At 45.5% G+C, this 288358-nt stretch overlaps 4 protein-coding genes and 1 long non-coding RNA gene across 19 annotated transcripts in view; 4 read left to right on the forward strand and 1 right to left on the reverse strand.

Annotated features, from left to right (window-relative positions):
- The first annotated feature begins 63751 nt into the window (after positions 1–63751).
- On the forward strand, positions 63752–155684 carry LOC105470986 (ATPase 13A3). Of its 9 annotated transcripts, none has more exons than XM_071090636.1 (34): positions 63753–64297; positions 72073–72114; positions 97283–97380; positions 98651–98824; positions 99508–99690; positions 99938–100008; positions 102291–102371; positions 103451–103520; positions 105049–105183; positions 105657–105729; positions 109082–109213; positions 110639–110818; positions 111715–111872; positions 112593–112781; positions 115250–115311; positions 118591–118741; positions 121137–121253; positions 122515–122532; positions 122624–122777; positions 122873–122993; positions 126123–126247; positions 128129–128304; positions 128792–128914; positions 128999–129078; positions 129715–129757; positions 129849–129958; positions 130255–130351; positions 131111–131183; positions 132745–132922; positions 134492–134679; positions 139896–139984; positions 146089–146169; positions 147627–147716; positions 153752–155684. In XM_071090636.1, the coding sequence occupies exons 3-34, from the start codon at positions 97330–97332 to the stop codon at positions 153947–153949; spliced, it is 3771 nt and encodes a 1256-aa protein (XP_070946737.1). In that variant the 5' UTR covers positions 63753–64297; positions 72073–72114; positions 97283–97329; the 3' UTR covers positions 153950–155684. The 9 variants fall into 9 exon arrangements, with proteins under 9 accessions (XP_070946738.1, XP_070946737.1, XP_070946735.1 ...); XM_071090634.1 differs by lacking the exon at positions 63753–64297 and adding an exon at positions 69922–70006; XM_071090635.1 differs by lacking the exon at positions 63753–64297 and adding an exon at positions 69934–70020.
- Positions 155685–160021: 4337 nt separating this feature from the next.
- Positions 160022–173361, forward strand: LOC105470818 (glycoprotein V platelet). 2 transcript variants are annotated; one of them, XR_011619516.1, is made up of 3 exons: positions 160022–162935; positions 172506–172571; positions 173104–173361. XR_011619516.1 is itself a non-coding variant. In XM_011723083.3 (1 exon), the coding sequence occupies exon 1, from the start codon at positions 160815–160817 to the stop codon at positions 162498–162500; it is 1686 nt and encodes a 561-aa protein (XP_011721385.2). In that variant the 5' UTR covers positions 160022–160814; the 3' UTR covers positions 162501–163114. The 2 variants fall into 2 exon arrangements, 1 of the variants encoding a protein (XP_011721385.2); XM_011723083.3 differs by lacking the exons at positions 172506–172571; positions 173104–173361 and having other exon boundaries at positions 160022–163114.
- On the forward strand, positions 163837–200074 carry LOC105470817 (leucine rich repeat containing 15). 2 transcript variants are annotated; one of them, XM_071090643.1, is made up of 2 exons: positions 163837–163904; positions 197750–200074. In XM_071090643.1, the coding sequence occupies exon 2, from the start codon at positions 197755–197757 to the stop codon at positions 199498–199500; it is 1746 nt and encodes a 581-aa protein (XP_070946744.1). In that variant the 5' UTR covers positions 163837–163904; positions 197750–197754; the 3' UTR covers positions 199501–200074. The 2 variants fall into 2 exon arrangements, with proteins under 2 accessions (XP_070946744.1, XP_011721383.1); XM_011723081.2 differs by lacking the exon at positions 163837–163904 and adding an exon at positions 189303–189364.
- An 8629-nt stretch (positions 200075–208703) lies between these two features.
- On the forward strand, positions 208704–230478 carry LOC105470819 (carboxypeptidase N subunit 2). 5 transcript variants are annotated; one of them, XR_011619518.1, is made up of 4 exons: positions 208705–208903; positions 217289–226401; positions 227394–228756; positions 229537–230478. XR_011619518.1 is itself a non-coding variant. In XM_011723084.3 (2 exons), the coding sequence occupies exon 2, from the start codon at positions 217292–217294 to the stop codon at positions 218927–218929; it is 1638 nt and encodes a 545-aa protein (XP_011721386.2). In that variant the 5' UTR covers positions 208705–208903; positions 217289–217291; the 3' UTR covers positions 218930–227026. The 5 variants fall into 5 exon arrangements, 1 of the variants encoding a protein (XP_011721386.2); XR_011619520.1 differs by lacking the exon at positions 229537–230478 and having other exon boundaries at positions 208704–208903; positions 217292–226401; positions 227394–229384; XR_011619517.1 differs by lacking the exon at positions 229537–230478 and having other exon boundaries at positions 227394–229384.
- A 49258-nt stretch (positions 230479–279736) lies between these two features.
- Positions 279737–288358, reverse strand: part of LOC105470822 (uncharacterized) — a 12509-nt gene continuing 3887 nt past the window's right edge. The window contains exon 4 of the long non-coding RNA XR_980789.3: positions 279737–280480. This is a non-coding gene — a long non-coding RNA (uncharacterized lncRNA). The remainder of the gene's footprint in view (positions 280481–288358) is intronic.

Genomic DNA, 288358 nt, shown 5'->3' on the forward strand with positions numbered 1-288358 from the left:
ACTGCAAGCTCCGTCTCCCGGATTCAAGTGATTCTCCTGCCTCAGCCTCCCGAGTAGCTGGGACTACAGGCTCCCGCCACCATGCCCGGCTAATTTTTTGTATTTTTAGTAGAGATGGGGTTTCACCATTTTAGCCAGGATGGTCCCAATCTCCTGACCTCGTGATCCGCCCGCCACAGCCTCCCAAAGTGTTGGGATTACAGGAGTGAGCCACTGCATCTGGCCAAGAAACACCTTTTAAATGCTCATTACAAATAAAGAGAAATGGGCTACCTTGGGAGGGAGGGAGTTTCTTGTCCCCGTAGGTGTTAGTTGACACAGGGTGACCACCTAGCAAGGGTGGCTTGGGAAGGATTCAAGCATTGGCCTCTAAGGCCCTAGTCAACAATATACTTTTCTATTTATTGAAGGACTTAGATATGGAGATAACTTTAAGAATACTTGGCACTAGGACTATAAAATATGCTATTATAAGCTCAGAATTAAAACTCATCATAGGCAGGCAGAGCTGGACAGGATTTTTTTTTTTTTTTAGAACGAGGTCTTGCTATATTGCCCAGGCAGGTCTTGAACTCCTGGGCTCAAGCTATCCTCCCGCCTCTGCCTCCCTAAGAGCTGTGATTACAGGTGTGAGCCACCGTGCCCGGCCAGGACAGGATCTTCAAAATAATCTTGTCTAATGTCCCTCTTACCCTCCCCTCCAATTTCATATAAGTGAGAAAATACCCAGAAAGAAATGACTAACTCCAGATGACACAGCTGAAAAGTGGCCTAGAACCTGGAACTGGTGACCATGTTCCATCCATTTCTTAACATCTTCTTTTCGAGTGTCTTTATCGAAGCTGCCCAGCAATATCTGGAAACTCACGAGGAAAACAATAATGGAAACAATTAAACCTTGACAAATGACAGCTTCTTCAGATATGGTTTAAACACAAAGAACTATAAGGAACTCAACTGCTCAAACTCCTTGATAACATCAAGGAAAAGGAGTCATTTCACATAAATCTCAGAGATGATGTCATCGAAACATACAAGTAGCTAGTGGAAGTTACAGCTCATCCTGAAGGAAATGATTCTTATAAATAGTTTTGATCTGGAGATACCATTTGGCGTCTTAGAATCGTAGACTCTTGAAATGGGAAGGCCTGCCGCAGAGGCTATCGGATCCGGGGTGTGCTGGCCGCGCGGTGTCAGCAGGGTCAATGCCACTCTCCACTCGGCTTCTATCAGACTTTGATAAGATAAACATGCTTACTGTGAAACTTCAAACAGTGCAGAGAAGTATAAAAAAGACTTACCAGAAATGTCCCTGCCCAGAGTTAACCACTGCGAGCATTTTGATGACTGTCATTCCGTTTTCTCTAGGCACATGTTTACAGTCACACATCCATATTTTGGCAAAATTGGGACCAGAGTACAAATGCAGTTTGTCATATTCTTCTTTACACTAAACTATTTATTTATTTATTTATTTATTTATTTATTTTTGAGACAGAGTTTCGCTCTTGTTGCCCAGGCTGGAGTGCAATGGCACAATCTTGGCTCACTGCAACCTCCGCCTCCTGGGTTCAAGCGATTCTCCTGCCTCAGCCTCCTGAGCAGCTGGGATTACAGGTGTGTGCCACCACACCCAGCTAATTTTTGTACTTTTAGTAGAGATGGGGTTTCACCATGTTGGCCAGGCTGGTCTCGAACTCCTGACCTCAAGTGATCCACCTGCTTGGCCTCCCAAAGTGCTGGGATTACAAGCATGAGCCACTGCACCTGGCCCTACACTAAATCATTTATATAGCTTCACAATTTCATTTTAATGGCTGCATAGCAGACCACTGTATGAAGAGAACTTCATATAGTCAACCACACTCTGATTGATTGATCGATTCGGTGTCCTCAGTTTTTTACTAACTTGGAGGGTTAGTTCCTGCTTTAGGGAAAGAGCTCATCTTGGCCACCCTTGGGAATGTGAATTGACTTTGGAAACTAAAAGCACTTTGCTTCCTCCAAAGTAGTAAGTGTTTGGGGGTGATTGTGGGGCTAAGGTCTCTGGAGGATGGGCAGGTGGCCGGGAGGCTTTGTGGTTCTCCTCTAGGATAAAAAGAGTATAAAGGGGCCATTGGTGCTGCTGGAGAAGCTGCCATACTCCAGGGGAAGGCCTTAAGGATATGCCAGCACCTGGAGCCCATCCTGACCCCGGCTGACTTCCAGGTCGGCTTGCAAACCTGCCCTGGCTAACCTACCTCTGGAAAGAGCCAGAACTGAGGACTGGACCAGCTCCTGGTCCAAGGTCCAGCTTACCCAGGCCAGCTGCTGCTCTGCAAGCAGAACTCCACTTGTGCTTCCAGCAAGAGGCGTGGCTGCCTCATACTCACTAATGAAGGCCAAAGCTTTACCCACTTCTGGGCTTTGGCAGATTACCAAGCAGCCAACTGCTCCTCCGTCATCAACGCTTCCTCTTCACGTATAGTGAGAGACAACACCATCAATGAAGTCCTCCTGGGCTGTGTAACTTGGAGACTGAGGGGCTCTGGCACCCAAACTCTGGGGACACCCTGGGATACCAAAGTACCACCACCAGTACCTCCAGCTGAGGTACTGGGGTATTGAGGGGAGGTGACAATGCCACAGTGAATACCTTTTTGACGTACGTCTTTACGTATGGATCCAATTATCTCCTTCATATGAACTCCTCTAAGTGGCACTGCTGCGTCTGTGGGAAAATACGGAACAAATCTTGCAGCAATGCGGGCTGGTGCCTGGGAAGGGACAGCTGGCCCGCTGCTGAGAACCTTCACGAGGCAGCAACTTGTGACAGACGTAGCCACTGTTCAGAGCCTGGCCTTGTAGGTTCAGCACCCCACAGTCAATGGGACTTCCAAAGCTGACCCACTCAGAGGAGACTGGAGGGGACAAAGCGGAATGCCCAGGAGGAGTTTGTAATGAAATGCATCAATGCCGGGGAAGCAGGAGTTTGAGTCAGCCTGACCAGCCTGCTCTCTTTTGTTATGGAAATCAGCACGGGAAGCCAAAATCACAATCAGAAGGCTAATGGTAAGCCTAGAATCCAGGAAGGGGAGTTAGTTTGGTGACCTGAATGATGGCTGGATGCATCGTCCATCCCGCCACTAGGGTAATATACACCCTTCAGGCGACAGTGGCGGCAAAGTAAAGTCAGGTGAGTTGTAAGTCAGAAACTGCTCTGTGGCTAAAGTGAACCCCTAGCCATTCTCCTGCAGAGTCCTTCTTCTATCTGGCAATACTCTGTGTGCTTGGGGACTCACAGCTTTTCTTGCAGATAGAGAGGGTAAAAAATCACACCATAGGCTGGGCGCGGTGGCTCACACCTGTAATCCCAGCACTTTGGGAAGCTGAGGTCGGTGGATCATGAGGTCAAGAGATCGAGACCATCCTGGCCAACATGGTGAAACCCCATCTCTGCTAAAACTAAATAAAATAAAATAAAATAAAATAAAAGCCACGTGTGGTGGCAGGCGCCTGTAGTCCCAGCTACTCGGGAGGCTGAGGCAGGAGAACCACTTGAACCTGGGAGGCGGAGGTTGCAGTGAGCCAAGTTTGCACCACTGCACTCCAGCCTGGGTGACAGAGCGAGACTCTGTCTCAGAAAGAAAAAAAAAAATCACACCATAGGGCCCTATTTTTTTAAAAAAGCCCATCCATATCTCACTTTTTTTTTTTTTTTTTTGAGACAGAGTCTCACTCTGTCACCCAGGCTGGAGTGCAGTGGCACAATCTCGGCTCACTGCAAGCTCCGCCTCCCAGGTTCAAACTATTCTCCTGCCTCAGCCTCCTGAGCAGCTGGGATTACAGGCACCTGCCACCATGCCCGGCTAAATTTTTGTATTTTTAGTAGAGATGGGGTTTCACCGTGTTAGCCAGGATGGTCTCCATCTCCTGACCTGGTGATCCGCCTACCTCGGCCTCCCAAAGTGCTGGGATTATAGGCGCAAGCCACTGCACCCGGCCCATATCTACTTTTCTTATTCATTTATTCATTTATTCACTCAACTAATGATGGTTGAGTTCTGTGCAGGTCCTGGGGAGACAGAAGTGAATAAAGTAGATACATTTCCTGCTGTCGTGGAGTTCATATTCTGGTGGGAGAGAAAGACAGTAGACATGTAATTAAATGAATACACAATGATTGTGTATTTGATTACACCATTAATTAAATAGGACAATTTCGAACTGTAAAAATCTATATGCGGCTGGGCGCGGTGGCTCACCCCTGTAATCCTAGCACTTTGAGAGGCTGACATGGGTGGATCATGAGGTCAGGAGTTCAAGACCAGCCTGGCCAACATGGTGAAACCCCGTCTCTACTAAAAATACAAAAATTTGCTGGGCGTGGTGGTGGTGTACTCCTGTAATCCCAGCTACTTGGGAGGCCGAGGCAGGAGAATCACCTGAACCTGGGGGCGGAGGTTGCAGTGAGCCGAGATCATGCCACTGCACTCCAGCCTGAGCAACAGAGTGAGACTCTGTCTCAAAAACAAAGAAACAAAAAAAGTCAGGAGCAAGTCAAGAGGAACACGGATAAAATCCTAGGTCAGTGTCACCGAAAATCTAACTGGGGTACCGTAGGTCTCAGCTGCATGATTTCCCTCCTGTGTCTCACCATGAACTGAGATTTGCTGGAAATGCCCAGGAGGGTGGGAAAGAACATAAATTTCATTGTCTTCTCAGCCAAAAAGAAAAAAAAAAATCCTCTATGGCCTGATGCAATTAAAAAAAAAAAAAAATCCATGTGGTGTACCGCCCCAGGATCTCAGAGATTAGATGTAGAGACCCAGGTCATGTCCCAGAAGGGAAGAGTAAGGGGGGAAGAACTCTTTTCAGGGATTGATAGGGTGAATGACTGGAAGTTTCTACAATGGAAAAAAAAAAAAAAAGGCTGGGTTATCATTCCTGTCATTGCTATTATTGTTGTTGTTATCAAAAACATGTAAATAGTCCTCTTCAATTACTGTCCCTCTTAAACAATAAAGGTGATAACAGAGACTTCCTCGGGCATTTGCAAACCCAAAGAGAATATTGTTATTCACTAGCAGCTTTGCTTCAAGGGATCCAGCAGTGACTGTGGGATCCAGAAGATTCCAGGGGAAGGTCTAGGTGTGTTGTTTGAGTGACTGAAGAGGGTCAGAGGGCCCTTTAGAGAAACGGTTCTGGCAGAGTGGGTGGCACACAGTGAGGGGAGATGGTGAGGGAAGAGAGCAGAGGCCAGAGGAGAGGCGCGGTGGCATCAGACACCTATGACAGGGCAGGATGGGAGGAGGGGTGAGAAAGAGGGGGCTGCGAGACGTCTCTGAAAAGAAGACCTGAGTGATGGGTGGGAAGTGGGGTCACCCGGACAGTGACACAACATCTGTGTTAACCAGGGCTGTTGGCACCAGCCGCAGCCCGCCCTCCCCACTCCCAATCTCGGTTTTGGACACAACAAAAACTTATTTATTTCTCTTTCATTTCCAGGTGGGATGTGGGGGGAGCTGGCGGGGGCGGCACTCCAACGAAGCTGTCTTCCAAACTGGGCATCCTGGCTGTGCCCATGTGTGTCTTCACCATCTTGGAATCCTTTGCTTCCGGCCGGATGGACAGAAGAGAAAGCAAAACTTTTTCTTCACCATCACGAACCGGAAGTGAGCTGTAACTTCTGTTTGCTTCTGTTGGTAAAAATTCATCACACGGCCATGGCTTGGGAGCACAGGAGAGGCCCTGCAGCCCAGGCCTTGTGTGGCCATTCAGACACTGGCCCATCAGCAGGGAGCTGGTCACTGTAGGAGTCGGGAGGTGTTAGTCTCTGTGAGCAGAAGGGAGTTCCCTTGGGTGCCTTCTCACTCCAAATCACACCATGCTGTTCTGTCTGGAGAGTCCCTGGCTAGGCTTAGGGTTTGGAGGACACCAGGGACAACTGAGGCTCTGGTAGTCCCCCCTTGTAGATGGCAAAACCCTGTACTGCAGGCGCCTTGTTGTTTATGGGGGTCAGTGTGCCCTTTCATACTCCTTCCAGCACGAAGATTTGAGGGTGAATGCTCGGGGCTCTGGATTCTTACCCTCTCTCCCACAACTTACCCTCCGACCCCACGGGAGTCTCTTCTTCCTGGGCCTTGGCTTCCCCGGCTACAAAGGGAATGGGCTGGCCTGCATGACCTTTAATGTTTTTCCAGGCGCGAGAGTCTATGTCCCCTTACGGACAAGCTCGAACCAACTCATTTCTGCATCTCCTGAGCTCTTGGAAAGGAGCGAGGCCTGGAAGACCTTCTGGGGTTCCTGCTGTGAGCTTCGGCCCTACCTGATCCTACCTAAAATTGCATCAACAAAATCAGAGACTTCTTCAGCTCGTCAGCTGCTGGCAGCCATTCAAAAAGTGCATGATCACACGTATGTTTATTGCAGCACTATTCACAATAGCAAAGACTTGGAATCAACCCAAATGTCCATCAGTGACAGACTGGATTAAGAAAATGTGGCACATATACACCATGGAATACTATGCAGCCATAAAAAAGGATGAGTTCGTGTCCTTTGTAGGGACATGGATGCAGCTGGAAACCATCATTCTCAGCAAACTAGCGCAAGGACAGAAAACCAAAAACCGCATGTTCTCACTCATAGGTGGGAATTGAACAGTGAGATCACTTGGACACAGGAAGGGGAACATCACACACCCGGGCCTGTTGTGGGGAGGGGGGAGGAGGGAGGGATGGCATTAGGAGATATAACTAATGTAAATGACGAGTTAACGGGTACAGCACACCAACACGGCACATGTATACATATGTAAGAAACCTGCACGTTGTGCACATGTACTCTAGAACTTAAAGTATAATAATAATAATAAAAAGTGCATGATCTGAATGGGCAGAGGGAGAGACCCAATGGCCTGTGCCAGGGCTCAGATTTCAAGACAGCACAGTGTTCCTGCCTCTGTGAGATCCACGTGTGAGCAAGGCCTGAACATCCACAGATGTGAGATCGAGTTACATCAGTCAGGGCACCAGCAGGCAACAGATGCACACCCCAAAGTGTTTGGGGAAGGGGAAAAAAAGCTTGAAGTAGGGACTGTTCACAAATGTGTAGCCGGAGGTAAGGAACCAACAAAGAATGGTGAGGTACCCAGGGCTGGGGACCAGGCCTGAAGGGGCAAAGGAGGAAATGGTGTGAGCAGACTCAGGGGAGACCGACCTTCCCACAGAAGCCAGAGCCATAGAAGAATGTAACGGCAGGAAAGCAGGGTTGAGCCAGCGCGGACGGGGGTGGGATGGAGCAGGGAATAAATGTGTCAACCTCCAGTCTCTTGCCAGCGCCTCCCATTGGCCAAACCCAACAGGAAGCCAGGGGAACAGGCGCCCTGGTGATGCAGTTACAGAAAACACAGAGGGCAGGAGAGGCAGTGGACAGGGGAGGCACATGGAGAATAACCAGCTCAGGAGTCTGGTTTCTCCCATGACAGGGGGAGTCTGAACGGCCTGGACCCAGTGTATACTGGCAGTGAAATTCCCAGCTAGGTTGATGATAACAGCAGTGATAACAAAGAAGGTGACACTACCTTAGATTTATATAACTGTTTTGTCCTCCAACAATATCTTGTTACCTAGAGCATCTTTCAGGACATCTGAAGGAGCCTGGTGGAATTCTCTGAATCTTGCCTCTGAGATTTCTTTCAGATACAAATTTAGACCCTGCTCTGACTTTTTCCCGAGTGGTAACACTAGCTGCTCTGTCAGTCCCCAGAGAGTTGAAGAGTGGGATAAATTTAGACCACAGAGTTATTGTGCCTCAGCCAATATTTTAAATACTTGATTTTTAACATGACCCTGACCTCCATGCCCTGCGTAACCATGCATTCCCGGTCGTGTATTTGACCAGCCTCTAGGTCTCTCACCCCCACACCCATGTGTACCTCCCCGCCTCCGCCAGCTATGAATAGTTGGTGTGGACAAAGAGACCGGGTGTTGGGCTGCAATCAGCTCCCACTCCATCAGATACCATCACTGTCAAAACAAAGTCAGCTATGTGGAAACCCTCGCCATGCCTCCTGCCTCCTTTTGGAATGCACTGTTCTGACTGCAAGCACAAAGCAGCAATTTAGAAGCATGAGATGGTGCAGAAAACAAGGCACAAAACCAAGAAAACGAATATGATGTGGCATGGCATGAAATGCAGGACTGTCGACAGAGAAAGAACGGAGCCAGGAGAGGAGGATGCTTCAAGATTAACACACATGAGAGACGAGGCCAAGAAACCAGGCCTTGGGTATTTTTTCATTTCTCTGCATCCTTGACTTCACTATAGTTATTACTGTTGATAGATCATTTTACTCTAGCACTTTTCAAATGTTTTCGTGCATTAGCTATGCATTTTAGTACTTAAACAATATATAGATTTTTTTTTTTTTTCTTTTTGTTTTGTTTTTGTTTTTTTTTTTTGAGACGAAGTCTGGCTCTGTCGCCCAGGCTGGAGTGCAGTGGCCGGATCTCAGCTCACTGCAAGCTCCGCCCCCCGGGTTTACGCCATTCTCCTGCCTCAGCCTCCTGAGTAGCTGGGACTACAGGCGCCCGCCGCCTCGCCCGGCTACTTTTTGTATTTTTTAGTAGAGACGGGGTTTCACCGTGTTCGCCAGGATGGTCTCGATCTCCTGACCTAGTGATCCGCCCGTCTCGGCCTCCCAAAGTGCTGGGATTACAGGCTTGAGCCACCGCGCCCGGCCCTTTTTTTTCTTTTTGAGATGGAGTCTGGCTGTGTTGCCCAGGCTGGAGTGCAATGGTGCGATCTCTGCTCACTGCAACCTCCACCTCCTGGGTTCAAGCAATTCTCCCGCTTCAGCCTCCCCAGTAGCTGGGACTACAGGCGCCCACCATCATGCCCAGCTAATTTTTGTATTTTTGTAGAGACGGAGTTTCACCATATTGGTCAGGCTGGTCTCGAACTCCTGACCTCAGGTGATCCGTCCACCTTGGCCTCCCCAGGTTCTGTGATTACAGGTGTGAGCCACAGCACCCGGCCAAGATTTTTTTCACTCTGTTATATAGTGTGCTCTTTTCTTTTTTTTGAGATGGAGTTTTGCTCTTGTCACCCAGGCTGGGTGACAATGACGCAATCTCTGCTCACCGCAACCTCCGCCTCCCAGGTTCAAGAGATTCTCCTGCTTCCGTCTCCCAAGTAGCTGGTATTATAGGCACCCGCCAATATGCCCGGCTAATTTTTTTTTTTTTTTTTCGCATTTTCAGTAGAGACGGGGTTTCACCATGTTGGTCAGGCTGGTGTCAAACTCCTGACCTCCAGTGATCCGCCCGCCTCAGCTTCCCAGAGTGCTGGGATTACTGGCATGAGCCACTGCACCCGGCCTTAGTGTTCTGTTTCCAAACTTTGGGTCACAACCCATTAATAGGACATGAAATTAATTTAATTGAGTGTGGTCAGCATTTTTCAAAAAATGAAATAGACGGACTATAAGCATCAGAGTATATTATGGAGAGAAAACTAAGTGTTGTATGATACACCTAAATGTGCACGCTGGGTGTCTACTTAAATGCACTCTTCACCTAGGCCTCAGCGTAGCAGAGCTGGCTGGGTGTCAAGGCACTCGGGCACTTGTTCCAGCACCATTGTTAATCTTCCAAGTGGCCCCATCTGGACAGTTGTCCTCTCTGGTCTTGGCATCTTTGTCTATAAAGTGACACATTTGTACTGAATGAACCCTAAGGGATTTGTTTGTTCGTTTGTTTTTGAGACAGAGTCTTGCTCTGTGGCCCAGGCTGGAGTGAAGTGGTACGATCTTGGCTCACTGCAACCTCTGCCTCCCAGCTTCAAGAGATTCTCCTGCCTCAGCCTCTCGAGTAACTGGGACCACAGGCACACGTCTGTGCCTACCTAATTTTTGTTTTTAGTAGAGATGGGGTTTCATCATATTGGTCAGGCTGGTCTTGAACTCCTGACCTCAGGTGATCTGCCCGCCTCGGCCTCCCAAAGTGCTGGGATTACAGGTGTAAACCACCGCGCCTGGGCCCCTAAGGGCTTTTTAATCCCCCATTTAACACATATTCATTGAGCATCTACTAGATACCAAGCACTGGGGATTTAGCAGCAGGCAAAATGAAGGTCTTGCCCTCCCTGACTTTATGTTCCAGCAGAGGGATGGCAGGCAATAAACCAACTAGTGAGTAGGTAATATGCTGAGCTGTGCTAAATGCAATGGAGAAAAATATGGTGAAATAAGGGGGAAGAGTGCAATGGAGGAGGGAAAGCCATTTTAGGTAGTTTGAGGTGGCATTTCCACAGAGGCATGAAGAAAGCGAAGGGATAAAGCTACACAAATATCTGTGGGAAGAGTGAGCTCACTGGAGGCTGAAGAGTGTTCACCTTGTTCAAGGATCAGGAAAGGGCCAGAGTGGCCGCAGCAGAGTGGGCAAGGGACAGTGGGTGGGAGAGCAGCTCAGAGGGAGGGGGCCAGGGCCAGGGAAAAAGAACCTGTGGAGGTTTTCAGTGGCTGAGAGAATCCATCTGACTGTATGGAGGCCAGCTAGGAGGCCGCTAGAATACTCCAGAGGTGAGATAATGATGTCTTGCTCTAGGATGGTAAAGAGAAAGGAGATGAGAGGGATTCTGAATATATTTTGATGGTAGGGCAAGTGGGGTTTGCTGATGACACCTATGAAGTGAAGGACCAAGAGGAATAGAGGATGGCTTCAAAGTGTGAAGCCTAAGCAGCTGGAAGGAGTTTCAGTTTATGGAGATAACGAAGACTGTGGGAGGAGAGGCACTGGGGTGTGTGTGTGTGTGAAGTGTGAGGTCGGAGATGATGATTTTTTATTTTTATTTTCTTGAGATGGAGTCTCGCTCTCTTGCCCAGGCTGGAGCACAGTGGTGTGATCTCAGCTCACTGCAACCTCCGCCTCCTGGGTTCAAGCGATTCTCCTGCCTCAGCCTCCCGAGTAGCTGGGATTACAGGCACCTGCCACCACGCCCACCTAATTTTTGTATTTTTAGAGACGGGGTTTCACCATGTTGGGCAGGCTGGTCTGGAAGTGCTAGCCTCAAGTGATCCTCCCACCCCAGCCTCCAAAAGCGCTGGGATTCCAGGCGTGAGCCACTGTGTCCAGCTGGGGATGCTTATGGAACATCCACCCGGCCGTGTTGATGGTCCTTGGAAATCTGAATCTGAAGAGGCATTTAGGAGTAAAAGGATACAGAAGGCCACTGCACTGGACCAGATAACAGAGGGAATGGTAGAGATGAGAAGAGGCTCCAGGACTGATGTCTAGGCCCCTCCACCATACAGAAGCCTGGAAAATGAGAAGGAACCAGCAAACATTATTTGACTCTGTGACTCTTTTCAGAATAAGTTGCTAAACAGAGGAAAATCAGAAAAATATGGTTTTAAACAAAAAAAGAAAATAAATAAAAGAAAAAAATGGGGCCGGGCACAGTGGCTCACGCCTGTAATCCCAACACTTTGGGAGGCGGAGGCGGGCGGATCAGGAGGTCAGGAGATTGAGACCATCCTGGTCAACATGGTGAAACCCCGTCTCTACTAAAACCACAAAAAATTAGCTGAGTGTGGTGGTGGGTGCCTGTAATCCCAGGTACTCTGGAGGCTGAGGCAGGAGAATCACTTGAATCTGGGAGGCGGAGATTGCAGTGAGCCGAGATCACGCCACTGCACTCTGCCCTGGTGACAAAGCGAGGTTCCATCTCAAAATAAATAAATAAATAAATAAAAATAAGAATACATTAAAAAAAGAAAAAAAGAGAAAAGTATGGTGTTTAGTTTGAAATAATTAGCATAGCTTACCTACCAATTGTTGCTAAGTGTATCATTCTTGAAAACAACTGTAATAGCATCTTGTACTAAGCTTGGTAGAAAACTGCTGGTGAATTAAATGGAAATGTTTATTGATTGTCTTAGGGTTTCTTTCAGTTTCTTGGTGTTGTTAAAAAAAAATGGGGGAAATGAGAGCTTTATTCGCTTTCAGCAACTTACTCAGTCTGGAGGAAACTGACCCCCAGGCCTTCCCCAGCAGCCCGCATATTCTGCAGGGAGCCTTCAGACTGGATTTCCCAACTCTGCTCCAGCCAAGCTAACCTTCCTTTCAGAGTATAACTGCAGTGCCAAGTCCTGGGCTCCCTGAGGAACTTCTCCTTCCTTTCTGTGAAGGCAAAGAAAGATGAGCCTTATTTTGATGGTTTTCTAGTGCTTCTCAGCCTTTAAGACTAACTCTCCAACAAGGAGCACACAAAGTTCCAGGTTTAAGAGAATTGAATGCAAGCTTTGGCTTATTAAAACTTGTCCTTTTGAAAAGGACCACAAACTACAATGTTTGGCAAAATGTGTAGTGTTGCAGGGTGTGTCTTTCTGTTAGTGCTGGATTGCGACGGCAGTTTATGCCAACCATTTGGATGCAGCGACAGTCTTCTTGGGAGGCGGTGGTGGCCACGGTGAGATTAGAGGAGAGAGCAGCAGACTGCTATATTAGGAGCAGCCACAAAAGGAACTAGCAATTTTTTTTTTTTTGAGACAGAATCTCTCGCTCTGTCGCCCGGGCTGGAGTGCAGTGGTGCCATCTCAGCTCACTGCAACCTCCGCCTCCCAGGTTCAAGCAATTCTCCTGCCTCAGTCTCTCGAATAGCTGGGACTGCAGGCATGTGCCACCACACCCAGCTAATTTTTGTATTTTTAGTAGAGATGGGGTTTCACCATGTTGGCCATGCTGGTCTCGATCTCTTGACCTCGTGATCCGCTCTCCTTGGCCTCCCAAAGTGCTGGGATTATAGGCATGAGCCACTGCGCCCGGCCAGAAACAGCAATTTTTACACCCCAGGAAAACTTCCTAAACTGCCCCAGCCCCAATTCTCCTCTGTCCATCATCAGGCCTGCTTCATCTCCCTAGCAACAGATTCGCTGATTCGATTGTAACTTCTCTGGGCACGAAAGCCAGGACCCTGTGCATTTCAGTAACTGTACGTTGGGCCTTCAACCTCCCTGTCTTCACTACCCTTGCGTTTTTTTTTTGTTTGTTTTTTTGTTTTTTTTTTGAGATGGAGTCTCGCTCTGCCGTCCAGGCTGGAGTGCAGTGGCCAGATCTCAGCTCACTGCAAGCTCCGCCTCCTGGGTTCACGCCATTCTTCTGCCTCAGCCTCCCGAGTAGCTGAGACTACAGGCGCCCGCCACCTCGCCCGGCTAGTTTTTTGTATTTTTCAGTAGAGACGTGGTCTCCTCGTGTTAGCCAGGATGGTCTCGATCTCCTGACCTCGTGATCCACCCGTCTCGGCCTCCCAAAGTGCTGGGATTACAGGCTTGAGCCACCGCGTCCGGCCTACCCTTGCCTTTTAAAGCACCAAACTCCGAAATGATTAGAACTAGACCGCGAGACAGGTTGAATAGATTTGGAAACACCATTCAATGTGGGTTTAGATACTGCCTGAATCAAAAGTGAAGACTTGGCCGGACACAGTGGCTCATGCCTGTAATCCCAGCACTTTGGGAGGCCGAGGCCAGTGGATCACCTGAGGTCAGGAGTTCGAGACCAGCCTGGCCAACATAGTGAAACCCTGTCACTACTAAAAATACAAAAATTAGCCGGGTGTGGTGGTGGGTGCCTGTAATCCCAGCTACTCGGGAGGCTGAGGCAGGAGAATCGCTTGAACCCGGGAGGCGGAGGTTGCAGTGAGGTGAGATCACATCACTGCATTCCAGCCTGGGTGACAGAATAAGACTCTGTCTCAAAAAAAAAAAAAAAAAAAAAAAAAAGACATGTTGAACATTCTTATGGTGTCTTGCTATGTTGCCCAGGCTGGCCTAGAACTCCTGGGCTCAGGCAATCCTCCTGTCTCAGCCTCCCAAAATGCTAGGATTACAGGCGTGAGCAACTGTGCCTGGCCTGCACATTCTTCAGGCCTCTGAGAGTAAGCTCATCTTCCCCAGCTCTGCTCTCCTAATCACCAGTGGAAAGGAGGGGTGGGGAAGAGAGCAACACTGGCACCAAGCTACAGCCTAATAGACAGTCTGTTTTTGTTGCTGGCTGGACTGCCCTGCTTCGACTATGTATTATTTTTAAAAGTCCTTCTCTAGTTTCCTGTTGCTTATGGTACAGGGACTAGCCTTGTTGGCCTCTCATTCAAAGCTTCACGCCATTTACTCTTTCCACAGTAGTAAACCATATCCTCTTAAACATCCCCTGCACGTAAACACAGCAGCACACACACACACACACACACACACACACACACACACAGACATTCTTTTCACTGTGACCACAAGGTCTTTACCCCCAGAGTCTTCCCACATCTCTAGGCCTTTCTCCAAGTCTTTCCCTGGTCCCTTAGCTCTCAAATCCACCTTCTCAAACCCTAATTTATGCTGTTCTCTGGGCTGTCAGAACCCTTTATAATATGGCTTGGCACAGTCTACACGGCACTCAAGACAGCTGTGTAAGCTCCTGCTTCCCTCCTCCCTCCCCAGTGCCCATGCACACAGGAGACTGAGTTCTCTGAGTGCAAAATAACACCATGACAGTCACATGGCAGGGGCTCGGGGACCTTCAGAGAATCAAATTAAACAAGACTTTGCTGTTTCAAAATGATACCAGACTAGCAGCTCCCACTGTAGCTTCTCTACATGTCCTGTACGAGGACTCTAAAAGAGACGAAAATTCAAAAACAACGAACTGGCATGCAACCTAGGACTTAGATCAAATGCTTTCCAGCTGTGGTTCTGAGAAGGTGGGTGACCTGACACTTGACCAAGGCAGCCACCTGAGCACAGCTTCAGAAAGGTGCTCCCAGCAATTCATTCTCTTGCTAGAAATTTATTCTAAGAAATAACCAAGTATGCTGATAAAGATTTAACCATGGCCAGGCTCGGTGGCTCATGCCTGTAATCCCAGCATTTTGAGAGGCCAAGGCAGGCCGGATCACTTGAGGTCAGGAGTTCAAGACCAGCCTGATCAACATGGTGAAACCCCGTCTTTACTGAAACTACAAAAATTAGCTGGGCACGGTGGCAGGTGCCTGTAATCCCAGCTGCTCAGGGGGCTGAGGTATGAGAATCGCTTGAACCTGGGAGGCGGAGGTTACAGTGAGCTGAGATTGCACCACTGCACTCTGGCCTGGGAGTGAGACTCTGTCTTAAAAAAAAATTACATATATATATATGTAACCACATATATATATATGTAATATGTAAACACCACTATATATATATATATATGGGCAAAAAACAGAGAGGTAACAGAGATGTAGATAAGAGCCTAAGTTAATCAGAGAATTTAGATTGGATTTCATCTACCAGGTACTTGCTGAGTGTTCCTGGAGAAAGTTCCTTAACTTTTCCCTTCTGTAAAATGTGCTTTAAAACAGTGGCTAAGGGCCAGGCATGGTGGCTCATGCCTGTGATCCTAGCACTTTGGGAGGCCAAGGCCAGAGGATAGCTTGAGCCCAGGAGTTTGAGACCAGCTTGGGCAACATAGCAAGACCCTGTCTATATTAAAACACACACACACACACACACACACACACCCCGTGGCTAAGGCAATACAATGGAGAAAAAAATAGTCTTCAACAAATAGTGCTACAACAACTGGAAATTTACATGTCCCCCCAAAACGAATCTAGACACAGACCTCACGCCCTTCACAAAATTAACTTAAAATGGATCACAGACCTAAATGTAAAACACTAAACTATAACACTCCTGGAAGATAACTTAGGAGAAAATCTAGGTGACCCCGGGCATGGTAATGCTTTTTAGATATACTCAAGGCATGGTCCTGGGAAAAAAAAAATTGATAAGCTGGACTTCACTGAAATTTAAAGCTTCTACTCTGTGAAAGAGAAGGTCAAGAGAATAAAAAGACAAGCAACAGAAAATATTTGCAAGAGTCACATCCAATAAAGGACTGCTATCCACTATAAATAAAGAACTCCTAAAACTCAACAATGAGAAAAGAAACCACCCAATTTAAAAATGGGCAAAAACTCATAAACAGACACCTCACCAAAGATGATATACAGATGGCAAATAAGCATACAAAAAGATGTTCAACATGATATGCATTAGGAATTATAAATAAAAATAACAATGTCATACTACTACACATCTATTAGAAAGGCCAAAATTCAAAACACTGGCAATACCAAATGCTGGCAAGAATGTGGAACACAGGAACTCTCATTCATTGCTAGTGGGAATGCAAAATGGAACAGCCACTTTGGAAGATGGTTTGGCAGTTTCTTTTTTTCTTTTTTTTGAGATGGAGTTTTGCTCTTGTCATCCAGACTGGAGTGCAATGGTGTGATCTCGGCTCACTGCAACCTCCACCTCCTGGGTTTAAGCAGTTCTCCTGTTTCAGCCTCCTGAGTAGCCAGGATTACAGACATCCACCACTATACCTGGCTAATTTTTTGTACTTTTAGTAGAGACAGGGTTTCACCATGTTGGCCAGGCTGGTCTCGAACTCCTGACCTCAAGTGATCGGCCCGCCTCGGCCTTCTAAAGTGCTGGGATTACAGGCGTGAGCCACCGCGCCAGCCATGGCAAGTTTCTTACGAAACTAAATGTACTCTTACCATATGTATTAGTCAGCTCATGCCCCCATAACAAAATATTGTTTCTGGCTTAAACAACAAAAATTCATTAATTTGTTTTGTTTGTTTTTGTATTTTTTTGTTTATTTGACAGAAAATTCAAGAAATTATTTTTTTCACAGTTCTAAAGGCTAGAAGTTTAGGATCAAGAATCTGGGCAGTATGGTTTCTGCAGGCTGTCCTCCTGGCTTCAGATGGCCACCTTCCAGCTGTGCCCTCACATGGCCTCTCCTGGGGCCTGGGTATGGGGAGGGAGAGAGAAAGAGGGAGAGGGAGTGGGAGGGAGAGAGAGAGAGAAAGAAAGCACTCTCCGGTGTGTCATAAGAACACTAATCCTACCAGATCAGGGTCCCACCATCATAACCTCATTTAACCTTGATTCATTACTGTGATATAATAAGAAATACGTTATGTAGTCTCTGCCCTTGGTTCCTGACACAGAGCTCCTAAATCCCTTGTGATTTCCTGGGTGGTAAGAGCATCTTTTGTTCTAATGAGGTGAACCCTGGTGGTCTCTGGGACAGCCTCAGGATGCGGGCTCATCACCAGAAAGACCAGGCCATGATTGGAAGCTTGAAACTTTCAGTCCCATCCCCCATCCTCTGAGGAGTGGGGAGGGACTGGAGACTGAGTTCATAATTAATCATGCATAGGTGATGAAGTCTCCACAAAAAAATCTCTAAACTACAGGGTTCAGAGAGCTTCAGAGTAGTTGAATGAGTCCATGTGCTGGGAGGGTGGCGTACTCCAGCCCCATGGGGACGGAAGCTCCAGCACTCAGGACCCTCAGTACCTTGCTCTAATTACCTCTTCACTGGGCTGTTCCTCTGAATCTGTGGCCTGACTGCATTTCTCCAAAATTCATATGTTGAAATTCTAACACCCAAATGATGGTACTAGGAGGTAGGGTCTTTGGGAGGTGATTAGGTCATGAAGGTGGGGCCCTCATGAAAGGGATTAGTGTCTTTGTAAAAGAGAGCCTGGCTAGGCACAGTGGCTCACACCTGTAATCCCAGCACTTTGAGAGGCCGAGGCGGGTGGATCACTTGAGGTCAGGAGTTCAAGACCAGCATGGCCAACATGGCGAAACCCCATCTCCACTAAAAATACAAAAATTAGCTGGGTGTGGTGGCATGCGCCTGTAATCCCAGATACTCCGGAGGCTGAAGCAGGAGAATCATTTGAACCCAGGAGGTGGAGGTTGTAGTGAGCTGAGATCACAGCCCACTGCACTCCAGCCTGGGCAACAGAGCAAGACTCTGTTTCAAAAAAAAAAAAAAAAAGACCCTGGATAGCTCATTTGTCCCTGTGTCCCTGTGTCACCATGTAAGGACACAGTAAAAGGAGGGCCTCTATGAGGAATTGGGTCCTCACTAGACACTGACTCTGCTGGTACCCTTATCTTGAACTTCCCAGCCTCCAGGACTGTAAGAAATCAATTTTTTTTGTTTATTAGCCACCCAGTTTATGCAGAGCAGCCCAAACAGACTGTCAGTATCCTTTTCTTACATAGAGTGAGACAGGGTCTCACTATGTTGCCCAGGCTGGTCTTGAACTCCTGGGCTCAAACAATCCTCCCACCTTAGCCTCCAAAAGTGCTGGGATTATAGGCATAAACCACCACTCCCAGTCTGTTTGTATCCTTTTTAACGTCCTTTATAATTAACTGGCACATGTGAAGCAAATGTTTCCCTGAGTTCTATAAGCCATTCTAGCAAACTCTCCAACCTGTGGGGTAGCGTGTGGGAACGTGCAACTTCATAGCCATGCTACGCAGATGTATGGGACGCTGGTGTCTTTGTCCGTTTGTGTTGCTATCAAGGAATACCTGAGGCTGGTGATTTATAAAGAAAAGAAACTTCTTTGGCCCTTGGTTCTGCAGGCTGTACAAGAAGGATGGTGCTAGCAACTGCTCAGCTTCCGGGGAGGGCCTCATGGCGTTTCCACTCATGGTGGAAGATGATGGGGAGCCTGTGTGTGCAGATCAGACGGTAAGAGAGAGAGCAAGCCGGGGTGGGATGAGGGGGTTGGGGGGCAGACACGCCAGACTCTGTAACAATCAGGTCTTGCAGGAACTAGGGCAAGAGCTCACGCATGACCTCAAGGATGGTGCCAAGCCGTTCACGAGGGATCCTTCCCAATCACCCAAACGCCTCCCACTAGGCCCCCTTTTCAACGTTGGGGATCAAATTGCAACATGAGACTTGGAGGGGACAAATATCCAAACTCTATCACCTGCCAACCCATTATGTGCGGCTGGCATCTGAAGTGGGGGTGTTCTTGCAGGCCTGGCCCTTTCACCTGTGGGTGTGATCCTGACTGGGTAGTTAGCGTGAGAACTGAATGGAGTCCTCTGACATCCAGCTGGAGCCTGGAGAATTGGCTCTTGGAGTGGAAAGAACCCACACATTTGGTGTCAGAAGTAGTGCAGGCAGAGAAACAGTTTTCTTCTACTTCTTAGACGCCCATCTCCAAAAACAGCCATACTGAGGTTATGGCTTCAACATAGGAGTTTTGGGGGGACACAGCATTCAGTCCAAATATCATATGATCCAGCAATTGTGCTTCTTGGTATTTACCCAAAAGAGTTAAAAACATATGCGCATACAAAAATCTACACATGGACGTTTTATTCGTAAATGACAACACTTCAAAGCAACCAAGATGTCCTTCAGTGGATGAATGGCTAAATAAACTGTGGTCTGTCCAGACAATGGACTATTATTGCACTAAAATAAAATGAGCTCTCAAGCCATGAAAGGACATAAAGAAATCTTAAATGCAATTACTAAGTGAGAGAAGCCAGCCTGAAAAGGCTACGTACTGTACGATTCAACCATTTGATATTCGGCAGAAGGCAAAACCTTGGAGACAGTAAAAAGATGAGTGGTTGCCAGTGCTTAGTGGGGAAGAAGGGATGAAGAGGTGGAGCACAGTGGATTTTTCGGGCAGTGAAACTATTCTGTATGATACTATAAGGGCGGATGTGTGTCATTATACGTTTGTCAAAATTCATAGAATGTACAACACCAGGCCGGGCGTGGTGGCTCATGCCTGTTATCCCAGCACTTTGGGAGGCCAAGGCGGGTGGATCACAAGGTCAGGAGTTCGAGACCAGCCTGGCCAATATGGTGAAACCCCATCTCTACTAAAAATACACAAATTAGCTGGGCATGGTGGCGGGCGCCTGTAGTCCCAACTACTCGGGAGGCTGAGGCAGGAGAATTGCTTGAACCCGGGAGATGGAGGTTGCAGTGAGCCGAGATTGCACCATTGCACTCTAGCCTGGGCAACAGAGCGAGACTCTGTCTCAAAAAAAAAAAAAAAAAAAAAGGTACAACGCCAAGAGTGAATGTTAATGTAAACTATGAACTTTGGGTGATAATGATGTGTCAGTGGAGGCTCACTGAGCAAACGTACCATTGTGATGGGGGATGTTGACAGCAGCTAAGGTCGTGCCTATGTGGGGGCAGGTGGAACATGGGAACTCTGTACTCTCCACTCAATTTTACTGTGAACCTAAAACTGCTCTAAAAAGTAAAGTGTATTTTTAAAGTGTCTGGCTCCTTGGGTTTCCATGAGAGTTAAGTGATTTTATTCGCCCAGGCTGGAGTGCAGTGGCACGGTCTCGGATCACTGCAACCTCCGCCTCCGGGGTTCAAGCGATTCTCCTGCCTCAGCCTCCCGAGTAGCTGGGATCACAGGTGCCCGCCACCACACCTGGCTAATTTTTTGTATCTTTAGTAGAGACGGGGTTTCACCATGTTGGCCAGGCTGGTCTTGAACTCCTGACCTCAGGTGATCCACCTGCCTCGGCCTCCCAAAGTGCTGGGATTACAGGTGTGAGCCACCGCACCTGTCCTAAGTGATTTTATTTCCGTAGAATTGTTGGAAGAACACGTGGCACAGAGTGAGTATTCGATACATTTTAGCTAAAATTCAGTGAAATCAGCACATACACATAAACCAGAAGAGATTTTTAAAAATGCAAATGACAGCAGACTCCCCATCTGGCTGGAAGAGGCCAGGCACTTCCTATCCCAAACCCAGAGAACCTGGCTCTGAGTGGAAAAAAACACAAATCGTGGTTTCCTTTGCTCTCACACCACAACAAGCAACACAGAAGACTGCCATGACCAAATATGTGTGGGAGGGTTCAGGCAACCAATTCTGCAGCTAACAACAGCTGGGTGTCCTCCAGTTCAATTCTGACACTGTCTTTTTGGAGATCTCATCAGATTTCAGATTGGGGGTTAGCCTCCAATACTGCCCCCACTTCAGACAGTAGTCACAAGTCCAGGCCTCTGGAATTTCTGAGCAACTGGCTTCGAGTTGGGGTTCCCACAACCCTCTCTTTGGGTTTGATTAATACGCTAGAGTGGCTCACAGAACTCAGGGAAACCCTTATGTACATTTACCTGTTTATCGTTTAGAACATTACAAAGGATACAGATGAAAAGATGCATGAGGCCGGGCGCGGTGGCTCATGCCTGTAATCCCAGCACTTTGAGAGGCCAAGGCGGGTGGATTACCTGAGGTCGGGAGTTCGAGACCGGCCTGGCCAACATGGTGAAACCCTATCTCTACTAAAAATACAAAAATTAGCTGGGTGTGGTGGCACACGCCTGTAATCCCAGCTACTCGGGAGGCTGAGGCAGAAGAATTGCTTGAACCCGGGAGGTGGAGGTTGCAGTGAGCTGAGATCACGCCATTGCACTCCAGCCCAGGCAATGAGAGTAAAACTCTGTCTCAAAAAAAAAAAAAAAATTGCCTGGGGTGAGGTTGGGTGGGGGCATGGAGATTCCATGCTGTCTCTGAGGGAAATTGCCGGGGTGAGGTTGGGGGGGCATGGAGATTCCATGCCGTCTCTGAGGGCCACCGTCCAAGAGACTCCATGTGTTCAGCTCTCCAGAAGCTCTCTGAACCCTGTTTTCTTGGCCCTTAAGGGAGGCTTCATTGGATGGGCATGACTGACAACTGTGTAGAAATGTGACTGGGTAAAAAGGGTATGACTGGATATTCATAAGCTGAGTGGGGAAACCCCGCAAGGCCTGTCCGTTCAGATTCCTCACGGCCTCTGGACAGCACTCCTTCCCCCACGGTAATGGGCAGGACCCCTTCTGAAATGGGGGTCTTGTGACCTATAGTCAGACAAGAGAGGCCAGAGAATTTCTTTATGACCGGCTCTGAGACAGAAATCTGGGGAAAGATTTCTGCCTTGGGGAGGGAAAGGAAGGCAGGAGAAAGTCAGAGAGAGAGGCCAGGCATGGTGGCTCACACCTGCAATCCCAGCACTTTGGGAGGCCGAGACGATAGGACCACTTGAGACCAGGGGTTCAAGACCAGCCTGTGCAACTCAGCCAAAACGCCTCTCTACAAAAAAGACAAAAAAAGTTAGCCAGGCATGGTGGCACACACCTGTAGTCCCAGCTACTCAGGAGGCTACCACTGAGCCTGGGGAGGGCAAGGGGGCAGTGAGCCATGATTATGCCACTGCACTCCAGCCTGGGGAACAGAGTGAGACCCTGTCTCAAAAAAAAAGAAAAAAAAAGAAAAGAAAAGAGATTTTGTTTTCTGAGGTCTGCTTGTGAGGCCTAAAATGCCCCCAATGTTATAGCAAAAGACTGCAACAAGGGTTATGGGAGTTACGAGCCAAGAACCTTGGACAAAAACCTCTGTTTCTCTTTCTCCCTCTCAAATAATATCACAAATACTTGGGAACAGGTAAGCAAGGGATGTGAGCCCAGATTGAAACCTGGAAATGAGTGACACTGCTGAAGGATAAAGCGGAGAGCGAGAGGAGAAATAGGCCTGGTTCTGGGTCTTACGATCCCCCAAATTGAATAGTCAGCTAGAGAAATAGGCAGAAGAAACTGAAAAGTGGCCAGAGAGGAATCGGAGAGTTCAGCATCTCAAAGCCAAGAAGAGACTGTTTCAGAAAGGAGGAAGTGGCTGGCTGTGCTTTGTGTTTTGCTGAGAAGTCAGAGTGAGCAGAGCTCCTCACATAGCAGAGGTCCCTGGCCACCTTAACAAATCCAGCTCTGGCAGAGTGGGAGTGGAGGAGCCAGTGGAGGGAGCCAGCTGGAGGTGGCTGGGAAATGACTGAAAGGTCAGGAATGAAGACAAGGAGTGTGAACAGCTCATTCAAGACATTTGGAAAGGGAGCAAAAAGATACATGAGCAACCAGAGGGGAACTTGGGAGCAACAAAGTCTTTAGTTTGTTTTGTGTTTATGATGGGGATGGCTGGAATATGTTTACTTTAAGCATCGATGAGAAAGCGTGCTCCCTCCATCAACATGAGGTGCAGATGCGGCATAGGAGGTTGAGGCAATTCTCACGGGAGATTTCTGTTTTTTACTTTTGTAGGAACAGGGTCTTGCTATGTTGACCTGGCTGGTCTCAGATTCCTGGCCCTCAAGTGATCCTCCTATCTTGGCCTCCCAAAGTGCTGGGATTGCAGGCATGAGCCAGACACCAAGAGACTTCTATTTTCTTTTCTTTTCTTTTTTTTTTTTTTTTTTGAGATAGAGTCTTGCTCTGTTGCCCAGGCTGGAGTGCACTGGTGCGATCTTGGCTCATTATAACCTCTGCCTCCCAGGTTCAAGCAATTCTCTTGCCTCAGCCTTCTGAGTAGCTGGGATTACAGGTGCCCGCCATCACACCTGGCTAATTTTTTATTTTTAGGAGAGATGGGGTTTTACCATGTTGGCCAGGCTGGTCTTGAACTCCTGATGTCAGGTGATTCACTTGCCTTGACCTCCTAAAGTGCTGGGATTACAGGTGTGAGCTACCGCACCCGGCCTGAAACTTCTATTTTCTTTATGAAGTTGGGAACCGGATAGTTTGTGCTAAGAGAGCGGATACTCGGGTGGAGATCTGGAGAGCTGTGCAGAGTGAAGGTTTGAAATTGTCTTTATGGAGAGGACAGCCATAGACTAAAACATATAAAGGGATTTCTGGGTCTTTCTACACGCCACGTTCCTTCTGGCAGTTCTTCCTTGCCTCTAATTTCACAGCTAGATACTGAGGATCAGAGAGAGGAAGTGATTTGTCCAAAGCCGCATAGCAAGTGAGGGTTGAAGCTCTGACTAGAAGTCAGGAGTTGAGGCCTTTAGGTGAGGGCCCCTCCACCCCAGGGTCGGCGGACACTTTCTCAGGTGTCTTTTCTTCACCACATGCAAGATATCAGGTGTTTTTCAAAGCATGATCTCCTGGGTCCTATTAAATGATCCGCCACCCCCTCACACAAAGCCTTACACATAGCCTTACACTCAAGCAATGTTGTTCCAGTGAATAAATGATTAGAAATCAGGTTGTCCTTCTGTCTCAGTCACTACCCTTCTTCCCATCTCACCTCGATTTCAGAATAAGCCAGGGGTAGGACAGAAATGCCGAGTCCCCTTGGCATTTAAGGTAACAGACTTCAATTTCTACAATATCTCCTTTCCTAAGTCGGGACAAGGATAACAGAGTCATTTATATACACCCCACCTTGTTCTGAAAAGGCTTTAATGCCTCTGAGGGTATATCAATTGCCAAAAATAATAAGAATAATGCATTTCTATTTATTGTCGGTGTTCCAATACTCCACAGAATTGGAATTGGCTATTACAGACTCCACTAATTAATTCATGGTATATCCTCAGGGGCTTGGGAGCTCATTATGTAAATAAATGCAAAATAGATGGCAAATTAGAATTTCTAACCCACAAACTTGTCACATTACAAAGATAAAATCAGGAAAGAGTAATCACTATTTATCCACTCAACAGGCCAGTTGAGCTAATAAGGTTGGTTTTGCAGTTACATAGACATAAACCTTATGTGAATGACAATTAGAAGACTCAAACCTTGCTATGCAGGAGGAAGGCCCTTGACCATGGGATCTGCAATGACCAGAGATGCAGAGACTGTAACAGATAAAATAATACACATGTGGCAGTTGGGAGTCCTCCATCCTAGGCTTGCTTCCATCACGGTCTTTCATTCTCTTTTTTTTTTTTTTTTTTTTGAGACAGAGTCTCACTCTGTCACCCAGGCTGGAGTGCAGTGGCACAATCTTGACTCACTGCCACCTCCACCTCCTGGGTTCAAGGATTCTCCTGCCTCAGCCTCCCAATTAGCTGGGACTACAGGTGTGTGCCACCACACCAGGCAAATTTTTGTATCTCTCTCTCTTTTTTTTTTTTTTTTTTTTTTTTTCTGAGACCGAGTCTCACTCTGTTGCCCAGGCTGGAGTGCTGTGGTGCAATCTTGGCTCACCACAGCCTCACCTCCCAGGATCAAGTGATTCTCCTGCTCAGCCTCCTGAATAGCTGGGATTACAGGTATGCACCAGCACACCTGGCTAATCTTGTGTTTTTAGTAGAGACAGGGTTTCTCTATGTTGGTTAGGCTGATCTCGAACTCGAACACCTCAGGTGATCCACCCACCTCGACCTCCCAAAGTCCTGGGATTACAGGCGTGAAATACCGTGCCCGACCAATTTTTGTATCTCTAGTAGAGACAAGATTTCATCATACTGGCCAGCCTGGTCTCGGAATCCTGACCTTAAGTGACCTGCCTGCCTCAGCCTCCCAAAGTGCTGGGATTACACCATGCCCGACCCCATCACTGTCTTTCTAAGCCACTTATCTTCTTGATCTGTTTCTTGACGGACTAAACAAGTGCTTTTGCAGCCTTGACTCCGAGCTTTTGGAATCTAAACGATTTCTGGCTGTGGCCCAGGCCTTACACAGCTTTGGTGGCTCCCCAGGCAAAGCAAGCACCTGCTTGTCCCGAAGGCAGTCAGCGTCTATTTGTGAACAGAAAGACCACGGTCCTAACCGGTCAAATTACTCCCCCGTGACTGGCAGGGGCTTTGGATTTTGTCCTCACTGCTTCCTCCAGTGTTTGAAATTCTGACTGCTGCACTCGAATGCTGGGTAAATTACTAAGGAGTGTATTTGGCTTGGTGGCCTTAACTTTCTCCATCACTTTCTAAAAGCAGAGCAGAACCTGACTCGGAAAAACATTTCTAAGAAACTTCATATCTAAGTCTATCTATAGGCTGGGCTAGGGGATCCTATATGTGAAGATAAGGCAAAGACTACAAAGTAGCCTGTCGGGGGGAAAAAAAAGTCGGTCTGTGACTTGGGTTTCTGTATTTCTTCTTCCATTTCCTGAGCCCTTTTTATGAGCAAGGCACCGTGCCAGGGCTGGCAGCCAGTCCTGGCCCAGGTAGAGGACAGCACGAGGAGGCTGGCAGTAAGGTAGCTGTGGTGTATCCTTGGTGGAAGGGTCCTTAACCTCTGGGCTAAGCCTCGGCGTCAAGCCACCAGGCCCCAGGAAGGGAGCCGTGCCTCCAGGGCGGGCATGCACGTTCTGTCTGGCACACACCAGTATGCAAGTTGCCAGAAAGGTGCCTGGACTCTGCTGCTGTCGGTGGGTTCTTTGCTAGGCGCTGGGAATGTAGAGATGGATACAGCGTGCTCTCAGCCCTCAAGGAGCTCACAGTGGCTGATCACTCCCAGGCATTCCCTCCAAGCATGAGGAGTCCCAGTGGAGTGGCGAAAATCAAGTCTCCGGACATATGGAAGTGAGGGCCAAGCTCTGAATGCTCTCTGGTCCAGAAAAATGCTGTACCAGCAGGGCCTGAAAAAGGCAGCTGGACTTTACCCCTTCCCAGCGCAATCAGTGGACTTCACTGCGGTAACCAGGATCCTCTCTAACTAGCACAGGTTTATTAGAATGTTAGAAAATCATTATTTCCTTTTATACTTAACTTGCTGTTGACAGTGACTCTGCACGTATTCTCTGGCTGCAGCCCTGAACCAAGAGAGGAAACAATAGCCATCAGGCACCTCTCCAGGCTTTCAAATTATAAAATGTATCATATTTACAAAAGAGTATGTGTACAGTCTAAAGATTAAATAATGAGGCCGGGTGCGGCGGCTCACACCTGTCATCTCGGCACTTTGGGAGGCTGAGGTGGAAAGATGGCTTACAACCAGGAGTTTGAGACCAGCCTGGGCAACTTAATGAGACCCCCAGCTCTACACACACGACAACACCACCACCACCAAACTAACAAACAAACAAAACCATAAAATAAAACTAGCAGAGTGTAGTGGCACACACCTGTAGTCCCAGCTACTCAGGAGGCTGAGGCGGGAAGAGCTCAAGAGGCAGCAGTGAGCTGTGCTCACTCCACTGCACTCCAGCCTGGGCGACAGAACAAGACCCTCTTTCAAAATAAAGAAAAAAAAAAAAAGACTGGGCACGGTGGCTCACGCCTGTAATCCCAGGACTTTGGGAGGCCAAGGCGGGCAGATTACCTGAGGTCAGGAGTGAGACCAGTCTGGCCAGCATGGTGAAACCCTGTCTCTACTAAAAATACAAAAATCAGCTGGGTGTGGTGGCACATACCTGTAATCCCAGCTACTTGGGAAGCTGAGGCAGAATTGCTTGAGCCTGGGAGACGGGGGTTGCAGTGAGCCAAGATCATGCCACTGCACTCCAGCCTGGCCAACAGAGCGAGACTCTGTCTCAAAAATAATAATAATAATAAAAAAACACCTATCACCAATTAGTACCTTGAAGCTCAGCTGTGTGCCTCCCTGCAATCTCTGCTTTCCCTGACTACCACCTCCTCCCCAGGTAACCACTGTACTACCTTCAATGTTAATCGTTACCGTTCGCTTTATAGTTTTGCCTCCTAAATGACATATCCCTAAATCTACTGCTTGGATTTGAACAACGGAGTGGCTAGCACAACCTGGCTGTGAAAGGAAAGAGCACTATCGCCAGTATTACATGAGACTTCCTGGGAAAACCAGCTGAACAGAGTTGCTGGGTTATAACATAATTTCGACGTTCCTGAGTCTTTAAAAGCCTCTTCTGGAGAAGTCAGAGGACAAAATCATGATCAAAGAGCAAAGCATGGTGGTGTGTGCCTGTAGTCCTAGCTACTCAGGAGGCTGAAATGGGAGGATCACTTGAACCCAGGAGTTCTGGTCCAGTCTGGGCAACAGAGTGAGACCCCATTTTGAAACAAAAACAAGGCTGGGCACTATGGCTTATGCCTATAAGCCTTTGAGAAGCTGAGGCAGACGAATCACCTGAGGTCAGGAGTTTGAGACCAGCCTGGCTAACATGGTGAAACCCTGTTTCTACTAAAAATACAAAAATATTAGCCAGCTGTGGTGATGTGTGCCTGTAATCCCAGCTACTCGGGAGGCTGAGGCAGGAGAATTGCTTGAACCCAGGAGGCGGAGGTTGGGGTGAGCGGAGATCGTGCCATTGCACTCCAGTTTGAGTAACAAGAGCGAAACTCCATCTCAAAAACAAAACAAAACAAGAAAACAAACCAACAAACAAAACACACATCTATCTTCCTAACTGGAGGGGAGAAAGCCAAAAAAAAAAAGAAAAAAAAATCATTCGCAGGGGCAGATCTAGGATTTGCGGGGTCTGAAGATTATATAATTTGGAGGACCCTTTAGTAAGATTATAAGTTCAAAATTACAAATACTAAATTAGGTACAGGGCCCTGGGAAGGGCACATATGAATAAAGGGCCTCCGTTTCATTAGTTTCAGGTGGATAAGTCTCTAACTATGAGGGTTCACCTGTGTCTGGGCATCTGGCAGATCTGCAGTATGGGCCAGGCACTGAAGACCCTGCAGAAGGAGGGACAGAGGGAGAAGGATGCTTTGTATTTTCTGCTTTTAAGCTCATTAGCCTATGTTCAGCTCTCAAGAGTAGGCCAAAGCACAACGCTTCAGAAACAGGGGCATTTTATGAAATGAATATGCTCAGCAGATTCTACCAGCAGAGTATAGAGAGGTGAGTGGGAATTTCCATAATAAGTGATGAAAGTGTGACAAATATAGATAAATTGCCCTAAAGTTTGAACAAGGTATTACATCAATGAGCATTTCTGGGTGATGACAGTTCTCAGCCTGTTTCCTGAGTCACACTTTTCCACATGGAAATGGTTGTTCTCCACATCTTGTACACAGCGATGATCATGGCATTTCCCTTTATGATCCTCCCAGGGAATCTCCTTGTTTCTCTCCTATTTTAGAGTCTCCTCCTGGATTTACTTTGTCTTTGGGTGGAGTATCTTCTCCAGTAGCTTACAGAGAAGGGCTGCATGATAGATACAATTTTTCAAACCTTACATACTTGAACATGTTTTTTCCTACTCTCACACTCGATTGATAGTGTGGCTGGGTATAGAATTCCAGATTGCAAGTTACATCTTTCAGAATTTTAAAGGCATTGCTTCATTGTATTTTGGCTTCTAGTGTTGCTGATGAGAAGTACAAATCCATTTTGGTTCCTAAACTTTGGACATAGCCAATTTTTTCATCTCTAGAGGCAATAAAATCTTCTCTTCCTCCCTAAAATGATGCTGGCTACTTATTGGCTCTTAAATTTCACAGTTCATTCTATTCTTGAATTATGACATTGATTGCTTTGCCCCTTCTTTTCTCTTTTTTCTTTCTGGAAACACTGATATTCGGATATAAGATCCCCTGAACTAGTATCCTTAACTTCCTAACTTTTTGTCTACTATTTTATATCCCTTTATCTTTTTGCTATATTTCCTGGGAAATTTCTCTAATGTTGTATTTCAGCTATTATGTATCGTTATTTTTTTTCTGCTTAAGCAGATAATTTTTCCTTATATCCTTATCACTTTTTCCTTTCTATGGAAGTATTATATGCACGTTGTTTAAAAATTATACAGCACTCATTTCAATAGCACATTTGATAAAACTGGAATGAGACAGGCCGGGAGCAGTGGCTCACTCCTGTAATCCCAGCACTTTAGGAGACAGATCACAAGGTCAGGAGATCGAGACCATCCTGGCTAACACGACGGAGCCCTGTCTCTACTAAAAACACACACACAAAAAAAAAAGAAAAAAAAAAGAAAAAAAAATTAGCCGGGCATGGTGGCAGGTGCCTGTAGTCCCAGCTACTTGGGAGGCTGAGATAGGAGAATGGAATGAACCCAGGAGGCGGAGCTTGCAGTGAGCCAATGTTTTTCACCAATGCAGTTCACCATGTTGACCAGGCTGATCTCGAACTCCTGACCTCAGGTGATCCACCCGCCTCAGTCTCTCAAAATTTTTTATTCTTACAAGTAATGTTATGATGGTTAACCTTTTCATGTATCTTTGTATACTTGAGAAATTGTTTTCATCAAATAGACTTCTAAAAGTGATATTTCTTTGTTTAAGGATATATGTAATTAAAATTTCTGGCCAGGTGTGGTGGCTCACGCCTGTAATCCCAGCACTCTGGGAGGCTGAGGCGGGCAGATCGCCTGAGGTCAGATGTTCAAGACCAGCCTGGCCAAGATGGTGAAACTCCGTCTCTACAAAAAAAAAATACAAAAATTAGCCAGGCATGGTGGTGTGTGCCTGTAATCCCAGCTATGCGGGAGGCTGAGATAGGAGAATTGCTTGAACCCGGGAGGCAGAGGTTACAGTGAGCCAAGATTGTGCCACTGCACTCCAGCCTGGGTGACAAAGCAAGACTGTCTCCAACAAATAAATAAATACTTCCTGGGAAGCGCCAAGTTGCCTGACAAAATAAGGTTGTGTCCACTTGCACTGTGATCAATGGTGAATGAGTCCTGTGGTTATTTCTAAGGCATTCTTTCTGACCTTATTTACATGTTCCTTTTCCCACAGCCTTTTCATCCAGTTGACGTTTTTCTTTTCACAACCCTCCATAGGATTTCTGTAGCTCCAAACTTTGACTATTGATGCTTTGTTAGGGCCTGTAGAATGACCTCGTTATTTGAGGATCATTCGATCAAAAAGGAGCATATATGATGGTGGAGAGACAGACATGAAAAGCAATTAATACATAGCATGAAAAATGACATGAGACTTGTATATTATACATACTGATAATAATGATGAAAGAGAAGATGATGTTGCTGATAATAGCTAAAAATTATTTAGCACTTACTATATGCCAGGAAGAAGTCAAAGAACTGTATAGACATTAATTCATTTCATTCCCACAACAACCCTCGGAGGTAGAATTATTACAATTTTTCCCATTTGGCCGAGCACAGTGGCTCATGCCTGTAATCCCAGCACTTTGGGAGGCCAAGGCGGGCAGATCACTTGAGGTCAGGAGTTCGAGATCAGCCTGGTCAACATGTTGAAATCCTATCTCTACTAAAAATACAAAAAGTTAGCTGTGTGGTGGTGTGCACTTGTAATTCCAGCTGCTTGGGAGGCTGAGACAGGAGAATTGCTTGAGCCCGGGAGGCAGAGGTTGCAGTGAGCCAAAATCTTACCACTGCACTCCAGCCTGGGTGACAGAACAAGACTCTGTCTCAAAAAACAAACAAACAAACAAACAAAAATTGCACCATTATACCGACCCCTTGGCTGGGCACTGAAAAATGATTAGGAGTAAATTAGGTGAAGAAAGGGCATGAATTAGGCCGTGCAGTGGCTCACGCCTTTAATACCAGCATTGTGGGAGGCTGAGGTGGGTGGATTACTTGAGGCCAGGAGTTGAAGACCAGCCTGGCCAACATGGTGAAACCCCATATCTACTAAAAATACAAAAATTAGCCAGACATGGTTGCAGATACTTATAATCCCAGCTACTCAGGTGGCGGAGGCACGAAGATCACTTGAGCCTGGGAAGCAGAGGTTGCAGTGAGCTGTGATCACACTATTGCACTCCAGCCTGGGCAATAGAGTGAGACTCTGTTGAAAGAAAGAGAAGGGCGGGGTGGGGGTGCAGAGACAGAGGGAAGGAAGGAAGGTTGGTGGGGAGAGAGGGACGGAAAGAAAAGAAGGAAGGAAGGAAGGAAGGTAGGAAGGAAGGAAAAAAAGAAAGAAAGAAAGAGAAAGAACAAAAGAAAGAAAAAGAAAGAAGGAAAGAAAAGACAGAATGAAAGAAAGAGAAAGGAAAGGAGAGGAGAAGAGAGGAAGAAGGAAGGGCATGGATTAAATGGAATCCTAGGAAGAATGAAAAAATGAAAAATGTGTAGTGTGTACAGGCTGGGCACAGTGGCTTACATCTATAATCCCAGAACTTTGAGAGGCCGAGGTGGGTGGATCACTGGAGGTCAGGGTTCGAGACCAGCCTGGCCAACATGGTGAAACCCCATCTCTACTAAAAATACAAAAATTAGTCAGGTGTGGTGGCACACACCTGTAGTCCTAGCTACTTGGGAGGCTGAGGCAAGAGAATTGCTTGAACCCAGGAGGCAGGGGTTGCAATGAGCTGAAATGGCGCCCGTGCACTACAGCCTGAGCGACAGAGTAAGACCTTGCCTCCAAAAAAAAAAAAAAAGAAAAGAAAAGAAAAAAAAGAAGAAAAGTGTGTACAAAGGCACGGAAGTATGAAAAAGCAAAGTGCGTTCAGATGTCCCGTGAGTAATTTCAGATGGCTGACGTCCAGAGGGAACTAGGGGACAGGAAAAGAAGAAGCTGGAGCAAGCTCATGAGTAAGTGGATGTGAATGTTTCTCATTTCCTCTTGCTAAATGCTCTCACACACGACGCGTTTTTCCTCTTGCTAAATGTTCTCACACATGACGCGTTTTTCAAACTCTTGCTAAATGCTCTCTCACACACAACGCATTTTGCTGGCCCAGCCTTACTGATTTGTACTTTCTAATGAAGTCCAGGGGAAGACTTCTCATTAGGAAGTAATTCCCAGATTGAGACGCAAAGGTTGAGAAAAGTCAACCAGACAGAAGAGGAGATGAGTGTTCCGGCAGAGGAAGCTGCGTGAGGTGTCATGGCTGGAATTTCTTTCTTTCTTTTTTTTTTGAGAGACGGTCTCACCCTGTACCCAGGCTAGAGTGCAGTGGCACAGGCTCGGCTCACTGCAACCCCCACCTCCTGGGTTCAAGCGATTCTCTTGCCTCAGCCTCCCGAGTAGCTGGGATTACGGGCGTGCACCACCACGCTTGGCTAATTTTTGTATTTTAGTAGAGATGGGGTTTCACCGTGTTGCTCAGGCTGGTCTGGAACTACTGACCTCAGGTGATCGCCCACTTTGGCCTCCTAAAGTGCTGGGATTACAGGCGTGAACCACTGCACCTGGCCCATGGAATTTCTAAGGAACTGGCTGGTATTGAGGATGGCTAGGTATAAAATGTAAAGGGGGAGGAGACACAAATGAGGCCACAGAGGGTGGCAGAGACCAATCCATGTAGGCCACATTAAGGAATTCAAACATTATGGTGGTTATAAAACCAATCCACGAAAAACAAATGACCAAATGTCTCCTCGAGGCAGGCCATGCTTCAGGGCAAAGAAGATACAGTGATGTGCAATATGATCCTAGCCTGCAAGAAGCACATAGACTAGCTGGGAGGGTAAAACGTGAGCAAACATGAAGAAGGTGATCAACAGTTACCAGCCACATGTAACAAGAGATAAATGTGAAATGTTGAAGTTTACAAGAAAGAAAGACAACTGGTTGGGGAGGAGGCAGGGACAGTGGTAGGGAGAAGGCATGGGACTGGGGCCTTAAAGAATGGGCACACTAGGCCGGGCCACACTTACGCCCGTAATCCCAGGACTTTGGGAGGCCGACGCAGGCGGATCACCTGAGGTCAGGACTTTGACCAACATGGAGAAACCCCATCTCTACTAAGAATACAAAAGTTAGCCAGGTGTGGTGGTGCATGCCTGTAATCTCAGCTACTCAGGAGGCTGAGGCAGGAGAATCGTTTGAACCCGGGAGGCGGAGGTGGTAGTGAGCTGAGATTGCGCCATTGCACTCCAGCCTGGGCAACAAGAGCAAAATTCCATCTCAAAAAAAAAAAAAAAAAAAGGTTCTTAGTGTTTCTCATTATTTTGCACCTCTTCTACTGAATGTAGTCTTTCTCCTTTGTTAGGTCAGGAGCCCATGATAGCATCTGATTTAAAAATCACAGACCATCACCCTATCCAAAAATGCATATATGGGCCAGGTGTGGTGTCTCATGCCTGTAATCCCAACATTCTGGGAGGCCAAGGCAGGCAGACCACTTGAGGTCAGGAGTTTGAGACCAGCCTGCCAACATGGTGAAACCCCATCTCTACCAAAAATATAAAAAATTAGCTGGGCGTGGTGGCACACACCTGTAATCCCAGCTACTCAGGGATGAGGCAGGAGAATTGCTGGAACCCGGGAGGTGGAGGTTGCAGTGAGCTGAGATCGCATCACTGAACTCCAGCCTGGGTGACAGAGCAAGATTCTGTCTCAAACAACAACAACAACAACAGCAACAACAATGTATACAGGTACACATGTATATGTACCATTTTGCAATATCAGGGATTCATGGGTGGTTGAAACTTGCAGTGTCCAGGTTGAGAATTCCTGTCCCTCTGTGTCCAGCAGACAAGTGCTGCCTGAAGGCCATGGAGAATTGAGACCAAATTCTAACACTTCTACATTATTGAGAGAAAGGATGAAAAGGTATGAAACAAATTTTAATGAGGAATTTTTGTGGATTTTTGAAAGGTACAAATGGGATGATTAATCATAACAAAAAAGCTCTGTCTGTATACATGAGAAAACACACTATAAATCTGCGGGATTCAGTCTCCACTGGTACATCATCTGACACTGAGCTGAAGGCGGAGGAGAAAGGTTAACCCTCCTCATTCCCTTCCCCACCCCACAAAGAGTTGGTCTTTTCTGGTCAGGTTTCCGAGGCAGTAAGCATTTTTTTGAGGGCCTATAATGTGCCAGACCCTGCTCTGGGCACCTGCGTAGAAAGAAAGATCTTGAAGACTCTTGCCCTGTAGGGACGTTTATAGCTTGGGGAGCAGGTGGAGGCAGAACAGAAAAAAATCACACTAATATTTAATTACTTAAAAAAATTGTTTTTTCGAGGCCGGGCATGTAATCCCAGCATTTTGGGAGGACAAAGCTGGCAGATCACCTGAGGTCAGGAGTTTGAGACCAGCCTGGCCAACATGGTGAAATCCCGTCTCTACTAAAAATACAAAAATTAGCCAGGCATGGTGGCGAGCACCTGTAATTCCAGCTACTCAGGAGGCTGAGACAGGAGAATCACTTGAACCCAGGAGGTGGAGGTTGCAGTGAGCCAAGATTGCACCACTTCACTCCAGCCTGGGTGACAGAGTAAGACCCTGTGTCCAAAAAAAAAAAAAAAAAAAAGAGAGAAAGTCTTTATTTTGTTTGTTTAGCTTTTCTGTGGCTTCGGTCTTTAGTTTCCTTTTTATTTCTTTATTTTTTGTTTTATTTCACTATGGAAAATTTCTAACATAAAAGGAGACAAATGGTATCATAAACTTCCATGATTCTATCACCTAGGTTCAATAATTAAGAATTCGGCCAGGCGTGGTGGCTCACACCTGTAATCCCTGCACTTTGGGAGGCCGAGGTGGGCAGATCACCTGAGGTCAGGAGTTCGAGACCAGCTTGGCCAACATGGTGAAACCCTGTCTCTATTAAAAACAAAAAATTAGCCGTGTGTGGTGGCACATGCCTGTAGTCTCAGCTACTTGGGAGGCTGAGGCAGGAGAATTGCTTGAACCCGGGAGGCAGAGGTTGCAGTGAGCGGAGATCATGCCACTGCACCCCAGCCTGGGTGACAGAGTGAGACTCCGTCTCAAAAAAAAAAAAAAAAAAAGAATTCATAGCTAATCTTATTTTATCACTAATATCTCCCTGGATTATTCTGAAGCAGATCATATCATGGTATCATTTTCATCCATAAAGACTTCAGTATGCCTCTTGGATTCCTTTTACTTGGTAAGTCCCCCCTCCTTGTAATGTATTTGTTGAAGAGGCTGGGTTACCTCATGGAATTTCTCAACATCTGAACTTTGGTGATTGCATCAGCAGTATCATTTAACATGTTCCCTGTCCTTGGCGTTTCCTGTAAACCAGTAGTTGGATTTAGAGTAGTGATCAGTCTTAGGTTAGTGATTTTTGACAAAAACTATTTCATGATTGTTTTTCATCAGGAGGCACTAATGTATTTGTCGTTTGACCGTCATTGATGATCAAAGTCCAGGTCCGTTAATTTACTAAAGATGGAAAAATGGTGATATTTTAATCCTTCTAGTCTCTGTTTAACAGCTGTAATACATCCCCAAAAAAGAAGCTTTCCCTGATCACCTATGCAGTTAACCTAAGATATTTTTATCACTGGAAAGGTAATATAAATGTTTCTTTCTCTTTATTTGCCAATTTTCAAAATAACAAATGGATCCCTAGCACCCACCAAAAGTGACCAATAGATTTAATTTTTAAAAAAAGCATGAATTCATGGTTTTAAACATATTTGATGAGCTTCAGTTCATCACAGTTATAATTCTTATTGATGCTCAAATTATCCTATTCTTTGGTTAGTGGGGGCCTCTTCAAGTTGACTGAGTCTGTTTTGTTTTGTTTTGTTTTTTTAAGGGATGGGGTTACTATGTTGCCCAGTCTGAACTGGAACTCCTGGGCTCAAGCCATCCTCCAGCCTCATCTTCCTGAGTAGCTGGGACTATAGGCACCTAAGTCTTTGTGATAATTTTTTTTTTTTTTTTTGAAACAGGGTATCGTTCTGTCACACAGGCTGGAGTGCAGTGGCACAATCATGGCTCAAGGGACCCTCAAACTCCTGGGGTCAAGCGATCCTCCTGCCTCAGTCTGCAGAGTAGCTGGGACCATAGGTGCATGTCACCATGCCTGGTGAATCTTTCAATTTTTTTTAGAGATGGGGGTCTCACTAGATTTCGCAGGCTGGTTTCAGACTCCTGGGGGTCTCACTGTATTTCGCAGGCTGGTTTCAGACTCCTGGGCTCAAGCAATCTGCCCTCCTTGGCCTCCCAAAGTGCTGGGATTATAAGCGTGAGCCACTGCAGTAATTTTGGTGATTGCAACCAACAGTATGATTTAACATGTTCTCTGTCCTTGACATTTCCTGTAAACTAGAAGTTGGATTTAGAGTAGCTGATCAGATTTAGGTTAGGGATTTTGGCAAGACTACTTCATGACTAATGCTTTTCATCAGAGGCACATAATATCTGGCATTTGTCTTTTGAAATCACCCTATTGTCCTTGATACATGCTTAACTATCTGGTGTATAATATGATGTTCCAGGCTCATCTTGTACATTTCTTTCCCAGGAGCCCAGATCTGGAATCAGCCATTTTTCTCAGGAGCCCTGCTTTCTTTTAGTAAATGGCATTTAGAGATCATATACTGTGTGCAAGAAATGCTTGCTTTTGAATTGACGATGGTTTCTAGAAATAATTTTTTACAAGAAAATACTTTATGGGTTCTTACGAATAGTTCTATTTCAAATTTAGGTAAGACTAAAATATTTCTACTTACCTTTATTGATCTTATACCCATACCTGGGATATAAAACATCCCACTTTTTAAAACAAAATAATTACTCATTGCTTTATCCTATAATACATGCAAACAGTCTTACTAACTGTATTAGTCTGTTTTCATACTGCTGATAAAGATATACCTGAGACTGGGAAGAAAAAGAGGTTTAATGGACTTACAGTCCCACATGGCTGGGGAGGCCTCCCAATCATGTGGAAAGCAAGGAGGAGTAAGTCACATCTTACATGAATGGCAGCAGGCAAGAGAAACAGCTTGTGCAGGGAAACTCCCACTTTTAAAACGGTTAGATCTTGTGAGACTCATTCACCATCATGAGAACCACACAGGAAAGACCCGCCCCCGTAATTCAATCACCTCCCACTGGGTTCATCCAATGACACATGGGAATTGTGGGAGTTACGATTCAAAATGAGATTTCGATGGGGACACAGCCAAACCATATCATCCCACCCCTGGTCCCTCCTACTCCTAAATCTCATGTTCTCACTTTTCAGTACCAATTGTGCCTTCCCAAAAACAGTCTCCCAGAGTCCTAACTCATTTCAGCATTAACTCAAACGTCCATGGTCCAAAATCTCATCTGAGACAAGTCACATTCCTTTCACCTAGGAGCCTGTAAAAGCAAGTTAGTTACTTCCTAGACACAATGGGGGTACAGGCACTGGGTAAATACAGCCATTCCAAATGGGAGAAATTGGCCAAAACAAAGGTGCTACAGTCCCCATACAAGTCCGAAATCCAGCAGGGCAGTTAAGTCTTAAAACTCCAAAACGATCTCCTTTGACTCTATGTCTCACATCCGGGTCACGCTGATGCAAGAAGTGGGTTCCCATGGTCTTGGGCAGCTCAGCCCCCGTGGCTTTGCAGGGTACAGCCTCCCTCCGGGCTGCTTTCATGGGCTGGTGTTGAGTGTCTGCAGCTCTTCCAGGCACACGGTGCAAGCTGTCAGTGGATCTACCATTCTGGGGTCTGGAGGACAGTGGCCCTCTTCTCACAGCACTAGGTGGTGCCCCAGTTGGCACTCTGTGTGGGCACTCCAACTCCACATTTCCCTTCCACACTGCCCTAGCAGAGGTTCTCCATGAGGGCCCTGTCCCTGCAGCAAACTTCAGCCTGGATATCCAGGCGTTTCCATACATCCTCTGAAATCTAGGCAGAGGTTCCCAAACCTCAATTCTTGACTTCTGTGAACCCACAGGTTGAATATCACATGGAAGCTTCCAAGGCTTGAGGCTGGCACCCTCTGCAGCCATGGCCTGAGCTGTACCTTGGGCCCTTTCGGTCATAGCTGGAGTAGCTGGGATGCAGGGCACCAAGTCCCTAGACTGCACACAGCACGGAGTCCCTGGGCCTGGCCCACAAAACCATTTTTTCCTCCTAGGACTCTGGGCTTGTGATGGGAGGGGCTGCCATGAAGACCTCTGACATGCCCTGGAGACATTTTCCCCATTGTCTTGGAGATTAATATTCGGGTCCTCATAACTTATGCAAATTTCTGCAGCCAGCTTGAATTTCTCCTCAGAAAATAGAATTTTCTTTTCTATTACACTGTCAGGCTGCAAAGTTTCTGAACTTTTATGCTCTGCTTCCCTTATAAAACTGGATGCATTTAATAGCACCTAAGTCACCTCTTGAATGCTTTGTTGCTTAGACATTTCTTCCACCAGATACCCTAAATCATCTCTCTCAAGTTCAAAGTCCCGCAAATCTCTAGGGCAGGAGCAAAATGCCACCAGTCTCTTTGCTAAAACATAACAAGGGTCACCTTTGCTCCAGTTCCCAACAAGTTCCTCATCTCCATCTGAGACCACCTCAGCCTGGACCTTATTGTTCACATCACTATCAGCATTTTTGTCAAAGCCATTCAACAAGTCTCTAGGAAGTTCCAAACTTTCCCACATTTTCCTGTCTTCTTCTGAGCCCTCCAAACTGTTCCAGCCTCTATCTGATAACTCAGTTCCAAAGTTGCTCCCACATTTTTGGGTATCTTTTCAGCAGCACCCCATTCTATTGGTACCAATTTACTGTATTAGTCCATTTTCACACTGCTGATAAAGACATACCCGAGATTGGGAAGAAAAAGAGGTTTAATGGACTTATACTTCCACATGGCTGGGGAGTCCTCCCAATCACAGTGGAAGGCAAGGAGGAACAAGTCACATCTTACGTAGATGGTGGCAGGCAAGAGAGTGAGCTTGTGCAGGGAAACCATTTTTAAAATCATCAGATCTTGTCATTTACTATCATGGGAAGAGCGCAGGAAAGACCCACACCCACAGTTCAGTCACCTCCCACGGGGTTCCTCTCACGACATGTGGGAATTGTGGGAGTTCCGATTCAAGATGATGTCGGGGTGGGGACACAGCCAAGCCGTATCACCAACACTGCCACACTTCTCACTTCATTACTCGAAACAGTTTCACATATTTTAGAAGGTTTTTTGATTCGGTTGGACTGGGTTTGAGTTTGGTCATGAGGGGATCTCCCATTAGGAATATACAGTGGAATTCCTGAGTGTTAAGGTCATTTGCAATAGTTTCTCACTGTGTAGTTACACCACCAACTTAACAGATTGACTTTTACATTTTGTCAAGTCTAATTTTGTTTTATACTTTTCTAAAGTACTATATCCACAAACTTCCAACATAAATCTATAAAACAAGTTATATTTAGAAAAGTCTAGCTTCTATCCCAATCCTCTCACTCTATTCCCTATCTCCTCCTATGTGATATACCAGTATATTCATATTCCCCCCCAATGATAGCATACTATCAGAATTTTCTTCACCTGGCTTTTTACTCATTAGGCTATATGCTGGCGATCACAACACAGAACACAGAAATATGCCTCATTTCCTTTCAAAGCTGCATGGCACTCCATTATGCGTAGGCATCCTAGCTTATTTACTCTGTTCCCTGTTGAAGGGCATTGAGTTATTTCCAGTCTTTTGCTACTACCAATGTTTCTGTTATAAATGGCCTTATGTATATTGATTAATTTTTGAATTTTTGACTGTGTTTTTTTATCTTTTGTTTTTTTGTAGAGATAGGGTCTTGCTATGTTGCCCAGGCTGGTCTTGAGCTCCTGAGCCCAAGTGATTCTCCTGCTTTAGCCTCCCAAAGTGTTAGGATCACAGGCATGAGCAACCACATCCAGCTGAGAGTGTCTTCAGGATGGATTCGTAGAAGTGAGATTTCTAGGTCAAAAGGTAAATGTCTATCTAAAATTGCTAGATATTGCTGCTTTGCTCAAGAAACTTACTCTGTTGTGGAAGGAATGATAATGAAGGGGTTGGGAAATGGAGGAAGAAAACAGACCTCCCTGAAGGGCTGACATCATCCTCCTATAGATGAAGGACCCACCTTGACAGGTGGTTTGTTCACACGCAGCTGAGAAGATGAGGGTGCTTTTCACCCTCCCAAATCCTCCCCAAAAGGAGGTGGTGCCACTTCCCCACCCTCAACCTGCTGCCATGCTCTGCCTCACCAGCTCCTTAAAAGGAAGGCAGTAGTTAATGTTAAAGCAAAATCAATAAGCCTCATAAACTAAAAAGTGGAAAATAACCTAGCAACTTATTACCATCCCATTTCAGTCAGTTCACTCCCTCAGGAAAGCCAATTGCAATCAGAAGATGGTGCCATGCGACCTGCAGCAGCACATTTGCAGAGGACAACCCAGGGTTGAATGGGCCACCTCCCTTAGCTGGAAAGATGGCAGGCTACATTTCTCAGCACTGCTTTTTCAGCTTCTGATGACACTGAGGATCTCCTGGAGAGGTCCGTGACAGCAGAGCAAGGAGTTTTGATTTCTGAGTGTTCCTCTGCAGCAAGGGCCTGCCCTGTTGGCCATGGGCACTGTCTGGTAAAGTGTAGATCTGCCAGGCTCCTTGATACGCTTGTTCCAGCGAACTGATGGCACTGTCTCTGATGCCTCCACCAGATTTTGCCACTGTCTACCTTGGATTGTCACCCTGCATGGACAGGCCTGGCTTTGCATACAAAGCGATACATTGTGGGGGATTCGTCAGAGTGGTGGAAAAACTATAGAGAGAAAGGACGCAAACCTTCTGAAAGGTCAGAAGGTTCTGCAGAGCCTCGGGGAAGAATAGCAGAAGGCAGCTGTTCTATAACCTTAAGGCAGAGGGCAAGGAGTAGTACAAGGCAGTGTGGGGGAATTTATCTTAAACAGGCTTGTTTACTTACATTGACCAGGAACTGACCATTGATCATCCATGTGCATCGTGTTCCCTGAAAGGGGAACGATAAATGTTAATTACCTGCAGGTTGTGTTGGCTCCAGGTTTTCGTCATTGTGCCTGCACTGAAGAAAAGCAAAGCAGCTCCAGCTCTCAGGCTGCTCTCCGGACACAAGAGCCAGGCAGTCACCCAGCTGCTCTTACACCGCATACCCCTGTCTGAGTACTCATTTCATCCGTCGGCCATGGTCTGTGGGACAGACCCAGCAATACATGTCCTGAAGACGGGGGTCCTGTCAGCATCACCTCTGGATCCCCAGGAACCCTGGTGCTGACACCAGGGTTTACCACCAGCTGGTAAAACTAGGGCAGCCTAAAAATGGGAATCCCTTCCAAGGCTTTTGTGAGGATTTACAGACGCAGAGCTGTGGTATGGAGCGCTTCGTAAAGTATCAAGTCAAATACAGATGCTCCTTGACTTAAGGTGGGGTTACATCCACCAGACCTCAGGGCATCTGCCCACCTGAGCCTCCCAAAGTGCTGGGATTACAGGTGTGAGCCGCTGGGGCCGGCCAAGTATTCCCAATCTTATTCACTGAGAGGAAAAGGGCTTCTGTCCTTCCTGTGGAAGATAGCCATAAAGGGGGAAGAAAAAGGATGAGGGAGCTTCTGAAAATACAGGCTCACGCCTGTAATCCTGGCTCTTAGGGAGGAGAAGGCGGGAGGATAGCTTGAGCCCAGGAGTTCAAGACCTGCCTGGGCAATACAGCAAGACCCCGTTCTCCACAGAAAGGAAAAAAAAAAAAAATAACCAAGCAAGTGTAAGATGGGGTTACATCCCTGCAAACCCATCGTCAACTGAAAATATCATTAAGTCAATCACCATTAACTCGGGGACTGTCTGTGCAGGTATTGTTATTATCAGAGTAAGCACTGGATAAATGTTTAACACATGAGCAAATAAATAGTGGTGTGGACAAAAAAGGATGATGAGAATAAATGTCCCTGAGGCCAGGTGTTGGTGGCTCACGCCTGTACTCTCAGCACTTTGGGAGACTGAGGTGGACAGATCGCTTGAGGTCAGGAGCTCGAGACCAGCCTGGCCAAAATGATGAAACCTCATCTCTACTAAAAATACAAAAATTAGCTGGGCATGGTGGTGCGAGCCTCTAGTCCCAGCTACTCGGGAGAATGAGGCAGGAGAATCACTTGAACCTGGGAGGTGGAGGTTGCAGTGAGCTGAGATGGCACCACTGTACTCCAGCTTAGGTGAAAGAGCAAGACTCTGCCTCAAAAAAAAAAGAGTAAGTGTCCCGGGAGTTTCAATTAGTAGAAGGGGGAGGCTGGGGCGGGGGGCAGGGTTACTGAAGTAGAGTGATTGCAGGATGGTTGGGTTTGGAAGGATTTGGAGATGTTGGCATATGGGAGTGGGGAACATTTCTAGGAAGGGAAAAATTACATTCGCATTCAGTGTAGCAACAAGCACTGTTTATTTGCAGCAACATTCTGCCCAGAGGGGTCCTCTAAGTAAGTTGTGAGAAACAGTACAACGGTGACTAAATGATCACTAACACCAATTGTGTCACTTTGTGCTGAGTGACCTCCTTTCATCCTCATGACAGCCTCATAAGAGGGTATTATCACAACTCAAGTGGTAGATGAGGAATCTGAGGCACAACAAAGTTCATTAACTTACCTGCAGGAGAGGGAGAGGCAAACCACAGAAGAGCCGTTAATGCCCAACTAGGAATTTGAGCAACCACAGTCAGAAGGGAGCCACTGAAGAGACTTGAGCACAGGAGTGACATGGTCATATTGGTGCTTCAGAGAAACGCAATATGGTATAGTAGTTGGGAGTTTGGATTTTGGCACCAGACCACTTGGTTCTTCTAAAATCCCAGTTCTGGCCAGGCGCAGTGGCTCACCCCTTTAATCCCAGCACTTTGGGAGGCTGAAGTGGGTAGATCACCTGAGGTTGGGAGTTCGAGGCTAACATGGCAAAACCCCGTCTCTACTAAAAATACAAAAATTAGCCGGGCATGGTGGCAGGCACCTGTAATCCCAGCTACTTGAGGGCTGAGGCAGGAGAATTGCTTGAACCTGGGAGGCGGAGGCTGCAGTGAGGTGAGATCGCACCACTGCATTCCAGCCTGGGTGACAGAGCAAGACTCTGCCTCAAAAAAATAATAAATAAATAAATAAAATCACAGTTCTACTCCTTGCTTGCTGTGAGATCTTACAAATATTATTTAACTGCACTGAGCCTCAGTTTCTTCATCTATAAAATGGGGGTAATAAAAGCATCCAGCTTATGGGGTCTTTTAAGGGAATAAAATAACACATGTAGAACACAGTACAGTGATGCCATGTACGTGTATGGCAACTGTAAATTATCATCAATGTAAGCTATCTACCAGGTGGCCTGGAGAGAGGTCAAAGGTAGGGGATAGCAGGAGGCACGGACTGAAGGCTAGGGTGGAATAGAGAGTAAGATATTTTAAAGTAAGCCTCAACAGGATTCATTACTTGCACACATGGGAGAAGAAAAACACTTAAGAATGACTCTCAGATTCCCAATCTCTTCTTTTTTCTTTACTTATTTGCCCTTTTCTTTTAGTCTCCAAGATTCCCAATCTTTTTATTTATTATTATTATTCTTATTATTATTTTGAGACGGAGCTTCACTCTTATGGCCCAGGCTGGAGTGCAGTGGCACAATCTCGGCTCACTGCAACCTCCGCCTCCCAGGTTCAAGCAATTCTCCTGCCTCAGCCTACTGAGTAGTTGGGATTACAGGCATGCGCCACCACGCCCGGCTAGTTTGGTATTTTTAGCAGAGATGAGGTCTCATCATGCTGGCCAGGCTGGTCTCGAACTCCTGACCTCAGGGGATCTGCCCACCTTGGCTCCCAAAGTGTTGGGATTACAGGCGTGAGCCACTGCACCCGGCCAAGATTCCCAATCTTATTCCCTGAGAAGAAAAGGGCTTCTGTCCTTCCTGTAGAATATAGATAGCCATAAAGGGGGAGAAAAAAAAAGGATGAGGGGGCTTCTGATAGAAACGCGAAAACTCGGAGAGAAGCTAGTTTTTTGGAGCGAGATCACACTTTGGGAGGGTGTGTGTATGTGGGGTGGGGGGTGTCAAAAGGATCCTGGGTTCTATTGTCAGCTCTGCCACCAGTTGGCTGTGTCCCTTGCCAAAAACCTCTTTCCTTTTCTGGACTTCAGTTTTCAGTCAGTGAGATTAAGCTTTTACACTTGAGATCTTAGAATTCTCTCCCAACTCAGACGTTCTCCAGTTTCACCTGATCACTATATAGCACTTGAAAGGGATGATGGTGCTAATAGCCTGGCTCTTAGAAGCCTTCTTAGTAAAAAAAAAAAAAAAAAAAAAAAAAAAAAAAGAAAAAGAAAAAAGAAACAAAGAAAAAGAAAAAAATATTTTAAAAATTTATTTAATTTTAATTTCTTTTCTTTTTTCCTTTTTTGAGACAGAGTCTCACTGTCACTCAGGCTGGAGTGCAGTGATACAATCTTGGCTCACTGCAATCTCTGCCTTCCAGGCTCAGGTGATCCTCCCACCTCAGCCTCCAAGTACCTGGGACTACAGGTGTGCACCACCATGCCAGGCTAATTTTTGTATTTTTTGTAGAGATGGGATTTTGCCATGTTGCCCAGGCTGGTCTTGAACTCCTGAGCTCAGAAGCTGCTCACCTTGGCCTCCCGAAGTGTTGGGATTATAGGCGTGAGTCACCGCACCTCGCCTGTAAAAAAAAAATTTAAAGTAGAAAAGGGGGGGGTTTCACTATGTTGCCCAGGCTAGTCTTAAACTCCTGGCCTCAAGTGATCCTCCTGCCTCAGCCTCCCAACGCACTGGGATTACAGACACGAACCATTGTACCCAGCCCTGTTCTTGAGGTTCAGGGGGAGGTGATGTGAAGAGGAAGCAATATGAGAAGAAGAAACCTCCTTCTTCTTTCTTCCTGCTCCCTTAAATGTTGGACCTCAGGCCCGGCAAGAGACCCCTTGGCGAGGTTCTCCAAAACAACCTCTGCATGGATCCTCCCACGGGTGACTCAAGAGATTCTGGGAACTGGTGTCAGAGAAAGTCAAGTGCAATGTTTATTTTATTTAGCCGCACTCTCTTCCACTTGATTGGTTCCTGACTGAGCTTTTGTTTTTCTACCAGATTAGAGAAGAAAGGGAAGGTTGTTTTAAAAAGTTCACTATCCTTAGCAACAGTGAAACCAGACCCTTGGTGGTGGCTGGGGCCCAGCAGAGCTTGTGTTTACCCAGAGGGTGCACTTGGGGGTAGGCGGTGGAGTGTACCTGCCCAGGTGTGTGGCCTGCACCTGGCCTCAGGCAGGTGTTTAGCACCTTCCACTCAGCACAGCCTGAAGGAGAATGGGCACACACTCTTCTGGGAAGACCTGCATTTTGAAATGGAGTTTTACATAAAATAAAACAGAACAACCGGGGCTGAAGAATGCGCGAGCCGAATGCATACCAACACCTGGAACACATTTGATCCGAGGAAATGAGCCCCTCGCAGGAGTTTTGGTTTTTTTTCCAAATAAAATACCAGTTACGTAACACAGCTAAACAGTACCACAGAGATGGTGTCCTCTCTCTCTCTTTATTTTATTTTTTAATTTTTGAGGCAAGGTCTCACTCTGTTGCTCAGGCTGGAGTGCAGTGGTGCATTCATAGCTCACTGCAGCCTCGAACTTCTAGGCTCACATGATCCTCCTGCCTCAGTCTCTCAAATAGCTGGGACTACAGGTGCACACCACCGTGCCTGGCTAATTACTTTTTGGTAGAGATGGGGGTCTCCCTACGTTGCACAGGCTGGTCTCAAACTCTTGGCCTCAAGCGATCTGCTGGCCTCGGCCTCCCAAAATGATGGGATGGCAGGTGTGGGCCATCATGCCTGGTCTTCCCCTTTCTTATGAGCTGGCACCTGTGGCTAGATCATTTCCCTCAGGCATTGACAACATGGAAGAATTAAACTAAGGGATTCAAAATTAATTCTAACATATAGTGACTCATACTCGTTTTAACTTGAATTGGTCCTTAGACTTAATGACAGAGGACACATTGACCTTCAACAGGCTTCTTTCAGCTCACACAGAATCATCATTATCGGTCCTGTTAGCAAACATTTATTGGGCATTTTTGTGTTAAATAAGATCTCGTTTGTCAAAAATGTTTCATATACTTTAAAGCACCATGCAAAGATGATAATGTGCTTGGTGGATTCACAGACTCCAAAAATATCATGCTCTATATTTTACAGGTAGGGAAACTAAGGCCCTGGGAAGGAAAAGACTTACCAATCTTTCCCTATTTTATTCGTCTTTGTTTCTTTCTTTTTTCTTTATAAAAATTTTTTTGAGGCCGGGTGTGGTGGCTAACGCCTGTAGTCCCAGCACTTTGGGAGGCCAAGGCAGGCGGATTACTTGGGGTCCTAAGTTCGAGACCAGCCTGGCCAACATGGTGAAACCCCGTCTCTACTAAAAACACAAAAACTAGACAGGCATGGTGGTGAACACCTGTAATCCCAGCTACTTGGGAGGCTGAGGCACGAGAATTGCTTGAACTCGGCAGGCAGAGGTTGCAGTGAGCCAAGACTGTGCCACTGCACTCCAGCCTAGGCACTAAGTGACACTCTATCTCAAAAATAAAAATAATAATAATAATAATAATAATAATAATAATATTTAATCCAGTTCATAACTTTCCCTATTTTAAATGATAGCACTAGGCGCTGATGATTCAAGGAGATGAGAAATGCAAGTAATAGTCTAGCTCTTGAGAGAGGACACTGAGAAATTAAGCCCAGAGTGTTTAATCGCTCATTTGGACTTTACTTGAAGGGCATGTCCTGATGCCTCTGAGAGTGACCTGGTGACACAGGAGCTCAAATCTTCAAAGCAAGTTTGAAGACAGTAGCAAAACCTAAAAGGGAAGAGGGCACAGGAGTGACTGGGGACAGAAGAGAATCCTTGGCTGCTTGGATCAGATAGTGGGCTGCTGAAGGCAGTGACTGAGATCCTGAAACACGGCATAGCTCCCAGAGCAGGTGGCATCTGAAGGAACCTAAGCAGCAGGTGCTGGAGAACCACAGTGCAAGGGTGCCGGAGGGAGGGCATCATTCTTACTCTCGGTCATTTATTCACATTTATTTATTTATTTAATATTATTTATTTTTATTGATACATAATGATGCACATATTTGGGAGTTACATGCGATAGTTTTATTATTATTAGTTTTTTGAGATGGCGTCTCACTCTGTTGCCCAGGCTACAAAGCAGTGGTGCGGTCTCAGCTCACTGCAACCTCTGCCTCCCGGGTTCCAGCAGTTCTCCCACCTCAGCTCCTGAGAAGCTGGGATTACAGGTGCCACCACCACGCCTGGCTAATTTTTTGTATTTTTTAGTAGAGATGGGGTTTCACCATGTTTGCCAGGCTGGTCTAGAACTCCTGACTGCAGATGATCCACCCACCTCGGCCTCCCAAAGCTCTGGGATTACAGGTGTGAGCCACTGCAACCAGCTGTGATAATTTAATACATTCATATAATTTGTAAAGATCAAATCTGTGTAGCTGGGATATCCATTATCTTAAATATTTGTCTTTTCTTTGTGCTAGAGATATTCAAATTATTCTCTTCTACCTTTTTTTTTTTTTTTTTTTTTTTTTTAGTGACAAGGGCTCACTATGTTGCCCAGGTTGGAGGAGGGCAGTGGCTATCCATAGGTGCTATCCAAGTGCACTACAGCTCCAACTCCTGGGCTCAGGCAATCCTCCTGCCTCAGCCTCCCGAGTAGCTAGGACTCCAGATGCATACCACCACGCCTAGTGTCACTCCCATTTATGAAGCACCTATTCTGTTTCATGTCACAGGATCGTGGCACAGGGAGCAGGCAGGAGTCCACGAAGGCAAGCTGTCGCCATGGGGGATAATCAGGGCGAGCGTTAAGCAGGGCCAGGACAGGTTGGGAGACACATTTACACTTTGTGAGTGGAGCAAGAGTTGTTTGTTCAATGATAAACATCTTTCGAGTATATTCTATATGCCAGTAAAGTTCTAGACATGGAGAACAGTGGGCAAAATGCCCTTGTAGACATTACATTCTACTGGGGAGGGGGAGCTAGACAATAAATAAACTACCATCTATAATACGGCAGATGGTGATTCATGCTATGGAAAAAAAAAAAACAGATCAGGACAAGGGGCTAACGGTATCAAGGGGAAGGGATTTCAACTGTAGGCCTCAGTGAGGAGGGGATGTTTAAACAAAGACCTGAAAAAGGTAAGGAAGCAAGCCGTAGGGCTACTGGTAGAGGCAGACGGCACAGCAAGTGCAAAGGCGCTGAGGTGGGAGTGTGCCTGGTGCACGCACACTTGCAATGCAAAGTCACTAGTGAGGCCAGGTGTGTGGCTTGCACCTGTAATCCCAGCACTTTGGGAGGCCGAGGCAGACAGACTGCTTGAGCTCAGGAGTTTGAGACCAGCCTGGGCAACATGGCGAAACCCCTTCTCTACAGAAAAAAAAAAAATATATATATATATACACACACACACACACACACACATATACTGTGTATATACATATTATATATATATACTGTGTATATACATATTATATATATATATATACTGTGTGTGTATGTGTATATATATGTACAAAAAATTAGCCAGGTGTGGTGTTGTGCACCTGTAGTCCCAGCTACTCTGGAGGCTCAGGTGGGAGGATCGCTGGAGCCCAGGAGGTCGAGGTTGCAGTGAGCCATGACTGCACCACTGCACTCCAGCCTGGGCAACAGAGCAAGACTCTGTCTCAAGAAAAAAAAAAAGGCCGGGTGAAGTGGCGGCTCATACGTGTAATCTTAGCACTTTGGGTGGCCGAGGTGGGCAGATCTTTGAGTCTAAGAGTTCGACACCAGCCTGGGCAACATGGCAAAACCCTCTTTCTACAAAAAATACAAAAATTAGCTGTGTGTGGTAGCACACATCTGTAGGCCCAGCTACTACTCAAGAGGCTGAGGTGGGAGGATCACTTGAGCCTTGGAGGTGGAGGCTGCAGTGAGCTAAGATTATGCCATTGCACTCCAGCCTGGGCGACAGAGCAAGTCCCTGTCTCAGGAAAAAAAAAAAAAAAAAGAGAGAAAGTCTTTACTAGGGAAACACATGGACTGTTTCGCTGCCACAGGCTGACATTTTCTTCCTGGCAGTTTACAGTGAAATTTAGTAATGAATACCCACACCCACACTCGCAGATCAGAATAGACCACCGCCATAAATACTAGGTCAGCGTTCCCTTCCCAAGCTTAAAACTTCAGGGTGACTGTTTGTGGGACCCCCCACCACAGGGTCCCCCACCGTGGGCTTAACGCTGTGGGTTCACCTTAGCTTCACTCCCGCACTCAGAACAAGGTGACACCCACTGGGCCTGCAGCAAAGGTGGGAATCTTGGGAAAACACAGCTGCAGGCTTCAGCTGGCGTGTGAATGTTCCTCTGCATCCCGTGCTTGTTGTTTTCTGATTTGCTTGGCTCGGAAAGCTTAGCTTTGGGGCTTTAAACTTAACCCCAACAGACCTGAATGGATGCCTCTTAATTATGTCTGTGATGTAGTAAATCAACACCCTATTAGGAAGTCATTCAACTTCAACTATTAAATATTCAGAAACTTTTTACAAGAGAATTGCAACATGTAAGCCCTCTGGCAGAAAGAGATGTTACTAATCTGTTTTGTGTACAGAGAAGTGCTGGCTGACACTTTGCAAAACAGAGCTGAGCTACCAGTTACATGCTCCTTCATGTATTTTATCAAACCAAGAGTTTAATTCCTGCCACATAAATAACTGTAAAGCATCTAGTATAACCACTACCCCAACCTTTCCTGCCTAATTCTTTTGCCTCTTTGTGGTTCCCTTTATCGAGACTTACATTGGAATCACGTCCTGCTTTTCAGAGACAGAACGTTCATTCATTCATTCATTCAGCAAGTTTCAGTACTGTGGCTGGGCATGGTGCAATCCCAGCACTTTGGGAGGCCAAGGCAGGCTGATCACTTAAGGTCAGGAGTTCAAGACCAGCCTGGCCAACATGGTGAAACCCCATCTCCAATAAAAATACAAAAAGATTAGCTGGATGTGGCAGCGCACACCTATGGTTCCAGCTACGCAGGAGGCTGAGGCAGGAGAAACGCTTGAACCTGGGAGACTGAGGTTGCACTGAGCCGAGATTGTGCCACTGCACCCTAGCCTAGGTGACAGAGTGAGACTCTGCCTTAAAAAAAAAAAAAAAAAAAAAAAAGTTTTCAGTATTGAGCACCTTCTCTGGGCCAGGCCCTGCTCTAGGCTCTTGGGATATATTGGCAAATGAGAAAGATCTCTGCCCTGGTGGAGCTTATATTCAAATGCAGAAAACCGACAAATTGTATAGGGTATTAGAAGGTGACACATGATATGGGAAAAATAAGCCATGGAACCGAGTGTTGGTGGTGGGGTAGCGGGTGGGGGCGGAGGCAGTTACAATGTTAAACAGGGCAGTCAGGGTAAATCATATGGGCGGCTTGACGAAGATGGGGCAGTAACCAAACAAGTACTGGGAGGAAGAGCAGCAAGGAGAGGGAGCAGCCAGGGTGCAGGCCCAAGGTGGCACATGCTTGCTGTGTCGGAGCCCTAAGCAGACCATGTGGTGGGCGAGGAGTGAACCACAGCAGGACAGGAGGAGGGGATGTCAGGAGAAGGAGGTAGGGAGGGAAGCAGATCGTAGTGCTTTGTAGCCTGCAGAAGGATGTTCACTGGTTTTTTGGGGTTCATGTAGGAACTCAAGTGATTGGACCAACAGAACTGGTTCTTTGAAGAAGCAGAGGGGAGACCTGGACTTTGCTTTTCCTGTGGCCATTAAGTTAATTGCCTGACCTTTGACAAAGTCTTGAGAACTTCTCTTCAGTGTTGAAAACTAGGTTATTCCTAAGGCTCCTTTCAGTTTTGAGATCCTATGACTTTAGGGAGTCGTCTCCAACACGTGATTTGAACAATAGAGAAATATCTTGCAGTCCAAAAAATCTCATTATGCATCTGCAGCCTCCAGACCTCAAATCTCCAGGCAAGCCTCAAGACTTCAATGTTTCTGGAGTCATGGGACCCCTTTGAAAAAGATTTGCCAAGAACTACAGGACTTCTCTGGAGAGAAATGGAGAGCTCCATGTGCACACAGCAGTTGCTGACATTGTAGGGAGTCCACAGCGTCCTCAAAGCACAACCCTGGGGCTCCCTGCAAGGTGAGCCACGAGCTGCTCATTCAGAATCCCTGCATTAAGGAGGCTTGGTCATTTCCCCCAACTTTCTTTTTTTTCTTTTTTTTTTTTTGAGACGGAGTCTTGCTCCGTCTCAAAAGGAGACAGAGCTGGAGTACAATGCCATAATCTCGGCTCACTGCAACCTCCATCTCCCAGGTTCAAGCAATTCTCTTGCCTCAGTCTCCCCGAGTAGCTGGGATGACAGGTGCCTGCCACCACGCCTGGCTAATTTTTGTATTTTTCAGTAGAGACAGGGGTTTCACTATGTTGACCAGGCTGGTCTCAAACTCCTGACCTCAGGTGATCCGCTTGCCTTGGCCTCCCAAAGTGCTGGGATTACAGATGTGAGCCAGCATGCCTGGCTCCCCACAACTTTCTATTATGGAAATGTTTCATACATTCAGAGAAACTGAAGACCAGTACAGCACACTCCCATACATCTTTCATTTAAATTTTTTAAAATGTTAATATTTTCTCTCTATATAATACTTCACCTATCATCATTTCATTGTTGTTGACCCATTTGAAAGTTACAGCTATCATGACACTTTATCCCAAAATACTTTCAGCCTGTATCTTTTAAGAATAACAGTTTCCTGTTATACCACAAAACTAACACTAGTTGACCTAAATATCAAATAGAGAGAGGCACTCTAAAAAAAAAATATTCATCTGGGTATGTATCATTGCAAGGGGAATATGCATGCCATAGTGAACTATGTAAAGGTTAAAGCAGACAAAGGTTTTTAAAGGAAAACTGAGGAGTATATAATTGTTTTGAGATAACTGTCCTTGGCAACGAAGATCAGTAACAAGGGTGGCGCCAGTCTGAGGTTGAACAGCCAGTTGTTTTGGCAGATGTCCTGGCAGAAGTATTTTTTGTGTGAGGCCCCGGTGACCTGTATGCAAGGTTGCAATTTTTGCAGTCTTTTGCGATAGTTTTTGTTTTTGTTTTCAGGCACTTATGTGTGAGAACTCTCTCTTCATAGCCTTCTCTGGCTCTATTTGTCAGTTTTTCGTTTTGTTTTGATTTTAAACACAAGTGACTCCATTTTGATTCTTACAACTTTAACAAACTGACTCCATGCTCATATCCAGCCACATTCAAATTCCCTTCATTCTAAGAATTCCTTCAACACAATTCCTTTTACACATTACGAGGATCCAATCAAGGTTCACATATTACATTTGATTATTACATTTTGCTAGTCTATTTTATTCTGAAACCATCTCTCCAGGGTTTTGTTTTTGATTGTTTATTTTCATGATAATGACTCTTCAGAAGAGTTCAGACCATTTGTCTTTTTTTTCAATCCTGCTCCTTCTGTAAAGACCATGTCCTGCTTCTGGATTTGACTGGTTGTCCCCTGCTAGTGTTCCCTAACTTGTTCCTCTATCCCCCACATTCCTTTCAAAGGAGAAAGTAGATCTAAAAGTAATTTGTGAGTTTTAATTAAGTTACAACATAATCTGGGAAGTAGTAATCCATTTTCTAGATGTTGGCTGGATTAAATGCCAATTTAGGCTGTTGGCTCTTTAGAAGACTGTCCTTGGCTTTCTAGGACTCCTTCGCCAGGGAGGATCACCTAGGAAGGGATTTGTGGTTATATAGAGACAGGGACAGGGAGAGAAAGGGACACATTTTCCCTAGCTGTGAAAGGATCAACACTGAATTTGGAATTTAGTGTGGAAGTTGACCATTTTTATTCTCTGGACTTCAGTTTCCTCATCTAAAAAATGAAATAATAATAATTTAATTTTTGATAGATTATTGGGCTCAAATGAGATAACAGATTATTATTATTATTATTATTGTAGCTCTCCATTTCTCTCAAAAGAAGTTCTGTAGTTCTTGGCAAATCTTTTTTTTTTTTTTTTTTTGAGACAGGGTCTCTCAGTCTGTCGCCCAGCCTGGAGTACAGCATCACAATCACATCTCACTGCAGCTTCAACCTTCTGCGCTCAGGTGATCCTCCTGCCTCAGCCCCCCAAGTAGCTGGGACTACAGGTGTATGCCACCGTGCCTGCCTAATTTTTGTGTTTTTTGTAGAGACAGGGGTTTTCCATGTTGCCCAGGCAGCTCTTGAACTCCTGGGCTCAAGCCATCTGCCTGCCTTGGCTTCCCAAAGTGCTGGGATTACAGGCATGAGCCACCAGCCCATCCCTAGAAAATTCTTTCTATGTAAACTAAGCTAGAAGTGACTCTGCTTTAGGAATTGATACTAAGTGCAGACATATCTTCAATTCATCTCATGTAAGTGAACCAAGTGTGAATATCTATCTATGTATCTATCTACCTAGCTATCTATCCATTATCTATCACGATGAACTTCTTCTTTTTTTTTGGAGACAGAATTTTGCTCTGTTGCCCAGGCTGCAGTGCAGTGGCACGATCTCAGCTCACTGCAACCTTCACCTTCCAGATTCAAGCAAATCTCCTGTCTTTGCCTCCCGATTAGCTGGGATTACAGGCGCCCACCACCACATCTGGCTAATTTTTCTACTTTTAGTTGAGACAGGGTTTCACTGTGTTGTCCAGGTTGGTCTCGAACTCCCAACCTCAGATGATCTACCTGCCTTGGCCTCCCAGAGTGTTAGGATCACAGGTGTGAGCCACTGTACCTGGCCTCATAATGAACTTCCCAAGAGTTACTGAAATAGTGGTGGGGGTCAGTTTTTCAATGTTGATTTAATGCAGTAGTTCTTAGCTGGGGGTAATTTTGCCCTCCAGGGACATTGGCACTGTCTGATCACATTTTTAGTCGTTATAACTAAGGAGCTGCTACTGCTATCTAGTGGGTAGAAGCCAAGGATGCTGCTAAACACCCTACAGTGCACAGGACAGCCCTAGCCCCACAACAAAGAATCATGTCGCTCAAAATGTCAATGGTGCCTAGTTAGAGAAACTTTGATTTAATGAGAGGCTCAATTAAATACTGAACCTTAGACAAGACTCCTTGACAAATCCTTTGAAAATCAGGGTTTGAGGTAACATACACCAAAATTCCATGCAATAAAATTGCAAATTATATCCATCCTGGGCCATGTAGTGAGACCCTGTCTCAACAAAAGGTCAAAAAATTAGCCAGGCATGGTGGCGTGTGCCTATAGTCCCAGCTACTTGAAAGGCTGAGATGCAAGGATGGCTTGAGCCCAGGAGGTCGAGGCTACTGCACTCCAGCCTGGGCAACAGAGTGAGACTCTGTCTCAAAAAAATTTACATATTAGGAATTGAAGTAGAAAAACAGAAAGAAAAAAATGAAGAAATGAATATGTTAATTATTTCAATTAACATAATTGCTATGGTTCAAATGAGTTTCCTCTATGGCTAAAAAGAAATCAGAATCAATTGTAGTTTTGATGATCAGAAAAGATAATTCCTAAGGATAATCGCTTTTCCCAAAATAAATTGTAGCTAAATTTTCATAATAAAGTTTTTTTATAATATGGGGAACAATGAGTGATATGTTGATGGGAGGGACAATGTTTTCAGTATTTGTGCAAAAATGTAGAAGTTCGTTCCATATAGGTATTTACTAAAGTAATTTTGATTAAAGCTATAAGGGAAATATTCAGATGAAATTTTGTTAAGGTGATTCATTGAGGGACTGTATTAATAGGATTCCACATGGAGCCTTCTCACGGTCTAATTTGATAATTCTAAATTATGGTACCCTGGGGCAGTATAAAGTTTAAGTAAAGGCACAACTGAATCATGGCCTACAGCCTTTATTATGTTATTTTGAACTCTTTGTAAATATACTGTTTTTAAAATAATGATATTTTTGAGATATTAGTCATGCATCCTAAAAAATAAGCCTTTCAAAGTCAGTTTATGGTATATTCACTGAGTTGTGCAACCATCACCACTATCTAATTTCAGAATATTTTCATTGCTCCCAAAAGAAACCCTGTATCCATTAGTAGCCACTGCCTATTTACCCCTTTCCCGTGTTTCTGGGATCATGTCCATTTTAAGTTCTGTGTATGGTATGAGGAATGAGTCCAATTCATTCTTTTGCATATGGATATCCAGTTGTTTCAACATCATTTGTTAAAAAGATTATTCTTTTTCCCATTGAATTGTCTTCACACCCCTGTTGAAAATCAGTTCACCAGAAATGTAAGGGTTTATTTCTGGATCTTCAATTCTATTCCATTGATCTACATGCCAATTTATGCCAGTACCACACTGTCTTGATTACTGCAGTTCTGTAGTAAGTTTTAAATTTGGAAGTGAGTCCTGTAAATTTTGTCTTTGTTTAAATAATTGTTTTAGGCTGGGCGTGGTGGCTCATGCCTGTAATGCCAGCACTTTGGGAGGCCAAGGTGTGGGCAGAGGGGGTGGATGACCTGAGGTCAGGAGTTCGAGACCACCCTGGTCAATATGGTGAAACCCCATGTCTACTAAATATACAAGTTAGCTGGGCATGGTGGCATGTGCCTGTAGTCTCAGCTGCTAGGGAGGCTGAGACAGGAAAATCGCTTGATGCTGGGAGGTAGAGGTTGCAGTGAGCTGAGATTGTGCCACTGCACTCCGCCTAGGTGACAGAGTGAGGCTCTGTCTCAAAAACAAAATGAAACAAAAACAATTGTTTTAGCTGTTTCTGCTCCCTTGTATCTGCAGATGAATTTTAGTTTTCTTTTTTTGCGATGTCTTTTCAAGGCGTTTGGTATCAGGTCAGTTCTGGCCTTATAGAATCACTTGGGAAGTACTTCCTCCTCTTTTTTTTTGTAACAGTTTGTAAAGAATTGGTACCAATTTTCCTTAAAATTGTGTACATTCATCAGTGGTCATCTGGTCCTGGGTTTTTCTTTGTGGGAAGTTTTTTGATTACTAATTTCATCACCTTACTTGTTTAGATCAATTTAGATTTTCTATTTCTTCTTGAGTCAGTTTTGATAGTTTGTACCTTTCTAGAAATGTATCCATTTTAGTTATCTAATTTGTTTGTAAACCACTACTTATAATATTTCTTTATCATTCTTTTCTATAAAGTCAATAATTCCTCTCTCTAATTTTTTTTTTTTTATTAGAGAGAGAATCTCACTATGTTGCTTAGCCTGGTTTTGAACTCCTGGGTTCAAGTAATCCTCCTGCCTTGGCCTTCCAAGTGGCTGGGACTGCCCATATGACCATGCCCACCCTCCCAAGTGGCTGGGACTACAGGCCTGTACCACCAATACCTGTTTTGTTTTGTTTTTTTGAGATGAAGTCTCGCTCTGTCACCGAGGCTGGATGCAGTGGCATGATCTTGGCTCACTGCAACGTACGCCTCCTGGGTTCAAGTGATTCTCCTTCCTCAGCCTCTTGAGTAGCTGGGATTACACCACGCCTGGCTACTTTTTGTATTTTTAGTAGAGATGGGGTTTCACCATGTTGTTCAGGCTGGTCTCCAACTCCTGACCTTGTGATCCGCCAGCCTCGGCCTCCCAAAGTGCTGGGATTACAGGTGTGAGCCACCATGCCCGGTCACCAATACCTTTTTATTTTTTCCCTCCTTCCTCTCCTTCCTTTCTTTGTCACTCAAAAACATCTGAGGTCTCTTTCATTTTTGATGTTAGTAATTTGAGTCTTCTAATTTTTGGTCAGTTTAGTTAAATGTCTGTCAATTTTGTTGATATTTTCAAAGAATCAAGGTTTGGTTACACTGATTTTTTTTGGTGCTTTTTTTTATACTCTAATTTATTTCTATTCTTATCTTTATTATTTCCTTCCCTTGTAAATAAACTATTAAATGTTTGTATAGTATCCCCATCATTTGGATGTGTTATAAATAATATCCCAGTTTTGCTGAATATTTTAGATATTTCTGAATATCTGCTGATATTTTAGAGCTTTAGATACCCCCACCTCCATTTTTTTTTCCCATTATTAATGATATTGGCCAGGCTCATGCCGGTAATCCCAGCACTTTGGGAGGCCAAGGCAGATGGATCACTTGAGCTCAGGAGTTTGAGACCAGCCTGGGCAACATGGAGAAACCGCATCTCTAAAAAGAAAAGAAATATATATGTGTAAACATCTCCATGTAAGCAGAATTTTCTGTTTTAGAGTTTTGTATAGGGTAGTAGTTAGTAGAAATGGCTTTGGAGCAACACCATGTCCTTCAGTTTACCCAGCTATGTGACTTTGGACAAGTTGTTTGTGTTTGGATTTCTTCATCTGTAATGTGGGAATGGTAATTTGTTCTTTGGCATCTAGGTTATGTTATAATTAGGACTGCTTTCTATCACTGAAATATCTAGGGCAGAGGATGTGAACTATTCTAAATAAACTCAATACATAAAGAAATATTTTCTATTAGTTCCTTTCTGTGAAAAATAGGGAAAGAAAATGAATACACATATGTAAGAAACCACCTCCAAAGTTCCAACATAGGTATTTCAGGAATGTGATGGTCTTTTTTTTTTCCTTTTTCAAATTGGTAACAATTTGAAAAAACCTGCAGGTGAACCACATAGACTAGAAATATGGCAAAAATTAAGAAAATGTTAGGTATGGCTTGAATGTGTAAAATATATGTAGATACTAGTCTATGTGTTATTTGACTATGTTATTGGTAAAGCTTCTAGTCAACAGTAGACTATTCGTAGTTATGTTTTTGAGGAGTCAACTTTTTTTTTTTTTTTTTTTGGGACAGGGCCGCCTCACTCTGTGGCTGAGGCCAGTGTAATGGTTCGATCTCTACTCAATGCAACCTTGATCTCCTGGGCTCAAGCACCCTCTCACCTTAGCCTACCGAGTAGTTGGTACCACAGATGCGCGCCACCACACCCAGCTAATTTTTTGTACATTTTATTTATTATTAATTAATTAATTTATTTTGAGACAGAGTCTCACTCTGTCGTCCAGTGTGGAGTGCAGTGGCACCATCTCAGCTCACTGCAACTTCTGCCTCCCAGGTTCAAGCAATTCTCTTGCCTCAGCCTCCAGAGTAGCTGGGATTACAGGTCCCTGGCTAGTTTTTGTATTTTTAGTAGAGATGGGGTTTCATCATGTTGGCCAGGCTAGTCTCAAACTCCTGACCTCAGGTGATCTGTCTGCCTTGGCCTTCAAAAGTGCTGTGATTACAGGTGTGAGCCACCGCGCCAGGTCTGAGTGTTAAAACTTACACTCAGAGTTTTTAATGCATGGGGGTTGCTCCCTCAACACCCACATTGTTTAAGGGTCAACTGTATTTTTTATTGTTTTATTTATTTATTTTTCTTAAATATTTTTGATCCCTGGTTGGTTGAATCTGAGGATGCAGAACTGAGGAGGGAACATGGCTACATGTTGTCAGGGATAAAAAAGTAAATGTGACTCTGCCTTTTCTCTTGGAGTTTCAAATCAGCCTGTGAATATCTGAGCTGGTAGAGCTGGTAGAGCTGGACGAGGGTAGAGCTGAGCATAATTTTTGTTTCTAAAGGAGAGATAAAACCAAGTATCTCAGGAATCGAAAATAGCTATTAGGTACCCCTTGAAGGGATATCTGAGATCCTTAGGGTTCTCAAGTCTTCTTTAAATGCATGTATATTTTTAAAAATGAAACCAAAGTCATAAGTGTAACTAAAGGTACCCTAAAGAAATCACATTAGTTTTGAAATGATCGTGAGGAATCTACAGCATTAACGTTAGGAAACTTTTTATAAAGCCCCAAGAGGTTTCACGTTGGTTGTCTCTGCTGGTAATATGAGCTATTTAAGTGTATTTAAGGAGTGTAGTGACAAAGAGACACGTGGAATTAGCAAGATGTTTCTAGTGGGCTCCACCTTAAAGCCTTGTTCACTTTCTTTTTTTTTTTCAGATGGAGTTTTGTTCTTGTTGCCCAGGCTGGAGTGCAATGGCGTGATCTCAGCTCACCACAACCTCTGCCTCCTGGGTTCAAGCGATTCTCCTGGTTCAGCCTCCCGAGTAGCTGCTGGGATTACAGGAATGTGCCACCACGCCTGGCTACTTCTGTATTTTTAGTAGAGACGGGGTTTCTCCATGTTGGTCAGGCTGGTCTCGCACTCCCGACTTCAGGTGATTCGCCCGCCTTGGCCTCCCAAAGTGCTGGGATTACAGGCATGAGCCAACGTGCCCAGCCAAAGCCTTGTTCACTTGCATTTTGTGGTTGCTGCTGTTGTGAAATTTGCAGAACTTCAAGCTGTTTGGACTCCATCTTCTAGGTTGAATTAGATTACAGGTAATCTCATGGTGGAGGTGTATTTTGGATCGACTCACTTTTGAAATGTTTATGAAAGAAATTCCTTGGCCTTGGGACTTCCACACTGGAGCTGGCAATCAGGATCACCTTAATTTACCTATTGCAGTGAGGCATCTCTGCTCTGAGGAAAGCAAAACAAAACAAAACAATACCAAATAGAAGAGCTAACGGTTCTGTTTTGTTTTGTTGTTTTAGAGACAGGGTCTTGCTCTATCACCGGGCTGGAATGCAGTGACATCATCATAGCTCACCGTAGCCTTGATCTCCTGGGCTCAAGCGATCCTTCTGCCTCAGCCTCCCGAGTAGCTGGGATGGGACTACAGATGCACGCCACCACACCTGGCAATTTTTTTTAGTTTTGTGGAGACGAGGTCCCATGTGAGCCACTGTGCCCCACCTTTTAAAGAAATTACCATAAGGAAGCAACTGTCTTTAGCAAATAGAAGATCATAAACATCCTTCTGGAGATCTTGAGATGTTGACTGCGGTTTATAGGGCAATGAAAATCTGCCTACCTGAGTGGGCAATGAGACGGGAGTGCCACCTGTGATCCTTCCAGGGAGCAATTCTTTCTGGTGCCAGGAGCCCAAAGGAAACTCAGTCAACCAGCTACAGATGGGCTTGCTCCGAGTTTGTTCTAGAAGTCAGAACTGCCAGCTCTGAAAATAGGTCACAAGTGACAGGCCGTCCCTGGGCTGCTCACAGGAAGTAGCTGCAAAGGTCAGGGAAAGTTTTTAACGACTATACAGGCCAGTGAATGACAGGCTTTGAGGAGCTTCTCTTCTTGGCATCTGAAACAGGCACGTGGAGGAGCTGCCTTGGAGACAGAATGACAGCTGTGGTGATGTGAGCCTGATTCCTCAGTCCCATAAAACAGATACCTTTGCAAAACAACCATTTCTTTCTTTTTTTTTCTTTTTCTTTTTTTGAGAGGGAGTCTTGCTCTGTCCCCCAGGCTGGAGTGCAGTGGTGTGATCTTGGCTCACTGCAAGCTCTGTCTCCTGGGTTCAAGCGATTCTCCTGCCTCAGCTCCCAAGTAGCTGAGATTACAGGCACCCGCCACCACACCTGGCCAATTTTTGTATTTTAGTAGAGATGGGGTTTTGCCACGTTGGCCAGGATGGCAAAAAGGCCATTTCTATACAGAGGAATCATCTTGCAGGACTCAAGGAATGATTAAGAGGAATCTACAGCGTTAACTTTAGAAATTCGATGCAATATTCCCAAGAGGAGTTAAGGTTGGGATAAGTCATCTCTGAATTAATTTCAACCTTGAGATGTTGCGATACTATGAAGTCACAGACATATTTCTTTTTTCTTTGTTTGAGATGGAGTCTTGCTCTGTCGCCCAAACTGGAGTGCAGTGATGTGATCTCGGCTTACCACAACCTCTGCCTCCTGGGTTCAAGCAATTCTCAGCTTCAGCCTCCTGAGTAGCTGAGATTACAGGTGCCTGCCACCATGCCTGGCTACTTTTTGTATTTTTAACAGAGATGAGGCTTCACTATGTTGGCCAGGCTGGTCTTTAACTCTTGGCCTCAGGTGATCTGCCCACCTTGGCCTCCCAAAGTGCTGGGATTACAGGTGTGAGCCACCATGCCTGGCCTCAATCCTTGCTTTACTGCTGGCTTAAGTATCACCAAGGCAGGTGATACTTAAGTCCAGATACATATTCCTATTAATACACATTTGCATGGATCATTTGTTACTGAAGTTTACGCCTTATGCTTGAGAATGCTATTTCACAGACACAATTGTTATAGTATAAATAAGAGAGTATAGTTACAATCTGGATACTATTTTTTGCTTATCTTATTGGCCCAGCAACCAGCTTGACGTTGGGGACTATTAGGCTCCACATCATAACCAATGTCTCACTCCAAACAAACAGACAGGATACTATGGAGCCAGGGTCAGCAAACATTTTCTGTAAAGGGCCAGATAGTAAATATTTTGGGCCTTGTGATTCAACTCTCTGTTGTAACAGAAAAGCAGCCAGGCAATATGTAAATGAATGAGCAGGGCTGTGTTCCAGGAAAACCACAAAAACAGGCAGCCGGCTTTGGCTTGGACTTTGAGAGCGTGGACTTTGAAGCCAGGTTCAAATCCTAGCTTTCTCACCTTCTAGCTCCAACCTCAAAGAACTTCATTATCTTCTGTGTGTTTTGGTCTTTTCATCTCTAAATTAGTGATAGTACTTATCTAACAGTGTGTTATAAAGATTAAATGAGTTAAGTTCGTAAAGCACTTAAACAGTGCCTACCAGGTAGTTAAGTGCTATAGCACAGTGTGTTCCATAATTAAACAACCTCTTCCATGGGCAATATTATTCCCATTACGATTTAGACCCAAAGAAAGAAATACATGACTTAGAAGAAGGCTACGACTCGAACTCAGTTTCCCCATCTCTAATATTAATATCAGAGATTGCACTTTTCTCATCAGAGAACAAATCATTACATCAAAATGCAGGGAAATTCCCCATGACAGACTATGAGTCAGGCCTTGGCCTCTAAAGCCAAAATCTTTTTTTTTGTTTTGAGATGGAGTCTCACTTTCTTGCCCAGGCTGGAGTGCAGTGACATGATCTCGGTTCACTGCAATGTCTGCCTCTGGGGTTCAAGTGATTATTCTGCCTCAGCCTCCCGAGTGGCTGGGATTACAGGCGCCCGCCCCTATGCCCAGCTAATTTTTTGTATTTTTAGTAGAGATGGAGTTTCACCACATTGGCCAGGCTGGTCTCAAACTCCTGACCTTGTGATCCCACCTGACTCGGCCTCCCAAAGTGCTGGGATTACAGGTGTAAGCCACTGCACCTGGCCAAGCCAAAATCTTAAAGGACTACTTGTATTTCTTCTCTTCCCACCCACACAAGGAATTATTATACGCAGCGGCATGCTGGGGCTGGTGTGCATTGGCTCACTAGTGCTGACTGTTAAATTTTCAGGAATTTGGGCCAGGCGTGGTGGCTCACACCTGTAATCCCAGCACTTTGGGAGGCCAAGGTGGGAGGATCTCATGAGGTCAGGAGTTCAAGACCAGCCTGGCCAACATGGTGAAGCCCCGTCTCTACTAAAAACACAAAAATTAGTCAGGTGTGGTGCCGGGCACCTGTCATACCAGTTACTCAGGAGGCTGAGGCAGGAGAATCACTTGAACCCGGGGGGCGGAGGTTGCAGTGAGCCAAGATGGTGCCATTTTACTCCAGCCTGGGCAATGAGAGCAAAACTCCATTTCAAAAACAATAAAAATAAATAAATAAATAAATAAATAAATAAATATTTTCAGGAATTTTGTGAAGCAGTAGGGAAACTCTTGGTAGCTTGAAACTGCCTGTGGTGGTAGCATTTACACCATTAAATTGGCAGGTGTCACACAGTCAGGGCTTTCAATCTCTTGGAGAACCAGGTTATCAGCACACTGGCCCTATGCCAGCAGTAAGCACTCCTCCAGGAGGGACCCCATATCCTAAATAGCTAGTTGGTAAACAATATTCAGTGTCATGTGAACCATCACATCCTAGGGCACCATGACCTCAGAAAAATGCCAGGCACACGCTTTTGCCTCATGGCAGAGGCAAACAGCTTTTACATGCTTTGTTTAGAGACAGAAACAAGTCAGTGATGGCCCTGGACTCTGATTTGTAGACATCTGACTAAACAGTCCTGCTCTCTGTTCCCATTCCAGTACACACACACACATATGCATGCGCGCACATGCACACACACACTGGCCTGCGTAGGTCAAGCTAAATAGGAACTGAATGGCGTAGGAGGCACTAAAAGAAAGAGAGATAGAGCTTGTTGGGCAAACGTCATAATCATAATCAAAGTACTTTATTTTCTTTTTTTGAGACAAAGTCTCCCTCTGTTGCCCAGGCTGGAGTGCAGTGGCACGATTTCGGCTCACTGCAACCTCCACCTCCCAGGTTCAAGCAATTCCCCTGCCTCGGCCTCCCAGGTAGCTGGTATTACAGGCGCATGCCACCACACCTGGCTAATTTTTGTATGTTTAGAAGGGATCGGTTTCGCCATGTTGGCCAGGCGGGTGATCCACCCTCCTCGGCCTCCCAGAGTGCTGAAATTACAGGCAGGAGCCACTGTGCCTAGCCTCAAAGTACTTTTAGTGGACAGTTTTTCTAGGAAAGGCAATGAGTTCTGTGTTTGTTTTGTTTGCTTGTTTTGCCATTTCTTAAGGTAAGGTCTTCATAATCTAAACATGTGACTTCTACCCTTTTGTGGAAGCAGCAGAGGGAATACAAACAAGGGCTGAACTCAGTCAGAGATTGTTAGACAAGACACTCCCTCGTGTGAAGTTGTGAATCTCATTTTTCTTCTCTATAAAAGGAGAATCAAAACAATTCCATTGCTAGTCTGACATCGTGGTTGTGAAAATCCATGCTATCTTGTTCTCCACTTACTCAGCATACTTTCTGACTACCGCTGTGTGCTGTGAGGGGCTGAGGATCCAGACGTGGCTGAGGAAGGTCCCGGCTCATGAGGAGGTGGAAGCCTGGGTGCTTAAACAGATAATCCAGAGTTTGGAATGTGAGGTGGTGAATCACTCTGGCTTCATTTGGTTATACTGGTCAAGAGTTTGGCTCTGGAGCAACGTGTCTGGGTTTGAATCCTGGCTGTGCTTTTGGGTGAGTTATTGAACATATCTTTTTCCATTCTGTAAAATGGGATTTTTAAGCTTTCCTCAATTTCATCTGTAAGCAGAAATAGTAATAGTACTTCCTTCCTAGAATTGTTACAAAGATTAAATGAGATAATATATGTAAAGTTTCTTCCGTTTCTTCATCTGTAAAAATGAAAAGAATAGTAACCACTATTTTTAGTGTTGGCATTGTTGTGATGATTAAATGAGAGAACACATGAAAGTATTTAGAACCTTAGGAAAAAAACACGAATAAGGTAGACTCACGGAAAACACAAACACTAAATAGGTATTTATTGAAGGTTGTAAATGCAGTGAGACAAATATGCGCTAAAGAGGGATTCTTTTTGTTTTATTTTTTGAGATGGAGTCTTGCTCTATTGCCAGGCTGGAGTGCAGTGGCGCGATCTCGGCTCACTGCAAACCTCCACCTCTGCGTTCAAGCGATTCTCCCACCTCAGCCTCCTGAGTGGCTGGGATTGTAGGTGCCTGCCACCACGCCTGGCTAATTTTTGTATTTTTGGCAAAGACAGGGTTTCATTATGTTGGTCAGGCTGGTCTAAACTCCTGACCTCAACTGATCCACCTGCCTCGGCCTCCCGAAGTGTTGGGATTACAGGGGTGAGCCGCCACACTCAGCTAAAGAGGGATTCCTAGCCTGGGAGTCAGGGAAGGCATTTAGAGATGATATCTGAGATTGTACATTCATTCATTCAGTCATCCATCAGGTGCAAACATTCGAGTGTCTATCACATGCCAGGCTTCATCTAGTGCTGGGTCTATAGTGATAAACCAAACTGACTTATTCCTTACCAGAAGCATCACAAAGAGATGGTTTGGGTGGGGATGGGAGATTTCTTTTTTTTTTTTTTCCTGAGAGCTGAGATCTCACTATGTGGCCCAGGCTGGAGTGCAGTGCCACAATCATAGCTCACTGTAGACTCAAACTTCTGGGCTTAGGCAATCCTAGAAATCCTCCCACCTCAGCCTCCCAAGTAGCTGGGACTACAGGCACTTGCCACTGTGCCCAGGTGAGGATAGTTTATGCACCCCTTTCCCATAATCCCAAAAGTCCTCATATTTACAAAAATAAACAACCGTTATTTTTTCAATCTTACATGAGTATCATGCAATCACAGCCTTGAGATAAATATAGTAACAACACAATAAAAATACTATAAATAAAAATGTATTTGCATAGCATTTACATTGTATGATAAGTAATCGAGTGATGATTTAAAGTATAGATGATGGGTTGTCATGGCTCATGCCAGTAATCCCAGCAGTTTGGGAGGCTGAAACAGGTGGATTACCTGAGGTCAGTAGTTTAAGACCAGCCTGGCCAACATGGTGAAAGCCTGTCTCTACTAAAAATACAAAAAATTAGCCGGGCGTGGTGGCGGGCACCTGTAATCCCAGCTACTCAGGAGGCTGAAGCAGGAGAAATGCTTGAACCCGGGAGGCGGAGGTTGCACTGAGCCGAGATCGTGCCACTGCACTCCAGCCTGTGTGACCGAACAAGACTCTGTCTCAAAAAAAAAAAAAGTACACGGGAGGATGTATATAGGTTAAAAGCAAATACTATACCCTTTAATCCAAGAAACTTGAGTATTTTTGGATTTTGGTAACCACAGAGGTTCTGAAACCAATTCCCTGTGGATATCGAGGGACAACTGTATGTGGATTTAAGCCCCAAGTTGAACTTATAAGTTAGTCAGGCAAGAAAAAAAAGAGAAGGGAAAGAACAGATGGTACAAAGACCCTGAGGCAGGAAAGAGGTTGTTGCATCTGAGGAATTGAAAGAAGGCCTAGTGGAGTTGGAGTAACTTGGGGAAGGGGTCTGTGATGAGAAGACAAGGAGGGCAGAGGAGTGCCAGTGAAGGGGGAAGTGGTGGGCAGGTCACATCCTGCACTGGACTTTGTGGACCCAAGAAGTTCATCTAGTATTCTAAGTGAGATGGGAAACAAGTGAACGCTTTTATCAGTAGCTCTGCTTGAAGTCACATAAACTAATACTCTGGCTGCTGTGCAAGAATGCACTGAAGGTGGGCAAGAGTAAAAGCAGAGGAACCCGCTGGGAGTGAATGCACTAGTGCCAGATGAGAGATGGAGGTGGCATGCCAGGTGAGAGATGGAGGGGGCATGCATTATTCTAGTGGCAGTGAAGACGGAGTGATGCGGAAGGATTTGAAATGGACTTGGTGTTGGATTGGATGGCGTGGGGAAGGAGAAGGAGGTGTAAAGAATGACTCCCAGGTTTTAGGCTTCAGCAGTTGTTTGGGAGAGAGCATCTTTGCTAAGGTCAGGAGGCCCAGGAGAGGAGCTGGTTTGGGGAAGAAAGGCAGGAGTTGAGTTTGGGATAAGTGAACTTATCTGGCGCTGGTGAAACACCGTGTGAAAACGATAGGGAGGAATGGCCACGGGACTCTGAGGAGAGGCCTGGGCTGCAGGCATATGGTTGACCATTTTGTTTTTTGTTTTTGTTTTTGAGACAGAGTCTTGCTCTGTCAACAAGGCTGGAGTGCAATGGTGCCATCTCAGCTCACTGTAGCCTCCGCCTCCTGGGTTCAAGTGATTCTCCTGCCTCAGCCTCCCAAGTAGCTGGGATTACAGGTGCACAACACCACGTCCAGCTAATTTTTGTATGTTTAGTGGATATGGGGTTTCACCATGTTGGCCAGGCTGGTCTCAAACTCCCGACCTCAGGTGATCCGCCCGCCTTGGCCTCCCAAGGTGCTGGGATTAAAGGTGTGAGCCACTACGCCCAGCCTCAGTTGACAGTTATTAATGTATACGCAGATGACAGCTATAGCCATGGTAGATGAGGCCACAGGGGAGAGCATGTGGTTTAGTCCTCTTATCTTTTTTGGGGGACCCAGACACCTCTGGGAAGCTGCTAAAAGCTCCACTTCTTCCTTTAAAAGTGTTTGCATCCAAGTTTAAGGAGCTTATAGATCCTTCTGAAGCCCGTCCACAACTCTTGTATGGTCAAGAGATGTCAAATTAAAAACAAACAAACAAAAAAACAACAAACCTTGTGTAGACACAGGAATGGGTCCTAGGTTAAGCCCTGGGGAACAGCAACATTTAGAGACAGGACACAGGAAGCACCTGGGGAGGCTGAGACAGAGTGGACAGAGAGAAACAGGGAGGAGGAATTCCAAAATAGGTATGTTATCAAAACTAACAGCAAAGTGTCTCAAGAGTAGGAGACACAAGCTGCTGAGAGAACTAGAAAGACAAGGCCTGCAAAATGTCCTCCGGAGTTGGCAACAGTAATATTCTGGGGAGGCCTAGCCCCGGGAGTTGGCCTAACAGTGGTCATTTCTGTGGAGAGCCAGCTCTGTTAGGAGGAGGCGTTGCCCCTCTGGAGTGGGAAAAGAGACCCTGGGGCCGATGTAGGATGACGGGCAGATTTACGGGCACGAAGATGAGGATGTTGCCTCTTGATGGTGTAGGTTTTCTTAGTGAAATAGGAGGTAAGGGGATAGTGAGAGGGAAGGGCACGCAAAGATGGGGGTTTTGAGGATGGAGGAGATGCGACATAGCCTTTGTGAGAAGTGAAGTCAGACCTTACTAGCATGACTGTTATCTCCATGCAGCTGCAATCAGGGTTGGCCCTTACAGTGAGTAGGATCAGAGGAAGGAAGCAGTGGACTTGGACCCAGAATCATCATGACTGGAGAACCAGCAAGCCTTCCAGAACTTCCCTAGACTGTTCCACTGCCTTTCTCTCCCCTATCTTGAGTTTCTCCTTTTTTTTTTTTTTTGCACCTTCTTTTCCTTCAACCTGTAAACATGCTCAAGCCTTTCCTGGTGACTCAGCACTTCCTCTAAAGCCAGTGTCCAAATTCTTTTTTCACCATTCTCAGAACATCTGTAACAGAAAAGGTTTTGGAATATCCAAGTGCTCTTCTCTTTTTCCTAGAGCTTCCCCTTGGCTGGCTGGCTGCACGTTGTCTTACTTTGGCTGCACCTTGAATTCTGGGGCTATCTGTGATCTTTTAAAAGCCCGAATGAGTTGACAGGTTCATGCTGGGTAGCTTGGAGGTATACACTGCAGCCAGAAGCCTAGGGGGAACTCTGAGGATTTTAAATGGAATGCACTGTAGTTCATTCTGAAGGCTGAATTTGTTTAACAGTTCAGGCTGGAAAGGGTGGATGCCAGTGGGAACCACCGTAGGATTTTTTTTTTTTTTTTTTTTTAAGATGCGGTTTTGCTCGTTAGCCAGGCTGGAGTGCAATGGCGCGATCTCAGCCCACTGCAACCTCCATCTCCCAGGTTCAAGCGATTCTCCTGCCTCAGCCTCCCAAGTAGCTGGGATTACAGGCATGTGCCACCATGCCCAGCTAATTTTGTATTGTTAGTAGAAATGAGGTTTCACCATGTTGGTCGGGCTGGTCTTGAACTCCTAACCTTGTGATCCACCAGCCTTGGCCTCCCAAAGTGCTGGGATTACAGGCATGAGCCACTGCGCCCGGCCCACCGTAGGAATTTGAGGCTTATTAAGGAGGTGAAATAGATAGGACTTGGTGATTGGGTAAGGCAGAAGGCTGAATTAAGAATGACTCACTCATTCCCAACTTTCTAATTCTGATGACTGTGGAGATGGTGGTGCCAACAACTGAGGGAGGGGCAGCTATGAAAGCAGAGAATGAGTTCAGTTTTGGAAATGTCCAGTTTGGGGTGTCTCTGTGGTGTCTAGCTAGAGCTGCCTGGTAGGCAGTTGGATATTTGGTTCTAAATTTTGTGGAAGGAGTCTGGGGTGGAAATTGCTAATGTGGGAGCTGCATCCATGAGGATGCAGGCTATCCCAGAAGAATGAGTGAAGTGAGAAAAGCTGTTGGCTTAGAGTGGAATCCTGAATTTAAGGTGCAGATTCACAAGTGGATGCTACCAAGGGAGGCAGAGGCTTTACTTACCTTCATGTGATAATTGAGAGGGTTCACTCTCCTGAAACCAAGGTAGTAGAGAGATTCCAGAAGGTGAGAGCCATCGCAAGGTGTCATATGTAGCAGACAGAACCAGAGAGATAAGGCCTGAGGAATGCCTGCAAGGTTTGGCAAAATGAAAGTCATGAGTTACTCTTGCCTGAGCAGGGTGAAGAAGGGTCAGAGTCGGGGAGGAGAAGCCAGAATGCCAAGCGTTGAGAAATGAGGAAGCAGAGGCAGCCAGGGAAGACCACTGTTTGAGGTCCGCATGCAACACTTGGAAGCTAGTTCAGGGGGCACTAAGGAGGAGGTTGGCTTGATAATTTTGTTTTTAGGACTTGGAGAGGCCAGCCTGTTTAAAGGCTGAGAGGGAACAGCCAGGCAAGGAAGCAGGGGAGGTGGGGGAGGAGGATTTTAGGGCCTGACCCCACCCAGACCGCTTTCCTGCGGTTTGCCCAACACTACCACACCCCTTATCTCATTTAATCATTTCAGCACCACGAGGTTTGAAACAAACGGCGAGGTATGAAACAAAACGGTGAGGCCAGGGATTGGGAAGAGAAAGCTGTGGCTCCATCTCGGTCCAGCGTGCTGTCCACGCCAAGAGGCGTGCAGAAATGCCAGCCTCACACAATCTAGGGGACCAGGGGTGGCTGTGGCGCTTTCCTGCCCCCGGGAGGTGTTATCAGTGTCGCAGACTCGGGGCGGTGTGCTGCCCCAGGTGAGATGTCATCACGTGCGTGGACCAGGGGTGGCGGCCCCGGTAAGTGTCCAGGGGTAAGTGCTCCCTGCTCTGCAGGTGTGGTGGGCAGGGTCCGCGTGCATGCCGTCCCCTACTCTAAGACGCTGAGGCGGCTGAGTTCTGTTTAAGTAGCGGCAAGAAGAACAGTCACGGAGCGGGCCGGGCATCAAGGGCTCAGGCCAGGTGGCCCCAGGCGGAAAGATGGCCGCAGCCCGAGGCTGCAGGTGGCCGGGCGCGCTCCCTGCGCGCGTCGCGGAGTGGACGCCCCGAAAATCAAACCCGCGATTTGGAAATCCGGCTGCGGCCCTACCCCGAGATAAGTCTTCTGCGGAGGGAAGTATTTAATTTGCATCCAGGACGGTCGGAAGAGGCGCCTTCCCGTCGGAGGCGAGCCGCGGGCGCGTGGGAGCTTCCTCGTGCGCGCTCCTCCCCGTCCTCCGCCTGCGGCCGGCGCGCAGAGTCCGTGGTCATGTGCGAATGACAGTGTTTTGTTTGTTTTGGCGGGGGCGGGGGTGGCTAAAGGAATGAAAGAGCCTTGCATTGGGAGCTGGGCTCTGGTTTCCTCGCCACCATTCCAGCACAAGCTTCCTCCATGCATGACTCTGGGCAACGTCTGTCTAGTCAGTGAGCCTCAGTTTCCTTCTTTATAAAATGGGAGTTTGGACTATGATGTTGTCATAGCCCAAAGGGGATGAAGTGGGTTTTGCCATCCCATTTCATCTCACCAGAAAAGCCGCCGTCTATTAGCCACCCTGGCCTGACACCCGGCGTTTTTGGACGGCCTCCCCTTACCTGCCTCTTTCTTGTGCCCGCTGGAGGGTGGCAAAGGCGATGGGTGGGCGGGGCCTAGGAATCGCCCCGCCCCCTCCCCGCCTCCTGACGTCGCCCGCGCCCCTCCGCCCTCCGCGCGGGGATGAAGCCACCACGTGACCTCACATCCGGCGCGGGAGTCCTGAGCCCGCGCGCGCTCCCCCGCCCGCCCGCCGGCTCTCCCCGCAGCGTGGTCGGGCGCCGCCGCGGAGGGGAGGGGGGTTCGCTACGTCGCTGGCGGCGGGGGGCCGTTTCGGAGTGCAGACCGCCCCCCTCCCCTGCCCACCTCCCGCCGCCCTCCCTTGTTCTCGCCTGCCCGGCTGCACGCCGCCGCCGCGGGCGCGGAGGAGGAGGAGAGCGCGGAGGTCCCAGGGCCGGCCCGGCCCCGCCGCGGCGCCTCCTTCCCTCACCCTGAGCCGCAGCGCGCGGCGCCGGCCGAGGGCGATGGGGCTGGGCTGAGGCGAGGCGGCGGCGGCGACAGCGGCGGCCGGGTCCCCCCGCGGCCCCTGGGGCTGGTCGGGTCGCGAGGGAGGCCGCGGAGGAGGCGGCGCGGCGGCGGCCAGTGAGCGGCCCCGGTGAGCGGGGCGAGGGGCGGGTGGGCGGCGGCCACGGGGGAGGTCGAGGAGGCGAATGGTGGTGTCGGGGCGGCGGGTACCGGGCGAGGTCGCGGCCAGTCTTCTCGGGCCGGAGTTGGGCATCGCGGGGACTTGGAGTGTCGGGGACAGATGAGGCCAGGGCGGGAGCCCACGCGGTGGGCGAAGGCCTGGGGGGGGCGAGCGTGGGGGCCGGGCGCGGGGTGGTTGGTAGTCGGCCCTTCGGAAAGTCCTGGGGAGCTGGAGGTCCTGCGGGCGGAGGCGGTGGGGTGCTGGCAGGGCCCTCGATGGGGCTGTGCGGGACCCCAGCTCGTCCTCAGCCGTGGAGTATGGAGCCGCTTGCCATCTCCGCATTTTACAGATAAAATGAGTGAGTCCCGTGGGGGAAAAGTGCCTTCGGACTTGCCTGAGGCCTCGCATTCGGACTCTGGCAGTGCGGACTAGAAGAACCCAGGGCCCTTTCCCCTAGCAGTGCTCTCGTGGCCACTCGCGTTATGGCCTGTCTCTCCATTCCCTTCACAAAGTCAGGTTCTGGTGGAAGTGTGACCTCTAGCTTTTTTGGAGAGGTGAGGGGTAGGGATGAAGGGGAGGGAATCGGGTTGGGATTGGCAGGAACTCAGCTGGGGGCTTCCCGGTTTGGAAAAAAGCTTTGTGACAGGTGTTTATTGTCCCCTCTTCCCATAGATCTGACAGACATCCCTGAATCTTGGTGTTTGGACATAGAAGGTATGAATCACTCACATAATTAACCGCTTTTAATCATCAGTGTCTTAGAGCTATATTTAGTGGTTATATTAGTGCAAAATGAATGGGTATGGAGTCGTACCCCTAGAAACAGACTTGTGTTCCTCTGCACTATTCTAACTAAATGAGTAGCACATACCTAGGTATGTCGTGGCTATTTTAGATCTATGAGGCAGGAAGTTAGAATTTAAAGAATCTAAGAAATGCAGGGACTTGAAAAATTATTGCAAAATAAAGCCTTTTAAAAGTTTCGTTGCTAAAATGAAAGTGTTTCGATTTGATTCCTTTGAAGGGTGAGTACATCATGAACAGTGCTCTATCTTTGCTTAGAACTCAGCCTCTTTACCAAGGCACGTATATTAATTTTGTTTCACTGGAATATATGTGGCATTCTTTTCGCTAGAGGTTTGTTGCTTTGCTGAATAGACTACAGTTGCCAAAAATCAGTGTGTATGGGCATCTCATCCTGGTTTGCAACCCCCTTTAAGGCAAATCAGTGCTTGGAAGTTGTTTGAAATAGTAAACCTATTATTAATGATTGTTGTAGAACATAACTTTTGCTACTATCTTTGATTTGCATTATCCTACCATTAGATCAGGCAGAGAGTGAAATAGTTAAGTGAGATTTTTGAGCCTTGTTAGAACAACAATGCCTGGCTTTGGTCAGAGGATTGGGTGGTAAAAGTGACACTATTTGGTTGCTTTAAATTTTTTTTTTTGAGATGGCATCTTGCTCTGTTACCCAGGCTGGAGTGCAGTGGTGTGAACTCAGCTCACTGTAACCTCTGCCTCCTGGGTTCCAGTGATTCTCCTGCCACAGCCTCCCAAGTAGCTGGGATTACAGGTATGTGCCACCACACCCAGCTAATTTTTTGTATTTTTAGTAGAAACATGGTTTCACCATGTTGGCCAGGCTGGTCTCGAACTACTGACTTCCGGTGATCCTCCTGCCTAGGCCTCCCAAAGTGCTGGTATTACAGGCGTGAGCCACCGAGCTTGGCGGTTGCTTTAATTTAAAAGTGGTACAGTTAAATACAAAATATTAAGTAGCAGTTGATCTTGAAAGCAAAATTGACAAGCTTCAAGTTGATGCAGTGTTCAGATTGTTGTAGGAAGGCCCATTTCTCCTTCCTTCCCTCCCCTCTTCTTCTCTTTTCTTTTGCTTCCTTTCTTTCCTTTTCGTTTTTTTCTCTCTGTCTCTTTCTTTCCTTTTTTCTGATGGGGTCTCACTCTGTTACCCAGGCTTGAGTGCAGTGGTACAATCCTGGCTCACTGCAGCCTTACCTCTCAGGCTCAAGTGATCCTCCTGCCAGCCTCCCAAGTAGGTGGCACTACAAGTGCAAGCCACCATGCCCAACTCGTTTTTTAAATTTTTTGTGGAGATGGGTTCTCTCTTTGCTGCTGGGGCTGATGTTGAGCTCTTAGTCTCAAGTGATTCTCCTGTCTTGGCCTCCTAAAGTGCTGGGATTATAGGCATGAGCCACCGTACCTGTCCTAGGGGACATTTTGTTCAGGTCACCTAAGCTTTTTGGAGGGACCTTTGGTAATTAAAATTCTGATTTACAACTGGTTTGAGATAAATAGGATAAATTCCTACATAGGTAGGAAACTAGTTTCATGGAATTTGGAACAAAACTCTGTATACCTGAAGGTCTAAACGGTATCTTATGAGGAGTTTTCTAAATGGTATCTTATGAGATATTAGAGCTAAAATACTTCTGCTGGTTTCGTTAGATCTTTTTTTTTTTTTTTCTGGAGATGGAGTCTTGCTCTGTCACCCAGGCTGTAGTGCAATGGCGTGATCTCAGCTCACAGTACCCCCCGCCTCCCAGGTACAAGCGATTCTCATGCCTCAGCCTCCCGAGTAGCTGGGATTACAGGCACCCACTATCCTGCCCGGCTAATTTTTATATTTTTAGTAGAGACAGGGTTTTACCATATTGGCCAGGCTGGCCTTGAACTCCTGACCTCAGGTGATTCACCCACCTCGGCCTCCCAAAGTGCTGGAATTACAGGTGTGAGCCACCGCGCCTGGCCTGGTTTAATTAGATCTTGATAGTTACCTCATTTAGGTAATAGCAGTTTTCCATCTATGTCATATGTTAAGTGTGGATTCTTGTGTGGATAAGAAGTGTGTATTGGCAACTATAGCATGTTGTAGTGGAAAGAGCATGGACTTGGAAATCAGACCAGAGTTTGACTTCTGATTTTCTGAACTAGCAGTTCGAGTTTGACCAATGCTAATAGTTATTGAGTGAGCTTACTATATAGTAGGCTCTGAATTAAACACCTTACATGAATTATTTCACTTCAACTCCATTTTATAGATGAGGAAACTGAGGTTCAGAGATGTTATGTTGCCTAGTCACCTACAACTAACCTCATAAACCCAGAGACAGAAACTTTTATGTTAAGCACATTAACATAGAGCTAGGTTTCTGTCTGTCTTCAAAGTTGCTTATACTGTAAGTTGCTTAACTTCTTTCATTTTTTTTTTTTTTTTTATTAACAAAGAAGAATACTGATACCTGAAAGTGTTGAGGATTAGTTGAGACCATGTGTAAAGAAAGGAGCACGCTTCCTGGCACATAATGGTTTCTTTCCTTCTTCCGTTCCATATACTGAATCAGACTATGCTTGCATAACGTGGTGGTTTTGTAACTACTGTGAATATGAGGTTTTAGAATATGAATATGCATTATTCCTAAGATAAATAGTAATCTTAGGAGATAGGCACTAGATCATATTACTATAGATATACAACCTACCCAGTGGTCAAACTCATGACAGTGAGCAGTGATGGGGACACCCTGTGGAACTTTGTCTTTATTCTGTCTTTTTTTCTCAGTCTGAGTGATGGTGGAAATAAGAACTTCATACTTGTGAATGACAGCAAAGTGGTTTATAATTTTGAAAATCTTGAAGACAGAAATAGGATTTCAAAATGAGCTTGATAATGTGGTTTATCCAAAGTGGATTCTGTGTGCTGTATATTTGGTGACCTAAACTAACTATGTAAGTATCAAGTGGGAGACCTTATATTTGAATGGATGATAAATGGAATAGGAGTTGGCAGCTTATCACCTATCAAAGAAAACAGTTAAAACAGTTCACAGTTGTGTGCTAAAAGAACGTGATCTAGTGTCTGATACCTGTTAAGATGTCATTTCTGATATATCACCAGAATCTTAGTGATGAAATGTATTCTGAATATACCATATCTCATCTGGATCCAAGAGGTAGCTGATGGGATTTAGCCTTGGTTTTGGAACATAGTTTTTGTGAAAATGAAGCTAATTTGCCTATGGAGAGAGTAAATCTGTAGTTGTCAAAACCATGTTGAGTTTTTTTTGAGATAGAGTGTTACTCTGTCTCCCAGGCTGGAGTGCAGTGGTTCTGTCATGGCTCACTGCAGCCTTGACCTTCTGGGCTCAAGCATTCTTCCCGCCTCAGCTTCCAGGGTAGCTGGGACCACAGGTGTGCACCAGCACACCCAGCTTTTTTTCTTTTTTTTTTTGTAGAGGTGGGTTTTCACCACATTGCCCAGGCTGGTCTCAAACTCCTCAACTCAAGCAGTCCGCCTGCCTTGGCCTCCCAGAGTGTTAGGGTTACAGGCATTAATCACTGCAACCCATCCTTTTTTTTTTTTTTCTTCTCCTAGAGAAAGAGTCTCGCTCTGTCACTCAGGCTAGAGTGTAGTGGCACGATCATGGCGCACTGCAGCCTCAACTTCCTGGCCTTAGGCGACCCACCTGCTGGGACAACAGGTGTGTGCCATCGTGTCTGGCTAATTTAAAAAAAATTTTTTTTTTTTTTTAGACAGAGCCTCGTACTGTCATCCAGGCTGGAGTGCAGTGGCAAGATCTCTGCTCACTGCAACCTCCACCTCCCGGGTTCAAGCGATTCTGCTGCCTCAGCTTCCCGAGTAGCTGGGATTACAGGTGCCCACTACCATGCCTGGCTAATTTTTTGTATCTTTAGTGGAGACAGGGTTTCACCATGTTGGCCAGTCTGGTCTTGAACTCCTGACCTTGTGATCTGCCCACCTCAGCCTTCCAGAGTGCTGGGATTACAGGTGTGAGCCACCACGCCCGGCCTTTAAAATTTTTTGTAGAGATGAGTATCTCAGTTTGTTGCCCAAGCTTGTCTCAGAACTCCTGGCCTCAAGCGATCCTCATGCCTCAGCCTCCCAAAGTGTTGGAATTACAGACATGAGGCACCTTGCCCAGCCAAAACCATGTTCTAATTAACCTCTTATGTTCAGATAGCATGCAAGAAGCAAGGAGATTGTTAGGTTCTTGTTTGAGTTTTGTTGATCATCATATTTTGAGAGTAGAGAAATAAAGAGAGATTCAGATTTCTGGCGCATAATTTTGATTAAGATTTAGGTTTAAAAAAATGAAAAAGTTCTGGGCTCAAACTAATCTGTAGAAAAGTAGATATTTGTAAGGTAGAAGAAGGTCCTGAAGTTAATCAGTTATCACTAGATAACTAGTGATTGTAAAAGGAGTTAAAACCATTTGTGTTAGTAGGTGATGCACAGTGACTCGTCCCAGTGCTTTGGGAGGCCAAGGCAGGCGGATGGCTTGAGGGCAGGAGTTTGAGACCAGCCTGAGTGACAAAACGAGACTTTGTCTTAAAACAGAACCAAAAATAATTTGTATTAGTAAGGTAAAAAATAGAGGTAAAATGAGATGACATGAGTAAATGGTAATTGGAAAAAATGATCACTGTTATGATAGTTTATAAAATGACTTAATGGGCCGGGCGCAGTGGCTCACGCCTGTAATCCCAGCACTTTGGGAGGCCGAGGTGGGCGGTCACAAGGTCAGGAGATCGAGACCACGGTGAAACCCCGTCTCTACTAAAAATACAAAAAATTAGCTGGGCGTGTTGGCTGGCGCCTGTAGTCCCAGCTACTCAGGAGGCTGAGGCAGGAGAATGGTGTGAACCCGGGAGGCGGAGCTTGCAGTGAGCCTAGATCGCGCCACTGCACTCCAGCCTGGGCCACAGAGCAAGACTCAGTCTCAAAAAAAAAAAAGAAGAAGGAGGGAGAAAAATGGAATAAAGGAGAGAACTGTCCAAATAAATTTCTGACACTGAGGAAAGTTGTTTGAGGATGGGGATTGCTGAAAAGTTTTCATAAAACGATTCTCTAGAGGGAACTATGCCAATATGCCAATACCATATCTGTTAACATCTTAGACCCACAGGGCCGTATTGGAGCCTTTGTTGGAGTCTGAGAGGGTAGAACATTAACTCGAATAGTAAACGTCAAGACCACGAAATTAATCTGTTAATCAGAATTTTGTCTTTTTTGTTAATTCTTACACTTACTCCCTGTGGATCTTGGTTTTAAATGATCACTTGACACTCAGAGACTAGTTAGATAAGAAATTAAATTTCCAGAAAAAGTGAGTTAACTATGTAAAGTAGAATTTCCTAATTACGTGGTCTGGAAATTGCTGATGTCTATAGAATCTTTCTCAAGTTTTAAGTAAAAATACTTGTAACTGATGTTGGATGGTAAGGTGAAAGATGGTTCTAGCTCAGTGAGTTTTTCTTATTTTTTTCACAAAGGAGTTGAACATTGAAATAAAGAGGTGTGAGACTGGAAAATAATGCGGAGAGATCATGGATTATTTAGATTAGTTCCTTTTTACAGAAGAGGAAAGTGAAGTAAGTGACAGCATAAAGGATGTGGGGTTAGAACCTCAGATCCTTTCTCTACCTTGGGTATTCCTTTCACCCTTGCTTTAATTTTGTACTCTGTAGTAATGGCACATCTCAAAACTCTTGTATTTTTTTTTTTCCAGTGAGAGCCAACTTTTAAGGGTTGCCTTTGCTTGCTTGACAGACTTCTTAAAACAAACTATATTTAGTTTGTTTAAAATGAGTCATGGAATTGCTCCCACATATGTGTCTAAGGGTGGCTTCTTTATATTCTTTATAGCATCCCTGTTGCTGTTCCCCCCCCCCTTTTGTGAAAGAGGATGAAATAAATTTTAGTTATTTATTTTGATTTAAAAGACAAGTGTTTTAGGTCCTGATTTTTTTCTGATTGATCTAAAGAGCTGAATAAAGTGAAACCACCGTTCATGGGGCCTTTGGGCCTAAATTCTCAGATAAAAATCCTATGAAGTCAAAATTACTCTTGGAAAAAGTCTTTTAAAAAGGCACCAGTTTGAAAACTGGTTGGAAACTGAGAGTCTGTCTTTCAATTCCAGCTGCCAGTTTTCCTGTGGTTTTAGAGAGGTCCCTTTTTTGGTGAGCTGGAATCCTTATCAGCTATGTGAGACCTGTTTTGACAGGTGAATGGGTCTTTAGATTGACTGAGCATAGCAGATTTATAGTCTTCATTTCATGCTCACTCTGGGACAGGGATGTAAAGGCAGGCATACTATCATCATTATTTAAATTATTTTTCTCTGTTGCTTCTCCCCAGAGTATAAGTAGTTGAATTGGTTTAATTAAGTGTATATATGATAGGACTCCACAGTGTGAATAATGGAGAAATAACTTAGGTATTTATGAATGTCTGCTATCTCCCTAAGGTTATGCCACAAAAAGATCTAGTATAATTAAAAGGCTAGGTAATAAAGTTGAGAATATTAGGAGATTATTGGTACTTTCTATCATTCTGAGGGGATACTCAACTACTTTGAGTGTTTTTGTTTTGTTTTTTTAAAGAATAAATTTATTCCTTACTGCTAGCAAGATCTGCATTGTTTTAAAAGAGCTATATAAATTATTAATGGATTCCACAAAATTTAAAGTATCTGAACTTAAATATTACTCTGGGGGTAGCACAGTAAGAAAATATGAGTGTGTAAAAACATGATGGTGGCTAAAAACTGAACAGTCCTATGTCCTGGGAGAGGGCATGGTGTATTGGATAAAAATGTGGGCTTCAGAGCCGTAGTGATTTTGAATTACAGCTCTGTCACATACCAGTCTTGTAGTCCAGATTAAGTAAGTCACTGAACCTCTGTGAGCTTTTTTATTTGCCAGATAGAGGTGATAAAGGGTACCTTAGAGAATTGTAAGGATACGAGTCTGAGTGAAGGGTAACTTATTATTTGTTAGCTTAGTAACATTGAAGATATTCAAAACAAGTCAGATGTGTGTGGGGGATGTGATTGATGATTGCTTTTTGGTTTTTTGTTAACTGGAACAGCAGGCAATAATGTCGTATTCAGGCTTTTTATGTCGAAACACTCCGTGATTTTGTATCTTTAGTCGCAGCATCCTCAAAAGCTCAAGATGTTAACCTCATGTATCTCCGATACACATTTTATGTATATTTTAATTTTTCACTTTGTGTCTCTGGTGTGTTTGCAGTCTGCTTTCTCTCCCATCTTCTATGTTACTATTACCTGATGTCTCTATCTCTGACCACATTATAAAATTTAAATCTATCTGTAATTATGTTTATTTTATAGGACTTTATATGCCTTATTTTCATTTAAAAATTCTGATTAGTCAAATATTTCTACTTTTTTTTAAAGAAGACTGAATTATATTTCAATTTTGTGACCTTTAGATTTCTTTAAACATGGAATCCTAGTCACTTGTTCCTTATATGAAGATTTTTCATTCATGTCTAGATCATGCCTTAGCTTCTTAAGCCACCAGTTTTCTAAGCTCATTTACAATTTTCATCTGTAGTTCCCTTGTTTCTCCTTTTTTTAATGTTTATGTTTCTTATTTTCCTAAGCACAAAAGACAGAAACCTATTGAATGCTAATTATAATAAGTAGATTAGTATACTAAGTAAAATGTAAAGTACAACAGGCAAATGACATAATTTTGTCTGTAGCACTTACTTATTTGAAAGACTAGACTAACCTAGCAAACTCTTAGTTGAAATATTTAATGGGTCTTTTTGATATGAAAATGTACTTTTCATAGTTGTCAGCACTGCCTTAGAGTTAGTTGAAGAATAATTTTAAGCTAACCCATGGTTTTCTGTTCAGTGTTTGGTGAAAAGAATAGAATAAGCTCCTTAATTTAGTCAGATTCAGAAGCATCTTAAAGAGTACCCCCTCCCCCAATCCTTTCTCATCTCTGGTGCAGCCCATAGTGAATCACCATTCTTCATGTTCCCTTAATAGTTGTGGCAATGATAAGTTATTGTACTGCATAAGAGTTGTGATTTTATAGGTAGCAAGGAATGGGGCTTGGTTAGGGCCTCTTGGTTACGCCCTTAGGACTGAGTTGGTACATCTAACTATTCAACAGTGTTTTAGTTCCTGTACATGCCACACACAGGGCTGGATGCTGGGGAGACATTGGTGAATGAGTCTGCTCTGTCACACATACACACTCCAGCAGGTGAACACTGTGCTGTTGCACTGCACAAGTCCAGAGGATACCATTCATGTTGTATTCTTTAGGAATGTGGCTCCTTGGCCTGGCCTAGGGTCTCTTTCAGGTGAGAAAAGTTCAGAATCTCCATCACCTACAAGATAATCTCTATTGTTTATCATGTCTAACAAGACCCTTCATTATAATCTGATCCTGTCCTGTCTTTCTAAACTTCCATTTGTAATTATTCCTCAAAGGCCATCACCCTGTGCACCAGTCAGTTTAAATAACTTGTGTTCCTGGCATTTTTTAGGATCTCTCACTATTGTACTTCTGCATATGGCAGTTCCCCTGCTTGGGTTTCATCTCTCTATTTTTTCCCCTCATATTTTTCCTCTTACTGCTTGTTTGCTTGATCAGCTTCACATCCTTCAGGTCTTAGATCAAGGGATAGTTTTTTTCTGAAGTCTTTTCTGTTCTTGGTTCTCCTCTCTTTCTCCCTGCTGCCATTGCTTACCATTTTGTTTGATATTTGTTTGCTTACTTATTTGTCTAGCCTACTAGATGTGATTCCTTAAGGTTGGAAATTTAATCTTGTAACCTCCAGCATTTAGACCCCTAGTTGGTACATGGAAGGCGATACCGTTCTAACAAGTGACTTTTATGAAATCAAATTGGCAATAAACCAGAATGATTATTGGTAGAAATGCTAATTTGATATTTACAGAGTTATTTGAAATATTGGGATACTTGACAACATCTTGGTTTTCTGATTTCATTTACCATTTTCTAGTCAAGCAGTTGTTGGGGTTAGATTTCAGGGAACTGCTTGGCTAGAGTGAAGACACTGTTTTAAGTTCATTGGTGAACATGTTGGTGAGAACTTTCTGTCTTCTGAGGAATTAACCATAGTGGTCTCAAACTAAAACAAATACACAGAGGTATTCAACCCACGAAAATGGATGATGTGTAGGATTGTAGCGCTGGCCCAGCTCTGTCTCTACCTGTGGCGCTCACTGCAGCGAATCCGCAGGAATGAATGAAGTGAAGTGGAAACCCTTCTGGGAGGCCCAGTCAGGAAGAGACTCCTAGACTCTTCTGGGCCAGCCTTTCTGTGCGATAGAGTGTCCACTCCCCATATTCTCTGCATACTTCTTTTAAAATTTTGTTTCTTAGCGATCCGTCTTAGGGTAACAGCTATGAGAAGCTGTCACTAATTTATGTATTAACTTCTGAACAGAAGGATCCTGGTTAAGAGGGTTGATCTGAAGAACATAGTGCTGTGGTGGAGGTTGTGTAGAGTTCCATGAGATCACTAAGGGACCTGGGAACACAGGGTATTGGAAGAACTGGGAAAGGGGAATAGGGATGAGATGTGGGAGCATGCCAAAGACAAAATTACTTTGTTGTCAAATTTTGCCCGGAAAAAGAAGAGGGATTCCACCCCTCCTTCGCCCAGTCTTGCCCTGTCTCCTTTGTGCAGCTGCACTGCTGGATGCTTGCCTGGTTCCCAGCCTTTGAGGTTTTTAGTCTGTAAGTTCAATATTGTTGGACAAGTGCTCTGATACCTGCAGAGGTGGGAGAAAGGTGGGGGCAGTCCTCTGCTAGGAGGTGGAAGGGACAATCAAAGCTTAGTAGCCTGAGCTGGTCCTGGAAGAGCAAGTAGGATCTCTTTAGCCAGACTAAGAGAAGGGCATTCTTGGCAGAAGGAATATTCTATATAAAGAATTGGGGTCAGGGAACAGTAGGGCTCTTTGAAGAATTACAGATTGTGTTCTAAATGAATGACATGTAAGGTTTGTAAGGGGCGAATGATAACCATTGATGAATGGCAGATGGTGTTGACAACTAGGCAGGGCCAGAGTCTGTAGGATCCTACATGTCTTGCAATCAGTTTTGACTTTGACCTTGAAACCCAGTTGGGTCTCCCTTCCACCCCAGTTCCTCATGGTAGGGAAATACATCATGTTGTGTGTTGTAAGACTCAAAACCTTACTAGTGAGAGGCCTGCTTAATATTGTTTAATCTAGTTCAACTTAATTTTTTTGAACAAACAAAAAACTTAGTTTAAAGGTACTCTTTTAGCAGTTTAGGAATTGCTACTACAGATGTACTCTTTCAGCAGTTTGGGAATTGCTACTACAGACAATGGGAAGCTACTGAAATTTTACGGAGAGAGAGAAATGGTTGTATTTGGCTGCATACAGACTTGAATGAGGGAGATGAGGGCTCAGGACCTGAATCAAGGCAAAGCCGATGGAGATAGGCATGGTGAGGTGGATTTGAGAAGGGTAGTCATGATAAGATGAGTGGCCAGTTGGATATAGAAGGTGTGAGATAGGAAGAGTTCAAAGGTGACTTCTAAATTCCTGGCTTGGCTTTTTAGGCAAATCATGCTTATTAAAGGAGTAGGGGGAATTGGTGGTGGCTGGGTGGTGGGGCAGATTTTTTGGAAGAAAGAGAAAATGAACCTTTGGAATTTGAGCTGTCTGCTAACATGTAGTTGAATCTGTGGGTCTGAAGCACATGAGAGATCAGTGCTGAAAATGTGAATTGGTAGTTGCCATCGAGATGGTCCAGTAGTGCCGCCTCGATGAGATTGTTACAGAGAGAAGAGCCTGAGGAATATTAATAATTAAGAAGTGGGCAGAGGAGATGGAGGCTTGGTAACCTGGCTACCCGCCCAGCAACCCAGGCTAGTGTAATGTGAACTGCAGCACAGCAGAGTTGTAGGAGGTAAAATGGGCATTTGTGGGCTGTCTTAGGAACCTAGACACTATTTTCCTTATGGAGAAATGTATTTCAAGTACATTTGGAGCAAGAATTGGTTTTTAAATGAATTTTGTCCTTTGAAAGATAGTGCTGCCTACATGTCATTCGTTGATTTGTTGGTGAGGCTTTTTCATGTAAAGTCACCCCATGCTTGACTTTCTGGGGAAAATGAAAAATACTAATCTTGATTAAGTAAAGATGATTTTTTCCTGGTTTTGAAAGACAGTATTCTGGTAAGTAGATACATAATGCCCATAAAAGTGTTGTGTAAACTAAATATTCCCGTACAGATGTCACTATTATGGTTGTTATAGTACCTAAATACATTGATTGTGGGGGGGGGGATGTGTGTGTGTGTGTATGTGTATGTGTTTTAAATCCTGAATAGTGGCATACAGGACGATTATAAGAGGTTAGAAAGTTAACATTTTTCTGATGGTTGTACCATGAATAAGGTAATTAACTTCTTCAATAGTAACTTATATTAGTGTATTTTTGAAATATTTGTTCGATGTAAATGTTATGGGCTTTGTATTGTCTGTGCTGAGTTAGCATGGGTGGGTTTCAGATTAGACAAAGGACTCAAGTAGAAAAACCCAAATTCGTGTAACTTAAAGTTGACCCAAGTACCTATGAGTTACAGTTATAGATTTGCAGGATTGTACTTTTTGTACAGAATAACTTCCTAGTGATTTTGTGCTTCTTTGTGGTTGGATTTTCAAATCAGAATCTGGAAGAGTGAAATATGAGTCATTCCGTAGTGTAGATCATGAGGAAAACTAATTTTGCTTTGTTTCGAATTGTAGAGTAATTCTGAAGTGAACCATACAGAAGTAATGAAAAAAATTATTTTTGGATTTGCTATTAATAAGAAAAAACAAACTTTTCTGAGGTTTATATGTATCTCTTTAACACACTGAAGACTTGGAAGTATAACCTCTGGAAAATTTTCTTCTACTCTTCTTTTTTTCTTCTCTACTCTTCCCTATTCCTATACTATTCCCTAGCCTCCCCTTTTTCTCATCCTCTCTTTTCCTCTCCACTGTGCTGCATCAGCATCTTTCTATGCGGAATGTTACTTTTTGTTGTATTATGCAACTACAGTGTAATCTTTTCAAATACTTTCATTAGTAATTTAAACTCAACATAGTCTTAGCAACAGTGCACATTACTTAGCTGAAATGGTCACAGTCTGAGCAGTGTGGCCAGTTTGAAGCATGAATGTACAGTGAGCACTGCATCACAGCAGTCACTCGCCGGCAGCAGCTGTAAGGTTTCATCTCAGCAGTGTCTTGATTTCAGCTATATGGTAAAATGAGAATTCATGAATGTTTAAATTTCAAAGACCATCTTTAAATTGATGACTGAAATGTCAGCAGTTACTTGAGATTTTCATTAATAGCATTACAGTTTCAAATGAATAGTTGTTAATTTGCATTATAATGGAATACATACATAAATTTACATATTACTCAACAAAACCCTTTACCTTAACTCTGAACTTAAAAGTATAATTTTTAGTTTGGGGGAATTAGGCTCATTTATCCATTTGGTTTGTTTACACAAGCTGTTAATGAAACTCTTGATTTGTCAGTTCCTGTTATATTAAATACCCATGTCACACAATTTCTTTTCTGCTTATTTTAACATACTCCGATTTCCAGCTGCTTAGGAGGCCAAGGTGGGAGGATCCTTGAGCCCAGGTGTTGGAGACCAGCCTGGCAAGCTGAAGAGACCTCATCTTCATGGGGGAATTGGGGGAATTAATTAGGCCCGCAGCCCCTTCCTGCTCAAGGGAACATCCCTTGAGCTCAGGAGTCGAGGTGGTGGTCAGCTGTAACGGTGCCACTGTCTTCCAACCTGGGTGACAGAGTGAGACCCCATCTCTTAAAACCCAAAAAACTCTTTTATTTGTTCTAGTGTGTTTGCTTTAAATATGTACTATCACCCCCTAAAGGAAAGAAAGCACAAAACTTTTATACTCTACTTCATAAGTCTAAAGATGCAGAGGAATTGGAAGAAACTGTTAATGGTACCCTCTGCCTTGCAATATGAGATGATGTTAACAATTTGGTGTATATCTTACACCTTTCTCTTTGGTCTTTTAAAAACACATATCCACAGAGTTATTTGGTTGCTATAAAAATAGTGTATTAGACATACTCCTTTTTTCCTGTTTTTATATATTATGTAGATCTATCTTGGTCTCTACACATAGATTTAACTCAGTCTCCTTAATTCCATAAATTATTCATCTGTTCTTCTATTCATGGACGTTCAGGTAGGTTCTAGGTTTTTTCCACCTGCTGCAAACAGTGTGCAGTATTTATGTTTTGTACCTATGTACCTATATATATGTCATAGATTTTAAAAACTGGGATTGTTGGATCAAAGTATATAGGTTTTAAATTTAAATATCTTCTGAGATCAGATGAGACTGGCACGTTCAGAGTGATACGGCCGTAGACAAAATTTAAATGTCTTGTCAATTGGTTTTTTAAAAAGATAGTACAGATTCACTCCTAAGACCAATATATAAGGTTGCTCCTTGTCAGGTTTTTTTTTTCCCCCCACCGGTTTAATGGGCAAATAATGTCTTACAACTTAATTTTGCACTTTAAATACATTGTCTTGTTCTGTAATAGGTTCATTTGCTCTTTGTTACTGTTTTCTCCCTTGCTTTACAACTTTGTAAGATCCCTAAATTCTAATTTTTTTAGACTAGAATGTAAAGGGAGTGTTAATATAGCTGCCTCTGTCCTCCCCATTATCATTTGTTTTGTGTTTTCTTGCGTATCTTAATTTTTTGTTGAGACATGTGAATGCAGGGCATCTTTTACAAAGGCAATTCCTGCTTTCCATGCCACGATCTCCGTTGGTACTAAAATAAAAAAATTCTCATTAAAATTTCAACTTTCATTTTAGATTCAGGGAATACCTGTGCAGGTTTGTTACATGGATGATATTGTGCGATGCCAAGGTTTGGGGTATCATTAATCCCATCAACCAGGTAGTAAGCAGAGTACCCAATAGGCACCCTAGCCCCACCCCTTCCTTCATCTAGTCGTCACCAGTGTCCATTCTTCCCCATCTTTATGTCCATGTATATGCAATGTTTAGATCCCACTTATAAGTGAGAACATGTAGTATTTGGTTTTGTGTTTCTGCATTAATTCGAATGCTTAAGATAATGGCCTCCAGCTGCATCCATGTTGCTGCAAAGGACATAATTTTATTTTTTTTATGGCTGCATAGTATTCCATAGTGTATATGTGCCACATTTTCTTTAGGCAATTCACTGTTGATGAACACCTAGGTTGATTCCATGTTTTTGCTATTGTGAATAGTGCTGTGATGAACATATGAGTGCATGTGTCTTTTGTAGAACGATTTATTTTCCTTTGGATATATACCTAGTAATGGGATTGCTGTGTCGAATAGTAGTTATATTTTTAGTTCTTTGAGATAATTTCTCATCTTTAATCATTCTTGATCACTTCGGATAACTGCAACAGTTCTGTTTATTAAGTCTTGTAACTCAGCCTTTTTTCCTTCCTAATGTTGGAACATCCCCTAGTGGTGAAAGAGTGTACCAGCAGGCCATATACAAAGGCTATGCTTGTGTAGCTCAAAACCTTTTTGGTTGATATTTATTGTAGAAATTATTCCACCTGCCTTGTTTTACTGAAGAAGTTGAGACCAGCGTGAAGGAACCTCCATCATAGTTCATAGTTCATGTTGAGTTAATTGTTATTTAAGGAAAAGTTAAGGTTGTGTGGTTTTTTTTGTTTTTTTTTGGTTTTTGTTGTTTTTTTTTTTTGGCTACTGTGCAACAAAACTTTTATTAACATTTTGAGCAGGTTCAGCTATCACTGAAACTGGTCATTTCTAAATTTAAATTGGGACAAATGGCTACGGTGCAGAGTTAATGCCGTTATTGGGCACTGCGAATAGGAGACTGAAGAACTGACAGCCATGCCTCAGGTGGAGTCCAGGTGCAGAGTTGACTCTGGATGTTGTAATCGGAAAGAGTGTGATCTTCCAGCTGGTTGCCGGCAGAAATGCGCCCCTTCATACTTTCTGGACCCTGAATCTTGGCCTTTACATTCTCAGTGGTTGCTGAGCTCCTCCTCCTCACTGGGCTCCTCCTCCAGGGTGATGGTCAGGGTCTTCACAAAGATTTGCATTTTGACCTGTTAGTGAATTCAGAGATACTGCAAATTGCGAGTCACCGCCACTGTTGCTCGACGAAGCCAGCCACTGAATCTAAAGTTGACCCTTGTTTTGTGCTCTTTTCATTTATTTTTGTTTGTTTTGGGGATGAAGTTGTAAATCCTGCTGTTATAATGTAGTAAAGAACCTGGCACAAGATGCACACTTAATTCTTAGGGGAATTAGTTTGATAAAAATAATTGAGGGCTGGGTGTGGTGGCTCACGCCTGTAATCCCAGCACTTTGGGAGGCCGAGGTGGGCAGATTGCTTGAGTCCAGGAGTTTGAGACCATCCTGGGCAACATAGTGAAATCCCATCTCTATAAAAACACAACAAATTGGCTGGGCATGATGGTACACACCTGTGGTCCCAGCTGCTCAGGAGGCTGAGGCAATGGGATTGCTTGAGCCCGGAAGGTGGAGTTGCAGTCAGCTAAGGCTGTGCCACTGCATTCCAGCCTGGGAGACAGAGCAAGATGCTGTCTCAAGTTTTTTTTGTTTTTGTTTTTTAATTTGCTGTTACTTAAACGCTGTATTATGGGCACATGCTTTTTCAGCTGGGCCAAAATGTAGAGGAGGTAGAACTAAATCTAATTAATAGAAATATACTTGTTAAAGGAGGCTTCAGAATGACAGCTTTCTCTTGTCTGGGGTAAGATACAGTCAAAGAGAATGGTCTGATAGAGCACCATGATGTATTTCAAAGGTTCCTGCAAGTTGAGACCCAGGGTTGGCCTTGCATTGTAGAATTAGAAGTTTAGGCGTATATTCAATCAACTATTCAGTTTTCCTTCTAGAAGGCATTCAAAAGGCACTGATGTCTCTTCCTCACTCCCACCCAGCCCAGAGGTAGCTATTGTCACCAATTTATTGATGTATTCGCCTTTTTGATTATCTCAGGGGTAGGTGCCAGTTTTCTCTCTAAGCCATTTTGCTTCTGCCAGTTTTGAATATTCAGTCTAGGACTTATCACTGTTTCCTATTGCCTGCTGCAGCATTTTTCATCATAGATAGTAGTAATGTTTTGAAATCTATCTAGCAATCATAAGAGTCTTATAATTCTTAACCTTGAATATGGAATTTTAAAGTTACAGACTTGAGAACAATTTAGGGGAAAGTATGAAAGTTTTAAGAACACAGTAGTAGCTTGAATAATTGAAATAGAAAATCTCTCAATGATGTAAGTGGACGTTTTGAGAATGCAAACTGTTTTATTACATTGCATATAAATGATATTTTGAATATTTTCTTATTTTATAAAGAGAGAGTAAAATGCATGTATCATTTGTCAGTCCAAAGGTAACTTCCCCCTTTTTGCCAAATACTATACAATTAGACAAAACTCTGTGGGATTTCTTTGAATAAAAGAGTTGATTTTGTTTTTTAAATAGTGTATATAAAGAAGTAATAAAGTACCTATCCTGGAATGAATGGTATAATGTAGGCTAAACTCTTCTTTGTATTGATCCTAGTATAGGTAATTAGGTTATCTTTCCTAATTATAACTTATTTTGTTATAGCTCTCACATTGTTTTGTAACATACAAAAAAGTATAATTATACAAAGACTCCACTTTACAAATGTAAATACAGTCTTGGTTTGGTGTATATTGGATACAATGGTCTTCCTTAAGCCTAAACACAGAAACAAAAGCATATTATAAGAGAAAGTCCAAGATGGGAAGTGATAAAGTGGGTATTGAGTAGAGCTTTGTTAAAATTTAGCTGGTATCCTTGTAAAATTTCCACGTATTCATTAAATTAGATTATGTCATTCTTATTTTTAGGAGCTGACTTGAAGTTTTAAGTTTTGCCCTCATAAAGAATTGTCACAATTTGGTTTTATAGTTGGATGATTCTGATTTTTGAAAAATTCTTTTTATATATATTTGTATAGGTATTAAAATTGAAATTGTTTAGTGAGTAGAGTTAGGGCTTTAAACGTATTGGGGCATATTTTATTTCAACAGCAAAAAGTAGAACTGATTTTGAACTGTACAAGGTTATCTTCTCAGTTGCTATAAATTTTACAAGTTTGAAAATAAAATAATATTTAGAATGCCAGCTGTGCTGTTTATATTTCAAGATCATTAAAGCACTCTTGGCTTGTGTGGTCTTTAAAGATGGGTTTATCAAATCTTTATTTAACATTGGTAGGTATGTTTAATTCTCAGAAAAAAGATCTAGGACTACAAAACAAAGCAGGATAATTCCTTCTCTCATTCAGCAGTACAAGGTGTCACAGAAGTCTCAGTGAAGTTTTAATTTTTAAAACTCCAGAATTATATATGTTATAAACTTAAACACCATTGAGAAAGTCAGTTACTTGAATTTCTTTTATACTTACTTATTTTTGTGATTTTTTTTTTTTTTTTGAGACAGAGTCTCACTCTGTTCCCCAGGCTGGAGTGCAGTGGTGTGATCTCTGCTCATTGCAACCCTCCGCCTCCCAGGTTCAAGCAGTTCTTTTGCCTCAGCCTCCCTAAGAACTAGGATTACAGATGTGCACCACCACACCTGGCTGATTTTTTTATTTTTAGTAGACATGGGTTTCACTATGTTGACCAGACTGGTCTTGAACTTCTGGCCTCATGTGATCCTCCTGCCTTGGCCTCTCAAAGTGCTGGGATTATAGGCGTGAGCCACTGCACCCAGCTGTGAATTTTGAATAATGCATTTTTTTGGTGTGTGTGTGTGTGTGATGGAGTCTTGCTCTGTCATGCTGGCTGGAGTGCAGTGGTGCAGCCTTGGCTCACTGCAACCTCCACCTTCCAGGTTCAAACAGTTCTCCTGCCTCAGCCTCCTGAGCTACCTTGCCTGGCTCATTTTTGTATTTTTAGTAGAGATGGGGTTTCACCACGTTGGCCACGCTGGTCTCAAACTCCTGACCTCAGGCATTCCGCCCGCCTGGGTGAATAATGCGTTTTTAATTTTAGTTTTTTACTTCAGTACTGCTGAAGATGGCAAATACTGACTGAAGGAAAAAATTAAGTTAAAAATGTGTTACTCAGAATTGCTTTGCTTGAACTTTTACTTGATTACAGGTCATTCTTTAAATCACTTTGTGAAATTACCTACTTTGGAATTGTAAGCACATACATAGACTATCCTTAAAAAAATTCAACACTGTCCCCCCTCACTATTATAATATTGTTACAGCTCATGAGAAACTCAGGTTTGAAGTGAAGATGTCTTTGAGGTTTGGAGATTTCTGTGTCTGAAAACAACTCATCTTGTTCTAAGGAAAGAAATCTGACTAACTTTTGGCATAGTATAGGATAAATATTATACTTTAATTGTTTGTAGTAATTACATAATGTGAAAAAATAAGTAAACTTTCAAAAATTAACGTATTTAATTTAGTGAGATTTTTTTCCAGTAGCTTCACTTTGTCCCATACTGCTTTTTTTTTTTTTTTTAAGACTCGCACAGCAAATCAAGTTGATTATAAATTCAAGGAAGGGTTTGGTTAAGCACAATAGCCTATAAGCTCCTTGCTATTCAGATAACATCAAGACTCAGGCATGCACTGTGGAATGGGAACTTCGGTGAGCTAACTAGCTAGGATTCATTCAAATAATAGGAGCTCTACCCGTGACAGATGGCAGAAGGGCACATCTTCTGAAAACTTACTAAAAATTGGTGAATTACAGAATTCTAAATTTTAATATCTTCATCATTCTGAAAGCAGTTCAAACAGAACCAAAACAGAAATATTTGGCATAAAATTGTAAATTTTTGTGCTTAGTTTTATTTTTATTCTTAAGAGCCAGCTTCTGAAAGCCGCCTAATGTCAGGAATTGGGAAGAGTGATGACACAGTGCTATTGGTGAGAAAATCCTTCAGTTTTTTTTCTCTGACGTAGAATTTGACTTGATTAAAACCATGGCTCCAGCAGTCCGCAGAAGTTATACTTCTGTAAGTTTATCAGTTTGGGTTTATCAGTTTGGTATTCATGCTTCAAATGTCTAATTAGATATATAGTAGAATTGTATTTAATATATATTTTTATCTTGATAAGCAGTGTATTTTAAATATGTTTATGTGGTTTTTTTTTTTATCCTCTTGGAGTCATTGAAATAATCAGGGCTTTTACTTATGTACATTTAAAATTTAAATATGTTTATAACATACATATGTTATAAATGTAAGAGCTGTTGGAATTGGCACATTGGAGTTGACTAAAAGTTTATGTGAAAAGTGAATTCTTGGGTAATTTCCTTTGAAGTATATAATGTACTCAAAGTGAATATATTAATTGGGGGTTTTTAGAGCAACTTTTTATTTGAATTATTTATTTTTAGCACTTTGGTAAAATTTGCTAAGACTTAATTTGCTTTAAAAACCAACTACATTTTAGAGAAATTACACTCATAAAAAGAGTAATGGTGTAATATGGTTAAAAAATTGTATTTTTAAAAGTATGAAAATAGGTTGCTATAGGCAGTGAACTATCAATAATAAGCCCATTTAAAACTAATTGGAATAGTTCTTTCTGTGGTCTAACCGTAGAAGATGAAGTGAAAAATATAATTATGCTGAACTAAGGTGAACGAACTCTTTCTATAGATATTTGGAGAAAACATTTTAAATTTAAGTGCATGGGCTTAGTGAAAACGTTGGATTTTAACAGCAGTTCCTTTCTAAAGTTATAAAATATGCTTATTCATCTATTTATGCGTACATTCTACATTGAAAAATTTGGATTTACAGGAGTGGGAAGTCTATAGGTTTGTGGGAAATTGATAGACAAGGGTGGAGAAGAGTAAGATTCAAAAACCGACAGAAGTTTGGTGAATTGAGTTTATGGTTAATACCTGGTACACAGTAGACTGAGTCAGTGGACTTTGGACCCCTAGAGGCAGAGTCCTCAATATTTGTGGCCCTCTCTGCCAGAAATAAATGTCTTCTGAAAATTTTCTTCTATCTAAAAGCTTCAGATGGGTGGATATTAATTTTTAAATTTTTAATTTTTTTAGCAATGGAGTCTCACTGTTCTGCCCAGGCTGGACTCAAACTCTTGGGCTCAAGTGGTTCTCTCATTTCAGCCTCCTGAGTAGTTGAGACTATAGGCATACACCACTGCACCCAGCTGTTTAATTTATTTTTTGAAAAGCTTTTCTATTATCAACAATTTCTACACATTAAAAAGTAGAAAGACTAGTATAATGGACTCCCATGTACCCATTCACTCAGCTTTTAACTTAGCTTTAGCAGTTATCAAACTCATGGCCATCCCCTGGTCAATAAAGATGGGTTTTTTAATTTAACAATTTTTAATTTTGAAGTAACTTTAAACCTACAAAAAAGTTGGTGTATCAGTGTCAGGTTGCTTCTTAAGTTCCTTGATTAGCCTTCTGATACTTGCATAGTCTGTTGTGGTATATCTGCTTATTACTGATATTGGTAATTTGCACCTCTCCCTCCCCATTTTCTTTCATTTTGATGAGTCTAGGTAGCAGTTAACAATGTTACGGATTTCAGAGAACCAGCCTTTTTGGTTTCAGTGACATTTCCTCTATCTTTCTGTTTTTTTATTTTATTTACTTTTTTCTCTGAATTTTATTTCCCTATAGCAGTTATTCTGGGAGTAATTTGCTATTCTTTCTCTGCTTTTCTTAAGGTGGAAGCTGAGGTCATGACCTTTCTTCTCTCAGAGACTGGAATTTAGTGCTGTAAATTTTTTTCTAAGTACTGTTTTTGTGGCATCTTACACATTTCAGTATATCATTTTTATTCAGTTCAGAATACTTTGTATTTTCCACTTTGACGACTTTGACCCATTGGTGTTTTAAAAGTTTGTAATTTTTTTTTTTGAGACGGAGCGTCACTCTGTTGCCCAGGCTGGAGTGCAGTGGCGCGATCTTGGCTCACTGCAGCCTCCGCCTCTGGGATTCAGGCAATTCTTCTGCCTCACCCTCCCGAGTACCTGGGACTACAGGCGTGCACCACTATGCCTGGCTAGTTGTTTTTTTGTTGTTGTTGTATTTTTAGTAGAGATGAGGTTTCACCATGTTGGCCAGGCTGGTCTCGAACTTTTGGCCTCAGGTGATCTGCCTGCCCCAGCCTCCCAAAGAGATGGGATGACGGATGTGAGCCTGCGCCTAGCCTTATTTACTTGAAAACAGTTGTATTATTTCAGGTCTTAGGTTTACGCTTTGTTAGGCAGTACCAGAGCAGTTTTTGTTTGAGGCAAAATTTATCCCACTAACTAAAGCAAAAATCTGAATACCCTTCCTGATTCCTTGTGGCTAATGGGGTTTTCCACTGTGGTTGGTAAAAATGGATATGATTCCCAGCCTTTTGTGAGCCCTGGTGGTTTAATCCCTGAATCATTTTGGGCAGTTCTCTCCCTGGCCTTCGGTAGTTTCTTCACACACAAGTGCTGAGCGGTGCGCAGCTGAAGGCTTGAGGGAGTCCGTCTTGCAGATCAGTTGTCTTCCTAGTGGGCCAGACTCTCTTCTGGTGATCTCATCAGCAAACCTCATTGCTTTGGTGCTGCCCAGACTTCCGGTTTCATCTCCCAGACTCAGAGAAACTGCTGGGCTCCCTCGGAGCGACCTGTCCTCCCTCTTTGTGTGACCCGTGAAGTGTTTTCCGTCAGTAAAGTAGGACGGTTGTAGGGTTTGCCTAGTTTGTTTTTTGATGTCTCAGTTATCAGTTTTCTTCATTGCCTGATGTACAATTCCTCGAAAACGATGACATGATTTGTTGTTGCTTTAGGGCAGGAGGGCAAGGATGATCCCTTTTGTTTCAACTTGGTTGGAAGCAGAAGTCTCCATATGAGAATGCGAAGTAAGCCCTTCCCTGAGGAAGCAATTTTAGGTGGTGGTGATTGGAACTGGAGATCAGAATTGGTTATCAAAAACGACCCCATGGGATGTGGTGGCTCATTCCTACAATCTCAGCATTTTGGGAGGCTGAGGTGGGAGGATTGCCTGAGCCCAGGAGTTCTAAACCAGCCTGAGCAACATAGTGAGACCCTGTCTCTATTTAAAGAAAACAAACAAACCCAAACCCAAACTGACCCTGGTGACTGCTGAGTGATGACTACAAGATTCACTTTTGAGCCTTAAGAAGAATCACAGACTAAAGGTTAACCTCAGACTAGTATTGTTTAGCCGGGACAGTGTCACAGCAAAAGGTCTTTGGTTTATCCTTTGATAGTAGGCCTGTACGGTATTATTAGTTTACACATTCAGGTGATGATGGCTGATCTTCTCTACAGGGAAAGAGGCTGGGCTTACTCTCACCATAGTCTCTAGTAGCAGGCGCAGCCCTTGAGAATAACTGACACCCAAAAGTGTTTGATTTTATGGAACATTATTATGGTAGACTAACTCTGGTAATATGCTCTAGGACCATTACACTGCCCTAGGTGGAGAAGACCTTGTTACCATGCCCAAAAGATTTCGTATGGTCATACGGCTTGTTTAGAGGAAGTTGGACCCGATAGTGTGTAAGGTCTCTCCTTTTCCACAGTGGCACCGAGTTCATTATCTTGCTGGTTATTTATTATTGTACCAATGTTTATGTATTCACATATTTGATAAGAATGTCATAGTTAGGAGTGAAATTATTAAAACGACATAAGTAACTGTATAGACAGACCCGTCTCTTTTTTGAGATGAAGTCTTTCTCTGTGGCCCAGGCTGGAGTACAGTGATGTGATCTCAGCTCACTACAACCTCTGCCTCCTGGGTTCAAGCAATTCTCCCGCCTCAGCTTCCTGAGTAGCTGGGATTACAGGCACCCACCATTATGCCCGGCTAATTTTTGTATTTTTGTAAAGATGTGGTTTTTCACCATGTTGGCCGTTCTGGTCTTGAACTCCTGACCTCAGGTGATCTGCCTGCCTTGGCCTCCCAGAGTGCTGGGATTACAGGCGTGAGCCACCAAGCTCAGCAGCTAGACCCCTCTTTTTGGTTACTTTACGATAGAACATCAGGAAGTTTCAACAATGTTATGTATGGGGTTACTTTAAAATTCTGCATTTGGTTTTTACTTGGCTGTTAATTTATATCATCTTAAAATAAATAGGTATTGTTACTTAGTGCACATTTTTAAAATCAGGTCATTGGCCGGGTGCGGTGGCTCAAGCCTGTAATCACAGCACTTTGGCAGGCTGAGACGGGCGGATCACGAGGTCAGGAGATCAAGACCATCCTGGCGAACATGGTGAAACCCTGTCTCTACTAAACAATACAAAAAACTAGCCGGGCGAGGTGGCGGGCGCCTGTAGTCCCAGCTACTCGGGAGGCTGAGGCAGGAGAATGGCGTGAACCCGGGAGGCGGAGCTTGCAGTGAGCTGAGATCCGGCCACCGCACTCCAGCCTGGGCGACAGAGCGAGACTCTGTCTCAAAAAAAAAAAAAAATCAGGTCATTTATTCAGTAAGCATTTTTGAGTGCGTACCGTGTGTCAAGCCTGCTGTGCACTGGGTAGATGAGTAGAGTATGGGATCTGAAACGAAGGCATTAATATTCCCATCGTGAGATCAGCCTCATCTAAAGCAGTGGTTATCAAACTCGGGGGGCTGAAACCCATTTGCCTTCTTGAAAATTTTTGTGGATGCTAAAGAGCTTTTATTTATGTGGACTATAGCTATTGATACCATATATGAATTAAAACTGATATTTTAAGTATTTATTAAAAAAATAAAATAATTACATTTTAAGTAACATTTTTAGAAGATATTTTCTGAAAAAACAAAAAGTTAGAAAACTGGCATGGTTTTACATCTTGCAAATTTCTTTAATGTGTAGCTGAATGTTTAATATTTGAAATACAAAAAAAAAAAAAAAAAGAAAAAATATGTCAGTGGGCTCAATGAATTTTTTCCCTGGACAAACTTTCTAGGTAGTCAGAAGCAATCAGAAGGTTGCCCGGTGGACTTGGAATTGAATGCTGGAGTCAGCCGAGTGCTCTCCAGTAGGAGTAACCTGCCATAGCGATTGGCTCTTGGCCAGGGATTGCCATTTATGTAATTGGTGCTCAGTCAATATTTATTGGATGATTAATAATCTCTGAGAAGTTTTTGGGTTGGTTTCACTGCTAGTGTTGTAGCTCTTTACTATGCTACAGGGCATAAATTTGAGTTGTGTGAAGTACTTTTAGCTCAAGATGCTTAAACTAGACTACTTCTGAATCTGTGGAATGAAAAAGGAAGACTCTGTTAGTAGTTCCTCTCAGAATATAAATTGTTCTGTATCAAAGTTGTTGCTAGTCTGAACGAATTAATGAAATATGCCATGTTTTGTGGTAGTTAAGTAATGCAGGTTGAAGCACTGATATCCCATTGAAAATGTCATTAGAACCAGCTAGCACTTTAGAAACTACTTATGTGTCATCTAAAGTTTGATACATCCCATGAGCAAGTGATGAATACATCACTGCTTTGGAAGAATTCATATTTAAACAAAATTTTATTAAATATTAAAAGAACACTTCAATGGTATAAAACAGCGGTCCCCAACCTTTTTGGCACCAGGGACTGGTTTCATGGAAGACAGTTACGGGTGGGGAGGGATGGTTTCGGGATGAAACTGTTCCGTCTCAGATCCTGAGGCATTAGATTCTCATAAGGAGCGTGCACCCTAGATCCCTTGCCATGCGTGGTTCACAGTAGGGTTCGTACTCCTATGAGAATCTAATGCCGCTGTTGATCTGATGGCAGGTAGAGCTGGGGCAGTAATGCTTGCCTGCCTGTCACTCACCTCCTACTGTGTGGCCCTGTTCCTAACAGGTCCGTGACCAAGGGGTTAGGGACCCCTTGTATAATAGACGATTGATGGAATGAAGTTGTATCGTCTGCTGAGATATAAAATAATTCACTAACATTTGTTCCCTTTTTTCCCTCAGTGATCTTCCATTGTTTTGAAGCACAAGACCTTTAAACCACTGTAGGTATGGACAAGGAGGAAAGGAAGATCATCAATCAGGGTCAAGAAGATGAAATGGTAACCAGCTGTTCTCATTTACTTGTGAAGTATGAAGACTTTCTCTCTGCAATTTATTATTTTAGGGACTAGAAAAAGACAATTAACAGTAGCAGCAGCAGCTAACTCAGTGGGCTTCTTTCTTCATCCTGTGCTTTTGAATTGGGATTGTGTAGTATGTCTGTTAGTTGCTTTTAGTATAATTTTTTTTTTACTTGTGGTCTGTTAAAACTTAGAAGTATGTTTTTGCATTTGGTGATTTAAGAGGTAACATTGGCTAATATAATCCTAAATAAAAGATTTAAGTATAATACCAAATAAAGATTTCTCATTTTGACTTACAAAAATTTTCTAAAATCAGCTTTCTCTACTTTTTGTTGGTGGGAGCCAGAAAGATGTCAGGTAAAGTATAAGATGTCCTGTTAAATGTAAAAATCATATAATCAAGGGAGAAATTTTTAGCATAAATATGTCCAAATGTTGCATGGGACAGACAAAAGGATTATTATTTATTTGAAATTTTAATTTACGTGGGCCCCCTGCATTTTCATTTGTTAAATCTGGCAATGCTTGTTGGGGGAGCTAACCTGAAACTATGAGACAATTTGTCAGTGGATCAAATTGATCATTTGCAGTGGTATTGGGACAATTAGTAAATCATTTGGGAAACAGTAAATTAAAATCTATTCATCCAGATGTACTGTGATACTCTCAATTATATCGTGCAACAGAAATAACATGTTAGTGGAAAACTAGTGAAATCCTAAAACAGAGTTTAGTTAATAGTAATACAGCAGTGTTAATCTATTGATTTTTAACAAATGTACCAGGAAATGTTAACATTAGTGGAAACTGCACAAAGGATGTCAGGAACTTCATAATGTTTTTGCAACTTTTCTATAAATCTAAAATTTATCTCAAAATCAAATGTTAATTTAAAAAAAAAAAGCCCACCTCATAACAAGATAAATTCAAGAAGAATTAAAAAGATATGTAAAAATGAAATTGCAAACATTCTAGGAAAGTGTACCAAATATGAATTTACTATATCAGTGGAAAAGAATGTATTAGGCATAAATTAAATATAAAAACAAAGTGTAAATACCAACAAATTTACTTAAAATATTACAGTAAACTGGTCAGAAACAAAATTTAAAGGTAAATTATGGATTGGGAAAATACAGTTTATGTGACAAGACGATAATACCTATCTGGGAAACAAAGAACTTTGGAATGTATTTATCTGCCATATCGTTTGATAATTAATCATGTGATTGCTGTGTCCATACAGGAGATTTATGGTTACAATTTGAGTCGCTGGAAGCTTGCCATAGTTTCTTTAGGAGTGATTTGCACTGGTGGGTTTCTCCTCCTCCTCCTCTATTGGATGCCTGAGTGGCGGGTGAAAGCGACCTGTGTCAGAGCTGCAATGAAAGACTGTGACGTAGTGCTGCTGAGGACTACTGTAAGTTTATGTGTTTGCTTGTAGCTGGTTGTTTAAGGAGTCAAACAATGTCTCTTTGTATACTTTATTCAGAATAATAGATGAAGGGAACATCGCTGCCTGGATAAAATGAGGAATGCTAATGCTAGTATTTCTAGAGGATTTGTATTTGAATTAACTATTATTATAGTGAGTAGAGTTTAAAGGAATCTTAAAGGTGATCAAATTCACCCCCTTCCTTTCATATCTCTTATTGCCCTGAGAGATTAGATACTTGTCTGTTAAGGCTACTGGTCCATTAGGTCTGTAGTTCAATCTCAGTCACTAGGCCAGCTGCCTGTCTGCTGTGTGATGCTGATACATCTCAGCCTTTTTTCTTTTTTAAAAATCCTAACTGGAAGCATATTTTAAGAGGTTTTAAATCTAGTCTAAATATATAGGCTAATTAAGGAATTATTCGTGTTATTTTATGAAGTATTGATGTACTTGTCGGTAAAATACGTCATAAAAACCATGAGCAATGGAAAGTACTTTATATTTGAATTTAAGCATCCTCATGAAATGGTTTAATATTTAGTGAGTAGGAATGATGTTTCCTCAATTAGAGATGAGGAAATAATGTCTTGTGAAGAATGGAAATTAAATGAAAATACAGGCAGTTTTATATAAAATTGACTCCTTACCCTTATCCCTTTCTCTTTAAGGATGAATTCAAAATGTGGTTTTGTGCAAAAATTCGCGTTCTTTCTTTGGAAACTCACCCAGTTTCAAGTCCAAAATCTATGTCTAATAAGCTTTCAAATGGCCATGCAGTTTGTTTAACTGAGAATCCCACTGGAGAAAATAGGCACGGGATCAGTAAATATTCACAGGCTGAATCACAACAGGTATTGTGATCTTAACGTCAAAGTTTCTTTAAAAATCTGAATTGTTACATTTTATGCTATCATGTATATTCTATAATTTTGTGTTTGCAGTTAATGCTTGAGATAAATTTAAATGCATATAAAATATTACATATTACTATATATAATGCTATATATAATCCTATATATAGCTTTTAATAGAAGTAACAGATTACTTGTCACAAGTGATAGTATGCTTTTTGGTGTAACATTTATTTGTGTTCCACAGATTCGTTATTTCACCCATCATAGTGTAAAATATTTCTGGAATGATACCATTCACAATTTTGATTTCTTAAAGTAAGTATCTTCCTTTTGTTTGGATTACACTTTGAATATCCTGAAAACATTCTAGGTAGAAAAGAGTCCATTCTAGTACTCATAAAATTGCTGAGGTTTTAAATTTCTATTCACGTATTAACAGCACCTTGTTGCTGTTTGAAGGCTCATTAGCCATTTTAAAATAAGTCCCACCGCAGCTTGCACCATGGCAGCGTTTACGTGAAACTTGGAATCAGTATGATGCCAAAGTCTACTGAGTCTGAGTTCTTACCTGTTGCACCTCAAAGTGACTTTGAGTATACCTCATAGCCTGTATCTTAACTTAGAGTATCTGAATCATTACCTGTTTACTGACACTTGGAGCCTGTGGTACTTGAGGAGTAGAGTAATAGGCAAATAGAAATTAATTTTACTATGTAGATAAAGAATGGGGCAAGCTGTAGTAATTCCTTTATTTTTAATTGAGGATTCAAGTTATATAAGTACAAATTAAGATTCTATTTTATTGCTCTTAGAATGATTATTATAAATACTCATTAATATCGTTGCTTTAGAGTGCCAAAGGAATTCTTAATTTTAGCGGTAAAAAGAAAATCATGTTATGAACATCTAAAATATTCATACCTGTAAGTTTCTATTGGAAGTAAAAAATAAAATATTCATGCCTGGATTTTTTACTCAGATACACTAAAGAATTGGAACATTCTGGAATGGGCGTGGGCATTTTTACATGCCTAGTTCTAAAAACCATTCCTGATTAAGAACTATTGCCTTAAAGAAAATTGGGCCAGAAGCAGTGTCTCATGCCTGTAATTCTAGCACTTTAAGAGGCCAAGGTGGGTGGATCACCTGAGGTGAGAAGTTCAAGACCAGCCTGGCCAACATGGTGAAACCCCATCCCTACTAAAAATACAAAAAACAATTAGCCGGGCCTGGTGACGGATGGCTATAATCCCAAATATTTGGGAGGCTGAGGCAGGAGAGTCACTCAAACCCGGGGGGCCGGAGGTTGCAGTGAGCTGATACTGCACCACTCTGCTCCAGCCTGGGCAGAAGAGCAAAACTGCGTTTCAAAAAAACAAAGAAAATTGCCAATGGGCTGTCATTTTGTTTAAAAAAAAATTTTTTTTTTTTTTTTACTTGGCACTGGCCCTTGCTGCCTTCTGGAGAAGTCATCAAATTCAGTGGGAAGAAATGTCAAACATATTTACTGTGTGTCTTTTGCCAGCCATAGAAACTTAAAAATTTAAACTTATTCCACTGATTGCAGTGAATTATGAAGCTGAGCTTTCCAATGTGGAAAATGTGAAAAAGGGTTGAAATTAAGTATATGTAAGACTCTCTTTGCTTTAGAGTTTTATAGCTGGTATCTCAGTTAAAATAAGCATAATTAAGGCATGGGGTGGTGGCTCACGCCTGTGATCCCAGCACTTTGGGAGGCCGAGGCGAGTGGATCACCTGAGATCAAGAGATCGAGACCATTCTGGCCAACATGGTGAAACCGCTTCTCTACTAAAAATACAAAAATTAGCTGGGTGTGGTGGCATGTGCCTGTGGTCCTAGCTACTCAGGAGGCTGAGGCAGGAGAATCGCTTGAACCCAGGAGGCGGAGGTTGCAGTGAGCTGAGATCGTGCCACTGCACTCCAGCCTGGCGGCAAAGCAAGACTCCATCTCAAAAAAAAAAAAAAAGCATAATTAAGATATTTTGGGAAAAAGTAGATATGTTAGTTGAATCCCATTTGTAATTACTACAGATTTTAGGCATTGTCTGTGACTCGTAAATTCTGCACTTCAAACCAGGTATGCATTAGGGAAGGGTTTGAACTGATGCTTTTATGGAGATGGAAGACAATGAATAGAAATTCTTAGTTTGACTCTAAAATTGAAAAGGAGAAACTATGTAGCTAAAAAGTAAAATTTTTTCATCTTTGGTTTAGAATTCTCAAGTTATACTTTATCTTAAAATTTTAAAGTTTAATTTTAGTTATTACACCTTTGGCACAGTCTTAAGGATAATGATATTATTATATAAACTTGAGTATTTAGAGCCATCTCATCTATCCTGCAATAAATACATTGAATAGTTTTGAAGTTGGGTTTGAGACTTAGATTTGTCATTGTTTATCTTAAGAATTTGAGATTTAAAAATTCTCATTTGTTATCTCAATTTTTGTTAAGGGTTTCTAAGCATTTGTAAGGAAGTCACACCTTTATAAAATCAGGCATATAGAAAAATGAGGCGTTAAGAAATTTGGATATTTTAAACTTTGTTTAAAGTAAAAACTTTGGATTTATTTAGGGGACTGGATGAAGGTGTTTCTTGTACGTCAATTTATGAAAAGCATAGTGCAGGACTGACAAAGGGGATGCATGCCTACAGGTAATTTTTATCCAACTAAAGTTAGATCTTCTCAAAATTCCTGAAAGCAGTAGTATACATAGTCAACCCTTTACCATATAGTTGTACATATTAACAGATACTTAAATATTACAGACATAGTAGTTGAGAATTTATTGATATTTTATTTGGGTAAGACTGTCTTGTCAGTTTAAGAATTATAAAAATGTGAAAGCTGATATTTTGGAATTGGTATCCCTGAAATTATACCGTATTTCATCAGTTCCCAGGTGCACATTTTTCTACCTTTTGACATCTCTGAAATTGGGATGTGTCACAGAGTTGGTGAAGTGTCATTCTTGATCATATAATAATGGTATGCCTTACAATTGACAGTTCAAATTCACTGTAATGAAAAATTGTAAATTGGGAGAAGTAATCTTCTTCATAGTGTTACTCCTTGTTAAATCATAAAAATACACCAGTGTATTGCATATGTTAAAGATAAATGCCATTTTGAAATTCAATAAGAAATTTTCTTACAGTTCTGTAGCATGTTCTTTCAAAGGGGTAGAACATAAAATTCACTCATTTAGACTTACACTTCATAAAAGTCAAGAATTACTCTATCATATAGAAAATACTACTGTAACATAAGGAATTAAGTGGAAACATTTAAACTTTAAAAGCATTTTCTTTTAAAGTCAAATGTACAATGTGTTGAACTAAACACTGTTAGTGCAGTATTAAAAAAATAAGATCCCTCCAATTTATTTGGTTTCTTGCAAAAGTTAATTGTAATTCAAAATTGTTAAGATCCAGTGTGTTCAAGGATGCAAAAGAGAACCTTTTGCTCACATGGTATTATAGACTAGTGGGAAAGATACTTGTCACACATAAAGATGTGAGACAAAATGAAGTTAAATGCTACCAGTATAGGTATCTACTATTGACTTCTTTGTTTTAAATTCTGTCGGTAGAGAGTTTGAATTATAGAAGATAAGTGTTTGGAGACATGAATAAGAACAGTCTGTGGTTTAAGCCTTACCTAATACAATGCCTTTCATAAATTATGCTACTATTATATAATGTAATAGTATTAATGTATTTTCCTGTTATAGAAAACTGCTTTATGGAGTAAATGAAATTGCTGTAAAAGTGCCTTCTGTTTTTAAGCTTCTAATTAAAGAGGTAAGACTATTTATTGTATATAACTCAACAGTCATGATCAATGGATTTGTCAATTTGGAAAGAGTGGTGATTAAGATATTCTTGGTTTTCTTTTTCCTAACCTCTTTTTGCGTATTTTTACTTGGAAGGTAAAGACGAAGAAATTTACTCTGATAGAGAAAGAATCTGGGGCATGTATTCTTAAAATTTTGTCTAGTTTTGCTTTTATTACCTGCTGAATGTCTAGCAGAGTTAGGTTCACCAATCTTCATTCTGGTTTTTGGCTGAAGCTCAAGAATTAGTTGTGTTAGGTGAACACTTTAGTGGTAGAAGGAAGATGGTTTTTCATCAGTTCCTGAGAGTGGACGTGTAATGTTGCTTATGAGCATAGCATAGTGTAGTGATTAGAAATTGGAAAGCCTGATTGGTAATGTGGTTCTATCAGTAACTAGCTCTGATCTTTAGTACATTCTCTCTGTTGCTCCTTTAGCTATTAACTTGGGATAAGTGTTTTCTAATTATCTCGTTTGGTTTCCAGGTAAAATGAGACTATATCTAACTATATCTATATGAAAGTGCTTTGAAAAGTACAGAAGCATCAATTTTAAGACATTGGTAGGGGGTGTTAATGAAATTGATAAAATACCATGACATTTGGGTAGATGAAGTTCATTGCCAAGGGCTCCCTTTATCTCTTTTTCATTCAGGAATTAATACTTACTTATTATCTTAGAGAAAGCAAAGTTACATAACTCATTAACTCACATTTGTCTTTCCTTTGGCCTCCAGTGAACTTTTGACATATAAGTAAATTTGTGTTTTGAGTTTATAATAAGCAAATATTTGTTCAGTTTCATTAAAAGTTTTGTATTCTATTAGCCCAGAGCACAGTAGTTGGAAATAAATGTACTTGATTGCCAAAGCAGATTGCAGAATAGCTAAAATCATACACTTACTAGCCTTTTCTAGCCGAGTCTATATTTGGATGGTATGAATCTAAATGGATGCCAGTAATTTAAATTAACCTTATTTAGCCAAATTATAGTAGTTTAATAATAATAATTGAGTATGATAGCACATTGCCCTACTTTTTTTTTTTTTTTTTTTTGAGATGGAGTCTCACTCTGTCCCCCAGGCTGGAGTGCAGTGGCGCGATCTAGGCTCATTGCAAGCTCCACCTCCCAGGTTCATGCTATTCTCCTGCCTCAGCCTCCTGAGTAGCTGGGACTACAGGTGCCCGCCTCCATGCCTGGCTAATTTTTTTGTATCTTTTTAGTAGAGACAGGGTTTCACCATGTTAACCAGAATTGTTCCATCTCCCGACCTCATGATCCGCCCGCCTCAGCCGCCCAAAGTGCTGGGATTACAGGCGTGAGCCACCGCACCCAGCCTGCCCTACTTTTTAGGGAAGTACGTTTTGCTGTAAAATACTATGGAACTTATCCTGTACGTATTTGTATCTTTTTGGTTAATTGTTAAATGAAAAGGTGGACAATCTGTATGGTCATTAATATCTCATTCAGTTTGACTTTAAAATCTTGTTTTTTAGGTTCTCAACCCATTTTACATTTTCCAGCTGTTCAGTGTTATACTGTGGAGCACTGATGAATACTATTACTATGCTCTAGCTATTGTGGTTATGTCCATAGTATCAATCGTAAGCTCACTGTATTCCATTAGAAAGGTAAGTTCAAGTTTATTATGGGTTTCACAACTCTGTTTGTATTTTGTAATAACATCTGAAGTGTGTAGAATAGTACTCGGCACAACGTAAATTCTCAATGCAGTCATTATTTTAGTTGCATGAATATGTGTTCCTTCTCCCCCTCCCTTTTTTGTTTGTTTTGCGGGGTAGGAGGTTGGGGATGGCAGGTGCTTTTTAGAGTCACGACTCTACCACTTGACTGTCTAGAGGCCATAGGGATCTGTGGTTGCTGATCACAGACTGGAATACTGGAAGCTACTGTTTTCAGGGCTATCCTGTTAAAAGTGCTTCTTGTTTTGTCTTGAACTAAAACAATGAATAATTTGAATTTCTGACTCGACATTTTATAATGATGGAGTGATATACATTTATTGAATTATTTTTTAGCACTCTGGCTTTTTTCTTGAGTGGGTTCATATTGGCTAGTTTTTAACTTCTTTTTCCTCTTTCAGCAATATGTTATGTTGCATGACATGGTGGCAACTCATAGTACTGTAAGAGTTTCAGTTTGTAGAGTAAATGAAGGTAAGTAATTGAAGTGAATGTTGGAAGAATAAATCAAAAAAGATACCTGTTAGGCATAATGTGTGAAGTAAGCCCAAAGTTTAATACATATATATTCTTTGATTGATCAGTCGATTGAGTCAGTGTCTCTGTCACTCAGGCTGCAGTGCAAAGGCGCAATCTCAGCTTACTGCAGCCTTGACCTCCCAGACTCAAGTCATCTTCCCACTTTAGTCTCCCGAGTAGCTGGGACTGCGGGTGCATGCCACCATGCCCAGCTAATTTTTGTTTTGTTTTGTTTTGTTTTTTTAAGAGACAGGGTTTTGCCATGTTGCCCAGGCTGGTCTCAAAACTTCTGGGCTGAGTGATCTGCCCACCTGGGCCTCCCAAAGTTTTGGGATTACCGGTTTGAGCCACTGCACACTGCAGCCGGCCTTTTTTTTTTTGTTTAAGTCGATGGGGTTTCACTGTTGCCCAGGCCTGAGTGCAGTGGCTCAACTTACCCTCCTGTCTCAGCTTCCCAAGTAGCTGGGACTGCAGGCTTGTGCCACCATGCCTGGCTAAATTTTTTTTTTTTTTTTTTAGAGAGGCGAGGTCTCACTGTGTTGCGCATACTTGCCTTGAATTCATGGGCTCAAGAGATCCTCCTGCCTCAGACTCCCAAAGTCTTGAGATTACAGTCTTGAGCCACTCTGCCTTGCACATACATTCATTTTTTTAAGAACTAAAAGTATATATTTCAGTTCCTGAGTTTGTATCAAATTCATTTATTTATATAAAATTGTATTTTTCTTCTATGTAACAGGCACTGTGCTGGGCTCTGGGGATTCGGTGTAGGGATAACAATAGTAACAGTAACAGTGAAGTGTGATAAATGCTATGATAAGGAGAAGTCAGCCAACTTATATATTAGGAGGAGCTCATTTACTGTAGGTATCAGGGATGACATCTTTGATTAAGTGCTTTTAAGTGGTGATTATTTGAATTAGCCAAATAAGAGGTAGGTGAGAAGTTGATAAGGGGAGGCTGAGAGAAGGAGAGAAGAGTGTTCTAAATACCCAAAGGCCTAGAAATTAGAGATTGTGTGGACATTGTGAGAACTGATAGAAGAAATTTAGTATGACAAATATAGCAACTATAAATGATGGCTAGCTCTCTGAGACATGTTAGGGATTTGGGCTCAGTCCAAAAGACAGTGGAAAGCCATTGAATGGTATTATTATTGTTTAATTTAATTTAATTTTATTTTTTATTTTATTTTTATTTTTATTTTATTTTTATTTTTATTTTATTTTTTAGATAGAGTCTCCCTCCCAGGCTGGAGTGCAGTGGCAGTCTTGGCTCACTGCAACCTCCGCCTCCCAGGTTCAAGCAATTCTTGTGCCTCAGCCTCCTGAGTAGCTGGGATTACAGGCATGTGCCACCACGCCCAGCCAGTATTTATATTTTTAGTAAAAATAGGGTGTCACCATGTTGGCCAGGCTGGTCTTGAACTCCTGGTCTCAAGTGATCCACCCGCCTCGGCCTTCCAAAGTGCTGGGATTACAGGCATGCACACCATCACACCCGGCTAATTTTTGTGCTTTTAGTGGAAACGGTGTTACCATGTTGGCCAGACTGGTCTGGTACTCCTCGCCTCAAGTGATCTGCCCGCCTTGGCCTCCCAGAGTGCTGGGATTACAGGCATGAGCCACTATGCATAGCTGCCATCGAAGGGTTTTACGCAGAGGAGTGATCAAGTACGTGCCCTTTGGAAAAAAGTTATTCTGGTGTCCACATTCAGACTGGTTTAAAGGAGAGTAATACTGAAGGCATGACCCCCCCCACCCCCCCTGAATCAAGGTAGGGATTGTGGAGATTAAAAGAAATGAGTTCGAAAGATACTGAAATGTGACCGTTGAACAGGATTTACCTCATTGTATATGAGGCCATGGAGCGGTGTCTGGCTAGGTGGATGGATGTTGGTGCTATTTAGTTAAATAGGAAAGTGGAAGAGAAGTAGACTTGTAAGAAGGGTAATGTTTTGGACATGTAACTTGTCTGGCAAGATGTTGAAGAGGTAAAGGAGGCAGCACAGCATCATGGGCCTTGGAGGCAGAAGCCACTTTGATTTACTCAGAACACCAAATCAGTCTTCTGCTGTTGCTGAAGATACTGGGGACGCTAGGGCAGATACCGTTCAACTTGAATCTTCCTTACCCACTCTGTATAGTCTTACATCTCATTGATACCTTGTTTTCTGGTACACCTAAAAGGAGTAGAACTTCCAAGTGGCATTTAAAAGCTTTAAGAAAAGTCAAATTTTTACTTTTTTTTTCCCGTCTGAGGAATGGTTTATTTTCTTTTTAAAGAAAAACCGAATTTTTAAAAGAAGGGATCTTAGTTTTTAAATGAAGATCGATATATCTACTATGTACTAAATGTCATTCTTTAAAAGTTTTTCCCTCATAATTTAGTAAATTACTTCCTTTTTTAAAAGAAGGAAAGAGAATATTTGTCTTCCAGGCTAACATCACAAACAATAGATTTCTTCTCATCCATCTCCATTTATAAACTAGCGTGACTGTCTTCTGAGCACAGTATTAAACTTGGGCAGGGAGAGGGAGGGTGTTAGAGAATGAGAGGAAAAGAGAGAGAATACCTACCTACATATAAGGTGACTCTAAAGAAAACCTTTTTACCCTTTAGAAGATCTTTTCATTTTCATTTTTCTTTTTTTCAAACACCAACTCAACCAGAGGGAAGATCTTTTAAAAAAGTGTTTCACTAACTTAAATTTGTAAGGAAATAATGAACTAGATAAAATATACAGTGTTTAATTTATTTAATGAATTTACTCATATTTAAAATAATATCTAAAAAAAGTAATTTAGGAATATTGAGGAGGCAGTGAGACTTGAAGGTTATAAATAGTAGCAATGAGAAAAGGAATATAGATACGCTGTTGAAAAGAAAATACGCCAAGTTTTCTAGTGCTTCCTTCTGTTTTCAGGGGATTATAGAAATCTGAGTGAGTGTGACCTGTTTCACAGGAATCTCCTTTGTGTACTCATTGTGTCTCTTCCTTAGGCTAATAGTCAACATTTAGCATGGACAGTTATCATGAGTGTTGAAACACACTCGCTTCGTCAGAGGGTACTTGGCATCACCTGTGCACAGTTGGTATCCTAGCAGGAGACTAGCTGACACACCATGCTTTTGTTAGCCTAATAATCTTATTTGTTAAAACTTGCCATTTATTGGATTTCTCTATTTTGCCCCGTTACATTATTAACTTCTTATTGAGATCAGATGACTTCTGAATAGTATTTGCTGTATTTTTCCAAAGTAAAGAATATCTTTTTCAGATTTTTCTTTCTTTCTTTAAATTCAGAAATAGAAGAAATCTTTTCTACTGACCTTGTGCCAGGAGATGTCATGGTCATTCCATTAAATGGGACAATAATGCCTTGCGATGCTGTACTTATTAATGGTACCTGCATTGTAAATGAAAGCATGTTAACAGGTAAACTAAATGAGTAAATATCAACGTGAGTTGTTTATGATATATCATTACTAAGTAGTTACTGATTAAGCCTTTTCAAAATTAGCTATGTCATTTGTGTCTTTACTCATGAGTATATTGGATATTAGAGATTTAAAATTCTGAGTAGACCAAATTCTGCATTATACTCAGCTGCAATACTAGATACTGTGCTATAGTGTTGGTCACATCTCTTGGCCTGACTCTGGCTACTCTTTGGACCCTAGGAAATGGTTTATGATTAGGGAAGTGGAAAGAAGGCCTCTTCCCACAGAGAATGTGACTTACAGTATTTGGTTCCCCATTTGAAATGTAAAAAGTGGGAATAAAGAAAGATTTTTATATTTTTCTTGGACTACAGACTTTAAAATGACTTCCCTTTGGAAATTCATGGTCTTGAGATAGAGCTTGTTTTTTTTTTTTTTTTTTTTGAGACAGAGCCTTTTTCTATCACCCAGGATGGAGAGCAGTGGTGCGATCTTGGCTCACTGCAGCCTTTGCTACCAGGTTCAAGCAAATCTTATGCCTCAGCCTCCCAGGTAGCTGGGACTAACAGGTGTTTGCCACCATGCGTGGCTAATTTTTGCATTTTTAGTAGAGACAGGGCTTTACCATGTTGGCCAGACTGGTTGCAAACTCCTGGCCTCAAGTGATCCATCCACCTTGGCATGAGCCACTGTGCCTGTCCAATATCTTATTTTAATTGTGTGAGGTTTTTTTTTTAATTGTCATAGTCTGGTTAGAAAATGATTTATATGTAATACATTTTGAGACTGTTAAGTCATGTCTTAAAACACACAAACACATACATATCTCACACACAAACTTTTACATATCTGACACGCATGCCTTCTTGGAAGCAAGAAATGTGAATGCTACAGAGAATTAATTTTAAAAAAATTTGACTGTTTGTGGTTGTTTGAGAGAACCACCATGTTACTCATTTTCACATCTCTTTTTTGCCTGTCTTTTGTGTTCTCTGTGTGTGTGTGTGTGTGTGTGTGTGTGTGTGTGTGTAGGGGTGGGTCAGGGGTAGGCCCTCACATCTCTTTTGTACAGTGCTCTCCACTGTTACCATCAGTTCTTAGAGATAAGAAAACAGGTGCATGGACTGTAGCAACTACTTAATCTTTTTTGAAATTATTTGAAACTGAACGACACAACTGTTTCTAAATATAAACAAATACTACCTTTGAGCCACAAATCACTTTCTGGAATTATTGTGGAAGATAATATTTGATAATTCTCTGTGAGGAAATTGGTAGACAAAAAATTAAGTCATGTTATCCACATATACAACTCCAACAGTATAGTAGCATTTGAAATATTTAACAATATTTTTTGGTGTTTGATACTGATTCCTGTGCTTTCGTTTAATAATCTGTAAACTGTTTTTTTTTTTTAAAGGAGAAAGTGTTCCAGTGACAAAGACTAACTTGCCAAATCCTTCGGTGGATGTGAAAGGAATAGGAGATGAATTATATAATCCAGAAACACATAAACGACATACTTTGTTTTGTGGGACAACTGTTATTCAGACTCGTTTCTACACCGGAGAACTCGTCAAAGCCATAGTTGTTAGAACAGGTAGGAAACCTCTTAATTAATCTCTTTTTGCATGTTTCAGCATATTTGATACCTACTGAATGTTTAAAAAGAGATTCTGGGCCGGGCGCGGTGGCTCACACCTGTAATCCCAGCACTTTGGGAGGCCGAGATGGGCGGATCACGAGGTCAGGTATCCCGGCCCGCGGGATAGTCGAAGCAGGCCCTGGAGGAGGGGGTGGGAATTTGGGGAACAAGAGATACGAGAAATGGAGACAAGACAGTGCTCTGATCAAGTCTCGTTTAATGGCGGTAATGCAGTGCCTTATATACACTTGGAGGGGAAGGGGTTGGGCCAGAGGCGGAAATGATCTCATCGCAGAGGGCGTGACCAAGTAGGTATTGGTTTCTCTGGTCGAACGTCATGTTGCACCTGCGCTGTCAGGTAGTAATTTTCGCAGGCGCAGGAAAAATGGGTGAAGCAGCAGCAGGAAGAACGCCATCTTTTATGAGGTATTAATACAGGGAAAAAGGTAAATCTAGGGAGGAGGTAGAAGGTGGAAATGAATAGAGCTCAGGCGTTTTTAATCGTCAGTTATTATTCGCTATGGCCAGGGCGTGCAGCTCCGGACGGTCAGGAGATCGAGACCATCCTGGCTAACCTGGTGAAACCCCGTCTCTACTAAAAAATACAAAAAACTAGCCGGGCGAGGTGGCGGGCGCCTGTAGTCCCAGCTACTCGGGAGGCTGAGGCAGGAGAATGGCGTGAACCCGGGAGGCGGAGCTTGCAGTGAGTCGAGATTGCCGAGATTGCATCACTGCCTGGGCGACAGAGCGAGACTCCGTCTCAAAAAAATAAATAAATAAAAGAGATTCTGTTATGGGAGAATTCTCATTTTCTTATAAAAATATAAATAATTCTCCTCTTTTCTTGATAGGATTTAGTACTTCCAAAGGACAGCTTGTTCGTTCCATATTGTATCCCAAACCAACTGATTTTAAACTCTACAGAGATGCCTACTTGTTTCTACTATGTCTTGTGGCAGTTGCTGGCATTGGATTTATCTATACTATTATTAATAGCATTTTAAATGAGGTAGGTATGTGGGACTCTTAATAGGGTTTGAACCTCAATTATTTATCACATGTGGCTATTGAGGATTTGAAATGTGGCTAGTGAGAATGAGGAACTGAAATTTTAAACTAATTTAATTTTAATTAATTTAATGCTAACACAGTCGTGAGACTAGTAGCTATGATATTAGAAAGTCCAGCTATAGAACATTTCCATTATAAAGGACACTTCTTTTGGATGGCTCTGGTTTAGATGGTCTTTTACTTGGTCTTGTGACTTTAAAAAAAAAACCCCACATACTCACCAAAAGCTTTATTTTCTCTTTTTTACCTCTGAGATGTAATATACAGTGTTAAAATGATTTTTGATTATTTAATTGAAGGCGCCGCTTGTCAGAAGCGGAGACTGGCACAGTAAGGTGTGTGCATGCTGAGTCAATATCTGATAAAGCTTGTTGACCGGCTTTGAAGTATGTCATGTGTGAAGTATGTAGCACTATGAAAATGAGATAAGTTTCTTTTGAAAGTAGTTGTCATTCTATAATTCATTGAGCTTTTTTATTTTGCAGAAATATCTGAAGAAAAAAGTATAAATGGTTAATAGATATGTATATATACACACACATACATAAAATTGAAATTCACAATTGAAAATGACTTACAGATTTTCACTAAAGAAATACCCATATTAAATCAGCAAATAATATTGGGGGTTTGACATTTATTTTTGTGTTAATTGTAGGTACAAGTTGGGGTCATAATTATCGAGTCTCTTGATATTATCACAATCACTGTGCCCCCCGCACTTCCCGCTGCAATGACTGCTGGTATTGTGTATGCTCAGAGAAGACTGAAAAAAATCGGTATTTTCTGTATCAGTCCCCAAAGAATAAATATTTGTGGACAGCTGAATCTTGTTTGCTTTGACAAGGTTGGTTCAGTTTAATAGTTACTTTCAAAGGTTACTTTATAGCATTTAAATATTTAGATCAATTTTTTTTATTTTCTTTGTCAACAAATTTGCACACATTCTGTCATGTTCCTCTAATTTTCCTCTTCCTCAACTTACTTGGTATATGCATCATATTTCTATACCATAAGTTGTCACTTAACATTACTGATAGGTTCTTGGAAACTGCAACTTTCAATGAAATGAAACCAGTTTTACCATAGGCTACTTGATACAAATGAGATTTCAGTTCCTATGCCATATTTTGGTAACAGAAAATCACCAAACTTCTAAATAAGGATCTAAAACACTTGTGATACTAATCATTGAAATAAATATGAGCTATACATTTATTTAAGAAAGAAATAAAAATAAGTAAGGTAATTATTTACCCAGTTGTTTTATTTTAGGCTCATGGGTAGTGGGATCCTATCTCAGCAACTGGTGGAACAAGGCAGGAATCAGCCCTAGACAGGATGCCATCGTATTGCAGAGTGTACTCCCACTCGCTCAGACTGGGACCATTCAAATATGCTGGTTCACTTAACTTGCATGGCTTTGAATGTGGGAGGAAACCGAAGTACCTGGAGTGAAACCCATGTAAACAGGGAGAGAACATGCAAACTCCATGTAGATAGTGGTTGCGGCTGGGCCTCAGCTCTCCCCACCACTGGCCCCCATCGTGTTATAAAAAACGGACAAAAAGTAGTATTTGAGGACATGTTGTATTTCTTATTTTCTCAATTTTTAATACTTTGGATATTGCTTATTTGCTCAGAGCTGCAGTTAACTTGATTATATCCAGAATTAGGCCCAGTAGTATTAGTAGTAGTAGTAGTAAAGATTATGTGATCTTTAATTTTTTGGATAGTAATTCTTATTTAACACAATAGGCTCCATACACATATATTTATTATGATTTTATTGGCTTGTAAGTGTGTATGTTTAGTGTTTGCTGTACGATTTTATTGAATATGTTTCAGAATTATGAAGGTCACTGATTTTATGTGAAAATGACAAATTATGTACCTGTGTGAAGTATATCTTGCCTCTTAGAAAGGTTTCTCCTTTCGGCCGGGCGCGGTGGCTCAAGCCTGTAATCCCAGCACTTTGAGAGGCCGAGACGGGCGGATCACGAGGTCAGGAGATTGAGACCATCCTGGCTAACACGGTGAAACCCCATCTCTACTAAAAAATACAAAAAACTAGCCGGGCGAGGTGGCAGGCGCCTGTAGTCCCAGCTACTCGGGAGGCTGAGGCAGGAGAATGGCGTGAACCCGGGAGGCAGAGCTTGCAGTGAGCTGAGATCCAGCCACTGCACTCCAGCCTGGGCGACAGAGCGAGACTCCGTCTCAAAAAAAAAAAAAAAGAAAAGAAAGGTTTCTCCTTTCCTGACCTGGAATTTTCTTTAAAGTTTTCTGAGAATTAAACTTTGACCAAAAAAATCTTCTATCAAACTTTCTGGGTAACTGATGTGATACGAGTTTGATTTTTGTGCATTTCATTATTACAGAAAAAATGGGAAACATGCTCTGTTAGAAAAAAATATGTCACATACTGCCATGATTATTTCATATTTATCTGTTCAAAAAATTTCACTTGTGCTTGTCTTTTTTGGAAACTTCACTAAAATTTTTAAACAGACAAAAGTGGAGAAAAGATGCATGTATAATAAACCCTCATTTACTCATTACCCAGCTTTATCAGTTATCAACACATTGTCCATCTTATTTTATCTATCTGCTCATTTTGAAGGGGACAACATCAGACAAATTATTTCAACCGTAACTCCCTCAATATGTGTCTAGAGGATAAGATATTTAAAATACCACTATCACGTTGAACAGAATTAGCAGTTCTTTAGTTTTTCTAATATCCAGTTGAGATTTCCTCAAATCTCAAATTTTTACTAATTGATTTTTCAGTCAGAATCCAAATAGGGATTGCATTGCTTACAGTTAACATGTAACATTTGCCTTTACTTGCCCCTTATCTCCAATTATTTTGTTGAAGAAACCAGGTCATTTACCTTGTGGATTTGGCCAATTGCTTCCTCCTGATAGACTTTAACCTGTTCCTCTTGGCTCTCCCTGTACAGTAATCCTTCCTTCCTTTATGGGCATCCTTTATTGATTGATAAGATAGGTTAATTGATGCATCCTTCCATTGATTTTTGTTGATAGTATAAGCACATAAATATGTACCCCTCTCTCCCCTTACGTAGAAGACTTGTGAGCATTGTTTGCACCCCCTTTCCCACTTTAGCCATATGTCCTGGAAGCCGTTCTCTATCAGGGATCTCACCTGTTTCTTTTTTTAACTCTGTAGAACTCCATCATGCTATGTGTAGCATAGTTTCTAATGCTGTGTGGTGGTTTTTTATTTTTCTGTTTTGGGTTTTTTTGAGGCATCATCCATACTTTGTGCATGTGTACTTTTTTGTTTTTTAGACTGGAACTCTAACTGAAGATGGTTTAGATCTTTGGGGGATTCAACGAGTGGAAAATGCACGGTAACTATTAGTTAGACTTGATAGTTTATTAGTTTATTTTTAATATTGTATCATATGCAACATTCAAACATAAAGGAAGTAATGTAACAGACAACTGTGTACCCACACCAGGATTAAACTGTGGACATGTTGCCATATTTGCTTCAGATCTCTTCCTTTAAAAGATTAAAATATTATAGAAATTGCCAAAGTCCCACTCTATCCCTTCCCCAATTCTTACTGCAATTCTGAAATTATTTTTGCGTATTTTATATTTTTTCTAAGTATAAATCTATAAATAAGTATCCATGAATGATATACTGTACATATGTTTTGCTGCTTTTTTCCCCTCTCTAAACGTTGTTTTCAGGATTTATCCATGTTGATATGTGCAGATCTAATTTATCAATTTTAACTGCTCTATCTTATTCCATTGTATGATTAAACCTTGTCTGACCTTCTACTAAGGGACAATTCTGTTTTTTCTTCTTTTTTGTCTGCACTGTTACAAGTGGTGCTGCAATTAAAGTTCTTAAACACACAACTGGAAGGCATGTGGCTGAGTTTCAGTATGCTGGATCCCTGTCAATGGAAATGCTGGGCCATAGCATGGGCACAGCTTCCGCTTACTTCTACTTTCTCTTCCAGTGGATAAAGATCTTTTTGCTCCACATTCTTGCCAAACTTGATATTGTCAGACTTGTAATTTTTGCCAGATGGATGGATATGAGTATTACATTGTGGTTTTACTTACATTCTTCTCGTTTCTTATAAAATTGAGCATCTTTTCACATTTTTGGAGGGAGGGTCACTTAGCATTCTTCTGTGTGTTGTGTGTTTATATCCTCATGTGAAGTCTATCTTATTCATTTGTTAGCGGTCTTTTTTATTTTCTGGATAGTAATCTTTTTCAATACTGTGTATTGAAAATTATCCCACTAGTCTCTGGCTCATCTCTTTACTTTTGTTTCTGTTGCTTTTTGAAGCTCAAAAGTTTTACTCTGGTAGTTTTGTTTATGTCTTCCCTCCGCCCCAAAAGTCTGCTAAATTTTGGTTTATATAGCTTGAGAGACAGTATTGTTTGGCTAATGTAATTTCAAGAGTTGTTATGTCTTGGAAAATAGTGTGTCACATTGCGACCTTTCTTATCCCTAGTAGTGCATGTTGCCTTCAATTCTCTGTTGTCTTATAATTATGTAGCTCTACACCAGCTTTCTTTTGCCTGATGTTTGCCTAGTATGTGTTTTGTCACCTGTTTACTTTTCAATCTTTGTGTGCCATGATGTGCACATTTATTCAGATATATTTGAAATTATTTCTACCATTGCTCCCCCAATTTACATACACATTTTCATAGTCTTATTTTTTCTCTCCTTTTCTCAGTTTATGCATCCTAATCTTACACTGCTTGTTCTTACATTATCAATATTTATACTTAAAGTTCATGGGTGTCAATACTGCCTTTTAACCAACCCCCTGTCCCCCAAAACAAACCTATGGACTGTAAAATACTTTTGGTTATTCTCCTCCCTTCCTATATGTATTTGTTGCATAATATTTTCTGATTATGATTTTGGTCTTACACATTCTGCATGCTTAGATTTACCTAGGTATACAAATATCTTAACCATTGCATCTTGTATAAATTGCCATCTTCTGTAACTACATTCATTTGCTTTGTTTCACTGTCACTTTTTTTTTCTTTTTTTTTTTTTTTTTAGTGAAAGCGAGTTTATTAAGAAAGTGAAGGAATAAAGAATGGCTCCTCCATAGGCAGAGCAGCCCACTGTCACTCTTGGGTGATCGTGTAACTGTACAGATTTCTAGGTTTGACACTTGTGTTCTCTCAGTACTTTGAACGTGTGATTTCATTTCTCTTAATACCTTTTGTTAATTGGTACTGATAAATCTTAGTCTCTTTAGTAATCTTTTTTCTCTCTGGTTGCTTGAAGAATATTTCTTCACCCTTAATTTCTGCAGATTCACCATGATCTTTTAATTTGTGTGTACAAGATTCATGAAGCTTCTTGATTTCACACATTCATGTTTTTCATAAATTCTGGAAAATTTTCAGGCCTTTTTTACTGGCATTATGACCTTTTCCTTGTGTTTTGTTTTCTCTCCTTCTGGGAATCCTAACCATGTGTTGGACGAGACAGTTTACTTGGTTCTTTCCAAGTCTGCTCCCACCCCCACTCTCGCATTTACAGTATCTTATTCTTTTTCTAAGTCTAATTTTAAAATGCTCTTTTTGCATTCTTTCAGATTTGCCATTCTGTTATCTTAAACTTATGGGATTCTTTATTTTTTTTATTTTAAAAATAGGGATGGGTGTCTCGATACATTTCCCAGACTGGTTTTGAACTCCTGGCCTCAAATGATCCTCCTGCCTCAGCCTCCCAAAACGCTGGGATGACAGGCATCAGCCACTGCGCCTGGCCAAATTTATTAGGATTCTAATTCTGTCTTTGTTATGTCTGTTGACGCTCTTGGTGAATTGCTTGCTAGCACATCTTTAAATTATGGACTCATTCTTAACAGAATTTTTCTTTGAGCTCCCCTCTGGAGAAGTTCTGACTTTGCTTGGCTAAGAGCCCCAGTGGTAATCAACGGTGTCATACAGGCTTTAACTGACCTCCTGTGTTTCAATCCTTGCTGTGCTACTTATGGGCTGTGTAACCTGGGACAAGTCACTTAAACACCCTGCTTCAGTTTTCTCATCTATAATGGGGGTAATAAAACACCTTTGTATAGTGTGAGGATAATGGGTCAATAAATTTAAAGTTCTTAGAATAATGCCTGGTTCATAGTAAATATTATGCAGATACTGGCTATTTTCTTGGACTTTGGGTGAGGAAATAGACAAGCTTATTCATAATTAATGCCTTTAGGTCTGTGGGTGAATTTTTTCTCGTCAGCCCTTTTCCCAAGAGTATGTAGCTCTTCAAGAGTACTGACTTTCCTGAGTCGGAGGGATCCTTTCAGTACCAGCTTCCCACTTTGCATGGGGCCAAACTTGGTTTCCTGTCCTTTTGTGGGTATTAAATCCCAAGTTCTTAGTTTACTGAGATGGCCTCCTGCCTTCATCCCCTCAGCAGCCATAGCATCAGCTCAAGTTCGTTACCCCTCTGGTTTTCTTTTCCCACTATATCTGGCACTTGGCAGTTTCTCTTTCTTAGAAGCTCAGTTTGGGATTTAAAATATATATATTTTTTAAATTACAAAAGCAGAAAAGCCCTATTAGAATATTATCTTGAATCTTAGGATTTATGGAACTAATTCAGTGTATCTTCTGCTTAGATTTCTTTCACCAGAAGAAAATGTGTGCAATGAGATGTTGGTAAAATCCCAGTTTGTTGCTTGTTTGGCTACTTGTCATTCACTTACAAAAATTGAAGGAGTGCTTTCTGGTGATCCACTTGATTTGAAAATGTTTGAGGCCATTGGATGGGTAAGTCAAATATTTTAAAATACAAATAACTTTAGGAAAATAATAATTAAAAATTAAATTACCTCATGGAAGGATTATTTCTGCTTTTTGTTTTAATGACAGTCTATCTTGTACCCTAAAAGGAACTATGTAATTTCTAAAGCTATATCACTAGAGAAATATTTTTAAAATCGTGCAAAAGTAACTTCGTTAACCCATTTAGTACTCCTTTAATAGAGGTTGACCAGCTGAGGCCCCTGCTTTGTGTTTGAGATAAACCAGGGGCCAGCATCTTGGGGCGGTGGAGCAGAGCCAGTAAGATGATCTTAACTGACACAATTTCTTGGCCACAGGCGAAGGAGTATAAAGTCCTGTCTTCATTGTTCTTTTTTACCTGTCTTTTGTTTACTGTGTCCACACACATGCACATGTGTGTGTTTGTTTATAACTTCCTTCTATTTTTGCCATTGGTGCTTTTAATTTCTGAGTGCCTGCTTATGTTCTCTGGTTGTTACCATTTTACAGCATTCAGTTCTTCTTTTATAAATACAAAGACAGTTCATTTTTAGAGTTCCGTTCTGGCTTCTTAATTATTTATTTATTTTCTCTGGGGTTACGGTCTCCTCTGGCCCCCACCCCATGCTTGGTGTCTCTCCTTCATGCTTTTGGTTTTTGTTGTACATCTGGATGGCACTTTTTTACTATAAAAAGGAAGATCTGACTTGGTAATTCTGCATAGCTACAGTGAGCTACTTAGACTTTTACCCTTGCCCATATGTATGTTAGTGTTTCTGAGAAGTGTCTCTCTGATCGGGAAGGCTTGTTGGGGGGTGGGGGATGGTGCTTGCTGTGTGTCTAGTGGGGTCTTATCGACAGGGGTTCTTAAAGTTTCAAAGGAATAGTTTCAGAGTTAGCCTTTCCGATGCTTTCCTCACCCATTCTCACCACGCTGGCACATGTGGGGCTTTCCTCACCCATTCTCACCACGCTGGCACATGTGGGGCTTTCCTCACCCATTCTCACCACGCTGGCACATGTGGAGCTTTGTCCTCTGGAATCCTCACCCTCATGTGAGAAGCCTTTGCTCCTGTCAGACATTCAGTTTATGTCTCTGGAGGAGGACTCCCTAGTTTTTTGTTTGGCTTTCTTTAGCTCAGCTATTCTGGCTGATAAAGTTCCTGCCTCACCTGGTATCTTGTGTTTTTTCTGGTCTACTGTTTCGTTCCCCTTTGTATCCATCCATAGGTTTCAGTTTGCCCTTTGTTTCCATATTTGAAATCCCTTCCTGCAGGTTTGTTTTCTGTTTACATTTACCGGATCCTGCCTCCCTCTTCCCTGCCTCCTCACGCCCCTCCCTCCCTCCCCACATTTTGAAAGGGAGGGAGGGAGAGGGTGACTGGATAAGTGCTCCATCTGCCAACTACTGAAAGTCCACGGTAAACACTCTTGACATTTAATTCCAAAAAGGAGGCCTCACTTCATTTGTAGAGAGAGTAACAAAAATGGGCTGATTTATCTTTCTTCTCTAAACTTTTCTCCAACTGAATAGATTTTCAGTAGATTTAGTGTTCAGTATTGGTGGATCTTCAAAGAAACTGATTGAGAAGATTTGTATAATGGCATATTTCATTGGCCTTGAGTTGCTTTGATGCTTGATCCTACCAGAGCTTACTTATCAATGAAATGGTTTCACATAGCTAGTCACAACTGTGACTTGATGTGATTGATGTCATATGATACAAGATGCATCCCAATTTTAGAGATGTTAAGAGACAAAAAAAGTGCCTTAGAATTGTCCAAAATTGACTAATTTTTCACAGTTCCCTATCATTTTTTCATTTATTGATCCCACTAGTTACGGTGTGTGTTTAATATAGGTTTTTCTTTGAACATTTTTCACCAAAAAAAGGTTCTTCAAAGTAGTAGCTTAACTAGAAGTATTCAAGCTGAAAAACTCTAAACTCATAGCTTTGTACTTTAGCCCGTTTTTGACCCAGCGGTTCTGCTAACCATATCTGAGCTCTATGTACTTTTGAATCCTTTCTTGGTAGCAGAAAGGAATCACTGGATGAGACTGAAAATTCTGGGGACTGCAAGACCTTTTGTCTTTTGCAGAGCTAGTCTCTAAACCCAACAAGTTGTAAGAGTGAAGCGAGATAAGTTTCTGTTTCTTTATTCTGCTTCTAACCCTGAATGAAGCAACCCTTCTCCCATGGGTTGCTAGCTATCTAACTCAACATCTTTGTTCACATTTTCTTTTACTTATGTTAGTGATCCAGTAGTGCTCATTTGTTCCTTGGACATAGATTTTTTTTTAATTATTGAAAATGGCCATAATGTTCCCTTTAAAAATGGAACCATGAATTCAATTTTATGAAGCAGTGCTTGAATGGTTGGGTTTTTTTTTTTTTTTCAGATTCTGGAAGAAGCAACTGAAGAAGAAACAGCACTTCATAATCGAATTATGCCCACAGTGGTTCGTCCTCCCAAACAACTGCTTCCTGAATCTACCCCTGCAGGAAACCAAGAAATGGTGAGAAATCACTTAAAGCTCAATAAAACTGTTGGTGGTTACTTATATTTATTTTTAAATTTTTAAATTTTTATTTTTTATAGAGACAAGGTCTTGCTATGTTGCCCAAGCTGGTCTCAAACTCCTGGGCTCAAGTGATCCCCCCACCTTGACCTCCCCAGGTGCTGGGATTACAGGTGTGAGCCACCGCCCCCAGCCTGCTTACTTACATTTAATTCTCATTTTAAAATGTTGCCAGAAGAGGAAGTCACAAGTCCTTTATTTAACTCTTATGCAGAGATAGGAATATTTTAACTGCATTTCTCAGAAACTACACCTCTATGTTGAGATTTAATTTGCAGTCCTATCACTTTTCCTTCCTATTTACTGAGCAGCTTAGTGCCTTGTGATTTATACAGCTGGTGGTTAATCCTCTTAAATTGCATCTGTATTCCTAGAATTTAATAAAAAGTATGTATGAAAGGCTTTACTTTCAGTGAATTTTCAAATATATTCCCCTTAGTTTATTATTGTTTTTTAAGTTACCTGAAAATTTTTTTACGTGTATAACTATTACATATCCAAGAAATTTACCAAGATTCTAATAAACACCACTTTATCTTATTTGTTTAACTGGTTGGCAGGATTCTGGGTAATTCATTTTCCTTCCTGTTTATATTTGTTCTTTCCAGAGTTTATTAGTATTTTTTGAGACAGAGTCTCGCTCTATCACCCCGGCTGGAGTGCAGTGGTGAGATCTCAGCTCACTGCAACCTCCACCTCCTGGGTTCAAGCGATTCTCCCACCTCAGCCTCCTGAGTAGCTGGGATTACAGGCACCCGCCACCGCACCCAGCTAATTTTTGTATTTTTAGTAAAGACAGGGTTTAATCATGTTGATAAGTCTCGTCTCAAACTCCTGCCCTCAAATGATCCACCCACCTTGGCCTCCCGAGGTGCTGGGATTACAGGCATGAGCCACTGTGCCTGGCCAGTTTATTATTTTTTTAATTTTTATTTTTTGTTTTTTGGTATGTACACTTGTTTATTTTAGTACTCGAATGTTAATATTTTCAGGATAGCAGAACATTTGAAAATATTTAAGAACATACTTTTTAAAAATGGGAAGTAGTATAGAAGGAATCTTGAATCCTGACTTTGAAAAACAGTTGCTTGTTTCTTTTCCAAATAATGTTTTGTGGATGCTTAGTAAATTTTTTCTAACTTCAGTATGTTAATAGAGTTAATCTGTACTATTTCTTCTTGTTTTGTTTCGTTTTTAGGAGCTGTTTGAACTTCCAGTAAGTGAAGAATGTTTACTTGTTACCTAAGTATATTTGTTTTGATTTTTTAAGAATAATAAGTGCTTGTGCATCTTTTGAAATTATATAGGCTATTTATGAGATAGGAATTGTTCGCCAGTTTCCATTTTCTTCTGCTTTGCAACGTATGAGTGTGGTTGCAAGGGTGCTAGGGGATAAGAAAATGGATGCCTATATGAAAGGAGCACCCGAGGTCATTGCCAGTCTTTGTAAACCTGAAACAGGTAAGGAAATATCTATGCTCTGGCTAAAATTCTGGTATTTGTGTAAACTTGTATTAGCAACTCTAACAATGACATTTACTCTTTCTTTTAAAAAGTTCCTGTAGATTTTCAAAACGTTTTGGAAGACTTCACTAAACAGGGCTTCCGTGTGATTGCTCTTGCACACAGAAAATTAGAGTCAAAACTGACGTGGCATAAAGTACAGAATATTAGCAGGTGAGGTTGAATGACTTTCCTAGTTTCCCAGTCATCATCATTTATGTTTATATCATTCATGCACAGTAATTTGCATGTAATTGAGTATTTGTTGAATGTATGAAAAGATATCTAATACAATATTGTTTTAGGTGAGTGAAGTAAAAGTACATTTTCCCCACTGCCTGATTTCCTTTCATTCTGGTTTTTTTTTTTTTTTTTTTGAGAGACAGTCTCACCCTGTACCCAGGCTACAGTGTAGTGGCGCAGTCTCAGGTCACTGCAACCTCTGCCTCCCAGGTTCAAGCAATTCTTGTGCCTCATCCTCCCAAGTAGCTGGGATTATAGGCATGTGCCACCACACCTGACTAATTTTTTTATTTTTAATAGAGACGGGGTTTTTACCATGTTGGCCAGGCTGGCCTCGAACTCTTGGCCTTAAATGATCATTCAGTATTGACTGTTGACCTATGTTTCCTTATGTTATTGTAACATCATATGTTTTTTTCTTAAAGCTCTTTGAAACTATTTTCAATTTGTTAATTATTGTGTACCCACTGTGTGTCAGGCACATTCCAAGAACAGTAAATGTAATTTTATAGAAGTTTATTTTCTCCAATTGATCTTCTCACTTTTGCCCAGGGGTTAGATCTAACTACTAATTCAGTCAGAATATAATGAGTCATAGTGACCAAGCTCCTTCTACTCCACTTCTTTCCTAATCCCCAGTGCTCTCCATTCCCCCCATCAAATGACAGTGTCATATTCAAATATTGTCACTTTGACTGTAACTGATACAGACCTACCTTTGAGGATAACATTTTTGTTTAGGAATACTTCATGATGTACCTAGTTTTTTGTAAGCAGAAAGGACTGTCACTTGGCTGTCCTGCTAAGTTGCCTATTTGGGGGAGATGGTCTAAGCATGAGTTTAAAAAAAAAAAGAAACACCTCTACCCAAATTATGTGATACATATGCATGTCGGGAACCACAAATGTATACAATATTATATCCTAATTCCTACTAAGGACACGTTAGTCTCTTCTTAGTTTATAGCTTCACACTAGCAAGGGTGCTAGGGGATAAGAAAATGGATGCCTTTGCCATTTTCCCCCATAAACACTAATTATTGAATTGCTTACAGTTTTTTTTTTTTCTTTTGAGATGAAATCTCGCTCTGTTACCCAGGCTGGAGTGTAGTGGCACGATGTCAGTTCACCACAACCTCCACCTCCTGGGTTCAAGTGATTCTCCTTCCTGAGCCTCCTGAGTAGCTGGAACTACAGGTGCACACCACCATGCCTGGCTAATTTTTGTATTTTAGGTGGAGACGGGGTTTCACTATGTTGGCCAGGCTGGTCTTGAACTCCTGACCTCGTGATCTGCCCGCCTTGGCCTCCCAAAGTGCTGGGATTACAGGTGTGAGCCACTGCGTCCAGCCGCCTATAGTTCTTGAGCATGTCATCTTGAGACATCCTTCCATGCCATCGGATAGACTGTTTCTTGTGCTGAGGATACTCTGTCCCTCCTTGTTAACTTTCCTCTCTTTCTCTACTCCCTTTCTTCTTTACCCTTCCACTGAGACCTCTGTGTTTCCATTTTACCTTGTAGGAATGGGTTTTAGCATTTCCCTTATAGCTTAAGCCTTTATATCTTGAATATTGGACTGTTCACTAACTAGAGGGTCAGATTTCCATGACCTGTATCATTCATACGATATGAGAGAGTTGGAAGACGAGCTGAAGCCAGAAACTAGTGCCTGAAGGAAAACGGCTTAGTGCTTTTGACACAGTGTCTTCACATTGATACAGCTTTGCATTTTGAAATACAGTTTCAGGTTTCAAGGCTTTTTCCTGCTGTTACCACTAGCAGTTTCATTTATATTAATTTTCTCAACTATTCTCTAATGTCTTTACCACCCATTGTTAGAAATTAGGTGTTTCAAAGATTTTAGATTTCATAGATACATACTTCAAGCAACTTTTATTGGAATTTTGTTAGAAAAATCGTTCGGTTATTCCAAGTCTGAAATTCTAGTCTTTGACCTCAGACCCTCCTCCTTCCCCATTGAGAAAAAAATTTCTATGATATAATTTAGGTCAGTTGAGGTGTTTTTTGTTTGTTTTCCTTTTTTGTTTGTTTCTTTTGAGATAGGCTCTCTCTCTGTTGCTCAGGCTAGAGTGTAGTGGAACAAACCCGTCTCACTGCAGACTTGACCACCTGGGCCTTAAATGACCCTCGCTCCTCAAGCCCTTCCTCGTAGTGGGACTGCAGGCACAGGCCACCATGCCCAGCTAATTGTTTTTTCATTTTTTGTAGAGATGGGGTCTCACTATGCTGCCCAGGCTGTCCTCAAACTCCTGGGTTCAAGCAGTCCTCCTATTTCAGCCTCCCAAAGTGCTGGGATTACAGGCATGGGCTACCATGCCTGACCTGAGATTTCTTAAGAACGTCACTATTATTTATAGTGCTAAAGCACATACTATTTTTGTGTGCATCTCTTTGGTTGCATTTCTGTTTCCCCACCCAAGTTTCTTGTGAGTAGAGATCATCCCTTTTTGTCTTTAACCTCCCAGTGACTAGCATAGTGCCCGGTGCATTCTTGATACTCAGTTATTTAAAGAATAGCATCTTGATAACTATATTAGTAATATTTTCAAAGACCTATCTCTGAGTCCCAAGTAGATCTCATTGTTGGATTGCTAATGGTTCTTGTGTCACATTTTCAGGATCAGTAATTGTTTTATAGAATTGATCTCAGACTTGATAATGAATCCACAAAAACTATTGAATGTGCTTGTGGCACAGTTTTTTCTTTTTCACTGAACATTTAAATTAGGATATGTTGTAGAGGGCAGTAAAGAATATATTTATGCTTATACATTTTTGGATAATATACAAGATGAGTATTCCTTAGTACTAGAATTGTTTAGTGTACAGTGACGTACATTTCCAAATGATTATTATATTGAGATATTGAACTCCTGAACACGTGGTTTATTCAGCATATAAAATGTTTTAATTTATAGATATTTTAAACTGTTATAACTTACAGACATTTTTAATTGCTTAGATATTTTAAGTTTGTGTACATAAGTTGCTTACTTATTTGACTAAACCATTATGTGTTAAAACTTCTTTTTCTGCAGAGATGCAATTGAGAACAACATGGATTTTATGGGATTAATTATAATGCAGAACAAATTAAAGCAAGAAACCCCTGCAGTACTTGAAGATTTGCATAAAGCCAACATTCGCACCGTCATGGTCACAGGTTAGACTTTATCAAAGAACACAGAACAAAATGGAGTGTGACAGAGTTGAAGTTACATAATATTGAGGGATAATCAGTTATAAAATAATAATATATATTCTTTAGTGGTTTCAACCTAAGTTCTCTTTTAGCTCTGAATATTTTCCCAAGTGCGAGATAACTTCGTCGTATTCTTTTTGAGGTCTACCAAATCCTATTTATAGAAAATATAGTAGAATAGTAAAAGTACATTGTAAAAATTTAAACTTGACTCCTTTTTGTTTTCTCTGTTTATTCATGTATTTCTTATAGCACTTATTATACCTTGTGTTATTTGTAGATTTGTTTTCTCTACTAGAATATAAGATTCTTGAGGGTTAGGATTATGTTTTACTCATGTTGGGGTCCTTTGCAATTTTTAGAACTGTCAAGTACATAGAAAATGATTAATAGATATTTGATAGCATGAAATTTTTATATGTGAGATATTGTTTATTACCCTAGTTTGAACTCTAGTGAAGTAGCCTGCTTTTTGTTTTTTGTTTTTTTTCTAGTACATCTAAGGGATTCTCCTGATGTTACTCTACTGTTAATAATATTAGATAACTGTTACTCCTTAGCTGTGTAAAATTGTGGTAGCTGGTTTTTGTTTTTTTCCTTAGCAGATAATCAGATTTAAGATACTTAATGGCACTTACGTGTTCAGTAAGACTAGTATGGAGAAAGTCTGTATACATTTTTGTGTTTTAGACTCTTGAGATCTATCTAATAACATGATTTTACCATATAACTCAAGATAACTAAGTCTGTTAACATCCCAGCAATTCTTTTTTTTTTTTTTTTTTTTTTTTTGAGATGGAGTCTCGCTCTGTCGCCCAGGCTAGAGTGCTGTGGCCGGATCTCAGCTCACTGCAAGCTCCGCCTCCCGGGTTCACGCCATTCTCCTGCCTCAGCCTCCGAAGTAGCTGGGACTACAGGCGCCCGCCACCTCGCCCGGCTAGCTTTTTGTATTTTTTTTTTTAGTAGAGACAGGGTTTCACCGTGTTAGCCAGGATGGTCTTGATCTCCTGACCTCGTGATCCGCCCATCTCGGCCTCCCAAAGTGCTGGGATTACAGGCTTGAGCCACCGCGCCCGGCCTCATCCCAGCAATTCTTAGTTCTTGTGTCTTCTCTGTCAAGGCACTTTTCACCCATTCCTCGTCCTCCTCTTTTATTTATTTGTTTTAAAATTTTTTTCCCTTGCCAGAATATGGCTTTGTATACCAAAAGTCATAGGAAAATATTCTTGGAAATAATGTGTGGAAATTGAGGAAAGAAATATCTTGCTCTTGGTAGCAGTGGGATCCACAAACCTTTGCCTGCTTCTCCTTTAAGATCCTGTCCTTGCTGCTCTTCTGTTCTTATGACTGAGAAGTTGTCTCTCTTGTTTCTCATTTACATCTGTTCTTATTACCTTTGTTAACTTTTTGTTTTGTATAATCTTGCTTTTGTAATTCATCCTTTCCTATGGCATAGTGCTGGTGTTCTTGCACAGACCACTAGTCACTACAAAGTTATTTCGGTAAATACTTATTGAGCCACCTGCTCTGTGTGTAGCACTGTGCCAGGTATTGTGTAGATACAAATAGTGCATGACTGGAAAAGACTGAGAATTGTATTTGGCTTTAAAAATTGTGGATGAGATGTTGTCTTTAGCATATACATGCTTGCATTATTTGAGGCTTCTTTTGATAAGTACGCTCCAATTTTGTGATTTTTAAACTCTAAGGGGAAGAACCATACATTATCGTTATTCCGCCAGCCCAGTCGTGGAGACTGTAGTAGATTCTCAGCAAGTACTTGTTTGATACGTTCATGTTTCCATTTTAATTTTAATGCATTTAAAATACTTTGAAAATTAGGTGACAATATGTTGACTGCTGTCTCTGTGGCCAGAGACTGTGGAATGATTCTACCTCAGGATAAAGTGATTATTGCAGAAGCATTACCTCCAAAGGATGGGAAAGTTGCCAAAATAAATTGGCATTATGCAGACTCCCTCACACAGTGCAGTCATCCATCAGCAATTGCCTCAGAGGTAAGGTCAAACTTGATTGTCCCTTTTAAAGTTTGTTGGTTTAAATTTAGTCTGGGAAAAAAAAAAAGTGGTGCGTTAAAACACAGTAAAGCAAAAACTAAATGAAAACAGAAGTCTGGGCTATTTTTTCAGAGATTATATTTCATTAGGACTGGGGCAGACCCAGGAATCTCAGTGTTCAAATTTTGATATTTAGCTGAGATGAGAAGCATAGTTTTAAAGTGTAAGAATTCCAGATGTTTATCATATTCTTCAAATAACTAGTGGTAAATGATGCAGGTGGTCCATCATACTCAGTTCATGCATCGTTTCAAATTGGAACTGATATTTAATTGAGTTTCTTTTTACTTTGAATAAATGTCAGGCTTTCAGTGTGTTGTGGAACATATCAAATGAAAGAATTCAGTTTTAGAACAAATATGTTTAAAATAGAATTGTTTTACTTGGTTTGGCTGCCTAAATATTGTTCCCAATGTCTCATACGCAGGCTACTCCAGTTAAATTGGTCCATGATAGCTTAGAGGATCTTCAAATGACTCGTTATCATTTTGCAATGAATGGAAAATCATTTTCAGTGATACTGGAGCATTTTCAAGACCTTGTTCCTAAGGTAAGTAATTTGGGTGTATGTATGTGTTCACATGACTACATCGTGAACAATATTTTTAAGAAATTTATTTGATTTTTTTTCCAGTTGATGTTGCATGGCACCGTGTTTGCTCGTATGGCACCTGATCAGAAGACACAGTTGATAGAAGCATTGCAAAATGTTGAGTAAGTATTGGTGTCTTTTTTGTTTTTGGTTTTTTATGAATTATGGTTTCATTTCAGCATCAGAAAAATAATTTTTATATATGTTTCTTATACTAATATTTCATATTTATATAATTGTGATCTGTAAGGTAGACGAGAACTTTAAGTGCCTCTTTAAAAAGTCTCATATGCTTTTTATTTAGCTAAAGTACAATATCCACAGTTTTTTCTCCAGGTGCTACCTATGACTTCATTCTTTCGGGTGTTCTCTCTTGATAGAAGTGGCTAATCATTTTAGTAAACAGTTATGTTTCAGGTTATTAAGGGATAAATTTTTGCTGATAACTTTAAAAGTAGCCATACTAAAGACTGTAGGCACAAGCACTTTGCTCTAAAGATGAGGAAATTGAGACACCAAAATGATTTGCCAATAATGTGACAGAAATAGGACAATAACCCAGCTCATTTCACTTGCGGTCTGGTGCTGTTTGCAAAGCAGCACACCTGTGTCCATTATAGTAAAAAGATTCAGTAGTTCCACTGGGGGAATCCTGGTGTGTTAGCTCTTTATAATACTGTAATAAAAAAATCTTAATAAGGTAAATGTTTTGTAGTTTAAGAAATTAATTAAAATCTTCACATTGTTTTGTTTCTTAGTTATTTTGTTGGGATGTGTGGTGATGGCGCAAATGATTGTGGCGTAAGTATAGTTTTTGTGATTTACTTTTGTAGTTCTTACTGTAGCCTAAATCATATTCACAAAACTTAACCAGTTGTCTTAAAATTATTAGGCTTTGAAGAGGGCACACGGAGGCATTTCCTTATCAGAGCTCGAAGCTTCAGTGGCATCTCCCTTTACCTCTAAAACTCCTAGTATTTCCTGTGTGCCAAACCTTATCAGGTAGTACAAATTAAAATTTTTCTCATCCCTTTTTCTCTTGCTCTAATAATACAGAAGAGAAAATTACAAAAAGTAATGTGAATTTGTTTAATATTAGCAGATTAGCACATTTGAGCTATAACTTATTAGTAACAGATTGATTTCTACTCCTCATTTAGTTTAGTTCTTTTGGTGGATATAAGCACTTTGTTGTAGCCATTGAATGTTGATGTTCATGTGTCAAGATAAAGTTGTGGTTTGGAAAAGGAGTTTAAAATGCTTTTATTCATATGCCAGTGTTTGATTTCTTTTCACAGGGAAGGCCGTGCTGCTTTAATAACTTCCTTCTGTGTGTTTAAATTTATGGCATTGTACAGCATTATCCAGTACTTCAGTGTGACTCTCCTGTATTCTGTGAGTATTAACCTTGTGTGCAGAGGTAACACTTGATGTGCACAGTAAATTAAGATGTTGAGTATATATGTTTGATTTTGAGTGCATCCATTAGTAATTGTTTATGTGGAGTAGTACCTATAAATTTACCTTCAATTTACTGTAGTTTGAGTAGCAGATTGAAAAAGTTAAAATGAGAAAAGATGTTTCAACAGTGGTTTGTTGAATTTGGGGAATGGTTTGCATTTGGAGAAAAAGTATAAACAGCAATGGCCACAGGTACCCTGTCAGATTTTATAATCAAAGTGTTCTGACATCCTAAAGACTCATGGTGACACTATCCCATTTTACCATTTGTAGAAAATATCAGAAGGGATGGTATTAGATGAGGATACTAATTTACAACGTTGAATATTTTGAGTAAATGTTAGTGTTTTCTTTTCGCCAAAAAACCATGTTGGCCAGGATGATCTCGTCTCTTGACCTCGTGATGTGCCGGCCTTGGCCTCCCAAAGTGCTGTTATTACAGGTGTGAGTCACGGTGCCCGGCCTATTGAACGAATTTTAAGGAGATGCCTTTTATACTAATATACTAAATCAAATATTTGTAAATGTATATTATAGTTAATTTCAGAGACACATATATTTCAATTTTTAAGCAGGTCCAAGTGTCATTTTTAAGTTGTCATTATTGGGAAAATCCAAACTATTAATAAAACCTGGGGACACTATAAAAATAATTCCAAAAACCTAATAATGTTTTTAAAATTACTTCTATAGATCTTAAGTAACCTAGGAGACTTCCAGTTTCTCTTCATTGATCTGGCAATCATTTTGGTAGTGGTATTTACAAGTGAGTATTTTGCTTTGCTATTAATTTTTAAAGTGTATGAAATTCTGATGTGACTTATTAAATTTTTGTAAATTTACATCAACAATTGTAACATAGCTCACACCTCTCCAGATTCCTTGTAAATATATTATTTTATTACCAGTTGTTTATATCTTGCCCCATTTTTTATTGTTCTGTCTCTATTGTTTTTTTTCCCTGAAATATTTGAAAATAAGTTTTGAGTCAGTATGCTCTTTTGCCTCTGACAATTTTAGTGTATATTTTCTAAAAGCAAAACCATTATTTTATATAACTAAATACAGTTGTGAAGATCAGGAAATTTAACATTGATATAATATTATCTGGTCCAAAACCCATATTCAGGTTTTGTCATTTGTCTCAACAATGTCCTTTATGCCTATTTTCCCGTAGTCTCCTAGATTAGAACAAAATATATCTTCAGACGTTGCCAGATATTCCCTTGGGGTGCAAAATCCTCTGGTTGAGAACCACTTATCTTTAGTAGGTGATAAAACTAGTGAAAGTTTGATAGGGAGCAGGATTACAGCGTATCTTTTCACAAGGTGCTAGTTACAAAGGGAAAAATAGAAATTTCTTTTTTTTTTTTTTTTGAGACAGAGTCTGGCTCTGTCACCCAGGCTGGAGTGCAGTGGCACGATCTCGGCTCACTGCAACCTCCGCCTCCCGAGTCCCAGCAATTCTCCTGCCTCAGCCTCCTGAGTAGCTGGGATTACAGGTGCATACCACCATGCCCGGCTAATTTTTATATTTTTAGTAGAATCGGGGTTTCACCATGTTGGCCAGGCCAGTCTCTAACTCCTGACCTCAAGTGATCCGCCCACCTCGGCCTACCAAATGGCTGGGATTACAGGCGTGAGCCACTGTGCCCAGCTGAAAAATAGAAACTTTATAGTGGAAAACTTGTGTTGTATACCACCTGAATAAGTAATGAAAGCCTTGTTAAAAACTGTTTCTCCTATGTTTATATTTCTTCAAACATTGTTAATATCGTAAGAGGAAGAAGTATGTATTATTTTAACTAGTTTTGCAATTAAAGATTCAGAAAATAATGATCTCTTAAATATATGAGATGATCAACTTTGTAGTTATTGTGTTTATATTTAGTTTTACTATTTTTTTAATTTAAAATTATTTATTTATTTATTTATTTTGTAGAAATGGGGTTTCACTATGTTGCCCATGCTAGTCTCAAACTCCTGGGCTCAAGTGATCCTCCCACTATGGCCTCCCAAATTGCTGGGATTACAAGCATGAGCCACCATGCCTGGCCTAGTTTTACTTTTATTTGTTAATATTACTGTTGAATTTCAATAGAAATGTAAAAATTATTCCTGAGGCATTTTTCAAAAAGCCTACACTGTTTACTTTTACAGATTATCTAAATGTGTACGATATGTGACTTGGTTTTTGGAGATTTTTTATATTAAAGAATTGCTAGGCAAAAACAAATTTTTAAAGTTCCTAAATGAATCTAGTTATGCCTTATGTAGTGACAGATGAATGTAGATACAAACCTTTCCTCTTTTTCTTTTCAATATAGTGAGTTTAAATCCTGCCTGGAAGGAACTTGTGGCACAAAGACCACCTTCGGGTCTTATATCTGGGGCCCTTCTCTTCTCCGTTTTGTCTCAGATTATCATCTGCATTGGATTTCAATCTTTGGGGTTTTTTTGGGTCAAGCAGCAACCTTGGTATGAAGTGTGGCATCCAAAATCAGAGTAAGTTGGTCAATCTGTGTAAAAATCTATATAAAATATGTGCAACATGTGTGGTATAAAAATGAGTTTAGAAGTTTATATAAAAGTTTGTGCCAGGTGCGGTGGCTCACACCTGTAGTCCCAGTACTTTGGGGAGGCCAAGGCAGGTAGATCACTTGAGACCAGGAGTTCGATCAGTTGAGACCAGGAGTTCGAGACCAGCCTGGTTAACATGACAAAACCCCGTCTCTACTAAAAATACAAAAATTAGCCGGGCATGGTGGTGCCTGTCTGTAATCCCAGCAACTTGGGAGACTTGAAGCAGGAGAATCACTTGAACCTGGGAGGCAGAGGTTGCAGTGAGCCAAGAGATGGTTTTTTGAGACAAAGTTTGCATGCCGACTGCTTTAAACACTTGCATAATTTGGCCTGTATTTGCCTGTATATCACGGTCACTCCTGTCTTTGGGAAGATGTGCAGGCAAAAACCTAATAATCACTACCAAGATGGGGATCTTAGATCAGTTTCTTAATTTGCTCTTGAGCCTTACTTATCTGTAAAATAAGAAAGTTGGAATTAATCTCTGGGGCCTCTTCTAAACCTAGAGTGTTTTGTACTTCTAATCTCTCTTCCCCCAGTTTAGGAAATGGCATTTTGAAACTTATGGGGAAAAATAAATTAGGTGCATTTGCTATTTGTAGAGTGTAGAGTGCTCTGTAGATCACAAATTATAACATCATTTTAATTAAATGTGTTAATTTTGTAGAATTAAATTTTCAGGTGTAAACATTTATTTCTAGTTTGCTTGATTGAAAGGTATTATCTTTAAACATTTTAGAAGATTTTAAGAGATTTAACGTTACATTTTTTATGTGTGCATAAAAACACTGCACATGAAAAAAAGAGGTGGAATTTTCTTGAGAATCTTTCCGTAGTTCACTTGCAGCATCATCTGTTAATGTTAATCACATTTTGTGAGCACTTACTTGCGTTTATAGTTAATGCTTCAGTAATGATCGTTGGGGACTTCTCATAATTAGTTGTTTGTGTGCCTCATGGTCCTGCCTACCTGAAAGTAGAAATGAGAGAGAGCCACAGCTGGAGAATACTGAGGGCCATCAAGCACTGGGGGCTTGCTAGGCATTTGCACAAGTCATCCTGCTAGTCCCCATGTCAACTTGTGATGTAGGTACCAACACTGACCAGCGAGGAGGTAGGCTCAGAGAGAGTAAATACTATTTCCTCAGTTCGCCCTGAAAAGTGATAGAGCTTGGGTCAAGCCCATTTTCTGTCTGCTTTTACTCTGCTAAAATTCCTGCCAAAATTAAAAAACTGAGGGGGCTTATTAAATATTTCTTACTTGATTCTAATTTTTTAAGTGATTGAGATGTCTGACTGAAGAGAAAACCCTTCATACTCTTTGTGCCTGTTTTATATATCTTATTTTGATATTGTTGGACCTTTTGCTATAAATATCATCGTATTTCTGTTTGTTATGATAGTGATTCAGGGCAATTAAGGTAAGATTGGTTTCTTTTGGGAAATGAGTATTCTGTTTACTAATGCAAGCATTTTTTGCATGTGTTCTAGTGCTTGTAATGCAACCGGAAGCCTGCTTTGGAATTCTTCACACTTAGACAATGAAACCGAACTTGATGAACATAATATACAAAATTATGAAAATACCACAGTGTTTTTTATTTCCAGTTTTCAGTACCTCATAGTGGCAATTGCCTTTTCAAAAGGAAAACCCTTCAGGCAACCTTGCTACAAAAATTGTAAGTTTGGCATTTATTGTGATTTCCACCCTGCCTTGCCCCTTTAAAACTAATGTAGAAGAGAATAATTATAACTGTCTTTTCCACAGTAAACCAGATCTTCACAGATGGAATGAACTTAGTGATTTAGATGTTTACTCTTTTGTTTTACTTTCATTGGTAGTTGCCACCCTAAATTTAAAGTTAAAGTCACCAGTGTTAAACACTGTTGTTTTTCACATCCTACTGCCTCTGGCTGCAGCTTTTATTTCTGCAACCCATTGCGGAGGGAGTTAGGATTGGAAGCAGAGACAGAGGTTCCTCAACCCATTGCGGAGGGAGTTAGGATTGGAAGCAGAGACAGAGGTTCCTCAGCTGGAACAGTAGGTATTACACTTTCCTCCGGGGCGGTCTGCACAGCATCGGCCATCTTCTTCATTTCCGACACTGGTATGGCCTGTGTTCACCTCTGGGATTCTTCATTTCTAGTATCTTTGCATGCTATTGAAGAAAGGGCCATTTAGCACAGGCTGAAGGGGGGCCTGTGCCCTTGTGGACTTGTCTATGGCAGTAGAATATACCATTTTGATTGATCAAAATTAGAGTTTATGGAAAAAATCACTTACTACATATAAATTGCCAATTAAAAAAATTAAGAATACACTAATATATGGAACAACTTTTAGACTTCTGCAGTATCTTGGAGCAAATAGCAATTATTCTTTTGCTGTAGTTATGACGAGGTGGCAGTGTTCTAGTTGGCAAGATGCCAGGTCACAGGTATCGGTATGTCATAGGAGTCACAACTGTTAGCGTCTCTGTCTCTCATATTAGCATTTATAAGGCATTTTCTCATACGTTATCTTATTTGTCACTTCTACCCTGTTGGTTTGTAGGGCAAGTTTTATTACTTTATATTTTAGACAGGTAAGATTAAAATCTGATCTTACTGGTAATTTTTCCTTTATTTGCCCCCTTTTTGGAACTTATGTTTCTTATTTTAAAAATTACTATATTATTACTTATTTATTAGTTATATATTGCTATATAACTATACTAATGACTGTTACTAAGAACTGTAAAAAATATTTAAAAAATAACTGTTATTATTTATTAGTTATATATTGCTGTATAACCATACTAATAACTATGTTACTAAGAACTGTATTAGGACCATGCTATGGGATGAAAAACCTTCCATAGAAGATTTGCCATGGTATTTCTAAAAGGATTTTTTACTACCGATAACTTATTATAAGGTGAATTTAATCATTAACATTGGTATACGTTCTATTTTTAGTTCAACATTTTTAAATTTCAAGGAAATATTGAACACATTTAAGGGTAGCTAAAAACATCTATGAAAAAACATTGCTTTTTTTTTTTTTATTTGAAGAAAACTGGTATTCAGACTGGTTTGCAAGCAAGACAGCTATATCAAGAAAGTTAATTTTAGAGATCTACCCTATCCACACTGTTACAATTAAAAAAGAGAAAGGCAGAATATTAGTTGCCTGTTTCTAAAAATGCATCTTCTATATGTTTGGAAAACTTTTTTAAAAAGGGTTAAGAAATTTTGTATTCTTGTTTAATTTCCAATTTACTAGAATAAATAACACTGTTGTTGGCCACTGGATGATTTAAAAATGTATTATTATATTTAGCAGAAATACAAGCATAAAACTTGATTGCCTTTCCTATAATCAGCTTGTGTACTTCTCTCAGTGGGTAAACAGAAGCACTTTCTGTTATAAAACATGCCTTCTGAAAAGCACAAAAGGAGCAGTACAGTTGATGCAGACGTTCTGCTAGTTTTCACGTCTTGTCTGTTTGTCACGGGAGTCCATGCAGAGTCCTTTGCTAGGACCTGCCAGTTGTTGCTCTCTATAAATGGTGTGTAATGTATTAAATGTATTTTGAAATTATATTTTTAAGAATTAATCTCATCCTTAGGCATTTAAGGAACTCTCTTTTGAGTTTTTTCCTTGCTTGTACTGGTTCACTTTCAATCTAAATTAAACTTAACTTCAGTCTGTTTGGTTCCCTATTTTCAACTTGAGCTTCACAGTTAACGTTTTCTCATTCAGCTGCTTTCATTTCAAGGGTCGTGATATGCACTTAATTCTTAACACTCTCCTTTAGACATGATTTCTTGGATTTGGCTTCAATTTTTAATGCAGTTTCTTGTTGGATCAGCCCTACAGTTTATTGCTTGTGCTACCTAATCCCTTTGTCTGTCTATGAAGGCATTACTACTGAATTGCCAGTATCTTTCCTATTCAGGGCTTGTGTATCTTTTTCCTATTCATCTAGCATGCCGCAATTGGTTGAAGCAGTTCAGATACCTAGAGGCCCTACAGAATAAGGTGGCCTTTTAAAGACATAACTGGATAAGGGAGAGGGATAGGAATAAAAAGGCTTAAGATTTGTGGCTGTAGGTTAGTTCTAGTTATTGTTTGGGGAAGGAACAAAGAGATATATATTAGGGATGAATATTGTATGTGTGTCTACCTTATTTCAGAGTCACTAAGGAGAATATGAAGGAAATCCTTTCTGGTACCTTATTTTGATACCATAGTCCCTTGGTGGGATCTGGGATCATGAACAGCACATCATATGTTGCCACAAGCTGAAAAATATTTCATAATAACTTCAATTTAATGTTGCTATGTACTTTGAATACTTAAAAATCTACTATTTCCTACAGAATCCTTATATCCCCATTTTATAGATAAAATAATTTGACTGTAAATGACTTGTTCAGATTCACATAGCTTTGTGGAAGAGTCAATCTAAAACAATCTAAATCCCTGGCCTGCAATCACCAGTGACACACAATTTGTTTTGATATCTGTCTTCTGGTGAAGAATGTTTATTTTACACTTTAGTATAATTACTAAGCCATTGCTTATAATGCTAGGAGAATCTAGGAGCTGAGAGCATAGTCTACAAGAAATTCATACCTCTCTAAAGTGAATACCTAATTCTTCTATTCTTGGTTGAAATCCTTATTGATTTTAAAATTTGGTATGATTATATGTCTACCAGCCATCCTTCTCCCCTGTCACTTAGTGTCTTTTTTGAATAGTGCCTTTTTTTTTTTCCCTCCAGGCTAAACAAAGATAGATTCAGTTACTTATTTTCTCTTTCACATGGAAATCTTGGCAGATTTTTAGAGGTGGGATCCAAGAGGTGGCTGTGGGAGAGACATGAAAATTTGAGAAACAAACATTGTTTAGGTAGATGTAAAGACGCTTCTGTGCTTGAGTAAGTTATTTTATTTTATTGTTTTGCCAACAACACACATGTCAAGAACCAGGTGTAAATCTGCTGTGGCTTGAAAACTGCAATCGGATTTGAAAAACATGCAATATGGGTATTACTTCATTGAAATTCTTTTTTAGTCTCTGTGTTTCTCTCTGCGATTTATATTCTGACCATTGCTTTTTGTACTTTTTCTGATTTTGTCTTTTTTCTTTTCTGTTTCTATATACTTCCAACCACCACTTTCTAAACACTTTTTCCTTATCTGACCATAACTACTTAAGTGACCATAGAACTTATTTGATACTTTAGTTGCTGCATTTGTGAAACAGGATGTCACATTTCCTATTTACAGTGTAGTGGAATTGCTTTTTACACAATATGAGTCCCACCTTTTTTTTTTTTTTTTTTTTTTTTTTTTTTTTTTGAGATGGAGTCTCGCCCTGTCGCCCAGGCTAGATAGAGTACAGTGGTGTGATCTCGGCTCACTGCCAGCTCCACCTCCCGTGTTCATGCCATTCTCCTGCCTCAGCCTACCAAGTAGCTGGGACTACAGGCACCCGCCACCATGCCCAGCTAATTTTTTATATTTTTAGTAGAGACAGGGTTTCACCGTGTTAGCCAGGATGGTCTCAATATCCTGACCTCATGATCCGCCCGCCTCGGCCTCCCAAAGTGCTGGGATTATAGGCGTGAGCCACCACGCCCGGCCCCGTGTTTTTTTTAATCCTTTTGGTCAGTGGCTCATAGTAAAAAAAGTGTCTCCACTTTTGGTATAAGTGTTCGTGTAAGTTTCAGCTTAAGCTACTAAAACTATGTATATATACCCCTACACACTGGTATATATAAACATAAAAATGATTAATATATAGTATAGTTTCCGTAGAATGATAAATATTTACCTGTAGTTTTGAATTGATATTAACGAAGTTTATATTTACAAATAACTTCCACGTTTAAACGTAGCACTGAGACCCTTCATTTCCAGTCAGTAGAAGGAGAGTGACTTCTTTACCCAGTCTGGAGGCTTCGTGGTAAAGTTTTTGTATGTGGTCTTAGGAAAGTTCAAGTCTGAAATGGAGTTCAAATAGGAACTTGTAAATAAATGTCCAGATCAAAGGAAAACGGGAAAAAGTTTGGGCTATCAATATAATTAGGACATTTTGGAGCCACTTTTATGGCTTATTATTATATAAGTATATGCTTATATACATGCATGTATATGTGTGTATGTACACACTTAAGAAAATGGCCATGAGCAAGCAGTTTGGTTTTTGAGTTAGAAAAGTGAGACAAAGTACTACTGGGTGGATTTGCTGTTCCCAGCTCCCATAGCAAGCCATAAGGTCAGCCCACTTTGAAAAACAGTAGATCAACTCAGTCCCTTGGCTTTTGGCTTTTTCTGTGAAAACATTTTCACAGTGTAAATCAGTGAAAAAATGGGATTCACTTAACTAGAAATATATTCACATTTAGGTTAGAATGCCTCTGTTTAGGATTAAGACATACCTAATACTGAAAATAAGTGTTGTTCAGCATTTTTACAATCAATAGTAATTGTCATTGAATACATGTTTTAAATGATAATCTCATTTTGCCACACATAGTTTAGTCTCTTGTTTGTACATTATATATTGACTTTACTATCTTACAAAGTAGCTATCCATTTGGGCAACATGCAAATGTCCATGAAGGTCTGAGTCTTATTTTTTTAAGTGCTGATTATTTTCTGAAGTATTTTTACAGTTAAAGCTAATGGAGTTTAAATATAACATCACATCGTGTATATGAATCTTTTGGGTGCCCTGGACTCGTACTCTAGGAAATAACAGAGCACATACTTTATTTCATCAACTGAAGTGAAAGTATTCAAAACCAGATTTAGAAATGATAGTATGCCAGTTGTTATTGGATACCTTTTTATACAAAGGAATTTCCTAATTTACTTGTTTTACTTTTACTTTCTTTTCCAGATTTTTTTGTTTTTTCTGTGATTTTTTTATATGTTTTTATATTATTCATCATGTTGTATCCAGTTGCCTCTGTTGACCAGGTTCTTCAGGTAAGACTTAAGCACATCATTTGTTTGGGGAAAAAGACTAACCTGTATACATTTCTTTTTTTCCAGGATCTCTTCTTTTTATATATTCTATTATAAGTATATGTCTAGTAGAATTGCTTTTTACACAATATGAGTCCTACCTTTTTTTTTTTTTTTTGAGATGGAGTCTCAAAAAAAGATGCTGTTATATTAACTCAAAGATACTCTACAAAGAATAAAGAACCTAATTAAAATAGCAGCTTTTATTAGCTATACCTGTTTAATCTCTGCTTCCGGTTCCATTTTCATTTGTCTGCAAACAAATTAAATAGCCCTTGGTCTTTAAAAACAAAAAAGCGTTGATCCTGGTACCTGTTACTCCTCTCTTCTCTACCATCTGCTTCTTGAGTAGTCTGCACATGCTCCCTTTTGTTTTTTGGCCATTTAGTTCTTCATTCTTTTCATTAAAAACTTTCTGAGTAATGAAATACTTGTTTTTCTTACAAAAGAATATGTGCACATATTTAAGTTGTTAACTGTAATTAAAAAATGATAAAGAAATAACACCCTGAGTGTATCATCCAGCCTAAAGAAATGAACATTACCTGAGCACAAGTCAGTGACAAAAGAAAACAAAAAAAGGTATCATTGCCAGTCAATAAGGCACTCTCATGTACCTGTTTTGATGATTTTCCCTGTCATTCCCTGTTTTCATTATACACTTACCGTGTATGTTTGCAGTCATAAAAGATAGTTTTGTGTGCTCTTGAACTTTATGAAAATGTTAACTTGTTCCCCTTTTTCTGTGACTTGCATTCTCCCATCAACATTGTTTGTTGATATGGGTATTTTATTTTCACTGCTTTGTAGTATACAGTTGCAGGAATATATTAAATTCATGTCTTCATCCTCTGTGGGTAAATATTTACTGAACATACCGCTGCTATGAACATATTTTTCATGTCGTTCAGTGTGTGGGGGTAAGTAGTAGTGTGCCAGAGCGGAGTGGACATATGTTTCATGTCGTTCAGTGTGTGGGGGTAAAAGTAGTAGTGTGCCAGAGCGGAGTGGACATATTTTTCATGTCGTTCAGTGTGTGGGGGTAAGTAGTAGTGTGCCAGAGCGGAGTGGGAGTGGTTTACCCAGGGACAAGCAGTGAGACAGTGGTGCGATGCTGCAGAGAATTCGAAAAAGTAATGAAGCCCAGTAGAAGTCCATCTGCTTTTTAAATATTGCCATGTGCTGGTAATTGCAAACACTTCCAGTGGTAGTATACTCCTTCCACTAGTACCCCTGGCAAACCACTTGGGACAGAAGTTTCCTCTGGTGAATCTGGTATCATGATGAGCATGTACTGCTCTTCAGCTACCATGTGGCAAGTTGTTTTCCAAAGTGATTGTGTCAGTCATCCATCAGGGTTTGACATCCTGTTGTTTCATATCATTGCCAACACTTTGTCTTGTCTAGTGGGTGTAAAATGTTATATCATGATGGTTTTACTTTGCCAATGAACTTTACTAATGGAGTGGAGCATTTTTTCATATGTTTAATGGCCATTTTTATTTTCTCTGTGAACTGCCTATTCATGTCTTTGGCCAATATTTTCTACTAGGATGTTGCCTTTTTTTAAACTTAGTTTTCAGAGTTCTTAATGTATTATGTTTGACTGTATAGTGATAAATATCTTCTCCCAGTTTGTGGCTTGTCTTTTTACTTTGTTTATAATATCTGTTTTTAAAAAACAAATTTATAATCTGACAAGGCAAATTTATTAATTTCTTTGTTTGTTCCTTGTGTCTCAGTTTGGCAGACTTGTCCATCTCAGAGTTATAAAGATACTCTCACATTTGGTCTTTAATCCATCTGGAATTAATTTTATGTATAGCTTTTGAATAGGGATCATATTTCTTTTTCTTTTTTTCTCTTACACATACCCATTTGTTTCAGCAATTGCTTATTGAAGTTTGTCTTTTCCCACTGATATTCAGTGATACCTTTGTCCTATATCAGCTTGCTTGCTTCCTTCCTTCCTTCCTTCCTTCCTTCCTTCCTTCCTTCCTTCCTTCCTTCCTTCCTTCCTTCCTTCCTTCCTTCCTTCCCTCCCTCCCTCCCTCCCTCCCTCCCTCCCTCCCTCCCTCCCTCCCTCCCTCCCTCCCGCCTTCCTGCCTTCCTGCCTTCCTGCCTTCCTGCCTTCCTTCTCTCACCCAGGCTAGAGTGCAGTGATATGATCTCAGCTCACTGTGGCCTCAACCTCCTGGGCTCAAGTGGTCCTCCCACCGCAGCCTCCTGGGTAGCTAGGACCACAGGTGTGTGCCACCACACCCAGCAGATTTTAAAATTTTTTGTAATAAAAATTGTAATGGGGTTTCACGGTGTTGCCCAGTCTGGCCCCCAACTCCTGGGCTCAAGTGATCCTCCTGCCTCGGCCTCTGAAAGTGTTAAGATTATAGGCATGAGCCATGGTGTCTGGCCACAGTTTTGCATATATATAACTAATAGTGTTTTAGGGACTCCATATTTTGTTCTTTAGTTCTCTTTATTTGTGCCAGTACTATATTGTCCATGTTGACCATGACTTTATAAGAAATCTTGATATATGGTTGGGTAGGACTCCTACCCCCACATACATTGTTGTTCATCATGACCTTTTTTGGCTGTGCTTGAGTTTTTCTTCTTCTTCTTCCTTTTTTATTTTTATTTTGTGTGTGTGTGTGTGACAGAATCTGGCTCTGGTGCCCAGGCTGGAGTGCAGCCCACTGCAACCTTCGTTTCTCGGATTCAAGTGATTCTCCTGCCTCAGCCTCCCGAGTAACTGGCACCTGCCACCATGCCTGGCTCTAATTTTTTCTATTTTTAGTAGAGACGGGGTTTTACCATGTTGGCCAGGCTTGTCTCGAACTCCTGTCCTCAGGTGATCTCCCTGCCTTGGTGAGCCACTGTGCCCAGCCAAGCTTTTCTTCTTAACTTTTAAGTTTAGTTTGTCAAATACCAGGAAAATCCCTCTCGGAACTATTAGAATTACACTGAGTTGATCAACAAATTTTGAGGGTGAATTGATTAGTTTTCCTTCCCACAAACAATATCTCTTTCTGTTTGTCTTCTTGACCTAATGTCTTTCAGTAAGTCAGATAGTTTTCTCCCTAATGGTTTTTGCACATTTTTTGTTAGATTCCTGGAGTAATACAGTTTTTGATCCCTTGATAAATTATAATTAAAATGACATTTTCTAATTTTTTATGTTGTTGAATTCAATACAATTGTTTTAGATATTCATCTTGTACCCAGAAGCCTTGTCAGACTTTATTCAGACACATTTTAGATTGTCTAGGATTTTCTGTTTAGACAGGCATCATATATAAGTAATTACAAGCTGTTTGTTTCTGACATTTCACAGTCTTTAGATGCTTTCTTTGTATTTTTCATGTGTTAATATATTGGTTACAGTGATAGTGATATCCTTGTCTTAGTCTTGTCTCTAAAGGAAATGTTCCTAATAGTTCACCGTTAGATACACTGTTTGCTGTGTATTTCTTGTACATAGTCTTTATCAGGTTAAGGAAGCTTCCTTGGTTGTACAGTGTTGTTAATATAAATGGTTTTAAATTTTTATCTAATGCTTTTTTTTTTTTGAGATGGAGTCTTGCTGTGTCGCCCAGACTGGAGTGCAGTGGCATGATCTCGGCTCACTGCAACCTCCGCCTCCCAGGTTCAAGCAATTCTCCTGCCTCAGCCTCCCAAGTAGCTGGGATTACAAGCATGCACCACCATGCCTGGCTAATTTTTTGTATTCTTAGTAGAGACGGGATTTAACCATCTGGCCAGACTGGCATCGAACTCCTGACTTTGTGATCCACCCGCCTTGGCCTCCCAAAGTGCTGGGATTGCCGGTGTGAGCCACCATGCCCAGCCAATCTAATGCTTCTTCTGCAGCTATTGAAATGGTCACACAGTTTTTCTCCCTGAAGAATGTGATGAATTATAGCTGATCAGTATTCAAATATTGAACTAACTTTGCAATTCTAGAATAAATTCAGTTTGGTCATGATGCACACTCTTTGAAATTTGGATTTAGGTTGCTATGATTTTGTTTTGGATTTTTGCCTCTGCATAAATGAGATCAGATTTGGTTTTCCTTCCTTGTGTGTTATGGACAGGTTTGATCTTAAAGTTATATAACTTAAGCTTACAGAGTTTGTGAAGTGAGTATTCCATTGCATGGACTTTTTCGTAATTTGTTTAGTCCTGTTTTGCTGGATATTTAGGTTAGTTTCCAGTGTTTTGCTATTAGAAACAATGTGGTATTGTAAATCCTTGCATACTTCAGTTACAGACAAATATGTATTTATAGGCTAAATATGAAAAAGTGGAATTGCTTGGTCTGAGGGTATTTATAAATTTAATTGTCATAAATGTTGCATTATTGAACTTTGAAGGTGTTCCGGGTTGTAGTCTTACCATCAATGTATGTCTGTTTCCCTGCATATTTCATTGAGGGGGTTAGATAAGCACTTACAGTAAAAGAAGAAAACAAAATGCATTCTATTTCTCTTCTGCTGCACATGTCTTCGGTTTTACAACCAACTTTTTCTTGAAATAGTACCACATTCAGCTTACCTCCCACACATTTGTCAGCTAGTCCGGCATCTTCCCCTGCCAATCTACTGAAACTGCCCTTAGCAAGGCCATTTGCCTCTTACTGGTTATATCCAGTAGACTTTTCTCCTTAATTTATTTTTTTCCAGTCTTACTTGACTCCCCAGCAGTATTTGTTGAGTTAGCCATGTCATCATTCTTAAGATACTCTCTTCCGAAATGTTGTGATGCTTTGCTGTCTTTTGGCCTTTTCTTACCTTTATGACTCTTCAGTCTCATTTTCTACTGTGGTTCCACTCCTTCTGCCCGTTCCTTAAATGTTAGAGTTCCTTACATTTCTGTTCTTATTCCTCTGGTCACTCAGTACATTCTGGTGATGTCCCCTAGAGTCATGGCTTCACCTGTAATTACCATCTATATGCCAAAGGCTCCCAACCTTTATACCCTGCGCCTAACTCACTAAGCTGTAGACCTGCATGTACACTGATATATTGACTATTACTTGGGTGTTCCATCCAACAGATCCCTCAATTTCAGCATTTTAAGAACTAAGCTCATCATGTTCTCCTTCAACCCTATTTCTTCTCTGTTTCTTAGTACCACTATTTATCCAAGTCAGAAGTGTGCATGCGTGTGTACATGTGTGTGTGTCTATTTATCCGTGCCTTTTCTTCCTCCTTCTGTAGCCAGCCATTTGTTAGATTCTTTCAGTTTTCTTATTCTAAACCTCTTTCTGTCTTTACTACTATCCCATTTTTTTTAGGCTTTAGAAATTAATCAGATTTTAAAGTGAACAGTTAGATTGTTTTTTCTTAACTTCATCTGTATAGTTCTTTTATGAATTTGTCTGTATAATTAAGTTTTGACCAGTACTTCATTATTAGATTGGTACCTCTTTTTTTTTTTAAGGCAGAGTCTTCTGTCACCCACGCTGGAGTACAGTGGCAGGATCTCGGCTCACTGCAGCCTCCGCTTCCCAGGCTCAAGTGATTCTCATGCCTCAGCCTTCTCAGTAGCTGGGATTATAGGCACACAACCACCTCACCTGGCTAATTTTTGTATTTTTAGTAGAGACGAGGTTTTGCCATGTTACCCAGGCTGGTCTGAAACTCCTAGCCTCAAGTGATCTGCCCGCCTCTGCCTCCCAAGATGTTGGGATCACAGGCGTGAGCCACTGTGCCCGGCTGGTACCTCATTGTTTAAAGATGGACTTTTATTTTAAAGATAGAAACTGTTAGACATTCATGATCTAGTAGAGCATGGGCTTTTGAATCTCAGTGAACAGGATTTGACTCTAACCTCAGTCACTTAATATTTGCTTTAACCTTGAGTTACTTACACTTTAAGTTTTATCATCTGAAAGTGAATATTATATATACCCTGGGGCAGTGTTGAGGATTAAGTAGATATATTAAGATATATGAAGGTGTTTGGTACATCATAGGAATTCAATAAATTTAGAAATTATGATATAGTGCTATAATATTGACGACATACAGCAATTTTAACTTTAAAATGTTTTTGCATTACAGATAGTGTGTGTACCATATCAGTGGCGTGTAACTATGCTCATCATTGTTCTTGTCAATGCCTTTGTATCTATCACAGTGGAGGTAAGCACTTCCATAGTCAAATGGCTACCATGTTACTTTGGAATTCTTGGGTGATTTAATGGTAAATGGGAGAAGAGGACAGGTAATATAATGGAAAGCCACAGAGTCTCAGTTTCATCTTAGGCAAATTCATTTAGCATTCTCTTGTGAAACTTCTCCATGAATTCATAGTGATCATATTAAGGGATGTGACTTAGTTGCACTCACACAGATAGGAGAAAATAAGCAATGTGATAATAAAAAGTAATGATGAGTAGAAAGGAGAAAAGTTCGGGGCCTCGGTGGCCCATGAACTAATGAATCAGTGATTGTGAAATCAGAGTTGGCATGTGCCACCTGTGTTTTGTGATGTACAGTAAAATCTCCCATTTAAGGAAGGAAAGAATGGGGCGGGGGGCCATGCTCCAGGAAACACAGTGAATATTAATAGCAAGAGAGTTTAATGAAAGTATAAAATAATTATCGTTATGGACTTACCTAATTTCAGCATTGATTACTGGAACATCCTCCTTGATATTTGCTTTTGAGTGGCCTCTAGAGGTCTTAAGTACCCTTTGATTCATTGTATATTGTGTAGTTATCCTCCTGTTAGAATTGCCTTTGGGTTAGTCTCTAAAAGGAGGTAGCAAGTTCTCATTGGTGGCTTTTGTCTGCTCTCAGAACTACTATCGTAATTGACTGTTACAGTAACTATAAGAAATGGAAGAGGGAGATACAGTTGTGATTTTTAAGTTAAGAGTTTCGTAGCACAGGCTTTTGGATTAAAATAAAGGTAATTTTTTTGAGAAATATATATCCATATATTTTAGTGATAATAGTTCTGGACTTAGAAATTATGCTTAATTTCATTACCCCCTAAAAGATGAGTTGGTATTTAAATTTGAGATATGATGGGCAGCATGGATATTATGGTACTGACCTTTGGAAGTTGCACAGTGCAATGTGATTTTTTTTTCTATTTTATGGGTGCTAGGAAGCACATGTAAGATATATTCTTAAAATTTTCTTTTTCTACAATATAAGTTCATCTTTTCACAGAAATGTTACTTATTCTTACTATCTAAAGAATGGTTTGTGTTGGATGCTGATGAAATTATATATCTATAGATATGGATATAGAATTAATACTAGATATTCAGTGAACATAAGCATTGTGAAGAAAGACTTCAAATTATATAAGCATCATTTTAATATGGGAAAGACCTTTTTATACAGAAGCCATATTTCATGGAAAATTTAGAAGTCTCGTTTTATCAAGAATGTTATGATGATTTATATTTGTTACAAAACTCCTGTCATTCTTGATCCTTTGGCAGTGTTAACTGAAATTCCATATATGAAAATCAAAATATGTTTTTCATCAATTATGCAGCATTGTGTGATTCTTTAAAAAGGTGCACATTAATAAAAAATGACTTAGTCATTGTTAATTCTTAACTCGCTGGACTATCTCTCAGAACTTCTTCCTTGACATGGTCCTTTGGAAAGTTGTATTCAATCGAGACAAACAAGGAGAGTATCGGTTCAGCACCACACAGCCACCACAGGTTGGAACTCAGCACTTCAATTCTCAGTTCTTCCTGTCTGTCCAGGCTCTTTGCTTGCGTACGCTGTATTTTCTAGCATGTTCTTGTTCTGTTACATGTTATTCTCTGGCGTGTTCTTGTTCTATTATGTGTTACTTCAGCCTTTTTCCCTGTGCTTGGCCTTTCATTTCTTATAACAAGTCCTAGAAAATTCATGGCAAACATTTGTTAGAGGCTTTTCAAGATCAGAAATTTCATAAGTCTCCTTTCCATTCCAATCCTGATCTTCTATTTGTGTAAAAGTCTTGTCCTCAGAGGTGAGTTAATTTTTCCATTTCAGTCTACTATAAATTTTATGTTTTTGTTTTTCATGAATCCCCTTAGAAGCTAAACGAGATTTATATAAACAAAATTTGCAGTGAAAATTGTTTCTTCTTGGATCAGAGTCCAAAGGCCAGAATTTTGAAGAAGTATTCCTGATTTCTTGTCAGTTACTGTCCCTTAATTTGGAGTGCCTTTTTGGCTTTCTCCAGCATTATATACCATTTCATTCAGAAGATGATTTGCCTTTTTTCATACAAACCATGTTTTAGGACATTTGACTTTTTGGGTCTGTTAAATAGCCTATCATTTGAAAGGTATCGCAAGTTCTGTGGTAAAGAGAGAAGAGACACAGAAGAATAAACGCATTTCCTAGTGTTAGGATGTTAAAGTAGAGCTCTTGATACTGATACAGATTGGACTTATTTTTTAAACCCATGCTGTGAGTCAGAACTCTTTGAGGTAGCTTTTTGGTCATAGAGAATTTGATAAAATCTCACCCCTTCATTGCCTTACCCATTTTTCTTTAGAGATGGGTGATATGCTTTACAGATAAGAGCTCTGAGTCTTTTACTCAGCCTTGAGCCACAGGAAGCTGGTGGTGTTGAAGAGGACTCCTTGGCATTTTTGAGTTGGGTTACGCACTTCGTTTTAGCCAACTTTTACCTAAGTGGTAACTTCCTGAGCTTTATTTTGGTAATCCAGCAGGCCTGATGTCCTGGTGTAATGCCACAGGATTGCTTTCAAAGAGGGCCTGCAGAGCACTGATTCCATTTTCTAATGCTTTATGGTGGATAATGATAGAATGCAGCAGCATCTGGAGTCAGCCTCAATTTTTTTTTTCCCCTGAAAGCAGTGTAATACCAGTTGTCCCTAGTAGTGGGTATGACTAGGGTTGTACAAGGGGCTCAAGTCCTTTAGCAAAATCTTGTCTGTGTATACACACACACACACACACACACACACCCCAACAACCCAACCCTCCCACCCCCGTATATATAGTTACCTCACTGCATTACTTCAGAAGGTTATTTTTGGCTTATATCATCAATTCTCATGTGAAATATTTGTATTGTATTCCTAGGCCTAGGAAAACATTTAGATTTTTATATTCTCCAAAGAGATCTCTGACTATTGATCTGAACAAGAAATTGCATGTTTTGGAGGGGAGTAATACCCTGGTTTAGGTGAAAGTATGTATCATAAGACCCCTTAAAAATATTTGGATTGGGAGTCTCTCCTTGCTTTTCAACCAAAATTAAATGACAGAAAATTCTTTTATTTGTCTCTGTTTTCTAAAGAAATTAATTAATAAATATCTGCCCTTCTCTTTTTGTGAGACCTGGGTCTCACTCTGTCACCCAGGCTGCAGTGCAGTGGCGTGATCATGGCTCACTGTAGCCTCGAGCTCCTCAGGCTCAGATTATCCTCCCATCTCAGCCTCCCCAGTGGCTGGCATTACAGGTGCAAGCCACTGTGCCCGGCAATCTTTGTTGGTTTGTTTTGTAGAGATAGGGTTTCACCATGTTGCTGGGTAGATGGAGCTACAGGTGCATGCCATCCCAGGCCCAGCAATTTTTTTTTTTTTTTTTTTTTTTTTTTTTTTCCCCCAGAGAGGAGGTTTTGCCATGTTGCCCAGGCTGGTCTCAAACTCCTGGGCTCAAGCCATCTGCCTGCCTCGGCCTCCCAAAGTGCTGGGATTACAGGCGTGAGCCACCACACTCGGCCCGCCCTTCTAATTTTTAGGAGTTTGTGTTTCTACCTCTAAAGTGTTCATGGGAGAGTGAAGGTAGAGAGTGGTCCAGAGCAGGTGGGCCCCAGTATACCCTATGTGTCAGCTGATTCTGAAAATCATCAAATAGACGAGAATTGAAGTCTTCCGTTTCTATGGTCATGATTAAGGTGCATTTTTAAAAAACTTACTGGCTTTAGGAAAGAGAGTTCTTATAACCTCCCAGCACAAAGTGGCATGCTTTCACTCTCTGCTGCTTCTGTGTGTAGTGTTGCTTCACTGTTGATGTTTGTGGCCCTTCGAGAGCCAGTCATTAGTTCATCGTATTACCGTAAGGCCGAGGTTCTCAGTCAGAGATGATTTCCCCCAGGGGACATTTGCCAGTGTCTGGAGACACTTTTGGTTGTCACAGTTGGCAGCCCCAGGTGTTCATACTTATTCTCTGACCAAAAAAAAAAAAAAATTTATACCGGTGATTTTCAAGCAAGATTATTCATCAGAAATACTTTGAACTCCACCCTTGCCCTACTGGATGGAAATCTTCAGTGGAGACCCCCGTCATCTGTGGTTTTCTATAAAGCTTTACCCTGTTTGAGGAGATCTGTGTCACATCTTCTCTTTAGGAGCATTTGTGCCCACCTTGTGTCTGTAAACTGAGGGTACTTAGTAGTGGAACTAGATCCTACCATCTGTGATCTGATCGTGCCTAGGGATTTGTGCCCAATTCATGTTTTCTTATTTGGTGAAAAATCCAAAAAAGTAGTTTTTATGGTGTAGTGGTAGTCTTTATGCCACTTAGAATATTATTTGAGCTACATAGCTAGAATGTTTATTCTGATTTTCTGTTTTGTTTTATATTCAGAATTGGTATGGAAGAAGACTTATGAAAACCACAGCACCGTTGTAACATTTTTTTCTTCAGGCTTGGCATTCTGTTTTATATACTACCCATGAAAACATTTACTGAAAGACATTGCTAAGCGTAAACTTGACATTTTTGAAAGTTCTTTTTAGTTTCTCTGCTAAACTATGCATGATAGCCTCTTTCCTTCTCTGAGGGGATAAATTTGGTCACTTAAGCATTCCTTTCAGAAACAAACCGAAAGATCCAGTTGCTACAGCTACTGTGTCCTGCTTTAGGGACTTGTGCCGTAGGTGTTTTGGAGAGACCCACGTGCTCACTCTGTGCCCGATGCCCTGTTTCATGGCCTTTGTGTTACACAGTGCTTGCCTTTCTCCCTGCACCATCATCATCTCCCCGCTGGCTGATTTCTCATTCCAGCATGCCTGTAGCACCTTTTATTTTCTCTTCTACTGAATTATATTGTGTTTGAGAATATGTGTGGTATGTTTGTGTTTGTAAACTAACAAACCTATGCTTGCATATAGTGTACTTTCTGTGTATGATACTTGGGGAAGGTAAGGGTACAGGAACAAAATGTTTTCAATTATGGTACAGTAGGGGGATCCTTAGTGTTCCTCATGACTTTTTAAAAATTGTGACAAGTGTACATTGTTTGTAATAGGGTTGTGAGGATTTTTAATGCATAAAAAGAATTCTATTCGGTTGTTCTATTTGCAATTAAATTAATTTTAATTTTATTGGTTGACTTACTTTCCACAAGTAGGGAGCAATGAATTGAAATATGTGTGTTTGGCTTTCCTTAACTCAGCTTGCTACACATTGCCCTTCAACCTGGCAGATTCTTTGGACGGACAAGTCCTATTATGTTTCTGCTTTTTTTAAAAAAGTCAACAGTCAACATTAGCTTATTTTCTCTGATAATCTAACAGTGCTACTTAAAAGTGACAGCTTTCGGCTGAGCACGGTGGCCCATACTTGTAATCCCAGCACTTTGGGAGGCTGAGGCAGGCAGATCACAAGGTCAGGAGATCGAGACCATCTTGGCCAACATGGTGAAACCCTGTCTCTACTAAAATACAAAAAATTAGCTGGACGCCGTGGCGCGTGCCTGTAATCCCAGCTACTTGGAAGGCTGAGGCAGGAGAATCACTTGAACTCGGGAGGCAGTGGTTGCAGTGAGCTTAGATCGCGCCACTGCACTCCAACCTGGTGACAGAGCAAGACTCCATCTGAAAAAAAAAAAAAAAAAGTGACAGCTTTCAAATTGATTTAGGAACAATGATTTTTTTCCACAATTAGATTGACAAATGACACCTTGGGAAAAAGTAAGATCTAAGTAGTAAATTATCATCTCAGATGAAATATTATGTTTGTTGTGTGCCTGTACTGGAAAGACATTATCTGTTATTTTGGATCACCTGAAGAATCCTATAAACAGTGACTTCTGTACCTTAATGCTAAGTATTTTCCTGTGGACTTTTTAAAAGGTGATACTAATATAACTCTCCTTAGTTATGACAGTGAAAAGGCTACTAGGCAAGTAATCTTCAAACTTCCCCCGCCCCCACCCCAGACGTAGCTTGCTTTTGTCCACCGTTTTTGCCTTTAAATTCTTGGTAGCAGTGTAGCTTATTGTGTTTTGTTGACAAACTTAAGCTAGTGGACCTTTAACATTGAGAGCGGTGAGTTACTGTTTACCATGCTCTCAGCGGGTCGGGGAGAAGAGGGGAAGAGTGTAGGTTCCTGATGGTGGTTTCAATTGGATGAGAAAGAGCTATCAAGTGACCTATGTAAAAACTTTTAAGAGCTTTAATTTTAAAGTATTTTTGCTCTTCTCCATTGGCTAATTTAGAAACATGTTTCAAAATACATCTCTAGCTAACTTGCCTTTTTAAATCATGAGGCATTTTAGATAACATTAGAATATGCATCTCAGTTACGTTATACTCTACTTTGTGAGATTACTTCATTTAGAGCTAGTTGTAGCCTGGGTTATATGTTGATTGGCAAAACAAAATGACCTGGAATTTAAATTTCATTTTGGAGAAGCAGCAGCCAAAATAATTAAGAACTGGCTGTTCTTTAGAGATAAATACAACTACTTCATTGAGTCCCGGTATAGTCATTGATATTTATTTCAAATTTCAGTTGAGACAAATTCTGAGGGCCCTTTTCAGCCCTCTGTTGAGTTTACATTTCTGTGCATTAACCAGGGACTCTGCTTTCTTGTTCTCCAAGGATCGTTTATCTAAGGCCACATTCACTAAAAACATCAGGATTGATCAGAAGGATTTCAGTGACAGCAGAGCTTTTTGCAATGAAATAATATGAAGCAATAGTACTTGTTTTATACAAACCCTTCCCAGTCATGGAGCACCAACAGAAACCATCGTTATAAAACAGTATTCTTTTTATATTAGTAAGGATGAGGTTTTAAAAGACGTAATTGACATTAAACATGATTGAAGCCCTAATTTTGACCAAAGGATATTTACTTCATGTTTTGAGAGATGACATTAACAGTAACGAGGCTACTTGTACACAGCTTTCTTCCAAAAACGATCATGCGGCTAAGTTGCCAGGAGCAATAGTATGGAAAGATAGTTTGGGACAGAATGTGAAGATTTTCAAATTAAAAATTAAAAATGTTTTCTCTTTCTGAATGGCTTAAAGTTCTTCTTAATACACTAGATATTCTGTTAAAGAATCCATATCTGCAAGTTATTTAAAATGTATTAGTATACAAGAGTATATGTATATAAGACTAAATGAAGTAAATCATATTGATAACCCCCGAAAAAAATCTAAAGAATAATCAGTTCCTAAATAATTGAAAGCTACCTTTAAAAAATAAAACAAAAGAACACGCATTTCGTTGTGTTGCCCAGGTTGGTCTTGAGCTCCTGGGCCCAAGCAATCCTCCCACCTCAGCCTCCCAAAATGCTGGGATTTCGGGCATGAGCCACCACACCCGGCAAAGCTGCCTTTTTTGTAACATGAATTTTTTCCCCCCATTTGTTGTGCTCAGAAGTCATCTCCTCTTATTTTCCTCTGCTAATGTGTGCTCTAACAAACCTGTTTAAAACAACAAGCCTTTAATCAACTGGGGTGGGTTTTTTTTTTCTCTTATTTCCTTAGGAGTCCGTGGATCGGTGGAGAAAATGCTGCTTACCCTGGGCCCTAAGCTGTGGAAAGAAGATACCAAAGGCAAAGTACATGTATCTGGCGCAGGAGCTCTTGGTTGATCCAGAATGGCCACCAAAACCTCAGACAACCACAGAAGCTAAAGGTTTAGTTAAGGAGAATGGATCATGTCAAATCATCACTATAACATAGCAGTGAATCAGTCTCAGTGGTATCGCTGATAACAGTATTCAGGAATACATGATATTAGGAGTTTCTGATCCTGTGTGTCAGAATGGCACTATTTCAGTTTATGTCCCTTCTGATATAGTAGCTTATTTGAGAGCTTTGCTCTTTCTTAAACATGAAAACAGAAAAAGATATTGTCCTAATAGTTCAATTAACAGTCAATCCATAAAGTCCTGTATCTTCATTCAGTAACCAAAATATTACATACATTTCCAGAATTTTCTTGGTTGTTACTCTCAGTGATATTCTTTATATTGGGTACAGGAGAAGTTTGGTAGGTTTTTCAACAATAGTTTTTGAGACCAGTTTACCTCTTCACATTTATGCTCACAACCCCCTTATTAGAAAAGTCTGTGTTTATATACAGGCTCTAAATTTGTGATTGATTAAAAGAAAGTGAGTGTTAATTAGCCTCCAGTGAAAATATATTGAAAGCCTATTTTCATTTGATTCCAATGTTTCTTCCAAAGAATTCTATATAAACATATGCCAATTCCCTAAGATGGTTTAGAGTTAGGAATGAGTTTTATGGTGTTTCTTATAGAACAACTCAGGTAATTTCCATTTCTGGTTTTATATTTTCTGTACAAACTGCCTGGGTTTTATTTTTCTAATCAGCAAGGTGCTTCACTGCCTTCTTGAGACGCCTCTCAAAGCTATTAAATGGCTCCTGTGCTATGTGTGGTGTCAGTAGTCTAATTTGCTTCTGTTAAATGTTGTAGAACCTTTTTCACTAGGAAATAAGATTCATTTCTTTTGGCAGTAGATGGAGATTCATCTTTTACTGTTTCTTCAAATGTGTTTCTGTCAGGCTTTGTGTTATTTTAAATGGTTTTTTAAATTTTCTTCTGTGTTTTCAATTACCTAAAGACATAGGATAATAGTTTTTTTAAGTTAGAATTTTACCTCATAAGATTTTTTTGAGGTTTGATGTGTGTCTCTGTCTTATCAATAATGAGGCTTAAAAAATATTGGATTTGAATGGCTGCCATTTTTTCAAAGCAATATGAATTTGATGAGTTTGTTTTATGCCATTAGGTGGCGCCAGAGGTCAGAGCATGTCTGTTTTGAATTGGATTGTTACAAATAAGCATATTTGATGTGGAAATTTCTGGGAGACAAAAAAATTGAGGAAATAAAGTTAAAAAATTGACATTCATTGAGCCAAAAGAAATGTGGAGAAGCATTTTTCACCTTTCTGTTTGGCCTGATTAACATTTAAATTCTTGCGAAAATTAAGGTAACTTTAAAAAAATGCCTTTTGTAGGTAGGATCCAGCAGTTTGGCAATGCCCACAGTTATTGTAACACAGAAAAACTGATAGTGCTGTAAAATGGACACTAAACTATTAAAACAGTGTGACATTGTTCTCTGTTCTTCCATAGCCAGTAACATGCTTGCTCGTGCTTTCTACTTCTAGCGATCATTCTTTTCCCAACATATATTTACAAATTTACCAAATTTTACCTAGAATTTTAGGACCAAATGGTTCTCACTCTTTATGCTGCAAAGACCTGGATGATGTTTGGTAACTATAGAAAAACAGAAGTTACACTCAGGATCACTGTTACTGCTATTGCCACTGATGATTCCTGCAAAAATGTAATCGAAGTTTTCCATCAAATGTATAATATGCTATTAATACACATTAGATGATGACAATTGTTCCATGAATGATTCTATGAAGCTATGCATCTTAGACCTCTTGAGCTGTGAATTAGCACTATTTTCTATAGTTACTTATTCTCTGGATCATTTTATAATTTCCATATTTCAAATATGCTCGTGTTATTCTTCAGTGATTTCCACAATTGTGCATTTTATTCTTTGGTTTAAGTACTGAAGCATATAATGAAAGTAATTGCTAAGTAGCAGCTTAAAAATTCAATTATCAGATTGTATTTAACATCTTTAAGAGCATGATCATAAAGAGCTATTTTTGACACCCCCTCCCCACTTTTTTAACATTTAGAGTTAATAAGGGTTTTATATTTCATCTTTCCATATTGTTTTCAAAGGAATGAGGTGTTTAGGTAGGTGGAAAAGCATTTGTAGGAAGTTAAATTTGAATATAGACAAGGTGGGTTATTCACGTTGAGAATGTTATTTGAAGAACGCCTGTGAAGCCAGGTGTGGGTTCTACTCAGTGCCATAGATAGACTGAGTCTTCTCTTGTAGGTCACCATTACATAGTAATTTTGATTCTGAATTTCACATTAAATTATTTGAGTTTATACAGACCTAAATTTTAAAATCTGTACATATATTATTTTGATGTATTAAGATGAATAAATATTGCTGATTTAAATTTTATTTATGCACATACTTAAAGGACAGAAATGTCTGGGAAAGTAATTGTTAAATAATGATATGTAACTTTTTAACTTTTTAAATAAATAACAAGATTTTTAATGTGTGTCTCCCTCAGGGTTGTTTAAAGTTTTTTTTCTCCCTCAAGTTTAAATAGTGGTAACTATATGTTTTGTATCTTCTAGCACCAACTGCTGTAAAGCAATGCTGCAAATAATGCTTGAATAAAAGTGGCTAAGCCAACAACAAAATAAATACTTTTTATAGTAGTTTTGTAATCCTTAAATTCGAAAGCTTTCCAAATTGCACTTGCATCTAAACAAAACTGTTGCAGTTTTTACTCTATTTATTTTGTTCCCCATGTTTGTGAAAGTCCTGCACAGTTTCAAAGGCATGGTAAATAATATATCAATGTTTATGTAGTCTGTTACAAAAACAGCTATAGATAACATTATCCAGTGAAAAGCAAAATTCAAGCTTTAGAAAATACTCATGCATGCAATTTTGACATATCTAAAAATAGATTTTTGTATATTTATGGTGGGAGGTGGTTGGGAACTTTCAACAAAATGGGGTGTTAATTTTTGTACAGTCTGTGGGCATTTACACATTTTTAATGTATTAAAATTTGGTAATTATGTGTACATTAAATTAATAAAATAGCTACTTCTGGTTATGATTTGTGAATTCCCTAAGACCTTGGATTTTTTTAAGTAACTTTATATCAGAAATGATACTGCATCTTTATATTTTTAAAATTGTATTGCTGCTCAAGAATGGTACCCTCTTGTCAAAAAGGCATACATTCATAATTGTACATTCAGCATTGTAAATAATCTTATGAAACCTTTTTTGATTGAAGCTATTCAAAATAAAAATTTTAATGATGAAATAACACTTTTTTTCTGTGTCTTTATACATTTGTTTGCTTTTTAGTCACATGAATACTGCCCTTTGCGGATTTATTTTCATGCCTATTAGTACTTCCCCATTTCCTTTTTTTTTTTTTAAAGGAAATAACATTCCGCATATCATACCGTGTGTGTGACCATCCTGGGGAAACCGCTCAGTCAGATGTAGTGTAGAGCCAGATGTTAAACGCGAGGAGGTCTGAGGGAAATGGTGAAATAGAAGAGTAGGGACTTAAAATCTATTAATAGTTGGGAGAATCAAACCAGAAGCTAATACCATGGAGAGAGAAAATGGTTGTAGAAATCCCAGAGAAGACAGGACCTTTGTTTGTGGCTGGGAGTTGTTTCCATGGAGCTCAGCTTCGGGAGACATGGCGCCTCTGCTAGGGAAATGTGGCTGGCTGTGGTGTGATGAATTTGGGGGGTGAGGGCCTGCCTGCTGTTTGTTACCTCAAGTTCTTAGCAGTCGCTATGGTTTGTGCAGCATGTATGATCTTGTCCCCACAGCCTGTTGGTGTGGGCATAGTTCTGCATGTGTCTCCTTCCCCCGTATTGCTGCCAATGGCTCTATTTTGAATGTATATTGCAGGAAGGGACAGGGAGTCCTAGGGGCTTGAGTGAGACTGTCTGTGGTCCAAGCTGGGGTGCGGTTGCTCCCTGTTGTGCCCTGCCCACTGAGTCTCCCTCAGAGGAAAGCGCTTATCTCACCCAGGCAGACCTGCTTTTGAATAGCCAAGCCCCTTAAGCCAGGTCACTGTTTGACAGCAGACTTCTGACCTGATATGGACACAGAATCTTGAGACCGGAAGCACTGGAGCTGTCAACTTCATTGCTCCAAATACTTCTCATTACCTCATCAGCTTGCTCAGTGGATGGACTAAGACTGTTCCCCCCACTCTCTGCAACTTCCATACCTACTTTAACCTTCTTGGACAATCAGAGTGTCTTCCTAAGGAACAAAACGTAGAGGCCATTCTGACTGGAGGTTTTCCTGGGGAAATAGGCTAAAGAAGGGCCACAAGAATTTGAGCCTGTGGCATCTTACTCTGTTTCACAGCTCGCCTTCCCAGTCTGTCATGTTGGCTCCCTGGCATTTTCATGGGCAAGGGCAGTGGGGGGGAGCTTTCACCTGATGTGCCTATGCATGACAGACTTACCAGGTCACCAGTGTAGCAGCTCTGGGCTCTGGAGTTGCATTCCTTGATCAGAACTGAAAGACCTCCTGCAATACTTGGCAGAGGCAGTGGCTCTTCCCTGCGGTCCGGGACTGCATGACTTTGAAGGTAATTTCCGTCAACCCGGCATGTACTGGGCTCTGACTGTATTGGGCTACATCAGAGGGTGATTGGATCCCACGATGCAGACATGCCTTATGTATTCTGACATTAAGCCTTTCTCAGTTATAGGTGTTACAAATATCTTTAGTTCATGGTTTATCTTTTCCCCTTTTTTATGGTGTCTTGAAGGATAGAAGTCTTAATGCAGACAGCGTTATCAGAGAGCTCAAAAGACACATAGACACGTTTTGCCTATAGACAAATGGGCAAAAGGAAACCCAGCCTTCTCAAATGAAGTGCAAGTGGGCCTTAATTATGTGCAAAGGTGCTCAAGTTCATCATTAAACAGGGAAAGGAAAAGTTAAACCATGCTGCGATATCTTTCTTAGAAATGGCAAAAATTAGGAAGGACCAAGTGTGGGCAGAGAGGAAGCACAGGAATTCTCATAAATGGTAGGTGGCATTGTAGACCAATACAACCACTTTGGAGAGCAGTCTGACGTTCCCAAGTTAAACTGAACATGTGAGCAGCTGGGCGCGGTGGTTCACACCTGTAATCCCAGCACTTTGGGAGGCCGAGGCGGGCGGATCACCTGAGCTCAGGAGTTTTAAGAGCAGCCTGGGCAACATGGTGAAACCCCGTCTGTACTAAAATACAAAAAATTAGCCAGGTGTGGTGGTGTCTGCCTGTAATCCCAGCTACTTGGGAGGCTGAGGCAGGAGAATTGCTTGAACCCGGGAGCCAGAGGTTGCAGTGAGCCGAGATTGCAACGCTGCACCCCAGCCTGGGCGACAGAGTCCCCTTCCCCGCCAAAAAAGGAACAGGTGAGCACCCTGCCACCTATTGAACATGTTCAAAGATGTTCTCAGCCTTAGTCCCAAAAGGAAAAAAAAAAAAATGGAGCATTTGAGAATGTTCTTAGCTTTATTGTTAAGTGAGGAAAGAAAAACAACACATATTAAAAAAAAAAAAAAACCTGGGTGGAAAATTAGGGCCATGTGGCATGAAAAGGAAGACCCAAGGGAAGTGTGGCCCATCTAGGGGTGTGGCTGCTGCAGTGATCCAGCTGTGTCACTACACTTCCCTGGCATCACAGTTACAGTGTGCCATTTATTGAAAAACTCTCCCCGCTGCTCTTGGCTTTGACAGTAGGAATCGTGTTATATATGGTCTCTCAGTTTGAAGATATTTATCATTAAAAACCAGAACATGGGCTCTGAGATAGGGTCCTTTCCTGACCTATTCTGGTAAAGTCTTTATCCTCAGGATGCAAGGATACCACCCCCTTCCTTTGGAAAGTGTCGAATCACATGCAAAGCGCTAAGTCTTTCAGTTGCTTTGGAGTGCAGAACCATTTCAGGTAAGGCCAAATATTTTAAACATTAGTATAGGAAATTAGAGGGTTCCATTAGTCTGTGTGTGCATGAGAAGTAAAATGGCACAAGAAGCAATTTATGGAAAAGTTCACTTGGGAAACATTGTTTCGGCAGATTAGTAGTATGGTGTGCATTTCACAGAAAATTCAGTGCCATGAGTATTACCTTTAAGCATCTTAGATATAGCAGCTGTTTATACTTATGGCTAAGTCAGAAATACGGCCCCCGAATTCTATATGACCCTAGTTATACTATTGAACCTTTCTGTGCCTTGTGCCTTCATCCTTGAATCAGGGATAATTTACTTACCTCCTAAGGTTATTGTAAGGATTAAATGCATATAGTATAAATAAAGTGCTGAGAACAATGCATGGTGTAAAGTGATAGGCATTATTATAGGCTTTTGTTGGCTGTTGATTGAAGGTGTTCGCTGTTTTGGGGGTGTCCTTTGTTTTAATAGAGTAACTTGGTACTGTGGAAATAGCAAGATTGTGAGCAAAAGAATCAGATGGTGGTGGCTGCAGACTTTGCTGTTCCCTTCTTGACTGTTGGTTTTAGCCAATGCAGGGTAAGTTACAAAGTCAAGAGCAGAGCCGTTTTCACAATGGACACTGCTTTGTGATGTCTGTGAGCTTGCATGTGGGAATGACTATTTTAATTAATTCTCTATGTAAGGATTTTAAAGTATTGGCTATTCGGTAGCTTGAAAACCCTTTAATCTCAATGCTTTAAACAGAGTAGAAAATCAATAAAGCGAAAGAATGAGACCACACAGTGTGTAGAATGAATGTCTTTTCACCTACGTAGGTAGGGAAATCTGTAGTCCTAAGAAAAGAGGGAGTGAGAATTCTGGTGAAAGGATTGTGCCTCTGCACAAAGTGCAGGATCCCGGGGTTCAGAACAGGCGCGAACGCTCCCTGTGTTGACCACATTCCCACTGTTGCTTTTTCAGACATGCTGAGGAGGACTCTGCTGTGCGCGGTGCTCGGGCTTCTGCGCGCCCAGCCCTTCCCCTGTCCGCCGGCCTGCAAGTGTGTCTTCCGGGACGCCGCGCAGTGCTCGGGGGGCGACGTGGCGCGCATCGCCGCGCTGGGTCTGCCCACCAACCTCACGCACATCCTGCTCTTCGGAATGGGCCGCGGCGTCTTGCAGAACCACAGCTTCAGTGGCATGACCGTCCTGCAGCGCCTCATGCTCTCCGACAGCCACATTTCCGCCGTTGCCCCCGGCGCCTTCAATGACCTGGTAAAACTGAAAACCCTCAGGCTGTCGCGCAACAAAATCACTCATCTTCCAGGTGCGCTGCTGGATAAGACGGTGCTCCTGGAGCAGCTGTTTTTGGACCACAATGCGCTAAGGGGCATTGACCAAAACATGTTTCAGAAACTGGTTAACCTGCAGGAGCTCGCTCTGAACCAGAATCAGCTCGATTTCCTTCCTGCCGGTCTCTTCACGAATCTGGGGAACCTGAAGTTGTTGGATTTATCGGGAAACAACCTGACCCACCTGCCCAAGGGATTGCTTGGAGCACAGGCTAAGCTCGAGAGGCTTCTGCTCCACTCGAACCGGCTTGTGTCTCTGGATTCGGGGCTGTTGAACAGCCTGGGCACCCTGACGGAACTGCAGCTCCACCGCAATCACATCCGTTCCATCACACCCGGGGCCTTCGACCGGCTCCCAAACCTGAATTCTTTGACTCTTTCGAGAAACCACCTTGCGTTTCTCCCCTCTGCGCTCTTTCTTCATTCGCACAGTTTGACTCTGTTGACTCTGTTCGAGAACCCGCTGGCAGAGCTCCCGGGGGTGCTCTTCGGGGAGATGGGGGGCCTGCAGGAGCTGTGGCTGAACCGCACCCAGCTGCGCACCCTGCCCGTTGCCGCCTTCCGAAACCTGAGCCGCCTGCGGTCCTTAGGGGTGACTCTGAGCCCGCGGCTGAGCGCGCTCCCGCAGGGCGCCTTCCAGGGCCTGGGCGAGCTCCGAGTGCTCTCCCTGCACTCCAACGGCCTGACCGCCCTCCCCGACGGCTTGCTGCGGGGCCTCGGCAGGCTGCGCCAGGTGTCCCTGCGCCGCAACAGGCTGCGCGCCCTGCCCCGCGCGCTCTTCCGCAATCTCAGCAGCCTGGAGAGCGTCCAGCTCGACCACAACCAGCTGGAGACCCTGCCTGGCGACGCGTTTGGGGCTCTGCCCCGGCTGAAGGAGGTCCTGTTGGGGCACAACCCCTGGCGCTGCGACTGTGGCCTGGGGCCCTTCCTGGGGTGGCTGCGGCAGCACCCGGGCCTCGCGGGCCTGGAAGAGCCCCCGCGGTGCGCAGGCCCTGGGAAGCTCGCCGGCCTGCCGCTCTGGGCCCTGCCGGGGGGTGACGCGGAGTGCCCGGGCCCCCGGGGCCCGCCTCCTCACCCCGCTGCGGACATCTCCTCGGACAGCTCCCCGGTCCATCCAGCCTTGGCTCCCAACAGCTCAGAACCCTGGATGTGGGCCCAGCCCGTGGCCACGGGCGAATATCAAGATCATGGCCCGTTCTGGGGGTTTTATTTTCTGCTTTTAGCTGTTCAGGCCTTGATCACCGTGATCATCGTGCTTGCTATGATGAAAATTGGCCAGCTCTTTCGAAAATTAATCAGAGAGCGAGCTCTTGGTTAAGTCAATGGGAAAATCTTCTAATTATTTAGAACGTGACCAGATGTGGCTCGGAGGGGAATCCAGACGGGCTGCTGCTGGCTTGCTCTCCCTCCCCTCCCCACTCTTTCTTCTTCCTCTTCTCTCCCACTGCCACGCCTTCTTTTCCCTCCTCCTCCCCCTCTCCGCTCGGTGCTCTGCGTTCTCACGGGTCCGCAATCCCGCCTCTCTGTCCGCCCCTCCCCTACCCCGCCCTCCTCGAAACTAAGCTTTACATTTGTAACCTGTGGTTGCCTGCCCTCCCCAGCTCCCTCCCACTCGGGTGTACGGATTGTGTTGGGCTCATCCTTGCCCAGTTGTGCCTGGCTTGGCGTCTGGTGGAGAGAGGGGCCTCTTCGGTGTCTACTGAGTAAGGGGACAACTTCAGGCCGGGGCCTGCCTCCTGCGCAGAGTAAGCCGGTAAATGTTTGTGAAATCAATGCGTGGATAAAGGAACACATGCCATCCAAGTAACGATGGCTTTTCCTGGAGGGAAAGGATAGGCTGTTGCTCTACTTTTTTTTTTTTTTTTTTTTTTTTTTTGAGGCAGAGTCTAGCTCTGTCGCCCAGGCTGGAGTGCAGTGGTCCGTCTCGGCTCACTGCAGCCTCCGCCTCCCAGGTTCAAGTGATTCTCATGCCTCAGCTTTCTGAGTAGCTGGGATTACAGGTGTGTGCCACCACACCCGGCTAATTTTTGTGTTGTTTTAAGTAGAGACGGGGCTTCGTCATATTGGCCTGGCTGACCTGGTCTGAACTCCTGGCCACAAGTGATCTGCCTGCCTTGGCCTCCCAAAGTGCTGGGATTACAGGTGTGAGCCACCACACCTGGCCCTCTTTATCGACTTTTATTCGACAAGTAGAGCTCTTGCCATTTTTTCCCTTGCCCCATTTTTCTCACTTGATGTCTCTCGGACCTATGGGCTACTTGGGAGAGCAATGGACTGCATTCGTGCATGAGCATTGTCAGGATAGGCGACTTCTGTGAGGCTGAGAGAGGGAGAAAACAGGGAGCCTTCCCTCCAGGTGCCCAGTGTATGTCCAGCGTGTTTCCTGAACCTCCTGTGAGTTTCCACTTGCTTTACATCCATGCAACATGTCATTTCGAAACTGGATTGATTTTCATTTCCTGGAACTCTGCCACCTCATTTTACAAGCTTTTATGGAGCAGCTAACATGTGACTGGTATTCATACACGTAATGATAAGCTTGATTCTAGTTCAGCTGCTGTCACAGTCTCATTTGTTCCTCCAACTGAAAGCTGTAAAACCTTTGTTGCTTTAATTGGATGTCTGTGCTTGTGAGAGGCAGTGGTTAAAACAGCGGCTGGCAAGGTGACAGCTATGGGTTCAAATCCCAGCTCTACCACTTACTAACTGCATGGGACTTTGGGTAAGACACCTGCTCACACTCTCTAAGCCTTGGTTTCCTCAGCCTTAAAAAGGGATAACACAGCACCTGCTCCGTAGAGTTTTTGTGAGAATTAAAGGCAATAAACCGTATAATGACTGGGCCCAGTGGCCTGCAGACAATACATGTTAATGAATGCTAGCTATTATTACGAAAGGATGAGCAATTATTATTAGCATCATGATTTCTAAAGAAGAGCTTTGAGTCGGTTTTTTTCTCTGTGTAGAAAGAAGTCCAAACTTTCTCATACTGGAGGTTACACTCAAATTGATCTGTCCTCCCCTGCGGATAGCCTCGGCCCTGTGTGGCCAGGCTCTGTGTTCACAGGCCAGAGCAGGGGCTCCTCCAACACCACCCGGTGGATGTGGAGCAGGAAAGCTGGATCCTGACATTTGTTTCTGGGCTCTGCAGATGTGGGAGTTGGTGTCTGGGTTCTCCACTGGTCTGTCTGTCTAGTCCCATAGCATACTCACCATCTTCATTATTGGAGCTTCAATCATTTTTGGTATAGGGTCATCTCTCCACCTGATTGTTCTTCTATTCTTGGCTCTTTGCAATCTATGAGTATTTCAGGGTCAGCATGTCAACTCCATCGAGAATTTTAATAGAAATTGCAGTAAATTAGCTGGGTGTGGTGTCTCACCCCTGTAATCCCAGCCCTTTGGGAGGCCGAGGCGGGTGGATCACGAGGTCAGGAGTTCGAGACCAGCCTGGCCAAGATGGTGAAACCCCGTCTCTACTAAAAATAAAAAAATTAGCCGGGTGCAGTGGCAGGTGCCTGTAATTCCAGCTACTCGGGACACTGAGGCAGGAGAATCACTTGAACCCAGGGGGGCGGAGGTTGCAGTGAGCCGAGATCGTGCCACTGCACTCTAGCCTGGGAGATAGAGCAAGACTCCATCTCAAAAAAAAAGAAAAGAAAAAAAAAAGAAAGAAAAAAAAGAAAAAAAATGGCAGTAAATTTAAAACAATTTGGGGTAAGAATTTGTATTTTTTATAATACCTAGTGTTCCTGCCAGTAAGCATGTTTCATCTTCCCATTTATTTACGTCATTTTAAATCTTTCAGTGATGTTTTAGAATGTTTTTTATAAAACATTCATGACGAGGACAGAAAACCAAACACTGCATGTTCTCACTCACAGTTGGGAGTTGAACAATGAGAACACTCAGACACAGGGCAGGAACATCACACATCGCAGCCTGTCAGGGGGTGGGGGATGGGGGAGGGATAGCATCAGGAGAAATACCTAATGTAAATGACCAGTTGATAGGTGTAGCAAACCAACGTGGCACATGTATACATATGTAACAAACCTGCACATTGTGCCCGTGTACCCTAGAACTTAAAGTGTGTGTGTGTGTATATATATACACACACACATATATATATATATAAAAGAAACCTTGCACTGATTTTGTTAGATTTATTCCTAGGTATCCTTCCTCTTTTTTGATTTGTCATTGCTATTGTAGATGGTATCTTTTTAAGAAGTTATATTTTCTAAAGAAAAAAAACAAAAAAATTGTATTTTCTCATTTTTATTACCAATATATAGGAATGTAATTTAATTTTACATAATTATCTTATGTCTAGCAATAATTCTGATAATTTGCTTCTTCCTATTAAAACCTTATACCCATTATTGATTTATTTTTCTATTTTAAAATATCTTCCTGCACTGGCTAAAACCTCCACTATAATGTTGAGCAGGACAGTGAGCATCCTTAGAACCATCTTGGTTGCAAAGGGTAGGTATCTAATGTTTTATCAATAAATGTGACATTTCTGGTCTGAGTTTGCTAAGTATATTTTAAAATTATCAGTAAAGTTAGATTTTATCCATTTTTATCTTAACTATTGAGGTGCTCATATCGTTTTTCTCCTTCACTGTGTTAAAATGGTGAATAAATTTATAGATTTTTGAAAAGTAAATTCATTCTTACATTCCCGAAGTAAACCAAGCCGCGCTGTGTGTCTTTAAAATATATCGCTGAATTCAGCTTGCTGTTTTGTTTAGAACTTTTACTATCTGCTCATTAGTGAGATTTGCTTATACATTGAAAATAATATCCTTGACTGGTTTTGGTATCAGGTTATACAGCCTCATAAAGTGGGTGGGGACATCCTCTCTGGAATGGTCCATAAAAACTGGGATCATCTTTTCCTTGAACGTGTTGTAGAATCCCCTGGAAAACCATCGTGGCCTGGTTTTATTGTATGCGTGTATTCGGTATTTATTGTTGGCATAACCAATACCCCAGATCTTGGTGGTTTAAAACAATAACATATATTATGTCACAGCTTCTGAGGGTCAAGAATTTGGGAGTAGTTGAGTGGCTGTGGCTCAGGGTCTGTCATGAGGTTGCCATCAAAATGTTGGCTGGGGCTATAATCATCGTGACTGTGGCTGGAGGATTTGCTTCCGATATATCCTGCTCACACTGTTGGCAGTTCCCTGCTGGCTCATGGCAGGCAGCCTTGGGTCCTTGCCATATGGACCCCTTTAGGGATGCTTGAGTGTCCTCATGACATGGCAGCTGGCTTCCCCCTTTCATTCTTCAAAGAATTGTGGGTTTTTTGTTTTTCTTTTTAATATAAGATCTAAAAGAGAAAAAATTAACATTGATCTCTATGTCGCTTGAGCTAGAAGGCATAAGAAAACGAACAACATATATCCATGAAATTTCTCCCAAATGTGCGGTAAAAAGATGAAATCTTTAGATAAGTTGTACACAGAAGCTAGATTTACTACTCTCTAAATAGTAAAGGGACCTGCTATATAAAACACAGAAATAAGTTAATGCTTTTGGTAAGAATATAACCTGAGCTTTGCTGAAGCTTCATATTCCCTGAGGATGTCTAAAATGCCAGTCCAGGCCAGGCATAGTCGCTCACGCTTGTCATCCCAGAACTTTGGGAAGCCAAGGCGGGTGGATTGCTTGAGCCCAGGAGTTTGAGACCAGCCTGCTGAACATAGCGATATCCCCAGCTCTACAAAACATACAAAATTAGCTGGGCACAGTGGTGTGCTCCTGTAGTCCCAGCCACTTGTGAGACTGAGGCAGGAGGATTGTTTGAGCCCGGGATGTTGAGGCTGCAGTGAGCCATGATCATGCCACTGTACTCCAACCTGGGTGGCAGAGTGAGACTCCATCTCTCAGTAAATTAAAAAATAAGATTTGATTTAAAATGTTTTATAGTTTAATTTACTGATATTATACATTTCTACTCATATGTTAGATTGAACTGTATTAAATTTTTGATGTTCAACCATTTTTGACCTAAAAAACAAGTTTCTTGGAAAGCCGAGGCAGGTGGATCACTCAGAAGTTTGAGACCATCCAGGCCAGCATGGTGAAACCCTGTCTCTACTAAAAATGCAAAAAATTAGCTGGGCGTGGTGGTGCACACCTGTAGTCCCAGCTACTCAGGAGGCTGAGGCAGGAGAATTGCTTGAACCCAGGACGTGGAGGTTGCAGTGAGCCGAGATCGCACCACTGCTCTCCAGCCTGGGCGACAGAGCGAGACTCTGTCTCAAAAAACAACAAAAAACAAGTTTCGTGTGATTTAACTTAAAAGTTCTGGCACTATATGTAGTTCTTCCAGTGATTACATTTGTAACTTTAAAGTTCACCTTTTTCTCGTTCCAGCAATTGCAGACAGTGTCCATGAGTGCCTTGCTCTATGCGCTGACACCTATGTTCCTATTGTCCCATGCTTGTCTATCTCTTCCACCTCCCAGCTTCAGTCAAGACTGATCACTTTTGTATTCTCTTATAGCTAAAATTTTGGTGATTGTTGAAAAACTTGAAAATGAATAAAAAAGACTTCATATGTTTTCTTTGTAAATATTATTTACTATAGTGCCAAATAGTCCACTGTCATTACGTTTCCTTTCTAGCACTTCCTTCATTTTTCTAGCATTTCTAGAAATTACTCCGGCCGCCTACCTGGCTGTTTCCTAGAACTGATCTTCAGCTTTCCTTGGTTGCTTCCACAATTTCCCAAATTCCAGGTCTTCTTTCTCATCTACTCCCTCATTTTCCAACTACTTAGGAAAAGGGATCCAAAGGATATCCCCTTTCCTGAGTCCTTGCCAGCAAATTTCTATATTCTTTATTCTCTCGTGCTTGATGGCTAGTTTAGCTGGTAAAAGAATTCTAAATTCAGATGATCGTCTTGCACCAAAGGTGCTGGTGGGGATTTGTTGCCATTGTTAACAGGGGACCGCTCTTTTTCTTGGCAGACATCCTTAGGATCTTCTCTATGTCCTCTGTTCTGATTTTGATTTGAAGTTTGCCATACATTGCTCTTTATTTCATTCACACAAAAGGGTATTTGCAGGGTCCTCTGGAGACTCATGTCTTTTAATTTCTGTGAGATTCTATTATACTTTTTTTGGATAATTCCTTTGTCCTCTCCTTTCATCTTTTTTTGCTTTTTCTTTTCTTCATCTTTTTAGTCTCTTTTTTCTACCTTCTTTTACTACCTCTTGAGAGACTCCTCAATTCCTTCCAACACTTACGTAAAAAATGTTAATTTCTGCAATTGTATTTTTAATTTCTGCAATCACTGTTAATTTTTTAAAAGAGACTCTTATTCTTGTCTTATGGATGCAGTTTCTGTTTTTGTTTTAGAATACTAGAGTTTAAGATTTTTGAGTTTTCAAAGTTCCCCTTTACTTTCTAAACTATATCTTTTTTCTCTGGTATTTCATTTTGTTGTTGTTGTTTGCTTGCTTGCTTCTCTTAAACCCTTGGTTGTTGGTTCATATTTTTAAAGTAAGGCAATGAAAACAACTGACTTTGGGATCATTGTGCACACTGGCAGGGGTTATCAACTTCATTTTAGGGTATGGGGGAGCAAGCTGAGTGTTACACTGGGAACCTCTACAAGCCGGAATGTTTGTGGAGGGTTATTTCTCTAGGATCTTGCAGTTTCTTTCATTAACTTTTTGTTTGTTTGTTTTCCTAAGGATGGGAGCAGACACAACTGTTCCTTATACTATAATAGCTTTTAAGTAACTCCCTGGCTTTTATTCCCACAGATCACGCCTCTTCTACATCATACCCGGTATAATCCATCTTCACGCCTCTCTGGGGTTCCGTTGAGCAGATGGGATCTCTCTGTTCCCACTGGCTGTGGCTTTTCTCTTCCTCATCTATCACACCTTAACTGCTCTGTTCCATAAACTTGCTGAACTCTCCAGTCCATTGAGGATCCTCTCCCTTTCCCTGTGACATTGTAGGCTAATACCATTTCAATTTCTTTTACTGCCATCTAAGTGAGGTCTTTGGAGGGAGAAGAGCTAACTGGGTTTCATCAGTTTGTTTGTTTTTAACTGAAAGTCCAACTATTTCTGCTCTCCGAGTTTCCAGTTCTAGAAGTTTCCTTGACTTCTCCTGGGCAGAGTTGGGTCCTCATTGCCCTGGGTTCCTCACCACTCTGTCTCCTCCCTTTCCCCCACCGCATGCTGTAATTGACTTCACTTTCTGAGAACATCGCAAAAGTTGGGCTTTGAATCTCTGGTGACATCGGAAGTGACCGAGTCTGTTTTGGGAGAAGTCAATCTGGCCTTCCCAGCTTTTAAACAATCACCATCACTACAGGGCGTGCCAAAGGCAGGGAGATGCCAGGACTCACTGCCCAGTAGCTGTGCACACCCTCATTAGACAGCTGGAATGTTACAGGATGATTCCATCAACATCGTAAAAAGACAAACATTGAGTTCAGTGGGTGGGTCCAGAGTACTGGAGGCTGAGAGGCCTAGAGGAAGAAAACAATGAGCAGCATTTGCTGTGACACCCGCCCGCCTTCCACCGCTCTGTCAACGCTTCCAGGTGCTCCCTGACTTTGATGACCCCAGCATAGATCTTTCCAAGTCCAATCTCTGGGGTCGGGGAGGCTCTGTTTCAGCTGCTGCCATACTCAATGAAACCTTTGATTTTATTAGATTATTTTTTTATTTTTTTGAGATGGAGTCTCACTCTGTCACCAGGCTGGAGTGCAGTGGCGAGATCTCCCCTCACTGCAACCTCCACCTCCTGGGTTCAAGCGATTCTCCTGCCTCAGCCTCTGGAGTAGCTGGAACTATAGGCGCCCACCACCATACCTGGCTAATTTTTGTGTTTTTAGTGGAGACGGGGTTTCGCCATGATGGCCAAGATGGTCTCAATCTCTTGACCTTGTGATCTGCCCGCCTCGGCCTCCCAAAGTGCTGGGATTACAGGTGTGAACCACCACACCCAACCTATTTTTACTTTTATTATTTTATTTTATTTTATTTTATTTTATTTTATTTTATTTTAGACAGGGTCCCACTCTGTTGCCCAGGCTGGAGTGCAGTGACGCCATCTTGGCTCACTGCAACCTCCGCCTCTTGGCTTCAGGTGGTTCTTATACCTCAACCTCCCCAGTAGCTGGGACTACAGCTATGTGCCACCACGCCCGGCTAATTTTTGTATTTTTAGTAGAGATGGGATTTTGCTATGTTGGCCAGGCTGGTCTCGAACTCCCGGCCTCAAGTGATCTGCCCGGCTCGGCCTCTCAAAGTGCTGGGATTATAGGTGTGAGCCACTAGAGCCAGCTGTTTTTATTTTTCGAGACAAGGCTCTACTACCCAGGCTGGAGTGCAGTGGCGTGATCACATCTCACTACAGACTCAACCTCCTAGGCTCAAGCACTTTCCCACCTGAGGCTCCGGAGTAGCTAGGAATACAGGCGTGTACCACTACATGCAGCTATATTTTTATTTTTTGTAGAAATGGGGTCTCCCCATGTTGCCCAGGCTGGTCTCAAACTTCTGGGCTCAAGAAATCTGCCCACCTTGGCCTCCCAAAGTGCCAGGATTACAGGTGTGAGCCACCACACCCAGCCGTGAACCTTTGTTAAACATCTAATACATACCTGGCATCACGAAGTCAGTTTTCTTAACCCTTCCAACCCCCGGGGGAGTTGGCATTATTATTTCACTTTACAGATGACAACACTGAGGTCCACGAAGGGGCAGTGACACATCTGAGGTTATGACTGGCAGAGCTGTCACATGAGCTCGTCTTCTGCCTTCTGGCCTAGAGCTCCTCACCCCTGCCCTCACTGCCCACTGTTTCTCCTGGCATGGACTGGATCAGCTGCCCAACCCAGGTCCTGCTGGTCAGGGGGATGCGAGTGCCAGGAGGACACTCATGTTCATGGTCATAGACCATCACGACCTCACAGGGGTTCTAGTCCTTTAAGCCTAGCGAGGGCTCCTTGAGAGTTAAGCATTATTTTTGGAGGTCTTGGATGATGAGACGGAGAAAAGCAGTGAGAATAGAAAGGAATATGGGAGAAAAATGGGTGGAGAGAGACATAGATGGGACAGAAGGAAGTGAGAGAAAGGAGATAGAAATGCAGGTGCAAGCCATGACTCTCAGTCACTGCAGGCCCAGCCCGGACCCAACAGGGACCATCCAGGGCCCACAGGAGGCATCCTTGTATGCTGGGAACTGCAGAATTGGTCTCAGCTCTGCCACTGACTCAGTTTCCCCATTCACACCAGGGTGTTCTGAGGGCCAAAGAAGGCAATAAATGTAAAAGTTCATTGTAAACTGGAGGTGCGTCCGAGCAGGGAGGCTTTCCTGGCACTGGTCCACCAGGAAGGCAGGGGTCTGCCCCATTGCTACACCCCAGAGCAGAACCTAGAACACTCCTGCCCAGCACAAAGGACACCCCGGAATGAGGAGGCTAACAGAGATGCAGAGAGGTAGCAGGGGTGCGGGAGGCCTTCCAGGCGAGCTCCCCTCACAGGCCCCACAGCCCAGGGCTCCTACCCTCTCTACCTGACCTTCACTGCAGGGCCCATCTGAGGCGGGCCAGCACCCCAGCTTGCTCTCAGCAAGAAGGCAGAGGGTTGGGCCTTCTCCTCAGCTCTAAGCCCCTAGCAGTTTATGTTCCCAGTGACATCAAAAGAGAAATGGAAACTGTCAGTGTTTCTAAGGTTTTTGTCGCTTCAAGCTCATGTTCAAATTAATTCGCAGTTCAAATTATTTTTAGTTGATTTGTAGCGAAGGAGTAGAGGAGATGGCGTCAGTGAAATTCCGCAGACCACCCAGCTTTGAGAAGGGTATTGCTCTGCTAAGTCATTGGCCTGGCCACCTGCCCAGGTGCCTTTAAGAAGAACACAGTCTATCCAAGGATGAGCCTCTGAGAACCTCTTGGATACAGCAGACCCCCTGCACACCATGATCCTCCCACTGCACGGTGCTTTACTGTGTCCAGCTAAAGTCGCTCCTGGGCACTGTGAGGTTTACCAACATTTCCACTGATTATGAAAACATCAGGGCTCCATTTAAGGAAGATCCTCAGTTCAGAGCTGTCAACAGGACTGAATAGAGAAGATGGGTTTCGAGAAAAGTCGTGAGCCTCTCAGCACTAGAGGCAATCAGGGAGATGCCCGCTCTTTGTGGAAAAGTAAACAAAGAAAAGCAAACAATCAGCAAACAAACAAACAAAGAAACCGCAAGCCCTGTTTTCTTGTCTTGATGCTTTGGGCAAGTGTATTCTTCTTTATAAATCTCCTTTTCCTTTTTGTTTCTGCAGAAACCTCGGGCAAAGCCTTTAAAGGATCCTTTCAAATGACCACAGGCAGAGTTAGCTGTTCCCTGGGTGAGCAGAATAATGGCCCCCAAAATGTCCCCTTTCGAATCTCAGAGAACCTGTGAATATGTTACCTCAGATGGCAAAAGAGGCTTTGTTAGGAGTGATTAGGTTAAGGATCTTGAGACAGAAGCTGATCCTAGATGATCCCTCAGGTCCTCGTAAGGGACAGAAGGAGGCAGGAGGGTAGAGTCGGATTTGAAGATGGGACGCTGCTGGCTGTGAGGAAAGAGAAAGAGGCCTGTAAGCTAAGGAGTGTGCAGATTCCAGAAGCTGGAAAAGGCAAGGAAAGTGTTCACCCTGAGAGGTGCCGGCAGGAATGCAGCCCTGCTGACACCTGGACGTTAGCCCGGTGACGTCTGTTTCGGGTTTGTGATCCCTCATTTCGGCCACAATAGGAAATGAACCTTTGAGATTTTGGTGTCTCCATCACCGCCTCTAGCACATTCCACTGTAATTCTCTATGCGCTGATTTCCTAACTGGGTTCCCTGGGGTAAGAGCTGTGTATTAATTAGTCTTTCTCCCGTGGTGCTGGCACAGAACTGGGCATGGAGGAGGTGCTCGGGGTGAACGCTCTCCCAACGGGGCCAACATGTCACGCAGGAGCCGGCACCCAGACAACAACCCGGCCCACGGCCGCTTCAACACCTGCTGTGGTACTGCGGAGCGTCCCCTTTGGACCCCACTACTCTTCAGAGAGCTCAGTATTCATCTTTCTTATTATAAAGGTTTTCGAAAATCAGGATTTGTCTCACATATTTAATTATTATGAGCCATAGGTGTTCATAATTTTTTGTCTCTGAGCAAGCGTGGCTTTCCTGTCTGGGTCCTTAAAGCTTGGGCCAGGGAGTCAAGACACGGGCTACAAGACACGGGCTAACAGGAAGGAGAAGGGGCATGGAGAGAAGCCACCTTCTTAGGTCCCTAGAGCTGGGAAGATTTAAAACACTGCCTTGACCAGGTGCAGTGGCTCACGCCTGTAATCCCAGCACTTTGGGAGGCCGAGGTGGGTGGATCATCTGAGGTCAGGAGTTTGAGACCAGCCTGGCCAACATGGTGAAACCTTGTCTCTACTAAAAATACAAAAATTAGCCAGGTGTGGTGGCGCACGCCTGTGGTCCCAGCTACTCGGGAGGATGAGGCAGGAGAATCGCTTGAACGCAGGAGGCGGGGGTTACAGTGAGCCGAGATCATGCCACTACACTCCAGCCTGAGCAACATAGTGAGACTCCATCTCAAAAAAAAATAACGATAATAAAATAAAATACTGCCTTCAACTCAAATGTTCTGTTCAATCCTGGGAGCCACCATTAAGCCAGCGGAGAGAGTTTAGTAGAAAATAACTAGGGTAGAGGGCAGAAAGAGAGGTGCTGGGGCGAAGAACTAGAACCCAGCCACATGGAAACTGGATAAAATACCCAGGGGTGTCCAGCCTGAAAAAGAGAGGATTCAGGGTTGCTGGTTACAGTGTTGAACCAGTTAAAGGGGTGACACAAGGACGAGGGAGGAGACTTTGTCCTATGTGGTTTCAAAGGACAAAATGAGGACAAATTGGTAGGAAATACAGGGGGTTAGATTTTGTCTGTGTCCAAGGAAGACCTTGGTCAGCACCCTCCAGGGTCGGAGTGGCCACCACGTGAGCCATGTGCTCCCACCCGGGGAGGAGCTCAGGCTGAGACTGAGCAACCACAGCCAGAAGGAGTTCCAGCTTTTGATGGAGACAGGCATGAGGCTGGAAAATGCTCCTTCTACCTCACACAGTCTGCGGTCGGTCACCCCTGCCCTGGATTGCGCTGGGTGGGTGTGGGTGTAACCTGCTGCCCAGGCATTGGTCACATTGGCCGTGGCCTTGTGGAGCTGAGCTGCACTGGGAGGAAGAACCATCTGCAGGCATTGAGTTGGGTGGGTGCTGAACGCCCTGGGGTCAGTCCAAGTCCTCAAACAAACGTGTAATACCAGTCACCCTGGCAGCAGGCTTCTTGCAGCTTGTTCCTCCAGGGGAGGAGCCCCTCCCTGGCCCACAGGTGCTTCTTCGGGTTTTATTTTCCCAGCTGTCTTTGGAAAAGCTCAGTTATAGTTTCACTAATAGTCCTTACAGGAGGGCTGGTCCCTGCCCACCTGACGGGTCCCAAGTGTGTGTCCGGTCCACCCCTTCCTTCCTCTTCCTCTGGACACCCACACCTCCCCCTTCCCAGGGCATCCCCTCCAGGCCTTCTGGCCTCTCCCTCCTTCCTGCCCTTCCTTTATTGCAACTTGATGGCTCCGGCGCCCGTTCCTTCCCTGAGAGGTGGCCCATTGGAGGGCCCTGCGAGGTGACTCTCCTCTGAGAGGTTGATAATGCTGTGCCGGGTCACCTGGTCCTCCACAGTGGAGAAGGAGGGACCTCACAGGTCACACTGGCCATATTCAGGCTTCAGATACAGGATTAGGGAAGATGGAAAAGTGGGAAGGCATTTCAAGATGAAAATTCTGTCATGTTTGAAAGTGGGGTTCAGATCATCCCTCTGCTACTGACCAGCCGTGTGACTTTGAGGGAGTCCTTTCCCCTCTTGGGCCTTAGTGTCCCCATCTAAAATGAGGGTCTGGACCAGAGGACCCTTCCGACTCTGACACTCCGATACCCAGAGTTGCGTCTCTCCCTACTCCTCACTTTCCTTCCCCGTCCAGTCCACCTCCATCCTTTCAAAGACATACCTCATTTGTCACCTGCCCCTTTGCCCTCCCCCAGGCTGCATCTGAATGGCTGGCCCTGCTAATCCCACTCCTAACACTCAAGCAGCTGTGGAAAGGGCCCTTTCCCGGAGCGGTGGAAGAGGGTGCAAGGGTCTGCCCCAGCATCCCTGTCTCCATGAGCGTCCCCACTGCCCTCACCACATTTTGCAGAAACGCACCTTGGCTGGTTGTTCTCATGGCTCCGTTGGAGGAGCTCTGACCTCAGGTACAATAGCACCTGCTGACCTCATGTGTAACCCTAAATGCTACAGGGAGAGACCATGTCCTGGGATAGCCTGCCTCGCGGTGCCTTATGGGTGCCCAGCGGGCCTTCGTCACGCAGAGCTTTACAAGTCACAAAGCACTTTCTCACTCTGGTTGTTCCGAGAGCGCCTAATCCCGGCCATCCACAGGGGCAAGAGTAGGGTTGCAATAACCCAGGGACCTCCCATTGTTGGGCTAGGAAAAGTGAGATTCTGTGAGGAGGTGCCAGAGAATGTGCCTTCCCAGTGCGGGCAAGAACGTGGCGCCCACAAAGCTGGGGAGACAGGATGAATGAGGACCCCCCAGTTGCTTCTCACAGCCTGACCCCGGCCAAGTTCTCTCTAAAGTCAGTTCCCTCAACTGCAAAGAAAAAAGGTTCATTTCCAGGCCGTTGACATCCATGTGTCCCCTACTACCACTCTGTGAACTCAAGAACCTTCTCTGCTTCCCTGGGGCCCTTGGACCACTCAGCTCTTGGGTTGTCCTGAGGCTGTGGCCGCAGGGAGACCAGAGCCCCCTGGGCAGCTCAGAGACTGGGTGTGAGGGCCAGTGAAGGAACAGATGCCCCTGCCTCTATGGCTCCCCGGACCTCCCTTAACGAAGAGGCCTGTGGGAGAAGTGGGGCTCATCACAGGAAACCAGGCCACACAGCGTCCCGAGGGTGTCCTCCTCAACACAGCCCAGCACTCTGGACTCAGTTTATAGATTGCGTCATAAGAAGTCACTTAAATACCCAGCTGGAACCCGTCTGTCTCTGTCTCTTCCTTTCTTCCTGAAGAATTCCTGATTTTGCTCAGATTAACCAAGTGTTTCCTTTGTCGGGCATTTAAAGACTCTCTTTTTAGGCGGCGTGATTTCGTGAGAGGAGGTCAGCTGCAGTGTGCTGAGTCTGTATGTTCTGGAGAGGGGAAGCCCTGCCCCTCAACGCTTGGCTAAAAGGGCAGGGTCGGACTTAAACGGCCACCTGATGTTTAAAAGCTCAGGTGAGACGAATACTATTCAGGGAGAGATCCTGGAAAGAGACACGCAGCTCATCCACTCCTCCTGATGGCCTAAAATACGTCCTCAACCAAGCTGGACGTGGGGGCTGGGGTCACATGCTGGATAAAATCTGAGGCGACCCCGTGGAGCTCACGGCTCGGTTGTTAGGATGCCTGTCGCTGGGGACGTTTGGACCAAGTGACAAAGCGTCCACTGTGCAAGGACCCTGAGGAGAAATGCTCCTCCGGCCCCATCCCAGGGTTACCCCACCCCTCTCCCGCCCCTCACCCCTGCATCTGGCCATGTAAATGTTTGGTATCTCCTTTTCCCCACTGCCTGCTGGAAAGCTTAGAGGCCAAGGTGTGGCCCACTTTGGTGAGTTGCCCTCCCCATGCCTCCATCTCTGGCTGTCTCACCTCGGTTTCTCCTGCAGGCTCAACCTCTTCTCCCAGCCTTTAAACACTGAGAGCCCGAAACCTCTGCCCCACCCTCCTTCTGAATCTCTGCTAGTCTGGGCAGTTTCCTGCTGGCCATTGCTTCAGTTGCCTTCTGGATCAGCATCCTGATTGGCTGCGAGGAACAGACTCCCGCAGACGCTGGCCTAGCCTAGTTGGGGATGGCTGTGCTCATGTACCTGCCCACGAGCGAGTGTAGAGGCAGACCGTCCAGGGCGGTGTAACGCCTCCATGGCGTCTACCATCTGTGGCCTGTGGCATTTGTCCCCACGGCTGCAGCTCCTCCCACCTCTGCATTCCAGGCAGGGAGAAGAGTCGGACAAAACTGCATGCTAGCCAACTCTATCCCTTTAAAAAAATAATAAGTGGATATTTTTATTGCCTAGCATCCATATAGACAAGTGCATAAATCACGTGTGCTGCTGGCTGCAGGATCACAAAATGAATTTTGAGCTGTTCGCTTTTAGCCTCTTCCCTGACTCCCTTTTAGTCTCTCACTATTGCCTTTCTTCCTTCTTTGCTTCCTACTTTTGTATTTTATTTGTTTATTTATCTATTTTTGAGACAGAGTCTCATTGTGTCGCCCGGGCTGGAGCGCAGTGGCGGATCTGGAGTGCAGTGGCGCGATCTTGGCTCACTGCAACTTTCACCTCCCGGGTTCAAGCGATTCTCCTGCCTCAGCCTCTGGAGTAGCTGGAACTACAGGCGTGTGCCACTGTATCAAGCTAATTTTGGTATTTTCAGTAGAGATGGGGTTTCACCATGTTGGTCAGGCCGGTCTCAAACTCCTGACCTCAAGTGATCCACCCGGGTCAGCCTCCCAAAGTGTTGGGATTACAGACATGAGCCACTGCGCCCGGCCGCTTCCTACTTTTAATGTATTCTATCTTGTTATTATTATTTTTTAAATTGCCTTAAATCCTTTCTGCAGTCGGGAAGGGTAAGAATAAATTCACAAATAGGTAAACGAGTGGATGGGTGAATCCACTGTCCTCTGACATGACCAGGAAGCTGATTCGGACAGTCCCCAGTCCTGAGGACCACAGCTCCGTTCCAGACAGGAGGAAAGGCCTCCGAGGAGAGATGGGATGGGCTGGTCAGAGCAGGGTAAGCCTGGGGGATCGTCCACATCAGCCTGGACACCAGCTCGCACCTCCTCATCATCTGTCATCGGGTCTGCATCCACACTGCCAGCCACTTGTTCATTCCATCTGCTCGGTTTTAAGAAGCACAGCCATAATGCTCCTGTCTTCAGAGTCCTCTGCTGTGAGGAGCAAGCTCATCTTTCCCTTAATTTGCCAGGAAGGAAATGGCTTGTGCTGGGGAGAACAAGGTCTGTCATTCCAAGGACTCAGGTGGCGGCTCCGACAGCGGAACCTAGGCTCGTTAGCATTGGTTGGGCGGCTGTCGGGGCTGGGCACATCAGTGCTATATTGACATACGTGTGGTGGGCAGTGCAACAAGAGGGTCGGAAATGAGCCAAGGAGGACGCAAGCATGAACTGGGAACAAGTGTTGCCTGGCCGTCTCCGTTCCTCACGTCCTCTCTTCTCTCCTTCCTTCTTTCCCTTCTTTCCTCCCTCCCTCCTTCCTTCTTGTCCTTCTTTACCAGATGAGATGGGGTAAAAGATATATTTTTTTCATAGACTGATAGCTGTTGTAAGTGGTTATCTCATGTGATGTCCCCGCTATATGGACAGGACGCCGATTCCCAAAGGCAGAAGTGACTTTCTCACGTGATGTCCCCGCTGTATGGATGGGACGCCGATTCCCAAAGGCAGAAGTGACTTGCTAAGGTCCATGTTCTGGGTCTCTAGCCTTCCATGTCTTTCTTGAACCTGTTCATCGGGCTATTGGCACTTCTCTGTTCCTTCTTGGATTGCTCCCTGAGAGGAATCTGGGATGGGGGAGGTGACGAGGAAAGCAAGTTACTCAATGAGGTGGAGGAATGGGGCTCCCTGGATTGAGTCCACGTGCCCCTGTGTTTCTGTGTAACCTTCAGTCATGCAGGGCATTCAAAACAGAGCTGTTCCTTCATGTAATAATCAAGGAAAACACAATTGCTCTTACAGCTCCCGACCTTTAATTACACGTGGTGACGCGCTGGCAGCTGCTCCAGCCATGAGGACTGTGAGGTTGTTTGTTTTATCATTTCAAAGGCTACTCTGCTTTATTGTGGCATAAAATTTGGAAGTCTCTTATTAAAATGTACAATTAAATGCGACTTGAATAAATTGCTTTAGGCCAAAGAGAACTTTTCCCTTCTGCTTCCCGCACCCAGCCCTGTCCCCCTGCCACCCCCACCTGTTAGCTGCCTGCTTTCAAGCTCTCTGAACCTCTCTGAAAGGGAGGAATGAGGGGGTTCTTTGAAAAACAACCTTAGAAAGACAGGTGGCAAGCTTATGGGTTGGGCTCAGGCTGCCCTCAAGGCTGGACTGAGCCCGCGCACCCCTGTGTTTCTGTATAACCTTCAGTCACGCAGAGCATTCAAATCAGAGCTTTGAATAAGCACTGGCGGCTTCTCAGATCTGTGAGGCCAGGCGGGCTGGTCTTTTTTTTCTTTTTTGAGACGGGGTCTTGGTCTTTCGCCCAGGATGGAGTGCAGTGGTGTGATCCTGGCTCAGTGCAACCTCTGACTCCCAGGTTCAAGAGATTCTCCTGCCTCAGCCTCTCAAATAGCTGGGACTGTTGGTGTGTGCCACCACACCCGGCTGATTTTTGTATTTTTAGAAGAGAAGATGTTTCAGCATGTTGACCAGGCTGGTCTCGAACTCCTGACCTCAGGTGATCCACCCACCGTGGCCTCCCAAAATGCAGGGGTTACAGGGGTGAGCCACAGCCCCTGGCCCTGGTCTCTTGATAAAATAAACGAAACCCTCGCACTCACTCCCCTTGCTGATTCCCAGTCAGCCGTTGAAAGAAGTCCACGTGGCTCACCCAGCACTCGAGGGCCTGGTGATCAACTCCCTGCGAAAGCTCAGTGTCCCGCCACAGCCTCCCTTCCTGCCTCCAGGCCTTTGCTGAGCCCTGCTCTGCAGCTGGACGGCCCACCCACCCCTTCGGCCCTTTCAGAATCCCATTCACCCTCCAAAGCTCTGCACCTACACCCTGCGCCTCTGCTTAGTCAATCCTGGTGGGCAAATCTTTCCCTCCTCTGGCGCTTCAGGACACGTTGCTTAACTCTATGTTTAATTTTTTGAGGACGGGCTTTACTTTGGGGTGCTTTATGCTCCTTGTGTGTCTTAGTACCCCATGACTGGGCTCTGGGGGAGGAGGCTGAAGCTGGTTCCTGTTATCTCTGCAGACCTCGCGTGGAGTGCCCACCTGGAGCCCAGCCAATGGCCAGCAAGATCTGCTGGGACTTTGCTCCCTCTAGACTGTGAGTCTAGCCCCTCCCTGGAGTCCTACCAGCATGGCTGACCCCATGGCTGAAAAGGGCACATCGCTAGGGGGCTAATTCCAGGCAGTGGAGGCTCCTCTTGGGAGACACTGCAGGGGCTGGCATGGAGGATGAGCTCTTTAACATAGAATTCGGCCGGGCGTGGTGGCTCACACCTATAATCCCAGCACTTTGGGAGGCCGAGGTAGGCAGATCATTTGAGGTCAGGAGTTCGAGACCAGCCTGGCCAACACGGTGAAACGCTGTCTCTACTAAAAATAACAAAAATTGGCCGGGCGCGGTGGCTCAAGCCTGTAATCCCAGCACTTTGGGAGGCCGAGGTAGGCAGATCATTTGAGGACAGGAGTTCGAGACCAGCCTGGCCAACACGGTGAAATGCTGTCTCTACTAAAAATAACAAAAATTGGCCGGGCATGGTGGTGGGTGCCTGTAATATCAGCTGTCTGGGAGGCTGAGGCAGGAGAATTGCTTGAACCTGGGAGATGGAGGTTGCAGTGAACTGAGATCATGCCACTGCACTCCAGCCTGGGCAACAAGAGCAAAACTCTGTCTCAAAAATAAAATAAAATAAAACAAAATAAAATAAAATAGAGAGAATCCAAGGAATGTTTTTTCCATTATAAAACTTGTCAGCTGCAGAAAAATGTGAAAAAAAGACAAAATTATAGAGGACGGAAGGAAAGATGGCTCATATTCCTGTCCCCTCAGCACATGCCTGCAGGGTGAGGAGGGCTGAGCTCATCCCAGAGCAGCGAGGTGAGCTACGTGACCTGTTCTGTCCACACTGAACCAGGGACCAGCTTGCTTAGATTGGGTTTCTGTAGTCTTTTTAAAAAATATACAATGTTTTCAGAAAGGACTAATTTTTAATGTCATAGAACATTTCACCAGCAAAATGGTGGTCCTCAACTTTCTCCAGCATGATTTCATTTGATGCTTGATTTGTGTGTGTGTGTGGTAAAATCTACAAAACATAAAATGAATCAATTTTTCCAAATTTTTATTGTGGTAAAATACACATCAAATTACCTTTTTTTTTTTTCTTTTCTTTTTAGACAGAGTCTTGCTCTATCGGCCAGGCTGGAGTGCAGTGGCATGATCTCGGCTCACTGCAACCTCCGCCTCCCGGGCTCAAGCAATTCTCCTGCCTCAGCCTCCTGAGTAGCTGGGATTATAGGCACGTGCCACCAGTCCTGCCTAATTTTTGTAGTTTTAGTAGAGACGGGGTTTCACCATGTTGCCAGGCTGGTCTCGAACTCCTGACCTCAGGTAATATGCCTGCCTCGGCCTCCCAAAGTGCTGGGATTACAGGTATAAGCCACCGCGCCCAGTCAAATTTACTATTTTAATCATTTTCAGTGCACAGTTCCATGGCATTAGTAAGTCATATTTTGTGCAACCATCACCATCCGTCTTCAAAACTTTTTTATCTTTCCAAACTGAAACTCTGTCCCTAATTAAATACTAACTCCCCATCCCCACTCCTCTCCCAGCTCCTGGAAACCACCATTCTAGTTTCTGTCTCACTATTTTATGTACTTCTTATCAAAGGAATCATAAAGTGTTGTCCTTTTGTGGCTCTCTTATTTAACTTAGCACAATGTCTAAGGAAGAATTTTCTTCCTTTTTATTTTTATTTTTTTAAAGACAGGGTCTCACTCTGTCACCAGGCTGGAGTGCAGTGGTGTGATCTCGGCTCACTGCAACCTCTGCCTCCCGGGTTCAAGCGATTCTCGTGCCTCAGCCTCCCAAGTAGCTGGGATTACAGGCTCCTGCCACCACACTTGGCTCATATTTTTGTATTTTTAGTAGAGACGGGGTTTCACCATCTTGACCAGGCTGGTCTCGATCTCCTGACCTCAGGTGATCCACCCACTTTGGCCTCCCAAAGTGCTGGGATCGCAGGCGTGAGCCACCGCGCCCGGCCTTTCCTTCTTTGTTGAAGTTGAATAATATTCTGTTGTATGGCTGAACCGCATTGTGCTTATCCGTATGCCTCTGCCGGTGGACACGGGGCTGCTTCTACCTTTTAGCTATTGTGGATAGTACTGCTGTGAACACAGATGTACACATATCTGTTCAAGTCCCTCCTTTCAGTTCTTTGGAGTACATGCCCAGAAGTGGAATGATGGGATCCCGTGGTCATCTATGGTTAACTTTTCAATGAACTGCCACACTGTTTTTCACAGTGGCTGTACCATTTTACACCCCCGCCCACAGCGCACAAGGGTCCCAGTGTTCCACATCCTTGGCAACACATGTTATTGTCTGTTTTTTGTGCAGCAGCCCAAATGACTGTGATGTTGAGCATCTTTGCGTGCGCTCATTGGCCATTTGTATATCTTCTCTGGAGAAATGTCTGTTCAGATCCTTGGCCCAGTTTTAAAAGCGGCTGTTGGTCAGAGGGTTGCTTCTTCATGTGTGAACTCCTCTCTCCCCCACCCACTGCTCCCAGGCTCGACACTGTGACCAAACAGCCTCCTCGGGATACTCATGACTCCGAACACATCATTGTCTTGAGGAAGGGATGCTGGGGGCCAAGTGCCGTCTTACGAAACTTGCCTTTGGAGAAACACCACTAATTACCGGGTTTGGCAGGACGTGAGTCTGGGAGTTGTCACTGGGGATTTTAAGAAGGTGACTGTTTGCTTCTTTGTCCCATGATTATTATTCTATATATTTTTAGTGTTTCTGGCTTCATTCTTCCTGTATGAGGATGGTGTGTAGTACTTTATAGAAACCAAATGTTACCCCTTTGGGATAAGTAGGAATAAGTCATTTCCTCAAAGACTGCTTTTTTCCTGCTTACAAAGCGGCAACAACCCTGTAAACAGGGAAAGATGGGAGTGGGAGGGGCATTCCCACTTACAGGGCATCCGTGATCAAGCCCTGAGCTGGGCATTTCACACACGATTCTCCTTCTAATCCTTTCATCAGTCAAGTGGGGCAGGTTGTTATCTGAGCTCACACATAGGGACAAGGAGGCTAAGAGTGGCAGGTCAGGGATGGACAGGGCTGGGATTTGGAAACCATCAGGGAACCTGAGCTCCTTCTGTGACAGGAAAAGCCCTTTTGCTCCTGCTGAGTGCTAGGCAGGCGTTAGGGGCCTGTTTCAAGAAGAAATAGCCTCCCCTCCCCCTCCCCTCCCGCTCCCCTCCCCCTCCCCTTCCCTCCTCTCTTCTCTCCTTTCCTCTCCTTTTCTTTCCCTCCTTCTCCACTTGACATTGACTCCACTAGACATGTCGCTCAGTCTATAAACATGTTTCATTCTTTACCATTAAAAAATTCTGTGTGGTGTACATCCTCCGTATGATATATGATGGTGGATACATGTCATTACACACTTGCCAAAGCTCATCGAATGACAGCACCAATCCCACATGGGCCTTACGCTGGAGGCTGATGGTTCATGTGTTTGAGCCCCTCAGAGTGGGTTCACTTCTGTACACCAGCAGCTGGCTCAGGGCCTGCCGCTTACCGGATGCTGTTATTGAGTGAATGTGGGGCTCCCCGGCAACCCATCAGGACGGTTGTGGGGAGGGCCTGTGTGGGGCAGTTCCAAGGGTGCAGCAGAGGAGAAGGCTTTGGAATGGATGGGCCTCACATGGGCAAGGGCAGGCACTGTGGGGCCCAAAGGGTGGAGGAGAGCCCAGTGTGGAGGGCCCAGGGAGGCAGGTTTCAGTTTAAGAAAAAGATGTAAAAAATAGAACCTTATCGAGACCAGCCTGGGCAACATGGCCAAACCCCGTCTCTACTAAAAATACAAAAAAGTTAGCCAGGCCTGGTGGTGTGTGCCTGTAATCCCAGCTACTCGGATGAGGCAGGATAATCGCTTGAGCCCGGGAGGCAGAGGCTGCAGTGAGCCTAGATTGCACCACTGCACTCCAGCCTGGGAGGTAAAGCAAGAGTCCATCTCAAAAAAAAAAAAGAACCTTGTTTTTATATTTCAAATAGTTGTTCTAATTACTTACCGGATGTAATTCAGCAATGCATGTTTGTTTTAATGAAACATAAAACAACACATAGTTACAAACACCCTTGTTTATCACTGCTCCCTGCCCCCACTGCTGTGACAATTTTGTATGTGTCCTTCTAGATCCTTCTCTATGCATTTATATATAGATACAGAAAAAGACACCGTATGTGTGTGTATATATGTGTGATGCAAACACACACGGACAGACACATACCATATAGCGGGGTGAAATTACTGTCACCTGCATTGTTCTTTCTTGTTCCTCTTAAGCTGTCAGGGAAAGTTTTCTATAAAACTGAATATATCCACAGAGACTCAGGTGGCCGAATGCTCCAACACAGTCCTGTTACGAGAGGCTGTCTGCGTGCCAAAAGGGATCCCTGTGTGTCTTTGAGATGCGCTGCTCTGAGGAACAACCTAAAATTCCTCCTTCAGAGAACAGCCAGGACCCTGGGAATGAGCTGGGGACCACTGGCTGCCCCTTGGCACCTTGGGGATCTCATGGCCTTTTCTGCTTCCTGAAGGGAGAGCAGATGGAGGGGCACCCGGGTAGGAGAGAGGTGGGAGGGAACCAGGAGGAGAAGAGAGCCCTGGATGGCCATCTGAGGCTGACTCTGAGGGCACCGAGGGCCATTCAGTGGGAAAGCTGATGTTTCGTACCATCTTCTGGCTTTTTGTGTGATCATGATTGACAAATAGAAAGACTATTCTCCTAAATCTCCCATGTGTTAAGGTATAACTGAGGAGTTGTACATTTACGTCTTTTTTTCTTAAGCCAGTAAGTGCAATTGTATTATATATATTAATCTGTGACTTGCTTTTATGCTTCATACGTCTGATATGTTTTTCTTCTGCAATTAAAGATGTATCTGTCTCATCTTTTAAAACTGGCTGTTTGGTATGGATTTTCCTGATGCGCGCAGTCACTGTCCTGCAGCCAGACATCTGAGTTGTTCACGGTGATCTGTGGCTACCAGCCGTACTGCCTGGAGCATGCTTGAACGTATCGCTTTGTGCACATGCACCATCGTGTCTGTGTATGTGAGGGTTTACACATTTTGAGTTTCTTTTTTTTTTTGTAGAGATGGGGTCTCACTCTGCTGTCCAGCCTGGTCTCAAACTCCTGGCTTCAAGGGATCCTCTCGCCTCAGCCTCCCCAGTCACTGGGATTACAGGCGTGAGCCACCGTGCCTGGCTTTTTGAATTTTGATAGCTATTGGTCTACCAGTTTATATTCCCATCAGCTGAGTGTGAGACTGCCATCATCCTTACCAGCCCGAGGCATTCTCCATCTTTTTTATTCTGCCAGGGGACGTAACGGTGTGGCCACAGCGTCCCCACCCCTGAGGGGAAGTGAGCAGGGCTCATAAGGCCAGCTGTGGAGGGTGCTGCGGAGGGGTCTGCCCCACCGAGGTGAGGCTGGGTCTCATGGCCTCCAGTGCCCGATTCTGTGTTTGTTTACTACAATAGAGACACACTCGAGGGCGGGAGAGAGCAGAGTTCCCTGAAGCCCTGGGGCAACCCTGGCTCTTCTGGTTCTCCCGGGGGGGGGGCTGGAAAATGAGCCCTGAGGTTATAGGGCCTGCGGCTGGTAAATCAGGCTTTTCCTTTCAATAATAATAGATGTCCTCTCCCCTCATTAGTGGAACAGAACGGCTGTTCTGGGGGCTGAGGGGGTGCTGCCTTGCTTCCTCTGTAGGAGAAGGTGCTTCTCCGGGGAAGAGAGGGCTCCATGTGCGGAAACCCGGAGTCCTGCAGCCCGATCTCCACAGTACCCCGGCCTGGGGGACTGCGCCGTCCTGCATGGCCTGGTTACTGCGTGGAAACCCATGTGCTGTCACGAGAGCCAGAGAGCGTCCTCTGTGAAGGCTGGACGCCCCCCACAGCACACTTCCTACAGCATGGCTCCACCTGGGCCTCTCCCTCCTCCGAACGCCCCCCACAGCACACTTCCTACAGCATGGCTCCACCTGGGCCTCTCCCTCCTCTGACACTCCTGGTGGCTCCCTACTGCCTCGAGAGGACGTTACTCTTCCGGAGTATCCCAGTCCTCAGTGAGGCCCTGCCACACAGCCTGGGCTCCAGTCCTCGGTGAGGCCCTGCCACACAGCCTGGGCTCCAGTCCTCGGTGAGGCCCTGCCACACAGCCTGGGCTCCAGCACATTCTCCTGCTCACTCTGACCGGATGGTTTTTCTTTACCCTCTCCCCTCACCTTCCAGAGTCTGCTCATCTTTTTTTGAGACAGACTCTCGCTGTGTCCCCAGGCTGGAGTGCAGTGGCGCGATCTTCGCTCACTGCAACCTCCGCCTCCCGGGTCTAAGCCATTCTCCTCCCTCAGCCTCCCGAGTAGCTGGGACCACAGGCACACGCCACCACGCCCGGCTAATTCTTTGTATTTTTAGTAGAGACGGGGTTTCACAGTGTTAGCCAGGACGGTCTCGATCTCCTGACCTCGTGATCCACCCGCCTCGGCCTCCCAAAGTGCTGGGATTACAGGCGTGAGGCACCATGCCCGGCTGAGCCCTGAGGAAGGGTCCGTCAGTGACCCCACTCCTCCCATCTTCTCCCAGCCCCGCTCTGCGTCAGTCTGAACTTCCGTCCGTGGGGGTTATGTACCCGAGGACAGAAGCCAGTGGTGCGCAGATAGCATGGAGCCCACAGGCTGGGCTTGGACTCTGGCTCTGTCACTTAGCATGTGGCTGCGGGGAAATTAGTTAACAGGCCTGGGCCTCAGTTTTTCTGTCTGTGAAATGGGGGTCATTACTGCCACTCACAGGACTATTTGGCGGATCAGTAGTTTTCAACCATGAGTGTGTGGTGCCTGTGTGTGTGTGTGTGTGCGTGTGTAAACTCTCCCTTCCTGGGGACATTTGGCAATATCTAGAGACATTCTGTTTGTTACTTTTGGATCGGGGGATACTGCTGGCATCTAGAGGGCAGAGGCCAGGGATGCCATTGTGCCTCCTATGACGCATAGAACAGCTCCTGCAATGAAGAATTATCTGCCTCCAAATGTCACGTGGTGAGGCTGAGATAGCTGGTGGAGGTGAAATGATGGACAGCTGCAGTGAGGTACCCAAGGGGTCTCTGGTTCCCAGCAGGTGCTTCCCAAATAGCCATCTTTAAATGTAGCCGATTCATCCCTGTGTTGTCCACCACTCCGAGCACAGTGCCTGACACAGAGAAGCTGGGTGCTAGGATTAGGGAGAACGAAGAGGAAAAAGAGGGATATTCTTATTCGTGCAGATTCAATGGAAAGAAAGTTAAAGTGGCCAGGTGCAGTGGCTCATGTCCGTAATCCCAGGACTTTGGGAGGACGAGGCGGGCGGATCACAAGGTCAGGAGATCGAGACCATCCTGGCCAACATGGAGAAACCCTGTCTATACTAAAAATACAAAACTAGCTGGGCCTGTACACTGGTGGTGTGCGCCTGTAATCCCAGCTACTCAGGAGGCTGAGGCAGGAGAATCACTTGAACCCGGGAGGCGAAGGCTGCAGTGAGCCAAGATCGGGCCACTGCACTCCAGCCTGGGTGACAGAGTGAGACTCTGTCTCAAAAACAAAGAAAAAGTTAAAGTACCTGATTTGGGAAGGTGGAGGGACCAGGGCTGTAAGAGGACAGGTGTTCTCCAGGTGGGAGCAAGGCTGGTGGGTGAAAGGATGGAGCCGCAAGCTGTGTGGAGCCACTCCAAGCAGTGCCTGCCCCTCCTGGGCTCCTGTTATTTAATGGACAGACACTTTTTGTTTCTGACTCTGAATCACGGTGCCACGGTGAGGAGGAATGTGGCATGATTCAGGCTGTAGGCCTTGACCATGGCAAGCCACCCAAGCAACTATTTCAGTAATAACACTATGCACTTTTATATCTTCCTTTCATCGCAGATCTCAAAGCACAGCGCAAATATTAATTAAGCCTCTTGGCACTCCATGAGGCACTGTGTGTAAATATCACTCTCCCCACTTAACTGAGAGGGTAAACTGAGCCAGGCGAGGGCAGGCCGGCTTCAGCCTGGGGCAGCGCAGGCCTTGTTGAGGCTCCGTCTCGGAGGAGAAGCTGGGGTTTGGAAGCCTCCCCACCCCTCCAACTACGACTCCTGTATCCTCTTCCCCAGGCCCTTTTGGGGATACCACAAATAGAAACAGCGTTGTCCCCACTGGGGAAGGGGGCAGACAGAGGCAGCAGGGTGTGGGCTGTAATGCACAGGTGAGGGGCATAGGGAAGCTCCGCAGGCCCAGATAGGCCCCTTGACTGCCCGTCCCCAAGCCAGAGATGTGTGTGCCTGCACCTCTCAGGGCAGCAGTAGTGGCACAGACCCCAGCATCGCAAGGAAATCAGAAATGCTGTTTTTAAAGGGGACACGGTGGTCATAATTATATTTTTCCTTGGAATCTAAAATAAATGCTTCTTCCAAAATGCTAACAACAAGTGAATCATGTTAATTGTCTGTAAATTTAAAGCCAAATAAAAAGTTTAAAATAAAAAAGAAATTGAAGAATACATGAGTTTTCTAGAACCACAGGGAGAAGCACTTGCCAATACTTCCAGGAGCAAAGAAACTCCCTTGAATCCTGCCCCATGCCTCTCTCAGGGTCCTTGTCCGTGTCTCCTTGGGCGGGGCAGGGCAGCAGCGGTCCACAGTCACTTAGGGAGGGGGCTACGGGGTCGTTGTAAACTCCCCTCTCACAGCAGCCAAAGCAGTGAAACACTGGGGAAAAGAAAGAAAGAGGAAAACGTGTCCTGAGCTTTTAAACACAGCTGAAGCAAACCCCTTACATTGAGGGATGCCAGCTGTGTGTCCCCTGTAGTGCCAGCCCAGGACATCCAGGCGCTGCACCGTGGCCCACAGTCCCCCCTCCCAGGGCCGACACTGCCCTCTGCAGTGACTCACGCCCGGGATAGTTTAAATACCGGGACAGCTCAGGCAAGCCACACTCATGCTGCAGCCTTGAGCCGTCCCTCATCCTCCTCTCAGGCTCCCTCTTGTCCACGGCCGGCGGGCGCCGAGCTGCTGGTAAGTAGGCGAGCCACCCCCTCCCTCCTCTCTGCTTAGAGGACCCGGCCAGCCCCTTCCCATTTCTGCTGGGCCTGCTCCCCTGGGAGACCCCAGAAGGGGCAGGGCTGCCATGTGCCTGGGGATGCTCTCGGGACAGGGCCAGGAGAAGCCTGAGCTTGGAGGGGTGCAAGCCTGTCTCCCTCACTGCCCGGACACCAGGACCACCAGCCACTCTGCTGAGGCCTCAACAGTCTCTTGGCCCCTTGCCCTGAGCAGCTCATGATGTCGTCCTGGGGTGCTGAGATGTCTGAGACCAGCAAGTTGGGCTGAAAGTGGATGAAATTATCACCCGCTTGTCACTGGATTGACCTTTCTGGAATCTAGATCCACTGGGGGAAGAACTTTTCTTTTTAAGGCTCGGATTATTTGAGCCTGGGCTGTCTTTCCTGGCACTTACCCTGGTGGCCCCCAGTGGTCTGCCCCGCATTTGGGTCTGTCCAAGATTTTCCTTCATGGGGGTTTCCCAGGCAAGAGAGCTGTCTTCTTTACAGACGCATAATTCCTGCAGGTGTGACTTCAGCAGATGTGCCGGTCCCTGGTTTGCAGTTCCAGTTTGGAATTCAGACATGGGCTCAGCGTTGTTCAGGCTCTAACTGTGTGGCTTAGGGGACACTATGCCGGCAGTTTCCCCTCTCTCCCGCTGGAAGGGCCGGCCTCTGTGGAACCTGGCGGCTTTGAGCAGGGAGTCAGAGCAGGAGATGCGTTTGTGATGAGGGGCGTGTGGATTTGAAATTGTGATGGCTGCACCTTGACCTGTGTCTCTGCTCAAATGGAGAGGCAGGACCTGGGCCAAGAAACCAACTGTGGAAAACCAGAACTTTCAAGACTCTCCCACCCCTGCCAAAGTGCAAGAACCATTCCACCTCCCGGGCCAGGGCGTCACCTCAGTGCAGCTGCACTCTCTGGGATGACACGTGTGCTCCAGCGGCAGGTGCCGGGTGCCTGTCTGCCACGTGCCAGCTTCTCCTTTGAGGTTATCTGGGATACATCACTTTATCTCGGGCAGCTCTCAAATGTGCTGGTGCACTGGCTCCTTAATTTAGAAGTTCTCTAATGGCTGGCACTTCCTTCGTCCTGCATAGATTGAACATCTGGGGTAAATTCAGGGCCAGACAGTCCAATTTGTCTGTGGTCTTGAGTCAGCTGGGCGGGCTCAGCAGTGATGAGGCAGGCATGTGAGAGGGGTCAGGGCCAGGGGAAAGTTCTGGATAGATTCCGCAGAAAGTCAGGTCATGGAAGCTTCTTCCCAGGGCTAGGGAACACTCCCTTAGCTTGCTCAGTAAATGGAGGGGGTGGTGAGGCGAGGGAAGGAGTAGATCCAGCCATGGAGAAATAAGAAGAGATGGGGGAGAAACTGCCCCAACTCAGTCCTGCCGGTAAGCAGACTGTGATCATACATGGCAATTTGCTGCCCTGAATCCTGACCACGAAAGAGTCACTGCTGCTTCAGATTTCATGCCTTCTCTTGGCTTCGGGACACAGAAATTAGAATCTGCTTCCGATGCTTTTTTTGGATCAGGGGCTGATCCATTTCTCTCTACTTTGGGATCCCAGGTGCCCACCTGAGAAGGGGGCTGTTTCTAGACTGTGGCTAGTCTCATAAGAGCCCTTTTGGGGCAGTTCTCCGTGTTCTGCTGGGCGATTTGTCAGTGTCTCCTGCCACCCTTGCCAGGCTAATGACAGTCCTGCTCTGGCCTCTGTAGGAAGCCAAACCTGGGAGGATCCCCAACAGAAGGGCTGAAAAGGAATTGCGCTTTTTAACCGATTTTCTTTTTTAAAACAATAAGCAACATTTTGGCTTTGAAGGGCTGTGAGAGACGAGAGATGGGGTTCCCCACTTGATCAAGGTGAGGGTGAGGGTGTGGCCAGTCTGGCTTCGGAGTTCAAGGAGGCTTTCTGTTTGGGGTGGAATATTCCCAAATCAGGGGCCTGTGACCTCGGCCCCAGGTCCTGCCTTTACATTTGAGCAGAGATACAGGGAAAGGTGCAGCTGTCCCACTTTCAAATCCACACACCCCTCATCACAAATCCATCTGCAGCCCTGACTCCATCTCCAGCCTTGTTGTTGAGATTACAGGGGTCAACCCCTTCTGGTGACCCCCCGTCCCTTCCCTCCCTTCCCTACAGTCCTCCAGGAGACCCAGGTGGAATTGAACAAACACTGGCATCAGAGCAGCCTTAAAGAAGGCATCCCTGAACCCACGCAGCCTGGTAGTCGCTAGAAGCACTTGCCCTTGGCGAATCATGCTGGGCAGGGGGAAGGTGGATTGTATGAACCTCAGTTGATTTAAGCTGGGGGGTGCAAAACCACCTCCTCCCCAGTCCCGCCCTGCCAGGCATGTGGTTGACACGGTCCCGAATCCCAGTGATGAGGCTCAGGGGTTCGCCAAGCTCTGTAGTTAGGGGCCCTGATCGGATGTCAGAAGAGTCTCTAACGGACCGTGTGACCTTGAGCAAGTCCCCTCCTCCCTGGGGACGCCCTCAGCTTTCCCAGCTATAAAGTGAGCAGACGGTTTGACTAGGTGCACTCAGCTCTTGCACCTCTGATACTCCAGGCTGTAAGTACCATTTCTGGAAGCAGCTTCTATTGCCAGGTTCAACTCAGCACAAACCACAGTTCCCGATGGGGATGCAGAGGGGCTGCTGAGAGAAGTATTGGTAGAGGCTGGGGCCAGGCCTGTGGCAGGACCTGCGGCCTCCCCCGTGCTGGGCCCTCTTGTTCTCAGCGGTCAGCGACGAAAGGTCCAAGCCTGGGTACTCGGCTAGTCTAGACCTCACATGGTGTTTCTGAGCATGTTCTGTGGACTCCTGCATTGGAGTCATTTGGGAAGTTTGTAAAACATGCAGCATCCTGGGCCCCACTGAGATCTAGGGATCAGGATCTCTGTGGGCGGAGTCTCTAGAGATTCTGATTTTACCCAACAACAAAAATAACGATCGCCACAAAGATTTATTGGATCCTCACTTTGTGCCAAGAACTCACCCAAGTGCTTCACATGCATTAACTCATTTAATCCTCACAGCAGCAACGCTATGAGGTCAGTTCTGTTAAACAAGCCAGGCGATTTTATGTGCTGCCCCAGGAGAGGGGACGTTTGGTGAGATGGGGAGGTCTGGAGGCACCGAGGCCTGAGCTTCAGGCCAAGTCTCTCAGGCAGACCTACTGGCCTGAGCCCCCATGAGCGCGTGATTGAGGACAGCACCCGCTGTGGGCAGTGGGGACAGATCCCGGCTGCTCCAAGCCTGACATCTTCCTCGGGAGCCCTCAGGCTGGTTGGGTGACATCTCTCCGTAGACGAGGCCACGACTGGGTAGCCAGGGAGAGACAGCCGCTCTCTGGGTCTCAGTTTCCCCGGGTGCACTGGGAGGGGGCAGGACCAGAAGCTCCCGGAGGCCCCTCCCAGTCCCTGGGTTCCAGGCAACAGGTATTGGCTGCGTGCAGACATGCTGATTACTGAGTGGGATTGCCCTGGCTGGGAAACTTGGAGGCAGGTGGACCTGAAACGATGGGCACGGGTTCCTCAGGCCTCAGCATGAAGCCGGAGCCAGGCCGGGCGGCCCTGCTGGAGGTCCAGCAGGTCCTCTGCGAAAAAGAAGCGAGGAGCATGACGGGCTTCAGGCCAAATTTCCTTCCTGCCTCACATCAGAAGATAGCAGAGCTCCAAGGGCCCTTGGAAGTCTTTACTGAAGGGGAAATTGAGGCCTGGCGAATTGCCCGAGGCTCACACTTCAACTTAGTGTCCACCAGATTAGAATGTTGGTGTTCCAGGCTCCCTCCAAAAGTTATGCTCTGTGGCATTAAAATAAGAAGGAGTCTCCTTCCAGGGAACCTCGTGTTCAGGGAATGTGAACGATGGTATTAAACTAAAAACGTCCCAACCCACCAACCAACCAAGCCCAGGGCTTCGAGGCTAATTATGAGTTTGCTCATGAGTCACGGTGCTTCTGCTGAGACCCGAAGCCGGAGCGCCCTGGTTCGTGCGCTTCTGCTCACGGGGAGGGACTGCATCAGAGCGCCCAGGTGAGCTGTCAGGTTGTCCTTCGGTTTGTCTGCTCGGCTTGCTGACTTCATGGGCCACTGATAGACGCCAGGCTATTCCCCCTTCCCGGGAGCTGGACAGGGGCTGGACTGAGTCACTGAAGTGATTGAGGACGCTCTCGGCTGCCTGGAGAAGTTATAATTAGGGCAGCTTTGTGGCCCTTTAACCGCCATCTGTCACAGCTGCCAAGCGGCTCCAGGCAGCGTGGGCTATTAGGCCTCCATGTGCTGGGCTCCTGGAGGCTGCGGCCACCGCGCAAGCTGGCACTACGTGCTGAGAATCCAAGGGCCCAGCTGTCCGTCCCGGTTCTGTGGCCCCTCCCTCCCCTGCGGGCTTTGCAGCTGGGTTTGAGGGGAGCTCTTTGGAGGTCCTGTGGAGCCCTGGGCGCCAGCCACAGCAGTCAAAAGTGCTGGAAAACAGGAAACTGCTGCATGTGGTGCTGGGGTGGGCTTTGCAGATGTGAGGATTTATAAAGAGGAAAATCTGCAAATTCTTGCAATATTTGTCATGCTGAGTGTGGTCCATTTTAGACAGTGGTGGCCCTGTTCCCGTAGGGAATTATCTCTGCAGTCCTCCCAGGTCAAGAGGCACCTTCCCCTGGCACAAGCCCTTCCTGGACTGGCTTGATGCCCCTCCCCAGCTGGGGGGTGTAGACTCAGAGAAAGCCACATAAAGATGGGTCCTCAGAGGGTGCCTCGTCCTACACTGCCATTCATAGATGGGAAACTCAAGATTGCCCTGGGCTGGCCAGGTGACGTACACTTAATTTAGTCTCTGACACTTGGGCTGTGACACCATTTTGAAGCACGTTGGGTATATGAGTGTATATTAAATATAAGCGCCAGCTAGCTTGTCTCCAGGAGCAATTCAAGCTCCACCTTTTGTACATCAGCCCAGGCAGTAAATATCTCACATACACTTCCACCAAAGAGATGGGCAAACCCACTGTCCACACAGACCCCTAAGAGCACAGGCACCGTTGTCTTGGTGGACAGATTGTTTTCTCATGCCCTGGAACTCAGCCTTAGAATCCTAAGATCTTAGGAATGGACAGGACACCAGTTGTCTTCCAGTCGAATACCCTACCAGGCGTGGGAATCTTCTCCACAGCTTGCTTACCAAGTGGTTGCTTTAGCCTCTGCTGGATGGCTTCCAGTGACAGAGCTTACTCCCTCTGTGAGGTTGCCCATTTTGACTCTGGATAGGCTGTCTTCCGCGGTGAACTGAAATCTGCTACTCTGTGACTTCTGCACCCGTTTGACCTCTGGAGCCACACTGAGCTGGCTGCTTTCTGTATCCCGTGGCAGCCCTTCAGGGATGCTAGAAAAGTGACTATGGCTCCTCCCAGCATCTCTTCCTCTGGTTACGGATTCATCCACAGCTCCTTCACTTTAATTTTAATTTAATTTTTTTCTCACCATGTCTTAGGGTGCTGACACAGTTCCTTCAATGGATGCTCAGATGTTCTGCTTTCTAGACCCCCTCACCATCCTCTAGAATTCTTCAGGAAGTCAGTTTGTCATTAGCCTTTTGAAGTTCAGAGTGGAACTGAGCCCAGCACTATAGGTGTGGCCGTGTCAGGGCAGTGTAGGGTGAGACCATCACCTCCTTTTTTCCACATGTAATACTTCTATTAATCCAGTCTCAGACCACACTAGCTTTTGTGGGCAGCCTCTTTCCTTTGTTATCGTTAGTAAAAAGTCCTAAGTCTTCTCCTAGGGTGAATATTGAGCCACTTTTTTTGTGTGTGCACTCTCTTTAGGCAGCTCATTTTCTGTTGTCAGCTTCTGGACCTGACATTTATCGATATAAATTAATTTTTTTAGATGTGTCCCTAGCGTAATCTGGCCCCATTCCTTTGCATCTAGATGCCATTGGACAGGTATTCTTTTTCCTTTCTTATTTCCATTGTTCTATATACTTAGTCAAGTTCTTAAAGGAAAAGTATAACAGGTCAGGGCTTGCATAGGCTGTGAACAAATAAAAAAATTAAGGTCTCAGCTGGGCACGGTGGCTCACGCCTGTAATCCCAGCACTTTGGGAGGCCGAGACGGGTGGATCATGAGGTCAGGAGATTGAGACCAGCCTGACCAACATGGTGAAACCCTGTCTTTACTAAAAATACAAAAGTTAGCCAGGTGTGGTGATAGGCACCTGTAATCCCAGCTACTCAGGAGGCTGAGGCAGGAGAATGGCTTGAACCTGGGGGGTGGAGGTGGCAGTGAGCAGAGATTGTGCCATTGCACTCCAGTCTGGGGGACAGAGCAAGACTCTGTCTCAAAAAAAAAAAAAAAAAAAAATCAAGGTCTGTGTGGTTGGGGAATGGGCTTAGGTTTTTATCTCAGAGTAAACTTGTTGGGGAAGGGCAGGGAAGGGATGCGTGGGGCTGAGGCCAAATTGGGAAGCCTGAGTTACTCTGAGACGTGGGCCAGGCTCCAGACCCCATGAATTCAGAGCCACAAACAGAGACCAGAGAAATACCTTCTTTACCCAACCATTGACGGCTTCTATGCCATCATTTGAAATTCCTTTCTCTGACTCAAGAATTTTGCTCATGGAAAGGGAGGCATAGCACTAACACTCAAAGTGCTTCCCTAGGGGTCTGGAGACCTGGCTTTAAGCTCAGAGGCCTTTCCTTGCTTCTTGCATCCCCATAAAGTGATGGAAATGAGTGGCCGGCAGTGACTGCTGAATCTTCCGGGAGTTTGGATCTTTGAACCTTTGGTGGAAGTTGGAGATACTTTCACATGTACACAGAAATTCTTAGTCCCTTGACTACGAATGCCAAGACCAGAAACACTTTGAGGCCCTCCTGACTTTAAGAGTCTATAGGGTCCATGCTGTGGACAAGCATGGAACAACGACACGCATTTGCACAGCACTGGCCGGGATGGCCCTGCATCCTTTCCCCGTTCGTTCCTCATAACAGCCCCAAGAGCGGGGCAGGAGTTACCATCCCCTCTTCACACACGAGGGAGCTGAAGCTTGCAGGCCTCAAGCTTCATTCAAGGTGAAACTACTGGTGATCCTTTAATATTCATATAGGGACTAGCACCCATGTCCCATATCTCTACATTTTACACACACACGCACGCGCACACACACACAGAGTTACATATGTCATTGTCATCAGTGATTTCAAACACCAACATTTCCATGAACTTGCCTCCATTTTCAGAACATCACCACGTCTGACCTACCATCTTTTAGCTCAAATTACACCTCAGTAGGTTTTCTGGAACTTACTCAAGGACTCCCCAGTGTTTCTTGTGGAAACTGGGACTTATACCCACAAGACTGGCTTCAGGCGTCAGCTAAGCCACAGCAGCCTCTCCCAGCAAGGCAAGACGTGGTACAGACATGTCATTTCTTTTTCCTGGGAGGGTGGTTTGAATTCGACCTAGACGAATCACAGGTGAAAGGGCTAACAGAGGGCTAAGTGGTGGTTGGTGGTCATGGGCTGGGCAGGGCAGGCCCAGGCGAGGGTGAGGAAGAGCTGCTTCCACTGTAGACTTTCAGGCAGATCCTAGCTCTGTGGTCCTAACTCTGCTGCTGCACCTCCCGGCAGGCCACTGTCTTTGTGGCCTCATCATCTTCCCCCAGGTTCAGCCCTATTTATTTGTTCCCATTGTCTCCGTGTTCCTCCTGACAAGGCTGTGTTTAATCAGCACATTCAGATGATGTGAGGGATACAGAGATGAATAAGATACAGTTCCTGCCCTAAGAACCTGTAGGTAAGTAGGTAAGATACAGTTCCTGCCCTAAGGAACCTGTGGGTAAGATACAGTTCCTGCCCTAAGAACCTATAGGTAAGTAGGTAAGATACAGTTCCTGCCCTAAGGAACCTGTAGGGATGAAAGATGAATTCCATGTCCATGGAAAGCATATTGGCTGGGGAAGGAGACAGACACGACACAGTGGATGCCATCCAAGGCCACCGTGGCATGGCCAATGATGGAGACTGGGAAGATGACTTCATGGAAGGGTAACTGATTGACTCACGGAATCTGGGAAGTGTCCTAAAGGTGATTGCACTGGAGCTGGACTTGGAAGCATGGGACAATTTTGTATAAGGACAAGGCGCACTCCAGGTCGGGAGAATTGCCTGGGCAAAGACATGGAAGCAGAAGGGCAGGGGCAGAGGTGCAGAGGCTTGCTGGCAGGAGCAGATGGAGCATGAATTCAGCATGTGATGATGGGGTTCAAAGCCAAGCCAGCGTTGGCACTGCAAGTTGATGTTGGCTTAAAACTTGCCAGTGTTGATTAGGGGACCCTGACTAACGTGTGCTCTCTCCCCCTGCAGAGGCTATGCCACTGAAGCATTATCTCCTTTTGCTGGTGGGCTGCCAAGCCTGGGGTGCAGGGTTGGCCTACTATGGCTGCCCTAGTGAGTGTACCTGCTCCAGGGCCTCCCAGGTGGAGTGCACCGGGGCACGCATTGTGGCCGTACCCACCCCTCTGCCCTGGAACGCCATGAGCCTGCAGATCCTCAACACACACATCACTGAACTCAGTGAGTCCCCGTTCCTCAATATCTCAGCCCTCATCGCCCTGAGGATTGAGAAGAATGAACTGTCACACATCATGCCCGGGGCCTTCCGAAACCTGGGCTCGCTGCGCTATCTCAGCCTCGCCAACAACAAGCTGCAGGTTCTGCCCATCGGCCTCTTCCAGGGCCTGGACAGCCTCGAGTCACTCCTTCTGTCCAGTAACCAGCTGGTACAGATCCAGCCGGCCCACTTCTCCCAGTGCAGCAACCTCAAGGAGCTGCAGCTGCATGGCAACCACCTGGAATACATACCCGACGGAGCCTTCGACCACCTGGTGGGACTCACGAAGCTCAATCTGGGCAAGAATAGCCTCACCCACATCTCACCCAGGGTCTTCCAGCACCTGGGCAACCTCCAGGTCCTCCGGCTCTATGAGAACAGGCTCACGGATATCCCCATGGGCACTTTTGATGGGCTTGTCAACCTGCAGGAACTGGCTCTGCAGCAGAACCAGATCGGGCTGCTCTCCCCTGGTCTCTTCCACAACAACCACAACCTCCAGAGACTCTACCTGTCCAACAACCACATCTCCCAGCTGCCGCCCAGCATCTTCATGCAGCTGCCTCAGCTCAACCGTCTTACCCTCTTCGGGAATTCCCTGAAGGAGCTCTCTCCGGGGATCTTCGGGCCCATGCCCAACCTGCGGGAGCTTTGGCTCTATGACAACCATATCACTTCTCTACCCGACAACGTCTTCAGCAACCTCCGCCAGTTGCAGGTCCTGATTCTTAGCCGCAACCAGATCAGCTTCATCTCCCCGGGTGCCTTCAACGGGCTCACGGAGCTTCGGGAGCTGTCCCTCCACACCAACGCATTGCAGGACCTGGACGGGAACGTCTTCCGCATGTTGGCCAACCTGCAGAATATCTCCCTGCAGAACAACCGCCTCAGACAGCTCCCAGGGAATATCTTTGCCAACGTCAATGGCCTCATGACCATCCAGCTGCAGAACAACCAGCTGGAGAACTTGCCCCTCGGCATCTTCGATCACCTGGGGAAACTGTGTGAGCTGCGGCTGTACGACAATCCCTGGAGGTGTGACTCAGACATCCTTCCACTCCGCAACTGGCTCCTGCTCAACCAGCCTAGGTTAGGGACGGACACTGTACCTGTGTGTTTCAGCCCAGCCAACGTCCGAGGCCAGTCCCTCATTATCATCAATGTCAACGTTGCTGTTCCGAGTGTCCATGTCCCCGAGGTGCCTAGTTATCCAGAAACGTCATGGTACCCAGACACATCAAGTTATCCTGACACCACATCCATCTCTTCTACCACTGAGCTAACCAGCCCTGTGGAAGATTACACCGATCTGACTACCATTCAGGTCACCGACGACCGCAGCGTTTGGGGCATGACCCAGGCCCAGAGCGGGCTGGCCATTGCTGCCATTGTCATTGGCATTGTTGCCCTGGCCTGCTCCCTGGCTGCCTGCATCGGCTGTTGCTGCTGCAAGAAGAGAAGCCAAGCCGTCCTGATGCAGATGAAGGCACCCAACGAGTGTTAAAGAGGCAGGCTGGAGCAGGGCTGGGGAATGATGGGACTGGAGGACCTGAGAACTTCATCTTTCTGCCTCCACCCCTGGGTCCACGGAGCTTTCCCGTGATTATTCTTTCTGGCCCTAGAGAAAGGTGTGCCTACCTCTTCCTGACTGGCCTGATTCTCCCGTAGAGAAGCAGGTCGTGCCGGACCTTTGTACAATCAGGAAGATAGATCCAACTGGCCATGGCAAAAGCCCTGGGGATTTCTGATTCATACCCCTGGGCTTCCTTCAGGAGGGCTCCTCCTTCAAATCCTCCCCACCTGTCCTCCAAGAACAGCCTTCCCTGCGCCCAGGCCCCTTCCTGGCCTCGTAGACTCAGTTAGTCCACAGCCTGCTCACTTCGTGGGAATAGTTCTCCGCCGAGATAGCCCCTCTCGCCTAACTATTATGTAAGTTGATTTCCCTTCTTTTGTTCCTCTTGTTTGTGCTATGGCTTGACCCAGCATGTCCCCTCAAATGAAAGTTCTCCCCTTGATTTTCTGCTCCTGAAGGCAGGGTGAGTTCTCTCCTCAAAGAAGACTTCAAACCATTTAACTGGTTTCTTTTTCTTTTTTTTTTTTTTTGAGACGGAGTCTTGCTCTGTAGCCCGGGCTGGAGTGCAGTGGCCCGATCTCAGCTCACTGCAAGCTCCGCCTCCCGGGTTTAGGCCATTCTCCTGCCTCAGCCTCCGGAGTAGCTGGGACTACAGGTGCCCGCCACCTCGCCCGGCTAGTTTTTTTTTTTTTGTATTTTTAGTAGAGACGGGGTTTCACGGTGTTAGCCAGGATGGTCTCGATCTCCTGACCTCGTGATCCGCCCGTCTCGGCCTCCCAAAGTGCTGGGATTACAGGCTTGAGCCACCGCGCCCGGCCTTAACTGGTTTCTTACGAGCCGTCAAGCAGCCTGGGTTTGGAGATGCTGTGAAAGAGAGAAGGAAAATCATGCCGCTCAGTTCCTGGAGACAGAGCCGTCATCAGCATCTCACTTGTGATTTTTATCTGGAAAAGGAAGGAAGACCCCAACACAGCAAGCTCAGCCTTTTAGAGAAGGATCTTTCCAAACTGCAAACTTCGCTTTGAAAACTTTAGCCCTTTAAGGAATGAAATCATGTAGGATTTTGGAATTCTAAAAACATTAAAATCAGCTTATTGGTACAGAATAGAGAAAGAAATCTGGTGCCTGGGGGTCCTTGTGTTCACCCCTAGAGTTCTGTTTTAAAAATTTTAATTGAAGCGTATGTGCAGAAAAGTGGGTACAGCTTGGTGGATTTCCACAAACTGAACATACCTGTGTAATCAGCATTCAGACCCAGACACAGAGCATCACCAATATCCCCCATCCTGGGCTTTTCCCAGAGGAGACCGGGGCTTCTGGAGATGGGCTTACCTAGGACCTGCTCCCCGTGAGCCAGGACGGTCCCCCCACAGCCAGCCTGTGCAAAGGCCCAGTGGCCAGGGGTGGAGGAGAGTATGTGGGTGTGGACAGGATGGGAGACTCCGGCCTGCACAGGAGATCTGATTAAATCTGGAGACCCTGAAACCTGGGGCACCCTGGCTGGCCAGGTCAGAAGCATCCTGACTGCAGAGGTCCGTGCAGCCACACCCCCTTCCCTGCCAGCAAGCTGTCTGCGGCTCGTCGGAGGCCCCTCCGCCTGGAGCCTTTTATGGGCATGACATGCCTGTATCTGTTTTTAATTTTCATTCTTCACTTAGGGGAAGTGAAATAGCTCAGAGATGAGATCCTTTAATTGAAAACCAAGTGTAACGGAATCCAGTGTCTTTCTAATATGGTAAAATTCTCCGTCAGCATCACAGTCAGCTGGCAGCTAAACTTCAGCATCTCACTTACAGCAGGCAACACGGGGGTACAACGACGGGTCACACTGGGTCTGGGGGCTCCCTGGAGCTCCTCTTGCATGTGGTCTGGTTAGGAGTTGAGTTGTTTGCTCCCGGGTTAGTCTCCTCCTCGAGTCACAGTCACACGAATGCCTGCTTTCTCTGGCCTTCCTGCTACAAACATATTCACATGGCGCTCAAGAAGTTAGGCTCATGGCAACATGTGGCTTTCTCCGGACAACTGGCCCAGTTTACAGTGAAATGGAGAATTTCGGGTCTCCATGTCTGCCCAGGAAAGAACTTCGGCTGACTCCGCGGGGACTTGGAAATCCACCACCAATCCTGACGGGCTCTGATGAGTTCCCTGCTCTGCAAGACACTGTGACATCCCCCAGGATCGGAGCACAGCGCTGGCCACGTTTCCCTTCCAGTTCCTGCACAAAAAACGTCCAGAGGGATGTTTGCAAACTCTAGTGCACTTTGTAGCTTTTCACTCTCTGTCCCAGGGAATCTAGGAGAGATGAGGCCGGTCAGAGACAAGAGATGTCATCTCCCCATGGCAAATCTGGGTCCCCAGGGCATTTCCAAACTATTGGTAGTACCTGGAGGACGTGCACCAAGCCTTGCCAGGGCCAACAGGAAGTGAGCCCAGAGCATGGCACATGAGCGTCACCCGCTGATGGTGGCCTGCTGTGCCTGGTGCCAACAGGGGCAGCCCGGCCCGTACCCCTCCAGACGGGAAGCATGGGTTTGCCCACATTCCTCGTCTCCAGACCTGTTGGGTGCTCCTGTGAGTGGCCCCCACATGTCTCTGTGCATAGGCACAAGTGGGCCAGGGCTGGAGAGACGTGGGAGGCCTCCTCACCCAGTGGGCCCTGCCAATCTTAACCCAGAACCCCTGGTATTCCTGGCAGTAGCCATGACATTGTAACACCTTCCTCTCCAGCCCAGAGGCTGACCTGAGGGCCGCTGTCCTCAGAGGACACCACCCAGGAGCACCATAGGTGAGGGGTGAGGGCCCCTTTATGTGAACCTCTTGCCTCTTCCTTTCTCCCATCAGAGTAGTTGGATGGAGCCATTGGGCCTCCTTTTCTTCAGTGGGCCCTTCAACCTCTCTGCGCCATGTTGCCTGGCTGGGGAACTACAAGAAAAGCTGAGTGGAGTCTCCTTTCCAACAGGCTGATGCATTTGCTCAATTCTCAGGGCTGGAATGAGCCGGCTGGTCCCCCAGAAAGCTGGAGTAGGGTACAGAGTTCAGTGCACTTTCCCCCTCTGTTTCCAGCTCCTTGACAGTCCCACGCCCATCTGGATTGGGAGCTGGGAGTCAGTGTTGGAGAAAAGACAACGAAAGCCAACGAGAACCACTATTTTTTAAGAGGGCTGACTGTGCACAGGTACCCTTCAAAGCACTGGGTGTGGATTCTCTCTCTAGCCCTCAGCACCCCTGTGGTAGGAGTGCCACCTCTACCAGCTTGTGATGGGGCACAGAGGCACTTGCTCTTCTGCATGGTACTCAGTACGCCGGGAGTTGTATTTATCTCTCCGAACTTTGTACAAGGGCTCATGGCTTGTCTTGGCTCGTCATTAAACCAAAGAAAATGGAAGCCATTCCCCTGTTGCTCTCCAAAGTCTTGGTCATCGGAACCTCACTTGGCACCATATAGATCAAAAGCTTTGTAACTACAGGAAAAAATAAACTCACCCACCCCTTAAAGAATAGAATAGCTGGCCCCTCTCATGGGAATTGGGCTGTATGTATATTGTTCTTCCTCCTTAGAATTTAGAGATACGAGAGCTCTTAGAACTTTTCATGGATACAATTTCCACAACCTTTCAGATGCCAGCGTAAAGCTGTTGGGAAAGAATTTCCAAACTCAGGAAGTTTACAGAGAACAGACAGCTAGAGATAACTCGGGAACCAGAGTTGGTCGACAGATGTTAGATGTATCCTAGCTTTTAGCTACAAACCACTCAAAAGATTCTGTCCCCAGATCCCACAGTCAGAACTGGTTCTGGGTGGTTGGGAAGGCAGTGGTGGGCTGGGAAGGAAGCCACTGCTGTGGTTCAGAGGGGGTGGGCTGGCAAGCCACTTCCGGGTAAAACTCCTTCCGCCCCAGGTTTCTTCTTCTCTTAAGGAGAGATTGTTCTCACCAACCCTCTGCCTTCATGCTGCCTTCAAAAGTAGATCATGTTTGCCTTGCTTAGAGAATTACTGCAAATCAGCCCCAGTGCTTGGCGATGCATTTAGAGATTTCTAGGCCCTCAGGGTTTTGTAGAGTGTGAGCCCTGGTGGGCAGGGTTGGGGGTCTGTCTTCTGCTGGATGCTGCTTGTAATACATTTGGTATACAGAATCAACAATAAATAATTTACATGGGCTGTGTGTGCTCTCTATGTGTCTTGGGTAGGGGGTCTCACACCTGTGGATTCTGCTCTTGCTATGTTTGTGTGAGGTTGGGCTGGACAGATCCTCACAGAAAGCAGATTCTGGGCTGAGAATAGGCCTTTGGAAAGTGAGTGGGAGGCCAGGCACGGTGGCTCACACCTGTAATCCCAGCACGTTGGGAGGCCAAGGTGGGTGGATCACCTGAGGTCAGGAGTTCAAGACCAGCCTGGCCAACATGGCAAAACCCCATCTCTAGTAAAAATACAAAAATTAGCTGGGCATAGTGGTGTCTGCCTGTAATCCCAGCTACTCGGGAGGCTGAGGCAAGATAATGGCTTGAACCTGGGAGGCAGAGCCGAGATGGCACCACTGCACTCCATCCTGGGAGACAGTGCGAGACTCCATCTCCAAAAAAAAAAAAAAAAAAGAAAGAAAGAAAGAAAAGAAAATGAGTAGGGACCAAAAAGAAAATAACAAATGGTATCTATAGGCCACTGTGACTGGAAAAGACCTGAAGAATAAGTTCAACCCATTTTATAGATGAGGAAAAGGAGCTCAAGACAGGAAATGAATGTCCTATAGTCACCCAGTAAGCCAGTGGCTGAGCCAGCCCTGCAACCCAGGCCTCAGGCTCCCAGGCTAGTTCTTTTATGCCACCAGGAAGGCACTGACGTTCAGTCAGCATTTGTTCAAAGCACACGCGTGTATGTACACACACACATGCACGCAGGCAGGTGGCAGGACTAGCTTGCACACCTCTGGACTCCGATAAGTACTTAGCACCAGGCTCAGGAAGTTCCAGGCTCTCAAGCGACACTGTCTGAAGGAAGGTGACTCCCTCCAAGTGTCCAGGCATCCCCAGAACTCCCTCAGGCCTCTGGGTTCCAGGGGTGCCACAGCTGCTGGTGCAGGCCCAGCAGGTAAGAGAGGGGTGATCTGCTGTCCCTGTCCCTTTATCTCACGATTATACCCAGGAAAAGGGCTTCCAATCATATTTACCTGGACTCTTCTAGCGCCTTAGATCCCTTCTGCCAGGTGGAAGCCTGTCTTAGGAGATGAAGCCCGACAGGGGTCAGTCATGTTCACCATATTACGGGGCTCGGCCCCTTCGATGAGCGGGGGGGGGGGCTTGGTCCTTCCCTAGCCACTGAACTTTAGTACACTCGAACAGCTTTCTGGAATTTTGGATAATGGGGAAAGGAGTTAGAATCTCCATCCCTTCTCTTTCAGAAAATTCTTGGAATTGTTTTATTTGTTTGTTTGAGGCAGAGTCTCGTTCTGTTGCCAGGATGGAGTGCAGTGGCGCGATCTCGGCTCACTGCAACCTCCGCCTCCTGGGTTCAACCGATTCTCCTGCCTCAGCATCCCTAGTTGCTGGAACTACAGGCATGCACCACGACGTCCAGCTAATTTTTGTATTTTTAGTAGAGACAGGGTTTCACCACGTTGGCCAGGATGGTCTCGATCGCCTGACCTCGTGATCTGCCCGGCCTCCCAAAGTGTTGGGATTACAAGCGTGAGCCACCTCGCTTGGCCAATCCTTGGAATTTTTAATGCAAGTCCCCTTCCACAGATGTTTCACCCTACACACACACACACACATGCTCTCTCTCTCTGTCTCTCTCTCTCTCCTACCTCCCCAGGCCTTCTGCCACACCCATTCCGCAGACCAGAATGCAGAGGCTTGTAGAGATTAAATCACTTGTCTAAGGACTGACTAGTTAGTTGAAGAGTCAGAATTCAAACCCAGATCTGTCCAATGCCATATTTCTCTTGTTCACCAGGCCACGCTGACCAATGGACAAACGGTGTTGCTGGAGGTGAGTGTGGATGGCTTGAGAACCTTGAGTACAGGGCAGTGCCAGGCTCTTCCCAGACCTGCTTGTGAGTGCCCCCACGCAAGCCATTTTTCCCAGCCACTGTCCCGCCCTTGCCAGCCTGGGGGCCACCGAGGGGGAGCTGGGCACAGGGGGAGCTTTGTTCACCGCCTTTCTCCATCCGAGAGGCTCCTGCTCTCCTCTGCCAGGTGCATTTGTGGTATATTGCCACTGAAACACACTTCCTTGCCACACCCAATTAGACCTTTGCAGTTTGGCTGATGCAATCAGCTCACGTGCAAAAGAAACATTATTTTGCACTCATAAAAAGTGTGAGATAAAAATACCATGCAATGAGTGAAAAAGCCATCAGTCTACTTTAAATGGTAGACTCCTGGCACTGAAACGATGTTAGATTTGCTCGTCCAGGTCACTTCACCCTGCACACCTTCACACACACACTCCTACGCTCTCACCACACACCCACACACCCTCACTCTCACACTCAATGCACACACACACCCACTCACCACACACCCACACACCCTCACTCTCACACTCAATGTACACACACACCCACTCACCACACACCACACACATACCCCGACACACCTCCTGCACACACACACACCCACTCGCCACACACCACACACCCATACACACTGCACACACACCCACTCACCACACACCACACACACCCACACACCCTCACTCTCACATTCAGTGCATACTCACACCCACTCACCACACACCACACACACACCCCAACACACACACCTACTGCACACTCACACACCCACTCACCACACACACCACACACCCACACACCCTCACACTCAGTGCATACTCACACACCCACTCACCACACACCCTCACACTCACTGCAGACTCACACACACTATGCTCTCACCACACACCCCCACATACCCTCACACTCACAGTGCACACTCACACACCCACTCACCACACACATATACCCCGATGCACTCACACTCACCTACTGCACTCACACACACACCCACTCACCACACACCCACACACCCTCACACTCACACTCAGTGCATACTCACACACCCACTCACCACACACACCACATACCTACACACTGCACATTCACACACCCACCACACACCCCACACACACACTGCACACTCACACACATCCACTCACCACACATCACACCCACACACACTGTGCACACTCACTCACCACACACATATACCCTGACACACTCACCTACTGCACACTCACACACACCACACACCTTCACACACACACTGCACACTCACACACATCCACTCACCACACACATCACACACCCACACACACTGTGTACACTCAGACACTCACCACATACATATACCTCGACACACTCACCTACTGCACACACACCCACTCACCACACACACCACACACCCCACACCCTCACACTCACTGCACACTCACACCCACTCCTATGCTCACTACACACCCACACACACTCAGTGCACACTCACACACCCACTCACCACACACACACCCTGACACACACCTACACACTCACACACACCCACCACACACCACACACTCACACATATATGCTGACACATTCACACCTACTGCACACACACCCACTCACCACACACCCACACTCACTGCACACTCATACCCACTCACCGCATACACCCTGACACACTCACCTACTGCATGCACACGCATTCACCACACCCCCCACACACTGCACACTAACTGCACACGCACACACACACCACACACCACACACACCACATGCACTCATACACCCAACACACTCATCCCTCACCTATCCACACTCACCATACACACACTGACTCGCACATACAGCCAAACACACACATTCACCACACAGTTACATATACAACCCCCCACCACACATGCACACATACACCCCACACACACCACACACACCATCCCCACACACTCATCACACACACCCACACACATTCATCACGCCCACACACACCACTCACAATCACACACATTCACCACACACCCACCCCCACTCATCACACATTTTCTCACACACTCTCATACTACACACACACACCCACTCACACTCACCACACACACCCCTATACCCATTCACACACCCACTCACACACCCACTCACACATACACCCACTTACACACACACCCCACACCTACACACATGCACTCACCACACACCCCTACACCCACACACACATACACCCCTATACCCACTCACACACACACCCACTTACCCACTTACACATCCCCCACACCCACACACATGCATTCACTACACACCGCTACACCCCCACACACATACACCCCTATACCCACTCACACACACACCCACTTACACACACACCCCCACACCCACACACATGCATTCACTACACACCCCGACACCCCCACACACATACACCCCTACACCCACTCACACACACCCACTCACACACACACACACCCCCCACACCCACACACATGCACTCACCATACACCCCTACACCCACACCCACACACCCCTACACCCACTCACATACACCCACTTACACACACCCCACACCCACACACACGCTCACCACACACCCCTACACCCACACACACATACACTCCTACACCCACTCACACACCTACTCACACACCCACTTCACACACACCCACACGCACGCACTCACCACACACACACTTCGCGTGTCCTGCAGCCCTGGTTCCACACCTCCAGAGACGGGAAACTCCCTCCCTTCCAAAGCCGCATCTTTCATCCTGGGACAGCCCTGAGTGTGTGAGCGCTCCTCTCCACATTGGGCCCCAATTCATCTCCCTATAGCTTTTCACCCTTCTAACTCAGGAAGGGGTTAGAGAATTCATTCATCAAACAAACACAAGACAAAGCAACAAATCCACAGCCCTCTTGGAATGCCTCCGGGCGCTGAGAGCAGAGCAGGGGCCCGAGGCTGAGGGCAGGCTCCCAGTGCTTCTGCCTCTGCCCACAGGGGTGGGTGTGAACGTGGACCCCATCCCAGGCCTCACCAACCCAGCCGCCTGCGGGTGTCTCTAGGGCTTGCTGTGTCCCTGGGGTCCTGAAGGTACCAACCCTGCGGCCTCGGTGGGATTTTGGCCCCGCGAGGGCTCTGTAGGTGGGAGGAGTTCAGGGTCGTTTTGTAATCTTCAGAGGCCTTGCCAAGGCCGTCTCCCGTCCTGTGACCCGGGTGACATTCTGGGACGCTGGGGCCACGTGAGGGGAGGAACCACTGCCTGGAACTTTGATCAGCGCTGGGGCTGGATTGAGCTGACCACAGGCCACACCAGACTCCTCTCTGCTCCTCAGGAAGACAGGGCAGCCCGGCGCCACCCGCTCGGCCTCACGGTAGGCTCCTGGGCTCGCTAAAGGGCTCCTGGGTCTGCAGGGACACGGGGGCAGGAACGGGAACTTGCGGTCTCCCCGTTTCAGAGCGTTCCCCAGCTCCAGGCAGGCTGCCGTTCCAGGGGGCCCCCGCCCTGGGAGGAGAAGTCCCCTAGGTGCTCGGCCAGGGCCCTGCTGGGAAGAGGCAGGAGGCAGGTGGGGCGGGGGCGGGGGTTGTGAGATGAGAACCAGCCGGTCCCGGCCTGCAGGGAGCTAGTAGTGAGTAGAAGATAAGCAGGGTGACCAGATGTCCAGGTTGGCCTGGTTCTGCCTAGTTTATACTTGTCATCTTGGCATAACAATAATAAATAGTATTACTGATTATTTATTAATATTATATTAATACTAAATATTATTAATTAAGATAATTATTGTTGTTTTTCGAGATGAGGTCTTGTTATGTTGCTCAGGCTGGTCTTGAACTCCTGGCTTCAAGCGATCCTACCACCCAGCCTGCTGAGTAGCTGGGATTACAGCGCATACCACGGCACCCAGCTCAGGCCCGAGGATGACTAGCTCCTCGTTTCCCTCCCAGAAGCCTGCTGGCTCATATGATAAAGTTTATGGTCATATAAACCTGCGGGGAGCCACCTTTTATTGAATATTCAGTATTTGCCAGGCACTGTGTTAAGGGCTTTGTATTTACTCTCTTATTTAGCCTCTCTATTATCCAGTGGAGTGCTAATTTTAACCCTGAGGGCAGAGGTGATAATTAACGGTGGAAAACCTGAGGCTTAGAGTGTTGGAGTGATTTGCCCAAGCCCACATGGCTCGTAGGTGATGGCATCAGAATCTGATCCCAGTTTGTGGCACTGGCAGAGCTGACGTGTTTTCCCCTGCTACTAAGCAGGATGAGAGTCAGGCCTGAGATGCGAAGTCACTGACAGCCACCAAACACATTCCCTTCAATTCAGCACACAGAGCCTGGCTGCCTTCTCAGTGCCCAGCCCTGAGCCGGGTGCTGGGGTGCAGAGCTGCTTGCAGAGACGCCACAGCAAGGCTGCAGTACCACGGGCTCACTCGGATGGGTGCAACTGAATAGAAAACAGCGGAAGAGCGCAACATTCAACACAGTACAAGAGGGATCTGAGGACCCAAGAAAGGGTCGGGCGCGGTGGCTCACGCCTCTAATCCCAGCACTTTGGGAGACCAAGGCGGGTGGATCACCTGAGGTCAGGAGTTTGAGACCAGCCTGGCCAACATGGGGAAACCCCATCTCTACTAAAAATACAAAAATTAGCCAGATGTGGTGGCAGGTGCCTGTAATCCCAACTACTCGGGAGGCTGAGGCTGGAGAATCGCTTGAACCTGGGAGGCGGAGGTTGCAGTGAGCCGAGATGGCATCACTGCACTCTAGCCTGGGCGACAAGAGTGAAACTCTATCTCAAAAAAAAAAAAAAAAAAAAAAAAAAAAGAAGAAGATAGTCAAGGAAGGCTTCATGGGGGAAGTGTGACGTCCACTGGCCTGAGAGGGTGGGTATAAATTGGGAGGGTCGCACAGTGCCCAGTTCACAACCGCCTCTTAGTTCAACCTGTCAGCTGTCGTCTCTTCCAGAAGCTAACACGGCTGATAGATAAGCTCCCCTGGGCCTTTGCAACATCACTTTCAGGAAGGAAAGAGTCAAGTAAGCCCCTACTATGTGTGTGGAACTGTGCTGTGCATTTTACACATTTATCTCGATATTTAGAATAAAATAGGTTTCAACCTTACCGCAAAAGTGATATGTTTCTCTCGTAAAAATGTGGAACATACATTTTTAGGCAGAAGGAAAAAATAAAAATCATCCACGATTCGCTTTTTCAGAAGTAATGACCACAATTTTTTTTTCCTTTGAGACAGAGTTTCATTCTTGTTGCCCAGGCTGGAGTGCAGTGGTGCGATCTCGGCTTACCGCAACCTCTGCCTCCCGGTTTCTAGCGATTCTCCTGCCTCAGCCTCCTGAGTAGCTGGGATTACATGCGTGTGCCACCATGCCCAGTTAATTTTTGTATTTTTGGTAGAGATGGGGTTTCACCATGTTGTCCAGGCTGGTCTTGAACTCCTGATCTCAGGTGATCTGCCCGCCTTGGCCTCCCAAAATGCTGGGATCACAGGTGTGAACCACAGTGCCAGACCCCACCACAAATATTTGGTGCATAAGCTTCTATTGTGTTTTCTGTGCACAAATACACCTTAAACATGGAAAAGTAGCATTCCGAGACTTCATATATTTCACTTAAGATATTGCAAGCATCTTGTCAATAAATACACATCTGTAATAAATTTTCTTTTTGTTTAAAATTTTATTTTTTATTCTATTTTTTTTGAGACAAGGTCTCCCCCTGTTTCCCAGGCTGGAGTGCGGTAGAGCAATCACCACTTACTGCAGCCTCGACCTCCCGGGCTCGAGCCATCCTCCCACCTCAGCCTCTCAAGTAGCTGAGACTGCAAGCATGCACCACTGTGCTTGGCTAATTTTTATAATTTTTTTGTAGAGCTGAGCTGTTACCATGTTGCCCAGGCTGATTTCAAACTCCTGGCCTCAAGCGATCCTCCTGCCTCCGCCGCCCAAAGTGCTGGGATGACAGGCAGGAGCCACTGAACCCAGCCTATAATATAGTTTTAAAGATAGCGGAGAAGGTTTCCATTATCTCCGTGTAGCATGATTCATGTAACCAATCCCTCATGTTGGACATTTAGGTTGTTTCTATTTTGTTGCTGTGGCCTGATGCCTGTTACCTCATTTAAGAGCCACAATAGCCCTAACAATGCTATGATTGAGGTATTATGATGGTTATTGTTATCGTGGTCGTTCTGGGTTTACAGACGCCGAGGCTGGGGCTCTGAGAGGTGGCTTCACTCCCTGGGACACAACTGGGCCGCAGATGGGGTGGGCTGGCCAGGGCAGGAGCAGAGGCTGGGACCCGGCGCAAGCCCGACCGCCTCAGCCATTGGACTTATGTTGCTGGACTGAGAAGAGAGGGGACCAGGTTTGGGGAGCGGCAGGTCTCAGCCATTGGACTTATGTTGCTGGACTGAGAAGAGAGGGGACCAGGTTTGGGCAGCGGCAGGTCTCAGCCATTGGACTTATGTTGCTGGATTGAGAAGAGTGGGGACCAGGTTTGGGCAGCGGCAGGTCTCAGCCATTGGACTTATGTTGCTGGATTGAGAAGAGCGGGGACCAGGTTTGGGCAGCGGCAGGTCTCAGCCATTGGACTTATGTTGCTGGATTGAGAAGAGCGGGGACCAGGTTTGGGCAGCGGCAGGTCTCAGCCATTGGACTTATGTTGCTGGATTGAGAAGAGAGGGGACCAGGTTTGGGCAGTGGCAGGTCTTCTTAGAGGACCAGATGAGGCAGCCAGGGACTCTGGACGAGTCTCAGAAGCCCCTCTTTGTGCTTCCAGCTGAGCTGGAGCCCAAGTGGCCAAATCCAGGCCCGCTGGCGAGGCAGACATCCGTGGAGCCAGCGTCGGGTAGCAGTCCCTGGGTGTCTGGGGCCAGGGTTCTAGGCCCCATTCTAGGTCCCATCCGCCTCTGGAAGAAGTGAGGCTTAGCTCTGTGGTGGATGACAGACTGGCTGGAGGCATGCACAGAGATGTACCCTCCCAAGAGCAATCTGAGGAGAGGAAGGAGCTCGTTTGCACCCAGCCAAACCCTCCCTCTCCCCCCAAAAAAACCATTTAAAAAGCCAGACTTCTTGGCTTGCCGAAAGTGTGGAACATTTTTGTGGGCATTTGCTGGTCTTATTCCCAGACGAGGAGCAGAAAGCCTCTGGCTGCCGCCCCGCTGTGGCCCTTGGGACCAGCCTCCATGGTTCCCAGGGAGGGGCGCTTCCGTCTCCAGAGCTCCCCAGTGACCTGCTTTCTTGAGGGCAGGCTGGGGAAGCGGCCCAAGTCCAAAGCCTCCCAGCCAGAGCCCTCAGAATCTGTGCTCCCCTAAACCTTCTAGCTCTTTCCCTTGGCTGGAGGAAAGCGCTAGGAGGAGTGCTGTGGAGCGGTGTCTCACCGGCCCACAGCGGGGTGGTTGGATGGTCTCATGGGTTTCTGCCTAGCGAACCCGTAACTGCTTCAGCACAGAGCTGGGGCTGCACTGCTCGGAATATCGGGGTCACTAACGTTGCCGAGCACCTGCCGTGTGCCAGGGCCTGAGCTTGGAGCTTTTCATGCATTTTCTCATTCCATCCTCACAACATCCCCACCAGGAAGGTAGTACTGTGCTCACTGTTTTGAAGAGGAGGAAAGTGAAACACAGAGAGGTTAAGCCATGCAGTCAAAGCCACAGAGCTAAGCTGGAGGGGAGTTAGGATTGAACCCAGGCTGTCTGACTCGTCGCCACTCCAGAGTGAGGTGAGGGGGCTCGGGCGGGGCGTGGACCGTCTGCAAACTGTCAGTGTTCTGCGCCCTCACTGTGAAATCATCCCTGCCTCCCCGCCTCCTGCCCCAGTAGACCCAGGTAAGAGGGGTCTTGCCCTGAACTTAGAGGGCCCTGTTCTGGCCCTCCTCCCCCCATGATACCACCTCCAAGGGGTGCCGGCGGCACATGCCCATCTGGAGGCTGTGCCCCCATTTTAAACCACGGTCTGGGTACCCAGAACCCCAGTCTGTGTGGGCTGCCTCCCTGGGTCCGTCTTCCCTAGGTTGACCATGCCCCAGAAGTGCACAGTCTTCGGCCTGTGGGGTGCCGAGGGGCGATGTGTGTGGGGTCTCCACTCACAGTGCAGGAGAGTCGGGGGGAAGAGAAGGGAACAGACAATGGGTGGAGTTCCAGGTAGACGACGTTCTCCCTGGGACCTGCAGGTACGAGGAGGGGGCCTGCCCACCCCACCCACTCCACTGCCCTGGGACAGCCTGGTGGTGTCATGGCAAGGACCCCGCAGAGCCCGGGCTGTCGGGACTGGCCCTGGCCCCTCGCTTCTGTGTGTGTGCCCTGGGGCCAGTCGCTGTAGCTCTGGGGGCCCCAGTCTCCCTGTCCTGGGCACTTCTAGGTTTGTGCTGAGGATCAAGATGTATGTGCGGGAGCTTTGGGAACCGGCAGGCGGGAACTGACCCCTCAGCCAAGCCCCCGCATCACGGAGCTGCCTCTCCCTCTGCCTGCGTCTCCCCAGCCGTAGCTGATTTGCCTGCACTTGACTTTCTGTGCCACCAGTGCCATGGTTTTGGTTCAAGGCTTGAATCCTAGAGCTCCTTCCTTTGTTGGAAATGTGGGAAGCACATTCTTTCTAAATGACAGTGGATTAAAAGTGAGAGGCGCAGACCCAGGGAGGCCTGGGAGCACTCAGCTTGCTCAGCAGAGGGGTACACTCCCCCCAGCGGGCTTGAGCGTCCCACGGTGCAACTCCGGCTTTGGCCTGTTTTCCTGGCAGGAGTGATGAACAAAACCAGGAGATCTGGGCGCCACAAGCCAAGCCCTGCTGTGAAGAGCCCGGGGCCTTGCCTCACTCTCCCTGCGAGGAGGCCGGATGGTCTCGGGACCTGCAAGCCCCAGCATTATCTGGCCCATCGTTCCAGGGGAGTACTTTCTGGAAATAGCCTTTGAGAAACAATGACCAATGGGGCTAGCAAGGGAGGGGGACTGGCACCATGATGATATTACTGCATGTTAAAAATCAGAACTCACCAGGCACAGTGGTGTACGCCTGTAGTCCCAGCCACTCTGGAGGCTGAGGCAGGAGGATCACTTCCATCCAGGGGATTGAGGCTGCAGTGAGCTATGATCGTGCCACTGCATTCCAGCCTGGATAACAGAGTGAAGTTCTGCCTCAAAAAATAACAAAATTAAACACAATTGCTCCCCTCTTACTCTCGGGAGGAATCGAGGCGGCTCTGGCAGCCTGGCTGGGGGTCGCTCATTCTGGGGTTGCGCATCCCAGGGGAGGTGGCTCTGCCTCCCACGCTGCTCTTCCCAGCCTTGGAGAGCTCCATTCAACAAAACCTGCCTGAGCCCAGAGGAAGTCACTGCTGCTCTGGGCATAGACAGACGAGTACACAGAACAGACTGCCATGAAAACCCATCATTTTGGTGCCTATACTGAGTGTTAAAGTGGAGACACGTTCTCCAGGTCCTCCTTCCTAGGGTCCAGGGCGGCTTCTTTCAGGACCCCTAGGGGCTTTGCGTAGGTGCCTCAGGGGCAGGCCAGGTGCTAGTGGCAGCTGTGTGCCTGTGTGGTGTGTGTCGGGGGACAGTGGCTACCCCAATCCTCTTCAGCCAGGTCCACTGCTTTCTGTTTCTAGTCTCATGCTAGCTCTGTAGCTGGGGTCTAGGGACACAGAGCCAGGAGGCACACGCTTGCCTGAGGCTTGTTCCATTCCCTCACATGTCCTAAGTGGCAAGGACATTTTCCTTTTCCTGGAAGAGGTGATTGCAGAAGTCAGATTCTATTTATTTATTTATGAGATGGAGTCCAGCGCCCAGGCTGGAGTGCAGTGGCACGATCTCGGCTCACTGCAACCTCTGCCACCCGGGTTCAAGCGATTCTCCTGCCTCAGCCTCCTGAGTAGCTGGGATTACAGATGTGTGCCACCACATCTGGCTAATTTTTGTAGTTTTTAGTAGAGACGGAGTTTCACCATCTTGGCCAGGCTGGTCTGGAACTCCTGACCTCATGATCCACCTGCCTTGAACTTTCAAAGTGCTGGGACTAGAGGTGGAGCTCTCCAGCCGCTCACACCAGGCGGGTGTACGCCCAGCCGCAGGAGTCAGATTCTAATCCCAGGCCAGCGGTTATTACTGGTAGAGACTTTCCTTACCGCCTCCCCAAGCTCACTTAGCTATGCATGCCTTAGAGCAGCCTAAAGGAAGGTGTGCATTTTCTCAGGGAGAAGTTGTTCCTTCTCTACTGATGAGGCAGAACATTCCTGGAAGGACTGAGAGTCACTGAGTGACTGAGTGGGAGAGTAAAGGGGGCTCCCCTAAGCACTGGGTCCTAAGCCTATGAGTTTAATGGGAGACCTTCAGCCGGAAGCAGAATCTCCAGGTGGAGGAGGCACCAGCAGAGGGCAGCAGAGAGACAGCCAGCGAAGAGGGCTTGGTACCCAGATTCTGCAACTGGGGAACCCCTTTCGCAGACCCCTTTTACTGAGAAGAAGTTAATTAAGAAAAATTAGGAGTATGTTGTGAAAGGGCTTCTTTCTTTTTTTAATTGTTGGTACATTCAAGTGTATTCCGTCTAAAGAGCATTTTGTTTTCAATTTTTTTTTTTTTTTTTTTTTGGTGTTCAAATAACGTTTTCTATAATAAGGTAGCTTGCAACCTTTAACGATAGTTAATGAGGTTGATTAATTACTCACTCTATGCCAGATCCTGATGTAAAACTGTTACCTATATGTACTCACTTAATCCCTAACAATTACCCTCATGTGGTAGGGACTATTATAATCCCCATTGTACAGATAAGGAAACTGAAGCACTGATGGATTAAGCAACAAGCCCAAGGTCACGTAGCTGGAAAGCGATGGACCTAAGATTTGAACTCATGGAATTAAGAGCACTCCAAGCCATGTGAATAAGTGCTGTGCGTGGGAACAGGGGCGGCCTGGAGGGCACACACCCTCTAACAGGGCAGGGGCCACGAAGCCCCAGCTGGTCTTGCTACGTGGAAAGATGGACCCACTGTCCCCAGTTCACTCTGAAACCTAGACCTTTACCGTGACGTTTTCCAATTTTTACATGTTGGCTACTGATTCGTATATGAAAAATGTCACTGAGGAATAAAGAAAACGTATTTGTGAGGTGCATCACCAATCTGTGACCTGTGAGTAGATGCTAGAAAATCTACTGTTTTTTAAATTTTTTTTAAAAAACAGTAAAGAAAATCTAAAGAATTTTGGAGCATTTTAAAGAAATCTACTGTTCTGTAGAATCCCCAGGTCTGGGGTCCTTCTGTCCACATGATGTTGGAAAGCTCCTCGGGCCCCGCCGTGGAGGAGTGGGCACAGGTGGGCAGGGGGAGCGCATTTCAGCAGCAGTTCGAGGAGCCATCTCGTCTCTGTGGCTGCCCTCCCCCTCCACCAACTGTGCAAAGAGCAGGTGCCAGGATCTCCGCATCATTTGGCTCTGATGTGTGCTGAGATATGGAAACTCAGGAAGAGTTATGGTCTAGGAACTTCCAACTCAGGAATAATCTGTCCATATCCTATATATTATCTTTGAAAATGCCACAATGCCCATGGTCTCCTTTTATGCCTCTCTTCCATGCCTTTTTGTCTCTTTTCCGCTTCTTTCCCCAATCTGGAAAGAACACAGGAAGCCCCAAAGCCCTGCGTCTTTGTCCTGCCGCATGTTCGAGCTCGCGGTCCAGTGCCCTGGTCACTGTGCCATGCTGTGTGATGATCAAGTTTCCCTTCCTGTTTTCTCTCCATCCTCGAATCTAGAAGATGCTCACTGGAGCCTGGCTGCTCTGGGCCTCCCTCCTGCTCCTGGCCAGGCCTGCCCAGCCCTGCCCCGTGGGTTGCGACTGCTTTGTCCGGGAGGTGTTCTGCTCAGACGAGGAGCTGGCCGCCATCCCGCCGGACATCCCGCCACACACCACAAACATCGTCTTTGTGGAGACCTCGTTCACTACGGTGGAAACCAGAGCCTTTGGCAGCAACCCCAACTTGACCAAGGTGGTCTTCCTCAACACTCAGCTCTGCCAGTTTAGGCCGGATGCCTTCGGGGGGCTGCCCAGGCTGGAGGACCTGGAGATCACAGGCAGCAGCTTCTTGAACCTCAGCGCCAACACCTTCTCCAACCTGACCTCGCTGGGCAAGCTCACCCTCAACTTCAACATGCTGGAGGCTCTGCTCGAGGGCCTCTTCCAGGACATGGCTGCCCTGGAGTCCCTCCACCTGCAGGGGAACCGGCTCCAGGCCCTGCCCAGGAGGCTCTTCCAGCCTCTGACCCATCTGAAGACACTCAACCTGGCCCAGAACCTCCTGGCCCAGCTCCCAGAGGAGCTGTTCCACCCACTCACCAGCCTGCAGACCCTGAAGCTGAGCAACAACGTGCTCTCTGGCCTCCCCCAGGGCGTGTTCGCCAGACTGGGCAGCCTGCAGGAGCTCTTCCTGGACAGCAACAAGATCTCGGAGCTGCCCCCTCGGGTGTTCTCCCAACTCTTCCGCCTGGAGAGGCTGTGGCTGCAGCACAATGCCATCACGCACCTGCCACTCTCCATCTTCGCCTCCCTGGGGAATCTGACCTTTCTGAGCTTGCAGGGGAACATGCTTCGGGTCCTGCCTGCCGGCCTCTTTGCCCACACCCCACACCTGGTCGGCCTGTCTCTGACCCATAACCAGCTGGAGACGCTCGCTGAGGGCGCCTTTGCCCACCTGTCCAACCTGCGTTCCCTCATGCTCTCATACAATGCCATTGCCCACCTCCCAGCTGGCATCTTCAGAGACCTGGAGGAGCTGGTCAAGCTCTACCTGAGCAGCAACAACCTGACAGTCCTGCACCCAGCCCTCTTCCAGAACCTGTCCAAGCTGGAGCTGCTCAGCCTCTCCAAGAACCAGCTGACTACACTTCCGGAGGGCATCTTCGACACCAACTACAACCTGTTCAACCTGGCCCTGCACGGCAACCCCTGGCAGTGTGACTGCCACCTGGCCTACCTCTTCAACTGGCTGCAGCAGTACACCGACCGGCTCCTGAACATCCAGACCTACTGCGCCGGCCCTGCCTACCTCAAAGGCCAGGTGGTGCCCGCCTTGAATGAGAAGCAGCTGGTGTGTCCCGTCACCCGGGACCGCCTGGGCTTCCAGGTCACGTGGCTGGACGACAACAAGGCAGGGGGCAGCTGGGATCTGGCTGTGTCGGAAAGGGCAGCCCGGAGCCAGTGCACCTACAGCAACCCCGAGGGCACCGTGGTGCTCGCCTGTGACCAGGCCCGGTGTCGCTGGCTGAACGTCCAGCTATCTCCTCGGCAGGGCTCCCTGGGACTGCTGTACAATGCTAGTCAGGAGTGGGACCTGAGGTCGAGCTGCGGTTCTCTGCGGCTCACTGTGTCTATCGAGGCTCGGGCAGCCGGGCCCTAGTAGCAGGGCATACAGGAGCTGGGGAAGGCGGCCTCTGGGGCTTGACCAGGCAACAGGTGGGGGCAGAGAGGAGCTGAGTCTCCGAAGCCTTGGCTTTTCACATGCAAGGGACAGGGTTGCACCCCCAAGATGAGGGAGTGGAGTCTGGTCTGCTCCACTAATCAGGGTCTCCTCCTCCCCCTCTTCCTTCATTGCTTCTCCCGGAGTGTGCGGCCTAACAAGGCCATCCTTATGCTTTGCAAAGCACCCTCGAAGGCTGCACCACGGCCTGGAGGATAAAATATCCTCAGCCCTGTTGCTTCCCCATTCTGTAACACCCACCCGCTCTCGCCCACACCTTGAGGTCTACTCACTGCATCCCAGAGATACAAAGTGGAGGCCACTGCCTTCTGATCTGGCTCACAAGCCCAATGTCTGTTTCAGTGTCTCTCCCTGAAATTGTGTTTTAAATTGGTATAGAGAAATAAAGGATGTGACAGACGCAGAGATGGTCAGAAAGCATAGGGGCAGGGTTCTGACTGGTGTGTGGGTGACCCTGTGGCCAGCACCCACCTCCACGCTGCGCCCAGGAGAAACTGAGATAAAACGAAGCCCCGGGAAGGGAAACGGCAGATGCTCGGCTTGTGACACAGAGCCCCCAGAGCGGAGGGCGGGTTCGCCTGCTCAGCACACAGGACGGCTGCTGCTGAGGAGGAGGAAAAGGTTTGAGGTGTAGGGGCAGCCTGGGCCGGCCGGGCGGCGGCTTCATTCTCACAGCAGCTGAGTACAAGCGGCTCACTCACTAGCGTTGTTCTCCCTTGTTTTTTCATTTTTTTCTTTTTTGAGATGGAGTTTCGCTCTTGTTGCCCAGGCTGGAGTGCAGTGGTGCGATCTTGGCTCACTGCAGCCTCCCCCTCCCATGTTCAAGCAGTTCTCCTGCCTCAGCCTCCCGAGTAGCTGGGATTACAGGCACCAGCCACCACACCCGGCTAATATTTGTAGTTTTAGTAGAGACGGTGTTTCATCACCATATTGGTCAGGCTGGTCTCAAACTCCTGACCTCAGATAATCCACATGCCTCAGCCTCTCAAAGTGTTGGGATTACAGGCGTGAGCCACCGCACCCGGCCTCTTACCCAGCTCGGCCACCCCTGCAACCCTCCTGGGCCACCTCCTGCAGCTTCATCTCAGGGATCGCTGCCCTCCCATGCCCTGGGCAGCCTCCCATGCACCCCTGTGTGGATGCCTCTTCTTTGGCAATGAGCCCAGCTCTCCTCTGTGCTCGGCTCTTTTCAGGCCCAGGCTGATACCCCCTGCACAGAGCCCCATGTCCTCCTGTTGACCACAGATACGTCTAACAAGGCTCTGTCCCCTACTCTCCCTGATTCTCATCAGCGCATTGACCAGCCCAGGAGCTGGGCGTGTTCTCCACTCACTCCTCCCCTTCAGTCCTCAGAGCCAAGGAGTCCCCGAATGCTCAGGCTTCCAGCCTCTGAGCCTCCCTCTAGCTGCTCCTCCCCTTCTGCTCCCAGATGCTTTGTAGCCCTGGGCTGAGCCACTGCACAGCCTTCTGCCTGGCTTCCGGCTGTATTGTGGCTGGCCTGGGAAAAAGGCTCGGGCAGGGAGGGAGAAGGGAACCAGACGTACAGCAGGCCCCCAGGAGCTCCTGGCCACCGGGAGAAATCAGCCACATGGGATGAAAACACAAGGCAGAAAGGTCAGCACAGGCCAGTGTTGGGAAGTTCAGAGGAGGTGAAGCAGCGGGAAGCACTGGCCACGAGAAAGGCTGCATTGGATCTTGGGCCTTAAGAAGGGCTCCGGGGAGAGCTGGAAACTTGTGCAAGAAGAGCCTGAGCTAAGGGATGAGGAAGGGCAAGGACGAGGGGTCAGGGCTGTGGAAGGGGGACGAGGAGGAAGACATAAGGCTGGAAGCCCAGACGGAGCTGATTCTGCAGGGCCCTGGGGTGGAGGGAGGAGTGTGCGTGTTGATGAAGGGGGCCAGGCAGTTACTGAAGGTCATGCAGAAGAGGGGGCAAGACTCCCAAATTCACTTGGTTTAAGAATGACCTTGCCCAGACCCTTCCAAGACTGGGGATCTTGGCCGTGGGCTCTGGCTCCCGCCTGGATGTGTTGCCACTCTCTGGGAAAGTGACTCCATGTCTAGCACGTAGCAGGAGCTTCGGAAATCCCCATCGCCCGAACTCCTGTCTGAGCAACAGACACGTACTGTCCGCTGGCAGGGATAAAGGGATAGGAAAATCCAGCAGATATTTCTCTCAATTAAATTTTCCCCTCAAAACATAACCCTGCGTTAAATTACAACATCAGAATTTTTCTCTGCCAAATGATGTTGGGGAAACAGCATGGCCAACAGCCAGCTCAGGCCGAGGAGAGATGGGCGAAGAAGCAGCTCCCGACGTGCCCTGCTCCCCAGGGTGCCTCATGCCCCGTCTCCTGGTGATGTGTCTGGTCTGGCCTAGCATTAACGTTTTCCATGGGTTCTGGACTAGAACTCAGCACACGCAGATCCCACACCGCTTTGCTTTTCTTTTTTTTTGAGACAGAGTTTCACTCTTGTTGCCCAGGCTGGAGTGCAATGGCGTGATCTTGGCTCACCGCAACCTCCACCTCCCGGGTCCCGGGACAAGCAGTTCTCCTGCCTCAGCCTCCTGAGTAGCTGGGATTACAGGCACATGCCACCACACTCAGCTATTTTTTTTTTTTTTTGTATTTTTAGTAGAGACAGGGTTCCCATGTTGGCCAGGATGATCTCGAACTCCTGACCTCGTGATCCGCCCGCCTCAGCCTCCCAAAGTGCTAAGATTACAGGCGTGAACCACCGCGCCCGGCACCCACACCTCTTTTCTTCACATTCTTCAGCCTTTGGCAAATTGCAGCTCCTCTCTGGGCCCCAGTTTCCTCCTCTGTATAAGAAGGAGATTGGCTCTCAATGCTGGTTGAACCCTTGGGGAGGCTTTTAAAAACCGGTAATGACAAAAAGCAAAACGCCGGTGCCTGGGGCCCATTTTCTGAGATTCTGATTCAATTAGCCAGAATCTCTGGTGGTCGTGTGACCAGAAAACGGTCTCAATCCAGACCCCAAAGAGGGTTCTTGGATCTCACGCAGGAAGGAGTTCAAGGCAAGTCACTGAGTGCAGTGAGAAGAGACATTTTATTGAAAGCTACTCCCTTACAGGGCAGGGCGTCTTCAGAAGGCAAGCAGAGGAACGCGTTGCCTTTAAGTTTTTCTTATATAGGGGCCTTGTCTATGAAAGACTAAACTCAGCTGTGACTACATGTGGATGGCTGATACCACATGACAACATTTATTATTTTATTGATTTAAAGGAAACGATCCTTGACATTCAGCATATGTAAGCACATCAAAGCATAACTATAATTTTCCTGAAAGCGTATATTGCTATGGGTGTTGACGAAAAGAGTCAAACTCTGTGAAATATTTTAAGAGATTTATTCTGAGCCAAATATGAGTGACCATGGCTCATGACACAGCCCTCAGGAGGTCCCGAGAACGTGCCCAAGGGGGTCTGGTGCAGCTTGGTTTCATACATTTTAGGGAGGCAGGAGACATCAGTCAGACACATTTAAGAAATACATTGGTTTGGTTCAGAAAGGCAGGACAACCCGAAGCCAGTGGGGGGCTTCCAGGCTGTAGGTAAATTTAAACATTTTCTCGTTGACAATTGGTTGAGTTTAGCTGAAGACCTGGGATCAATGGAAAGGAATGTTCAGGTGAGAATAATGATTGTGGAGACCAAGTTTTATAGCGCAGAGGAAGCCCTCAGCGGACTTCAGAGAGAGAGAGAGCAGGTTATAAAATGTTTCTTATCTGACCTAAAAGGGTGCCTGGCTCTTAGTTGATGATCTCCTGGATCTGGAAAGAAAGGAAGGAAAACAAATGGGAAAGGGATTCTCTATAGGACATGGATTTTCCCACAAGAGACTCTGCAGGGCAATTTCAAGGCAGGGCAAGGAAATATATTTTGGGGGTTAAATATTTTTTCCTGATTATGCCATAATCAGATTAAAAAGTAAGTCACGATATACAGGGTCAAATAAAACCCATCTGATGAGAATTTATGATTTGTAAGGCGCAACTCCCCAGACCCCTTAGGTAGGAATTTGGGGAAGATGAAAAATCAGAGCTTAGTCCTCATGGGTACTGGGACACCTGGACACTCTGTGGTTGTAGGAGTTTGTCCTTGCGTCTTTGCAGGCCATTGTCGAGCTGCTTCCTTAGCTGTAAACATCTCAGGACCATGGGTCGTGATTGGCAAGGAATGTGCCTTGCTAGCTTCAAGATGGAGTTGATTTTCAGGTGATCTTACTCTGTCTCTTTTAGGCTCTTGCTTGTCTAACACTGGGGTTACCCAGATATCGTTTTGTTTAAGTCTCCCCCAGCGATTCTAACACATGGCCAGGGTTGAAAATTTAGGGCAGAATTTTGTCTCAGGCACTGTCCAGGGCTAGGTTCAGTGTAATTTGCACTGGGCAATGCTAGCCTCCTCACACCCACCTGGTGTCTGCTCTGGGTGGATTCATGAATGAAACAAGTGACAAACATCACGTATAAAAATATTGCATGGATTTTGTTTTTCTTTCTGGTTGATGTTTTTAATTTTTTTTTTTTTTTTTTTGAGATGGAGTCTCGTTCTGTCACCCAGGCTGGAGTGCAGTGGCACGATCTTGGCTCACTGCAACCTCCACCTCCCTGGTTCAAGCAATTCCCCTGCTTCAGCCTCCCGAGTAGCTGGGATTACAGGCACACGCCACCACGCCGGGCTAATTTTTATTTTTTATTTTTTTGTATTTTTAGTAGAGATGGGGTTTTGCCATGTTGGCCAGGCTGGTCATGGACTGGCCTCAGGCAATCCGCTCGCCTCGGCCTCCCAAAGTGCTGGGATTCCAGGCATGAGCCACCACTCCCGGCCAATGTTTTTAATTTTATCAGCATTGGTGCTCTCATAAATCTTGCATTTTTGAAGAAACAGCAGCTGGGGGTGCACTCTGCCTTGCTTTTTTTTTTTTTTTTCTTTTTTTAGATGGAGTCTCCCTCTGTGGCCAGGCTGGAGTGCAGTGGCGCAATCTTGGCTCACTGCAACCTCTGCCTCCAGGGTTCAAGCGATTCTCCTGCCTCAGCCTCCCAAGTAGCTGGGACTACAGGCACGTGCCACCATGCCCAGCTAATTTTTGTATTTTTAGTAGAGACCGGGTTTCAACATATTGGCCAGGATAATCTTGATCTCTTGACCACGTGATCCGTCCGCCTCGGCCTCCCAAAGTGCTGGGATTACAGGCCTGAGCCACCGCGCCCGGCCTGCCTGTTTCTTACAGTAAAGGATGGCTAAGTCATTCCAAAGCTCCTCCTTCCAGCAGGCAGGACTCCCTTCCAGCAAGCTGTGAATGTTGTACCTTCTTTAGTGATGTCCTGCTACTTGCCAGCCATGCAACCCTGGGCAAGTTACTCAGCTGTCTGTGGCTCAGCGTCCTCACCACACTTTTATCACATAGCACCCACCTCATAGTGTTATTGGTGACGATAAAATCAATGCATCTATACAAACTACCCACAACAGTGACACATGGTACGTTCTCCAAAATTGTTATCTTGCATTATTATTTTTGTTAGTATTGTTCTAGAGAGAACTGTGGGTGTGGGTGCGGACGGGGTAGGCAAGTACCGGCCAATTGTTTTACCTGTTCCCGTTGATCTGTTTCCGGAAGAACGTTAAAACCGCTGTTTATATATCAGAATCGCATTGTTTGGGAGGACTGGAAATGCAATTGACACAATTGTTCAGTGCTAACAGTGGATGGTGGAAAACAGGACGGTGCCCTCAAAGATTAGACAGTCTGGCGCGATGCGAGTCCAAGGACGAATGCTTTCCGGCACCCTCAGCCTGCTTGCACCACGCGCGCACCTGCAAGCATTTTAAGCCTGCGCCTGCAAAGGTCCCGAGCCCGGGCTCGGAGCGCCCCCTTGTGGTCTCACGGAAGAACGCGCCCCGGGCCGACGTGGAGGGCGAGCGAGGGGTTCGCCCAGCTCCGCTCGCAGGCGCTGCGCGGTGCCTTATTCCGGGAAAGTCAGAACCGGGTCCCCCAGAAGGGACACGGGCACATTGGCTCGGTGACCCGGGGGCTACTTGCCGGCGTGCATGCCGAGCCGTCACAACTTCTGTCTCCTGCACGCCTGAAAAAGCGCCAGGTTCGCTTAGTGCGGTTCACCGAGGAGCGGCCGGGCGGAGGCCAGTCCGCCCGCCACCCGGTGGGGCTGCGAAGCGTTGGGGCGCTCCGGATCGTTCCCGCGCTGCCACGTCCTGCACAGTGACTCGTCCCGCGCCCTCCGCGACTTCCAGGCGTCCCCTGCGACCTCCAGAGGCCGATGTGGTGCGGACCCCATGCGCGAGGGTCTCAGCGGGGAGCCTCCTGCTGCCACCTGCAGCCACGTGGACGCGCGGTTCAGGACCGCACCTGGCAACGCGCACCGTGGGAAGACTGGGCTTTGTTTTCTTTGGGATTTTATCAAGAGTTGTTCAGCACTTTGGGAATCTTTTTTCCCTAGGCCATACTTAGCCCTGATTTCAAGCTGTCAAACACGGACAAAAATTCATCCTTTACTCATTGTGAGTGAAAGCGACTTCCAGTCTGTCAGTGAGGTCTTGGCCAAACATTCCACATGGAAGCGAATTTTTTTATTACAAGTTATCTTTGACTTCGAGTTAATATTACAGATAGAAGGTTTTATTTTTAAATTCTCTGCGAGGTTTGATGATATTATCTGTGAAGTTTTTCTTCAGGAGACTAAAGCAGGTGTTACAAATGATTTGCCATGAAATCATTAGGTCTGTGGGGGTGGGGTTCAGAGTTCAAAGTAGCAGAAGGAGCAAAACCGCATGGACTTCATCAAAGGAGGCCTGCCGGTGTTTTCGGGCCCTGTTTTCCTCCTGGGGTGGAGGCTATGGGTGTGAGGCTCCCTTTCCCACCGTGGCGTGAGAGATCCTTTAGCAGAGAAGCTTTGTAAAGGGGAGTAGAGATTCCAGTTGCATTTGGAGGGAGAGGACAGATTCGTGTGTTAGTCTGTTCTCCAGAGAAAAAGAACCAACAAGAGATGATGGGATGACGGATAGATAGGAATTGGCTCTTGGAATTGCAGAGGCTGAGCGATCTCAGGTTCTGTAAGCTGGAGACCCAGGGAAACTGGTGGTGTAATTCCATCCAAGGCCCAAGACCTGAGAACCAGGGGAACTGATGATATAAGTCCTAGTGCAAAGGCAGGAGATGAGATGTCCCAGCTCCAGCAGTGAGGCAGGAAGACGCGGGGCAGTTCCTCCTTCCTCTGCCTTTTTGTTCACTCAGGTCCTCAGTGGATTGGATGGTACCTGCGCTGGCTGGGGAGCGGAGCTGCTGTGCTGAGTCCACCATTCCAAATGTGAACGTCATCGGGAAACGCCCTCAGAGACACACCTGGGAACGGTGTGTCATCAGGGTACCCTGTGGCTTACTCAGGTTGACACCTAAAATTGACCCTCACAGTTAGGAAGCCTGATGTGTGGCTCCTGCTCTGCCTCACTTGCGATCTGTGCCTGTGAACAAGCCACTCCCCCGCTCTCCAGGCCTCAAAATCTTTACTGAGTAACTAGGAGCTGAAAGCCTGGGTGGACGTGTGGATGTCCCACCTCCTGCTCCAGTCATCTGAGGTGTGCCACCTCTCTGGCAGGCACCCACCCCCTCACTTGGCCTGAAGAATGGTGGGCACCTCCCCAGGGTGGGGCCCAGCCAGAGCCCAAACTCTCAGCACTCTGGGGGCAGCAGAACCCCTTGGCCGCCACTCAGGGCAGACTGCAGCCATCTAGCCTGGCCCCTCAAGAACCTTCTCTGCTCTCTCCTTGCCCGCTGGTTGTGCTCAGTGATGATGAACTCAGTCCCTCTCTGTGCAGCCCAGCCATCCCTGGGCAGGCCTCCCTGTAACACTCCCGCTGGCCCTGGGCAAGTGACACCCCTGTCCCCAGACAGCCCTTTGGAAGTGGAAGCAGTCTTCATGATGCTCAGGCAGTCCTCCCGGCCCAGGCAGTCCTCCCGACCCAGGCAGTCCTCCCGGCCCCAGGCAGTCCTCCCAGCCCAGGCAGTCCTCCCGGCCCCAGGCAGTCCTCCCAGCCCAGGCAGTCCTCCTGGCCCAGGCAGTCCTCCCGGCCCCAGTCTAAACATCGCCAGGAGCCGCTTCTCACAAGTAGTTGCTCACACAATGCAGAGCCTTCCCTTCCACCATCTGTGAGCCGTAGACGCTGGGATTGCGGGCCATCGTGAAGGATGTGCTTCCTTGCAGGGCTGGGGATCTGGGGCTGAGGTCTCACGGTAGCTGGGAAGCCTTTTTCCTGGCAGTTTTCATCCATCGCTGAATCCAGGCATCTTTCTATTTTTTTTTCTTTTGACTCTGTGGCTGGCCTGCCTGTGTCCTTTGATTCCAGTCCTGTAGGATGGATTATTCCAGCAACAGCCTTTGCAAGATTTCTTCGCCACGCTGGCTGTCATGGAAATTTGAAAGACTATGGAGTCGGCCTTCAGAGAACTATTTCCTGGTCATGGACATTCCTATGATTGGATGGGGAGCTTAATACTCCTGCAAGGTTGAAAAAAATGGCCTGTGCAGGCTCTGGCTAAGCCCTTTGAAGCAGACGTTCTACTAATCCGGAAGGCCTGTTGTGCTCAGGGGTCTCTGGAGATGGGCTACCAAGGGGCTCGGACACCACCTTGCCCGCTGCAGAAATGAAAATCCAGTCTTCGGAATGACAGGTGAATCCAAAGAAGAGACCATTTGATAACCTTGAGAGCTGCTGAAACTTCCTAAGCAATACTGACATTTCTTTCCTGCCCAAGGGACGAGGGTAGCAGCCGACCCTGGTACACTTGGCTGAAAGAGACCAGAATTAGATACTACCCCTCAGGATTCTGGACAACCTGTGTACCTGGTAGAACCGAGCATTCAGGGCAATGGGAACTTTTCCCAGAAATGCCTTGAATTGGAAATGATGACTTTGGAAAGCAATCTCCCTGGGAAGCTTCCCTCTTATGTCTTCTTTGGGCCAGTCTGGCACACAGGGGAAACTCAGTTCAATGAACTGGCCCAGGCCAGTTCTGCAAGCCTGCTCTTCCGGGAGCAGGGCCCAGCTGGAACAGATCCAAGCTTCTGCCAGGCACCCCTCCACCAAGAGGCTGAGTAGTTTTCATACCCAGATTTCAGTTCTTCCTTGGAGAATCATGGGTTTGGGAAACTCACATATTTCAGCGTGGAGGCCAATTACATCGCCTCTTTAAAGGATGATGCATTTTCTTCTTTTGCAAACTTTTTTGGAATCTCTCCCTGGGGCCATCAAGTGGTAAGCTTGTCTCAGGGCCTTTTGCATCCCCAGCCAAGCTCTCATCCACGAGATTCCTTCTCAGGTGACCTCAGAGGATTCCCACGTGGGTGAAGTTGTCATCATCTCACCGCCACTCTGTGCAACAGCTGAAATTCGCCGAAGGGCCCTGCTTTGCTTACAGCCAACCCTGCTGAGGCTTCGCCACCCTCAGGAACATCGAGTGTCATTGAGGCCACTGAGCTCCATGACCACACTCTCAACCCGCCAACCTCTCTGCAGCCAACGACACTCAGCCTGCAGCCACACCCCCATCAACCTCCTGTGTGCACGCCAGCCCTCGATGACAGCGTTTCACATCCCCAGGTCCTTTCCGGCCACCGCGACCCTCAAGCTGCAGCCCTCCTCTCACCTGCAACCATGTCCAGAATGCCAGTCTGTGGGGTCTTCTTGCCACGGTTCCAGTGAAATACAGGTAATCCCCCCCTGGAGACTTCAACTTACGATTTTCTGACTTTATGCTAGATTTATTGGGGTATTAAATGCATTTTTGACTTACATTTTGGACTAACAATGAGTTGATCAGGATGTAACCCCATCATAGGCCTGTAAACCTCCCTTTGCCTGGACTTCGAGTTCCTCTCCAACAGGGAGCCCACAGCCACGATGCACGCTGAGCCCATCCAAGAAAGAAATGCCCATTCACTACCCCTCCTGGGGAGGTGCCCACAGCCAAAAACATTGGAAAGGTTTTTCCAACAACAAATTCCCACGTGCTTTCGCCCGCCCCAGTTGTCAGCAGCACAGAAAACACTTGGGAGGCAGCGTCAGTGACCCTGTCATTACGATCAACACACCTGCTGGGGTTTGCTCTTGCACCTGTCCCCAGCACTCAGCTGCTCTGTGGCCTTCGCCAGCTGTGCCCATCAGCCAGGCACCAGAGGCTGCCCCTGAGCCCCACAGATCAGGGGAGGGAGCAAGCCCCAGCACAGAACTCTTTCTACACAAGGAGTCCCAGGGAGTCCTCCCAGGACCAAACGGACACGTACCTCCTGCTGCCTGCAAGAGGGGACATGCAACTTCTCCAGAGAGGAGAGGGGACATCTGGGGGAGACTTGGGGACTGAATGGGGGGGGATTTGTATTCAATCCCTGGACTGATTTTATTTTTGCTCTGAAATATATAAGCCACCTTTTTTTTTTTTTTTTTTTTTTTTTTTTTTTTGGTGTGTGATGTTGTTTTCACATCTCTGCAGCTGGCACACTTGTGAAGTCTCCTGGAGTCTTAAAAACTGGATGTAAAAGTTGGAAATCGGCGTATGCTAATAAATGGCAAGGCACGGCGCTAGGGCATTTGAAGTATTATTAGACCCACTGCATTCACCCACAAACACATCCCATAGCTAAATTAAAATATATGAACGAACTCAATACGATGTTTGACTATCCAGCCTCTACCCTCTCCTCAATAGAGCTCTAAGCCAGGGACATAAAAATATCTCCTGAGCAGCCAAAATCAATTTCCAATGTATGAAATGAAAGCTCACACATCTGCTCCAAGGAACATTCCTCCTTTCAGAATCTGTTCGCCTTCACGACAGACACAGGCCATCAAGTTTGGTCATGTGATTTCCAGGTGATAGCAGATTAAAGACAAAAATGATCATTTGGGAGGAAGGTAGCGGTCCTGCTGGAGGAAGCCTTGTTAACAACAAAGAAAGCGATAGAAAAATGGCAAAATTGGACATGAACCCCCAAAGAACAGCTGGGCCATTTCACGGAAGGTACCTTGTAACTTCTGAGGGCAGCACGCTACAGCAGCACAGGTAAGAGCTGAGGGAAGTAGTGATGACCCCAGCTACCTTGGAAAAGGTCACAGCAGGTATAATACTGTCTCAGTTTGCATTCCCGTGAAAGTAGAGCTTGGTGCAAGGACTTGGATGCAGTTCAGTTGGACTGTGGTCCCAGGGAGCAGGACCATGAGATGGGGAAGGGGGAAAACTAGTAGAGAAACGTGCTGGCTGTGGTGGCTGCTGCGGGGCCTTCCTGGGAAGCATCTGGAAGGTCTCCAGGGCTGCCTTCCTGAAGCACAGGAGGCTCGCATGCCTCCACCGGCTCCCATCGCCAGCTTCCACTCCCCACGCTTCCGCGCTCAGGCAAAGGGGCATCGGGGAACACCACCGGGTAGAGACAGCAGAGAGCTGGGCCGGGAGGTGGGAGCCGGGGCGGAACCGCGCTGCACAGTGGCTGCTGAAAAGAGCGGGGGTGAACGCGTCCGCTGCCAGTACCCTCTGTTCAAAGCAGCAGCAGCACCTCTCCCACGCTGAGCTACACTCGGCCACTCTAATTCCACTTACTCTTCACTCTAATTCCACTCACTCTTCACTCTAATTCCACTCACTCTTCACTCTAATTCCACTCACTCTTCACTCTAATTCCACTCAAAGGAGTGGAAGTGCTGAAGTTTTATCACTGGACAGGCAAGTCCTCACGTGTCCAGAGGTGACCCAGTCCAGACTAACGTCCACAGAGGGTTAGTGAACGAGGCTGTCTTGGCCACGCTGGGACAGGTGCACTCTGCGGACGCGCGCGTGAGGGCGCCGTGCCAGTGACCCGCACGAGTGTGAGCTGTTTGAAGGGGAGGCACCGGAGGACTTTTCATTCCTGCTGGCTTCAGCCACACCGTTGTGTGGTTGTGTGTGGTTGTGTGTGTGGTGTGTGTGTGGCTGTGGTTGTGTGTGGGGTTGTGTGTGTGGTGTGGGTGGTTTTGTGTGTGGTGTGTGGTCTTGTGTGTGGTTGTGTGTGTGGTGTGGTTGTATGTGGTTGTGTATGTGTGGTGTGTGTGGTTGTGTGTGTGGTGTGTGTGGCTGTGGTTGTGTGTGTGGTTGTGTGTGTGGTGTGTGTGGTTTTGTGTGTGGTGTGTGGTCTTGTGTGTGGTTGTGTGTGTGGTGTGGTTGTATGTGGTTGTGTATGTGTGGTGTGTGTGGTTGTGTGTGTGGTGTGTGTGGCTGTGGTTGTGTGTGTGGTTGTGTGTGTGGTGTGTGTGGTTTTGTGTGTGGTGTGTGGTCTTGTGTGTGGTTGTGTGTGTGGTGTGGTTGTATGTGATTGTGTGTGGTGTATGTGGTTGTGTATGTGTGGTGTGTGTGGTTGTGTGTGCTGTGTGTGGTTGTGTGTGGTGTGTATGGTTGTGTGTGTGGTGTGTGGTTTGTATGTGGTTGTGTGGTTGTGTGGTGTGTGCTGTGTGGTGTGTATGGTTGTGTGATTGTGTGTGTAGTGTGTGTGGTTGTGTGGTTGTGTGTGGTTGTGCGGTTGGTGTGTGTTGTGTGTGTGATGCATGGTTGTGTGTGGTTGTGTGTGTGATGTGTGGTGTGTGGTTGTGTTGTGTGGTTTTGTGGTTGTGTGTGTGGTTGTGTGGTTGTGTATGGTGTGTGGTTATGTGTGGTGTGTGGTTATGTGTGGTGTGTGGTTATGTGTGGTTGTGTGTGTGTGGTTGTGTGTGGTTTGTGGTTGTGTGTTGTGTGTGGTTGTGTGTGTGGTTGTGTGTGTGATTGTGTGTGGTTGTGTGTTGTGTGGTTGTGTGTGTGGTGTGTGGTTGTGTGTGGTGTGTGGTTATGTGTGGTGTGTGGTTATGTGTGGTTATGTGTGGTTTGTGTGGTATGTGTAGGTGTGTGTGGTGTTTGTGGTTGTGTGTTGTGTATGGTTGTGTGTGTGTGGTTGTGTGTGTGTGTGGTTGTGTGTGGTTGTGTGTTGTGTGTGTGGTTGTGTGTGTGTATGTGTAAGTGCAGCGTTTTCTCCAGCTCTCTTTAGGGCAAGGCTCCTCCTCTGCTCCGACTTTTTCCTTTAACCACCTGCGCTGATGATGTTATCATCAGAGTCATTCGGTTTGTTCCACAAACGTTTTCTGGTGTTTAGGTCAGGCTCCCCGGAGGCAGTTGTTGGGATGAGGGCCCAGACGCAGGTGATTTATTGAAAGGAGATGACCCCAGGAGGAACTGGTAAGGGAGCCGGGAGTGCGCAGCCCAGGTGTGCTGGGGGAAGCCTAGCTGGTGTGGTTTCCCTGGAAGAATCAGCCCTAGCCAGATCCCGCAGGTAAGTTCTGCAGTATAAATTATTTCTGAGTTTGCCCCAACTCAGGCAAGGGAGCTGGGCGTTTAGACCCCTCCCCAGTTAGCCACGGCTAAAGGCTGCTCCCCACTTCCCTGCAATGGCCCGAGGACAGGGCCCCAAAGCAAGTCACAGGCGCCTGGGTTAGCCATGGAAGCCCCCCGGGGCCGGGCGCAGGAAGGGGTCTGGTGGGGGCTTGCAGGAGCACCACCAGGGTCCACCACAGGTCCCCTCTGTGTGGCCCTGCACTGGGGTGCGGCTTCCCAGTGTATGCCCTCTGTCCCCTCGGGGAAGGACTGGATTTGGTTACTTGTGCCCCAGATGCACCGTCCTCTGGACGAGTGGGCCCCCCATCTGACCCTGTGACCTTCGGAAGTCACTGCCTCTTTGGAGTTCAGTTCCCCATATGTGAGGGGGTTTGACTCTGGAAGACCCCTGCCTCCTGCCACCCTGTGGCCACAGAAGCTTCACTTGATGGGGTGGGGTACTGATAAAGAGCGCAATGCTTAGTGACCATTTGGTGAGCCTTTAGATAGTTTGTATCCAGAGAGATGTGATGAAAATCCTATTAGAAGGCTGATGAGACCACGGAATTCTCTCATTAGTTGGTAGAGTGGGAGCACGTGAGCATTTTACGGAAATTCAATCCCAAGAGTTCAGGAGAGCTTGTGAGTGAGGAAGTGTGTGTGTGTGTGTGTGCATGTGAATATGTGTGGTGTGGAAGTATGTGTGTGGTGTGGTGTGTGTGAGTGTGCATGTGGTGTGTGTGGTGTGTGTGTGGTATGTGTGTGCTGTGTGTGTGGTGTGTATGTGGTGTACGTGTGTGGTGTGTGTATGGGGTGTGTGTGGTGTGTGTATGTGTGTGCTGTGTGTGTGGTGTGTGGTGTGTGTGTAGTGTGTGTGTGGTGTATGTGTGTGGTGTGTGTGTGGTGTGTGTGCTGTGTGTGCTGTGTGTGGGGTGTGTGGTGTGTATGTGGTGTATGTGTGTGGTGTGTGTATGTGGTGTATGTGATGTGTAGTGTGTATGTGGTGTGTGTGTGTGTAGTCTGTGTGTAGGGTGTGTGGGTGTATGGTGCGTGTGGTGTGTATGTGGGGTGTGTGTAGTGTATGTGGTGTGTTGGGGCTGTGGGTGTGTACCTGTGTATGTGGTGTGTGGTGTGTGTATATGGCATGTGGTGTGTGTGTGGTGTGTGTGTATGTGGTGTGTGTGGCGTGTATGTGTCTGGTGTGTGTAGTGTGCCTGTGTATGTGGTGTGTGTGTGGTGTGTGTGTATGTGGTGTGTGGGTGTCTGGTGTGTGTGTATGGTGTGTGTATTGTGTGTGTGTATGTGATGTGTGTGTATGGTGTGTCTGTGTGGTGTGTGTATGTGGCGTGTGGTGTGTGTGTATGTGGCATGTGGTGTGTGTGTAGTGTGTGCGTATGTGGTGTGTGGGTGGTGTGTATATGGTGTGTGTATGGTGTGTGTAGTGTGTGTATGTGGTGTGCGGGTGTGGTCTCTGTGTGTGGTGTGTGTGTCTGGTGTGTGTGTGTGGTCTGTGTGTGTGGTGTGTGTATGTGGTGTGCGTGTGTGGTCTGTGCGTCGGGTGTGTGAGCGTATGGTGTGTGTGTGTGATCTGTGTGGTGTGTGTGTGTGATCTGTGTGTCGGGTGTGTGGGCGTGTGGTGTGTGTGTGTGGTGTGTGTGGTGTGTGTATGTGGTGTGTGTGTGTCTGGTGTGTGTGTAGGGTGTGTGTGTATGTGGTGTGCGTGTGTGGTCTGTGTGTGTGTGGTGTGTCTGTATGGTGTGTGTGGTCTGTGTGTGTGGTGTGTGTGGTCTGTGTGTGGTGTGTGTATGTGGTCTGTGTGGTCTGTGCGTCGGGTGTGTGAGCGTATGGTGTGTGTGTGTGATATGCGTATGTGGTGTGTGTGTGTGTGATCTGTGTGTCGTGTGTGTGGGCGTGTGGTGTGTGTATGTGGTGTGTGTGGTGTGTGTGGTGTGTGTGGTGTGTGTAGGGTGTGTGTGTAGGGTGTGTGTGTATGTGGTGTGCGTGTGTGGTCTGTGTGTGTGTGGTGTGTGTGGTGTGTGTGGTCTGTGTGTGTGGTGTGTGTATGTGGTCTGTGTGATCTGTGTGTCGGGTGTGTGGGCGTATGGTGTGTGTGTGTGGTGTGTGTATGTGGCGTGTGGGTGTATGTGTGGTGTGTGTATGTGGTCTGTGATCTGTGTGTCGGGTGTGTGGGCGTATGGTGTGTGTGGTGTGTGTGTATGGTGTGTGTGGTGTGTGTGGTGTGTGTATGTGGTCTGTGTGATCTGTGCATCGGGCGTGTGGGCGTATGGTGTGTGTGTGTGGTGTGTGTAGGGTGTGTGTATGGTGTGTGTGGTCTGTGGTGTGTGTGTGGTCTGTGTGATCTGTGTGTCGGGTGTGTGGGCGTATGGTGTGTGTGTGTGGTGTGTGTATGTGGTGTGTGGGTGTATGTGTGGTGGTCTGTGATTTTGGGTGGATGTTTTAGGGTCGTGGGAGTTAAAGCCTCAGAACCAAGGGTGTGGACAGAAGGTCCCTGCCGCTGAGGGCGGGACAAAAGGAGTGTAAGCAGAAGAGCTGCCTTATATGTCGGCTTTTGCCCACTCACATTGCAAAGAACACAAGACCAGCCTGGGCACAGGGTGAGTCGCTGCTGTATGGCGGAGGGCAGCAGTTGCTGTGTGGCATCGTTTCTGGTATGGAATCCACCATGACCGGATCAACAACGGGGATGGAGCTCGGCTCTCTGGAGCCGTCTTGGTCTTGAAAGGGGCGGGGTTTTGAGATTTTGAGTGATGTGAGTTGTTTTCAGCCTCTCTCCAGCATCCAGAGAGGACATTGGCAGGACACCGGGACCTTGTGAGGCAGCGTGCTCCTGGCTGACCCACTCCGTGCCTGGGAAGGGACACTGCGCCCCAAAGAACGCTTGGGACCTAGGTCGGGTCACCGCCGAAGCCTGAACGCCAAGCAGTCGTTAGGCGAGGGGGGTCGTTTGGGGGAGGCCCGGGTGGCCTGCTGCAGCTTCGCCGCTGTTATTTATGGCCTCGCTGAGGCGTCAGTGACTGGGTTGACAGCTCGCTGTAAGCTGACCTGGCTGGCGCACCGCCTGCAGCCTTCTGCCTGCCCATCCCTCGGCGTGAGGAATGTCAGCTTCGGAGACAGTGACCAGACGCAGGAGGTGTGGAAGGACAGGTTCCAGAATCCTCACCCCGAGACCTCTTTATCCGGAGAGAGGCGTGTGTGCGTGTGTGGACACATGCTTGTACCCCCTCCTATTTATATAAGCAGACATTTGTGACAGAGACACAGCACAGTTAACTTGATTCTGACTTTTGGTACGGGGGAAGTGAACACAAAGAATCCCAAATAATAAGTAATTCCGAAGTAGTTCTTGGGGGATTAATTGGCTCAGGAAATGGACATTGAAGGGATTTTGTTTTTGTCTTTGTGTTTGTTTTTGCTCTGTGTGTGTGTGTGTGTTTCTTTTTTATTCTTTTTTGAGGTGGAGTCTCACTCTGTCACCAGGCTGGAGTGTAGTGGTGCGATCTCGGCTCACTGTAACCTCCGCCTCCTGGATTCAAGTGATTCTCCTGCCTCAGCTCCCGAGTAGCTGGGACTACAGACACGCGCCACCCCACGCCCGGCTAATTTTTGTATTTTTAGTAGAGATGGGGTTTCACCATGTTGGCCAGGATGGTCTCAATCTGTTGACCTCATGATCTGCCTGCCTCGGCCTCCCAAAGTGCTGGGATTACAGGTGTGAGCCACTGCGCCCAGCCGTGTGTGTGGTTCTTCAGGCAACAGAAGCACCAGTCTCACCCTCTTTCATTTACCTGAGTGTTCGTGTGCTGTGCTTACCTCACCCTGTGGGTTCAGGGACCCAGACATGTCCTGGGTGCTCGGGGCTAAGCTGAGCTGGTCCAATGTCTGCGGATGCTTCGGTCCACCCATGCGGACTGAACACGCTGTGGGACCCACCCCCGGGGATCGTAGCAGCCCCACTGTCAGTGGCCAGGGGGAGTGAGGGTCAGTGGGGTGGGACCGGAAGTCCAGGCCACAGGCTGGGAGCCGTTGCTTCCTTTTATAGCCCGGGCTTTGTCCTCACTGCCTGGTCTGCCTCAGTGGATGGTGTGGCGATCAAGTGCAATGAGGCAGGGGAGTGCTGTGAAGGCCTTGAGGGCCCCTGGTGAGGTCTGGAGGGGTGTGAAATCCCTCTGCCTCGAGGGCCTTCCCGGAGGCAGTGCAGGCCCAGGAGGTGGGGGCAGCAGTGCAGATTCGGGTTCTGGGGGCTTTGGGCAGGCAACTCCCTGCAGGGTCGATCTGGGGGCCCTGCAGAGTCCCAGGAGGGTGGAAGTGGGAGGTGGAGGAAGTGGTGCCCCACAGGATGACAGCTGCCTGTTGGTTTGAGGAAGCTCTGGGGTCAGTTTCAGAGGTAGAAATGAGTACGACTCGGTGGTTTTGTGAGGTCATCGCAGCTGAAGGGGCATCACGCCGCTGTGCCCCGCACTCCCTTTCGTTGGCTTACTCCACTGACAAGCTTCTGTAAGCCCCGTGGGGGACCCCGGCCTCATGCGACCAGTTCATAAACTTCAAAGGTTTAGACGAGCACATTCTCACCAATACATCATGCATTTAAAAAATATGTATATATCTTGGCCAGGTGCGGTGGCTCACGCCTGTAATCCCAGCACTTTGGGAGGCCGAGACAGGTGGATCACGAGGTCAGGAGATCAAGACCATCCTGGCTAACATGGTGAAACCCTGTCTCTACTAAAAATACAAAAAAATTAGCCAGGCGTGGTGCCACGTGCCTGTAGTCCCAGCTACTCGGGAGGCTGAGGCAGGAGAATCGTTTGAACCCGGGATGCAGAGGTTGCAGTGAGCACTCCAGCCTGAGCAACAGAGTGAGACTCCATCTCAAAAAAAAAAAAAAAAAAAAAAAGTGATTCCTCAAGGATCTAGAACTAGATATAAAGCAATAAAGAAAAACAAAACAAAACAAAAAACAAAACCCCAAAACACCAAAAAACAACACCAAAAAACATATATCTTGTATTAATGCTGTGGCTCAAATATTTCTATCACCTGAGAGCCTCCCTCTTATTTTTTGGGTTTCATGAGATAAACCTTCGTTGAGTGCTCTTCGAGGGCCCGTGTGCCTGTCCCAGGGTTGTGCAGACGGCAGCCCCTGCCCCAGGTGCTCGCTGTGCGGTCAGAGAGGCAGAGCTGTCAGCAGCAGGAGCAGCCCGGGAGGAAATGCTGTGATGGAGAGAAGCACGGGGTCCTTGACTCCCGAGGGAGACTTTTGTCACCCGCTGCACACAAAATCACCCTAAACCAGAAAGCCGTAACACAACAGGATCGTTTATTCTCTCAGGTTGCTGTGGATCTGGATGCAGAGGGCACAGTGGGGGCAGTGTGTCTCCGAGCCATCACATACAGCCACAACCCCAAGACTCGAGGCCGGCCACTGGAATGACTTGAAGGGCGCCTGCCCACTCTCACGCCTGGTCGATGCTGGGGTCGGCTATGTGGTTTCTTCCGGTGGCCTGGGCTTCCTCGTAGCATGGAGGCTGGGTTCCAGGCCGGGAAAGGAGGAGGCCTAGGGTCAGGGGAATGCACACCCCACCTCTCTGTGGGAGAAAAGTTGCACCATGGGGGTGGGATATGGGAGCATAGGCAAGGGACCCTCTTGGGAAAATACAACCCACTGTGCCCATCTAGGAGACGGGCGAGGCAGTCAGGGAAGGCTTTCTGGAGGAAGTGATGGATGCTAGGACTGAATCTGAAAGACTGGAGAAAGTAAGATGTGTGGGAATGGGGAAGGAGATTCCAGGTGGAGGGGTGGCGTCAACTGCAGGCCTGGGTGTTGAGGAAGCACAGAGTTTGGGCGACTACAAGAGGTTCCCTGATGTGGAGGAGCTTGTGCTGGAGACGGGGTGGTGACGATGAGGAAATCGAAGCCCAGAGCGCATCATTCACTTGCTCAAAGTCACCCAGCTTTGCCGTCAGAACTGGGGTGATGCTGTGGGTGTGACAGCGTCTCCAGGCCAGCTCTGTTTCCCCCACACTATCCTCTCCCTTCCCTGAGGCCTGGCACATCACTGAGCCATCTGATACCACCTTGCCGTGCCCCACCCAGGAGGCTCAGCTCCGGGACATGACTCAGGCATTAATCAGCTTTTGCCTGGGTTGAGAAAACAGGAGACAGAGAGCTACGATCATGCCTGCCACATCTACCTCTCCAGCCATCCTGCTCTGTATGCTGCTGCAAACCAGACATTCCTTCCTGGAGGGACCTCTCGCTTCCCATCTTCAGATCAGGATGCACAGTCTCCTCTCCGCAGCTGCTTCCTCTGGTGTCCCTGTGCTCACGTCGGCCCGCTGCTCCCACACACATGTCCATTCTTCTCGGGTGGGCTTCTATCTCAGGTTACATTCCCCAGGTCCCTTGCTCCAAGTAGGTTTGGCCAATAGCAGGTGATGAGAGGGTAGGCGGAGGGGAGACGCCAGAGCATTTCTTCCCCCTGGGTCTCTGCTGTAGGAAGCATCTCTAGCAGGGCTTGCGTCTCCCCGGAGCCAGTTCCCACTGCGCAGGTCTGCTCTGGCTTCCGCTGGGTGTGCAGCTCCTGGTCTCCGGGCTCCACCTGCTTCCCTTTTCTGTCCCTTTTGCTCCAGATGGTGCGGCACCGTCCTCCCATTGCTCACCTCGGGGCTGCTCACCATCTCGTTTGCCTTCTCAGTTTTTATACCACCACTGCAACCAGTCCCCTGGATTACACTCTCTGTTGGAAATACCAGCGTGGCTTGTGCTGGGCTGGGCCCCTGGCTGATACGTTTCCTTCCAGGAGGATGGCACCGGGTCAGAGTGTTCAGAGTGGTTGACTTCCCTCCCTCCACCCAATTAGTCACTGAGTCAGAAGACTGAGCCTCGGGAATGTCTCTGGGCCCATCCCACCTCTCCTCCCTGGCAGCGGCCTCGGGCGAGTCCTGCCCTGGCCAACCCCAGCAGCCTCCCACCAGGGCCAGCCCAGCAGCCTACCCTCCCACGGCTGCTCAAGCCCACCAGGCCATGCTTCCGACGAGGCTCTGTAACTTTGCAAATCAAGCATGCACTGTAGGGTCAGCCTTTCCACTCCGCTCCCAAGCTCCCTTCCAGCCCTGTGCCGTCCTCCCGCTGTACACCCCACACCCCATCACCAGGCTACCGGTCACTTCCCAAACACACCCTGCACGCTGGTCTGCCTTCTGTCTGCTTTCCCTTGTCAGTTTTTATACCACCTATACCTATGCAGCCAGTCCCCTGGATTAAACTCCCTGTGTCTGCAATACTAGTGGGGTTCCTGTTGGGTTGGGCCCCTGGCTGATACACTTCCTTCTAGGAGGATGGCACCAGGTCCTCTGCCCGCTCATTCATGCTGTTCCCTCTGCCTGAGCTGCCTTTTTTTTTTTTTTTGTGAGATAGAGTCTCACTCTGTTGCCCAGGCTGGAGTGCAGTGGCTTGATCTCAGCTCCCTGCAACCTCTGCGTCCCAGGTTAAAGCAATTCTCTTGCCTCAGCCTCTGAGTAACTGGGATTACAGGTGCCCACCACCATGCTCAACTAATTTTTGTATTTTTAGTAGAGATGGGGTTTCACCCTGTTGGCACGGCTGGTTTCAAACTCCTGACCTCAAGTGATCCGCCAGCCTCAGCCTCCCAAGGTGCTGGGATTACAGGTGTGAGCCACCATGCCCGGCTGGCCCTCTCTTTCTTCCTAGTAAAAAGTCTATTGATTCTTTTGATTCTTTCAGACCTACAGCAATTGCTGCATCCTCTAGATGAAACACATCACTACCCATTCTGCCTTCCTTGGCCCTCCGTCCCTGCCTCTGTGAGGGCCCTTCCCACAGGTGACATAATGTCTCCAGGACTGGGACCCTGTCTCTGTCCTCGTGTACCCAGATTCCTAGCGCCGAGGCCAGTCCTCACACAGGAACTCAGGAAATGTTGACTGGAGTGGAAAGTGCTCCTTGAAATCACCTCACCCCCGACCCCAGTCCCTTGGAGATGGGGTGTGCTCCCAGGCCCCTTTTCTGTTTGAACAGCCAACCAGAGAATGAGGGGCCTCCCTCGTCCTAACCCCAGGGCTGTGCATTTCTGTGGCATTCTCAATGATCCTGGTTAATGTTTAATTCCAGTTTCTTTGTTTTCTGTAAAGTTGATAACAGTGCGGTGTAGCAGAGGATGGAAAAGAGCAAGACCCACAAGAGGAAAACAAATACCCACCCCACTTTTACTTAATAATTAAAAGTCATTTCCCAGAGCTCTTGGGGAATGAATGGAAATGAATTCAGAATGTTAAAATCCAGCCCTGCAAAATGATATAACCATATAAAGAGCATTTGTGATACTTCCATCACAGACCCCCAGGGCTCGGTTTTGCACACCAGCCACATGCTGGCCTCTACAAACATTCAGTCTTCCTGAAACTGCCATCAGTGTCTGATTCCTGCATCACAACACAGATGGCTTTCTGTGGGATCCTGGATAAAGCCGGAGCTCATCAACCTTAACTTCAATGCCCTCCCTCCTGGCCCTTTTCAACCTTTTCAACCTTGGCTGTCTCCGTGGGAACCCTCTTTTCCAGCCAGACATCCTGTTTACAGATCTCAGATGGGCCACGAGGTGGGTCTCACTCCTGCCCTCTTTGAGGACAGGATAGAGGAGTGGTTAGGAGTTGAGGTCCAAATTCAGACAGGCCAGGGTTCATGTCCAAGCTCCATCACATCCGGGCTGGGATAGCCACACCACCTCCAGGAAGCCTGCTGTGGTTTTCCTGACCCATGGCCATGCATTTATCCAGTGTCTGCCTGCTCCGAGTGTCATCACTGCCTCCGTGGCATTGAAATCTCGTCAGTCTTGTGATATCCATGTCTCTGTCCCTTATTCATATGTTTGTCTAGTTTCTGCACCTGGACTCTAAATGCTGTGCCCACAACAGGCTACTATGGGTCTCTATGTGTCCCAGACTGTCTGAATGAATAATGGCTGATATAGCTTGGATTTTTGTCCTCTCCAAATCTCATGTTGCAATGTGATTCCCAATGTTGGGGGTGTGGCCTACTGGGAGGTGAGTGGATCACGGGGGAAGATCCCTTAAGAGTAGGTTAACACCATCCTCTTGGGATAAGTGAGTTCTTGCTCAGTTAGTTCATGTGAGATCTCGTTGTTGAAGCATCTGGGACCTCCTCTTTCTCTCTCTCTTGCTCCCACTCTCACCATGTGATATGCCTGCTCCCCTTTCTTCTTCCACCATGAGTGGAAGCTTCCTGAGGTCTTTACCAGAACCAGATGCGGGCACCATGCTTCTTTTACAGCCTGCAGAATTGTGAGCCAATTAAACCTCTTTTCTTTATAAATTTCCTAGTCTCGGGTATTTTTAATAGCAATGCACAAACAGACTAACAGAGAAAATTGGTATAGTGAATAGTGTGTTGCTATAAAGATACCTAAAGATGTGGAATGAGTAATGGGCAGAGGGTGGAAGAGACTGGAGGGCTCAGAAGAAGTCAGGAAAATGAGGAAAGTTTGGAACTTCTTAGAGACTGGTACAGTGGTTGTGACAAAAATGCTGATAGAGATACGGGCAGTGAAGTCCAGGCTGACAAAGTCTCAGATGGAAATGAGAAAGTTATTAGGAGCTGAAGCAAAGATCACCTGTGTTACTCCCCAGCAAAGAGCCTGGATGCATTGTGTTCATGTCCTAGGGGTTTGTGGAAGGTTCAACTTCTTCTGTGGCAGCTGGCAGAAGAGATTTCTAAGTATCGAGAAGTGACATGGCTGCTTCTAACAGCCTATGATCAGATATGGGTGCAAAGAAATGACTTAAAGTTGGAACTTATACATAAAAGGAAGCAGAGCATAAAAGTTCATAGCCTAGCCATGCAGCAGGGAAAGAAAAAGCATTTTCAGGAGAGGAATCCAAGCAGCCTGTGTAGCAACCATTTGCTCTAGAGACATTAGCATGACTAAAAGGGAGCCAAATGCTAATATCCAATACAACGGGGAAAAGTTCTCAAAGGCATTTCAGAGGTCTTGGAGATAGCTCTTCCCATCTCAAGCTCAGGGGCCTAGGAGGAAAGAATGGGTTCGGGGCCAGGTCTGGGGCACTGTTGTCCTGTTCAGCCTCAGGACACTGCTTCCCACATCCCTGCTGGCTCAAAGGACCCCAGGCCCGGGTACAGCTCCAGCAGCTGCTTTGGAGAACACAAGCTGCCGTAAGTCTTGGCAGTTTCCACTTGGTGTTAAGCCTGCAGGCACACAGAATGTAAGTGTGAAGGAGGCTTGGCAATTTCCACCTAAATTTCAGAGGATGTACCAGCAAGCCTAAGGGGGTTGCCCAGGCAGAAGCCTGCTGCAGGGGTGGAGCCCCCACCAGAGAACCTCTACTAGGGCAGTGTGGAGGGGAAATTGGGGTTGGACCCCCACACAGGCCCCGCACCAGGACACTGCCTAATGGAGCTGTGGGAAGGTGGCTGATGTCCTCCAGACCCTAGAATGATGGAGCCACTGACAGCTTGCATACTGAGCATGGAAAAGCCACAGGCACTCAACACCAGCCCATGAGAACAGCCATAGGGCTACGCCCAGAAAAGCCACAGGGGCAGTGCTGCTCAAGGCCTTGGGGGCCCATCCCTTGAACCAGTGCACCCAGGATGCAGGACATGGGATCAAGGATCATTTTAGAGCTTTAAGGTTTAATGACTGCCCCACTGGGTTTCAGACTTGCATGGGTCCTGTGGCCTTTTCCTTTGGGTTAATTTCTCCCTTTTAGAATGGGAATGTCTACCCAATGCCTGTACCACCATTGTATCTTGGAAGTAATTAATTTGGTTTGATTTTACAGGCATATAGGTAGAAGGAGCATGCCTCGAGTCTCAGATGAGACTTGGACTTTTGGATTAATTCTGGAACAAGTTAAGACTTGGGGGACTATTGCAAAGGCATGATTGTATTTTGAAATGTGAGAAAGACATGATATTGGGGGCCTGAGCGGGGGATAACGTGGTTTGGATATTTGTCCCCTTCAATGATCATGTTGAAAGGTGATTCCCATTGTTGGGGTGGGGCCTGGTAGGAGGTGAGTGGATCATGGCGGAAGGCCCCTCATGAATGGTTAAGCACCACCCCTTGGTGTTAAGTGAGTTCTTGCTCAGTTAGTTCATGTGAGATCTGGTTGTTTAAAAGAGTCTGGGACCTCCCCCAACCCCTTGCTCCTACTCTTGCCATGTGGTGTGCTTGCTCCCCTTTTGCCTTCCACCTTTCACCATGAGTGGAAGCTTCCCAAGGTTCTTACCAGAACCAAATGCTGATGCCATGCCTCTTGAACAGTCTGCAGAATTGTGAGCCAATTAAACCTTTTTTCTTTATAAATTACCAGCCTCGGGCATTTCTTTATAGCAATGCACAAATACACTAACACAATGGCCATAGAAAGAGCTTACCATTGGCTTATTTAACTTATCCACGAGGGCAGCACAGCTTGGGGTCCACACACATGCCCAACTTCATTGGCCATTCAACTCCAGTCAAATAACAGGACGAAAAGACAGAAACCCAACATAAGCTGCGACTGGAGGTGGCCACATCCAGCCCACTGTTGGGACAGAAGGCTTAGTGTGTACAGATTTGCTTCTGGTGTCCCTAAGATAGGCCTCTGACCTGTCTCTTTTCCCTGAGCATTCAGAATAATCATGAATAAGATGGGAGTATGAATCTCAGCATGGAGGCCCAGTGACTGACACCTAGCTTTCAAACCTAACCATCTTGCATAGGTTTCCTTGTACCATGTTCTCTGGTGCGATGTCCAGTGTCTCTGCTCACTGCTTCGGCGCCCTCCCAAGCAGCCAGGATGGAGCCCGGGCCTCCACAGGCCCCTGGAGTGCTTGCCGCCTGACAGGTGGATCAAGAGCAGAACTCACAGTCCTGCCTCCTGGGCAGGAAGGGGGGTGTGTATGAGCGTATGAGCTTTGAGGTTGACAACCGAGGATGACAGGCCACCCTAGAACCCAGGGAGCTTCGGCAAGTTCATCCCCTTCTCTGGGCCTCAGTTTCCCTCATCTGTCCTGCAAAAGAATTGGATCAGATAATCTGGGACATTCTGTCCAGCTCTCTGATCCAGAGATTTGGGGCTGGGCGGGGGATGTGAAGTGGTCTTCCAAGCTGTCAACATAGCCTGATTGTGTAGGCCTGCACCAATGGTGTTTAGAGCAGTACTTTCAAACCTTAATGTCAGGCGAATCACCTGTATCTAGAGAAAATGAAGATTCTAGAAGAGAGTAGAATAGTGGTTACCAGAGGCTGGGGGGCAGGGGTGGATGGGGAAAGATTGGTCAACAAGTACAGAGTTGCAGTGAGGAGGAAGTTTTTGTGTTCTATGACACAGCAAGGAGACTGTGGTTAACAATACTGTATTGTACATTGCCAAGTAGGTAGAAAAGATTTACAATTTCTTTAGCAAAGAAATGATAAATGTATGAGATGATGGATAGGCTAAATACCTTGATTGGATTTTTACACAATGCATACATGTATCAAAACATCACATTGTACCCCAGAAATATGTACAATTATGGGCCAATAAAAAGCAAAGTAAAATATGTAGATTTTCACTCAATGGTTCTGAGGAGGTGTCTGTAAACCTGCATTTCTAACAAGCTCCCTGCTGATCCCGTGGTGCCGGCTGAGTAGGTGCCTTGATTAGGAGTGTTTGGCACTAGGTCTCCAGGTGTGATCCCGGGACGGCAGCATCAGCATCACCTGGGAACTTGTAAGAGGGACTAGGGCCCAGCTACAAAAGTATTGGGTCAGAAACTCTGGGGTGGCGCCCAGCAATATGTGATTTAACAAGCCCTCCAGGCGACTCCCATGACCCTCAATTCTGAGAACCACTGCTTTAAGAGAACTGCTTCTACACTGGGTGGTGCATAGGAAGCACCGGGAGAGAGTTTTAAAAAATACTGGGGCCCGGGGCCCGCTTCCCGGGGTTCAAATGTAATCGGAATAGGTGCCTCCCGGGCATTGGGATTTTTAAAAGCTCCCCAAGTGATTCTAATGTGAAGTCAATGAGCCTTAGGGCGGACAGAAGATGAGGGCTGCGGGGCTCCCAGGCCGCGAGCCTGCGATTCTTCTGACAGCGCTTTCCGGACATCGGCCACTAGGGCGCGCTGTGGCGCCGCTGGGAGGCCGGTTGCGGCTGGAGGAACTCCGGGCTGGGAGGCGGCGCACCCGGGGCCGGAGCCTCCGGGAGCGGCTTCTGGCCCAGGCCTTCCCGCCCCCGTGCATCTGCACCTAATTAATGCTGGCCGCGGCCTCGCGGCGCTTGACGTCAGTGATGTGCTCCGTGCTGGGGAGACGCGGCCTTTGCAGCCGCTCGGCACAGGTTGCTTCACCCTGGTCAGCCCTGCTGCCCGTCCCCTCCAGGCAGGACGCCGGGCTCACCTCTGGGACCGAGCCCTTGCTTATGCTGCTCTGATGACACTCACGGGGGAGTTGCTCCCCATTTCCACCCGGCCGGACACCAGTTTTCTTTTCCATCTTCCCTGGCTGTTCCCTGCCCCTCCCCTGCCTTTTCAAAACCCGGAGGGTCCCGGAAAATCCCACAGGCCTGGGGATTTGCCAAGTCAGCTGCAAGAACCACCTCTCATCTTTCCCTTTCTGGGTCTCTCCTCTGCTCAGTTCCTTTCCTGTTCCTGCTCCTCCTTTTTCTCTCATCTGAGCTGCGTGGATCAGATACTTCCCACTTACGTGTTCTCATGCACAGAGGTGGAAGACGGATGATAAAGGGCGGATTGCCTTCTTTACCAGCACAGATAGGACTGCGTTTGTAAGGAGCGTTTTGTATGTTGGGGGTGAGGAGGTTGCTGATGAAACTTTAGTGTTCTCTCCCCTACAGCCACATTACTCCCTTTAAGCAGCGATGGGAGTTGGTTCTGGAGAAGAGAACTCAGCGAGTAGAGCAATGCTATCTTGTCTAGCTGCCCCAGCTGGTTGGAAGGTTCTTGCATGGCTGGAGGAGTTTCCCAACCAGGACGCCAGAACTGTCTTGTCTTGTCTTGTCTTTTTTTTTTTTTTTTTTTTTGAGACAGGGTCTTGCTCTGTCACCCAGGCTGGAAGTGCAGTGGCGTGACCACAGCTCACTGCAACCCTGACCTCCCAGGCTCAAGTGATTGTCCCACCTCAGCCTCCTGAGAGGCTGGAATTACAGGCACGCGCCACCACCCCCAGTTAATTTTTTTTTTGTTTTTTTGTAGAGACGGAGTCCCACTGTGTTACCCAGGCTGGTCTCAAGGAATCCTCCTGCCTTGGCTCCCAAAATGCTGGGATTACAAGCGTGAACCACCGTGCCTGGCCCCGAGCTGTCTTTATCACAAATGTTCCTCGCCATATTTCATCCCTGCCCATCCCTTTATCCCCATCCCCAAACCCCCAATCTGATATTTGTGTGAGATTTCATTTGGAGGAATGCCATCTACATAAAAGAAGCGTGAACACCCCTGGTTTGGATGACGCCTGATGGCCTCCCTGGCTTTGCCAGCCCATAATTCTAAGCGGGGAAGAGGAGATGATGCTGGGGAATAGAGGGAGGCTTCCCTTCTGGTTCCTGCCTGGAGCCCCGACTGCAAGGGTTGCTCCTGGCTTCCCCCATTTGAACCCCACCCCTGGCTGACCAGTGACGGCAGCATTCCCTACAGCCCCAGGGAGGAAGAGGCTGCCCGCGGTCGGACAGGGACACAGACTCTCAGCACAGGGCAGATGGCACAGAGCCAGCCCAGCCAGGTGGGGAAACTGAGGCCCAGAGAGGGGAAGGGACTTGCTCAAGGTCACACAACCAGTCCCTGGCAGATCCCTTTCCAAGCGAATTCCTCCGAAGCTCCTGCTGGGCTCCTGCTGGGGTCTCGAGTGGGATACTCCTGGGCAGCCCTGTGGGAGTGGCGGCTGGGTTCCACCGGGAGCGGGGTTACTTTGAAGAACACAGTCTCTCCTTGAATCCAGATGAGGGACCCCTCCTGCATGGCAGATATGGTTCCAGAGCTCAGCCTGAGCCTGAGGCTGTCACAGCGGGGCAGGGGCTGAGGGTGGAAACTGCCTCTGAAGAGCTCAGAGGCGTTCAGCCTGCCAGGCACAGAGCCCCCACCCAGGACAGAAAGCCAGGACAAAGGTGTGGGACGTCAGGAAGAATCCTGCTCCTTCCAGTGTAGACTCTGAAAGTAAAGGTCCAAGCTTTGAATTGGATCTCAGCTGGGGCTGGGGGCTGGCCAAGAAGATTGGGGCGGCCACACATTTGGGCAAGTTTCCCTACTGCCTCCGCAATGCGCCTGGCCAGGGCCCAACTGGAAATCAGAGACCCATGAAACATCAGCTCAGGGAGCATCAGGAATGCATGTTCGGGCTTCAAGAGGAAGAAACCCCAAGGGGAGGCCGGGAGGGAGACGCGTCCAAGGTCACTGGACAGTGAGTGGCGGAACTGGAGCTTGGACGTGGGCTCTGGACTCTGGATTGTGTGTCACCGCCACTGTCCTGACATCCATGTGGACAGATGCCCTGATCCCCCTCTGCAGGGGCTGTTTTTTCTCTCTTTGGGGTGTGTAATGTGTGTTTGTGTGTGTGTGTAGATATTTTTTATTTTGTCTCTTAACCTCCAAATCCTATCTGCTTCATAAAACTCAGAGAAAAAGTCTACAACCTCAGTTACCCATCCCAGGATCGCTGTCAGGAAATCCTCGTTCCCATCTCACCCACATCCCCCACGCTGGAGCTTAAGTCCTTCCAGGTGGGGCTGGCAAGAGTCTGCGGGACTTACTCCAAGGGCCCCCGGGGAAGCGGGCTGGGCTGTTTGGGGAGGAACGCTCAGCCGGCAGTGTGCAGGCCTGGCAGGGCTGCCTCTAAATCCAAATTGCAGTCCCCAAGCACGCGCGCTCGCTCTGCCTGAGATCTCAAATGAGGCTGCTTTGGCGGGAGTACCGATTCTAGCCAGTGATTTATCATCTGTTTACTCAGAAACTGCTTGTTCATTTCTGCTGGTGGGAAGGGAAGGAGGGAGGGAGGGAGGTGAACGTGTGTCCTGTGAGCTGCAGAGGTAGCCGGCAGGGATGACTTATACACTATACACTCCCCCAATGGGTGACATGCATTCACTCTTCCTCCCCGCCTCTGTCCGCCTGATGAGAAACAGGGAATGTGCTCCCTCCCACCTGGGAGGCTTCAGATTCATTTTCTGCTCAGACACCATTGCTTGCAAAATTCCACCCAGAAGATAAGGGAGGAGGAGGTATTGCTGCAGCACCCTGCTCTGTGCCTGGTTATATTACTGGATCCTTGTGTTGCAACCCTAAGATATAAGGATTGTCTACATTTCACAGATGAGACAGAACGGATGCTCAGGAGGCTTAAATTGTCTGAAGTCACACAGCAGATGGGTAGAGCTGGGACCCAACCCCCGTCGGGCTGGTGCCAACTTCATGCTCTTGGGGCAGTGTTTCTCCAAGTGTGCATCTCGAGCAACCTGCATTAATTATAGTTACTTCCTCATTCAATCTCTGTTGTTTTCAACGGGCAGTTACCGACCTAGGCATGGCTCCAGGCTCATGGGATTCAGCAGTGAGGAAGACAGGTCCTGGCCCTTCTGAAGTTCCTTTATTACGGGAGGCCAAGAACAAACAAGTATAAGAAATAAGTTGCCTGGGTGCTGTGGCTCATGCTTGTAATCCCAACACTTTGGGAGTCTGAGGTGGAAGGATCACTTGAGCCCAGGAATTTGAGACCAGCCTGGGCAACATGGTGAAACCACATCCCTACCCAAATATACAAAAATTAGCTGAGTGTGGTGGTAGCCCCAACTACTTGAGAGCCTGAGGTAGGAGGACTGTCTTAGCCCAGGAGGTTTACATTACAGTGAGCCATAATTGTGCCACTGCATTCCAGCCTGGGCGACAGAGAGAGACCCTGTCTCAAAAAAAATAAAAAAGAAACAAGTCAATTATCTAACAGGTGAGAGTACTAGGGGAAAAAGGAGAGCAGGGTGAGGTGCTGGGGACTGACAAGGTTGTATGTGTGTTGCAATTTTAGATAGAGTGGTCAGGATAAACCTTACCCAGGTGAGGTTCAAATGAGACTTGGAAGAGGTTAAGTGTTTTGCTATTGAACCTGTATTTCCTGCAGCTGCTTCAGACCTCCTCGTTCAGAACCTGGCAGGGAGATGAGGCCCAGGAATATGTATTTTAACAAATCCTTTCTCCACACCGCACTTTGGAAATCCCTGCTGTTTACCCTGGTGCTTCTTCTTCTACCTAACGGGTCAGGAAATATTTGTTCAAATCCAGGAGTGGTTTTAGGGATTCAAGAATGAAGTGGGAATCCCAAGTCTCGGTGACGATTCCCTTCATGACTTGATAATTGGCCAATACTTAGTAACTAAACCAGGCAAAATGCACCCATGACCGTGACTGAGTCTAGAAAGCTCTGTGCCAGGGCAGGACATGGATATGCAATCACAGCGTGGCACAGATTACTGAAGTACAGGTTGGTGTCTTGAGGAGCACATAACTTAGAAGGCTGGGGTTCTACATCAGGCTCACCTGTGCTAAGCTTGGGCCAGTCAATTACTTTGTGGAATTTCAGCTTGCAGGTTTGGGAAATGGAGCGGTTAGACCTTTCCCTACTTACCTTGTAACACTGCCACTACCTCTACTACCAGCCAATCTATGTATCCATCCATCCATCCATCCATCCACCCATGCATCCACCCATCCATCCATCCATCCACCCATGCATCCACCCATCCATCCATCCATCCATCCATCCATCCATCCATCCATCCATCCACGCATGCTTGCATCCATTCATCCACCCATGCATCCATGCATCCATCCATCTATCCTCACCACCACCATCAGTATCCTCATTTCATTATGTCAGCATTTCTGGTGTGGCCTATTTTCAAACCAACAAAATTCCAGTCCAGTAAAATAATTTGGACATGCCTAACACTGTAAAGGAATTTGGCTTGAGAAAATAATGAAGAAAAACTGTATAGAGAGGAATTAACTCTCCATACATTGGATATCAAAATAATCTTGGAAGATTAAATCTTGGAAGATCTTTTCAATGAAGTCCAAAGGTGGGTTCGTGCCACTGGCTTGGGGGAGCCAGACAAGTGTCTTGTAACTTCAGCTGCGGTGAAAGCTGCTGTGAAAGGCAGCTTCAGATTTCCCCTGATGGCGGGCAGCCCTGCCTCTGTGCCCAGCCCTGTTAACTGTTGGCCTCCCAGCTGCTGAAGCCAGCCAAAAACATCCCCTGCCGTTTGAAGTGCTTATTGGAAAAGCAGATTTCATCTTGGCTGGGGCTCTGAGCTGCTCCTTGTGTGGGGTACTCCCCAGGGCTGTAATTGAACACAAGAAAGCGTCGGCCTACTTTTGGCATTCCTGCTTTCATCTCAAAGACACATTTAAAAATTTGTATTTAAAAAACGTCAGGGAAGGCGGCCAGCATGGCTCACGCGGCCACTGGTACCAGAGCGCCCAATACAGTTGCTCTAGGAGCAGAGGCTGCAGAGGATGAGACAGGAGAATTAGGACCATACCATGTGGCTGTGCTCCACACCCGGCTTCCGGGAGCTTGCCTGCAGGGCCTGAACAGTGAGGTGCTTTTGAGGCTGGGCCTCTGTCGGATCTAGGTTTTGCAGAGCAGGAGTTTGAGGGTTCAGATCAGGTCCCCCTCACAGCAGTCCAGTTGGGTGAGAATTTTCTAAAAGCTGGAGGAACAGGGGGATCCAAGACCTATTCGACACTCACCCCAGGGTCTAGGCAGCCCGGCCAGCAGGAGATGCACCATCTTCCCAAGCCCCACCTGTTGTGCTGCTGGGGAACGTGGTTCCAAGGGCTTCTATCTACACTGGTGACTGTGGGTGGGAGAAAACCATTGAGGAAAAAGACCTACTGCTCCTCTGGCAGTATTCTGAAAACAGTAGGTGTCTAACGGATGTATGTTAGCTTGCTCTCACATGTAAAAGGATTGCAGTTAAGCACAACGCAACCTTTTCTACAACTCTTAGTAACATCTTCTCTGGGGGCCATTGTAAAGCTAAACCACCAAGCTTCATGGAGGGCTGAAATAAAATAGCATCCTGGAGACAGGAGAGCCTTCACAATGTAACCATACACTCAGAAGCCTGGTCTCTTAGGGGACCACCCGCTTCCCTGCACAGGGTTACTGTGGCACCATCAGCTTGTGGTCCACTATGACCCTCTTAACCTTATTCAGGAATTTTTGTTTATAGGGAGTCATCATTCTGTATGCAATTGGTTTTCCCTCTGAGCACAGGATACTACACTTATTCTTTACACTAAGGTCATTGATAGCTTGTGCTTTTTAAAGAAGAAAAAAATTGGATGCCTACAACAAAGAAAATACATTCCGTAAGATTATTAAAATAGTTATTTTCAGGACCACAGGAAGAAGGAGGGAAGTAAATATACAAAACCTAGAGCTATTATTAAATTTAACTCTGAGGCTCTTGGCAGCCAAGACAAAAATAAAACAGGGAAAAGTATATGGATTTCTTAGGAGTTAGAAAATTCATCTGGCTTTTGAGCTCCAAAAGAGATTTCCTAAGGGGATCCTGTTGAGTGATACAACAGACCAATGGGTTGACACCTGTTTTATGCAAAATGGCCAAGTAGTTTTCAGCTGGATTTTTTTTTTTTTTTGGTCATACCCCTTAACCATCATTTAGGGCATCATAATGACTAGTCTGGGAAGTGAAAATGATCTTGAAGGGTAAAATAGAATGTAGGAAACTCCAAGAGAACTGATAAATCATCTGGCCTGTTCATCGTGCATTCCATACTTAAGAGTACTTTGAGTAGGAGCTGGGGCAAAAAAGAAGGGCTAACTGCAGAGGTATAAACATACAAGACAGAACATGTCTCAGGAATCATTAACACTGCACCATACCACTACCCCACCCGCCCCCCACCCCACCCAGCAGAAAATGAATCGCCTCATTAAATCAGTGAACACCTAAGTTTTGGTGTTGGTGTTGATGCGCACATATGTGTGGGCATGTGTGCGTGTGTGGGTATGAATGCAAGCCCTCTTTCCCTAGCCTAGCACACCCCCCCACCACAGAGCAAGAGAGCAAGGCTCGCAGCATCCTGGAATCAGCTCTTTAGTTGATTTTGATAACCAGCCAAAAATACAGGATCTTTTCAAGGCCTGAAGATCATTAACTCTTTGGAAGAACAACAGGGGAGTTTTTGAATGCTGGGACTGACAGCCTGTTGGTGATAGGCTTAATTACTCCAATTAAATATTCAGGAGCAGAGCCAGGCAAGCCAACAGAATGAGGGGAAGGAATCTTTGTTCCGTGGCCGCAGAATTCCTTGCTAGGCAGCATTGAGCTTCCCTAGGATGAACACTAGGTTCCCAGGCTCCCGAAGTCCTGCCTTTTGATGGCATTTCTCCCCCCGGGAAGCACTGACTTTAAAAAGATTTATCATTACCTGAGGACCTAGTGTGTTCCAGGGCTGTGCGAGGCCCTGGAAGCTCTGAAAAACAAGTTCCCTTCCCTGGAGGAAGCAGAGGAATTTCCCCACCTCACACATATAATTACCAGACAGTGTAATCCCATATGGGATGACAACTAATAGGAAATGAAAGTTAATTCTCAAATTCTACTTTTCCCAGACTGTGGGTTTCCTTTCCTGGAACTGCAGGTCCGTTTTCTTTCTAGATCATGACTGGGACCATTACTGACCTTTGGGGCGTGGCATGATGTTGGCATATATGCTGCACGTTTGGTTACCACAAAGTCCCTTCCGAATTCTAATAACGGGGCCTTTCCTTCCGGGCGGAAAGTTTCTGCCATAGCTGGGGTGGGTCGAGCGTGGGCACTGAGTAGCCACAGTGGTGAGGGGTGGCTGCCCTTGCATTCTCCTGCTCAGTGGCCTGAGGATCGATCCCTGAGAAGCCACTGCCCACGGCCACAGGACAGGACAAACTTCCTGACCCATGTGGAGATGGAATCCAAGCCCTAGTCTCCTTACATCTGTGCTCCAGCTAAAGAACCGCTGACAACCCCAAACCTTATCTCACAGAGGGAACTTTCTGGCCTGCCCAAGATCTGCAAGTGGGGGGATGGAGCTAGAATCTGGGTCATGTGCTTATTTCCAGCTTTGGGGTCTCAGCCATTCCCCCCACAATCCTTCCGTGTACTGTCATGCCATCAGCATCAAGAGGTGCTACAAAGAATTTCGATTTTGTTCTTTTACAATACACAGCAAATAATTTCTTTTCAAACCCAGTTGTTCTTAATCATCTTCTGCCTCAAAACACCTGGAGAACTTTTGGTGCAGTCTCTGGTACCATCAACAGCATCACCTGGGAACTTGTTAGAAATGCAAATTCTGGACTCCACCCCAGGGTTACTGAATCAGAAACTGGTGGTGGGAACAAGTGGTTTGGGCTTTCCTGGGCTCTGCAGGTGCTTCTGGTGCAAGCTCATCTTTGAGAACCACTGAATAAGAATCACTCACTATGGCGGGGGTTCTCGGTCAGGAGAGGCTTCCTGGGGCATGTGTCAGAATCTCGAGAACTGAGGATGGGAGTGGCACACAGGTCGTTTGAAAAAGCCAGTAAACTCATTATACTCTCTTCCCCCCCACCTTACCCTATTCTGAGAATCACTGATGTAGAAACTAATTTTGCATTGGAGGAAATGTCTCATCCAACTGTCTCCGTATTTTGATGATTTTTTTAAGCTTCAGAAAGTTTATTACACCATTGGGGTGACTTGTGTTTCACCTCAAATCTCCTTCCATGGTTGTATACAAAGAATTAATTTATACAAGCTGGGGCTTAAAAAGGGAGAAGTTTCCCCATAGTGATTTTGTCTTGTTTGGCTTGTTGGTTAGGAGTTGGCTGGATCAAGGGTCGACCCTAGGAGTTGGAAACCCACCCTCGAGCCATGTACCCCTTGCCAGCTCCTGGGGGGCTCTTCTGGCTCCAGCAAGTGCTGAGGTTAGGAGGGGCCCATGGACAGCCAGGCATGGGATGCTGCTTTGCTTCCAGCCAAGCAACCATGCGCGTCTGCATGAGTATTTTTTTACAAGCTTCCTAAAGGAAACAGATGTCAGCAGCCTCTTTTTTATTGCCGCAACAGGGAGAAGACACACCTAAGTTGTTTGAATTGTTTGCAAACAGTGGTAGGTGTGGGCATTTCTTTTTCTCTAAAAAGATTATATTTGGGAAGCCACCCCCAGGATTTGAGGGGGTGCTGGGCGTGTTAAAAGTAAGGAGAGTTTACTTTAATCCACCGCATCTCACTGCGGTCTGCAGGTGTTCGTGCCGCCTCTGCTCGCCAGGAAATCACCCAGAGGAAGGAGACTGGCTTCTTAGAAAGTGTTTTCCTGTGGAAGTGGCCCGCAAAACCTGCTTATCTCAGTGACAGGCTCCTCCTCCTCAGAAGGTGGCATTTCCCTTGTGGCTACACAGGCAGGAAGCAGGTGGCAGGGAGCCGACCCACAGCGTCCCCCACAGCGGGCCCTGGGGTTGCCACCAACCGTGGCTGGGGGCTGCTCTCGTTGACTGCTCAGTGGCTCTGTGTCTCTGGGAACTGGAGTAAGCCGATGGGCTTGGCGATCTGGAGGGTGGGGGCTCTGCTGAGTGCCGCTGCTTGCTCTGGGCTGGGGGACTGACCTACTGGCCCAGCAGGAGCCTGGCTGGATCCCTCTTGCCCTGGGGGAAGGGAAGGCCGCTGTGTCAGGAAGACTCTGCCTGAACTCTGACCTTTCCCCTCACTAGAATGCAAGCCCCACAGGCAGGAGATCCTGTGGGTTTCGTTCACTCAGCTATCCCAAGCATCTTGAAGGGCACACACTGGCTTCTCAATACATGTTTATTGACTAAATAATTAGATTCCTCTCCCATCTTCCACCCCCCAGCCTCCTCTTCAACCTGACAAAGAATTCAAGGGCTTGTGCTGGGGCTGCCAGCTGCTCTTCTGGTGCCCTGAGGACGAAGAAGGGATCTGAAGGGAAGACCGTCACCCTCTTGCAGATGTTTCCAAAAGGCCATTCAGCATGGGAGAGACAAGGGGAGATCCCAGTTCCAGGAACACCCGGCCAGTGTGTCACCTGTTTCTTGGAATTGACAGGACCAGTCCAGCCCTTTCCCCACTCTCCCCGTCATGATGGACGGGAGCCTGGCCTTTGAGGTAAGGACAGATGGGGTCACAGACACAGGCCTTTGAAGACATCTGGAGCGACTGCTTCTCTGGCAGTTCACTTTCAAACCGGCACTTCACCCAGAAGTTGAAGGACCATCTGACAGATGCATAAGGGGTTTGGTGTTGAAGAGAGTCGGGCTAGAGAGTGTCACAGAGCCCTGGGACGCCTGTGGGTCTAGGATTCTGGCTGAGGGGAGTGTAGCAGGGGCTCCTCACCCACAGGCTCCAGGCTGTGTGATCCGTGGCTGAGGATCCAGACCCTTAGACTTGAGGCACCCTGCCTGGGGTCCCATTTCAGGCAGGACTTTGCCTCCACAGCCCCACAGCTCTGCCTTGGACCAGAAGATGGCAAACAATGTAGACTACTAGTAATATTGATAGGATACTAGTAATTTGCAAAGAAAAATATTCCCTGGGCCTTGTTGAAGCAGTTGAATTGCGATGGTGCCTATGAACATTGTAGGGCCATGTGTTGTTGTTTTCAAGCTTCCCCTCTGCCTAGAGGTGACAACCCTGGTTTCGTGGTACCCTCCTTAGTGAGCCTGGCAACAAATATGACAACATGAGGGTCACTAGGAAAGAGAAAAAAAGCAAAGAATAGATACAATTGTGAAGGGTACCCTGGTCTTCAATGAGAGAACCCTGGTCATTTTACAAGAAGACCTAAGTCTAGCCTCTTCTAAGCTCAGTGAGAGAGGGAAGAGCAGGAAAAGACTGGCCAGAGGTTGCCCAGGGCCCCAAGGCAGCCCTGGGATTTGATGGCTATAAATATAAGTGTATGAATTAGAATAGCACTGGGCAGGCTAGGCACGGTGGCTCACACCTGTAATCCCAGCATTTTTGGAGGTGGAGGTGGGTGGATCACTCGAGCACAGGAATTCGAGAACAGCCTGGGCAACATGGCAAAGCCCTATCTCTACAAAAAGTACAAAAATTAGCTGGGTGTGGTGGTGCACACCTGTAGTCCCAGCTGCTTGGGAAGCTGAGGTGGGAGGAACGCCTGAGCCCAGGAAGTTGAGGCTGCAGTGGTTGGTGATTGCACCACTGCACTCCAGCCTGAGCAACAGAGTGAGACCCCATCTAAAAAAAAAAAAAAAAAAAAAAAAAAAAGCACTGGCCATCTGGCCTCTGCCCATTTAGGGTGAGGTCCTATGGTTTCAGGTCCTGTGATAATCTGCCCATTTTGCCATTCTTTAGTTCATCATCCAATAGATGCCTTTTGAACACCTAGTACATCCCTAGTACTGTGCTAACACAGGGGGGCAATGGCAAACAAGAGACAAGGTTCCTGTCCTCATGGAGCTTACAGTCCCACTTGCCTTACACCAACTTGCTGAGCCTTCTTCTAAGGTGATGCCTCAGCTTCCTATTTCATGAAGAAGATAAAAGCAATCAGAAGAGATCCTTGTGAGCATCTGTCCCCACCTCACCCCCCACCTCACCACATGCCCACGTTTTGTGTCTGCCCCTCTCCTGTTCTGTGGATGAACCATCCATCCCATGCCCTCCTGTCTGCTCAAGGACATCACTCCAGTGTCTCCCTTCTGTCCCTTGCACCATCAATCTTTCCCTCTCTGTGGGGTCTCTCCTAGCAGCATGCTACCATGCTACCATCTTTCCCATGTAAAGATACTTTCTCTTGACCCCACCTCCTCCCCCAGGAGAATGGCCCCAGTTCTTACCACTTTCCAAAATGATTGTCTGGACTCATCATCTCCAAATTCTCTACTCCCATTCTCCCTTGAATCCACCCCGATTACACTGTCATCCCTGACACTGTTCTTGTCAAGGTCACCAGTGTCCTCATTTTGCTACATGCAGTGGACATTTCTTGGTCCTCATCTTGCCTGGCTGTTAGCAGCATTTGGCATGGCTGGTTCCTTCCTCCATGTTGAACACTTTCTTCACATCCACCTTGCTTTCCTTCTCCTTCTGGCTGCTGCCTCTCAGACTCTTTTGCCATCTTCTCTTCAGATTCCTGCAAAGGAACGACAAAGAACATCAAGATTCAATCTTTGGAACTCTCCATCACTCATCTTTAAATGAGACTTCTCTGCTGACTCTCAGAGCTATGTATGCTGAGAATCCACTGCCTCTAAGATGTCCTGCTTGGCAGGTAACAGACATTTCATCCTGAGCCGAGCTCCTGCCCACCCCACCCACACACAGACCCCTTCTTGCCCACAGATTTCCCATCTCAGCCAGTGGGAGTCCAAAAATCCTTTGTGTCCTCTTTGATTCTTCTCTTAGGCTCCTGTCTCCCTTCAACTGAGGCATCGCTTCCAAATCCGACACTTCTTGTTACCACTATCGTCCTCCCCTTGTCCAACCCACCGTTGGCTCTTGGCTGGAGTGCTATGAGTCTCCTAACCGGCTTTCCCTGTTCTCATCATATCCCAGTAAGTTCCCACCCTTCTCCACACAGCTTCCAGAGTAATCCTTTCAAAAAGGAAGTCAGATCCCATCTTTTCCCTCCCGTCTCACTCTGTCAGCCACATTCATTCCAAAGGACCGTGTGGTCCGTGTCCCTGTTCTCTCTGGTTCTCTCACTGGTCTCCTCTGTGCTCACTCTCCTGCCTCAGGACGTTTGCACTTACTGTTTCTTCTGCTTGGAACTCTTTCCCTCTAAGATCTTTACTCACGTGTCACCTTACTGATGCCTCCCTCCCTGACCATCCTATTTAAAATTGCAACCCATTCAACACCATTCCTCCTTCTGCATCCTTGCTCTGCTTCCTCCATTTGACCTGTCACTCTTTAATCCAGTGGCATTCTGATTCAGTGGTGGCCAGGGGCAGGACCTAAGGAGGTGTATCATCTGTAGAGAATTTAAAAATAGTCGTGAAATAAATTCAAAGTGGGTTTGCTCTTTATGAGTCCTGCACACCGGCAACTCTAAATTCTGTTATCAGTACACCTTCCTGCCAGGGTGGGCCGCCCCTGCTGATTCTCCTCTATCTTAATACACTGTGTGTTTCCCGTGTTTATTTTGCTTGTTGTTCATTTCCCTGCCCTAGAATGTAAGCTCCGCGAGGGCAGGATGTTTCGTCTGTTGTGTTCACCACTGTGTCCCTCGTGTCTGCCACACGGTGCGTGCTCAGTGAGCTTTAGTTGAATGAATGAAGTGGAGGGTGGCTAAGTTCCCTTAGTTGGGGGTTATCAGGAGGGCTTCCTGGATGAATTGGTATCTATATTGCCTGTCCTTAAAGAGGAGGAAGGTGCTCTAGGCAGAAGGAACAGCAGGTACAAAAGCAACTTGACTCTCAGGGTCATTAGCTAAGAGTAGGAGTCAGATGGATGAGTGGGTGTTGTTCATCAGAATTTACCCTTCAAAATGTCAGTGTTTAGTAAATGAATGTGTTCCTTGATTACTAGCTGGTGGAGGGTCCTTGTTGACATCTTGCAGAGGTCTGGCTGTCACTTTGGATCAGAATGGCTATTCCCACTGCTGCTGAAGAGCTTCAGGCCTGGCGGGCGCGGGATGGCGGGTGGTGGTGGTGGTAAGGGCTGTCCCCCAGCACAGTGTTAGAACTTTACTTATCCTCTTGCTTGAAGTGTGGGAGCTGGAGACCATTCAGGAGGCTGTGGTTACAGTTCCAGACAGGGTCCCGAAGAGCAAGGAGCCATTCCCAGTGCCTCCTCCTTAGGGAAGCCTTCCCTACTTTCTCTTCCCTCTTCTGGGCAGAGTTTGTACCTTCCTCCTTTTGGCTCTCTGTTTATTTCTTTAATTTAACACTTACAACATAATACCGTCTTTATTTGTTCCATGTTTGTGTCTTCTGCTGAATGTGGCTTCAAAAACAGAAAGCACAGAACATGGCACATGGGAGGAAATCAGTAAGTGTTTGCTAAAGGCACAACAATGAAACAGAACCAATATTATTACAGTGCTATGCGAATGTAGAAAGAGTAAAATTGTTATTGTAGTGAGTGTTAATCAGAATAATGGGGGTGACTAGTCCATAATTACATAGAATATACCTTTTTCTGCAAGGTGATGTGTCACTTAACTTTGTTCCTTAAAGCTCCAGAGGCCCAAGGCCACCCACAATTATTCAAGTATTATCAATGTCGAGGGCCTCTAAAAGCATCAAATATGTTACAGCTTCCACAAAACTGTGAATTAGACTGAAAACCAGCATTTAAAAAAATAAAGTGATATTGACTGAAACACTGGTTTTATATACATGCCACATATGAGATGTGGTGGCCGCTCACACGCCAGTGTCCTGGTTCATCTGCAATGGGCAGGCGGGCCATACCCCACTGGGGAGAAATCTTACGGGCTCCAGAAATGTCTAATGAAATAAGATTTTTAACTAGTTCAAAATCAGAGTTCAGAAACAGTTCAGTTAACATTTAAGTGTTGAGCTAAGAGAGGAGGTTGAACAAAATTCATTTTGAAGCTTTCATAGAGTTTTGAAAGAGCAAAACTTTAGACTTAAAATGCACTGTTTTATTATATGCAATGCCTGTGAATACTAAATGTATGTTAAGTTTTTCATTTAGCAGATTTCTCCCCAGACTTTTAAAACCAACACCGAAAAAATATTTACATATTCTCTCCTCTCCCCAAAGCATCCTTCCTGTACACAAATACCCTTATTGTGAGACCCTGTTGCTCTAGGTTAAACCAGTCCTTCTAACAGCAGCCCGTAGGATTCTGCTCCAGCCAGAACAAGGCCTTGGCTAATGTCACTGCCTCTGGTTGACCGAGCCGGGCTGGGAATCTCATTATGGAAGCTTTCCACCGCCTTCCCGAGCCAGCCCTCTAGCGGAGGCCAAGATTGCGTCATCTGTCCTGGGCCTCATCCCGCCTTACCCGAGGCCTGCTCACCTACTGTGTTTCAGCAGCATTCCAGCAGCCAGGCCTTCGGCTGCTCCCCCATCCCAGATGGGGAAAAACGTTCGTGGCACATTTGCCTCAGGAAGACTGCACTTGGCTTCCCCGCGTCCCTAGGACGGCGTGCCTTCACGTGGGACAGACTGGATGTGGGCTGTGAGGTTTAGGAGGCTTTAGGAGAAGGAAGGTCCTCTCTTAGGAGTGAAATGATCTTATCTGAGAGGATGGAAGCAAAGTGAGGGAGTAAGCATGGGTCCAGGGCTGCGATTGTGCCCCCTCCTCACCCACGCTGACACGTGCTCCTGCACAAGCGCCCCCGGCCTCTACATCTCTTGGTAGGTTAAAGCTCTATTTTAGTCTCAACCAGCAGTTTTTCTCACTGGTAAATCTAAGTTCTCGGACTATTCAATGGGTTCTATTTGTTTTTTTAATAATTAAAAAAACTTTTCCAGTTAATTCATAATCACTATGAAAAAAATAGGCAGGACATGTAAACAAAAGGTTAAAATATATACAAATCAAAGAAGGAAGTACACCAGACCAGTTATCAGGCAAGCTTGCCAGACATCAATCCAGCAAGAAAACGATGATGTGCTTTGAAAATGCCACATCTGGCCAGGCACGGTCGCTCACGCCTGTAATCTCAGTTCTTTGGGAGGCCCAAGTGGGCAGATCACCTGAGGTCAGGAGTTCGAGGCCAGCCTGACCAACATGGAGAAACCCCATCTCTACTAAAAAATACAAAATTAGCTGGGCATGGTGGTGTGTGCCTGTAATCCAAGCTACTCGGGAGGCTGAGGCAGGAGAATCGTTTGAACCTGGGAGGCAAAGGTTACGGTGAGCTGAGATCGTGCCACTGCACTTAGCCTGGAAAAGAGTGAGACTGTCTCAAAAAAAAAAAAAAAAAAAAAAAAAAAAGAAAAAGCTAAATCCATTTCTTCTTGCCTTTACTCCTTTGGGGACCTCAGGTGTAACCGCTGGTGTGCTGTGAATGACAGAGTATCACTGGGATCTGGTGCCTGGTATGAGCTGCATGAAGGAGTAGGAGTGCACTCACCCATTTGGAGGGCCATGGTTGGTCGCTGTCCTACATTTTCCCTCCTTGCTCCCAGGGCTAGTCCTGGTTAGCTGTGGGCGGCAATCTGGGGACAGCAGTCAGCTTGCTGTCTGCTCCACTCTGCAACAAAGCACCTTCCTCAGCACCCACCCCAACGGAGAAGGAACAAATGGTCTTCTGTTGGGATAGAGGAGAGGATTTGTAGCTGTTCTCAGCTGCCTGTGGGTTTGCGCTTCCCACCTGCCTGCCCAGGCCTCATCCGATGTATCAGGAGTCCTCTGGGTAGGCACCAATGAGGGCAGCCTTTTAACTAACCTGGGGTGCCACCGAGGAGCTGGAGTGCGAGCTCTTTGGCCCTATGGGAAGCTCCCCAGGGAGGCTGCACTCTTATTCTACCTGTGAATGTTCTTTCACCCACTTCCTGTGGGCACTGGCCGGATCCTCTGTGAGCGACAGCGTTCGGCATGGTTCAACGTGGAACAGCCCATGTGAGCAACCGTGTTTGGCATGGTTCGACGTGGAACAGCCCTCCCAGCCACCCAGGGAAACCTCTCCATTCAGTTACCTCCTGGCTTCCCACAGCATGGCCCATTAGCCTTGTCTGGGGGTCTTATGCATCAGGATTTATCATTGTGCAGCACCTGCCGGGGCGCTTGCCACGGGCTTTGAAGGTCCCTCTGCAGAGGAGCTTAGGCAGGAGCAGGGTGTGCATGGGGGAGGGTTTCTGTCAGTGGAGGAGCATGTGCTATGATTTGCCTAGCTTGCTGTCTGCCCCACTGCAGACCTCATCACTTCAGAGCACTTTCTTTCCTATTTTATTTTAAAATTTTTAAAAGAGACTGGGTCTCTTTTGTTGCCCAGGCTAGAGTACGGTGGTGTGATCATAGCTCACTGGAGCCTTAAACTCCTGGGCTCAAGCAATTCTCCTGTCTCAGCCCCCTGAGTAGCTAAGACTACAGGTGCACACTACCATACCTGGCTAATTTATTTTATTTTTTAGAGATGAGATCTTGCCATGTTTCCCAGACTGTGCTTGAACTCCTGGCCTCAAGCAATCCTCCCAATTCAGCCCCCAGAGTTGCTGGGATTACAAGGGGGGAGCCACCTTGTCTGGCCCAGAAGCACTTTTCAAAGCCTCTTACGTTGGATGCTGTAGGTTCCATGTGACAATGACTGTAATTATGATTTAAGCAGCACCTACTATAAAGGGGCGTGTCTCATACATTATTGATCACTCTTAAAACTGCCTAGCTCCACGTTGTGGGTCACTCCTGTAATCCCAGCACTTTGGGAGGCCGAGGCGGGAGGATCACCTAAGGTCAGGAGTTCGAGACCAGCCTGGCTAACACGGCAAAACCCTTTCTCTACTAAAAATACAAAAATTAGCCAGGCGTGGTGGCGGGCGCCTGTAATCCCAGCTACTTGGGAGGCTGGGGCAGGAGAATCACTTGAACCTGGGAGGCGGAGGTTGCAGTGAGCTGAGATTGCACCACTGCACTCCAGCTTGGGCCACTGAGCCAGACTCCATGTCAAAACAAACAAACAAAAAACCCAAAACTACCTAGCTCCATTTTGTTCAACAAGAGGCTCAGAGAGTGTGTTTGTGTCACCCATGTGTGTATTTTATGTCTAAGACCTCTCCTGACCCTCGAATGACCCACTCCTGGCTGTGGTCAGTTAGGTCTGTTCGGCGGGGACTTGGAGTGTCGGGGACAGGTGAGGCCAGGGCAGGAGCCCACGCGGTGGGCGAAGGCCTGGGGGGGACGCGATGCCTGCCGGGGCGAGCGTGGGGGCCGGGCGCGGGGTGGTTGGTAGTCAGCCCTTCAGAAAGTCCTGGGAGGGGAGGCTCACAACCGCCAGGCAGCCTCGGATCTCCTAAATGTGGTCCCTCGCGGTGGCGGCTTAGGTTAGATCTTCTCTCACACTCAGGTCGCTGGAGGGTCCCCACCGGGAAAGGGACGCGCCAGGGCATGGGGCAGGTCCAGAGGGGCCGGGTGGATCCCGGCGCTCTGCTTTTACCTGGCAGGCGGGAGCGGTCTGGCGTGGGCGCAGCGTGGGCGCAGCGGGGCCCGGGGCTGGAGAGGATGGGACGGAGGGGGTAGGAGGGGAAGGGCTGGGAGGAGCCAGCGAGCGGGCTGCGGCCGCGTTGAGCCACCGGCTGGTGCTGGTTGTGGCCCAGGCTGTGGCGAGAGGCGGGCCCGCTGGTGTGGCCGATGAGCCCGTAATGAAGCCCGGCGCTTGGGCTCCCTTTGTTCCCGGAGAACTATTTAAAAAGCTCCCTCCTCAGTTCCCTTGCGGGGCGAGTGGGGACAATGGCCGGAGGCGCAGTGGGCAGAGCGGACCGCCCCCTTTCAGAGAGGCCTTTCCAGCCGCGCGGCCGGAGCTTGGAGGCTCCAAGCGCCGCGAGGGCCGGGACACTGCACGCGGGACGCGCTGCCCTTCGGGGCCAAGAGGCCAACTGTGAAACAACAAACTTTTTTTTTTTTTAGAAAGAAATCTCGCCATTGCAGGGAATGGGTAAATCGCTCGGGCCGCGTGCGTCCTTGGCAGATGGCAGAGGCGGCTCCCCAGTCCCCTACCTGGCACTAGAGGGACAGGGCGCGCACCCAACTGTGGCACGCATCGCCGAATTTTCCTGAATGCCGCTGTGGCACATTCCTGGCCTTTGCAATTATTAGGAAATGAGAGAATCTTTTTTCCTTCTACTCTCCCCCTCCCCCTCCCCCTCCCTTCGTTTTTCTTCCAGGCATGGAATTATCTACTTTAGCAGTTCAAAAGACATTCCATTCCCATGACAAAGACAGAAAGGGGTGATGTTGGCATACTGTAGCCCTCTTTCTTATAGGGAGACTTGAGCAATAAATCATAATGAAAATTTAAAATAGCATTTATTTAACCTTTAATAGTATACCTTGCTTATTTTCAAAGCGTCACTAACAGCTTTGTTTTTCACGTTCCCCAGCAAGGATCCAACTCAAACTTTGAGCAGACAGTAGTGAATTTTATTCCTCTCATATATTCCTACAAAAAAAAATGGATTGAGGGGATTCGTGTTCAGCTCCCTCTCAGCTCTAAAATGTCTTAAGTCACTGAACAAAGGCTGACAGATTTTAAAACAGAATGGAAAACTATCATCACAGCAAATATCTACTTATATCTTTTTTTTTTTTTTTTCGATGGAGTCTGGCTTTGTCACCCAGGCTGGAGTGCAGTGGTGCAGTCTTGGCTCACTGAAACCTCCTCCTCCCTAAGCCTGCTTCTCCCAGGTTCAAGCGATTCTCCTGCCTCAGTCTCCCAAGTAGCTGGGATTACAGGCGCCCATCACCACACCCGGCTTTTTTTTCTTTTTTTTTTTTTTTTTTTGAGACAGAGTCTGGCTCTGTTGCCCAGGCTAGATGGAGTGCAGTGGTGCAATCTCGGCTCACTGCAAGCTCCACCTCCCGGGTTCACACCATTCTCCTGCCTCAGTCTCTGAAGCAGCTGGGACTACAGGCGCCCGCCACCACGCCTATTTTTTTTTTTTTTTTGCATTTTTAGTAGAGATGGGGTTTCACCGTGTTAGCCAGGATGGTCTCGATTTCTTGACCTCGTGATCCGCCCTTCTCGGCCTCCCAAAGTGTTGGGATTACAGGCGTAAGCCACCGTGCCCGGCCATTTTTTTTTTTTTTTTTTTTTTGTAGAGATGGGGTTTTGGCATGTTGGCCAGGCCAGTCTCCATGTGCTGGGATTACAGGCCTGAGCCACTGGGCCCTCTGCTTATATCTTCTATTTAGCACTCTTCTTTCCAGCTTGGAACCCACCTCTCTTTTCCAGAGGTAATGACATACACAGGTATCCACATTAGCTCACCCAAGATGGGCTCACACCAGTGAACGCCAGAGTATCTGGAAGTGGTTGATCAGAAACACTCTCGATAATGTGTAATCCAACAGGAGACACCGACCTGGACAACAATGAAAGGTCAGGGGGTTTTTCTCCCCAAAAAACAGAATATTCTAAAAGTCTGAACACCTTTTAACAGTCTTGGGCTTCCATCCCTGGATGTGTTGCAGTTTACAGCTGTGCTTGAGGATGGGAGAATATCTTAGGTCATTGTTTTCAGTAAGGGTCATTTTCAGCTTCTCAGAATGTGACTCTGGTATGTTCCATTGCACAGGTATTTTTCACAGTTCCCTAGGCCTGACGGGTCTGAGAGTATTTAGGGCTGCCCCAGAAAGGAGCCCCTAGCCAGGCGACTCCCGGCTTGTGCAGGAATCTCAGCGGAAGGACAATGGGCCAATTACTAGCAAAGCCTGCGGTCTCCCTGGGAGAGGTTAAGGAGGAGAGCACATGGCCTTTGAGCTACCATGTCATCTGTTCTGGGGCTTAATCAAGTTATCATATCACCCCAGTGTCTCCCGGCTTCTATCCATCGATTTGAATGAAGACAAAAATTGCAGACAAATTTCTAGCAGCAGGAAGTTGGTGCTCTCCTGTGAGGCTGGATGAAAAGCACCTGTAACCTTGCCGGCCTCCATTGAGCTCCTGCTGGGAGCTGCTTCAGGCAGCAGCCTGCTGGCTTCAGAGCCTGCCTGTCAGTGGAAGCTGGGCTGGGGGAGGATGCTATTATGTGTTTCAAGAGAATGGCCTGGAGCAGGCTCAGCTGTGGCTAGGCTGGCACAATGTGGCCAGCTGCTGGGGAATGGGTAGGTGGACACTGGCACCTTCCTTTTGATATTGGCTTGGAGTCATATTTAAGTTGAGACAGAGCTGGCAGGCAACAATCCTCATGATGGTTTGAAGGCAAAACTGTTTCTGTCTCTGGAGGGAGGGTAAGAGTCACGGGGCTCTCCCACACGGCCATCAAAGCCGGACCTCTACTCCTCTCTGGGCTGCTTTCCTCCTTGGTGAAGCTCAGGGAGGTTGCAATTTGCATCTGATCTGCAGGGTGGAAGAGAAAGGAAGTTTGATGTAGTAGATTGAGCATTGTTTGGTAGTCATAAGACATGTTCTAGACCTAGTTCTATCACTTGGGGAAGTGGCTTAGCCGCTTTTTTCCTTGGTTATTTCACGTATAAGATGGGCATAATGATCCAGGCTGTTGTCTACGTCACAGGTTATGAACCAAGGAGATGAAAGATGCGGATCAGTCAATGAAAAAGATTTAAAAACCACATTACTAGTGCCTCTAAAGCCCTGCCAGCATCTATGCCCTATGATTCAACATCACAAAGAGGGATAGGAGAAGAAGTTATTAATTAGCGGCATTACTATAAAAGCATTCCATTCTGAGAAGAGGTTCATCACTGAATGTGAATTTCATAGTCATTAGCAGAAAAAGCCAGAGGGTATGCTTTTAACACTCTGTGGTGGCTTGTTGATCTGATCAAAATCATCTTTTCTGGAGTCCACAGAAAATTAGACTTTTTGACATTCTGCTGAAAGACTCATATCCCAAAAAGCTGGATGGGGACCTGGTCAATAAATCATTCCTTCTCTCGCCGCTGACCTTCACACTCTTTATGTCCTTCAGCCGCTGTGACCGGAGACATTGACCTTGAACCTAGTCGGCAACTCCAGCCTGTTTCCTCATCTATCAAATGGGGTACATTTTCTCTGCCTCCCTAACTCGTGGGCGCATGCGTAGACTTGTCTGGTCACAGGTGAGAAAGTGTTTTGTAAAGCGTAAGGTACTGGATATGTTGACACCTCAACACACACTCCTAAAGGATCATTGTTGTCCATTTAACTGGAACCCAAATGAATACATTGGGGAAATTTTGCAGCCTTGTGGACTTGACAGTATGGATCCAATGTCACCAATGATGTGATTCAAAAGAAGTTTCTTTATTCATTTCTGCTGGCTCTGAATGAATAGGTACAGGGAACCCTGCTGCTCTCCTGAGAGGCTGGCCCAGTGGGCATAAGCAGGGCTTGGATGCTGATGCCCAAACACAGAGACCATCAGACAGCAAACAGCTAAACCAGGGACCAAATGCTCTGCATTGCTTCTTTTCACATTAGTTTGCTCCTAAGCACCTGCCCCACCAAAATACCCTTGACTCCCCGAAACGTCACAGGGGTCACTGCTGGGATGTTCCCTCTGCCGTTTCCTCTGCCGCATCTCTCCACCTTCTCTGCTAATTTAATTAGTCTCATCCTGGCTGGGCACAGTGACTCATTCCTGCAATCCCAGCACTTTGAGAGGCCAAGGTGGAAGGATTGCTTGAGCCCAGGAGTTTGAGACCAGTCTGAGCAACACGGCGAGATCCCATTTCTACAAAAAATAAAAAACGTAGCCAGGCATGGCCGTGCACCTGGAGTCCTAGCTACTAGGGAGGCTAAGGTGGGAGGATCACTTAGGCCAGGAGTTTCAGGCTACAGTGAGCTATGATTGTGCCACTGCACTCCTGCAACAGCCTGGGTAACAGAGTGAAACCCCGTCTCTCAAAAAACAAACAAACAAACAAAAAACAGTCTCATCTTTCAAGGTTCTACTCATTGTCACCTCCTCTGTGAGGCCACAGTCTTCAAACTCCTAACCGTGACAGTACTGACTATCCCCCTGCTGAGTGAAGCATTGTCTTGTGCTTTGCCGCACTGCCGTCTGGTTTGTATGAGCATTCACTGTGCACCCACCTCTATCCTTGTTTATATTGTGAGCTTCTCAAGGGCAGAAACCAGGTGTGATCCCTCTTGGTGTCCCAGCACCTAGCACAGCTGCTGGTGTCTAGTAATTTATGATGCAATGTTGGATTGCATTTTTGTCATTCCTTTGCGTGTCAGAAAGTGATCTGAAGGGATTGTGAGAGGGGAAGAGAAGATGAAATATTTTATTTTTATTTATTTAAATCAATTCCATTTTTGCTTTTGCCTTGAATCCTAGCCCATCAAAAAATATGAAAAACTGCTCTGATGTAATTCGTAGGATAACTACAATTTGTCTGCTCACCAATTGAGGGACATTTGGGTTGCATCCAGATTTTTTTTTTTTTTTTTTTTTTTGAGACAGAGTTTTGCTCTTGTTGCCCAGGTTGAAGCGCAATGGCATGATCTTGGTTCACTGCAACCTCCACCTCTGGGGTTCAAGCAATTCTCCTGCCTCTGCCTCCCTAGTAGCTAGGATCACTGATGCCCACCACTATGTCCAGCTAATTTTTGTATTTTTAATAGAGATGGGGTTTCACCATGTTGGCCAGGATGGTCCTGAACTCCTGAGCTCAAGTGATCCACCCGCTTCAGCCTCCCAAAGTGCTGGTATTACAGGCGTGAGCCACCACGCCCGGCCTCCAGATTTTAGTTGTTATGAATATGTGGTTGTGAATAATGTTGCTGTGAACATTCACATACAAGTCTATGTTTTCATTCTCTTGGATAAGTACCTAGGAGTGGAATTTCTGGGCTGTGTAATGGGTGTATGTTTAACTTTAAGAACGCTGCCAAACACTTTTCCAAAGAGGCCGTACTGTCTCACATTTCTACTGGCAGTGTCTGAGAGTCTGGTTTTTCTACATCTTCACTAACTCCTTGCGATGACAGTTAAAAAAAAAAAAAAAACCATTCTAATGGGTATATTGGGTATTTCGTTGTAGTTTTGATTTGTATTTCCTTGTTGACTAGTCTTGTTCATATTGGCTGCCCATATATTTTCTGTGGGAAGTGTCTGTTCAAATATTCTGTCCATTTTAAAAATCTGTATTGTTTGCTTTCTTGTTATTCTATATAAAAGTCTTTCACTAGGTATATATTTTGCAGATATTTTCTCCTAGTCTGTGGCTTGTCTTTTCATTTTCTTAAATGTGTCCTTAAGTGAACAGAAGTTTTTAATTTTTATGAAATCCATTTTATTATATTTTTCTTTTATGATTAATGGTGTTTGTGTCAAGTTTAGATAATCTTTGTGTGTCATGTTTAGGTAATCTTTGCCAACACAATATCACAAAGATTTTCTCATGTTTTCTTCCAGAAATTCTTATCATTTTAGCTCTTATGTTTAGGTCTATGATCTATTTTGATCATTTTGCATATGATGTGAAGTAAGGTTTAAAACTTAATTCCCTCCCATAAAGATATCTAGTACCACTTTGTAAAAAGACTATACATTCCTCATTCAATTACCTTGGCACTTTTGTAAAAAAAATTAATTGAGTATATAAATGCAAGTCTATTCCTGCACTCTTTACTCTGTTTTACTGATCTATAACCATGCCAATGCCATACAATTTGATTATTGTGGTTTTATAGTAATCCTGAAATCAGGTAATGCAAGTATTTCAAATTTGTTTTTATTTTTAAAATTATTTTGGCAATTTTTGACTCTTTGCTTTTTCTTTTTTTTTCTTTTTTTTTTTTTTTTGAGACGGAGTCTCGCTCTGTCTCCCAGGCTGGAGTGCAGTGGCCGGATCTCAGCTCACTGCAAGCTCCGCCTCCTGGGTTCCCGCCGTTCTCCTGCCTCAGCCTCCCAAGTAGCTGGGACTACAGGCGCCCGCCACCTTGCCCGGCTAGTTTTTTGTATTTTTTTAGTAGAGATGGGGTTTCACCGTGTTCGCCAGGATGGTCTCGATCTCCCGACCTCGTGATCCGCCTGTCTCGGCCTCCCAAAGTGCTGGGATTACAGGCTTGAGCCACCGCGCCCGGCCTGCTTTTTCATATTATTTTAGAATCAACTTATCAGTTTCTCCAAAACAGTCTGTTATGATTTTGATGAGGATTGTATTGAGTCCATAGGTCAGTTTTTAGAAAAAAGCATTTTAACAATATTGCATCTTCAAATCCATGAACATGGTATGCCTCTCCATTTATTTAGGTTTTCTTTAATTTCCCTTAATAATATTTTGTAGTTTTAAGGTTATAGGTCTGGAACATCTTTCTTTAAATTCATTTCTAACTCTTTTTAAGTACTATTTATAAACGAAGTTTTTAAACTTTTATTTCCCAATTGTTCATTACTTGTATATAGAAATGCAACTGATTTTTAATTCAACCTTTTATTTGGAAATACTTATAAGTTCACAGGAAGTTACAAAGGTAGCACAAAGAGGATCTATGTGCCCTTCACTCAGTTTCCCCCAGTGGTTACATTTTAGATGGTTATAGTATAATATTAAAACTAGGAATTTGACACTGGTACAATGTGTGTGTATAGTTCTATGTCATTTTATCATATATGTATATTTGTAAGCACCTCACAATCAATATGCAGAATTATTTCATCACCGTAAAAATCTTTCTTGTGCTACCTCTTTATAGTCACACCCATCCGCCTCTCTCCAACCATCCCTAACCTCTGACAACCACTAACCTGTTTTCCAACACTATAATTTTGTCATTTCAAGAGTGTTATATAAATGGAATCATACAGTATGTCACCTTTTGAACTTGGCTTTTTTTTTTCTCATTTAAAATAATGACTTTGAAATCAATTCAAACTATTGCATGTATCAATAGTTCATTTCTTTTTATTGCTGAGCAGTTTTCTGTAGTATACATGTTCCGCTGTTTATTTAACCATTCACCTATTGAAGAACATTTTGGTTGTTTCCAGTTTGGGATAATAAAAATGAAGTGGCTAAGCACAATTATGTATAGGTTTTAATGTTGACATAAGTTTTCATTTCTCTGGGATAAATACCTAGAAGTGCAATTGCTGTGAGGTATGGCAATTTTAAAAGAAACTTTCAAGCTGTTTTCCACAGTGACTGAATCATTTTACATTACCACCAGCAATGTAAAAGAAATCCAGTTTCTCCACATCCTGGCCATGATTTGGTGTTGTGGCTATTTTGAAATTTTACTTGATCTAATAGATATGTGGCGATATCTCATTGTGGTCTTTATTTGCATTTCTTTATTGACTAGTGATGTTTAACATCTTTTCATGTACTTATTTTTTATTTTTATATACTCTTCATTAAAATTTCTCTTCATGTGTCTTTTACCACTTTTCTATTTAAATTGTTTGACTATTTTACTCTTCAGTTTTAATAATTTTTTTTTTTTTTTTTTTTTGAGATGGAGTCTCGCTCTTTGGCCCAGGCTGGAGTGCAGTGGCCGGATCTCGGCTCACTGCAAGCTCCACCTCCCGGGTTCACGCCATTCTCCTGCCTCAGCCTCCCAAGTAGCTGGGACTACAGGCGCCCACCACCTCGCCCGGCTAGTTTTTTTTTGTATTTTTTAGTAGAGACGGTGTTTCACCGTGTCAGCCAGGATGGTCTTGATCTCCTGACCTCGTGATCCACCCGTCTCGGCCTCCCAAAGTGCTGGGATTACAGGCTTGAGCCACCGCGCCTGGCCAGTTTTAATAATTCTTTATATATTCTAGATATGAGTCCTTTTTCAGATTTGCTGTTTACAGATATTTTCTCCCAGTCTATAACTTATCTTTTCTTCCTCCTGAGGGTCTTTTACAGAGCAAAAGTTTTTAGTGTTGATAAAGTCCAATTTATCACTTAAAAGTTTTTTCTGTCTTTTTTTTTGCTTTTGGTCTAAGAACTCTTCACCAAACCAAAGGTTCTGAGGATTTGTCCTCATGTTATCTTCTGAAAGTTTTATAGTTTTATGTTTTACATTTAAATCTATGGTCCATTTTTAATTAATTTTTGTAAAAGGCATGCTTTTTGAGTTGAGGTTCCTTTCTTTTTCTTTTTTCGTATTTGTCCAAGAATATCTGTTTGCTCTAGTACTGTTTCTTAAAAAGGCTATCCCTTCCCCATTGAATTGCTTTTGCACCTTTGTCAAAAATGAGTTGGCCCTACTTGTGCGGGGCTCACACCTAGAATATCTAGAACCTATTTCTGGGTTCTTTATTCTGTTTCATTGATCTTTGTATCTATTCCTCCTGCTTACTTGATTACTGATGCTATCTAATCTGTCTTAAAATCAGGTAATATGATTTTTTCCAAATTATTTTCCCCAAACTATTTTACTTATTCAACTCCCTTTGCTTTTTTCATATACATTTAGAATATGCTTGTCTACATCTATAAAAATCTTGCTGAGATTCTGATTGGAATTGTGCTACACCTGTATACCAATTTGGGGAAATTTGGCATTATTACTATTTTGAGTATTCCTATCCATGACTATCATATGTCAACCATTTACTTAGATTTTTCTTTGATTTCTTTCGTTAGCATTTTGATGTTTTCAACACATAAGTGCTGGACATCTTTAGTAATATTTACACCTAAATATTTCATTTTCTTGATTATATGTTATATTTGGTGTCCATGTATTCATTGCTAGTATATTAAATTGTTTGATTTGCCTATGTTTGTTGATATGGTTTGGATGTATTTCCCTGCCCAAGTCTCATGTGGAAATGTAATCCCCAGTGCTACAGGTGGGGCCTGGTGGGAGGTGTTTGGATCCGGGGCTGACTTTTCATGAGTGGTTTAGCACCATCCCCCTTGGTGTTGCCATCATGATAGTAAGTTGTTGTGAGACCTGGTTGTTTAAAAGTGTGTATCACCTCCCGACTTTCTCTCTTTTCCTCCTGTTCTGGTCATGTGAAGTGCTGGCACCCCTTTTGTCTTTCGCCATGATTGTAAGTTTCCTGAGTCCTCCACAGAAGCCGAGCAGATGCCAGCATCATACTTCCCGTACAGCCTGCAGAACCATGAGCCAATTAAAACTCTTTTCTTTATAAATTACTCAGTTTCAGGAATTTCTTTATAGCAGTGTGAGAATGCACTAATGCAGGAAATAAACATATCCTACCATCTTGTTGAACTCATTTATTACTTCTAGAATTAAAAAAAAGATTTATTAGAATTTTTAAGAGACAATCATGTCATTTGCAAATAGAGTTTTATTTCTTCCTTTTCAATCTAGATGCCTTTTATTTTCTTTTCTGGCCTTTTTGCCCTGGCTAGATCTTCTAATGCTATGTTAAATAGTGGTGGTGAGATGGACATCTTTGTACTGTTCCTGAAATTATTCAGGGGAAATTACTCAGTCTCTTACCATTAAATATGATGTTTGTTTTTATAAATGTTATTTATCAAGTTGAGGAAGTTTACCTCTATTTACCTCTATTTTACGTCTCTTCCTCTATTCCTATTTATCTCTATACCTGTATTCCTACTTTGAAAGAGATTTTATTATTAGTGAGTGTCAGATTTTTTCAAGTGCTCCTTCTGTATCTATTGAAATGATCATGTTTTCCTTGTTTATTCTATTAATGTGGTGAATTACAATCTAGCATTCCTGGATTAAATCCACTTGGTGACAATGTATTATCCTTTTTGATATATGCTTGATCTTATTTTTTAAAATTTATTTTTGTGTCTATGTTCTTGTGATCTCTGTCTTGTTTTGATGTCAGGGTAATACTGACCTCCTAAAATGAGTTTAGAAGTGTTTCCTCCTTCTCCTTTTTTTGAAAAGTTCATGTAGAATTGGTATTTCTTCTTCAAACCCTTGATAGAATACACCAGAGAAACCATCTGAGCCTTAACTTTTCTAATGGAAAAGTTCTTATTTACAAATTTAGTTATTTAAATTGATATGAGGATATTTAAATTTTTATTTCTTCTTGCATCAGTTTGGTAATTTATGTCTTACAATGGATTTATCCATTTTATCTAAATTGTCAATACATTGCTATAAAATTATTAATAATAAACCCTTTCACCCTTTTTGATATCTGCAGGATCTGTACTAATGTTATCATTTTTTATTTCTGATTTTGAGAATTTGTGGCTTTTCTCTTTGTTTTTTGATCAACTTAGCTGGAGATTTTTAATTTTACTGATATCTTTTGAAAACCAGTTTTCACTTAATTGACTTTTCTTTAATGTTTGTCCATTTTGGATTTTATTGACTTCTGCTCTTTATTATTTCATTCTTTGTACTTAATTTGATTTAATTTGTACTTAATTTGGGTTTAATTGCTCTTCTTTTGCTAACTTATAAGGCTGAGGTGGGTGGATTGCTTGAGCACAGGAGTTTGGCAACAGCCTGGGCAACATGGCAAAACCAGGGCAACATGGCAAAACCCCATCTCTACAAAATATACAAAAATTAGCTGGGCGCGGTGATGCACACCTATAGTCCCAGCTACTTGAGAGGCTGAGGTGGGGGGATCGATTGAATCCAGGAGGTTAAGGCTGCAGTGAGCTGTGACTGCATCATTGTACTCCAGCCTGACAACAGAGTGCGACCCTGTCTCATAAATAAATAAATAAAACAAACAACAACAACAACAAAAAACATAGCTCCTCAAACTTTCTTAATATTATTGTTTGCACGCCAAATTTTTTTTTACCGTCCATTTACTTTCAGCTTCTCTTTGTCTTTATACTGAAAGTATATATTTTTATAAACAATTTATAGTTGGGTCTTACTTGTATTTTCATTCATTCAGAACAACTCTGCCTTTTAATTGGAGTGCTTAGTCCATTAAATCTTAATGTTATTATTAATATTGTGGGTTTACACCAACTATTTTATTATTCATTTTCTATTTGTCCCTACTGTTTCCCCACCCACTGGGATTCCTCCTTTCTTGCCTTTTGTGGGATAAATTTAGAATTCCATTTAAAATTACATATTGGCTCTTATCTATAATTCAATGATATTTTTCCTCATGGTAGCTCTAAGGATTATATGTTTGTGTATTCTTAACTTTTGAAGTGTACTTATAGTTAATATTTTACACAAAATAGACAAAATTTGCAGTCGTGTAACTTCATACACCCCTTCATTCCTTATGAGATTTAGATTTCTTTTCGATTTTATGTGTATGACATCTGTAAGTGTTATAATCCATAAGAGGCAGTGATATCATTTTTGTTTTAAACTGTCAATCTATATTATATATATTAAAAAGAAATTAAGAGGAAAAAAGTACAGTTTTTGTATTTATCCAGATGTTTTATATTTCTAATATTCTTCTTTCCTTTCTGAGGATCTGAGTTCCCATTTGGTATCTTTTTCCCTTCAGTTTGGGAAACTTCCTTAGCATCTCTTATAGTGCAAATCTGTTAGTGACAAATTTGCTGTTCTCTTTTATTTTGAACACTTATTATTTCTCCTTTAATTCTTTTTTTTTTTTTTTTTTTTGAGACAGAGTCTCACTCTGTCACCCAGGCTGGAGTGCAGTGGCACAATCTTGGCTCACTGCAACCTCTGCCTCCCAGGTTCAAGCAATCCGCCTGCCTCAGCCTCCCAAGTAGCTGGGACTACAGGTGTGCACCACCACAACTGGCTAATTTTTGTATTTTTTGTAGAAACAGGATCTTGCCATGTTGCCTGGGCTGGTCTCAAACTCTGGACTCAAGTGATCCACCTGTCTTGGCCTCCCAAAGTGCTGGGATTATAGGAGTGAGCCACTGCGACTGGCTGAAGACTATTGTCACTGAATGTAGAATTCTAGGTTGAAAGGGTTTGTTTGTTTTTTAAAAATTTAACCCAAAAAAATGCTGTTCTACTCTCTTCTGGCCTTTATGATTTCTGATGAGATATCAATTCTTAATTGGATAGTTGTTCTTCTGTGTATAATGTGTCATTTTCTCTTACTTCTTTTCTTTTTTTTTTTGAGACGGAGTCTTGCTCTGTCTCCCAGGCTAGAGTGCAGTGACTTGGTCTCGGCTCACCACAACCTCTGCCTCCCGGTTTAAGTGATTCTCTAGCCTCAGCCTCCAGAGTAGCTGGGATTACAGGTCCCCACCACCACGACTGGCTAGTTTTGTTTTGTATTTTTAGTAGAGATGGGGTTTTACCATGTTGGCCAGGCTGGTCTCAGACTACTGACCTCAGGTGATCCACCCACCTCGGCCTCTCAAAGTCCTGGGATTAGAGGAGTCTAATCCCAGTTCACCTGGCCTTCCTTTGTTCTTTACATTGGATAATTTCTGTCGTTTCATCTTCAAGTTCACCCTCCCTTTTCTCCGCAATCTCAATTCTGTTGTTAAAGCTATCTAGTGATTTTTGAAAAATTTTCAGAAGTTGTATTTTTTTGATTCTAGAATTTGCATTTTTATTATTTGTATTTATTTGCTGAGATTTTAAGTCCATTCGCTATGACCATATTTTCTTTTACTTCATGGGATATAGTTGTAATGCATTCTAGAAATTTCTTGTCTGCTAATTACAACATCTGGGCCATCTCGTGATTATCTCAGTTGATGTGTTTTTATTTTCAGAATGTGTCCGTCTTTCCTGCTTCTGTGTATGTTGGATTATTTTAGTCTGCATTCTGGACATTATGCATGTCAAGTTGTATAGATTCTGGATTTTGCTTTTTTTCTCCAATGGATGTTATCTCTTTTGGGGTTTCAGGCAATTATCTTGCTTGGATTTGTTACTGGTGGCGAATCTGACATGTCTGTGGCCAACTTGGTCCTTGCCCCTTCTGAAGAAAGAATTTGGTAGAAAGCCAGAGTAGGTTTAAGGCAGAGGGAGAGACTGAAGCAAGTTTTAGAGCAGTAGAAATTTATTAAAAGGTTTCAGAGCAGGAATGAAAAGAAGTAAAGGACACTTGGAAGAAGGCCAAATGGGTGACTCTAGAGGTCCAGGTGCCTGTCGGACCCTTGACTTGGGGTTTTAGATACTGACATGCTTCCAGGGTTTGCATTTCTTCTCCCCCGAGTCTTCCCTTGGGGTGGGCTGTCTGCATGCCTGGTGGTCTGCCGGCACTTGGGAGGGGCTGCATGTGCAGTGTGTTTACTGACGTTGTGCACATGCTCCCTTGAGGCAGTTTTTTCCTTACCAGCTCTCCTAGAAGAAGGTCCTATAGCAGTTAAACTCCACCATTTTGCCTCTTAGCGCACATGCTTTGAGCCCAGCCTCTCAGTTCCTGAGATCTTATCGGGAAGCGGCTGGTCACCAGCTTCAGGCGTTTTCTATCTATTGGGAGCCTGTCTTTCCCCGGTGCCGGGTGAGGCTGATCATTATTTTAGAGTGACAGTTTAACAACTGCCCGACCGTCACCTGTTGGCCACCCAACATTCCTGGAGGGGGGTCCCTCTCCTGTTCTGCTCATGTCTGCCTAACTACCTACTCTAACGATTTAAACTGCAAACGTTTCTTAGGCAGCAATGCCAATATCAGCTCAGATTCTTCTCCAGTAGCTTAGTTGCTTTGAGATGTCTCCGTGCACATAAGGCTCAGGGTTCAGACAGCGATGTGGGCACACAGAGTACTGGGATCCTTTCTCTGGCTCTTTCCCTTCAAAGATTTTTACCCTTTCTCTCCAGTGTCATGGTTTCCTTGTTTCCCAGGCCCCAGAAGTTTTATTGTTCCCCCCAGTGGCCACCCCTCCACTTCCCCGCTGTTCTACATATTGTACCAGCTGCATCTGGCCTCAACTAAAGGCTACAAATATCAAAACTCACTTTTCAGAGCACGAACTCTCCATCATGATCTGCTTGCTTTTGTTCACTGAGTGTTACAACTCAGCCATCACCTGGAGAGAAAGTCGACTATATTCAACTTAATCACTAGAAAAGGAAAGTTGTATATCTTAATAAATCAAAGAATGAAGTAATTTCATGATGAGAAAGGACATCTTGGGCCCGACACAGAGTAAGCCCTAAATGAATGCTCAGGGATGATTAATCTTCTCCCCAGTCTCCCACTTTGCTAGATTACCTTAATGATCGATTGCTCACTTTCTCTTCAAGCAGCCCATTCCGTTTTCGACAAATCTGGGCATTTGAAATATTTTCCTCTCATGTGCTCAAAACATTTTCATTTCAGCTTCCGCTCTGCAGTCCCAGTGCCCGTCCTCCCCAGGGCCACACAGAATGAGCCCGATTCCCCTTCCCTACGAATATCCCTGAACTCTCAAGTAGGGGAAACAGCCTCAGCTTCTCCAGCCTGTCTTTGTAAGAGTGAGATTTCTAGTCCTCTCATCGTTCTAGTCTCTTTCCCTTGAGCAGAATTCTGTACCTGCACAGCTGTCTCCAGATGTGATATCCAGAAAGGTCTCAGCACCCTGGGTGGAGCCTGGGGGGTGCCCCTTCTTTCTGTTAGGCAGCTTAAGCTCCCATTGGCTCTTCTTGCAGCCATGTTGCAAAGGCTTATACTAAGCTGGTGGCCAGTGAGCACCCCTGGGCCCTTTTGATCTTTCCCTACATAAATTTGCACACCAACTTTCTGCAGGTGGCCTCCCATAGCTGCCTTGTAAGGGGAGCAACATCAAACCTCAAAGAATTTACCACCATGAAAGCCTGTCTTGCCCCAAGACCTTCCTCACCCACAAAGCATAAGCCTGGGCAGGGTTTGGAACCACATGCCCTAAAGCTCTTAAATCTGTCTATATCTCTGCTCTATAATTTTCAGAAAAATTAACTGCATTATGGGGTGGCTTATATTCAAGTCAGGGTCCATACAGCCAGTAGAGGGCAAAAATGATGAATGCCGTATGGAATCTTACGGCTTGCAAAACAGTTTCTATATCACCCCTTTGGGTCCACAGAATAACTAGTAAACTGTCTGAGGCAGCTAGGGAGGGTGGATCATTTCCATTTGACAGGCGAGGAAAGGGAGGTTGCAGGGAGGCTCCTGGCTGCTACCACTAAAAACAAAGAAGAGTCAAAAGTGAAGGAACAGTGCACTCTGTTTATTACAAAACCCGCTCTGCTTAACATCTCAGGGGCTCTAGGCTTCCGTCTGAATCGTCTCAACCATCCTCCATGTAGAAAGTTTTTTCTCAGGGCATTTTTGGATCCAGATGATCTGAGCTAATCCCCCTGTCCCCTCACCCCCAGCCCCAAGGGGTGGGCTAGGAGTACAGCTGTGCATTTTAACGAGGGAGAAGGGAGTCTCCAGGCTGCTTTCCAAGAAATTGCTTCTAAAATCATTTGCCTCCAGCCCCAGACAAAAGCTCAGGTATGGAAGCTTGGCTGCTCCTGACCTTTTACATCCCCAGAACCAAGCTGCAGGGAGGAGGGGACGGCTGCACAAAAGGGTCTGGGGAGTGACCCGGCCTGCCTCAGCTACCTGCTGTTCGCCACAATGGGACCCGAGTCCCGGGCTGCCTCTGGAGGCAGGAGAAAAGGGCCGAGATAATGACGGGCTCAGCTACCGCTGCTCTCTTCAGAGAAAGGAGAAGAGGGAGGAGGCAAAACCTCCCGGATAATAAAGAAGTAACAAATGAGGAATAAAAGCTTATGGAAGACATCTTAACCCAGGGATGAAAAAGTGTCAACATCTGTGAGGCTTTCTGCACCAGCAGACCCGGCCCTGATGAAAACCCTCGAAAAGCCATTCATCGGAGCAGAGGCAAAAAGGCTACATTTTTCTATGGGGTGTCGAGGGCTCGAGGAGGCCACCCTTTCCTTTTCGGATGCTGCTGAACCAAGCGCTAATGTTCATCTCCAGCTTTATTAAGAAACCGGGGTGGGAGGAGAATGGAGGGCTGGGATCTTCGTTATCCCAAAGTCTGCGAGGTGGGTGGATTTAGGAGCAAGCTAGATGTGTGCACATTGAGGTAAGGAAGAAAAGCCAGAGGAATCAGAGAGAACGCTGTTGAACAAGGGTCTCTTTTGACCGGGGCCTTTAGGAAGGACGTGGCTGCAGGAAAACTAATCCTCTTAGCACCGACTTATGTGTGTGTACAAAACAGGGAAATCAAATCTGAATGTCCTCATTGCATTTGCTAAAATACCTGATGAAAACACAAAGATTCCTTTCTCTGATCTTCACCTTTCATTCAGAAGCCGGACAGTGGCAGATGCTTGCTTAGAAGGCTGATGTTTTAAAAATTCAAACTGGGAGTTTGGGTTGGGAGAGGAGCTGACCTACCCTCTTTCCAAGGGGTGCGGGTTGCAGAACTTTGAGCCTTTGTATCTCCCCCCCGGGGTTTTCGACACCCTCCTGCCTTGTTGCTTTTGAGGCAGTACATGTGGTTTCACTTCTTGAGTTTGTGCTCCATGTTCACCTTTGGAATGACTCTCCGGAGGCCTCAGTGAAAGAAATCTCAAATCCTGGCCAACAAATGCAGCTTCCTGAAAAGAGTGGGGAAGCTGGTATAAAGAAATGCGCTCCCAAATTAGTGGCTGCTCTGCAGCTGGGGATCACTGTGCCCTGGTCAGGGAGCACCACGATGGTCCTCACCCAAACCCACATACTTACACTCCACATACCCCCACACACCCACACCCAGGCATACACTCCCCCAACTTATCCACACATGCACATAACAGCCCACACCACTCACCCTCATGTACACACACACACACACACACACACACACACGTGTCCTTCCAGTTATAGATACACCTCCCCGGCCAGTGCACTCGACAGCACATGTATCCTCTTGCTCCCAGTCTGAACGGTCGTACTCAGTCTTATGGGCAGGCATCCTCCTTCCCCATCTTTAACACACCGGGCTTTCGATCACATGTGTCAGTTATGACTTGGCTTTAAAATGAAACAGGATGCAAGTGAGGATGAGTCAAATGTTTGGGGGATTGCCAAGGAGATTTTACCTAAGCTAAAACAGGAGGGTGCACTTTTATTTTTCCTTTCATGTGTTACAGGGCTATTTTAAATTCAAAACTATTGTTTGCTATTGGGATAGAAAAGGAACAGAAGTGGAGGAGGCAGCCGTAGAAAGGTGGATTATGGCTCCGGGTCCGGTGTGAGCTGCCCATCTGTGGGCTGGCTCTGTGGTCCTAGGCGGCCAGGGCAGGTGGTGAGATCCCAGGTCCTCAAAGTATTTAAGCAGTGGGCCAAGCATCCTCTATCATCATCAGTTGGAGGGAATTCCTGTGCAAGGTGTGCAGTGGAGCTGAACGAGCTCTGATATCTTTTACAAACTTAATAATAATATGGAGTACTAATTGTGTGCTAGTCTCTATTCTAAGGGTCTTCAATGGATTCTCCAATTTTCCCAGCTCTATGATGTGAAATCTCTCATTATGCACACTTTGTAGGTAAGGAAACAAACCTAGAGTGGCTGGGGACATAGGTAGTAGTGACAGAGCCCGTATTGAAACCCAGATGTACCTAACACCACGCTTAGGTGATTTACCTCGTACTGCAAGGCCTCTTAAGAGAACCTGGTGCTAAGTGATTTTCTGTTCCCTTCTTTCCTTGGTCAGCAGGAGAGGGTTGGGTTTGTGCCCTTCCTGGTTCATCCCCTGATAACCTAGCATTGGTCCTCCCTATTCCTTTGGAAGAATGACGGAGCCCGGGAACATCTCTGGTTGGCTTGTCCCTGGGGAGGGTTCCATGTCCAGCTGCCAGACCCCAGAACCACTGAGGGGGTGGAACCTTGTTCCTTGCTGCAGCAGGAGGCACTCAAGTCAGAGGCCCCAGCCATGTGCTTATAGAACCCATTTGGCAGCCACTCTAAGGCTTGAGGATCATCAGGGAGAATGGCAGCCCTCCAGATTTGTGCATCCGTCTGAGAAGCACACCCCCTCAATCTCCATCCCTCATCTCCAGGCCTCCTCTACTGAGAGGAGAACACAGCCCACCTAGACGAAGTGCAGCAGATACCTCTGGTCCTTTTCTCTTCACCATGCCTAATGTTCCAGGGATCGGGGCATCACAACCACAGACCTAGAACCTTGAGAGTCACTGGATCGAACTCCTTGTGGTGGCTCTGAAGATGTGTGTACAAATTCATTGACACTACACCCTTCAAGAGTCGGAGCTTATTATCCTCTTCTTCAGTGTGGACTGGACTTGGTGACTAGTCCACTAGAACTAGAATATGGCAGAAATGATGGATGTCACTTGGAAATAGTCACTCAGATAATTCTGAAATTAGATGATGGAAAGGCAGGAGCTTCTGTCTTGGGTTCTCCATCTGTCTCTGTCTCTGTCTCTGTCATCACTTGCTCTGAGGAAAGCCAGTGTCCATGTCATGAGGCAGCCTAGGGGGAGGCCTCTGTCGTGAGAAACAAGGATGAGCTTGGAAATGGATCTTCTGAGCCTGCCAACAGCCATGCGTGTGATCCTGGAAGCTGATCTTCCCCCACTGTAACCTCGGGCTGACTGGCCCCCAGAGGACATCTTGACTGCAACCTCGTAAGAGATCTTGTGCCAGAACTACCCAACTCAACCACTCCCAGATTCCTAACCCCGAGATGACAGATGTTTGTCGCTTTAAGCTGCTGCATTTGGGGGCCATCGTGATACAGCAACAGATCACTCATGCCCTCCTGTGCTATACAGTGGGGAGAAGCGAGGGCCTGCTGGGGAAAGTCACTTTCCCAGTTTCACAAAGGACAAGTGAGTGCTTGAAATTAACTCAAATATTTTGACTTCTTGTCTAGTGCTCTTTCCACTACATCAGACTTCCTCTCACTGCCATTTCCCACAAATAAACCAGAAGAATTGAGTTTGGCAAACCTCTGCCTGCTTTTGAGCTCTGATTTTTCTGGTATGAGCGGGATGGACATAGCAGGGGACGCAGCAATGACAGAGAATTGGTGGGGACAGAGGGCCATTTAAGGGATTGTTTGACAGTATAACAACCTCCACATCTGCCCTTCTCCCCAGGGCTCGCATTTTGGCTGATATGGGAAGTTCAACCCACACATATGAATTCTGAATTTAATACAGAACTTACCACCCAGAAATGACTGGGTGAAGTAAGTGTAATTTGCCTGTGTTTATTTTTTTTTATTATGAACTTAAGCAAAGTTTATGGAAAAAAGGAACCCGCCGATCACGAAATGTAGCTATTTACATCTCTCCAAGCTCTGTTTGTGAGCGTTCTTTGCACAGCTGTAATGACCTATGCAGACGCCATAGTGTTTGCCTTCCTCCCTTAGCAAGTGTTCTGTTGTGCCCCGGGTGGGCCCTGTGCGTTTGTGAGCTCAGAGCCCACTGCGTCTGGCTCTCCGAGACCACCCTCCCGTTCACCCCATGCCCTGCTGCTGTCCGCTCCTCCTTCTCTGACCCCTTGGCTCTGCCCCAGCTCCTCTCCCACCCAAGCCTTCTTGCCTGGCTCACTCGTTGGAGCACAGCTGCGTGCTCAGGCGTAGCATCTTGACACTCCCTCAGCTCCATTTTGGGCTTGTCCCCGGCTCCTCATGCTGCAGAGGCAGTAGGTACACTCCTGTGCCCCTCTGAGCCATGGAGGCTGCACAGCCTCGCTGTTGATGCCGGGCCTGAGATGTCACTGCTTGTGACAATTTCACTTCCCTGGTGACTCAGGCCACCTTGGGTTCTTAGCACGTCTTCCTCTGGCCTCTCCCACCCGGCCTGAATCACTGAAGCAGCTGGCTTGCTAGAATGCGGGTGCCGGGCCCTCACCCAGTCCTTCTGAATCTAGAGAAGGGGCTGGGAATCTGCGTTTTTACAACCTCCCCAGGTAATGCTGGTACCCACTACAATGGGAGAACGACGGCTCTGCTCTTGCCACTTGTTTACAACTTGGAGCTTTTAAAAATGCCTTGATTGGCCTCGTGTTTTAGAAAATCTTGGAGAGACCGTCAAGAGCAACCCTCGATTCTCTGAACCTAAGCCCTCAGCCGGAGTGACCCTGCTTTCACCTCCATGTTCTCCCGCCTCCTTCTCTTCCCGTGACTTCTTGTCACCTACGGCAGCAGCAGGTCAGAAAAAGCCAGGACATCATTCTCACTGGTCCGCTCAGCTTCCCTGGAAGCCCAGGGAGTGGTTTCTGAAGGAGGCACTGGCAATTATTGGCCAAAATGAGGGCTAGGAATTTCCGATTGGCCTCTGAGGTTGGTTTTGTGTGTGCTGTGCATGGAGGATGGATCACATGGGTGGAGGGGTGGTCTATGCCATGGTGGTCTATGGAGGAGGCGCCTGATGGGTGTGCTTTGCAGAGTCCTCTCTTGTATCCTCCCACTCTATCATGGGGGCCAATTCCCCAGGGCTGCTGATTCAGTGTTTCCTCCCAAATAGAGGAAAACCTTCCTGACTCGCCCAGGGTTTCCAAACTATCCCTCACTCCTTGGTCGTGAGGGGCAGGACCCTACCCTGGACCTCACAGCTGTCCATAGGATGGCTCCATAGGATGAGGGGTTCCGGATAGATGGCCTGGGAAGTCCTTTCCAGTCCGAGGCTTTGTGTTATTGACTGCAGATAGAGGTCTCTCAGTGCCACCAAGGCCCCACCCTGGCCATGACCTCCTCCCCTCCCGGGGTGGCCGGACCTACAGCATTGTGGCGTGATCCAATCCCCTTGTGAGTGGAGACCAAAACAGGGCTCCAGTCCCAGAGTCCTGGGAAACCCACCAAGCTGAAGCATCAGTCAATCCAACACAGAGAGGCAGGTTGGAGGGGCTTAGAGTGCTGGGGGCTGCAGGCATGTCTGCTGACCTCTGTGCATGCTCACACTCACGCTCCCAGTGCCCTCCTAGCGAGTTGGTGGCAGCCAAGTAGCAGCTAGCTCCTAGCTTGGTAGCTTTGCTTTGAGGCCTGGGATGCCTAAATTCTCCCCAAGGCATTTCCCCTAACTGCCTGCCCCCTGAGAAAGAGCTCCAACCCTTAGAGAATCCAGGGCTGGATGCACAGTGAAAGATGTAATAGGAGTCTAAGCAAAGCCACAGAGAGGTATAGGCTGCAACCCCCAACTCTGACAGCTGTTCTTCCCTGCATGATGGACAGACACAGCCTCAGCCTGGAAACGTCCTCCTGGGTATCATCTGGTGACTTCTACCACTCAAACTTTGGGTCTTAAGGGATGTTAGTCAAGAGAGCAATTATTGTTCACAGCCCAGGATGACCTATCGTTGGTGTACCTTTTCATGGACCCATCTCCTCTCCTGCCAGTCACTGAGATTCCTTGGCTACCCTGGCAAGCCCTAACCTGTCAGTCCTCCACACAGGCACCCCCGGAAGGAGGCTGCTTTGGGCAGAGGAACTCATCTCCTTCACCTCTACCCTCAGGCCCCATGAGTGAGACAGGCTGAAACCTCCTCCAATTCTGGGGCCTTTGGTTCAGGGGCAGGAGCTATTCCACTAGTTTGATACCGACTTCCATAGCTGGGGACTGAGACCATAAATCCTGACCCAGACACATGACAGCAATGGCCAGTGAAACAGGGTGGATGCAAAAAGTTGCCGTGAATGGGAGAGAGGAGCCAGGGTATGGGGTGGACCGCAAAGGCTGACCTCTTCCCCTCAAAAGAAAGATGATCCAAAGGTGTCACCCTCACAAACATGGTTAGGGCTGCAATAGAAAAGAAACTTCTAGTCCTTCTGGTCCCTGACCCTGGGCAGGTCAAGCAATATCTCTGGGCCTCAGTTTCCCTGTTGGTAAAATGTCCAGATACACTGATTGATTGACAATAAGGGTTGTCCCACCATTTGTGTTCTATGTTTTATATCTCTTCGGTAAGTTTCTAGTTTCCCAAAGGGTACGTCTTGGGGAAGAGTAGACAGAGAGAAAGTAGGAAGAGTAGACTTCTCTTTCTGAGAAGACAGAAAGCGCAGTCCTTGAAGGCAGGTGTGAGGGGAGCGTGCACAGGAGGGTATTTCCCAGGATTGGAGAGTTATTTTCTCCATTCTGAAGATGGGGAAATAGCTTCAGAGAAGCTGAGCGAGCCCAGGGCTGCAGTGTGGCTGAGCTGGGTTTCGGACTGCACTTTCTATTGCTCTTTCTGTAGGATTGTCCCTGCCTTTCTCCTTCCAACTCCATTTGTTAGAGTCCCTCCACCCTCTCAGTCCCTCACTGACCTCTCCATGTGGCCTTCCCTGGCCCCCCAAGCAGAATCGCTCCCCACCATGCCCAATGGCACTTTGTCTCCCCTGCTCTTGCCCCCTGACTTCTCCTTGGACCAGAGACAGTCCACCTGTTCCAGGGGCCTGGGAGCTCCTCGAAGGCTGGGACTTCCCCTTCTGAAGTCGTTCTCTCCTGGCCCTGCCACAGGGAATGGCACAGAGTAGGTGCTCTGGGAACGAGTGTGAAACTGAGGTTTCCCAGAGGGTCCTTCTGCTTCAACATGTGGGTTCCTCACATCTGTCACCTCCCTTTTGGCCTTAGAGGTATGACTGTCTGTGTAACCCCCAGTAACCCCTAGAAGAGTCCTGTATGTTGAGGCCCACACCCCAGTGTAGGTAGGCGGCTGGGAGGGAACTCCTTCTGTTAATTATGACTTAAAGGGCACTCTCTCTGAGGGCCTTCTAGACTAGGCAGGAGAGTGGGGATCCTAGATCCCCTGCCCCTTCCTAGAAAGAGGAGGTTGGTGAGTCCCCACCTCTAGCCCTCTGAGCTGTCATGACTGTGACCTCCCCATCTTTCCATGACCTGTTTTCACTGACAGCAACAGGAGGTCAGAAGAAGCCCATACGTCATTCTCATGGTCCATCCACCTTTTGTTAGGAGCCCAGTGAGGATAAGAACCAAGTACGGCTTATGTTTGCTCAGACTCCTAGCTCTGTGTGCGGGGCATGGAAGGGAATCAAAGAAGGATTTTTGGAGCTGAATAGAATGTATTCTAAGTATTTAGCCCAGGATTGTTAGACCTAAAGGATGGCCAAACATCAGAAGGACCTTCAAGCTCAAGCAGTGAGCCCAGCCCCGTGTTGGGCATGAGACTCTATCTGAGACTCAATGACAAGATTTGTCCGAGGTCACGTGGAACTGCCTGCCGACATTCACTCTGTGGTCTGTGCCTTCTCCCTCCACAGGGGAGACTGTGCACAGTGGGCCAGGTGGTTTCAGGGAGTGGCAGCCCAGGGGCAGTGGAAATAGCATAGGCTTTGAAGTCAAAAAGACCTGAGTTTGAATACGGCTCCACATCTTCCCGTGTGTTGCCTTGGCAATGACTTCGTCTTTCTGGGTTTCACTTATTTTATAAAAGGGGAATAATGTCCACCTTGAAGTTTGCTGTTATGTTTAAAAGGAGGTAATGTTTGGCCAGGGGTGGTGGCTCACACCTATAATCCCAGCACTTTGGGAGGTCCAGGCGGGTAGATCAGGTCAGGTCAGGAGTGACCTGAACTGAACTCCTGGTCCAGGTCAGGAGTTTGAGACCATCCTGACCAACATGGCAAAGCCCCATCTCTACTAAAAATACAAAAATTAGCTGGGCGTGGTGGCACATGCCTGTATTTCCAGCTACTCCAGAGGCTGAGGCAGAAGAATCGCTTGAACCTGGGAGACAGAGGTGGCAGTGAGCCGAGACTGCACCACTGCACTCCAGCCTGGGCGGTCATGTTTGCAGACTGCCTGAATGCACAGTAGCTACTCAAGAAGTAGTGTAGCCCCAGGCACTCCCCTTCCCTGTTGGCGGGGACAAGGGGATACATTTTTGTCCCTGTGGGGCCTAAGGAGTTCATTCCCCTAGTGTTCCTCAGCTCTAGTTACATCCACGTGCCACCAGCTTCCCCTTCTCTGAGGTTGCCCAGGGGATAAAGGGGGTTTGGCTGTGGGAGGATGGCCTTCCTTCCCTGTTGTGCTGCTGGGGCCAAGAGGGGCCACACACAAACTTGCTCAAGGTCTTCTTTGGCGGAATCCAGGTCCCTGGGCCCTCACCCTGCCAGCGGTGTGACCTGGGACGCTTCTTCTCCTCTCTGAGCCTCAGAGTCCCCCTGGGATTTCACAGGATAACAGCCTGCCTTGTCTGCAGCTTGGAGCTGTTGCAAAGATCCAGGTAAGCGTTTTACACACAGCGGAGCCCTGTGCAAACGCCGGGAGTCATCACAATTTTCTTGTAAGCACCATTATTTTCTTAAGGAAACTTCAAGAAGTAAAAGAGCCATATACTATATCTTGCAAAACAAATTTTTTAGCAGCAGAAAAAAAATGGAGGAGAGGTTAAAAAGAAAAAAAAAAAGGATTTGAGCCAACAGCTTTGACTCCCTTGTCAGCCAACTAGAGGAAAGAAGTGAGTAACAGAGGTTTATTTCCAAGGGAGCCTGTCTGAGCCAAGAAGAGCTGTTGCCAATCCAGCCAGG

The sequence above is a fragment of the Macaca nemestrina genome, chromosome 2, assembly GCF_043159975.1.
Source record: "Macaca nemestrina isolate mMacNem1 chromosome 2, mMacNem.hap1, whole genome shotgun sequence".
Taxonomy (NCBI): Eukaryota; Metazoa; Chordata; class Mammalia; order Primates; family Cercopithecidae; genus Macaca; species Macaca nemestrina.

Coding starts and splice junctions, on each gene's coding strand:
- LOC105470818 (XM_011723083.3), top strand. CDS start 160,815: ATGCTGAGGAGGACTCTGCTGTGCGCGGTGCTCGGGCTTCTGCGCGCC.
- LOC105470986 (XM_071090637.1), top strand. CDS start 97,330: ATGGACAAGGAGGAAAGGAAGATCATCAATCAGGGTCAAGAAGATGAA. Junction 103,521..105,048: donor TTAAGCTTCTAATTAAAGAG/GTAAGACTATTT, acceptor CTTGTTTTTTAG/GTTCTCAACCCATTTTACAT. Junction 139,985..146,088: donor CTGTTGACCAGGTTCTTCAG/GTAAGACTTAAG, acceptor TTTGCATTACAG/ATAGTGTGTGTACCATATCA.
- LOC105470819 (XM_011723084.3), top strand. CDS start 217,292: ATGCTCACTGGAGCCTGGCTGCTCTGGGCCTCCCTCCTGCTCCTGGCC.
- LOC105470817 (XM_071090643.1), top strand. CDS start 197,755: ATGCCACTGAAGCATTATCTCCTTTTGCTGGTGGGCTGCCAAGCCTGG.